This window comes from Microtus pennsylvanicus, chromosome 9, assembly GCF_037038515.1.
Source record: "Microtus pennsylvanicus isolate mMicPen1 chromosome 9, mMicPen1.hap1, whole genome shotgun sequence".
Lineage (NCBI taxonomy): Eukaryota > Metazoa > Chordata > Mammalia > Rodentia > Cricetidae > Microtus > Microtus pennsylvanicus.
The window spans coordinates 34,016,231-34,304,588 of NC_134587.1; the positions used below are offsets into that span (position 1 = coordinate 34,016,231).

At 38.8% G+C, this 288,358-nt stretch overlaps 2 protein-coding genes across 3 annotated transcripts in view; both read right to left on the reverse strand.

Annotated features, from left to right (window-relative positions):
• The window catches only part of Arhgap15 (Rho GTPase activating protein 15), a 606,047-nt gene extending 582,529 nt beyond the window's left edge, over positions 1 to 23,518 (reverse strand). The window contains exon 1 of the mRNA XM_075985303.1: positions 23,426 to 23,518. Coding sequence (XP_075841418.1) covers positions 23,426 to 23,436 — 11 coding nt within the window. The 5' untranslated portion in view covers positions 23,437 to 23,518. The remainder of the gene's footprint in view (positions 1 to 23,425) is intronic.
• A 64,502-nt stretch (positions 23,519 to 88,020) lies between these two features.
• Positions 88,021 to 206,810, reverse strand: Kynu (kynureninase). 2 transcript variants are annotated; one of them, XM_075985304.1, is made up of 14 exons: positions 206,734 to 206,810; positions 196,815 to 196,996; positions 175,980 to 176,100; positions 168,039 to 168,121; positions 157,349 to 157,410; positions 155,837 to 155,908; positions 154,253 to 154,327; positions 151,615 to 151,761; positions 124,355 to 124,453; positions 123,136 to 123,209; positions 97,209 to 97,261; positions 95,417 to 95,502; positions 89,471 to 89,701; positions 88,021 to 88,526 (listed from the first exon to the last, which is right to left on the reverse strand). In XM_075985304.1, exons 2-14 carry the CDS (start codon positions 196,981 to 196,983, stop codon positions 88,395 to 88,397), a joined length of 1,404 nt encoding a protein of 467 aa, XP_075841419.1. In that variant the 5' UTR covers positions 196,984 to 196,996; positions 206,734 to 206,810; the 3' UTR covers positions 88,021 to 88,394. The 2 variants fall into 2 exon arrangements, with proteins under 2 accessions (XP_075841419.1, XP_075841420.1); XM_075985305.1 differs by lacking the exon at positions 206,734 to 206,810 and adding an exon at positions 200,091 to 200,109.
• Between the last annotated feature and the right edge of the window lie 81,548 nt (positions 206,811 to 288,358).

A 288,358-nucleotide genomic window follows, 5' to 3' on the forward strand; every position in this document is an offset into this window, starting at 1 on the left:
ATTGAATAGGAGGCGGCGTGGGAGTGATAGGGATATTTGTCTTATTGATTAAATGCTGAGATGGTTTCATGTTCATGTAACAAAATGAATACATTGTGCACACTAAATAGTTATACTCTATCACATTTCGGATATAATAAGCAAAGTTGTTTAGAGGAAAGCTGTTCTAAGAATTCCTTAGTCATGTTTTTAAGCATGCCTATCTGAATGTGCTGTAAAACTTATGTATTTGAATATCAGATAAGAAAGAGCTCTTTCAATGGGTATGAAGGAAAAATTGAGATAATGTATTACACTTCAATTCACATTAAATAATTGCATTTTACCTTCCTCTAGATAGGTCTTTTATTCTTAAGTGATGTTCTCCGAGTACATTCAAGGTTTGCTATTCCACATTACTCAGTGGGTTCAAAATCTACATGTAGGAAGTTTGTCATATTAGTGAGGTATGCATCCATGCTGGAGCCTCTGTCTTCTGACTGAGACTATCTAGATACTGTATTTGCAGAGTCCCACCATGCACCATTTATAGGACTTGCTGCTTTTCCACATTTGTGCAACTTTTGGTATCCTCCCCCAAATTGCATTCTTATACTTATTTTAAAGCCAAATTGCCTGGTGATGCATTACTGTCAAAAGGCAGGGTTACATGCAAAACTTCTGGCTTTCCTGATGATTTACTTAGGGACAATCTCCTTAGTTCAGAGTTTTCCCTTAGCTGAATGACTCTTCCTGCCGATTGCTCTTGGTTTTTGCTCTTTTTCCCTCCCCTAACCACTGCTTCCTCTTCCATCTGGCCTTACGTTGTTAATATCTCGCTACACCACGCTTCTTGTCTTTCTTCAGCAATCCTTGTGTTGTCGTCTTCCCTGTCTATAGGGACTATATGCCATTTCTCCTGGTACCCACCTGAAATTGGACAATGATGAACATCATTGCTTGCTATACTTTCCTCTATGCGGATATGTTAGAGATATAGGTTATTTTATAAATCACACACATTAAGAGATTGCAATTATAACATTGCCTTGTGTAGGACTGTGATGGACCACTAAGCACCGCATAATCAACTATAAGATGCGGAACACTGGATCTAATTGCTGACAGGGTTGCCAAGCCATAAGTAAGTGGGTATCATTATAACTAAGACACTACTCACAGAGATGGCTCATGTTCTTGAGAGTGTCCGAGCAGACAGCGTTCCCTTTCACCATGATCTCAGATCAGCACCTGGCTTCAAACTTAAGACTGGTTTTAATTTAGGGAAATTTTCATTTAATACTTTCAGAATATGATTGGCGGTAGTTAATTGAAGCCACAGAAAGCTCGGGGGCTGATACTAGATTTTATTTGGCTGTGTTACCCACTTTGTACCATTGCGCAGGTTAGTTTCATCAACTTGACCCAAACTCGAGTCACCTGTGAAGAGCAAACCTCAACTGAGGAGCTGCTCCTTCAAATCTGCCTATGAGAAAAGGCTGTGGAGAATTTCATCATTAATTATTGATGAGGGAGGAGGACTCAGTTCCCTGTGCGCGGTACCACATCTGCGCATGTGGTCCTGATGACTTAGTATCTGGAAGTGGCTGGGCTGACCCTAACACTGTGTGTATTGCAGGGCATCTTCAAAAGGACATGAAGAGCTCTGTGTCTTTCTACACTATTCCAAAATTGTTCACAGATATTTTCCATGGTATTTTACTTTTCTACCCTTGACTCAATTCCATAAGCCCTCAGTTGTCTAGATTTTGTAATGTTAGTGATGCTTGTTTCTTCTTTGGGTGGCTTAGTACCTCCAGCATATTGCTAAGACCAGTTGTAGGAATTCTGTTCATATTGCATCCTCATTCCTGCTCAGATTCCCCTTCATTTATCTTCGACTATGTCATTCACTTAAGTCACATGATAAAACACTGATGCTTTCTACGGGTGGTACTCAATAATGATGAATGACTAACAAAGATATGGAAAAATCAAGACAATTCTGCATGTGCCTGCGAGACCCACTGATTTTTATAAACCTCTCCCCCAAATTCCAGATTCCCAATTTAGAAATTTAAATATAAATCGTTCCATCCTGGATTTACTATTCCTCTAAACTTCTGATTTTTGTACGCACTCAGAAGTCAAGAATATCTTGCGGTATCGCTGAAGTTCCACTTTGAATCCTGTTTTAAAAACAGGAAGTGTGGCAAGAACACCCTTCATAAAGGCCACACAGATGTAGGCTCTGCTCATGAGACTCGACTCTTTGGTGTTCTGGGCTCTGTTTCCCCTCTCCCCCTGCAAAGTCCCAAAGAGGAGCGAGCATGATATGTAATCACAAATTTCATAGCTCTTCTGCCAATTATTTTTTGCACTGTTAATTATGTGGAAGCTCAGCAGCATGCCCTTTTGAGTTTGGAAGTAGAGTTTTGACATCTCTTTCCCAACAGCAGCATGAAAAATAAGAATGTATTAAGATATCTTTGAGCCATGGAAAAGAGAAGGGGCCCTAGGATGCAGTTTCCATACAGGCTTGAATACATTGCCTTTCTTCTCCCATTTGGCACAGGCAGTTTAAAGCCATCCCAGGACCCTGTATCCCTAAACATACCCAGTGCCTTTGCAGACTCCAATGTAAGGGGAGACTAAGAGAACAAAGATTCCATCGTAAATCCATCAGAGATGGGGGAAGTAAAATGACCACAATGCAACCACATTTGATACATAACATACCAGCTCTCCTAATCAATTGATATGTGTTCCCATGGGGTTTTGGAAAAACAAGAGAGAGAGAATAAATGCATGTTGAGGAAAGCAGTTAATGCTAGTGTGTGCAACTTACCAACATACCATGAGGAAAACATCTGGCTAAGCTCCGTTTTTTGTTTTTTTTTAATACGTATAATTTGTCTTTAGCTATGTTTGTGAGGGCCAGTAAGTGCACTGTGAGTATTTCACAGCAAGTCAGAGACACAAAAAAGTGGGGCTTTTTTATACTTCATGTGTCCAGAATTAAAGTATTCCTAGAGATTCATATAGATTTCCAAAAATGTACGAAACACCATATTTTCATTCCATTTCTGAATAACCCTTATGTTTCCTTCTGATTGCAAAAAGTGAACATCACCCTTGAGAACAAGATTACTTCGGGCAGTTTATATATGTGCACACTCGCATACACAAATATGAAGTTTTTCATATGACATTGGCTACCCCTGGGAGCTTTTTGAGGACAACTATTTTGGAGGCGGATATCACACGCACCCTCCGAGAATTCCTATTTTATGAGAGTCAGCCTAGATTTTTTTTTCCCTGTGCAGCAGATGAGCTGCGTGGTCACCCCCCACCCACGAAAGCCAGGTCTCTTCTGCCCCCACATGCAAGAAGTCTCTACATAGTCAGATCCTATCGCTATCTCTGCATGCGTGAGGCAGATTGACTCTCCAGGACTGCTAAGAGCTCATGGCTACTCCGCAGACAAGTATTATTTCTCAGAGAAATCCATTTCAATCCCCTGGAAAGATCTTATGTTGATCTGTGGTAGAACAATGTCTGCTGGGCCCCTGTGGAAATGGCTTGTGGCTGTGGTAGCCCCAGTAATATGTGGCACAACCTTCGTGTCATGCTTTCCTGACAGGTCAGTAATTAACTCGCATTGAAATTGTTTGCTGTTTCTACCACAGCAGCCATTTACCGAAATAACATTTTAATTTCAGCTTCCTTCTAGTACACTTTCCTTTTCTTTTGCTCCCAGTGGCTTCTACATCTCTATTAAGTCTCATTTCCCCAGACCACTTCCATAAGCTGAGAGAATGCAATAAAACCCAGTTTCAGAAATGTCAAATATAATGAGAAAGGAAGACACAGTAAAGGAATTTGATCACAGTCAGCCCATTGGGTAACATTTCCTTTCACGGGGCAGGTGTTACATATGGGAGATGTGATAATAAGACTTTACATTTATTTAACCCATATCAGGGAATCTGGGAGTGGGCTGTGCTTACTGAAAATGGCTCACAGGTCAGCTGCTTAGACAAATTCTAATATTAGTATTATTATCCTTGCATGTGGCCATCCTAAATGGAGAGAATCCATTAAATAAAAATCAGGATAGATCCAAAATCTGTTTGGTAGGCATTTCTGACATTCATTAATGGTAGGTTATTGGCACCCCCATCTCGTTGGAACTCTAGCAACATTCTCATGGAAACAAAGCAGCCAGTTTTTAGTCCAATGTGTAGTGAGTTTTCACCCAGAGAAATGGACTTGTTGTGTGCCACCGATTCTATAGAAAGTATGAAGAATATTTTCGGTAGAGTTAGTATAGCATGCTTGACTGTCACGAAGTTTGATAAGGGTACAAAGAAGAATGGAACTGGGGACATTTTCAAGGTAAAAGTGTCATTAGGACTGGTGTTGATGGTATGTGCAACTTTGCTGGAGAAGGGATAATCAGAGCCCCATGGGCTGAGGTACCACATTCAAAGAAGAAAGCCATGTACCTCTCCATCAACTGGTCGAGTTTGGGTGGCTAGGTGGAGAAGCTAAGTAGAGAAAGCTGGCAGAGTTGAATAGAGGAACTGTGCAACTGCTTTTAGGGAACTTGAGTGTTTCTTCTGGGTCTTGGAGACATTTGGTTATCTGTGTAAGGCGATTTTGTTTTTCAAACAATACGCTACCTGTCAGTGAGACAGTTCAGTTGGTCAGACTCTTTGCTGCACTAACTTGTGACCTAAGCTTGATTCCCCAGAAGCATGGTAGACTACCAACAGAGTCCTGAAGGTTATCTTCTGACCACATGTGCGTCACAGTGTATGCACACCACACACACGCCGAGAAACATCAATCTGAATACATATTTTTTCATGTTATTAGAAATCTTACTATCCTGATAAAAGAGCCACTTGACATGACAGAAGAGAACCCAAGGTTTTAGAAAGTACAGTTTGAACATCCAAATACTTGTTTAATGTTTCTAGGTGTGAAACATGGGCAGAAAAAGGTAAGACGTGACAAGAAAGCCTACGTTCTTAGTGACAGAGGTCACAGGTGCAATTTCATTGAACTAAGAAGACAAAAAATGAGATTAGTAGAACTCCCTCTCGTTTCGGATGCTCAGTCAGGTTGGAAAGTGTTGCGAACACACAGGGCCAAAATGTAAGTGTGCTGCCTTCAGAGCGTTCAGAACTGGAAGAAGTTATCTGGAATGCCAGTCCCTCGGATACAGAAGAAAGCTACACAGGGTTTAACTAAGTCAGTCTTTGGTTTGTTTCTTTGTTAGCTTCGACCTAACTCAGAAAGAAATGTGGAGGACTGTCAATCTCTTGCAGATTTGTCATAGGAATTCATAATAAAGCATCTCTTAGTCACAGCATTAGGAAACACTGGCAACACAAGCAGAATCCAGATAGTGCCAGGGCCAGGCGTGTGCTCTGATCTTTCATGGAAGAGTATCAAGCGCAGACACTGCATTTAATGCTGTATTTGTGTTTATTTTCTGGGATTTCTTGTTCTAAGGTGATTTTTCCCACCTAAAGGAATTTGATTCCATGGCAAAGTTCTCTATCGAATTGGTTAAATCTAGCTATTGGTAACAGTTATACCAGACTTTATCTCAGTCTTTTCCTGGGCAGGGTTCATATATGGGGAAGTTGCATATTGCACAATTAGTGTTCATCAGTAATTAACGGTGATCAGTAATGTCGATATGGCTGGCATTTGTTGCATCCAGGAAATTTGTTATTGTGTCCATTATTCTTTCCATAATGCTGATGTCTCCAAAGTCTGGATTGATTGGATTGAATTTCAGTGCCAACAGGGCGGCCTGATCTGGGGGTGGAGAAGCATTGTGAAATTCCACTGCTGTGAGGGACAATGGTTGCACCATTAAAAGTTTTCCAGAGGTGTTCCTTTGCTGTATTTTAAAAGTAGTTATCTTCTTTTCAAGAGCACTGAGCATGTTAAATAGCTCTAAAGGCATTTTGCGAGTGTGATCCGTCCTTTGTTTGTGTCCATAGCTAAGTGAGTTGTTAGAAGCTGAAGCTCTAAACACTTAGCGCAATCAGAGCTACACACCACACTAGGGCACTGAACATTTACCCACAGCTCTGCTAGTGAAAGCTTCCTCTCACCAAAGGCAACTATGATTCTGCCTTTCTCACTTCCTGATTATTTTACCACTGTGTTGTTTGTCTTTCATGTATTGCTCGGTAGTAATTCTTTAATGACCTTGGTACAAAAGGTTTTCTATTCTATACATTTTCCTCTTGTGGGTAGTCCTTTTGGTCTTTTAATTTTATAATCTTAGTAGGATCCTTTAATTTTAATATTTTCTAATATATTCATTCTTCCCTCTTTCAACATTTTATTTTTGTGGTTGAATGAATACTTGTGCACATTCATGTGTGCCATGCATGTACCTGGTGCCCACAGCCGGGCAGTGGTGGCACACGCCTTTAATCCCAACACTCAGGAGGCAGAGGCAGGTGGATCTCTGTGAGTTCAAGGCCAGCCTGGGGCTACAGAGTGAGTTCTAGGATACACATGAAAGCATCAGAGAAACCCTGTCTAACCAAAACAAGATGTCAAATCCCCTGGAACTGGAGTTACAGATATCAGCTGTCATATGAGTGCTGGCACCAAAAATTGTCCTCTGTAAGAGCAGGGAGAATGCAGAGTTGCTGAGACATTTCTCCAGGCCCTCTTTCCTCTTTTAATTATCACTGTTTTCTAACTACACCCCGGGTAATACTAGGTCACACGCATATTTATTTGGATGAAATACCTTACTTTAAAATATTGATTGCTTAAGTTCTTATTTTTTAAAAACTGGGATTTACCTTGGAATAATGTGGTGCTTGGTGTGAGATGAGGTATCATTCTTGCCCTGTGGATAACTCACACATGTGCATATTTGTAATTTTGAATTGAGTATCAACTCTAATGTTACAAGGTAAAAGGGGATCATGAAACAGCAAACCATCTAAACTGAGTTAAGCACAGGTGGTGACAGAGGTGTAAAACTTGCCATGAGTGAGTTCCAGGAAGGCCAGAGCTACATGGAGAAACCCTGTCTCAAAACCTCCCCTCCCCGCCGAAAAAGAAAAGAAAGAATCCATGGTAGTCCATCCCCACTCAGGAACTCAGATTTTTCCTAACCTTAAGCTATTTTATAAGGGGGTTGACATGTTTTATTTTATTTTTGATCATCTATATGTGTGAATCATTTACATGTGTCTGGTACAGGAATAGTACAGAAGAAAGGGTGGGATCTCCTGAAGGAGGAGTTATGGGTAGTTGAAAGTTACCCTACATCCATGTGTTCTTGACTGACAAGCCATCTCCAACCTCCTTGATAAAGGTTGAAAGAGATGTTTTCATTTTAAAGATATTCTAAAATTATTGCTATATATTATTGCTAGGCTCCCCTTGTTTTAGTTGTAGCTGTAGTTGTTTTCTGGGAATTAAAGTTCACTTTAGTGCATGCAGGTCATGGAGCACCGTATTGGGAGGAGGGAGAGCTGTGTGAGTAGTCAGTAGGTAGGTACCTGGGCACAAATGGATGAAAACAGTGTGCTAACATGAGTTAGATCCTAACAAATATCCGGCACAGCACTGATGAATATCAGTTCTTTCTTATAAGAAATAACCACAGACTCAGCATACCCAAGAACCCAAGTCCACCATGCCATCCATATTCAGTAGAGCACACTTTGTTACCTTCGGTTTGCTTGCTATATCATGAACTTGGGAAGTGTGAAGCAACTAGCAAGCAAAGTTGGACACTTGCAAAAGAACTCTCTTTGTTAAAGAGTAGACTGAGGTTGGACGTGTTCAGCATGCAAAAGTTCTTTGTAGAAGCCAAGGACAGTAAAATGAGGAAAAGCTACTGGCTCGTCTTCAGCACTTAAATTGAAATTTTTAAATTGAGTTTCTAGTCCTCCATCTTTGAAAATTCTCCACTATCACATGTTCGTTGCATATCTTAGGTTGTTGCCAGCTCTTTCCGGGCTGAGTAACTGAAGAATCTTCATGCTTTTAGTATCTTTGTTTTTTCTACTGCTTTGCTGGTTACCTTAATTCACGAACCTTTGGGTTAGTTGGATCCTCCTTCTAAACCAATCTGGTTTTGCTTTTGTTTCCCCAAACCAGAGTTACCCTGCCTCACCTCAGCGAGGAAATAAGAGTAATCTACCTAACAGGAGTCCAGTTCATTCAACAATATTATAATTTTTAATAGTTTAGTCAAATTTCCATCCTAATTTAGAGAATGCATAACTCTTAAAGTTTTAAAACGTACTAACAAGTAACACTATATGGACTGAAAGCCTATATTTAGGAATATATGCATATAATTATATGCATGCAATAACAGCTTTTAAAAAAGGAATCTATTAATTCTAAGGAGAATCAGGAGGAAATTTTGGAGGAAGGTAGCGGAAGGGAAATATGTTATAATTATAACCTCAAAAATAAAATAATGAAATACATTGGAATGAATGTTATTTTAATGAAAATGTTTAGATTGATTTTCTTTATTTTCTGTTTGGCTTTACTTGCTCATCTACTCTGCCATGATCCTCTGAGACACAGAGAGTCTCATGTGTTAATAGACAACCTACATGATGATGAAAAGGTTGTACATTCGCACCCTGACTATGTTGCCCACCTTGTGCACTGGTAACTTTGTGTGTGTGTGTGTGTATAGTTTGTGTACATGTGCATGCGCACATGCATGCATGCAGCAGTTTGGGCACAGACATGTATATATGTGTTTAGATGATGCCACAATAACTACCCTCATGCGAGGTATAAAAGTCTTTGATATGCTGTAGAACTTATGTATCTACACACATGTAGATATCAGGTGATACTCTATAATCCAATCTATAACATATGATTAAAATATCAGTTGAAAAACTTAATATATTCTTTATTACTCGGTTAAGTTAAACTTTTGGAGACATATTTTAATGATTTTAAAATGTTTTGAAGAGAGTTGGCAGCAGAAGAAAATTTATTCTTTCTAGTTAAGAAAATGAACCCAGTCATGAAATCTAGACAGACAAAACAAACTTAAATGAAAAGCTATATATAAATAGATGGCTTCTTATAAGATAATTCAGTGCTTTAACCAATCCATAAGGACTTTTAAGATGTCTTAAATGTACAAAAGTTAGCTGGTGTCTCTTGTTCGCTCCGCGACACCTGCTCCTGTTTTCTTGGGAGCAGCTATAAATTCAACAAGAGGTGGAAAAGGCAGCCAGACAGCCAACCCGATTCAGCCCACAGACATATGGTGTTGGGCCTGAGCAATGTTTTAAAATGTTTTGCATCAATTTCCAATTGAAAATGAGAGCTGATGTTTATTTTTAAAAAAAATATATAGAAATAAAAAAGTTACATATAGTCACTGGAAAAATCATTAGCTTTGACACAGGGATCCAGACTGGCTGATAGCAATCAGTTGTTTGAGGACCCTTTTTCCATCCCGTAGCAAAGACACATGTCCCCATGGTCCTCAGTTTCTCTCTGGATGTCTCCTCTAGCTTGTATGTTCTGACTGTTTGGTGATGTGATTTTTTATAAGCTGGCTATTTTTTTTTATTGATTTTTACTGAGCTCTACATTTTTCTCTGCTCCCCTCCCTGCCTCTCCCCTTCCCCCTTCAATCCTCCTCCAAGGTCTCCATGCTCCAAATTTACTCAGGAAATCTTGTCTTTTTCTACTTCCCATGTAGATTAGATCATGTAAGTCTCTCTTTGTGTCCTCATTGTTTTCTAAATTCTCTGGGATTGTGGTTTGTAGGCTGGCTTTCTTTGCTTTATGTTTAAAAACTACCTATGAGTGAGTACATGTGACAATTCTGTGTTTGGGTTACCTCATTCAAAATAATATTTTCTGGCTCCATCCATTTTCCTGCAAAATTCAAGATGCCGTTATTTTTTTCTGCTGTGTAGTACTCCATTGTGTAAAATAAATGTATCACATTTTCCTTATTCATTCTTCGGTTGAGGGCATTTAGGTTGTTTCCAGGTTCTGGCTATGATGAACAAAGCTGTTATGAACATAGTTGAACACATGTCCTTGTGGCACGATTGAGCATCCTTTGGATATATATATCCAAAAGCGGTATTACTAGGTCTTGAAGAAGGTTGTTTCCTAATTTTCTGAGAAATTGTCACACTGACATTTAAAGGGGCTGTGAATCTGGACCCTTCAAGGGAGTAGACCTAAGCCAGGACCCCTGTGGGTCTGGGTGTGAGTCTAGGACCTCCCAGGAACTAGGCCTGAGGCAGGACCTCTGCAGGTCTGGGTGTGAATCTGGGACCTCCAAGGGAGTAGGCAGGAACCAGAGATCTCTGTGGGTCCAGGCATGAGACTGGGACATCAGAGGGAGTAGGCCTGAACCAGGACCTCTGTGGGTCCAGGAATTGGTCTGGGACATCAAAGGGAATAGGCAGGAACCTGGAACCTTTGCAGGTCCATGTGTGAGTCTGGGACCTCTGAACCAGGTCCTCTGCAGTTCTGGGCCCACCTGAGCCTGGTGATGTTTTTGACAGTGACCCCTGGCGTCAGTATGCACAGAAACATCCCTCCTCCACTGTGTGGATAGAGCAGAGTTTCTGCTGCATATTAAGCTTACATACGTTTCTATATTTTACTCTTCATGAATCCAGGCAAGTAAGTTAGAAATGGCGAGTGGAACCAGGAGATGGTGTTTGTACCACAGTTTCAGAGTTTCTGCGGACATTACGTCACGTGATCTACCATCCTCTCAATATCAATGTGATTCCTGTCATACGTTAAGCTAGTGTGCTGTGATTCCCCTTTCTCTCTACTCTTGGACTGCCCTCTTTTGCTGTTCCTATTCTATTTTGACAGATAGTTATTTCCTGACCTGTTGCCTATTCTTTATGTCAGGTGTGTCTGATCTGCCGGATTAGCTGCAGGCACCCCAAAGGCCGACAGTGTGGGCAATGTTGCTGTCCCTTCACCTTAACAAATCCTTGTTGCCTGTTTGCAATTCTATGCCACAAGTTCTACCAGGACCATGGGCATGTCCCAGTCCAGATTCGCTGCATGCCTGAGATGGCTGTGATTCCCAATCGGTGTGGAGTGCCATTGAATTCAGTGTTCCACCTCTGCCTCCCTCTTAAAAGACCCAAATGGACCCAGGATTGTATAACAACTGGAATAATTACTTCATCTTACTGTCTCGGCATCTAGGCCATCATCTGTATTCTCTGCACCTCTGCCATTCAGACCCATCTCCAGTTTTCTTATTAGGATGGTCCCACCAGTCTCTACCCACCCCGTTGCTAATTCCCTTTCCTAAAGCCAGATGGCTAATCTAGAACCTACTGCCAAACAGCCACAGGACCTTCTAGCTCTCCAAGGACAGAAGCCCAGTTGCTGTCTGTGTTATCTCAGCACATGGGGTCCCGAGTTACAGGAAGTGCTCACATCGATGCCCTGCACAGTGATACTGGTATAAACCTTGTCACAATAGGACTGGGATATCCCCCTAAACTCGATAATGGAATACTGAGGTGGTTTTCCGGGGGAAGAACTGAAACAAAACAAAAGATGTTTTCTTATCTCGTCAATGATTTAGATATAGTACCTCACAATTTCCTTTCCCATTATATTTTCATGAATACATTGCCGTGGCCTCGGCATATATGCCTTGGGTCGTTCATTTTAACACCTGTACAGACACTAGATTTAAAGTAAAAGTGGAGAATTCCACATTTTTCTCTCTCCTGTGTCTTAGTTCTCCTTTCTTCTTTCTAATTTCCGTTGCAAGAGTCGGTGACAGGCTACCACTTTTGACACAAATAGGAGTCCTTGGAGATAAAGTCGTCTTTCTAGAGAAAGCCTGTTTTGAGCTTTCTGTAGTCAAAGTTCTCTGTCAAGCAGAACAAACAGAAGAGGAATCAGCCCATCTTCCGTCTTTCCTGTACAGCCGGAGTCTACTCCCACACATGGCTATATGGTGGAAATGAAACTAATTGCAAGAAATTGCTCATGGTGAGTTTTATGAATTTATACTAATACTTAGAATTCAAGTAGAACAAAGATCATGCTACATTTATCTTTAGATAAGAGTAAAGAGAAGACAAAGAGAGTCACAAATTCAAGTGACAATTCAATTACTACTGCTGCTGTCTCAGACACATCCAACTGTTAGGTTTTTATTACATGTCAAACACTAGGCACATTTTAAACATACATTGTTTTCTTTACAGTGTGTTCTTTTGAAGAAGTTTCTTGTTTTACAGAAAAGGAAAAACAGGCTCAGAATGATTATGTAATTAACTCAGAATTATAACTTTGGAGTTCAGGTTTAAACTGTGTATGTATGTGTATGTTTATTGGTACATGTACAGGTGCTTGTGTGTACACATGAATATGTGTACGTATGTATGTATATGAATGTACGCATGTGTGCATACATGTGTATGCGTGTATATAACTGTATATTTATATGTACATGTGTGTATGTGCATTGTGTGAATGTATGTGCATGTGTGCATTGTGTGTATAAGTGTATGTAAAAATATGTGTCGCTCCCTGTCTTGCCAAATTGTTTCTTAAAACATTGTCATTTGTCTTTAGAAGTAAAATATCCTATAGTAAAAGTTGAGGGGGGAAAGTGTCCGAAAGCTAACACCACGGATCTGATCTAATCCTCATGGAAGCAAGAAAATGAAAAGACACATATAATATGGGTCTGAGTGAGGATCAAATGACACTTTTGAAGGCATGTCTACAATGTCACACTTCCTTCAAGCAGACCAGACCTTCTAAGGTTTCTGCATTAGCCGAGGACAAAGTTGTAACACATGGCTTTAGAAGAAAATATAAGATCTAAAGTGTAACAGAGAATCACACAAGTTTTTAAATTTCTTGTAGTTCATTTGAATAAATGACAACATGTTCTCATGGATAACACATATTATTTCATGTATAAAAAACCTGGACAATAAAATGACTTGAAAAAATCACAGTTGTGGTAACGATTATTAACAATCACAATCAAATAATTTATCTTGGGGAATATTTGGTGCCTCTTTAAGTTTATTGGTAATCAAGGACTACTACGTAATTCTGGGACACCATAATACTCTCCTCCGTGACAGGCAAGACACTGTTTCCTCTCATCTCCTTATCTTAGAGAGACAATCTAGGTGGTTGTCCTTGGAGGCAAATGCCTCGGTCCTTCAGTGTACCCAATGGAAAGATGCATCTGGACTGTAGTGCTCCTTTCCCGGGGCTTCAAATGTGAACATGACATTAAAGTAGAAAGAGGAGAGAGCAGAGACCGAAGTCTCCCTGAACTGGGCGTGCATCCCCTGACCATTCTACTCACAGGGCTTCAGCGATTATGCCTTGTTTTGTTGACTCAAAGCCAGAAATTAACTAGCAAAGTTGTGTAAGGTTTTAGAAGATTAATCTACACTAAATATAAAATACCCCAATTTAAAAGTCCCTTTCATAAAGTAATTTCAAATTTATATGACAACACTTTATACATGTTTGAGTTTTATGTTCTGATCCTCAAAAGCACAGTCGAATGCAGGCCATCTTAAGCCACAGCTGGATGCAGCTGCTGAAGCACCCATAATCCTCACAGAGTAGGTGCAGTGATATTTATCTAGAATATAGTTGTAAGTTTACTTCTACATTTTCCTAAGTTTTGGTTTCAGGGAAAGTCTTAAGTCTTCAGAAATTTTTCCCTCCTTTTAGAACCCATGGTCAATATCTGTAACATTCGTTCTTTTGCTGAGAAAACAGTTACTCATTGCGTATTATATACTCTTATAGGTTCTAAGCAGTTGTTAGTAAAATGGCATGCGAGATGTATGGGAAATAGACACCGGAGAACTGAAAAGTAAGCAACTTTAGCCTGCAAAGGGGAACAAAAGCAGAGAAATGAGCTGCAGGGTGGGGGGCGTTGCAAACTAGGGGACGGGACTGAATTTATTTTGAAGCATAGTAAGAACGCTGAGGAGAGAACCAAAATGTCTATGTCTTCAGAAGATCACTTTAGCTACTTCTTGGAAATGGCAGAGAGGGAAATTTAAGAATTCTGTGGTAATGGAAACAGTAAAAGTGCTGAGTTCAAAAAAAAAATACCCTTGACTGTGCTCTGATTTGTTCTAAATGACTCCTAGACAGTATAAATCTGTCAGCCAAAATCCGAGAAACAAAATATGTTTTATGTATATAAATATATGGATACAATTAGAGTAGCTTCATTTAAGCAGTAAACAATTTGTAAGACAATACCTTTTAAATGTAATGGAAGAGTTTTTGTTTATTATCTATCCTTCCTTCTATATGTTTGTTCTTCACCAGTATCTTCAATATTTATAAGGTATGGTTTTCTCAAAGTGTAGCTAATAATTCACTTTTAGACCAAAAATCCAGTCGTAAAAGCTGTAGAATTTCCTAAACTCTTCAACATGGAGACACTGTGACTTAAAATAAATACACACAAATGAACACCTCTCCATTGTACTTTTGATTAGAGAATGTGGTGGTGCCCCCCATAGGCTCCTGTATTTGAATGCATGGTGCCTGCCACCCCAACTTCTGCCTTTGCAGTGGATAGAATTGATTGGGGAGGGTTAGGAGGTGTGGTCCTGTCAGAGGAGTTGTGTCTCTGAGAGGGTGGGCTTACTTCCCATTCCCAGTTAGTTCTCTCTCTCTCTCTCTCTCTCTCTCTCTCTCTCTCTCTCTCTCTCTCTCTCTCTGCCTCATGGCTGTTTTCTAAACATATAAGCTCTCAGCTACTTTCCAACACCATGCCTGCTGTCATGTACTCTGCCATGATTGGCATGAATTCATTGTCTGAAACTATAAGCAAGCTCCTTCTTTTATAAGTTCCTTCTGCTGTACCATCTCTTCATCAATAGAATCGCAACTTAGAGTAAAGTGGTCACTGTGGTTGTATTTAAAACTCCATGACATCATGTATCTTATTGCATTCATTTCTCAATGCTTTGGAGAGAAAAGCCATCATATCCACAAACACGCTAATAAAAAAAAAGTCTGAGAAAGAAGAGACATTTTATGAGAACCATCACTGAAACATAAGTACTATGGGGAAGCTGTGTCTGTAGTTCTGAGGATCTACTTACTGTTCAGGGATGGAGGGTGTTTAGAGGAAAGGGAAAGAAGCAGAAGGGGAACGGAGCATGACCATAGGTTGCTCCAGAAAGGTGGAAAAGGTGCAATAATGAAAGAAGTTGGAAAGAGACAAGCAGCCTGGGTCGAGTCGTGGTAGGAGTGGTTTGGTCACTACTTTGGCTTTGTTTTTTAAAGTTTTTTATCTCTCTGCCCCTCTGCTGTGTGTGTGTGTGTGTGTGAGAGAGAGAGAGAGAGAGAGAGAGAGAGAGAGAGACAGAGAGAGAGAGACAGAGAGAGAGACAGAGAGAGAGAGACAGAGAGAGACAGAGAGAGAGAGACAGACAGAGAGAGAGAGAGAGAGAGAGAGAGAGAGAGAGAGAGAGAGAGAGATTGGGTGGGAGGCACATGTTCTCCAGCAGGAGTGGAGGATTCAGAGGACAACTTTCAGAAGTTGGTTCTCACCTTCCACCTTGTTTTCTTTTAAGGTGGAGTCTCTGTTTCTGCCTCACTCTATACTTCAGACTACCTGATGTATGGGCTTCTTGGTGATTCTCCTATTTCCATCTCTCTGGGATTACAGACCCAGATATATTACTGTACAGACCCAGATGTACAGATGTGTTACTGTATCCTGTCCTTTATGTGGGTTCTGGGAATTTTAACTCAAATCGTCAGATTTGATTAGCATGCGTTTTACCCATTGAGCTCTACTGCTAGCCAAAAAGACTGTTTTTGACATAGCTATATCAACTTGTCAGGGATGTTCAAGGAGAGATGATGGGTAGTCAGTTACATCTACAGTTTTAATGTTTTGAATGAAGGTTTGGTCTTGAGAATTAGAATCTAATTAGAATATAGGTAGGATTTAAAGTCACAGGGCTAAAGATTATCTAGGAATAAACATCCCGGACGAAACTAAGATTGCATCCCAAGATTGATCTCAGATCATTTCAATTTTTAGAGATCCAAATAGTGGGGTAAAGTACATAGAAAACACCAAGAACAATCATTCACCCAATTAGTCAGAATGAAAGCAGATCAGGATACACTGGGAAGTCAAACGAGAGGACCAGATAAGGAAAGAGCTGTGGACAACAACAGCACTGTGTGAAGCTCGGAGACAGGATAAAATGGAGGTGCAATGGCTAATATGTGGCAGGTGAAGAGCTTTGAGCTCTATCTAAGTATGCGTTTTAGCATTCATGAGAAATTAGGTTTGCACACACATATTTCTATTTGAATTCTTGTGTTGTTTGTTTCTGCTATTTAATGTTTTCTTTGACTGGAACACACCTAAGGTTCTTTTTTTTCTTGTTTGTTTGTTTTTTGTTTTGGTTTTGTTTTTTGTTTTGTTTCACCAGTAACTCTCAACGCTTTACAGGATATGATTTTGGAGCTCAAATTAGTTATAGACTTTAATTCTACTGGGCTACTGTCTATTAAAATAGAAAAAAATCTACTTAAAAATATACAATTGTATCTGGATGTGATAAGTAGCCTCGACAAAAATCTACAATCTTCTTGGGGTTGGACTTCTAGGCATTCTATGCTTTGTTGAATATTATTTCAACTAGGCAAAGATGTGTTACATTTGTGTACGCTGTGGAATATTACTTTAACTATGTAAGCTGTATTATATTTGTTTATGCTTCATGTGTTTAATTATGTAAAGATGGGTTGTTGTTTTACCTTGCCTACCTGAGGCATCTGATTGTTCTAAATAAAAAGTTCAATGACCAATAGCTAAGCAGCAGAGGAATAGACAGAGCTGCTGGGCAGGGAGAAAAGGTAGAAGAAGAAACCTAGATTCCAAAAGAGAAGAGGGAGAAGAGAACAAGCTGGGAAGAGAGGGAGACTCCTGGGGCCAGTCAGTCAAGCAACCAACAGCCAGACAGACATGGAATACATACAGAAACATACAGAAAAAAAGGTAAAAAGTCTCCAGGCAAAATATAGATGAAGAAAAACAGGTTAAGTTATCACAGCTCGTGGCACTAGCATAAGATGAGGCCAAGCATTCGTAACGAATAAGCCTCTGCGTCATGATTTGGGAGCTGACTGGGGGCCCCCCAAAGGAAGCCTGCTACTTTTACATGGGATTATCTTGATTATATTCAAACTGATGTGGGAAAACTCATCTTAAATGTGGGGTTATATTCTTTGGGCAGAGGATATGGGTCTAGACAAAATGGGGAATGTGCCCAGTACTAGAAAGCATACATTCACTCATTGCCTCGGCTTCTGTGCTGTGGACGCAGTGTTACTCACTATCTCAAGCTCCTGATGCTGACTTCCCCTACAGCGCTGGACTATAACCTTGAGCCCTGAGCTGAAATAAATCCCTTTCCTCTAAGTTACTTTTATCCAAGTATTTCCTCACAGCAACAGAAAGGGGATGAAGACACTGGGAATGGCAAGACTTGGGTGGATTCCTCACCCATACGAGGCTGAGATAGGAGGAGTAGCTCAAGTTCAAGCCCAATCTGGCCTATATAACATATTAGACTCTGGTATGGGCTGCACAAAGACTTTGGGCCCTCCCTTTACTAAGAGGAAAAAAAATTAAAAACTAAAAATAAAAATCGACAATTGTACTGTGTTATTGACAAGGGCTGTTTGTAAGTAAAATGTCCCAGCTGTTTTCTGGCACCTGGAAGCACTCAGTGCCATCAGCTGAGCTTCCAACTGTTTCAGGGAAGACAGAGCCTAGGAAGCATGGATTCCCTCAACTTCCTCTTCTCGTTCCATCGTATCTATATCCAATTCATCTACATTCAGACTCATTAAAGCCTGCTTCCTTCTGTTTCAGGTTATTTATCTACTTGAGCTAGTGATTCCATCTGTCTCCGGCTCCTCTGAGACCTGTTGGCTTTCTGGATGTATTGTTTTATTTGCATTCTTTCTCCCCTCTCTTTGAGCATTCACGGAGCACTCTCCTCCTCCCCAGTTAGCTAGAGGCCCCTCGATCTTCAGAAAGGTTAATGCTATGGATGCTCCATTATCCCGAGTGTCTTACTTCCTTCGAGATCTCATGCCAAGGCTTGAGCAGCAGTGATATTATTTTAATTACGCAGCTAAGAATGAGGCCCCTCCTGTGCAGTGGCAACAGATAGAACTTTTTAAAAGAGAACTCAACCTCATTCATAAGAGCAGAATGAGCACACAAAGCTGGACTGAAACTTTTGTAAATTCATGAAGCCTGCAAAGGTGGAGCACACAGTGGCTGTGGTCCTTCTGTCTCTGCAGAAGCTGAGGCAGCCAGAAACTTTCTCTGTTCTGCCATGACTGTCATCTCACTCAGTGTGGACAGAAGCTCAAAGAGTCACAAGAATGCAAAAATTATTTTTCTCACAGATGTATTCCTAAGAATTCATTCTATACATATATTTTTAAAAAATTACACAAAAATTCATTACCCCACAGAAAAGTTAAAATGATGAAAACTATGCCTCTTACAGTAAAATCCTGATTCAATATAATAAAATCATACAGAATATCAAACAGTTGTAACAAACAGTATTAAACAATTTATTATCATGAGAATGTTCCCAATATTCACTGCTAAAATAAAAAATCGGAGTTGGGGGAAGTATGTAAAGTTATGCCTCAGAGAAACACACATATATAAATATATGCTTTTTACGGAAAGAACCAGAAGAGTATAAATCGGTATGGAAGTGGTTGGTTGAGGTCAGAATGAAGAGAGCAGACAGGAGGAAGATGAGTGTGCGGAGAATTTTCTCTAAATATCTCCTGTGATGTGCAATCATCACACCAAGTCACCTCAATGTTTCCACGAAAAGGAAAATATCTGTTCAAGTACAGCCTGGGCAAGAATGTTGGGTGCTTGGGCAAGAAAGTAAGTAAGTGCCTTGTCACCGAGTTCCTGTCTGTAAAATTCCAAGGAGTACAGCACTCAACAGTGAGGAAAACTGAAGAAGTCAACTAATGCTCACGCAGCAAAACCCATATGCTCTGTGGAGTCTCAGGAATGGACAATGCCACTCACAGCTGCTGCCTTCAGCCTCTGGGTCTCTGAGGTGCGTTCTGCTCAGCAGGTGCATGCCCTGATGACCCCACCATCCTTCTGGCCTCACCTCACATTCTATAACTTTTCTTCAGACAGGGATGCTTCATTCCTGCATTGAGATTCTCTGCTCTGGCCCACGTTTTCCTACTTTATTACATCCATGTCCTGCTCTTTGGAATAAATTTGTTTCTGAAACCCATCATAAGCCCTCCTCCCAATTTTCCTGGATTATCTGACAGGACAGATCAGATGTTGTACTATTGACAAAGTTCCTATAGTCTGTGGCCTGGCAAACAGAAGCAGCAAGATTTTGAATGGGTTTCTAAATTTACAGAGAACATTCTTTGCAAGTTTTGTGGTAATTAATAAACTTTTTTTAAAGCACCAGCTGCTCTTTCAGAGGAGCTGGGTTCTATTCCCAGGATCTACACAGAAGACACAACTGTCTGTAACTCCAATTCCTGGGGATCTGGCTGACACCCTCTTTTGGCCTCTGTGACACTGCCCTTGCTTGATGTGAGACAGGTCCACAGGCTGCACAATGTATACAAATAAAATAGAGGTACACAAATCTTTCAAAATAAGGTAACTGCAGTCCTAGATTGAACACTTAGAATTTTCAAAGGACATTTGCATAAATAGCAGTTGAAATATTTTTCACCTCCGTTTCGTGGAAACTCTGACTCTACTTAGCCCTTCCTTGAACATGCGTCTGTGTAAATTACACGTTTGGAGAAGGTGGGAGCAACATTTTCAAACGCAACAACCATCTGTGGCTCTGGAGAGGAATCTTGTGGTTTTGACTGCAGAAGCCCAATGACCCTTCTGAGATAGTGCCTGCCTTCCTTACTCAGCAGACTCCCACGGTCAGAGAAAGCCCATGAGTGACAGCTGTGGAGTCATTGGATGAGCCTGGACCTGGGTCTACATTCCAGGCCTCTTGTGCCTGACCCTAGTGAATGCAGTTAGACAAAGACCTTAGGTCTTCCTGTGGTGATGGGAAAAGCATCCTTTGCCACTGAGTTTGCAGAAAGGATGAGGTAAAGCCTGAAGCTCTGCTGTTAACTCAGTGAGAACTTCTGCATAGCATTTCCAGAAGGCACCTAATCCTGATAGTCTCAAAGGAGATCCTGGATCCAGCTCTTCCTGACCTTGTTGTGTTCTGTGGCGTTGTCACAAATCAAGCCCTATTATGGTTCCAGTGCTAGTTTTTTTAACATTACCAGCAAAAATATTTTGTTTGCTATAAGTTAAGGTTCATAGAAATTATAAATTCATTTATAACTTTTGCTGCCATGTAAGTCATGTTTCACATTATAAAAATATCATAACCCGTTTAATATGGAACATTAAAAACTTTTGAAAGCTGTGTCTCTGGTGTGGGGGGAGAGTTAAGAGGGTAAGGTGTCTACTGCTCAAGGATCAAGGCCGGAGTTCAAATCCCCAGCTCCCACAAAGAGACAGACAGAGAGAGAGTGAGAGCGAGTGCGCGCGCGCGCGCGCGCGCGCGCACGAGAGAGAGAGAGAGAGAGAGAGAGAGAGAGAGAGAGAGAGAGAGAGAGAGAATGTGGTCTGGGCTTGTAATCCAGCAGAAACAGGAAGAAGCCTCGAGTTCTCTCGGCATTCAGTCTTTCAGTCTAGCTTACTAGGTGAGCTACATGGCTTCCAAGATGCTGTCTCAAAATGTGTTGTTGAGAACAATTAAGAGTACTTAACATTGCCTCCTGCCTATACACGAACATGAACATGAGTGAGCATGCACACATACACCACACACATTCCCTCACAAAAATCTACACCTATAAAGTATTGATCATGCTAAGTATTTGCATGTGGAAACACCAAAATAGTCTGAAGATACATTGCAGAGGTTTTTCACTTGCTGTGAAAAAGAAGCACACCTTTTGTAGTAATAGTTAATAGAAATGGGTCCAGATGAGCCTTTTTAGACACTCTCAGAACTTTTGTCTTTAAACACCACAGGTTGGACTGGGGGTGGTAAGGCCCTCTGTACTGGACTATTTGAAGCCATTTATCATACACCATTTCTTCAAGCAAGACTGGAATTGTCAACGTGTAAATGATCATTTGGATCCTGTTATCTGAGAGACTGTATAACAGAGACTGTTAACAGAGCAGAGAAGCCCTGACAGGGACATCAAGACCATGTAGCCTTTCTTTTAAAGCACAAGGTGACTTGCCTTAAAGTCCCTATGCTCTGTATCATGGGATAAAGAAATTGCATGATTTTAAAACAGAGGTATTTGTTACCATGAAGAGAGACAAAAGATTAGCAAGGGGAAGATGTGCAGGGAGGATTTTTCTCCTTTCTGAATTTGGCTGAATGCTGGCCCCAAGTGAACATCATAGTCTGGAGTGACTTTGAAAATGAAATTCTGCCTTGTTTTATTTCACTAAAACTTGCTTAACTATTCAAAATGCATGAAGGCAGAGTGATCAGGAATAACTCAATTGCAAACATGTCCTTTAAATATTGGTCTGAGGAGTTCAGAGTCTGTGCACAGTGTTTTGCAGGACAGGATTGAAATCATCAGTATACCTATCTTTACTCACAACCTTGTCTTAATCCATCCCAAACTGCCTTAGCCTTTTATACACACTCTGTAAAATAACTGAATCTAATAGTAGCTGCAAAAAAGAATATCTTTTTTACAAAGAATTGGGCTTTTAATCATATTAAATACTTTAAACCTTTACGATCTTCTCCTTACTTCAGATGTTGCTCTGACATTCATTCTTGCTAATGTGTGGATTCTACCCCTTCTATTCATGGGATGTTCTTTTATAATATAATGGAATCAGCAATAGCATATCAACCAAAATTATCTGAAGGATGCCGCTTCTCAGGATGCAAGGTCTCTGCAGCATAATATTAAAGACAGATTGAAATACTGCTTCCCATGGTAAGGAAACACAACGAATTGAAATTCTAATCAGAATATCAAAGCAAGTATATGTTACCAAGATCTTCTGACATGCTAACAATAAAAAGTATTGGATACCACATTCTCATCTCCATTTTTACATAATCATTTGAATAGTCAACAAGTAGCTGGCTTCAATGTGGACAATTGAAGAAAGCTTAAAATATAGCATGCCAGGAGTGTGTCAGCACGCTGAATAATTTCCTACAAAATTGACCATGTCAAAGAAAAAAAAAAAACATTTGTAAGTGTCTTTCAATAGACCACAATAAAAGAACAGAAAACCATTGCCACTTACCCACCCTGCAACCATCTTTAATAACCCAAATATCTGCATTCTAGGGTATCACTTCCTTATCCAACAGCACAATAGAATAATATTAGTGGCAAGGGGATCATATCTTGCATTTTTATTAAATTTCCTCAAAACTCTCCAGTTAGATTTATTTAGGCATTTGTCTCTAAGATTGGCAACATTTTGATGATTTCTGCATATAAGTTAGAAAGCACAGAGCATCCGCACAACAACAGAGGCTAAGAAAAGTGCTTGCTGGTTTGCAAAGGAACAAATCCTTTTCATCTCTCAGGTTTCTTACTTCAGAATATTTCCAAATACAGTGCCCTTAAACAATGAAAGACGTTTTCAAGTGAGCCCTCCTCCCAGAAATAGCCGTCAGCGAAATCAGGAGAAACTTTTGCTTCGAGCGTATATGTTTGTTCATGAATTAGAAAACTGACCCGATTTTATCCAATCTGATACATTAAAGTTAGGGGGAACACTCCATTCCTGTGACAGACATTATCGTTTTATATGCTAAAACTTTCATGCGTCTTGGTGGCTATTTTGTCAGGTCGTGTTTGAGAACCTTCTTATGGCTCTTTACACAATGCCTTAGTGTGTTTTTCACCACGGAAACTGAAAAGGCTGTTTCCTATTGCTATTGTTATAGAGGCCTTTTTCACTTATTAACTACGTTCTGAATAGCGCCTATTGGCATGTAGCTATCAGCTAGTGGTCTCAGGCGTGTTACCCCCGTCGCTTTTAGAAGCACTTTCAAGCTACAACTTTCCATGCTCCGCCTTTAACCATTTAGTCTAAAATCATAACCGAAGATACTGGCATAATACTTCCGTAACAGAACTTTGAGTCTGTCAGTCGCAAATATGAAGAAAAAGAACACCAAAACAACACTTTTTTACCCTCAAAGGAAACAAGCTGATGTTTGAGTTACAGGTGAGAGCTGTACATTTTGTAGACATATTTACACATTCCTACCAGCAACGCTTTCAAGTTGTTAATCAGCAGAAGGAAGTTAAAATTACATACCTTTTCTCCATGATGTCTTGCTATTAAAGCTGGTATCAACTCCTGTTAATGACTCTTTCCACAAAACGGAAAAGAGCAAAGTCACATGTCCTATGAAGAGGCCTGTGCTGGTTGCTGCTTAATCTCAGTACTGAAGGGGAAAAAAAAAAAGGCGGGGGCAAAGGGTGAGCATAGACCTTAAAAAACAACCCACTTCCTGGGTACATGCCACTAACCACACATTATTTGATTTAGGGTTTGACTTGCTCAGCCAGCCAACAATATTATTATTTATCAATGATACAATATCAAGTATTGTATATTTATATGGGCTACATCAGGTTTAATGTGCAGGGGAAAATGTTATTAAATTTTTACCCACCGGTTTGGGTGGGGTGAGGGGAGGAACTGGCTGTCAAGAACAGTAGAAACTTCCTCTTTCTGTCTTCTAGTAAGGCCCTAAAAACAGTCTCTCCTGGGTTAACTTACGCACGTTCAGGCTAACAGAAGGCACTGCGTACCCACCGGGAAGCCAAGAGGTCACCCCTGACATAGTGCGGGTGCTTTTCTCACTCGTTGCTAGACATACAAAAACCGATTGGGGGTAAAAAGGGCGCAGGGCTTTGGGCAGATGGCACCAGAACCTCAGAGCACACAGTCCAGAGCCTGCAGGTACTCCAGGAGAATAAGTAGCTGAGGGTACTTGCTGCAGGCCTGCACATGGATGAGGTTTCACCCTCGCACGTTCTCTGTTTCCCAAGCTGTTTTGACATGTGCTGAAGAGCATTTGCTCAAGCCGCGCAATCCTTTGGTCTAACGTAACGGAAAAGACAAAATAAGTGGTCCAAGAGCTGTCCTTTTGGGCGAGGTGCTGTCGCCTCAGCTTTCCAGAGCATACAGTACCGGGTCTCAATAACAGTCATAATAGGTGCATATATATTGGGCTCCAGAGATCAGAAAATCTGACCCTGAGTTACCAGGCTTGGTTAGCTCTTTGAGAATTGCAGGATAGTCACAAAAGGGAACACCTGCCTTCCAAATATGTGAGAAAATCAATTAGAGTCTACTATGGTGGCATGAATTGAATAAGACCTCCGGGGAGTACAGTGGTATTGACTACTTTACCGTCCTCTTCAATTTATGGTCAGACCTCCTTCCTGGGTGGACCCTGCTTAGGCATAGGGGTCCTAAGGGATTGATGGGTGTTTGCTTTTGGCGTCAAGGAGAAAGTAGGAAGAATGACAATAGAAGTGAGGAAAGCTGAATTCAGCGACCAGTTCTGATACTGCTGCTTAGCCTTGGCCACGCCATTTACAGTCCCTAAAATTCAGTTAGCTATCCATATAGCGGAACACACGGCTATGAAAATTCTACTTTTGAGAGCATACCAAGTAGATTTAACTAAATTTTATATCTTGAAAAATTGTAGGTACTGTTTGATTGCTGTGAAAGAAATCATAGGCAAGGCAGCTCCTATAAAAGAAAGAATTTAAATGGAAGCTTGCTTACAGTTTCAGAGGGTCGTTGGTCCATTATCATTGTGGCAGGAAGCAGACGGGCACGGCAAAGAGGCAGTGGCTGAGAGCTACATCCTGATTCATAACCACCAGCAGCAACAGCAAAGACAGAGAGAGAAAAATAGAGACAGAGACAGAAAGACAGAGACACAGAGAGACAAACAGAGAGGCAGAGACAGAGAGACAGTGAGAGACAGAAAAACAGAGAGACAGAGACAGAGAGACAGAGATAGAGAGACAGATACAGATACAGAGAGAGACTGGGCCTCGTGTGGCCTTTGAAACCTCGAATCCCACTCCCAGTGGCACACTTCATTCAACAAGGCTATGCCTCCCAATCCTTCCCAAACAGTTCTACCAACTGAGGACCAAATATTCAAATATATGAACATATGGGGTTCCCAGAAATTCAATTCAATTTATCTGAAGCCTTGGTAAAATCTGGATGGACTTGAAAATTATTAACAAGTATTAATAAAATGGGGTCAAAGGTCCATTTTCTTTTCACAAGGCCTTGTCCTGGAGTGGTGGCTACTCATCCCGATTACGGCTCTCGGGCTTGTGCTGTCGTCACCCACTGGTGCACAGGTTCATCCACTCACAGAGGGGATACTTGGTAAAGGCTTGCGGTAAGCTGCACATTGGGGCAAGCAGTTCACTTTCCTTCTACCCTTGGTTTGAATCCTCCCAACTGCTTCTCGAGCCAGACAAAATTAATTTACAATTTTTACCCCTAAGGAAAATGGCATTTCTTTGTGGGCCACATCAGTAGAGAGGAAGCAGGGGTCAAACTCCAAGACTCTGACCGTGAGCCCCTGTTATAACTGGGCAGGCTGTCTTAGAAACACTCACTCCACAGCAAAGCCCTGAGTGAGAGATACTGAATACTGAAGTCCCCCTTTCAGAACGTCCTGTAGTCTCTCTACTGCTGAGGATGACGGACTTGGAAGTTAGGAGTCATTTCCGGGAGGAGTATTGAAGCCAATTTCCCAGAATGTTCTCTAAAAGTTAAATGCATATCAAGTAAATGAAATGAAGTTCACTATAAGCTCTGTGTTCATAGATGCAAAGCAGTGGCTTGGCATCAAACTGCCCAGGTCAGTCTACAAATAGACTCAACACAGTGCTAATTATAATTGTAGTGCTAACTTTTGAAGAAAGTCACTAGCAACTTCTAGAATTTCTGTGGAAGTATGAGTATCTAAAGTATTTGAGTTTATTTTGTAATAAGAACAAAAAGTCAGATGACTTGATCTGCTAGATACTAACATTAATATATATATGTATATATTGCTATGTGTTTTGTAGCATGTTAATATATACAATTATATATATATATATATATATATATATATATGCAAAATAAAATTGGACACAGTAGTGTACAATCTCAGCACTTAGGAGCTAGAGGTAAGAAAAACTGGCAGCTAAAGTCTGGCCTGAGCTAAATATTGAGTTTGAGGTCAGCCTGAGTTACACAAGACCCTCTTTTAAAGAACAAACAATATTTTAATACCTAAATCAATGTTATTAGTTTTTTATAGCACTGTATACAATAATTATTATAAAAACTACTCTTTGAGAGTAAATCCTAATGCTGATACAGTGAAGTAACAAACCTGCTTTACTTTTTTAAAGGCTATCTTTCCATTGCCATGGAAAAGAGCAAATGTATATAGATTGGGCGAAATAATTAATCATTTCTATTACAGATATAACATAGAGATAGATGCCTGGAAAAGAAAAGCCTGGTAGAAATGGATATATTTCCAGAAGATTTATATAAACCAATAGAAAAACCTCTAGGCAGGCTAATTTGGATGAAAGAACAATGGAATCACATGAGGTACTTGTGAAAGTAAATGCTAGAAAATGGCCTACACTGGTGAGACTATGATGAGGCCATTCTAATAAGAAATCTAAAAAAACAAAAGCAAAATAAAGTGCACTCAAGCAGTTGACTCCAACACCCTGATTCTGGTGCCCACAATGGTCTAGAAAATTGCTCCTATAGAGTGGCGGCATCCATGATCGTGGGATAGAGATGTTGCAGACTGGGAGGAATTTTCTGTTCAGCATACTTGAGAAACTGTATGGAGTTCTGTTAGACTCTGGTGAGCGCTGAAGGATGAACCAAGCGATTACAATCACCCGCAGCAGAGATGATTGGGTCATGGACCAAGTTGGAGCATCAACAGAGGACAATGGTTAAATTCTGGAAGGTGTTTGAAAATCGACTCGCCTGTGTTTTGTTATGAGCAGCAAAATATCCATCAAATGTGGATAAGACAGAGATGGCTTCAGAGGAACCTAGTGGGAGTACCATAACAGCGAGGCTACACATAGAACTATTGACCTCTGAGAAGCTGTCTGTGCTCACAGTGCACTTACCCAATGTGCAGCTGGATATGAAGGTAAAAGACTAGGGGAAAAGGTAAGCTAACAATATATATTTGGAAGTCAGAAATATGTAGCATTTACTTGTGTGAGACTGTATGTGCAAGCATAGAGTGATCACAGAGAAGAGAAAGGTCATGGGAGGACTCTCAGTATGCAATCAAAATATTATGAAAGATTGTGAAAGAAGAAAAAAACAAGAAATTCTAAAACAGAATAAGGAAGAGGAGGAGACTTGGTATCTTGAAAAATCAAATCAAGTGCCAGGCAGTGGTAGCACATATCTTTAATCCCTGAACTCAAGAGGCAGAGGCAGGGGTATCTCTGTGAGTTCCAGGCCAATCTGGTCTACAGAGTAAGTTCCAGGACAGGATCCAAAGCTACACAGAGAAACCCTTTCTCAAAAAAAAAAAAAAAAAGAAGAAGAAGAAGAAGGAGAAGGAGAAAGAAGGAGAAGAGGAAGAAGAAGAAGGAAAGAAAGAAAAGAAAAATCAAATCAAATTGTTTCTTTGAGAGGTTTTCAAGCTAATGGTTCAAGAATTAAATGGAAGTGGTCAAATTGTCTATAGATAAGCAATGGTGGAGGCCATTGTGACCTTGATAAAAGTAGCTCTTGTTGGATATATGGGAAAGATATCGTATTATACAGGACTGGTATGCTGACTCAGGAGGCAGAGGAACTTACTGCCAATTCTGATGACCTGTGCTTGACCCCTGGTATGTACACAGTGAAAAGAGAGAATCAAGTCTTAACAGATATCCTCTGACCAAGACACATGCATCTTAGTGCAAACACACACACATACACACACACACACACACACACACACACACACACACACACGGAATTTGGAAAAGACCTTAGTACATTAAAAACAGGAGGTATAGCTATGGTTAAGGAGCTCTTATGTGACAGGAAAAGTTAGAAGTGGAGGGCGGTAGTGTGGTACCCAAGAGAGAAATGTAGCCATGGGACTTCTTTTATATGTTTTTGTTTTTTCAGAACGGGAAAAGAACACATGGATTTGGAGGATGAGTCTTTAGAGGGAAAAAGCGATGATACGGGAGGAAAAAGCAGAGAGGATTGTGGGAAATATCGTGAGAGGGGAGCCATGGCCTTGTCGAAGAGTCTAAAGAGCATTCTGGGAAGCAGAGATCCCTGCCTGAACTCCTGGGCAAGGTGCAAAAATACAGAGAATCCCGGGTTTGGAGTCATTAGAAGTTCTCTTCTGGTTGTCAGTAACAGAAAAACAGTAAGGAAGGAGAATTGAGATTCAAGAAAATGGGCAAAAATATAGAGATTTAGGAAATAGGAGTCAGTCAAACAGTAGAGCAAGGTGAGATTCTGGACTTCTTAGAGCACTGAATCTAAGTTACATCTGTAAGCTTGGACAGAGAACCTCGAAAAGTGTTGATAACCGCCTGAGGAACTCCTCCGAGGACCACGGCAGGGCTCGGGGAATTCTGTGTGGTTTTAAGGACTGATGGTTGGGAAACGCTGGTACAAAATATGATCAAACTTTTAATTTCTCGTGCAGAAATTAAACATCAGAACCAGGTATTTATGGGGGGGAGGGCGAATGTGACAATTCTCACAAACAAGCGTCACACTGTTCTGGGGAAGGAAATTGGATGTGCTCAGTCTCTCATTCACTCGACAAACAGAAAGCATTGTTTTCTTTCAGATGTGTCCCCAAGAGGTGGAATTTCTCAGATGTCATTAATGCTGCTGATGAGGTACGGCAGAGAGGAAGCTGTTGGAGAGGCTGCGTATTTGTGCCCGACCTCCCAGACCCGAAGTAATCATAGAAACTGTACTAATTGCAACACTGCTTAAACAATGACTCTAGCATATTCCTAGCTACCTTTTACATCTTAAATGTCTATTATTTTATATTTTACTATGAGGCTTGTGATTTACTGGCAAGGTTCCTGGAGGGCTCCCATGAGCATCTTTCTCCTTTGAGGGCTACATGGCCTCTCTCTGACTCCACCTACTCTCTCCTCCTCTATCTGCTGGGAATTCCCACCTGACCCTATTTACACTGCAATAGGCCCAAAGCAGTTTCTTTCTTAACCAATAGTACTCACGGCATACAGAGGGGAATCCCACAACAGTAAACACATAATTAGTCAACGTAGCCAAAGTAGAGCAATCACAAAGAATGGAAAGCAAAGTCAGCAGACAGCAACTATATGCAGCTCTCTGAAGAGAGATAAGAATTGGATATGGACTGTGTAAGGTGGAAGAGAAGATAAAAGGTTTTGTCCTTTTCCAGTCTCTAGTGAAACCGATGCTAGTTTGAATGAAGCAGTAAGGAGAGGAATTTTGTTGACATAAACACAGCACAGACAGCTCGCTGAAGCCTTGACTCCAAGGAGGTAAAGCAGGGTCATTAGCTCCAGTATAGACATTGACAGCTCACAGTGAGGCGAGAAAAGGGGAGCAGATGACGGTGGGGAATTATGACATTTCTGGTAAAATAGCAACACTTGGTGCAAGACTGCTCAGGTATATAGCCAGAGAAGGAAGACCCAAGAAGAGGAAAAGTGGAGACAAAATTGAGTTTGTATAGCAATTTAAATTACAACTGAAATGTTTATTTGTCTAGAAGAAAAAAAACAAGTAGTAATTGCACCGAGTTTGGGATGTCAAGGTGAGAATAGTGTTTGGTGGATATGGTCCATGTTACCAAGTGGGTAGTGGCCATTTAAAGATAAGGGCATGCAACTTCTTCAGCCCCCCCTCACCTCCATCCAAACACACACTTTGATGTATTTATTCATTTTGCATGTTTGCGTTTTATATCAAGAAGGGCTGCACTCCTATAATTTCTTTAAATGCCTACAAAATAAAGTCTCCAGAAGCTGCACTGGGCTTTTGGGCCATAGGTAAAACACATATGCCAGGTCTCAGAAACGTGGGCCTGACCTCTAAGCCTCAGGTGCCATTTTGAGACTCCTAAACATTTCAGTCTCTGATGAGAGAAGCAGAAGCAGCAAGAGGTGCATTTACGGGATGCCTTTGTTTCTGTCAGAGGCAAGGCAAGTTGTGGTGGAACTTCCTGTTGCAGCAACAGTGCCTGCTCAGAGAATGGGCTCTGCCTGCCCAGGCAACACTGTAAAAGTACAAATCAACGCTAAGCACACAGCCAAGTCACCTTCTCTGAAAGAAAGGGGCCATTCAACGGGAGGGCAGGCATGGAAATCTCCAGCTCACTGAGCAAAGTTGAATGCAATCCCCTGGCCAAGAAGCCTCTAATACCGAGAAAAGAAGGAGATAGCACCAAGGCTGTCAGAGTTAGAAGCCACTGCTGCTTGGAATCCAGAGTGGCTACAACTGCTACGCAAGAGGAACTAAAAAAAAAATAAAACAGAAACAGGAAAGCGTATGAACGCAAGGCAGAGCAAAACTTGAAGAGAAACTGAAAATGAGTTCATGCTGAGGCGCTAAAATTATAATCACAACTCCCATATTTGAAATCCAAAGGTAGAATTCCATGGTAAACTGCTGTTTGGGCAGTGAAACCTCTCTGCCCTTTTCACGAAGCAAATTGGAAATTTCCATGCAGCAAGTGCGCTCTTCAACCCAAAGTGTTCAGCAGCCCACCCTGCCCCAGCATTAGGAGGAGGTGTTTGCCTGGTAAAAAAAAAAAATGTACCCTTATCAAGAAGCTGTCAACCTTTGCCAAGGTCAGTAGTACAAATAAAGAACCCGACGAATAGGTTCCTTGGAGACAGACATCATACAAAACCTGAGGTTTGGTCTGCATCTATCTAAAAGGACTGACAAAAGCCTGTGTTGCTTAGAGGGCCTCTGGGGGCTCCCTGACCAACAATTTCTGAGAAGCAATCTCCCTCCCTGGGACCTTTATTCTCACTTCTTCTGGAAGCAGCCGTATTTAGTCATGCAGAGGGTGTCTTAGGCTTACAAAACAGTAAGTTTCCATGTGGTTTCTTCGTAGAGCTTTGCTTTGGTTAGCCCTCCTCCTTAGCCCCTCCCCATTCCCTTCCCCCACCCTGTCATCATCTTTGCACTTACTCCTTCCTGGCCCCAGTCCTGCCCCTAGTCTCCTTTCACCTATGTTCTATACTGACTCTTCTACAAGGGAGTCCTTCCCCCCAAGATCACCTTCCTAGATTCCACAGGAAATCCAGGCTAAATAGTCAACACTGAAGTCCCTCGCCAGGTTGCAGATCTGTGATAAAACGTGCAGTATTTAATCTGTCTGGCCTGAGTGACCTCACTCAGCACAAATTTCCCAGTCTGTTCCATTGGTCTGAAAGTTTCGTGACGTTAGTTTTTTTCAAAGTTAAAAAAAAAAAGCAAACCTTCTTTTGTGTGTTTGTAAAACATTTCCATATATATCCGTCTGTCGGTAGGCATCTAGCCTTTTTCACTTCCTAATGAGCATGAATGTGCAGATAGCACAATAGTATGATGCAATGTCCTTTATGTGTGTGTCCAAGAGTGCTATGCTGGGTCAGATGGTAGCTAGACTTCTAGCTCCTTGAGAAACCTACAGGCAGGTTTTCAAGGGGACTACACTAATTTACGCTCTCATCAAATCTAAAGGTCTTTTCCCCATGCTCACCAGCATTTATAGTCATTTGTGTTCCTGGTGCTGACCATTGGGATGGGAGTTGGATAGACTCTTAAAGTACCTTCCTGCCACATTTCTCTGATGTCTAAGAATGTTGAACTTCTTTTTAAATGTTCATTAGCCATTTGTATTTTTGATAGTTCTATTTAGTTCCATAGCCCGTTTTCCCTATTTATTTTTGTTTTTGCATCAGGATTAACGTTTTCCCTCCCTCCTCTCTTCCCAGTGTCCTCCACCCCATCCACTCCTCCTCCCCTGTATCTCTTCAAAAAAGGGCAGACTTTCCATGGATATCAGCCAGCCATGGTATATCAAGTTGCAGTGAGACTAGGCATCTCCTCTTCCTTTAAGGTTGCATGAGGCAATCTGGTAGAAGGAATGGGTCCCAAGATCAGGCAACAGAGTCAGAGACAGACCCTGCTCCCACTCTTAGGAGCCCCACACGAAGACCAAGCTACACAGCTGTAATATACATTCAGAGGACCTCGGTCAGTCCCATGCATGCTCCCTGGTTGTTGATGTAGTGAGTCTCTGTGAGCTCTATGAGCCCAGGTAAGTTAGTCCTGTGATGTGTCTTGTGGTGCCCTTGACCCTTCTGGCTCCTACAATCCTTTCTCCCTGTCTTCGCAGAATTCCTTGAGGTCTGCCTAATGTTTGACTCTGGGTCTCTGCATGTGTTTTGATCGGTTGCTAGGTGAACCTCTTTGATGGCAGTTGGACTAGGCACCAATCTGTTCTGCTGACTGGTTTGGCCTGTCCTACAGCCCCCCCTTTTTTTTAACATACTATCTTTATTAATTCTCTAAGAACTTTGATCTATATTTGATCATTCGTCCTGACTCCTCCCAGATCCACACCTACCTTTCTACAGACCCTTTTCTTTATATCAATGAACTCTAAATTTTACTGTCTATAGCTTGGTGGGTCTGGACCCATCGCCGCTGTATAATCAACCTACCAGCAGCCACACCTTTGAAGGGATTAATTTTGAGTCTCTCAACATAATTTGCAGCTTACCTCAGGCAGAGTATTGATGGACTCTGTGGGGTTTTTCTTCACCAGATTATATAATCTGAAGAAACGATTTAAATAATTTATCTGAGTGCCCTTCCCTTGCTCCCCCTCCCTTTCTCATTTTATTTCATTTTCTTTCTTCCTTTTTACAACTGCTGTACCTAGGATTTCCAATAAAACATAGAACAGAAGTGGCATAGTGGACATCTTTCCTTAAAGAAACATCTCTAAAGTCTTCTTGGTTGAAGCCAGCAATGAGCTTGTCACACATAGCCTTTCCTGTGTTTAGATACATTTCTTCTATATGTAACTTGTGAGAACTTTTTTTCTTCATCAAAATACCTATCATTTACTACATGTATTTAAGAGCCAATATAAATTAATTCCAGGCACTTTTTTGAGCTTATACTGAGACCATTCTGCCAGAGAACAGCATGTGGAGTGGTCATTATCATGATATTCTACACTTTGATTTTGAAAACGGTACATGAGGAAAGCCTTTTAGCACTATATTTTAGACTCTAAGCTGAAACCCTTTCAGACACAGTGGCTGTTAAACTTTTCTAAGCAAAGTTTACATTGCTATTTCAATACTTGAAGTTATCATTTCTACATAAGCATGTCAGATATGTCAGGTTCAAATGCAATGCCAACATCCCTGCGAGAGAACAAAATGAGACTGAAAAAACTTGATGCTCACGTCTAGGCATACCTGCAGGCACCCACAGGCACCTACTCTCCACCAGGATGAGTACTACCCAGCCATATTTTGTGCAGCCCTCATTACAGTGGGGCTGGGCCCTTCCACATTAATTAAGAAAATTCCATATAGGCTTACCTGCCTTTAGCATAGTTTATAGAGGCAATTTTTTCGACTGGAGTTCCATTCTCTCAAATGACTCCAACTTTCATCAAGTTGACATTTAGCTAGCTATCAGAAATGTGAACTTTTTTTAAAGGTAGGAAAGGAACATGCAGGAAATTTAAAACACCATACGAAACCAAACCTTTGAATTATAGACATAGATGAGGGAGAAGAATCGTAAGTCAATGACACAGACCCGATCTTCAACAAGATCACGGAAGAAAACTTCTTCAAAGCAAGGAAAGACACCAACACAGATAAAGCATAGAGAACACCAACTAAGCAAGACCAGAGTGAAAATTCCTATGGCATATCATAGTTAAAACATTAAATATACAGAAAAAAGAATATGCACTGAATGTTACAAGAAAAAAGTACAGTCAAATATAAAGGAAAACCCATCATAATAACAGCTGATTTCTCAATATAAGGGCTTGGGGTCATGCATTCCAAGTCATAAAAGACCATAAGGGCCAGCATAGACTAATAACACAGAGTAAAGTTACCTACCACAAGTGAAGGAGAAAGAAAAACCTTTAACCAGTATGACCAGCCCAAAACATTTGTAATCAACCAAACAAACTCAAAGAAAATGCAGGAATCAATATCTCAGGCTGAAGAGAGGAATAAGCGTGGTAGACAGATTGTGGAAAGAAATACAAAGACACAATTATTAAAACATATAGTACCACTTAGATCACAAGACCAAAAATAAAAAAGCATGACAACTAAACTTAACAGACATTTTAATAAAAAATTTAAATACAAATAGTCTCAATTATCTTTTTAAAAGACACAGACTAAACAAAATCCATCTTTCTGTTGTCTACAAGAAACATATCATAAAATGAAAAAAAGAAATAAACATACTTGCTTATCTTTAAAGATAGGTACTGCTGTAGGGTCGAAGAACAGGAAAAAGTAAACCAAATAAAATATCAGGAAGCAAACAGGCCTTGCTATCTTAATATCACACAAAATAGTCTTCAAACTAAAACTAATCAGAAGAAATAAAGAGGGATTCTTCATTCTAATCAAGGGAAGAGTGAACCAAGATCATATTACTATTCTAAATAGATATGCACAAAGTTCTGATGTACTCAATTTCATAAAGAAATACACTACTGGATTTAAAGGCTTAATTTAACTTCAGCTCATTAACAATAGTTATTATAATATCCCAATCCTCCAACACAGGCTGTGGTAGTTTGAATGAAAATGGCCCCACAGGCTCATAGAGACTGGCACCTCATTGGGAGGTGTTACCTTTTAGGAGAAGTGTGGCATTGTTGAAGGAAGTGCATCACTGGAGGCAGGCTTTGCTGCCTGGTGATCCAGATGTAGAACCCCCAGCTCCTTCTGCAGCACCATGTCTGCCTGAAAGCTGCCATGCTTCCCACTGTGGTGACAATGGACTGAAACTCTGAAACTGTAAGCCCCAGTTAAACGTTTTCCTTTGTAAGAGTTGCTATGGTCATGGTGTCTCTTTGTGGCAACAGAAACCCTAGCTAAGACGGAAGTTGGTTCCAGGGACTGAGATACAGTTGTGGGAGGCCTGAACATGCTTTTGTTTGGAGGAACGTAGACTTAAGGACTTTGAATTAGAAAAGCTGTTGAATGCTTACTGAGTCATCCTTGTAGGAACATGGAAGTCAGTAGTGCTGAGAGTGGTTTGAGCTGTGGGGGCCTGGCTAAAGGAGTTTCAGAGGAGAATGTTAGTGTGTGGTCTAGACGCTGCCCTTTTGATATTTTGGTGAGGAATGTGACTGCTTTTTGCTCTTGTCCTAAAAGTCTGTCAGAGGTTGAGTTAAAGAGTTTCGGACTAGTTTCATTGGCAGAGGAGTTTTCAAAACAGTCTAGTATTGACTGTCATGTGGTTATTAGTGTTCACTCTTATGAAGCTCTGTGAGGAAAAAGAGCAAGCTGAGCAACGAAAATAAAAAAAACAAACAACCAAAAAGTACAGTTCAAGGAGAAAGGGGGCAGCAGGAAGTTGAATGGTCAAGGAGATAAACAGATAAATTTAAAGGAAAGGAAACCAGCCTGCAAATCATAATCCACAGCAATGAGAACCCTAAGAGAGACATACATGGATCTAATCTACATGGGAAGTAGCAAAAAGACAAGATCTCCTGAGTAAATTGAGAGCATGGGGACCTTGAAAGAGGGTTGAAGAGGAGGGGAGCAGAGAAAAATATAGAGCTCAATTTTAAAAAAAGAAAAAGAAAAGCCTGCTATTAGATGGAAGAAAGGGAGTAGTGACCTGGGGCAAGATCCCACCCAACTAAGCTTTTAATTTGTAAAAAGAAATTAAAGAGAAAAATGTAGAGCTCAATAAAAATCAATTTACAAACAGAAATGATAATAAAAATGAAAAAAAAAAGAAATTAAAGAAAAGTTCAGGACCAAATGTGGTGGTGCAGACCTTTAATCTCAGCACTCCAGGGGCAGAAGTAGGCAGGTTTATGAGTTTGAGGCCAGCCTGGTCTACAGATCAAGTTTCCGGATACATAACCTTATGCATATTGAAGGAAATCACTGAGAACAGACCGTTGGTATAGATATAATTGAATGTTCTATCCCCAGCAAGCAGCTGAACCTGGCAGCTGCGGTCACTTTGTTAAGATTCAGATGTTACACTGGCCTCTGTCACCGGATAGGATGAACCCAGACAGTACTCTAGCCAATCCAGAGTCCTATGGCTGCTAGGTCACTACACAGGTACAAAGGTCCCTTTAAGAAACAAACTCTGTCCATTCCCAATCTCTTTTTGGCTGCTCTTCTGAAGACATAGGTAGGACGTTTCCTTTCTCTTTTTCTCTTTTTTTCTCTCTCCCTGTCTCTCTTTCTCTTCTCCTCCCTTTCTCCACTCCCTTCCCTTGCCCCAGTGAAACTTTCCACTTGAATTCTGTCTGACTGGCCATGTTTGTTCCCACCCTGGACTCACCCACCCAGGTCCCACTGACATATCATAACACACTTGGTTCTGGCGTTATAGTTACGAATAGAAGAAAGGAATTATCAAACTTCCTGTGACTAGGGAAAGCCTCTGAGGCCAAGTATGTGTTAGGGGTGTCCCTGCATGGAGGTCATTGTGTGAAGCTGTCAAGGTGACACATGGATTTTTTTAGAGACCCAACATGTTGGAGATGCTGGAGCTGTGGGATACCTGCGGAGGACAGCTGCTAACCCGGAATGGAACCAGCCTAAGACAAAGAAGTATCTTTCAGTCAACAAAGCTGAAAAGAGTTGGAGATCTGAAGAGAACTTTGACGTCAGACATGAAGATGCAGTTCGTGGTTTTCTCAACAAGTTTTCAGTCTTCCTTTCGTCCAGTATGTCCTGACTATGCCCCCTTTTGAAATGGTGAGGTGTATTCTGTGCTATTGTATGTTGGAAGTATGTGATCTGCTTTTTCACTTTGATTTTTACAGGGGATTACAGTTAAGAGATTGCATGAGTCTCAGAAGAGACTTTGGACTTCAGTCTTTTAAACAGTATTGAGACTGTGATAGACTCTGAGGACTATTGAAGTTGGACTGAATGCATTTTGCATTATGATATGGCTATAAGTCTATGGGAATCAGTGAGTGGAACATGATTATTTGAATGACAATGACCTGGCAAGCTCTGAGAACAAACACAGCTCTGCCCAAGGTCTCTGGACCTGGGGTGGAAAGGATTCACCTAAGAGCCTGCCTGGTACCTCTGGAGACCCTGCAGTCAGGAACCATTGTGATGAGTGAGTACAGGAAGGTGAAATGGAAGAGAGAAAGAGGCAGAATGATTCCTGTTCTGGGGAGAGAGGAAGATCAGAAGAGGTGAGGGCAGTGTGGAACAGGTTGAGGTAGATGTCCTGCTAACCACCCAGAATCATGGCGATGTTTGGGCTTGGGCTGCCACCAGAGGCTATGGTTTGCTCCCTGGCCCTGATGCAACTGTGGAGGTTTATATGATTCTTGTTATCAATGAGGTCTCTGTGAGTACTTGGAGTCCGGGCCATTAATTGTGACCAATTGATATCTAAGGGATGTGCCCCGACAGTGGCCATGCCAATTCAGAATTTCTGCATTGCCACCCAGGACCATGGTGACATCCAGCCCAGACTGCTGCTAGGAGCCACGTTTAGGTCCACGGCCCTGGGGCAGCTGGACTCTGAGTTGATAACCTTGGCTTCTGTTGCTATCAAGGGCTATACAGAGTCCCGTAGTCTGGGCCAATACCTTAAGCCATGCTGGTTTTAGAGGGTTATGCCATCCATACCTGGTGGCCTGTGCTGCTACACAGTGCCATAATGTTGTCTAGACCCAAAATGTGGCCCTGGGACATGTCTGTGTCCATGGTCCTTCCACAGTGAGGGTCTGAGTTGATCTCTATGGCCATAAAAGGCTGAGCAGATACCCAGGGTCTGGGCTGCTACCTGGGGACGTGTTGGCATTTTGGGTTCATGCTGCCACTGGAGCCATGCTACTGGGCAATTGGCAATGTTAACTAGGGCTACAATGACATTCAGGTCCGGGTTGTTGCCAAGTACCATTTCTGAGTCCATGGTTCTACTGTAGCCTGATGTCCATGCCCTGTGTTGCCACCAAAGGACACACTGATACCCACGATCTAGGCCTCCACCTGTGACTTTCTTGGTACCTGAGGGCTGTGCTGCTGCTGGGCCCAAACAGACATGAGCTACATGTGCTGCCACCGGGCGGCATATGGACCTGAGTTGTGGCCAGAGCCATGTCTGGGTCTGTGGCCCTGTTTCAGGCAGGACCTGTGCTGATATCCAAGGCTCCTGTTGCCATTGAAGGTTGTGTGGATGCTGGGATCTGGATCCACACCTAGAGCCATGTGGGGGTTTGAGGTTTGCACTGCCATTGGGTCCATGCTGATCTAAGTGACCTGTACTGCCAACCAGAACCACGGTAACATCTGAGCCCTGGTTGCTGCCAAGGATCATCATGTCTGGGTTTGTGGTTCAACCACAGCTGGGGGCTGTATTGAGGTCCATGGCATGTCACACTACTAAGGGCCACACAGACATGAGGTGCCTGGGCTGCCACCTAGGACCCCATACTTAAGGGACAGGCATGCTGACTTAGGTATCTCCCTTACATTTTATTCACATTTAAAACATGCATGACAAACATATCATGATATTTCCCCCTCCCAACCGTGTCATTTTACTTCATTGTGAATTTTCTAGACAAGACATAGCTGTTTGCTCTACTCAGGAATGACTGAGCTAAGCAGATTTTTATGGGATTATGTAGAAGAATGATGCGGGTCATCTCTTGGACTTGAGGAAAGGACTATGGAGATATGAGATGGCAGAATGTCACATGAATCCCAAGAGAAATGGTTTTAATGTCTACATCCTACTGCAAACAATCCTGTCTGCCTGACTGTAAGACAGAAGCCCCAGTAGCTTTGTTCTGGGACAGCTTCCAAGAACTTTCTATGGACAGTAGCCTCGGAGGACACAGCGTTTTACTCTGCAGTGAACACAAGGTTTCTTCATCTCTGGGGGGGGGGGGGGGTGATGATTATGCCTCCTGCTGCATCAGAGCTTTGCTGGGCAGGTTTACCTTCATACGCTATTGAAGCTTTGCCATTCCAAGTCATCTCAACTGCTCACAGAACTCCCCTGTGAAAACAGTGTGCCTGCGGCTCCATCCCTGATGTCTTGCGGGGATGGGGAACAAGGGAAGCAGCAGTGAACAGAAGGCACTTGCTCTGTGCGTTGTGACCAGGAGGGCCCTGTCTTCTGCTGCCATCTTCGAAGCTTGGAGAGACTTGTTAGCTTGTAAGCGCAGCGAGAGCGGAAACCCTGATCCTTTTGGTTTCCAGTCCTTCCAGTCTCAGCTTTTCACCTTCCCTCATTTCGTTAAGTCAGTCGCAGGCTTTATCCTTCTTTTCTACTTGGTGTCCCCTTTTCTCCGCGACATTTTTGTTTCTGAAGAAGCTTGGGTATACCATGAATCACAGAGGCTTATTAGCAAACATTGTATATTCGGAGGAATGACCAAAGGTTCAAAAAAGTTTCTGCCATCTGTAGTGGGTGAGCTGAGAAAAGTGTGAGCGTTAGCAAGGTGCTGGGTGGGAGCATTCTCTTTCCTCAGCACTGGTCAGGTAGAAAACTGGTCATAGGAGGCTGGACTAGTGTTTTTCAGGGTTTGTTGTAGCATTCCTATCTTTCTAGGGATTTTATTTTCCTCTCTCTCTTTTTCTTCTTTTTGATGTGCTAGGCCAGCTAAGTCCTCGATGCATTTCCAGAAAACTAAAACTCCATATCTAAGCCTGTTGAACCTCTTGTCACACACGCATTTGAAAGAATGATACTTAAGGGAAATAGAAAATGACACTTTCCCCCTCATCTTTTGAAGACGGAATGATCCACCCCCCTCCAATTCTACCAAGAGATTCCCAGCTCATTTTCCCTAGCAAGAGCTTTAAAGTGTAAAAAAAAAAAAAAACCTCATCAAACATCTTTCCCTCTGAGACAATGTCATCGGAGTTCAAAGGATGCAACAGCCCTGCAAACTGCTATCTTGTTCCAGCGATAAGGGCTCGGCTTTCATTGTACGTTTGATTCGAAGAAAATCAAATCTGTTTTTATGTACACTATGACTATAACTAAATCAGGAAATTAGGAGAAATAATCTATTTTTGCAGACAGCTGTGGGTGGGGGAGGCTCCTTTTTTTCATCTTGCATTGGACTCTCCAGTTCACTTGTATCTCCCTCTCTGGCAGGCTTGAATATTCAAAATGAAAGCATCCTTTGGCTTCGATGTAATGAGGAAAACCACCGCAGCTCTGGGAAATAATGCCGTCTCTTTTCTGCAGTGAGCCCTTTTCAAACCCTCCCTGGCTGAAAAACAGAGAGCAGCTCTCACTTGTCTGCACATTTCCCCTCGAATCTAGTCCTAACTCCTGCGCCAGAACAAGCAGAGTATAAAAACACGCACTAAGATTCCAGGGCGGCTGACCTACTGAATGAGGATTCCCGCAGACTCATCCCTTCAAAAAGAGCTCTTAGCATCAGCAGTTTTCATCTAGACTATGCTAATACATTAGGTAGATTTTAGCCCATGCACAGGTAATCTTTGGGTTTTTGGCAATGAATCACATACATGGAAGCTCGCAACCCTTGCGGTCAAGTTCACATGGCTACTAGGTCATTAAAACTGGACGAATTCTTTTACTTCTTCCAGAGTTAAGTAGGAAGTTACTGTCAATAGTTTTTCATGATTTTGTGTTTATGTTTGTGTGTGTGCTTGCTTGTCTTTGCAACAGGACAAGATACCTGAAAATGATGAAGGAAAGACCAATGAGAGATTCAGGTTTCTGAGGTTTTGGTCTGTGGTCCCTTGGCTCTCTTGCAGAATTTTGGTCCAATGATAAGGCCGAGAACCATGGTAGGAGCATGAGGAGGACATACACACTTACCCTGTAGAGCATTAGGTGGGGAACGAGGGACTAAGCAAAAGCTTTGGCTTTGCAATTACCAAGTTCAAGGCCATCACAGTAGCTACAGGAACACACAGTGCACTGGCGCTCCTCCAAGTCCGCGAGATCCCCAAGGTTCCAGCATTTCCCCGAAACTTGAGTCTGAACACTTGAAATAAAAGGCAAACATATATTTGGAAGTAAACTGAAACGAAAGGGCTAATTTAAAACCTACAAGTAAAAAGATTTACTAAGTCGATGTGTTAACAATCGTTTTGTATTGGTTCAAATATTTTCTACATGTTCAACTTCGAATATATTATTTTCGTAGTTCAAAACATTTGCTCTATAAATATCTTAATCAAACATTAGTGGGTAGAGCCAGGAGGGAGAAACTTGACTCTTCCTCTCTCTAGCGTTCCTGCTCTCCTGGGAATGGTATTAAACCTCTTAGTGACAAGCAGGACCACACAAGGAGGACAATTTAGACAACCGGGTGTGTTTTCCATTGCGACTTCTGTTGCCATTCAGTCTCCTATACAGAATCAGGTGTCTGTAACATTGTAACAAACGAGCTAAAAATATAAAAGGGGAAGTTAACTCTAAAAAACACGACAAGTTTCAGAATCTATGGGAATCCTCACCTCGATCCTCCAGCTTCTTGCTGTCATTGCTCTTTATCTTACAACAAGAACACCATCAGTGAACAGTTACAGATGAAGTTAGAAAGCCAAGCTGCTCTTTCACGTGGTGTGTTAAGGTGGTGTGTCCGTCCCCACCACCATCCCAGTGCTCCTAGGTTAGTGATACTGACATGATTGTTTCACGTGTTCCGATTGTTTGCTTTTAGCAAATATCTCTTCAGTATTTAGGGCATCTCTCCAGCACTACTCTTTCTGAGGCTCTCTCTTTGTAGCCACCTCAATGCGTGTGGCTTTTGCCCTCTGGAGGCTGACATGCCTTCGGAGGTCCCCCCTGTTTTCCCACCCCTGTCTCTTCTCTAGGGTTCTTCTTCCAGAGTGCAGAGCCTCCACTGACAATGAGGCTCTCCGACTTGGGCCTTGTGTGAAGCCCAAGTTGTCCCATCTCAGACATTGTCAACCTCTTGTTTCCTAAGCTCTATGTCATGTCACCATTTTTTCTGTTTCTTTATTTCGCCCTTCATCCTGCTTGTATGGTATGTCTGCAGTCCCTTTCAGCCTGTGTGTAGTAAATCAACCGTGAGTGGGTCTGTCCCGGTTTTGAGTTGTTCAAATAGAATAATGATTTAGAGTTCGAGTTAAAAAGAAAAGAGAATATTGAAAAATAAAGGCTCAGTTTGCTTTAATGGGTATCAAGTGTGGATAGAATTAAATACCAGTTCAAGAGAAGTATGTAAGGATGGTCCACAGTTATCCACAGTACTTCTTGTACAAAAAAAAAAAATACCAGTGGCTTTGACATATACATGTGTTTTTTTCATATGTAAAAAAAGTCACAAAACTGGGCAACTGGGCTGTGGCTAACATTGATCATGAACTCAGTGTCTCTGAATAGCAAAGGTCTAGTTAGTTTAGGGTCCTATAGTCTTGGCTCTCATGATCTCAAAATGGCTGCTATACCTCCTGCCTTCATGTATGAGTTCCTCACAGAATACCAAGGATTCCTCACAGAATACCAAGCACATGAGCAAAAAGCACTCTTTCAAATTGACCAGTCCGCGTTCTATCTTCGTGGCCCCAAAATGTGTCACTTCAGGATGGGCGCATTGATAGCCCAAATGAAAACATACATCTTATTACCTAAGAAAGGGGGAATAATGATGGTATCCCCAATTGGGAGTCTCCAGAATAAAAAATGAGGTAAAGATTGACCTTTCTAATACATTAATTAACTTACATTACTCTTAAATAATGTGTTTTACTTTACAGATCCCCAAATCCGGGAAGATTACATAAAATCTCTTTTCAGCGACAGGCAAGTAAAACCGAAGCAGTTAGTGAGAACCTAACTCTACACGTCTAGTGTGTACAAATTTATGCATAAAGACGTGTAGATATATGTTGATACACACATACACACACACACACACACACACACACACACACACACAGGTCGTGAAAGTAAACTCAAGTGCTTCAGCAAAAGCTTGAATAAGCTCTGGCCTCTCAGACACCAGACCCTCATGGCTGACAGGGGTGTGTGACAGTCTATGGTGACAAGCTTTTCTAGCATATACGTTGTGGGTGCCTTCACAGTGCCAACTGGGAAATATACCCCAAGTTATGTTTCAGACAACATAACATGATACTACATGCTGAGAAAGACTACACGTGAAGTCATACTAGGGTCCTTCAGAACAGGGAGCCACAGGCAGGTGTCGCCACGGTATGGGCCTCTTGTTGCTCAAACTCCAGCAGGCTCCTTCTATCTACACTTACCTCTTAAATTTAACTGTGAGGCTTTATGGATTTATCCGGAGCCTCCCGACCCTTCCTCGATTTCACTGATTTCTTGGCTCCTAGAGTAAAATCCTTCAAAGAGAAGAAAGATCGAATGCGAACATGAATGCGTCAGGGAAATCGAGGAATGATGCCCATCGGGAGGCTAAAGAAACGAAGAGGCCATAGTTGGTTGCTGCCCAGCGGCCAGGTCTGCAAATCAGGCCAGCCAAGCTCCTGCCAGTTTTCTTTGTGATTTGGCGCCACCTTGTGGCATCTCGGGAAGTCAACGTCAATACTAATGGGGACCTTTTCTGCATTTTCCTAACTGGAACTTCTTATCCAGAGCCAGCTCACTGAGAAGTGGCAGTTACATGGCTTTGTAGCAGGTTGATACCTAGGTCAGCTAAAGATGGTGATGTTTGAGCGGCAAGAGTACAGGAATTGAAAGAAGTAGACACTTCCCTTAAGAAGCCCTGAAACCCTCGCAACAGTTTAGGCATGGGGACAGTCCCCACAGTCGACAATGCTCCAGATTCACTGACAGGACACAGATAAGACCTTGATCTTTTAAAGTCACTCTTATTGTATCTTACGGTCACCAAGTTAAGGGATTCTAAGTAGCACAATCACAGGCTGAACAAATGCCACTAGGACGAAAAAAAAATAGCTTTCAAGTTTTATGAGGAATTAGAGAACACGAACAGTCATCTGGGTTGTCTGTCCTTTAATGTTTCCGTGTGAAATTTAATTTACTCGTGTGTAAGATCGGTATCATCTCTCAATAGATTTTAAATTGTTCTCAACTGTATTAAGTGCTTGGTCCCCAGGGATGTGCTATTCAGAGGTGTAACTTTGGGGAAGGTTTGGGAACATGAGGGTTTAGTCGCCCTTCTTATGGGCTATTGAAAGGGGGTGGAAACTTACTATGCGGCACCTGACTGAAAATAGTGGGCTGTTGGGAACATTGACTTTTGTGGTTTGGGGCTCTGCAGGCATTTTCAGGGCCTGGGCATTTGACTATCTACTCCTGCAGGATCTCTGTGTCTACCTGCAATCTCCTTTAAACCCCACTCTCCATCCATCTTGCTGTAGCAGGCCATACTTCCAGCCGCTGTGTGCTTTTCCAAGCCTCAAGGCTGCCTGTTCAGGGGGGTTCGGGAAAGCACTGGGTCACAGAGCAGTGACATAGAAAACAGAGTGGAAACCAAGGCTTCACCGACAGAGCCAGGGTGTCCTGCACTCCAAGCTGCACAGGAAACCAAAGTTTGAGAATAGTGATCCAGGTCACACTGAGGAAATTCGCGATGTGGAGAGACAGGAAGAATTGGGTTGGGTTTCATAGTTTAACCACACTGAACTTCACAGAAGAGAAAGTGGGAAGTATGCTTGAGTGCATTGACACAGGAGACCACCTCCTAAATAGAACCCCAGTAACACAGACACTGAGAGAAACTATTAGTACATGGGACCGCCTGAAACTGAGAAGCTTCTGTAAGGCAAAGGACACAGGCAACTAGACAAAATGGCAGTCTTTTAGACATAAAGCAAAGAAAAACCAGCCTACAGTTCACAATCACAGAGAACCTAGACAACAAAGAGGACCCTAAGAGAGACATACATGAATCTAATCCACATGGGAAGTAGAAAAAGACAAGATCTCCTGAGTAAATTGGGAGAATGGGAAAGAGTAGAAGTGGAGGAAAGATGAAGGGAGTGGAACAGAGAAAATATATATATATATATATATATATATATATATATATATATATATCAATAAAACAATAAAAAAGAAAAAATAACACAACGGCAGGAAACCGTTTAATAGTCAAGAAATGAAAATGTTTTGTGCATAGATCAATCAGCACCAGAAACACAAGTTCTATTTATGAAATTTTAAATGTCAGATCTGTTTTTACTTTTAGCATTTGCTTATAGTTTGAGTCATTAGTTGAAACTGAATTCAAAGACAAAGATAACTTGACGTATACACCTTGGAGTATGGGAACAAGTGCTCAGCTCTTGATAATATATATGTCAGAGAAAAAAGAAAACCAATGAATTCTCTATTGATGAAATAATGAATTGTTATCACACAATACTGTTTTATTGTAATTGTTATTACATGATGATGTTTTATTTTTTTCTTAGCAAGGCTGGGGAGTGAACCCGTAGTCTTGGGCCTGCTAGCAAGCACTGTACTGCTGAGCTAACTCCTAGCCCTAATATTTCCCCTTAAAACAAAATAATTATGATGTCATTTGTTTGTTGTGTGGCTTTTGGTTCAAGAGTTATAGTGTTGTCAAAGTCGTTGGGAAAAGTGGGACCCCACGTATCTCTCTAGTTCACTCTTAGGCCACAATGTCATAGGCTAGAAACCGTCCTGGAGATAATATGTTTTTGCCATTGGAGTTTCTTTTCTCCCCTCCAGCAAATGATCACACCATAAGTTTCCATTTTCCCCAGTGTCGTTTCTGCTGTAATAATGGCTTGAGGATTTAAATCCTGTGATGTTATTGTGACTTCAAAGCCTTAAAACCGCAATTGAATGAGGCAGTTCATCTGTCATTATTCAAATATGAAGCAATTATGATGAAATAAAGATAAAATTCCATTGAGAACTACTCCAATCAATTTTCACTTATATTTACTCGGAAACATAAAACAATGCTTAGCAGAGTGAGTTTGGGTAATAAAATGGAGGGCTAAAAGACACAAACTGCAGACCTATAGCTGAGACTTTGTGATGGCTTCAGGGCGTGGAAATAAAATGTGCCACCAATATTGAGTGCAAGTTTGTTTGCTTGATAAATAAAAGGAAAAAGTAACACCCTCAACACAGAACACAATCTCCTTGTACCTGGTCCAAATAGCGCTCAAACGTGTTATCCAACTGAAGAATTATATAGGAAACTGTGCTCTAGCATGTACACCACCCAAGGGAAGCTGCAAGGACCTTGCTTGGATTTTCTTCTACTCAGTGAGGATATTAAATGTCACAAAAGACACACGCTACATCAAAAGTTGAACTTTTTATTCTGCCTGAGAGTTTTACTTTTTTTTCATTGATGCCAACTAACTTTTTATAACTTTTCATCTGGTTATCCTCCACTTCAGTACTTCCCCCTTAATCTCCACTTCAATACTCACTTGCTGGAATTAGTTCAGTTGACCCAAAATGCCAGGCAATCGAGCATCAAAGCTCAGAAAGGCGCTAGAGAAAGGAGGGTCATATATGACATGATGTCATAGAAGAGTTTCATAGACATGATTTTTATGCCCTATTGCTCCATTTCGCATGACTTTGTCACAAAAATTTCCCATTAACCATGTTGAGTTCTCCTGGTGTCCAAACTCATATAAGTATAATGTCACGCTTTTAGTTGTGATGATTTATTATTTGTTTATATTTTCTTTGCATTCATAATTTTGAAAATAGAAGGAGCTAGTTTGAATTTGTGATTCGGCTCTCTGAGGTTTGCTACTTTAGAGGAGTGATAGAGGTAATGAGTGAGCTCGCTATTGCAGGTGCACAAATGTTCTAGAAATGCCACGTGCATTCCAGATCTTTGTCTAACAACTAGATGGGGACTCCTTACACGAATAAAGATGAAAGCAGAGGACAAAATTACAGTGTAAACCAAAATGAGGGGTCCTCAAGTTTGCTTGAGTGTATTTAGATACCTTACATAAGCCTGCTAGAGGAGATGAACTCTACACTCAACAGAAAGGGTCTTTTTAGTAAGTGAAGAGGAAGCAGACTAGGAAAATAAGTGGAAAATAAGCAGGGGACAATATATGAGAGACACCATGTAAGCAGAGCATCGCTAGTGCTGCAAAGCTAGAGAAAGTCGTTCTAAGTCTTGCTGAGGGACAATGGGAGGAAGATGCTGGTGGTAGCTTTGGAGCGTGTCAGAGCAGATAGGCACTCTGTCCCCACATTCCTGGAAATGAGGACAGTTACCAAAAGGAACCAGCTGAACATAGCTGTCTTTTAAGGATGCCACTGCATAGTGTACTGTGAGGAACTCAGGATAAAATACCACCATGAAAGAATTACGAAGATGCACTTTTACCCATCCAAACAACTCTAAGAGCACCATGCTCTACTAGGTGAGCCAGCTGATCAATTCTTCTTTCTGTAATGGACTATAATTTGAACAATAGGGTGGAGAAAAATAAATCAAATTTTAAGTCAATGTGAGGTAAGAAGCTTTGGAAGGCAACGGCTGGCTGTATATAGGTCCTTTAAAGGGAGGGTTCAGTTAATGAGTGGTTATATGGATTAGACCATGGATCCACGGGGAGGTAAGCCGAGAGAACGGAGACGGATGGTGGAGGTCAAAGTTAGTTGAGGGTGGTGGGGAAGGTAGGGATTTCATTTTTAAACACGTGGAGTGTGGGATGGGAGCAAAATTTCTCTATAGATCTGTTCAGGAGGAAAAGTCATCCCGCGTCAGTTTTGAAGACTTCTTGGCTAACAGGTATTTGGAGGGTGAGGCAAACACACCTAACGTGGGATGCAGTAGACTGAACTCAAGGTATATTTTAATTTTCTGAAATCTTTCGTGTGATATGAAGCCACTGCACTTAAATCAACCTGGAAGAGGGCTACAGACACTCTGTTAAAGGGACCTATTAAGAATATGCAGTGTGGGTACACACCTTGCGGTCCTAAGTTCCTTGCTCGTGCTCTCTCTCCTTCTGCTTTTGATTTGGACCTTGAGATTTCTGTCTGTTGCTCCAATGTGGGTCTCTGTCTCTGTCTTCTTTCATCGCCTGATGAAGGTTAATATTCAGGAGGATGCCTGTATGTTTTTCTTTGGGTTCTCCTTCTTATTTAGCTTCTCTAGGATCACTAATTATAGGCTCAATGTCCTTTATTTATGGCTAGAAACCAAATATGAGTGAGTACATCCCATGTTCCTCTTTTTGGGTCTGGCTTACCTCACTCAGGACAGTGTTTTCTATTTTCATGCATTTGCATGCAAAATTCAAGAAGTCCTTGTTTTTTACTGCTGAGTAGTACTCTAATATGTATGTATTCCATACTTCCTTCATCCATTCTTCCATTGGGAACTCACCAAGGCCAGCTGGCCTGGGTCTGAAAAGGCCTGGGATAAAACCGGACTCGCTCAACATAGCAGACCATGAGGACTAGAGAACTCAAGAACAATGGCAATGGGTTTTTGATCCTACTGCACGTACTGGCTTTGTGGGAGCCTAGGCAGTTTGGATGCTCACCTTACTAGACCTGGAAGGAGGTGGATGGTCCTTGGACTTCCCACAGGGCAGGGAACCCTGATTGCTCTTTGGGCTGACGAGGGAGGGGGACTTGATTGGGGGAGGGGGAGGGAAATGGGAGGCGGTGGTGGGGAAAAGACAGAAATCTTTAATAAATAAATAAATAAAATTTAAAAAAAAAGAATATGCAGTGGTATATAGGGAATAATTTCAATAATGACGAACTTTCAGTTCTCCTTCATGATCAAGGGTAAGAGTCTTTATCAGCACAATCAGACACACTAGGCTCCAAAGTCAGTCCCGGTACTTATTGGATCTTTCCCCTTTGATAGGTTCTTTAACTTCTTTAGTGTTGAAACAGCAGTACTGATGGTGGCAATATGGCTTGTCTTGGTGGGTTATTGAAAGCTTGAATAAGCAAAGTGGACTGTTGCTGTCTGATGGGAGATGGGACTAAAACAACACCCATTGTGTAGCAGAGCTCAGATCAATCAACACAAAACTGTCAAAGGTTTTCTTTTTCTCGTTTTATAAAATACCACCGTGTGTAGGTACTAAATAGCACAAACCTGTTTTAAACATTACCTTAAGAGTAATCTTCTTGCTGGCAATCTCATGTATGGAGTGACATTGGATGTCACCCAAAAGCCACAAATTGTGCAAACACAAGTCCTACTTTCAAAATGTCTAGTAATATACATCCTACAAGAGCAAAACAGCAAATAAAAATAAAAGGCAATTTGTGGGTATGAAAAATGTTTTTAAAGGGATGGAGAGGCAAATAGTGGAGCACCTCTACAGGAAGATGTGGATGGGGCAGTTTGACTGATCGCTGCTCTCATGTTTGCCTGGAGCGCTTAGGGTATAAGGTTCCTTCTTTATTAAGCCATTGCTCATACAGAAGAGGTTAAAAGCCAGCCATGTAGTGCTGAGTCTGCCTTCAAATTCCAGCTCCATCAGTAGCTGCAGCACAACCCTGGACATATTACTTACGCTTTGAAACTCTGGCTCTGAAGTGGAAAGTTCTATTGCCTGTCACACGACATTGGCTCACGGTGTAAAAGATGATGCGACACCCCTAACACGGTTTCTGACCTACAACAAAATTCAGCAGAGAGGGGTTGGCGTGCTAGATAAAAATAATCCCTTTACCGTGCACGAATTCTATAAACAGGGAGGTAAGTGTTCACAACATAGCCAGCCACGAGTTGGATAATATTGCAAGATTTAAAAAAAATATTTGATAGTATTATTTCCAGACAATTTTGGGGAAAATATGATTACAAAACGATCCCAACGACAACACTTTTAAGTGATGGAGTTCTGTTGGATCCTCTGAACAGATGTGGATTCCCATCAGTTCTTCAAGAGCCAAAAGGTTGAAAAGCAATTTCCAAAGCTTCATAAGGAAAAAAAACTCACGAACTGCATTTGAAGTCACAATTACTTTCTTTTATAGGTGACTTTCCTTCTTAACTGTTTGAAAGGTTTAGAATTATATGTCCAAATGCCAAGAGACTCCTAATGTAGCAGCAGACCTGTGCCATCTCAGCGTTTTGGAGGCTGATGCAGGGGATATCCAAGTTCATGTTCAGTCTGGGCTATGTAGCCAGACCATGTTTCAAAATGTTTAGGAGAATTTAAGCAATATTAGTATGTTAGCATTGTTGTTTAGTAAGCTGTGCATGCTTATTGTTTTAAATACCTTACATGTCTTGCAAGGTTTGCTGCATTAGAAAATTAGATCAGGCCTGTAATCATACCTTAGAATGTACGATTACATTCTTGACTGAACCTGAGATCAGTACTAAAATATTAGTTTACATAAGTATGATAGCATTTGTTGATGTTGTTATATTTCAGATTTTAATTTAGTAAATTTTATAATAATTATGTGAGCACCCAGGAAATCTTTGTGATAATATATTTAATGAGCTCGATGAATTTTTAAAATTTGTACTTGCCTTTTAAAGTATTTAGAGGAGATTTCTAAATATCTCCAAATATTTCCTACTTCAAAATGTTCTTGTTTTGAGAAAACAAAATTAGGCATAGCGGTTGAATTTTATTTTTCACCTTTTACAAAAGAAAAGTTCATAAACTGGACAATTTGAGTCTCTTACATAATATGAATGTAAATAGGTCTATATATATTTACACACACATATGAATATTTGTATATATCCATCCCTTTAAAATTATAAACGGAAAAGAAATCTTCTGGCTAAAGGTCACTGAGTGTCTGACTGTCACCAAATTGAGTGGAATGACAACTGGTTTCCCAGAAGAGGTCTCAACACCATTAGGAGTTCATTTGCAAACTGCTGTGACAGTTTATCAGGAATGCTAATTTCTTCCCAGAAGGAGGGGGTGATTTAACAGCTCGGTCTCAGGCCAGGTTAAGGGCAATTTCCCTCTTTTCACATCTTTAACTATTAAAATTTCCAGACTTACACATGGAAGTGTATGCATTATTTCTCATTTTAATGGTTACTAAAGAATCAGTTCTTTTTCTTAAAAAAAAAATAGTCACATCATATTATACTCTCAGGTACCTGCAATCTTCTACACGTACCCACAAAGATCTGAAAGTATTCCCTATCTGAATGAGTGCTTTTCCAAGGTTGCTATGGATGTGTTTATATACTGAATGTCTATGTTTTCATGTATCTGTGTATATGATAACTTGACTAGAATATTTCTTATGAAGTGTGATCTTATGATGACATAGTATACAGGACGTGCTCATGGGTGCTAGGCTCATTAGACTAAAGTCAGGGCATCAGAAACCCCTAGGAGGAGGAGCAAGTAGCAAGACAGGCCATCAGGAAGGAGCAGATGGAAGTTCTTGGAAAATTTCTGTCCCAGAGAGTGAGGAATACAGTGATTGCTACCTTTTTATTTTTCTACCTTTGCTATTTCTTATGCTTTAAGATTCTTCCCCATCTCTGATTCAGGCATGATATTAAAATATGATCCAAATATCTCCTGTTGTCATTGGAAGAGAGACCTATATATGGACTCGATGGGCAAAAGTGTCAACCAAAGATATTAAATAATGAACATACAGAAAACATGGCTTCAGAACCACAAAAACAAATGATCCTAGGCCATTAAACATGTGACATGTATGTGTTTATGTGTATGAGCAAGTGCACAGAGCTGTACTTATGGAGGTCAGAGGTCAATATTGAGTGTCTTTTTCATTTTTATTCACCCGATGCTTTGAAACAGTTTCTTTCACTGTACTTGAAGCTTTTTTGTTGACCAAAATGTCCAGGAATCTAACCATCTATTACTTTCCAAGACCTGGGATTATAGGCACATGTTACCACCCTTAGCTTTTTAAATGGTTCTGGTGAAACCACCAAAATCAGCTTTTCATTCTTCTGCCGCAAGCATCTTACTGACTGAGTACTTCCACAGTCCGAGGTGACTGTTTAAAAGCAGTTGTTCTCAATTGGTACAGGAAATGCCGTGCTATTAATTACTTGGTTATTTCATGATTAGCTATGTGTTGTTTAAATTATATCAGTTTTGAGGATAAAGCAATAGTCCAGTGGTTGTTGTTTAGTGGCTCCTGCGGGACTCTTGGTTATGGGAGGAGGATTTTCTGTTTTATATTGGTTAATTGTATTAATTCCATGTTGTGGTCTGGACTAGATATATGTAGAAAAAAATTACCATCACCTCCAGCTTCTCGTGCCATTTTCAAAAGCTACTGATCTAGTAGGAAAAAAGAAACCTTAATTAAAAGGGTTAAAAACACCCCAACATTCTTTATTTCCCCTGAGATGAAGTACTGTTGTCTTGGCTGAGATAGCGCACCAAAGCTGTGTCTCCTTCTCTGAGGCTTGGAGAGATGAGCTTTGGCTAGTGCTACAAATCTCATGCCTGTGCCCTCACTTGTTCTCTTCAAGTTAGCATGCTTACATGGTTTGGGGGGTGGATCACCTTTTATGCTGCGAAGGGGGCTCGCAAGTAACAGGATTTTTATGGTTCATTCCTACCCTCGGAGCTAAACCTCTAGCATCTCAAGTGAGTGTGTAGTGCTCTCCAGGGAACTTCCCTGTTTTCCTTCAGGGAAAGAAGCAGGTTTTATGAAGACACTCAAGCAGCTAAATAAGATAATAACTAAAAGAATTGCTTGCACTTTTGTTATTTCTGCTGAGTAACGGCAGAGCACCTGAGAACTGTGGATCCTCACAGAGGCATAATGCAGCGAGGGATGGGAAATTGTCTGAGTAAGAACATGAAGAGACCTGCGTTAGACTGCGTATCTTTGAATCTCAGCAGCCAAAAGGGACAAGGGCAGAGTTATCCTGGTCTCAGTGAGCCCAAGCACACTGGCCATCTTCAGGGGTGGATCTCTTGAAGGTCAACATTGCCCATTTTATTTATAGAGTTCAGTGTGGCCAGTTCTCAAATATTGTTAGAAAACAGTGTACTTTGGTTGGTTCCAGGAATAGCAACTACCTGGGAGGCTGGAAAATCTGGAAATGTGATCCCATTTAGTGTGGTAAGGCTTGCTCTTGCGAGGCATTGAGACAATGGAGGGGATTTGTGTCCACCTTGTTATGTTCAGCCTATGCCCTCAGCTCCCCAAGAAGGGAGGCTATCTGGATTACACACAATTTACCCTCTTGTTTAATTTGTCTGTGTTGGTCTGGTCACACTATAGGAATGCTCAACGGTGAAACCTGCCATATGGGATGACTCCAGTGTATTTGGGTGGCACTGTTTTCTCACTGACTCATTCATTCCTTTCTTGAAAGACTTCCTGTGAAGCTGAGCCATCTGAAGATTTCCAGAAGAGAGGAGGAGTGGCCTCCTTCATTATACCCTCAGCTGGCATCAAAATTCCCCATTTCCTTGAATAAAACTTGGTATTGTCCTTTTGTTCAGTTCATTTTGATTTAGATCTAAAAATGTTGGTGTATATTTCTTCTCTTTACAAAGGAATCATTTTTCATTGTCTTTATGATATGTTTGTTTATGTCCTGTATGGATGTAGAGAATCAAAAAAATGTTCAAAAATTGCAAACATGGTATTTTTAAGATGGTGATGGACTAATTAAATTAGTATTTTCTGGTTACAGCTTACATTGATTTCCACTTTCTGTCCATATAAGAATTATTCAGGGAAGCTTGCCTGAACTTGGCTTCCTGCGAGTATAGTTATATTCAACTCTCTTTAGAGAGACTGCCTCAGCTATGCATCGGACCCCACACTTGCTTCAGCACCATGGCTCCTCAGCTTCACCAAAAAAATGGAGTCCACTTTCACATTGCTGACTCTGGACCACATCTAAGGCCAAGCACAGATACATGTGTGAAGCCATTTGGATAGTTAGCACCTACCTGCCATCTGAGTTACATGGAACCTTAGAAGGCACCCAAAAAGGATGTTGTAAACACAGGACTAAGTAACTGAGAGTGATCAAATCTTTAGACCTGCAGAATTATGGGCAAATAAAATCAAAGTTTTTATCTGTCCATTGAAGATTTGAGTTGTCCTTTATTTGGGAATAATGGAAATATCTACTTAAGAGAAATGTCTACAGATGCATTTTGTATCCTGGTTAACCTGACAGTCACATATCTGGAAAACTCTGCTCAGTTGTGTCTGGTGTTCTTAAATCAGTATCCCTGTATGTCCTCACAGTGGATGCTGGGAGGCTAAAAGAAAGGAAGATACCATCTCTTGAGCTTTCAGTGATGCCATGGTCTTGAAAATTGGGACTTTTAAAAAATATTCATTTATTCCTTTTACATCCTGACTGCTGTTTTCCCTCCCTCCTCTCCCCTGCTGCCCCCCGCCCATCTGCTCTTTCACCGTTTCTATTTAGAAAACAGCAGGTCTGCCATGGAGAGCAGTGAAGCATGGCTTCTCGAGTGGCAGTGAGACTAAGTGCCTCCCCGTGTATTAATGCTGGACACGGTGACCCAGTATGAGGAGTAGGGTCCCAAAAGCCAGTAAAAGAGTCAGAGAAGACCCCTGTTCCCACTGTTAGGAGTTCCAGAAAAAAACCAAGCTACACAATTGTCACGTATATGCCGAGGGCCTAGATGAGTTTCATGCAGGCTCCCTGGCTGTTGGTTCAGTTTCTGTGAGCTCCTATGAGCCCAGGTTAGCTGATTCTGTGGGTTTTCCTATGGTGTCCTTCACCCCTCTGGCTCCTATAATTCTTCCATCTCTTCAGCAGGACTTCTCAAGTTTGGCCTAATGTTTGGTTGTGGGTCTCTGCATCTGTTTCTACCAGTTGCTGGATGAAGCTTCTCTGATGGTAACCCAACTAGTCACCAATCTATGAGTATAGCAGAATATCATTAGGTATCATTACATTGCCAATTTTGGAAAATCGGGGACTTTTAAAATTATTTGTTTTATTTGCATTGACATTTTTGCCTGCATGTATGTGTGGTGTTCCAGACAGTCAGGAGCTGCCATTTCTGTGCTGGGAAATGAATTCGGGTGCTATAGATAAGAAGCTAGTGCTCTTAACTACAGAGCCAAGCCACCATCGCTATGAAAATCAAGGACTTTTTAAATAAGATTTTTTTCTTTTTCCCTTTCTTTCACATCTTCTTAACCCCATCTCACAAGTAGTGTAAGAAAGAGTTTTGGTTGCCCATACAATTATTCTTGACACTAGCAGATTATAAATTTCATCACACACGAGAATAACTGAGTGCTGTTTAAACCTGGGCCCCATGCTCATCATACCTGAGAAAGCATGTCTGAGACAGTGCCAAAGTATTTGTCTTTCAGCAATTACTAAGTTCCTGCTACTGCGGTTGGCCTGGAGCCAGCATTCGGGGAACCATTGCTCCAAGTCCTCAAAGGGAGGCAATGAATATTCTGAGACTGGAAGCAAAGTGTCCACCTACATGATATTTTAAAAATAAAATAAATCGTGGAAGAGCAAATAAAGTACTGAGGAAAGTGAATGCAGTTTGCTAGTTTGGTTTTCATGTCACAAAAGGGAAGACATTTGCTTGTGCTTAGAAACAAGCCTAGGTGAAGAAAGCATCCCAAACTAGTTTTAGTAATCACAGACAGAAACAGTGGTGTGAAATGTCCCAGGGAGATGGAGAGGCTCAGCCTCATCCGTCCTGGTTTCTCTTTTGAGTAATTGCTGGTAAAAAAAAGATTTGCATTGCAGAAATCCAGGTTGGTTGCATAATTTACCATATGTAAACAGTCTTACAATAAACATTGATATGAAGTGCATTTCTGATATATTGACTAGAAAGAGGTCTTTTGAGTAAATACCCAGATGTAGTTTTCCTCTTCTTCATGATTTCTTGATTTATATAGCTACATGTAGTCATGTATGCATATACAGTTTGAACGTAGAACCAACAGTGCTCAGGGAATGGGGGGAATAACAAGAAGGGTTGGATGGGTACAGAGGTGTATGGAGTAAGAATTTTCACAACACATCGTTGACTTTTATAAAGATGACCTTACGTAGCCTAGTAGCATACATGATAAATATATATTAGTGCAGGGAAGATATTTGAATATTCACATGTCTCCCTGGCAGAAATCAGAAGGTAGGTGAAGGCTGATGTGAGCTAAGAGTACTGCGTGTCTCTCCAAAAGCATACCTCAGGTGTATCTAGCAAGAAAGATGTCTAGGTAAGGAAAGGGGCAACTTCACAAAGTCGCTCACAGAAGAATGCAGAGTTGAGAAATGTTTCTCTCTAGATATCATTATTCCATTTAAGTTCCAACCCCACTTAGTCCTTAAGTATAGATATTCTGGGGGAAAAATACCAAATAGTGATACTAGTTCTTAATCATTTACTGTGATCTAAATTTCTAAATTGGTCTAGATGTAGCTACTTACTCAGTCTTCATCACAGTCCTATATGGTAGATACCATTGCTATCTTATGAAGATAGATGCAGTGGACAAAATGAAAACATAAATTAAAATACATTTTTTGTTATACATTGAAAAGTGACAATTAAATTAAACCTAACAGCCTGGCTCTTGAGATGAAGCTATTCGTGTACAATCTAGATGTTGGGCCCTCTATTTGAAGATTCTGAATCTATTTGTGCTTAAAAATCAGATTTTTTTCTGAGTATACAAAGAAGTACATTAATATATAACACTCTCAATGAAATCAGTCCAGCACCACTTAGAGGCATTAATAGACACACAGTAATTATATGAATATAATACCCATAGTAAGGAAAATAAATGAAAACAGAAAGCAGCCTCATATGAGTCCATAACATGCCCATTTGAGCCAGGATGTGCGTTTTTAAATGTAGTATTTTTATTACTAGAATCTTATAGACACAAACAATGCATTTTAAACAAATATACCTTCTGACTCCATCCAGATCCATGCTCCTCAACTTTGCATCCTCTTTTAAATTTTTGGATATACCGAGTGCAAGTTGTGTAGCCCAGAAGCCCAGGAGTTTGGAGTTATCCATTGGTGCATAATTAACCTATTAGGAATCACTCCCCTAAGGAAGCCTGAGTCTCCCTTCCTCAGAAGTTATCAGCTAGCAATAACTCCTCTGCTAGGAGCTCATGCCTGTTCTACCTTAGTTTCATTGTTCCATTGCTGTGAAGAGACACCATTGCCAAAAGAAGTTAAAAAAGAAAGAACCTGGAAACAACCTAACTTCCCCCTCAACCGAAGAATGGGTAAGAAAAATGTGGTACATTTACACAATGGAGTACTATACAGCAGAAAAAATAATGACATTTTGAATTTTGCAGGCAAATGGATGGGGCTAGAAAACATCATTTTGAGTGAGGTAACACGGACTCAGAAAGACAATTATCACACGTACTCACTCATAAGTAGTTTTTAAACATAAAGCAAAGAAAACCAGTCCACAAATCACAATCCCAAGAAACCTAGACAACAATGAGGACTCTAAGAGAGACATGCATGGATCTAATCTACTTGGAAAGTAGAAAAAGATAAGAACTCTTGAGTAAATTGGGTGCATGGAGACCTTGGGGGAGGGCTGAAGGGGAGAGGAAAGGAAGAGAGGGGAGCAGAGAAAAATGTAGAGCTCAGTAAAAATCAATAAAAAAGGAAAGTAATTTTTGCAGGCTTACTTACAGCTTCAGAGGGTGGCTCAATGATCATCAAGGTGGGACGCATGGTCACAGACAAGCAAGCTTGTGACTGGAACAGTAGGTGAAACCTTATACCTGATCCATAACCAAACAGACGTGTGTGTGTGTGTGTGTGTGTGTGTGTGTGAGAGAGAGAGAGAGGGGGGGGGGCAGAGGACAGACAGACAGAAAATGATCGACACAGCTCTGCTAACAAGGCGAGATTTCCTAATCCTCCCTAAAAATCCTTCCAACTTGGAAAAAAAAACAAACATATGAGCCTATGGGGACCATTCTCATTCAAACCACCATCCCCATGCCATGTTAGAATATTGACTAGTTTGATCTTGTGTAGGTCTTAGGAAGATGCTGAGTTCATGAGTATAGGGGTCCTGTCATGTCCAGAAGACACTGTGTTTCTGTAGGCTTTCATGGTCTGTTTAGCTTGTACAATCTCTTTACCCCTTTATCCTCGACAAATGCTGAACCCTGGGAAGGGGGTTGGGTAATAGAAATAACCCTCTAGTGACTAGGCACTCCACCGAGAGCTACCCTCTAGACTTTGGTCAGTTGCCAATTTCTGAACTAACCACTGCCACTGCAAAAAGAAACTTCTGAAGTGGCGTGACAGCGGCACTAAGGTATGGGTATACTGACACACAGATAGAGATGATTTGATACTACATCAGTTTAGCAAAATAATCTTTGTAGTTTCATTTCTACAACCTTTGACCTCTCCAACCCCAAGTTCTTGGCCAGATCTATGGTACCACGCAAGCATTTTCTCCTGTGGAGTAAGCCTTAAATTCAAGAAGATTCCTCTAAATTTAGGGGCTTGACTTTGTCACAGGCTTCTCAATTGGTCATGGGGATAGCACAGCTTTTATGAAATGAAGTGGGGAGGGGTAGACCTTCCAGGATTCACAAGGTCCAGTCCTAATCTTGTAAAAGCCTATATTCCTTCAAGGTCAAATACTGAGTACTTCTCATATGAAGTTTATTCACAACAATTTCAAGAGAAAAGAAAACTGGGAAGTAGCAGGACAGAGATGCTAACATCTGTGCAGTGTACAATGAGCCAGCCAATTGGCCAAGTGGCTTATAACAACTAAATTTTCTAATATTCACAAAAACCCAGAGGAGTATGAACTAGATGGTTCCGCCTGCTGCCCATGGCACAAATTAGAAAATTAGAGCAGAGACAGTGTAAAGGAAGTGGCCCTGAATCACACAACTATTGCTCCTTGGAAATGAAGTTCTAATCCAGGGTCTTCTCCACTTCCCTATAACATGTTGCTGCAGTTTTCTGCTCTGGACCACCTCCTAAATCTACAATCCACTTAATGGACTGGAAATAAGGCTCAGTCATCAATCTTATTTGTTCTGAAGCTTCATTCATATTATATTGGAGACCACTCTAAGGTTCTTATTAGTAATAAAACTCCCTTAAGTTCTATTCTTGCTTATATATGTGACAAAACTAATGCCAGCAGACATTGTGAAACAATGAAGTCTCATTCTGTAGGAAATATCAATGCCATTTTCATGGTACTGGTACACAAAATATGGTAGGACAAGCAGTGTGATGAGTTGTATTTTTCCCGTGAAACTGTTGTCTTCAATAATGATAAAGTATGTTGTCATTGATGTACATATGACCTAATATAAAATACTGACATCTAATGCTAACTTTTTATAATGTAATTTTAGAGGGCTTTCCACCATCCAAAAACAAAATTAAAGAAGCATTAAAATATATTGTGAAAATATTCACATACTCTTATTAAAATCAAATTGTCTTATATATCAATGGAAAGAATAGTCTTAAATATTAAACATGGAAGTAGCTCACACAAATGGAAAACTTAAAATGAATTGGGTACACAATAGAATTGAATATTATTATATGGCTATATTACTGATAGTTTCTGAATAAATTAACTTTTCAATTTAGAGGCTAGTATCTCTTTTTAATAAAAGAGAAGGGAGTATATTATTTAGGCATTATGGGTAATACTACAGAACTCTAATGCATGGAAGGTACCATAAGCAGTACATGAGTGAATGAGCATAGCTGATTTCCAATGAACAATAAATAACTGAATTATAAAATGTTCTTTTACTTTTATGAGTAATCATTTGAACATGTGCAAAAACATATTGGGCTGGGAGTATGGCTCAATCGTCATCTTAGCACATGAGAGGCCCTGAGTTCAATCCCTGGCCTAAGAGAAATACTATTTGCTTGAAGCTAAACCAGAGCAGACAGTATATCTCAGGGTCCACAGTTTGCTCACCACATTGTAATGAATTTTAGTTAGTCAGTATAAGACTGTGTAGAGGAGATTTTCTCTCCTCTCTGGGTAAGAATATACTAAATTAAACTAATATTCAAAGATCAAACAAATATTATGGTTGATGAGTTCTTCTAACCTTTCTAGTCTTACTCTCTAGACTTTTGTTAGCTGAATCAGCTATAAAAATCAATTTGATGTCTTTTAAAACCATACTTATGAACTGATGACTTTGTATTTGGCAGAGCTTGGTAGCTGACTAAGGAAGATCATTTAAAGGTTAACAATAAAAGCTACACATTTCTTTAACATAAAGCATTAGGGCTATAGAATGCCATATCTGTTATGTCTCATTGATCAAAGTAGGCTAAGGGTTCAGGAAGCTGTCTTCATAGGAAGGAACTATGCAGAAAGACCTAATCACCTGCATGTATGCTTCTTTAGGGATATAGCTGGAGTCCATCTCTCAAAAAAAACGATTATCTGTGCTCTAAAATTGTGGATCAGAAAGAGGTGCTAGTGAAGGCAGAGAGAATGGGAATTCATCTTTATTGACCAAATGAAAGCATGCCCAAGTGGTTGGAACAAACACAGATGAAGAATTCCTTGTGAAGGCCATCCATAGACTTAGGGTTTGAAGGAAGTGAAAGAACTTTGGGACAAAATGTTGGTAGGGAATATTTTTAAACACAGTGGCTTCATTTAACAAGAAGGATATGCAAACATTTATTGGGAGGCTTACGTCAACCTTGCCTTCTCTCTTGAAACTCTGAATGATGGAACTTTAGTCTATTGATGAGACTCAGACAAATACATACACAGACCTAAAATGCGGAGGTTGCCGAAGTCAAAGGCACTACCTACAATTCTGTTCCCAAACCATTCTGCTCTTGGATGCTAGCTGTTGAACTTGCTTCACAATCCAAACAGTGAGATCAGGGTACTCTCGTTGCTCACATCTGTCTAACTGAGAGCTCCTTTGGATCAAAATCATCACAGTAAATGGAGGAGAGTTGGCAAATGTTTGGGAATCAGTATTCTGAGTATACTTTTTAAGTGATTAGTGGTTAATTCTTTCTGTACAATAATGTAATGTGCCAGACAACAATGAAATAATAATAAATGAAATAACATTTTATAAAACAGACAGTAATGTTTAATACCAGAAGAACATGTCCTCAATTTGATTTTGTTTTTCAAAGCATCATCTATAGATAAGGCATTTATATGATTTATCTAAATTTTTAATAGTTCTCTTTCATTTAGAGAGCCATCAGAAAAACAAATCAATTCTAGATCTGTAGTGTTTTTCTTTTCCAATTTCCATGTGTACATGCTTCTACTCTGCCCGATTTCAAGCTACTGAAGTAACATTAATGAATGTAGAATTTAGAAGAAATATTAATAAGTTCTACTCAGATGTAAACCATTCAAATGTATCCACAAGAGTGAAATGAGAAACTTGGGAGAAACAGATATTCTTTTTAATCCTTTAAGGAAACTTCCAAGGGGCTGGTAATAGTGTTCAGTGGTGGAGTACTTACCTAGCTCATGCAAGACTTGGGGTTTAGCTTGGCACTGAAGGCAAAACATTTGACTAGACATAATTATACATTCAGAAATCACCAGTAAACACGGAGAGAGATTAGGTGGTGTCCCCTTAACACTATAGTACAGTAACAAAATTATAATTGACTCTGGTATAGATAGCTCTTCCATGCAGTTTATAATATTCTTCCTTATGCCTATATATAATTTTATGCAAGTTGCATGTGTAATGTCATAAAAATGATCAAAAAGGGTACAGAAAACTTAGTACAGTTACTTCATGTTATCCCCTTCTAGGTAGTTCTCCAAGAATCCCTAATTTTTAGTTGCTGGCAATCACATAACTGCTATACATCCTTAAAATGTTGTAAAGTTGACTCATATGACACAACACCTTTTCATCTATCATCTTCTTCTCTGAAATTCCTCTGAGCTCTGTCTAAGTGGCTGAAAGTATTAAAAGTCTGTTTCATTATATTTAGAAGTAAGATTTTATGATATATATGTAGCAGATTCTAAGTATCCATCTCTTGAAATACATGCTGTTACTCTTAATTTTTGTCTTTTATAAACAGGGCTGCTATGCATACTTGTAGATATTTTTGTATTAACAAGGGCTTTTATTTCTCTGACATAAATCCCCAAGAGGACAGTTAGCAACTGCAAATACAAACATGTTTTGATTACACCAGAAATTCCCAAAGTATTTTGCAGATTTTTCTGGTCATTTTTCATCGTAGCCATCAGTGTGTAAGTGACACGCTTTTCAGCATCACAAATTAATGATACAATTGTTATTTTTAATCATAGGCCTACCCTCTCCCAGCACCTCCTAGACCAACTCTACTTCCTTACAAACTCAACTTTGTTACCTTTTGTTTGTTTATTCATCCACCAAGCGCAATTTGTGCTTTTCAAATATTCTTGGATATGTGGCCTTTCAGTGAACTTACCTGGACCACACTCTTAAAGAAAACTGACACTCCCTGCCCCAACAGCTATCAGTTGCATATAGCTCATTAGCCAGGAGTAAGACTGCATGTTTTCTTCTCTTCTCCATGCTGGGGTCTGGTCTGGCTTGACTTCCATGGGGCTGTGCGTATTGTCATAACTGCTATGAGTTTATAGGAGCCACTGCCAAACTGTGTCCAGAGCCATAACTAAATGTTGAGAAACACACTGCAAGTGTGAGAACATGGCTACAGTGGCTATATCATAGCCACAAGGTAGTATTTCTCATCCTTCTTCTTGCCTTCAATCTCCTACAGTCTTTGCTTTCCCACTTGCCATGATACGCGCTGATAGACTTTCTTGGTAGAAGAGCCTAATTAGGTCACTCACTAAGCTTTCTTCTTGTATTAATTTGAACAAATCAGAACACCAGCACACATTGTAAGTTGAAAATATCAGAAGGAAAGATAAATGTACTAAAGTACACCCAAAGGGTAAAAATGTCTCACTGTAGTTTAGCTATATCTGTTGTTTATCCTGGTCACATGATCACCTTTGAGCTATAGTTCATGGCCACTGAGTTGTATTGTAAGAATATACCAACAATACATATTTAGTCCTGAAAAAAAAAGATATAAATTCAATGCTTCTGGAGGCATTTAGTAGAAAGTACACATCAGAAGTATTGTAAAATATATGTTTAGTCAATACAGTTAAATTAGGGATTATTTGAAATGTTCTTAATGCATAATTCCACTTCCCATGCTTCAATTATTGAGATCAAACATAATTTGAAAGTAGTAGGTAGATAATGCCAGAAACAAAATACTCAAAATGTTTAAGTAATGTTGTAGTGATAAGAGCTGCGGGGCTGCGTCCCTAACACCCCAGCCGCCTGCTAGCTTATGCCCGAAATAACAACATACAAACTATATTCATTTAAACACTGCTTGGCTCATTTCTATCTAGCCTCTTCTAGGCTAACTCTCGCACCTGGACTAGCCCATTTCTAATATTCTATGTAGCACAGCTAGGTGCGCTTACCGGGAAGATCCTAGCCTACATCCATCCTGGGTCGGAGCTTCATTGCGTGTGTCTGCCCACGAGCCGGGAACATGGCTTCTCTGAGGCGTCTGCTCCCGAGAGGAGAGCTGTCTAGTCTGAGCTCACTTCCTCTTCCTCCCAGCATTCTGTTCTGTTTTCTCCACCCACCTGTGTTCTAACCTATGAGGGCCAGCCAAGCAGTTTATTTTTTTAACCAATGACCTTCCTCCATCATAATGTAAATATAATTATTGTATAGTTTAATAATTAGTAAATATATTTCCTAATAACTAATTATGTGATAATAACATATAATACAAGTAATAAATAATGATTAAAAATACATTTGTGAATATTGAACATTTAATTGTATCAAATTATAAATTAAAATTGATCATAAGTATGTATTATGGTGGTTTGAATAAGAATGGACTTCATAGGAACATATTTTTTATTTTAGTTATCGTGAAGTGTCACTATTTGAGAAGGATTAGGAGATATGGCATTCTTGGAGAAAGTATGTCACTATTGGTGACTAGTGGCAGGCCTAGAATCTATTTCTCTCCTCCTGCTGCCTGCAGATCAGGATGTAGTTCTCAGCTATTGCTCCAGCACCTGCCTGCATGTCCCAGCCAGGATGATAATGGACTAACTCTCTGAAACTGTAGATACACCTCAATTAAAGTATTTTCTTTGTTAGATAACCTTGGTCATAGTGTCTCTTTACAATTATGGACTAAGATATAAATCGATACAAGGGACTGAGGTACTGCTGTGATATGTTTGATCATGCTGTTGTTTGGAAGAATATAAAAGGTTTTGGGACTTTGGACTAGAAAGGTGGTTGAATGCACCAAGAGGGTCTTAATGGGTTTTGCTAGTAGGATCTTAGCAGACAGAAGTCCTGAAAGAAAGGGAGCCCAGCTCAATAGCTTTCAGAACTGAAGAATATTAGTAAATGGCCTAGAGACCATTCTTATTACATCTTGACAAAGAAGGTGGCTGCTTTCTGACCTTGTTCTGAAATTCTGCCCAAGGCTAAATTAAAGTTTGGGATTAATGGTGTTGTCGGAGGAGATTTCAAGACAGTCAATATTGGAAGTGTCCTGTGGTTATTAGTTATCACTCTTATTCAGATCAATAATGAAAAGATGCAAAGTGGACAATGAGGAAAAGAAAATGTACAGTGTGAGGAGGAAATGAGCATCAGGAAGTGTAATGGAGCTAAATGCAATTCTCAAGAAGATAAAAATGGTTAAAGAAAAGCCTGGTGCTAAATGGAATAAAGAAAGTACTGACCTGTGGGCAGAAGACTCATCCAGCTAAGCTTTCAGCTTGTGAAAAGGAATTAGAGAAAGGCTTAGGCAGGTAAGGAAAACATCAACAATAGAAGGCTTATGTAAATGTAATTGAAAGAGGGGGTCAGAGTTCCAGCCCTATCAAGCATCAGAACCTGGGAACCTCTCCACATTGTTCTGGCTTTAGAGTCAAAGAATAAAGAATGGAGCTGTGGCATCTACCTCTGTGGTTAAGGACAGTTACTGAGGCCCAGGCATGTGTCAGGGATATCCCAGCATGAGGGCCCAGAGAGGTCACTGTATAAAGCTGTAAAGTAGAAGATTGGAAGCCCCAAAGTGTTGGGGATGCCAGAGTCATGGCACCCATAGCAAGGAAAGCTACAGACCAGGTGTGGAACCAGCCAAGAGAAAGAAGTGTGTGGTCGCCAACAAAACTCAAAGGAATTAAAGATCGTGAGAGCATTTCAGCCTATGAAATGGAAATGAAGAATTTGAAGTTTGCCTAGCTAGTTCTTAGTATTTTTTTGGTCCTATATTTCCTCACTGTGTTCCATTTCATATTTTTGGGGGATGGTAATGTGTATTCAGTGTCATTGAATGTTGAAAGTATGTGATCTTCTTTTAGATTTTGATTTTATGTGAGTTACAGTAAAGAGATTTTCTTGAATTTCCAAGAAGACTTTGAACTTTGGACTTTTAAACTCTGCTAAACTGTGATAGACTGTTGTGATTTTTGAAGTTGAACTAAATGAATTTGGCATTATGATGTAGTTGTAAGGTCTATGGAGGCCACGGTATGTAATGCAGTGGTTTGAATAAGAATGGCCCCCATAGACACATATATTTGAATGCTTAGTTACCAGGGAGTGGCATCATTTCAAAAGGATTATAAGGCATTGCTTGAGGAAGTGTGTCACTAGGGGTGGACTTTGAGGTTTCAAAATCCCATGCCAGGTCCAGTCTTGATATCTTTTATCCTGCTGCCTGCAGATCAAGACATAGATCTCAGCTACTGCCTGCACACCACCATGGTCCCTACCATGATGATAATGGACTAAACATCTGAAACTATAAGTAAGCCCCTAAGTAAATGTTTTACTTTGTAAGAGTTGTGGTCATGGAGTTTCTTCGCAGCAATAGAACAGTGACTAAGACAGTATACATTAGGAAAATACATATGGCTTTGGTGCTACCCATATTTTCAGACATCTTTTGGGGGTTTTGAATAAGACAAGATGGACTACCTGGCTCTAGTTGTCATGGCAATCGAACTTCAATAAATTTTATATTTTTAATCTTGAAGCTCATTTGTGAAGTTCTCTAATTAACTGGGAATTAAAAGATAACTTGCCATGATAGATAAAATTTTCAAAATAATGTAAAATAATGTATTGATTTCATTCTTAGGTATCAACAATAGATAGTTTCGACTTTAGATAAATTATGTAAATTATTTACTAGATGACTTAAGGCTTCTGACATGATATTCTGATTGGTGATTAAATTGTGGACATATTTGTGAGTCAGCGAGGGCAGGTGCATATTCCCCTATGACATTTTTTGTGCACTGTGGTTTTTTTTTCAGTTACCTTGTCCCTCAGTGTTGCATGCAGTTAGCAGGAGGTCCTGAAGCATAGACTTGGCCCACGTGTGGAGGAGCAGGTGTCTATTTATACGGCAGCATTCTTCTCAGCTCACCCAGCCTGGGCTGCAGTATGTTGTCTAGCTTCTCCACAAATCTTCCTTGTGCGTTTACAATAATAAAAATTCAATTTTTTTGCCCACATGTTTAAAATGTTTTGAAGCTGCCATTCACTAACAGCCTTAGTTTAGTTACACACAAACTGTTTGAATGCCATCAGAACTTCTGAAGTTACAGCTTTTTCCCTAATTATGAGCCATACATTATTGTCTATATCATCTGTTGAATAAACAGCTTTTGTGCCTGCCAAAAGAATATCTGGAGGTGTTCTTATTTACATTGTATTTTGAAAATACAAACAAAAACACAAACATGGCTTACTGTATGTTATAATTAATAAAACTACCATGGTCAAAACATTACCTGGTTTCCCCCTTACTTAGCAGCGTTTCTTTACATAGAGTTGATATTTGAAAACAATACTGTATTCAACTTCTATCGATGAGAAACAAAAATATTCAATATCAGTTTTGTCTTAATAAATGAATAGAGATGCCTTAAAATGTATTGAAATTTTAGGCGTTTGTTGATATTAAACTGGAACGAGAGTCCACCTGCTGTTAACTCTCATCAGAAGAAACGCTAGCACGGGTGTGAAAGAGCCTCTGACAATTCTTTATTGGTTTGACACCTGCTGTACTGGCTTCATTTCTTTCACAAATAAGATTTCTATTTTCAAAAAGAAAAGCATTTAAAATTCACACCCTAGGTCCCCTGTACATTTTGTAGTAATGTGTACACATTAACTTTTCCATAATTAAGCATAATTATCAAATTACTTAAATATTAGATAGCAAAGTTCTGTTTAAGTTAAAGCAGTTGTATTCCATTATAGGTTACTTATAAACTTTCAACTTTTAAATATAAGAGCCTCCCTCTGTCCTGACTACTCCGTGTCATACTGTATGCTGTTTCCCTTTCCCTTTTCAATCAAAGCAGTCTATAGAGATGGTTAGCAGCTGCATGTAACTGTTAAGGTTAATCAACTGCCAGGTGTTAGTTAAGTAATTACTTGTATTAACTCAAACTTTAGACTAATCCCTTGAAGCGGTACTATTATTGCTCAATTTTCCAAGCAGGGAAATAAAGACAGTAAGTATTAGAAACATGAATTATAACTAGGAAGGCATGGATATAGCATTTGAGCTTTGTTTTGGTTTCAGGCTCCAAACACCTAATCTTTCTGAAGTATTTCTGTGTATCATTCAACTCTCTATATAAAATTTATATATATATAAATCTATGGTTTGCTCCACACACACATATACCATTATACTCCTGCCAGTAGCGAGATAACTGCTTTTGACTGTTTCTTTTTGTTTCTGTTTTTATTCAGATGTACATCGCTTCTTTGTTTTGAATTTTGAAGCAAGGTAAATCTCACCGGATAGCTGTACTGGTTTTATAGAAGATAAGTGTCATCAGAGAGGATGGAGCCTCAGTTGAGAAAATGTCTCCGTCAGATCATTTTCATAATTAGTGATTTTTGAGGGAGAGCCAGTCCATTGTGGGTGGCACCTGCCTCTCTGGCTGGTGATCCGGGGTTCTATAAAAAAGCAGGCTGAGCAAGCTGTGACAAACAAGCCAGTAAGCAGCACCCCTCCATAGCTTCTGCATCAGCTCCTACCTTCAGCTTCCTGCCCTGCTTGAGTTCTTTCCCTGACTTCCTTTGATAATGAACAATGATATGGAAGTGTAAACTCAATAAGCCCTTTCCTTACCAATGGTTTGCTCATGGTGTTTCATTGCAACAATGCTAACCCTGATTAAGAATGTAGCCCAGACAAGCAAGAACTTGCAATTCTCCTGGCTTTGCTTTTAGAGTGCTGGTGTTATAGGTATATATCACCACATCCAGCTTTCATATTTTAAAAATATTTTATTAATATTAGTAGATGCATGTAATTCAGCCATCCTCATCAACTTAGACCATGAAGCACAATATGGACAAGTTCAACAGAATCACCATATACAGGCTGCATATGCATGCTTCAGCATTGCCAGGGCATAAATTTCAGTTCAATTTCAGATTCATGTAATGTGTTTGGATCAAACCTACCATCATTTCCTCCCTCTCATTATTCTCCTATCTCACCCAATTTTTTTCTCCCAGCTTCACTAGCAGTCTCTCTTGTTTTACTTGATATCTGTTGAGTTTACTTAGTGCTACCTGTATGTACATTGTGAAAAAACCATCAATTAGAAGAATGGTAGTCTCTCAGGCTCATGAAGAAAACTTTCTCCTCTATTTCTCTCTCTCCTAGTATCCCCCAATTACCAGTAGCTCCTTAGCAACAAGTGGGACTTCATGTTGGCACTTTGGCTGCTCTGCCTGTGTGCAAGACTTGTGTGTGAAGTCCTCTCTATCGTTTTGCTGTAGATACCTCCTCCCTCAAGCTCCTCCACCATTTCTGCCCTCTCTTCCATGAACTGAATAATAATGATTTCACTCCAAATGTTTATTCATTTATTTTAGATTTATTTTATTATTTTATGTGTTTGAGTCTTCTGCCTGCATATTTGTGTGTGTATCACAAGTATGCCAGGTACTTGTACAGGTCAGAAGAAATTATCCTATCCTTGGAACTGGAGTTAGACCTAATTGTGAGGTGTTAAGGTGTCTAGATGTTAAGAATGGGAACCAGGTCCAAAGGAAAAGCAGCAAGTGCTGCTAAACACTGATTTAACTCACCGCTTCCACTCCACATTTTAAAATAATATAATTTATTTCTAATTTAACAAAAATGACTTTTGCAGTATTATTGTGTTTCTGGTCACGGAAACAGTTTCTTCATATTGTGGGTTCCCTCCTCGTGCACCACATATGCGCAAGCAGGTAAATACACGCATTATCCCTCGTTATGCATCCCGAATGCAACACAACTATGATTTGATTACTTCAGTATTCATTCTTTTTATGTTTGTGACAAAACTGACACATAGAAATAAAAGAACAGAGATGTACCCTAAAATTTATTGAGAACTTAGCATTCTCAAACAGTAACCGGGCATATTTCACATTGTACAGCTTACGCTTGATGGTTTCTTACCTCATCCCCTGCATTTCCGCGTTGTGCTGATAATTGTCATCTCTTATATTTTCTCAATATTATTATTTGCATTTATTTTTATGTTCAAATTATTTTTGACAGAAGTTAAAATTATTCTCAGAGTAGCCAAATATTGCAGGCATTGAGTACCTCGTGGTTTTGTGTTCAGTGGATGGAAGGTTGGGGAAGGGAACTGGGAAGCAACAGACACAGAAAACGTCTTGGGGATTCTCTAGTCACTTGCTCCCAGCTGGCCTGATGCCTCTTTGGGGCTGATGAGCCACTGTTAGCCCTGGGTTTGTCTACTTGCTGTTTGGAAACTGCATGCCCTTCCACCCAGGTTTAGCTTTGAAGTTGCTCTCTTTGTACTTTGAGTAGTGCAAGGCAGGCCTGGCACATTTTAAGATCTCATCCGTGAGAATCTTAGGCACCTTCTCAGGAAGTGATAGCTATGCTGATCATAGGAATGTTTTCACAATTATTTGTGTGTGTGTGTGTGTGTGTGTGTGCGCGCGCGCACGCGCGTGCATGCATTCATACTTACATGTCCCATGGCAAGCTTGTGGAAGTCAGCAGGTAACTTGCAGGAGTCTGTTCTTTCTTTCCTCTCTGTGGGTTCTGGGATTTGAACTCTGGTCATTAGGCTGGGCAGCAAGGACCTTTTCCCATGGATATCTTTGGCTCTCACTATAGAATTAGAAACTGTAAATAATTTCCTATTATTGACCTCTTATATTGATCCTATAATCAAAATGTGTTTTCCTTTTTTGAGACTTTTTCTCAGTTGTATATTCAAAAATGTCTTAATTATTTTTAACTTTTCATATTACATTTTTAATTTTCTTGTGTTCTTCTTTTCCATGTTTTCTCTGTGTACATATTAATTTTAGTTCCTGTATTTTTTCTGTGCTTTCTCTTTATGTGTTTTCATTGAATTATTTCTTTTCAGTTTGGTCCTTGGACTTGGTCCTGCATCTTAAACATTATAACTGATGATCTGTTGATACTTTAATTCCATGCATTTTTAAAAGGAGAGTTCAGAGAAAACAGACACAAGTTTTTGTATAGGGATAGATTTCAAATAAACTGGGTAGTTTCTCCAGAGCAAAGCGTATTCTCACCTTCTGGGTGGAGAAGGGTGGGTGTAAACCTGAACATATGTCAATCCTCAGGATCAAAGTGGGAAACTGGGAGGAAACTTTCAACATTTAGAACACAAAGCTTTCCTTGAATCCCCATTTATCAGCCCAAACCCCCATCTCTTAGGTGATGCTCTTATCCCTGGGCCCAGAACTACCCATGTTCCTTTTCTCTGGACAACATATTCCTGTCACTTCGAATGTTTTGGCTGCACCAACTGGAGAAAGGGATCTGGGCCTGTCTGCTAATTCCAGCTTTTCAACCATCTGTCTCTCGTGGTGCCTGCAGTCTGGCCTTCAGAAATGACAGGCTACATTCAGAATAACTCAGACCTAAACTTTTCAATGGTTCTTTGACTTGAATCAGGGTTTTACAACTCGATTTCCACCCTAGGTAATTACATTGTTTGAATCTTATTCAATGTTGAGGTCACCTTTCCCAGCTTTGAATATGTTGACCCCCACCCTCCCCCTTGCTGCTCACTGTTCTAAGAGAAGGCCTTGCTGCTTTTGTTTCTTGTCTTTATTCATTCACTATTATTTTCCTATAAATTAGATGACTAATATGTCTTATGTTTATGATCTAGATTATTTTTATCCAGAAATCTTCTCTCCTTATGTGATTATAAATTACCAATTTCACCAGAGAAATTATTTTAGAATATTATTTTTTTCTCTTGCCTTATTTCATTTTTACTTCGAGAGAGGTGAGTTTATATGTTTAATATGTAGTGACACAGATTCCACCTACTAAATTACACAGACATGCCTACATAAATAACACAGAACCTGCCAGATTTGGGTGGACAGGAAGCCAGTCAAAAGTCACAGTCCTTAACCTTTAAGCTGTTCTGCTCTGATCATACTGAATATTGAAATACTGAGACAAAGACATAAAAGAAAGATAACAAATACAGTTTACAAAAATATATACAAGACATTTATATGAAAGAAGCTAATGTGGTCTTCAATATAACCAACTCATGGTTATAAAATTGCAATATTATTTAGCATTCAGTGAAAAACGAGACATTTGGAGTGATTTACCAGTTTCAAGCAGTCTGGATCTGTTGTTGTCACCTAAAAAAAGACTGTCTGTGATTCTCTCTCCCTGTGTGTTCTTTTTATTCCCTCTTAATTGCCATTTTTCCCCAGACCAGCTGTAGCATCTATGTCCTGACTTTGATCCAACTACTTACTTTAACCCACGGAAAATGTGTCCCGTAGTCACATGCCGCACTACAATGCCTCAGTTCTTGACAAGTTGGTTGTTTAAGATGATGACACTGCGGGGAGATCGGCAGGGAGTGATGCTCTTATGCATGGGGGGAGGAAACGGTAAGACCTCATCTTCCACAAATATTGGCACACAAATACATTTCTTTTCACCTAAAATTATATGTAAATCTGATACTGAAATTTTATTTGAGGCCAAGGAAAGAGTGAAATGTCAGGTCATTTGCCTTTTCTCGGAGTCTCTCATTAAAAACTATTTTCTGTTAACATTTTTATTGTAATTATAATTATATGTGCTTTGGTTGGAGTGGGTAAAAGGCTATAAGCACAGGTACTCATTGAGTCCAGAATCGGTAGGTTCCAGGGAGCTGGATATTCAGGCAGTGACAAGCCCTCTAACTTGGGTGCTGGAAACTGAATTCAGTTCCTCTGCAAAAATAATATACTCTCTTAACTGCTGAGTCATCTCTTTAAGCTACCAAATATCCTCATTTTTCACAATGTAATTAAATCATCTAAACTTTCACTGCAGTTGAGTCTCTAAAGGGGCAGTTGTTAAAGGGTAGAGAATTTCAATAAACGGTACACCAGATGTCCATGACTGCAGAAACTTTGCCTTCCAACAAGACAACAATAATACTGAATTTGAACATTTGGAATACTGGAAGTTATCTCAGAGAGGTCTTCTAAGTGTTAATTACATCGGAAATGTTCTGGTAGACTCAGGTCTGAACCAATTCAACACAAAGGTGTTATTAACAGCTATGCTTTTGATAAGATGCCTTCACCCATTGAGACAGGGTTATGTGTGATGCAGATAGACACATCTGTACTGTGCACTTCAGAGTCGAAGAGCATTGGATCTCCTCTTTATGAGTCAAGGATGTTTCCTGTTGCTTTTATGCTATTCAGTCAGGATAATTAGAGAAAGATTAGCCATGGTCATTGTCAAGAATCACATAACTGGTACTGATCCTATCCCCCCCCTGGTTAACTAGTCTACTTACAGCCATGTCTGAGTCATTAATCCTTTTGCTCCTTGCCCTTACTATGGGATCTTGTTTGCTCAACTGCCTACTTATTTATGTAAAACAGAGAAGATATTATGTTAAACTACCAGTGCTAAAGAGATAATATAGCCTCAATACCCCTGCCTTAGATGAGTCTACAACTTGACTCATGCCCATAGAACAAGTAAGAAATTTAACAGAACTCTAGACCTTAGTAGGCCCCAGATCTTAGCATAGCTTGTGTCTTGATAAAAGTAGGAAGACATGACTTGAATCCCAGCATGTAGACAGGATCACCCACCTAAAGGAGAACAAAGACCTAGTCCATCAAAGCCCATAGTTCTGGGGAAATCCCTACATGTACTAACCTTGCTTTTTGGATTCCATAGTAGCTGTAGTCCCTGACTCTTTGGCACTTTTTCTTCAGTATTTCCAAAGGATCCCCACACCACTCTTCAGTTGCTACAATAGACCCTGTAAGTGCCCCTGCTCAGGTTCTTATTGACCCTTCCATCTTGTGCCTCAAAAAATTTGGTTCTGGCTCTTTTTGACTGTTCTGCTGCAGTGAATACCAGGCTTGGTATTCACCTCTCTTTAGATTTTCCCATTCTGAATTCCACAAAGTCCCTCCTCCATACTCTTATGACCTTACAGCCATGACATGAAGCCTTGGAATCTCTATCACTATTTACCTCTTGGCCCTAATTCCAAATCTATCAGGACCCTTCAGTTACTGCCCTAGGCCAGTAGGATTGCATGTAACCTATATATAAGGTCTACTCTAGTTGCTGAAGTAAAATCTATAAAAGACATATATAACCTAAGTGTAGACACCCAAGTCCAATTGAAAAACCACAAGCATTACAAAATCAAGACAGTTACTTTTGCATCAGGAATCACACACCATTGGCAATGGTCCCCAAAGAGACCAACTTAGATAAAACGTAAGGCATGAAATCAGAAGCACATGATAAACACATTCAAAGAGTTCCAAGAATTCATATATGGTATGAAGTGAATAAATGTCTCAATTAAATTATGCGGGGGCAGAAGAATAAACTGATGAAACCCAAGAAAACCCAAATATTGAGGGAAATAATATTGAGGCCAATCCAGGACATGGAAATAGAATTCAATAAATAACATTGAATAATATCCAAGATGAAACAGGGATATGCAAATGAAAAATTATAAAAGTCCATGTGAAATTAGAAATCAACAGAATGGATTACACAATACAATATATACAATAGATTATTAGGGCTTGAAGACAAAACAGAGAAATTGGAACATTCAATTAAAAAGCAATAAACAAACAACAACAACAGAACCATAATGTTATAGGATCTTTGTAACACCATGAAAATAGGAAATCGATTGATTATCAAAGAAAAAAGAAAATCTCAGATGAAAGACTTAAAAAATATTTTCAATACATATCATAAAAGAAAAATTTCCAGGTCTAGGGAAAGAGATGGCCACTCAGTTAAAAGTGACACAGAGAACACCAACGTGACAGAAACAGGGGAAAAAATCTCCATATACCACATTATAGTTAAAATACAAATTATGCAGAACAAAAAAGGTATTAAAAGCTACAAGAAATGATGCAAGTCACATCTAAGGGTGTACCCCTCAGAACAACAGACAGTTTCTCAGTGGGAATAGTAAGAGTCAAGAGAGTTTGGGGCAATATGATTCAAGTCTGGGAATAACACAGATGTCAGCTCAAACTGCTCTATCCAGCAAAACTATTCATTATGATTGAAGGATTATGAGATAAATACTATTCATGATGAAAGCAGCCTAAAAAATTATGATCACAAAACCAGCCAATCAAGGCAATACAGGGAGAAATCATGATGCAAGGAGAACAGCTATTCAAAATAGAACTGAGGAAACAAATGCCAGAAATCAACAAAATGTCAGAAAGTAATACATAGCTTTCAAAAATTACTTTGAGTATTAATTACAAGACTTGCCAATCTAAGGACACAGACTAACCAATTAGATTAGAAAAAAAAATGTATTATTGTTGTTGTAGTCTATAAGAAACTCATCTAGCTTCCAAAGATAGACACAGCTTAGAGTGAAAGGATAGAAAAGGATAGCCCAAGAAAATGGAGACAGAAAGCAAGGGACCATAACTATTCTAATATCAGAGAAAATAAACTTTGTGCCAAAATAATTTGAAGAGATAAGACAATCACTTCATTCTGACCAAGAAAACAACACAGTAAGAAGACATTATAGTTTTAAACACTCACACATCAAATTCAGATACCTCCAATTTCATAAATCAAATTTGACTAGGCATTCAACCCCATATTAACCCAATACAGTAATAGTCAATGATTTCAGCATCCCACTTACACTAAGGGACTTTAATTGTGATATGGGAAAATTGGACTTAGCAGAGAGCTACAAAATATTTTATCCAAACATTTCAGGGAATACATTCTCAGAAAGCTGTGAAATCATTCTAAAGTAGATCACACAAGAAATCAGAAGGAAAACCTCACTAAGTACAGAAAAATTGAAACACTCCAACCTATCAAACTGCAGTTGACTAAAACAAGAACTCAGCAGCAAGAAAAACTACAGAAAATACACACATTCAAGGATATCAAACAATATATTATTGAATGCTGAATGGATTGTTGGGGAGATCAAGAAGGGAGTAAAAACATTCCTAGAAATTAAGGATAATAAAAAACACATGCACTAGAACTTATGGAAAACAAGGAATGTTGTTGAAAGAGGCCAGTCTACAGGTCTAAGCACCGACCTCACAAAACAAGAGAGCTTTCAATAGAGAGGTTGAAACAAGGATCTTGAAATCTGTCAAGCAATGGAGAGAGAGTAGTAGACATTAGGGGAAGCAAAGAATGACCAGGCTTAACTGTTCCTGGCTTCCCTGACAGCTCAGGATTAGTTTCTGCATTAGCAAAATGTGGTTTATGTTTTGTATACTTTCCCATCGTGAATATAATGATTTGGTGATTTGAATGACAATGTCCCTCATAGGCATATTGATTTTTTGGTCCCCAATTTTGAACTGTTTGAGAAGATTAGGTGATGTGGGAGTGTCATATCAATTTGTTGATTTCTTTGGCTAAGCAATAAAGAAACTGCTAGGCCCATTGGATAGGCCCACCCTTAGGTGGGTGGAGTAAACAGAACAGAATGCCGGGAGGAAGAGGAAGTGAGGTCAGACTCGACAGCTCTGCTCTCCGGAGCAGATGCAGGAGAGACGCCATGCTACCCGCTCCCAGGCAGACACACGCCATGCCCCAGCTCCGACCCAGGATGGACTTAGGCTAGAATCTTCCCGGTAAGACCGGTGCTACACAGATGATAAGAAATGGGCTAGTCCATGTGGGAGAGTTAGCCTAGAAGATGCTAGGTAGAAATGAGCCTAAGCAGTGTTTAAAAGAATACAGTGTCTGTGTAATTATTTCGGGGCATAAGCTAGCCGGGCAGGGCAGGTGGCTAGGGTGTTTGGGGACGCAGCCCCGCCGCCGCCTCATATTACTACAAATGACGCCCAGACGTGTGGCTAACTAAACCCACTTAAAAAACCTGAGAAGGCTTAAAAATAATGGAGAGAGAGTTTAACACAGATTTTTGCTGTTTGTTGGTGGCGTGCTGTAGAGAGATTTCCTGATTCGGCAACAGCAGCAGGAAAAACGCTGTGTCATTTCAAAGCGTGGCTTCCTGGGGCTGTGCCGCCAGTGCAAACTCTGGCTTTATGTTTGTGTTCCCGCTTGGGATCGGAAGGAGAGTGCTCTGGGACCCTGGGATGACTCAGAGCTCCCCGCCTGCTCCTGGGCAGAAGGCAGAATCAGGCTTAGGCAGGCGGAAGAGCATGGCGGATTCCTGCCGCCATACAGGGACGTGTTTTCAGACTGCGCAGTGCTCTGCGTGTCAGATTTGGATGTAACTTGGATGAAAAGAATTTCTGTGCTGCACGCTCAGTCTCAGAATTAAAGTGCTGAGTGCCGCTCCTACCTGGTAGCCCCAAGAGGCTTCCTGACTCAGCTTTAGCTGCAAAACCCTGCAGCTCATTAAGAGGTCCTGCCACAAAACACTTCAACAGTGTTGATGAAAAGCTGAACACATGCTTTTCGGTTTTAAGCCGTAGCAGGAAAAAAGCTGTGCCGTTTAAAAATGCCGGCTTTCTGGGCCATCCTGCCAGGGCAAACTCTGACTGTTTGAGGCAGGAGGGCCGGCTACCGAGAGAGGACTTGAGTGTTGTCCATTGTAGCTTGCTGGCTGGCAGGGACCTTGAAATGCCAGTTGTGGCTGTAAACATAGCCAGTACCTCAGCCGTGAGGCTGGAAAGCTAAGGATCCAGCCGGCAAAGCCACGCCTTTAGTCCTACTGATATTGCTCAGTAATTTAAAGGCTCTTGTGGTCAGAAAAAGAGATATACAGTAAAGAGAGATTCAAAGACAGAGAAAATTTCTGAATGGTTTAAAGTGTGTTAAAAATATATGCAAGCTGAAAGTTGAAGTTCTTAAAGCAAAAACAAAAAGAGGAAGAGAGTTGTTGTGTTTCGTAGTACACACCTTTAATCCCAACACTTGGGAGGCAGAGGGAGATAGACCTCTGTGACTTCAAGGTGTGTTAGCACACGCCTTTAATCCCAGTGCTTAGAAGGCAGAGACAAACAGATCTCTGTGAGTTCAAGGTGTAGTAGTGCACGCCTTTAATCCCAGTGCCTGGGAGGCAGAGACGGGCGGATCTCTGAGAGTTCAAAGACAGCCTGGTCTACAGGTCAAATATATACGCTCAAAAAGCAAAAAGTTAACCTAGGAATGTCACGGCTTAGATTCTTAAGCGCCTAGTGATTTAAAGGCGCAAATCAAAAGTGCTCCTGGATAGTAAAAAATTGCAGATTCACAATAGGACAGATTCAGACCACTGAATGAGTCACACTGTTGGATGAATGTACGTAGGCTTGGGAGAGAAAAGAAAAAGAATATAGAGAATAAAGTTAATGGTTAAAAAAAAAAGTAAAAGTAAAGTCTTTAAAGAGACAGAATAAAGTAAAGTGATAGAGTAAAACTAAGCTGCGTAAAAATGAAAAATTCACAAAGAGTCTGGATTATGTACATTGTGTTTTCTTTAAAATTTTTGACTGTGAAGGAGCTAAGTACAGAGAGACATTTCATTATATGGGCTGCCAATTGGAACCAGAATGGATATCATGAGGGTATGATTTCAGAATTTGGGTCTAAGGACATGATGCTTTGGAAAGGAGTTTCTTATTTTGTTTTCACAGAGGATGAGACCCTGTTCATTTCTTCTATTCTGATTTGGTATGATGGACCACGTCCTCCTGAAGGGTTGCTGTGAACATCTTCAGAAAATTGCTTTGCTCAACTGCCAACTGAGATGAAACTAGCACACAGGTTATACCAAGAAAGACCTAATTAACGACGCCCCCATTCAGCAGGAAGCAGTTTGGAGAGAAAAAACTGCGCCCATGTTCCCAAATATGGTTTATAAGTTCTTTTACATTTAAAGGGGGAAATGATATAGGTATGAATAATTTGCATTGGTAGAGATTTAAGGTCAATTTTGCTATATGTATAAATGTTTCTGATGTAACTTTTACTCGATAACTGTTTTGTTATATGTAATTTTGCTATGTTAAGGTTAAAGCCTTCCTTTTTTTGTTTAAACAGAAAAAGGGGAAGTGATGTGGGAGTGTCATATCAATTTGTTGATTTCTTTGGCTAAGCAATAAAGAAACTGCTAGGCCCATTGGATAGGCCCACCCTTAGGTGGGTGGAGTAAACAGAACAGAATGCCGGGAGGAAGAGGAAGTGAGGTCAGACTCGACAGCTCTGCTCTCCGGAGCAGATGCAGGAGAGACGCCATGCTACCCGCTCCCAGGCAGACACACTCCATGCCCCAGCTCCGACCCAGGATGGACTTAGGCTAGAATCTTCCCGGTAAGACCGGTGCTACACAGATGATAAGAAATGGGCTAGTCCATGTGGGAGAGTTAGCCTAGAAGATGCTAGGTAGAAATGAGCCTAAGCAGTGTTTAAAAGAATACAGTGTCTGTGTAATTATTTCGGGGCATAAGCTAGCCGGGCAGGGCAAGTGGCTAGGGTGTTTGGGGACGCAGCCCCGCCGCCGCCTCATATTACTACAATTAGGGAGTGTGGACTTCTTGGAGTAATTGTGTCCTTGGAGGAGTATACTGCTGGGAATGGACTTTGAGATTTCAAAAGTTCACACCAGGCCCAGTTGTCTTTCTCTCTTTGCCTGCAGTCGGGATACAAAGCTCTCAGCTACTGTTCTAGCACCAAGCCTTCCTGTCTGCCACCATGGTCCCCACCATCATAATGTCAGATGAGACTTCAAGACAGACTAGTATTGACTGTGTTATGTGATTATTAGTGATCTCTCTTATGCAAATATACAATGAAAAGGAGCAAGCAGAACAAGGAACACATATAAAATGTATAGTTTGAGAAGAACAGGAGCACCAGAAAATAAAATGTTGAAGATGGAAGCTCGTATTCTCAAGGAGATAAAAAGTTTAAAGGAAAGCAAACCATATGCTAAATGGAATAATGGGAGAGGTACCTGAAGGACAAGTCTCCATCCAGCTAAGTATATTGTATATATGTATTCTGCTTTTTGATTTTGATTTTACAGGGAGATACTGTTGTGAAGGTAGCCATCAGAAAAGACTGCTTGGATATGGATTTAAGCCAATAAAATGCCTTAATTAGCTGGCTGGCTCCACTATGTGTTCAGGATAACAATATAGCAATGCAGCTTCCTCAGAGTAAGCTTCTAAGCTCATAAAACTCATTTTGGGTTGGCATACTCTAGTAAACAAGAACAGTTAAGCAAAAATGGAACTATAGAAGCTAAAAAGCAAGGTTAGAGACATTCCAAAAAATACAAATTTGATGGATTAGGCCTTTGTTTTAGATTTGGTTCGTGATGCTGCCTACATGCTAATTTAATAGACTGAAGGGTAATTCCATTATGGAGTTAGTTGTACTAAGATTTGGGGCCTTGTTGTATTATAGTTAAGAGATTGCCTTGAGTCTCAGAAGAGACTTTCAACTTTTTAAACAGCATTGAGACTGTAAATGACCATAGGAACTTTTGAAGTTAGACTAAATAAATTATACATTATGATATAGTTACAAGCCTATGGGGGTCAGGGGGTGGATTGCAGTGGTTTAAATGAGAATACTCTCCTCTCATAGTCTATGTCTTAATTGAGGTTTCTATTGCTTTGAAGAGACACTATGACCGTGGCAACTCTTATAAGAAAAACATTTAATTGAGGATGCTCACTTACAGTTTCAGAGGTTCAGTCTGTCATTGTCATGGTGGGGAGCATAGCAGAGTGCAGGCAGACAAGACACTGCAACAGGCAACAGTAGCTGAGAGTCCTACATATTACAGGCAACAGGAAAGATCTGTGAAAATAAGCAAAGCTTAAGCAAAAGAAACCTCAAAGCCTGCACCCACAATGACATACCTCCTTTAGCAAGGCCACATGGCCCAATAGTGCCACTACCTATGAGCCTATCAGGATCAATTATATTCAAATGACCACAGGTTCTTATATTTAAATGCCTCGTCACTGTTTGATGAACTGTTTGGAAGGATTATGAGGTATATCCTTGTTGGAGAAGGTGTGCCGCTGTGAGTAGGCTTTAAGGTTTCAAAACCCACTCTGGGCACACACTCTTTCTTTCACCCATTCCTATCTATGGATCAGGATGTAAAGCCCTTAGCTACTGCTCCAGCACCATGCGTTCCTGCCTGCCATCATGTTCCCAGTCATTATGATAGTGGACTGACCTTCTGAAACTGTAGGCAAGGCCCTAATTAAATATCTTCCTTTATAAGAGTTGTCTTGGTCATGATGGCTCTTCCCAACAATAGAATAGTGACTGTATTATTACATAGTTTCATGTCAACTTGACACACAAGTTAGAGTCATTAGAATGGAGTGTCCTCAATTAAGAAATTATTTTCATAAGATTGGGCTTTAGGCAAGATACTAGAGCATTTTCTTAATTAGTAAAAGATGGGAGCAGACCCATCATTGTGGTGGGGACTAACCTGGCCTGATAGTCCCAGGTTTTATAAGAAAGCAGGTTGAGCAAACCATGAAGAACAAGTCAATAAGCAAGAATCCTCCAAGGCCTCTATATTCGGTCCTTCCTCCAGATATTGCCTTGACATATCGAAGTAAAACTGCAGATTGTTCGAGTAAAAAACTGTCAGCAGTGAAAGGATGCTTAGGCAGTGAGTTAAAAGTGTCTATTTCTTAGGAAAAAAATAAGTCTCAGTGTAGGATAGAATAGCAAGGAAAATCATTTCTGCTGTGGACCACAGAATTATGCAGTGAGAACTCTGTGAGTACATCAGGTCTCAACCCTTCAGATATGAGTATCTCAGGGAAATAGAACTTATTTAGCAAGGCGATATGGGATACCGTCACTAGAGATGCACATCTGATTGGCGATGCCATATTTAACAGGGCAATAAGGAATATTGCCTTCTGAATATGCTAGCTGCCCTCAGTACAGACTTTTTGGATGAGGCGCTCTTTCCCTCACATTACAGCTGCGGGATTTTTCCCCACAACACTATAGCGTGTTAATTGTTTACTGGGCACAATTTCTCCGTGTATTGGTATATTGGATGGCTTTCACCAGCACTGTGTGATTCTGACAAGAAAGCAATCACAGCCAATATCCTTACTCTCTCAGCCGGTCTTTGTATAAACTTAGAAGTCTGTTTTTCTGTAATTATCTTCCTTGGCAGACAGTTGGCCAGGGTTAATATCCAGACAAAAAGGCCTCTATTGAGACATTCGCAGATGCCCATGGACAAGAATTATCATGTGTTTGACATTCTTGAGCCATCACTCTCAGAGAGATAGAGAACAAGAGAATACTGGATTTACTCTGCCAGCACACAGGCAAGTACTGTCCCAAGCTAACCTCACCTTAACCTTCAAGCATGCCTATTCTTTGCTGGACAGTCTGTTAGCTAAAGACCTATGTCTCAAAGTTTATCTCACTGTGCCCCACCCTCTGATAACAGTCTCTCTTCTGTAACTTTGGACCCCTATGCTGCCATGGCAATGGTTCTGCCCTCATGGCTTAGCCTAGGAATGTCAGAGGCTCAGGGCTCAGGAAGAGAGTGAAAGGACAAGGGCTGATTCTCAACTTTGTCAAGCCCATGCATTAACATCAGCAGGGAAAGACAGGAATGGCTGTGCATCCAGCTGAGGCAATAAGTGTGCAAGGCCAGGAGGCCAGGATGAACTGCACAGTGAGACCCTCTGACAAATATCTAAGTGCTTGGGTGTTGCTCAGTGGTGAAGAACTTGCCTACTAGGTCCTGGGTTTAAACTCTGCCAACAGAGAGGGGGAAGCTAGAGCCTATTAACTGCTTCCGTACGAGTGGAACATACTGAACATGCATATGTCCACATGCTGTATTAGTCCCTTGTCTACCTGCTCTGACTAAATACCTGATAAGAAGTAACTGAAGGCAGGAAGGGTTTAGGGAGTAGCTATCACCTGCAAGTTCCAACCCATGGTCTACCATCTGTCAGATATACCCCACGTCCAGTAAGTTTATAGCCTTCCAAAATAACATTTCCACCTGGAAACCATGTGTTAAAACCCTTCAGCCTTTGGGTGATTAAAGGATTTAAAAGAAAGGGAAGAAACAAGAAAAAAAATCAATCTCCCAAATTAAAAAGGACGTAGGAACTTCCTTGCAGATAATAACTCCCTGCATGAAAGACTCCATGGCTAAGTGAACATCAGAGAGTTAGATTTTAAATAAACATTCAAAACATACTTATCAATTGAGCATCCATACAGCAGCAGCTACCAGTGACCCAGTTTCAACAGGTATCACGTGAGGGGTTCAGAAGTGCTCTGAACTCTAACTGTGCAGTGTCTTAGCAGAGAAAATCAAACTTTTCAAAAACCATTAAAGAAGACATAAATAAATGAAAATAAATGTTATGGTCTTGAGTAAGCAGGCTCAACGCTGAAATGAGTTAATTCTTCCAAATCTGAACTAAAATTTAATTGCCATTCAATTGAAATCCCAGCAGGAGATTTTATAGAGCACAATTTACTTATTCTAAATTTATTTAGATATATTCTAAATTTATAAGTAAAAATAAAGAGGCCCAGGATACCCAAGGCAATCTTTTAAAAATAAAGGATGAGATACTTCATTTAGCAGATGCCAGGTCCTACTATGTTGCAGTAATTAAGGCAGTTTGTAATTGCAGAAAGAATATAGAGATTGGCGAGCTGGAAATACAGAAGTTAACCTTGACCTCATTTTTTTCTTTTTTTTTTCATATAACACACACACACACACCCCTATACATAAAAAATGGAATTGTAGAAGAGAAAGTAATTATAGATTACATAATGATCTCCATGGGAAAAATACAATAAAATTGCTTGAAAATGCTCAGAAAAATCTTCTCAGATGTATTAAAACTTAAAGGCGACTTACAAGTTGTCTCTAAATGTTTGTAAACTATTACCAGAATAGAATACTACATTGTAATGATAAAACAAATAGGTGAACTTCAAAAATAAAAGCAAAATGATAAAATGATGTTGAGCAAAAGCAGACAGTTGACTAGATCCAGTGTTTTCTACAGCTACTACACAGTAAAATTAATTCATTTCCATGGGTATACATGAACGTAAAACTCTTGGAAACATGGAAGTTATTCATAGAAGTGACAACAGGAAAGAAGGAAAGGAACTGCATTGTAATACGCTGTGTCATTGTGAGTTCTGTACATGAGGTACTTAAATTCCTCCCTTGGTTTCTCTTTACAATTTGATAAAATGTTAGTATGATTAGCATGTAATAGTTTTAATATAATCGCATGAACATCTTCAAACACTTCCGGTTGCTCAACCACTAGGTTAAGTCTTCCCATTCATATTGTCATCTATCCTAGTTAGCGTCAGCTGTCACTGTGACAAGCCCAGACTTGTCTGAGAGAGTTTTATGGATGGTATTACCTCTATCAGATTGGCCTCTGGGCATGTGTGTGGGCATTCTCTTGAGTGCTAAATAACAGGGGAGGGCTGGGGTGCCTCATCCATGGTAGATGGGCCTGGGCTGTATGAGAGAGGGAGCTGACAGAAACCTGTGAGCAAGCCAATAGGAGAGTGTATCTGTGGTTTCCGCTTCCAAATCCTGTCTTGCTGGAGTTCCTGGCCCGACTTCCTTCAACAATGGACTGTATGACCTGAAGGATGACATAAACCACTTCCTCCCTAAGTCGCTTTTGGTGATAGTGTTTGTCTTAGTTAACAGTTCACTGCTGTGCTAGAACACCATGATCAAAAGCAACTCGCAAAGCCAATGGTTTACTTCACATTACAGTCTGTGGCCCATCATCCACGGAAGTCAAGACAGAAATTCAAGGCAGAAGCCTGGAGGCAAAGGCTGAAAAAGAAGTCACAGAGGACTGATGTTTACCGACTTTTTGCCCACAACTTTCTCAGACTGCCTTGTAGCACCCAGGGTCACCCATCAAGGAGTGGCATCATCCCCAGTGAGATGGGCCCTCCCACATCAGTCATCAACTAAAACCATTCCACAAGCTTGCTCACAGGCTAGTCTGGTGAGTCTGGTGGAGGCATTTGCTCAGCTGAGGTTCTCTCTTCCCAAATGACTCTATCCAGTGTTCATTTGACAAAGCCAGCACAATGTTTATCCCAGCAACAGTGGGCCAGCTAGGAGGACATTATCAATGGATGCTACTGGTTGTAATTAAGAATTTATTTTATTTTTTACACGATTATTTGACTGAAGGGAGATTGTATCAGTTTGAATACATATATTCAAACCATGTATGAATGAGGGTCAAGGTCCTGAGAGTCATTTCATCAATGAAGGTAAGATAGTGTAGTAGAGAACTTTGTTACATTAGCTAAGGTATGTGCGGAATACATGGAATTGAATTGCTTAGTAAACAAGAGAGTCGTGTGTGTCGGTACAGTTACCACGGCGGTCTGACATTGTATTACTTACTGCATCAAAAGTAGTTGTCTGACCTAGTTTATTTCATTCAAGTTCATCCAATTAGTACCCCCGGTCATGTAGTAAGCATTACATCTTGCTGTTTATACATGCGACTTTAGAATACTTTGCCAATAGATACATGTTTGTAGTAGCATCAAAAGCAATGGCTGAGCCCTGAGGATGTGAGAGGGGAATGGTTGGTACTGCCTCCCTCATCTGTGGTGTGGTGGTAGGGGTGAGGGAAAGATGCCCCCCACCTTGTCCTTACCCTCTCGAGTTGGCTAGAGAGCTGACCCATTTACCACAGCTGCAACACTCAGGGAAGCAGACCCTCTACCTCACCTGAGTGGCATAAGAGAACCAACGCCGCTGGTGGAGGCGGAGGTGAGTCAGCCCAGAGGTTGTAAGAGTGGGAGAGCTGTCTTCACAACTCATCTCTCATGTGGTGGTGTGGGCAGGGGAGACGTGTCCCGTCCCCCTTACCCCTCACACCTCACCACCTGTTACAGATGAAGGAGCTGACCCTCCCTCTTGCCCCCTGCAGTGCTCAGGAAAGAGAGCCCTGTTCCTTGCCTGGGAAGCACAGTCGAGCTGATCCTGATGGCAGAGGAGGAACTGAAATAGACCTGAGGGAGTAGCTGACTATAAACCACTTCTCTGCCAAGCGGCGGTGAGGGTAAGAGAAAGATGCCCTTTCCCCCTTTCCCCAGCCACCTGTGGTGGATGAGGGAGCCGACCCTCCCCTTAACCAACCTCACCTTACCTGGGCAGCACAATAGAGTCAACGGCATTGGAGGAGGCGTGAGTGAGCCACTCCTGACGCTGGGAGCATGAGAGAGCTGTCCCCATCACTCACCTGCCGTCAGTCATCTGGTGGCACGAGCAGGGAGAGATGCACCCTCATGAAGGTGAGAGAGCTGGCCCTGAGGTCATGAGAGTGAGAGAGCTGACCCTGGCCCCACCAGATGCAACACTCAGGCGAGCAGGCCCTGTACCTCACCTGGGCAACACAATAGAACCAACCCCAATGGCAGGTGTGCCTGATCCAGACGCGAAGTGGTGAGCATGGGAGAGAGCAGTCCCCATTAATCGTCTGTTATGTGGCAAGATGGGTGGGGGAGAGATGCTCCCCCACCCTTGCCCGCACCCATCAATGATCGAGGCAGGTGGGAGAGTTAGCCCTCAGATCATAAGAGCAAGTTGTTCTGGCCCCTTATCAGCCGTGGCACTCGGGAGAGTGGTGCCTAGTAGAGCTGACCCAAAGGTGTAGGTGTGGGAAAATAGGGTCACCTGAGGACGTGAAAGCAGGAGAAGTGGCCCCACTTCTTGCTCATCACTCCAAGTAATGAACTAGCCTGGGCAATGCAGGAGAGCCTACCATGGTGGTAAGGACTTGGGCGAGCTGGTGGGCTGACCAACCCTGAGATTACCCACGTCCAGAACCAGGTTTATGAGTTGGCCCACCACAACATCCAACTCATCTGTGATCTCTTGGAACACGAGAAGGGGGTGGTCTGACAGACTCAAAGCTGCGGGATCTCCACAACACAATAGCAGAGTAACCAAGAGGAGTTCCGGTGAGAACCCAGCATCAAAGTGTAGCAGAAATCAAAGACCCAGAACCAGACCAATCACTCGTTGCACTGAACACTTGCAACTCAAGATATATGGATAAAAGGGTTTACTGCATGACCCACTGTGTCAAACTACAGCTTCTATGATGGATTTTTTTTTCTTCTTTTTGTCTTAAATTTATTTTATCTTGGTCGGGAGGTTTCAAGGACAGAGGGTAGATACAAAGGGACTGAGAAATGAATGGGATGGGGATGCATGATGTGAAAGACACAAAGTATAAATAAAAAATAAGGTTAAAATAGCAAAGTGATGACTGGGGAATGGCTTGGTGGTTGAAGTGCTGGCTGCCCAAACATTAGAACCTATGTTCAGATACCGGAACCCATGTAAAATCTATGTGAGACAGTGTGCACCTGTAATCCAGCACTAATGGGAGGGGACAGAGACAGAGACAGAGAAACTCTGAACACTCACTCACTGGTCAGCCACACGAGCTGAAGAAGTGAGTTCCAGATTTGATGAGAAAGCTTGTATCAAAATATGAGGTGGAAGGGCTAGGGAGATACTTAAGAGGACTAGAGCCTTGGTTGCTCTTCCAGAGGACCTGGTTTGGAGTCCCAGCACCCACATAGCAGCTCACGAATGGCTGTAACTCTTGTTCTAGGTGATCTGATACCCTATTCTAGCTGCTGTGGACAGAGCATGCGCATGCATGATAAACAGACAAACATGCAAGCAAAACACACACACACATATTATATATATTTAAATATGAATAAAATTTTATAAATAGCCAGTGTTGCTCTCTGTCTTCACATGAGCATGTAGGCCTAAGCACCTTCACCCTCATCTGTCATGTATGTGTATTACACACACACACACATGCACACACACATACACATACATGCACATACACACACATGCACACACATACACATGCACACACATGCACACACACATGCACACACACATTCACACACATACATGCACACACACATGCACACACACACACACACACATTGTAATGGCATAGAAAGTGGGTTTTCTTTTCCTGGAATTAGATGGAACATCACAAGATCATACAGATTTCAGATGACTCGGTTGCATGTTTTAAAAGAAAAACTTATTTTTACATCAGAATTAAAGAGACATTTCCTGTGCTGATACAAGACGTCCACGTAGATTATAAAGTTGTCAGTTTAATCACAGATTAAACAGAAAACCTTTCAGTGACCATGGAATACACAGCTGATCAAGACAGTGGCCTACAGGTTGGAGCCATGGAATGACTGATTCCCGAGTCTTAGAGACTCTACATTCCCCAGCAACACAGTCATTAATGCATTTGTCAAGTTTTCTCCAAGTTTATATAATTATTACCAGTTCTATACAACCAATTTCCTGATAATTATTAATGACTACAATTCAAGAGTGGTGAAGTGAGATTTGCTTGAGTTATTCTAGATAACATGGATAGATTTTGCAGAGTTAAGTATGGCAGCGAGCAGTCTGACAAACTTATAAACATCATGGAAAGAATTGTAGAGAGGAACAGGGGCCACACGGATGCCATCTGGTTCTCGTTTGTCACACTGGAAAGAAAAAGAAAGTCGTCATCTTAGCAGTATCCACACACAGAAACTCTACTTACAATATAAAATTCTGTAGATCATGACTTCCCTAAAACTCAATACACGAGCATTTTTTTTAAAACTGTCTCTGTAAGTCTAAACTTTCTTCTTAATATTGACACAGCAGTGGGTTCAATGTGACTGTCTAAATTATATTTCTGAAGTCACTGAGAGTTATCTTTGAAAATGGATTCTCTACCCAGCTTTCCAGAGGGTAAGCCTCAGGGTTGATGAAACCCTGCGACCAGTTTAAATGTCCAATTCCTTAGTGAGATGCTAGGAGTAGAAACCACCCTTTATTAATTCTCCAACCCTTAGTCATAGAGAGGGGGATTGTCTCTCTGTCCCCAGAATTGCTGATGGGTTTGAAAGTAGGACCACATAATTACACGTCGCGTTGTTATCACCATGACCAAGTTTAAGAATATGCATATGTATATCTATCTATCTATCTATCTATCTATCTATCTATCTATCTATCTATCTATCTATCTATCTATCCATCCATCCATCCATCCATCCATCCATCCATCCATCCATCCATCTATCTATCTATCTATCTATCTATCTATCTATCTATCTATCTATCTATCTATCTCCAAGTCAAAACTGGTAAAAACCTTTCCTTCACTTCAATGAAATATATTCCCTCTTAACTGTTAAAAACTGAGTAAATAATAAGAGTATTTCTCAAAAGCAGGATTTGTTGTCTAATCTGATCAGAAACAGCAGAGGGCCCTTGTGACTATCAATCTGCAGAGTGATGAGTGCTAAGTTGGTGTTCAACTTATCCTGACTGGCTGACAGGAATGATATGTAAACTGAGGAACCTAAGACCCATCCTAAACTGAAACCCAAAGAGAACCCGTGGTTCAATGCAAGCCATAAGCTGATCATATACATACAACGACTCCTCTTTTTTCCAGTTCCTTAAAAACGCCTTTCTTGGAAATGGAAAAGGTCAGTGTTAACTGGCAGCCACGTTCCTCTGCTCTGGCTGGGGTGATGATGTTCACAAGTGGCCCCTTGTTTCCTGTGTTCCCTTTGCTGCGGTACTGTTTGAGCATGTATTCCAGATAGCCTGTCAGCAGAATGGATTTTCTCCTCAGGGCTGCCATAGTTGCTTGCTGGAAGAGCTGAGAATGACAATCAGATTAGCAGTGCCCACTGACTTAAAGAGACACAACACTTAAATGGAAATCGCACATAAAAAGGAAATTCCCATTTTCGACCTATTAAAAGCTCATCACCTTTCAGGAAATCTTTTCTCTATTAAAACAAGCCATGTTTTTAAATGCTTTGTCATTAATAGTGAAGAAAATATATGTAAATGCCATTTTAAACAATATTTGCAAGAGAAGGAAAGTTTTGCTTAAGACCATTCAACTGTTGTCTGTATATAGTTTGGTCCACAGAACATCCCACATAAGACAAATACATGTGTAAATGTGGATTTTAGTATTCTCCACAACATTTTGGTGATCACTATATTTTATCAAGTCAGTATTTTGTTGTCGTTGTTTGTTTTCTGAGACATGGTTTCTCTGTGTAGCCCTGACTGCCCTGGAACTTGCTGTGTAGACCAGGCTGTCCTTGAACTCAGAGATCCCCCTGAGTGGATGGGATTAAAGGTGTGAATCGCTGTCACCCAGTTTATATTTGCAAAGCTAAATTATGAAGCTGATTTTCTCAGGGATGCTAACAATGCTGCATAAGTATTTATTATTGCTGAGGAATTTAGCTGCCAGTACCTTCTACCTCTCCTTTCCTTGCAAACTCTAGCACTTGTGCAAAACATTACCACTTGCTGTCTGATGGGCCTGTCAGAATTGGAGACAAGGGTCTACAATAATTGTTGTGCTAATATTATGAGCCAGAACAGACATGCCTTTCTGTCTTGTTTAAAAAATGTATCCTCCACATAAGGACCGGAGGAAATGTTAACGGTGTGATGCATATGGCACTCCATTAATGTCCTTTGCTGTAACATGAGCGAAAAGATCAGGAATAAATGTGAGTGATGTCATTCAGTGATAGTGGGATTCATCAAGACATGAAACAGCATGTGGGAGAAGGAATTCTAATAAGACTTGACCCAGTAAGCCAAGATTTCTCTGGATATACTGTGTATAAGGTATGGACTTGCTAAAAGTTAGGACCGTGATTTAGTGAAATTAGTGAAGGTCCAGCTGCAGGCTCTAGGTCTGGGCCTCAAGCTGTAAAGTTGCTGAAGAGAGAAGCACTGTTTGAGATGAGTGACTGCACCTGTTACTGCAGGCAGATGGAGCTGCAGGAAGATGCAACTGCAGGCAGAGGCTGGTGTAGGAAAATGCAGGTGTCTTTGTAGAGACAGCATCACCAGCTTCAGGACATTAGGGCCAAGCTGCCCGGAGCTTTATTACCTTTTACAAAACAAGATGCTGGCCAGCTGGGGCTTCTGGGAAGCCAGTCAGGGTTTAGGACAGCACACTCTTTGCAGAGTAGGAGCAGACTGGCCAGGCATGTCTCATAAGACTTTGAAACAGACGATGAGATGCATTAGCTCAAGTTTCTCTCTGGATATCATTAGATTCTAGAATTATATTGTTTGATAAACTATTCTATAAAATTTTCAGGTTCAGCTACTGGCCCCCAAATATGCACGTAGTGTAATGTGTAAAATACAACTTGCCCCTTTCCACCTGCTTCCAGGACCCTGCAAGTACCCAAACCCTTGACAGCCATGCCCCATAATATAATAGCACTGAACATTCACTCGACCTTGACACATCCTCTCACACACTATAATACTTAAGGATCCTACTGAATGGTACCTAATATGTCGACTGTTATGTAGCTACTTGTAAACACCACATCCCATGGATATAATAACAAGGAAAAATAGGACTGTACAAAGAGAGTGTTTTCCATTGGGTATGGGCTCCGTGAACGAAGACCCTATGCATATGGAGGAAAAGGTATCACTTTTAACAATTCATTTGTATCTGCAGGGAATGAAGCTCTTGGAGACCATTAACTATCACTTTTTTTCTTTTTTCTTTCATTTTATTTCTGTTTTTCTCTATATACCTTTCCTTTACTTTTGCTTCTTTTCTTTTCTCCTTCCTTCAGGTTTTCTCCCTTTCTTTCCTTCTTTCCTTCCTTCCTTTCTTCCTTTCCTCTCCTTTGAGATAGTGTCTTACTATGGATCCCTGGCAGGCCTAGAACTCACAGATATCCACCTGCCTCTGCCTCTGCCTCCTGAGTGCTGGGATGGAGAGCTGCCATGCCTGTCTGGTGTCTTATGTTTTCAAACGTGGGTCCCTATGCCTTGTGAAGAAACACCTTCCATTTGTCCTGCTGCTCTCTTGAGCTTCATCGCCATGCACTCAGCTTGAATATTCGATTTGTGTTTTTGAACAGTTTTTATAGTTTATACCATTATAAATGTATATATTGAGCAGAAGTTGTGTCCTTATTGCTATATAAAATACAAACATTAAATATAAAATTCAAAAAAAATTGTAACTTAGCAGTCAGAAAACTGTGGAAATTTCTGAAATTTCTCTGCTCCACACGTCTTCATTACAAAACTAGAGTAAACAAATGGCTGCATAAATGACCACCACTCATCAGTGGACGGAAGTGACAGTTTCAAACAGATGATAGGAAATACTTTTAATAATATCAATTGAACAATTGGAGTTGTAAACAAAGGCATTTTTATTCTATATACTTGAAAAACAACTGGAGGATTCTACATTAAGAATCAACAGGACAGGGCCAGAGAGATGTCTCAGCGTGCAAACTACTTGCTGCGCAAGAAAGAGAGCCCATGTACACAAAGGTGGAGGGAGAGTACAGAATCTGAAATGTCCTCTGACATCCATGTGTGCACCATGGCCTGCTTACCTCCACCCGCTGCATAAATACATTTTTTAAAGTTCTTTTCAATGAATATATATGTGTTTTGAAAGGATGAGCCGGGTGGTGGTGGTGCAGACCTTTAATCCCAGTACTCAGGAGGCAGAGGCAGGTGTATCCTTGTGAGGCTACCCTAGTCTACAAGAGCTAGTTCCAGGACAGGCTACAAAGCTACAAAGAAACCCTGCCTCGAAAAATAAAAATCAAAAGAACAAACAAAAACAGAATGTTTTGAAAGGTAAGTGGACAAGACAAAATTTTATATCATTTGTTTCTTTCATTTAAGTCCTGGTCATGTTTCAGTAAGGGGTGTCCTCTGCCTACTCTCTCATCCTTTCTCCTTTGTCCCTTTTCTCCCCCAGCTGGCCTTCCCCCAAGTCTTCACTTCCCCCATTGCACAGATTTTCTCACTTCAAACCCTCTTTTTTACATTCCCCCCAACATTTCTCCTTTCTCATCTCCACAGCATGGTCTGCTCTCTCCCAGAAAGAAACAAACCAAACATAATAAGATAAAGCCAAGGAGCTTAACTTGCCAATGCTTACTGACCTGGCTCAGAAATAGATGGGGATTACAATATCAGAGGATGGAAATGGGGATTGGGTGTTATTTTGTAATTTTTCACCTTTGCAGTTTAAAATGTTGAGGAAAAAACTTTGAAACCCCTTCAGTTGCTACAAAGATTGAGGGTGTATTTAACAAAATGATCAAAGAAGAGGCTCAGTTGGAGAGGGGCAGAGAATGAGTTAGAAGAAGAGGCTAGAGGCAGAAAAGGGAAGGAGGAAAGTGACATAATTATATTTCAATTAAAATGTCTAAAAATTAAAAACTAAAAATGGGGAAAAGACCATTTGGCTAGAACATAGCCTTGGTAGTGAATAGGTACAATAATCCCAAATCCCAAACCCAAAGCCAATGTGACCTGTGTGCCCAGCCACAGGTGGCTGTTAAGGCTTGTTGGGTAGGTTTAAGTTTAGGTATTAAAGAGAAAGATCAGTCGATCCTTAGAGTCTGGAAATAGAAAGTTGATATACATGGCTCTCATTCAGCATGAGACCAGTGGTAGAATAAAGGAGAGTCTGCCTCTCTTCTGTGCAGATCGTTTGCTAAATGAGAGGGACTGGGTGTGGCCCCCCAGGCTGGAATCACTCCACCTCAAAGGTGGAGGCAACTGATTGGAGGTCATCCTGTCTTGAGTAAAAAATAATAATAAAATGGACAATTTCAGAATATATGGATAAGGGAAATCAGAAGCAATGAGGTAAATGCTAGCCCTGCCTAGCTCACTAGGGTGTGTCTTGGTGGCTTCCATTCTTAGCCCTTCTGTTACAACCTTGCAAAGTGGGATAACACCTCCTGTTTCCAAACCACTAAACACACTGTTTCTCTTCATGGTTACTTGTTATTAAATAGTACTAGACAACTACTAAATATACTTAGACAAAGTACTGGACAGACTTTTCCTCCAAAAGATTTTGAAAAGTGTTTAGCAGATTGAAAACTAATCTTGTTGTCACTTGGTCTATTTTCTATCAAAACAATACAGTTCAAAAAGGTGAAAACAGCACATGCTCCATCTAGTGGTTAAACTGAGAAGGTGCTTCCTAAACTAGAATGAAAAGAGAAAGCAAGCGATAAAGGTGCACAATAACAGGAATTTGATACTGCCACTCAGTGGCCATGATAAGAAACTACTATATTTTCGGTATAGAAGAGAGACCTTTTCTTTTTAATCAACACTTTCAAGGTCAAATCCTGCACAACAGGATTTCCTAAAATATCACGAATTAGGTGATTTTAGAAGGTATTAAAAAAAATCCTAAATCTTTAATTGACTAACGGAGGCATAAAACATCTGTTTAAAGAGGTATAATTTGAAATACATTTTAGTTGAATTTATTCAATAATATAATAATATCAATATTAAATATATAACTTTAGAAATGTATTATTATTTTATATGTATGGGTGTTTTCTCTTCATGCATGTGTATATGTGCACCAAATGTGTGCATGGTGCCCACAGAGACCAGAAGAAGGCACTGTATTCCTTGGGACTGGAGTTATAGACAGTTGTGAGCTGCCATGTGGGTGCCCGCAATCAAACCCAAGTTCCTGTGGTTGAGCAGCCAGTATTCTTAACCCCTTAGCCACTTCTCTAGCCCAAGGTAATATAATTTTAATTACCTGATAAATAATAATTATACGTATTATATTTACTGGAATAAATTTAGAATATCACTAAGTGATATCAAACACATAACAGTTTAATTTCTAGATTATGTTCATTTATCTATATCCTTTTTTGTATACATACATATCTACAAACCTGATTTTACAAATATTAATATTGTGTAAAATCAATTTAGACAAAATGTATAAATTAATTTAAAAGAAAATACTGAGTGATTATGCCAAAATTATACATAGATATAATGCCATAGACACCTCAGTATAAAATACCTACCCTGTTTAGTGAAGCCACTTTATTCTATATATGGTTTCTCCATTCATTTAGCTTACAAAAGTTAGGTAACTTTTACAGGGCATGTTGGTTGTTCCTTGGCTTGCACAGCTGGAGGTAACAGGATGCCTAGAAATCACAACAATGCCTGGCAATTCTTTCTTAGTACGTATCAGCCTCTTGAATGAATTAACTTAGAATTAAATATTGCATGCTCATTTGATTTATAGAAAGATGAACATTGATTCAGTCAAGTCCATATACATCTCAGTAGAACAGCCATGGATGCCTCTTCCCACATCAGGTCCAATTAACAAATTCAAGGTCATAGTCATAGTCACTGTCCCAGTGGGAAATGCTGCCTTTTGTCCATTGCTAGCGCTTATTCAGGATCTTTCTGAGTAGTAGAAACCCTTTAGGACCTGTGACAACCAGGTGAGGCAAGCAGAACAGGATGTGGGAAGGCAGAAGCCCAGGTTTCTTACCTCTAAACTAGCATGCAAGGGACAGACCAACAAAATGGGAGGGTTTGAAATTCGGAATCCACTGGCCCCAGGGATTAACTGCAGCTCTGAAAAATTAGTATAATTATAGTAGTATCATTATTTACAACATCCTTTAAAGAGTGACTTACAACTATGAAGAAGTCAATATTTTAAAAGTAAGATTTAAAACTATCCCCCTCCCCCAGAGACATTCCTGAATAAAAGAAACTCGGAGGAGGGACAATTTTGGCATGTTTTCATCCCATGGAAATGCCTATGACTTGGTCACAGCCCTGTCAGCTGACTTGACATTATAACCCCACAAGGAAGAAACAAATGGTCTAAACCCTACCCTCTGTCTTCCTGGCTCCAAGATAGTATTTCCTTCTTACACTATGCTCTAAAAGCTATTTTGAATGTCATATCATGAGAGAGAACATCAAGATTACAAGGCATGTGAACCTGAGTCACCTGAAGGCAGAGAGAGGAATAAGATGACCTAGGGAAGTGATTTTAGCTCTAGGAGTTTTAGTAGGTCACATGGTTTTCTTAGGAAAAGGAGAGGAGATAGAAGATATGCCTATATAAGATGAGCTAGAAAAGAAAGGGGTTGGTAAATCTAATAACACTGGGGTGATCAGAAATTCATTTAAAACTAAAATAAAAGTATTAAATGTCTTTGGAAAGTCATCAATCCTTGGGCTAGCTGAAATAAGACCAGCAAGCAAAGTTCAATCCACTACATGGTTTCAAATCATTTTTTAAAAGCAAAGGCTCTTTGAACAATGGCCTAGGTGATATGTATGTGCCTTTATGGCTACTTTAGGACTTAATAGAGAGCTGAGCAGAGCACTTAACATAGTTCCTATCTCCTATGTCATAGCAGTAGAGCCAGCTCAGTTCGTGACCAAATTCCCTCATGACTGAAAAGAAATCTTACTTCAGTTAATGGAGGTGACAGGCCTGAAGCTAACAGGTTAGCAGTCTGATTTTTAATTTTACTAGTGTTGTCAACCAAAACTCTGTGACTTGGCTATTGCCAATTTAAAGACATATAAACAGCTCCTAAGATCTGGACACTGAAATTTATGCCTAACTGACAAATGCTCATGATACCTCTGATGTTCTAGAAGACTGGGGTACAGCCATGGGAAAAAGGAAGAGGGCAGTTGTGACGCTAGTGCATGGCAGCTTACTACCCATTGATGCATCTTCTTATAGTGATTCTTATACTTTGGTGCATGGCAAATGCCATAGCCGGGGAATAACTGGAAAGAATGAATGTCAATGTTTGTTTATAGCAGTCCAGTACACCATTGGGTTTGTAATTTTGAATTTAACTTACTCTTAAACTGAACACTGAAGTCAACATTATTCACGTTGAATATGTGGAACAGAACAATGACTGGCATTATCACAAAACTATTAAGCAGCAGATTGGGATTGACAGTCATGTTTCTCTGGTGCTGGCCTCGATCACCAAATTGCCCCGTCTTCCCTGCATGTGTTTTGGCCATTTCTATTTGGGAATCTGACCAAGCCACATGAGCCGCAGGCTAGATTTCACTTCCTTTAATCTCTCTTCAAACGGATAAAATACAAAATCACGCTAAATCTATAAACACTTAGCCTTACATACTGAAATGTCATTTCTTATTTTGGAAACCACAATGACATTTTCAAAGTGCATTCCCTATGGGACATGTCTATTACATGGAATCCAAAGTCAGCTGAAAATCAGAATGAAGGCAAAACAAAATTACATATAAAATATAAAATCGAATATACTTACTGTTATCCATCTTAAATCTTGTACTGCGTTCATGGCCAAACCATCCCACTAACCTAAAATATAAGATAACAATAGGCATTTGGTCTACAATGTTGATTTAGGAATTTGTGGCCAGCATATTAAAATAAATTGTGGTTAAAGTTAGCTAATACTTAAGTATATAAATGTTACACAAGAGGATAAGACACTATCAAAAATAAGGGAAAATACATTTTCTCACGTTATTTATTTTAGAACAATAATATATAGTTACAATTAATATTTCAATACAATGATTTAAATTTTTTTTCAAATGCTTTCAGAAGAACATTAGTGGGGGTTTATTTTTAAATGATAAACTAAAGCTTAAACATTAAAATCACCGATTATACCATAATATTTTACAGTAAAGTCCTAGAGAGTTGGCCTAGCAAAACTTGATAGAGTGCTGAGAACATATAAATAATTTTCTAAAGAAATGTATTTTTTCAGTTTGAACTTAGTTTACATTGAGTATATCAGAAGTACCCAGACAGAATATACAAATTATAAAGGAAAAAATCATGCATATCGCTGTTAGTTGGAAAATAGAACAAAATAATTTAGAGTTAAAAAACAAAACAAAACAAACAAAAAACCCACACAATCAAACTGTGAGAAAAGCACAGTGCTCCCAATCTACTTCCAGAACCAGCAATACCACTCTTGGGCATATACCCAAAATATGCTCAAACATACCACAAGGACATTTGCTCAACTATGTTCATAGCAGTTTTGTTTGTTAATAGCCAAACAAAACAAAACAAAAACTCTAAAATTGTAAAATAAAAGCTATCTCACTACAGTTTTGGAGTAGATAAATCTCAAAATTATTGATTCTCATCCATCAAAAATTATTCAATCAGACATAAAGCGTTTGAAAAATTACTATTTTATAAGAGCAATATAATATCGATAGAAACTAAGTTAGAATGACAGATATAAAAGCAAACTAATCCTAAGTGTAAACAAGCACAAGCATAAAGAATTTGACTGTGGCAGGGATACACCAAAGCTTCCAGCATAAACTGCAAGAGTTTATGGATGAAAAAGATTAGGGAAAGAAGCAAATTGTTACTAATTTCAAGTTATATAATTCTGTACTTGGTAAGAACAAATTGGTAATTTAATAAAATAGTTTAACATGTAATTATTACAAAAGTAAATTCTTAAAGACAAATTTGCATTATTATACAGATATAGTACCAAGAAACATGTAAGGCCTACATTTTTGTTTTGTTTTGTTTTGTTTTGTTTTATTGTTTTGGTTTTTCATGATACGGTTTCTCTGTAGCTTTGGAGTCTGTTCTGGAACTAGCTCTTGTGGACCAAGCTGGCCTTGAACTCACAGAGATCCGCCTGCCTCTGCCTCCTGAGTGCTGGGATTAAAGGCGTGTGCCACCATTGCCCGGCAAGGCCCACGTTTCTAAACCACTTCAAAAGGACATGATTAGTAATCACTATCAAAAGGAAACCAATTATCCTTGATTTGATGTACAAATCTAATATGAGCCACACAAAAATGCAAGCAAGCTTGCTTTTATTTATGAAAAGTGAAGCTGACTCAAATGTCAGAGGGAAAACAAATAAAACTAAGAAATATCTTTGTGAAAATCTATGATGACAGGGAATGATCCTGGAAGATTTTACTATCTGTGAAAGTTCCAATTCAAAACAACATAGAGTATGTCAACAAGTGAATAAATACATAATTCACTGTGTAATAAAAGTGAAAAGAATCTTGAGAACATTTCTGTAGAACAAACAACTAGAAAAGATTATTTGAGTAACAATCTAAACAGTCATTTTCAATTTATATCACAAAGGATAAGCTGATCTTGAGATTTACTTATTTTATGTATGTAGGTATTTTATCTGCCTATATGTCTGTTTTACACACATATCTAATGCCTGTAGAGACCAGAAGATGGCATGCAACTCCCTGCAGCTAAAGTTTCAGGTGGTTAATAGTCACTTTGGGGGTTCTGGGAACCAAACTCAGGTCCTGTGGAAGAGTATCAAGTGATCTTAACCACTGAGCCATCTTTCTAACTCCTAGCTAAACTTAATATGTATGTAGGCACAATATTCAACCATAGGGGAAGAAGGAAATCCTGTCATTTATGACAACATGATAGAAATGGGGGCATTATATTAAATGAAACAAAACCTGTACAGAAAGACAAACACAGTGCCACTGATGTGCAGAATTGTAAAGGACCTGATTTTAAGTGCATTTAGAGTGGAATGCTGACTACCAAAGTTTGGAAAGGATGAAGGAGGAGGCGAAGAAAGTTGATCAATTGATAATGCGATAATATTAGACGGGCCTAAGAAATTTTGATGCCACACTGCACCATAGTTTGATGAGACATTACAAATGAGCATAATGTTTTTCACAAGCTAGAAAAGGAGTATAAATAGCTTTGCCACAAAAAAAAAAATCATGTGTTTTAGATAGTCACAGCCAACCTGAGCTTAAATATGTACACGTACATCAACACACTGTGTGGTTTTATTATATATAATTGTGTTCTTATGTATCAGTTACAATCAATTTAACCTTTCTAGAAAGTCGTAATACAAAGTAATTCAGTGAGAATGATCAAAGGGTGATAGCATTCCACACCTGGAGTCCTAGCCCTGGGAAGTAGAGTCCAGTAGACCTAATGTCAGAGGCAGCCTCAGGGACAGAGAGTTTCTGGCCACCTATGAGGGCCTTGTCTTTTAAAAAAGAAAAAGTTGAAGAAAGAAAAGAAGGGAACAGTGAGAAAAATGCCAGAAAAGCCAAAGTGTACAAAATGTCAGTGTTGTCTAAAAATTTGTCTTAAGTGTCAAAACAGCAGCTTTCGATTTAGTGATGACATTACTAACTATAGTTATAAAGAGACATCATAGTTCCCCTATCAGATTAGAAAAAATGAAAAATTTGATTATGCCCTCTATTGATATAAATGTGACAAAAAGGATATTCCTCACATAATATTTTAGGAGTATTATGTGATGTGTACCAGAGGAAAGCAAAGAAAAAATGTTTATAAAATTTATGAATACTTATACTACTGGCAAATTCACATCCAAGAATTATTTTTCTGAAAAAAGAAACAATGTGGTGTAAATTATATATAAGTATAGGTACAACATCTTCTTATCAACTATTCAAGACTTAAAGAAACTTTTCTTTCATTGGGAAGTTTGTTTTGTAAATTGTAGAACATCTACATAATAAATTATAATGTAGCTCTTAAGTTAAAAGTGAGGCAAAGAGCTGGATAAGCTAATAACTACAAGTCACACGAAATCAAGAAAGATGGAGAGTACCTGCAGTATGTATTTTGATCATATTTAATAATTACTTGGACATATGCTTTTGTTTTATCTCCAGCCAGAATACAACTTTGTGCGTTTAGAGACTTGACGAGGTTGTAGGTCGGGGTATGTGTGTGGTGTGATGGGTCATGAATGGTCAATACAGAGAGCACAAGCAGGAAAATGGACCCACCTTGGGATGAGAAAGGGGCTCCCCTGGAGAAGGCAAGCAAAAATATGGGTCTATTTTATCAGAAAAAGAAGGGAAGACTATCAGAGAGACAGAGAAGCATGAACGAGGCACTGTGTTTCAGTAAAGCGACTTTCCCCAGTAGAGCACTCTTGATTAAAGCCCACAGCTTTGTCCACCATCTGAAATGTACCCAGCATGCAATGAAGAGGCTTTCATGGAAATTTACTTAATGGTTTTAAAACTTGTTTTTATTTTAACTTTTAAAATTATTCATTCAAACAGGAGTCTAAACAAAGGCATACTTAGCAAAAAGATTTCTTATTTTTAATCACATTTATTTATTTACTTAATTTTGTGTATGGAAGGGTATAGACTTGTGTGCCCCAGAGCCTTGTAGGGTTCAGAAGAAAACTTGAAGAAGTTTATTTTTTTTCTTTACCATGTAGGTCCCAGGGATTGAACTCAGCTCATTCATGCTTGATAGTAAGTACCTTTATCTACAGAGTCAACTTATCTATGGAGTCAACTGACCACCCTTCAAAATATCTATTTTTTTCCATATGTTTAGAATAAAAATCAGAACTTTCTTAAGTGTAATGTGGGAATTATGGACACATTTCGTGTAACTGTCTGAATGACAGCAAGGTAAAGTGGAAGAAGAAATAGAATGGAATTTATTTATATAAGATGATCAAGTCAATCTTCATGAGTTCATGGTCTATTAAGTTTGAAAATATGGAAGAGCTGACTGAAAGACACAACACAGTTCATTTAAAAGGCATACCATAATTAGAGACATTTCTGGTGATAATGTATAAAGTCCATGCCCACAGAAAAAGAAACACAAAAACACAAAAGAAAGAAAAAAGATATATCTCATTCTAATTGAAAGAATCACTGCCTCTGTAAACATTTATAAGGTAGCCAAGAGTTTGCTATTTAATCTACAGGATGTCAATGTCCATGTTTACCTCAGGCCAGAAGCACTTTATAAAATATTTCAAGAGAAGGATGTTTTGATAAAATTTGTTACAGAATTAATTGTTATTAGATTAGTAGCTTAAATGATAGTCTTTGAAAAAAATTAAGAACAATGTAGAAGAGATAAAATTTATTGCTGAATGAAGGAACTAAGTAAAGGTTTTGGTGAAAATATGAACTTGGAATTATCTTTATTAGTTTACAGGTTCAAAATGTACAAAATAATGATTTATTAAGTAGAATTATTTCTTTTGCAGCCACTTATAACTTTGTAGTATATGAGTCTTCTGCACTCAGTCATATCAGATCTTGGCATTTTCTTGGAAAGTCTGACTGTGAGACACAGAGGTGGAAAAATACAGTAACATGTTTCTTCATTTCATTTTCAGCGAGATCAAAGCAAAAATTGGGAGCAATATTTCAATGTTTTCTTATTTAGCAAGCTTTAATTCATTTTTGTGTATTCACTTAAGAACTGAGTATTTGTCATCTCTGTGTATGGGCTAATATTAAAAATTCAAGAGTATGAGTTATGATGGTTTATGTTTATGTTTAACAGGGATATCAAAGACCTACTGTTCAACATAGCATCACAAGAGGAAAAGATAACTTGAGACTACACAATGACATGTTCATAACAGAAATATGAACAAAAGACTGTACCAATGGGGAAATGTTCTCTTCTTTATAGATAATCTCAGTGCTGATTCTAAACTATAATCAAAAGAAAATTTTTGTATTATACACTAGAACCTTTGGGATACATCGAACCATGGCTTAAGATGAAAGGCTATCATTGTAACTGTGTTCATAAAAAAATCAGAAAGATGGCAAATAAATAACCTAGTGATGCATCTCAAAACTATAGAAAAACAAGACAAAATCAAACCCAAATGCAGCTGGTGTCAAGAAGTAATAATAAAGATCAGGACAGAAACTAATGAAATCAAGACTAAAAGAGCAAAAAATAAAATTAGTAATCAAATAACTGTTTCTTTCAAGAAATGTACAAGATTAACAAACTCTTAGCTAAATTAACATAAATAGAGAACTCTAAGTTATGAAAATCAATGATGAAAAGAGAGATGCTACAATAGAAGAATGGAAACATACTTGGTATTAAAAATGAATATACTAGCAAAAGTAATCTACAAATTCAATGGTATCTCCATTAAAATTAAAATGAAGTTTTTACAGAACTAGAAAACATCCTAAAATTGATATGAAAATGTAAAGACCATGGATAGCAAAAGCAAACCTAAGCAGAAAGAATATAGGCAGATGTATCACATTATCTGACTTCAGATTATACTATACATCAATAGTGACAAGAACAGAAGAGTACTGGCACAAAAACAAACATATAGCCCAATAAAATAAAATAGATAGTCCAGAAATAAACCAACACTTATGGGCTCCTAACACTTGATGGGGATATAAAAAAAATACTAGAAAAATAACAACCTATTCAGTGTAAGGTATCAGCAAAATTGGATATTCACCTGCAGAAGAATTAAATTCCATGGATGAATCTCATGCTACCCAAAAATCAGTTCAAAGTGAATCAAAGACTTTAACTTAAATGACCAAACATTGAAAGTGCTAGAGGAAAGGTAGAGAAAACTTGCCCAGATTCAGTTATAGACAAGAACTTCCTGAATGAATCCAATGGCACAGCAAGTATCCCCACTAATTTACAGTAGGATCACATCAAATTAGAAATATTCTGTGCATTAAAAGAAACTATGAACCAATTTACCAGCCTACAAGATGAGAGAAAAATCTTTGCCATCTCTACTTCAGAGAATGGGTTACTATCTAGAATTCATTTTTTTTAAATCCCAGAATACTGTAATGAACACCCACAGAAATCTGCCAATAAATAAGTGGGCCAGTGTTCTAGACATGAAGATTTTGAAAAAAAAATTCTAACTGACCAACTAATATTCTTAGTTATCTAGGAATTCAAATTGAAACTACTTTGAAATTTCATCATCCTCAGTTTAAAGTAGCTATTACCAAGGGAACAAATTAATAACATATGCTAATGAGGATAGCATTATGTCTAAAGAGGAACCCTGATGAGAGATTTTCCTCTGTATGCTAGGAATATGTTTTATTATCATTAGTTAATAAAGAAGCTGCTTTGGCCTATTGCAGGGCAGACTAGAGCTATACGGGGATAGCTAAAGAAAGAAGGCAGCCATGTAGCTGCTGAAGGAAAAATATGCTAGAACCCTACCAGTAGGCCACAGCCTCATGGTGATATATAGATTAATAGAAATGTGTTAATTTAAGATGTAGGAGCTAGCCAGAAATATACCAGAGCCATTGACCAAACAGTGGTGCAATTAATATAGTTTTTGTGTAATTATCTTGGGTCACCGTGGTCATGAAACTAAAGCACAGACTCCAATTACAAAATGATACCCAGCATGGAGCAACATACATCCTCATAAAATCTAAGAAATATATAATATTAAAATATAAAGGGCTTTTAGACCCACAAAACTGGAAGTCAACTGGAGCATCTTGGTAGCCACATTTTATTTCAGATAGGCTCTGTTTTCTGGCTGCAAGCAGAGGCATGACTTCTTTAAGAGATGGCTTCCTGGTTCGTCTTGGCTGCATGAACAACTTTTTTGGGAGGTACTGGTAAGGTGCATTTAAATGATATTTGTGACAGAGTGCTACAAGTTGCTTAATGGCTTACATAGTAATGCTGTGTCCCTGGAACTGGGGCAGTGAGCATGGCTCAGGGGTCAGTGAATATACCCTTGCCATGTTGGACAAGGCAGAGCCAACAGGTAAAACAGTAGACTTAGTCCAAACCATGCAGCTTAGTATTATTTTTTTTAAAAAAATTCTTCTGTCCAGAAAATGAACACAGATACACAATAAGACAGATTCAGACAAAAGACACATCTGAATGGGTCACAGTGTTGGATAAATGTACCTAGGCTTAAGAGATAAAGAAGAAAAAGTAATGGAGTAATAAAAAAAGCCATGTAAAGATGGAAATTTGATTTGATTCCTAGGGGATGTTAAGCTAAACCAATATATATATAAAACATGTGGATTCCCTCCAGGATAATGTGGTTTGATGAAACAAGACCCCCTGAAAGGTCTCCATAAATCCTAAAAATACTTCACCAAACAAACAACAGAAAGTAGTTTGGAGAAAACTACACCCAAATTCCCCAAATGGTTATTTATAAATGTTTGTTTTCATTTAAAGGGGATATGGTTGAGAAATGAATACTTTACATTGGTATGGCTCTTGGTCTATGGGTACAAATTGAAGGTAAATTTTGTTATATGTATATTTATACACATGTTTAAGGTATTATGTTTATACAGCTCATTTAAAAATGTAATGTATAATTAAGGACTATAGATTAATAGATAGTCATTTATAATAGTCAAATGTACTTATGTTAGTTAGGTTTTCTAGATATACAGAGAGGTACTTCAGTTAGACAGGTAATCTTCAACACTTCAAAGATCTACAAAATATGGCATTTAAAAGGTTTTAAAAAATTAGACTGATCTTGACAGTGAGAAATGTCTGCTTCTGGCAGCACCAGTTACTTCAGAGAGGATGATGGGCATTGAAGAAACTCATATGGAATTTGCCTTTAGTATGATAGGACTAGCCATTTGGGCAAGAAACTGCTCTTGCATGGACTGCTTGACAGCATGCTGTATAAACTGAACATGAAGGACCCATAAACTTGCCTAAAGAATGTGAGACAGTCCTTCAGGTTTTCTGCTTCATGAAAGAGTCTACCAAACATTCTGCAGGATACAGAGGAACGTCATTGAAAAACTAGCAGTATAGGCAAAATAGTCATTCAACTTTCCTGTTTCATGGTTAAGTTTGCTGGATACTAAGGGCCTGTAGGCTGAAGATGAATACCCCAATGTTACAGAAGACCTTTGGGTGGCTATCTAGGCACTGAGATGTTGTCAATTTTAGAGTTTTGGGAGTTTCTTACAATGAACTTCCTGTTAACTTAGGTAATATTATATCCTTCTGGGGTCTTTGATGGAATTGAAGACAGATAGTTATAGCTATAGTTTTCCCTAGTTGTGATAAAAGACAAGTTAGATATGAAACTTTGGACTCAAAAAGAAATATTCTAACTATATTTCTTTTTTTATAACTGTTTTATTATATGTAATTTACTATGTTAAAGTTGAAAACTTTCTTTTCATTTAGACAGAAAAGGGGAAATGATGTGGGATTTTCCTTTGTATGCTTAGAATATGTTTTATTGCCATTGGTTAAATAAGAACTTGCTTTGGCCTATGGCCAGGCAGAATAGAGCTAAAAAGGAAAAGCTAAAATGAATGCAGGGAGGAAGATGGTGGACTCATGAAGATACTATAGAGCTGTTGAAAGAGAAGATGCCAGTATCTTACTTGTAGGCCACAGTCTTGTGATGATACATAGATTACTAGAAATGGGTTAATTTAAGATATAAGAGCTAGCTAGAAATATGCCTGGGCCAACACCCAAACAGTGTTGTAATTAATATAGTTTTGTGTGATTTTTTTTTGGGTCTGGGCTGCCAGGAAATCAATGTGCAGTCTTCTTTTTACAGAACCCTTACCTTATTTACTGTTGGAGGAAATATAATTCAGTGCAGTCATTAGGGAAATAATTCTGGAAGGTTCTCAAACAACTATAAATAGAACTATTGTAATATATAGCAATACCACTCCTGGGCATTTTCCCATAGGACTCTATACCCTACCATGGAGATAATTTGGGGCATATATTTGCTATTCTACTTACAGTATAAAAAAATCAAGTCACTTCATTTGTCCTTTTAAAGATGAAGAGAAAATGAAAATATAATAGATACACACAATGGAATATTATTAAATGTAAAAAATAAAATTATAAAATATTCATGATAATACATAAAAGTGACAATATTATAATAAGTGAGATAACCCAGATTCTGAAAGACAAATGTTGAATTTTCTCTTTCACATGCACTCCATATTTTCTATTTGTTTTGTATGTGTATTTATATGAGAGTAAAATGGGGTAATGAGATTAGAAGGGGACTCATGAGAGAAGAAAAGACGACTTGAAAGGGAAAGGCTTGTGTGCTGGTGAGTTTTCCTTCAACTGGACACAAACTTGGATCATTTGGGAAGATAGAAATTCAACTGAGAAGAATGCTCCCTACGGGTTGGCCTGTGGGCATGTTAGTAAGTTACACTCCTCCATGATTTCTGCCTCCAGGTTACTGCCCTGACTTCCTGCCCTGACTTCCTTTCATGATGGATTATGATTGGGACATTCAAACTGAAAGAAACCTTTTCTTTCTCAAGTTGCTTTTGGTCATGGTATTTCATCACAGGAATAAAAACCCTAAATGAGAAAAAAAATGGTTCCAGGTCATAGAGTAACTCGTTGACAGACCTGACCATGTGTTTTGAGGAAGTGCCTTAGGGTTTCTATTGTTGTGATGAAATACCACGACCAAAAAGCAAATTGACAAAGAAAGGGTTTATTTGGCTTACCCTTCTATATCACTGTTCATCACTGAATTGAAAGAAGTCAGGACAGGAACTCAAGAAGGTCAAGAACCAGAGGCAGAAGCTGATGCAACAACAAAGGAGGGATGCCTCTTACTCTTCCGCTCCCTGTGGCTTGCTTGGCCTGATTTCTTATAGAACCCAGGACCATTATCCAGGGATAGCACCACCATGGATTGGTTCCTTCCCTACTAATCAGTACCTAAGAAAATGCCTTATAGGCCTGCCTACAACCTGGTCTCATAAATACAATTTTTTTTAAAAGTGAGGTTCCCTCCTCTCAGATGTCTTGAACTTGTGTCGAGTTGAATTAAAAATCTCCATCACAGGAGGCTTTTAGAAGGACTTGGAACCTTTTGGCATAGAAAGCCAATTCAGTGGAAACATATGATGAGTTATGAGAACTGCTGCATAAGAAGATACAAAAAAAGTGTATTTCAACAGGTGCAGAGAACTGATTAGGCATATTTGGTCACTAGATGAGATAAAGAAAGGGTTACAAAGAGGAAGGGCCATGATAGCGATAATGAGACAGAAACTTTCTATTCATAAGATGAAACCACTTGTCTGAGATTTATGTTCCCAAGGACAAGAGTTCCTCTTCAAAGGATGTCTTATGTCTAACACCTGTTCCTGATAATATGCTTTTCTTAAAAATCGCTGATGTGACTAAAAGAAGCTTTCATACTATGCCAACTGATGATATATGACCTTCTGATTTGTTCTTTGTTTGAATACTATATAATGAAAACATGAATTCAGTAAAATCGCAGCAGATTTCAACCACTCTCTTGTGTGTTGTGTCTGTCTGTCATTTGCCGAACTTGTGCCTCTTCCTGATTACCAAGACCCTGCTTTTCCCATGGTCTGAGTGACTCCCCTGAGCCGGTCCATGGCACACTCCCACAAGACCCCCAGTTTTTTCCCTAGCCCCAACACAGGACTATGGACCTGAAGATCACTGAAGAGGCTTGAACCAGGCCAATGCTGGCTCCCAAACCTTGATCCCCAAGTCTTTAAGCCCCTTCTGCTCACCAGAGCCACCTATTATGTGTTCCTTTTCCTGAGGAAACAACCTCAGTTTGAATGTACTAGAATTTTGTGTTCTGGCATGTAAAGTTAGTTGAGTAACATTTGGAATCACTGTGGTAGGTACATAAGCCATAAGGTCATGTTCTTTGGTCACAATGTCACAGTGGGGCATTGTTTTCATTTTACAAGCCAACCCCAGTACTCCCTTCCTCTCCTTCCAACCCCTCACCTTCCCCCCTTCCTATTCCTCATTCACTCCTCAGAGGGGATAAGGCTTCCCCTGGGGAGTCAACAAAGCCTGGCTTTCCAAGTTGAGGCAGGACCAAACCCCTCCACCTATATCAAGACTGAGTAAGGAATCCCACCATAGCAAATGGGCTTCAAAATTCCAGTTCAGGCACCTGGGTTAAGTTCCCGTTCCACTACCAGGGCCTTCCCCCTCCAGATCAAGACATAACTGCCACCCACATTCAGAGGGCCTATGCAGGTTCCTCAGCTGTCATTCCAGAGTCTGTGAGCTGTCATTAGCTGGGTCAGGTGTCTCTGAGGTCTTTGATCCACTTAAACTTGAATCGTGTGCAGAATGATGGGTAACATTCTTCTGTGGTTAAGTGATGATAACGTCTATTTATGAACAATTGTGGATCGTTTGATCACCATTTTTTTTATTGCTCTAAGATTTATTCATCTATCACAAGCCATAGTGTTTCTTGCATGCTCCCCTGACAGTGTTTTAGACGTATAACCTAAAACAATTTGAATGGACAAATGCAAAAAATCTCTGTTTGAATGTACTAGAACTCTGGTCTGGTAGGTACATAAGTCCTGAGGACATCTTCTTTGCCCACAATTTCACAGCAGAATGTTGTTTCGCTAAAGCAATGGGTAGAGCAAGAAGAAACACAGAGAAAAGAGATTAGATTTCAAGTAGACAAGGTATCTTAGCAGTAACAGGATTTCAGGCACAGAGAGAGGGCAGTTTGTGTAGAGGGATCAGGGCAGGCAATGGTGGAGAAATCAAACACAAACTAAACAACCAGAGAAAGAACAAGGAATGCCTAAGCCATTCATTGGTCAATCAGCATACAGGCAAAAAGGTGACAGTGTGACAAGAACAGATCCTGGTGTGAGAATCTCCATGACAAAGAAGATACTTCCAGTAAAGAAGCAGCATAGGTTGTTTGAGCCAACAAATTTTGGTTCCTCTTCAGGCACTAGCAACTAGCTCCAAGCAGGCCTAGTATCAGGCTTGATTTAGCCTGGGCATTGAGATCATTGTCAATTTCTATTTTCTGATATTATTTCCCTCCTCACCATTGCTGGGCTTACTTCTGTGTCAGCTGTCTAACATTCCCGTGCGAAGCACTTTGAGGAGTTATTGCTGAGTTCAATTCATCTTCTTCCTTTCATCTGCCCAACCCAGTCTTCCTGGTTCTATCACATGTTCAGTTACCTCTTCAAGTCTCATTTTGCAAGAGACTTATTCAAATGTGACCGTGAGCTAGCAATATGACAAGCACAGTCACACAGACATATCTCCTGAATTGATACATTTTGGTTAATGGAAATTATTATTTACTGAAGTTTCAGAATATTATGTTATTCTTATAAGAGCTAAATCAATATTTTGGAATAAAACATTATTTGAAGAAAGCCTTTGAAATTTTTCTGAATATACTTTCTTGAAATATCTTATTATCTTGAAATATTGCTATGTAATCCTTTGAAATAATAATGATGTCCTGAGTACAAGAACAGGAAAAAGACATCTCAGCCTGAGACTTTTGAAAGTACTCAAATTTTGGGCATCCGTGTTGAACCAAACTCATGAAGGATTTATGTAGATAGCGCTCACAGATACATTTGATCTTTTTAGAAGCATATGGAAATGCATATTTAATTTGTCAGCACTTTGCAACTCACACCCTCTTCAGAATAATTTCAGAGTATAAATGTCTCCATATGTTAAATTCTGGTTTGTCTATTATGGTAGGAATGAAGAAAGAAAAAAAGGGACATACATTATTTTTTTTCCCCTCAGCACTGTGGATTATGAAGGAGAAATTAATAATCCAATGTTCCATACTCAAATAATTCAGATTTAAGAAGTTTCAGTTTACAATCAAGTTTTCAATCACACTGGAGAGGCTATGATAAAATCTTAATAGGACCATAAACCCCTTATTTTAAAAAAATGTGTCACATGGCTGTTTTCTGCCTAAATTGCTATGTTAAATCTTTGGAGACATCAACCAAAATTGATTGGAACAGAAAATAATATGCAAACCAAAGGCACACCATCTCTACATCAAGTCATGAGAAAGGCAGATAAACGAATAGTTCCCATCCAAGCAAATTCTTTCTTCTAACACAACACAAACCAGCAAAGAAAAACTAAATCCTGTAGGTCAGCTGCCATTTGTTTCAAGAACTGTAGTTAGTATGTCTTGAAATACCAGGATGTCCTGGACCTGTGAGTGGTGAGGTCATTTGCCGAGCTGCCCACACACCAGGTGTGTGTATCCTCACAGTAGACTTCCACACCAGCTCTTTTTGCCAATCCTAGAGAGCTGGGGGTGGTGCATGCAATTTCTAGATAAGGCTGTATAAAATTTTACAAAAAAAAAAAAAAAACCTGTAGATTTCAAAGGTCATTTTCTGTACAGAATCTGAAGTAATTAACATAAGAACTGAAGGTCTTTGGCAACTTTTACTTTTCAAGTCTGAAAGGATCACTGACCCTATATACCTTTGGAGACCCTAGACTGAAGTTTTAGAGCATAACATAAAATGCAAGGTTTCAAAGGACTTCGCCACCCCCAAATTAATGATCATGTCATCATTATCAGTAAAGACTGATGTGCTAGCAAGAAGGGCCTCAAGGATCTTATAGTGTGGATAATTACTCTTTTGGCTTCCTTTAACAGCTGCTATTATTTATTTCGTTAGTAGAAAGAAAACAAAATGATTAATCAAATTTATTTTTAATTGTGATCACACCTCGGTACAAATCAGTTATTTTTACAGTAACAGCTTAAGTTTACCATATGGGAAAGTTATTTGGAAATTTCACATAATAAAAACTGCTGAGGCTGAGGAGAAGGTTAAGTGGGTGAAGTACTTGGAGCACAAGAATAATAAGCTGAGTTCAGACTCCTGCCACCATATAAAATCTCATATGCCAGCAAATGGAAAAAAATGGCTGGTACTGAACCGAGCTAAATACGCAGTGCTGGTGAAATCATGGTTATTGAAGGAGAATCTACAACAACTAATTTACTAAACCCACATACTCTCTAACAACAGTCTATAAAACAGCCAGAAAGAAGTGTCGTCTTCACTCTCACCCAGCAAACTTCTCTTGGCAATAGACAGAGACCACCACAGAAAAATCACAACCGATCAAAATACAGTGTTATGGAACCTAATCCCAATGGAAACATCTCTACAGAGTGATCCTGCCCCTAAGCTCAGGGAACACTGTGGAACAGGGGTTGGGGACATTTTATGAGATTGAGGATCAAGAAGTTTGTTGTGAGGTTGTGTCTCCTATGAGAAACTACACCCATAAAATCTCGCCAACATGGCTGCCCAAACATGAGCTGAACAGGGGCAACACTAATGGACATGCCAAACTGGCTGGAGAAAAGCCCACAAGACCTCAGCCCTACAAAAATAACTTTAGGAAACTGACTAAACTGGTCATGGGAGAAGTGGTCTTCCTTACACTTGCACATTCAGCAATAAAAACATACACACAAAACACATTATATGGACCAAACAGGTTATTAAGTTATATTTACACACATACACACAGACAAACACACACACACACACACACACACACACACACACACACACGGTTTGATTGGTTTAGTGTTCATTTTCATTTATTCATTCATTTTGAGGGAGAGAGAGGGGGGTGGGGGAGGAGAAAGAGAGAATAGAATAGTTTGTGAGGTGAGAGGGATCTTGGAGGAGTTGAGGGATCAAAATAACTAAAAAAATTAATAAGGTGAATATTCATAGAGGAGAACACCAAATGTTGACCTTTTGTTTTCTGAATGAGCTCAACCACCACCACAACCATCCCTCTCTCTCTCTCTCTCTCTCTCTCTGTCTCTCTCTCTCTATCATACACACACACATACACACACACATACACACACACACCACCACCACCACCACCACCTTGCCATCTAGGCAAATAATAATTTAATAATGATCGATATTAAATCTTAATAGTTTATAAATGAAAATAGAATTGGTTAAATACCATGATTCCACAGATGAATTTTCTGAAAGAGACATGTCTGATTTTGGACCCCATATACTTACAACTTGACGTTTAAGTCTGAGGACAGATGTAACTGACTTGTTCAGTGTGGTTTCAGAACTGATAATTTAAATAATCCTGATTTTATTATTGCTTATACTTTCTGAAATATTGAAGAATGGGATAAAGGGCAATCTGATTATAGCAAGGCAGTTTTAAAATGTTAAGCCAATAACACTTCCATAAAAGTACCAGTGAAGGGAATAAAAAGAAGAGCCCCTTGATATAAACTTAAGGAATATCTTTTAAACAATTCCCTTTTCCTCTTACTCCTCCTTAAACTGTTGGAATTTGTAGAGTGACTCTCTCTCACTGACAACAGTTTCAGATTTCAAAGTAACTGAATAAAAGCAATCACTTAGCTAATATTGTATTCTGTTTGACAGAGGAATTGCAGCTTTGCCTTCTTCCTGTCCTGGTCCCAGTTTAGACCAAGCAGCCCTGAGTTAGTTATATGTTTTCATTTATATGGCATAATAATCAGTCATTGCTTACAAGTTGGCTTGGGACACATATTCTGTCATTCTGTCCCAGGTGTTGTCTGTCATTTAAATCAATTATATGATTGTTTAAGTGGTATCTTCCCAGATGAACTGTAACATTTGTTTTTAATTTCCATCAGAAAGAATGTTTACTTTCTTGTGGGCTCTTGTTAGCACTGGCAGAAGAATCACAAGTTCAAAACCAGCCTAGACAACATAGCAAAGGCATTTTATATTTAAAAAGAGGTTTTTGAAGCAATCTAGGGATTCAACACAATCCCTAGCAAAATTCCAACACAATTCTTCACAAATCTTGGAAGCACAATTTTAAGGTTTTCCAGGAGGTGTCACCATCCCTAATTTCAAGTTGTACTACAGAGCTATCGTAACAAAATCAGCACTGATTGACACAAAAACACAGACACATCAATCAGCAGAATTGAATTGAAGACTCAGACATGCACACATCTGATTTTTTGATAAAGAAATCGAAGCACACCCTTGAAACACGTGCTGATCAAACTGGATGGCTGCATGCAGAAGAATACATAAAGCCATAACTTATCACTTTGTATGAAACTCAGCTCCAAATGTATTAGCATAAAACCAGATAAATTGAACATGATAGAAGGGGAAGTGGGCAATATCTTTGAACTCACTGGCATAGGAAAAGACTTTCTGAACAGAATAGTGTTAGCATAGTCAAAAACAATTTGAAGTTGAAAATTATAAAAAATAAGTTTATCAACTTGATAACAATTGAAGTTAAAATGATACCATTTAAAATAATTATTTTGTTTTTACTGTCCATATGTATTGGTGCTTTTCGAGCATGTATGTCTTGAGCATGTGTACTGGTGGTCTCAGAGACCAGAATAGTGTGACAGAAATAACCTGGGATTGGAGTTACAGACAGCTGTGAGCCATGCACCTTTGCTGGTATTCAAATCCCATCCCAATCCTCTGAAACAATAGCCAGTGCTCTTAGTTGCTCAATCATTCCTCCATCCCTACACTACAAATTTTGAGAGGAACAAGCAATACATCTATTGTTTACTTTTGGTCTGCATTTTGAGTCAATGTTAGGTGGTAAAATATCATCCCCTTTATATAAGGGGATTTATATAAAAGTTTAACTTTTTCCACATAATCTAGCAGATGTTTATAACATTTTTCCAAAATTGTTAATATTTCAGTTATGTAATTTAAAATTCTTATCAGATTTCTTCAGGTATCTATGCCAACAGCTCTAACTATGGCATATTCTTGCCCATGATTGTAAATAAACAGTTTTTCAACTTTGCTTACACTATGAAACTCTCTGAAAAGACCTTACATTAAAAATGGACGTTCAGTTTGCTTCTGCTATATCTTCTCTTATTTATGATATGAAACTACATGAAATATTTTACAGAATTCGATGACAATTTAGTTAGGGAAAGATGTTCAGATAAGGACTAACTTTATAAGAGAGTGGTTGATGTGTGAATGTTTTTTCTTGTAGGGAAATCTTTGGGTTTTTTGCATTATTCTGTATTGTGTTTGGCACTGGATGTTTGCATAAGGAGAAGCTCTCATAATTTGCAATCTGATGAAAATAATGGCTAGCTATGGAAATGTTTTCTTCCAAAAATCTGTGGTTAAAATCATCACCATAACTGAGCTAGTCCTAGAGCAACACCTTCCTCTGCAACCTCTGTTCTTTGTTATAGGAGTAAGTCAGAAGAGATCATTAAGAAACTAAAACAAGGCTTCTATTCTAGACATGGATTTGGGCATGTCTCTAGATGTTTGTGGATAGGCGACATATCAAATCAATGTTCCCCAGAACAAATGTGCACAAGTTACTCCCCCAAATATCAATTGTTTACTTGGGTGAAGCATGGTATAACCTTACATATTTCTTAGGTCTTTGGTAGGATATTTTGATGCATATTTTTCTTCTTTATTGGACTTATATGAGAATCATTTTACATGCATAATAAGTTCCAAAAAAACAATACTAACCTGTTTCTGACATGTAAAATTTGTTTTAACCATTCACTAAAGTTAGCCAGAATTTTTTTTTTAACTTGCAAACTATCTGTAACAATAAAGAGGAGGAAAGCCCTTAATAAGATGTTTTAAATGTCACCTATATTTAAAAATTTCAATCAAATGACAGTAAGTACTTGTAGAAATGTGTGGGAATGAGTTGAAATTAGAGAATTCTCATCAAAATTATTAGTAGGCATCATTCACGACCACTAAAAATGCTCACAAGTTATCCCAAGAGAAATGAACATTTGGGGAGATTAAACATAATGGGGGTATTTGGAGTTCTGCTGAACCTGTGGGCAAAAGAGGTGCAACAACACGAAGCACCATGATCTCACTGAATAAGTTTAACATTTTGAACAGAAATCATCTTTCTGCATATCCAATCAAAGCAGGATATCCATTTTTATAAAGGCAGGTTGGGTGCTGAATATTGAAGTACAGCCTGTGGGATCTTGCAGGAAAAACAACAAAAAAACTTTTCATGGAATTCAGGTATCATTGAAATTCCAAAATCAAAAGGGCAAACATTATACTGGACCATATGAAATAGAAAGGTTGACATTTGTAAAGCTAACACAAAGTCAAGGTCATTTGAACACTGCTGTTTGTCACACATTTCTGATTATTAAGCCTTTGCAATTGAAGCCTCCTTTTCATATTTTTTATGCTTACTTAGAATGGCACATATACACACATATATTAAATGAAGGTACATCACATGGAATGGTGAGGATCCCTTTTGAGACCCAGCCATAGGTAACCGCCCTTCAAGTGTTTGGTTAGGAGAGTCTGAGATACTTTCCAAACAATTTAGGCCATTGCTGTTGTTCTCAGTTGCCTCCCAGAACTTGAAGATAAGACATATTCATGAAGAAACCAATTCAGAAATAGTATTTGAAGGAATCTCGAAACCCCCAACCTGATGACTGGCTCTCATGGTATCTAAAGATGTTATGTAAGCTACCAAGAGAGGGCAACAACCGATAGTCCTTCCTATCTGTAAAACCTATGAACAACAACAATGAATGGCACGGTACCCTAAAGAGTACAATAGTCACACTTACATTTTAGGGCTAACCAGCATCCATCTACTCATACTGAAGGCCCACTAAACAGGAGGGAAAGCAGAATGGCTACTGGAAACCTTGATAACTGCTCTCAGCTTGTCAACTACTTGTCACTTTCCTAAAGGAATATAATTCCTAACTGCCTTCTAGATACTTAAGTCCTTATACCTTCAGGCAAGAGTAAACCCTTACCTTTCATCAAAGAAGCTTCTCTTTGGACTAGATGGAGATCCTTATAGAAAGTCACAACCTCAAAATGCAGAGAACAACTGCCCATGGGGAGCCAAGGCCCAATTCAGTGTATCAACAATGGAGCAATATGTACATAATATCATCCCCAATTCACATGCCCATGCAGATGGAAAAGGGGGATCTATCTCACAAGGCCACACCCAAGCTGCAGAACTATAGAAAATTAATGACTGTGTAGAGGGAGGGATGGAGGGGGAGAGAGAGAGAGAGAGAGAGAGAGAGAGAGAGAGAGAGAGAGAGAGATCATTCATTTCCAGTGATTCATTTCACAAACAAATGGACCATCCACTTATGCAAGGCAGTTCTTTCCACATCCATAGTAAACATTTAAAATCTCAATAACCATAAACCTTAAATTCCTTCCTACTGATGTGGGATTTCCCTCTGTATGCTGTGATTATCGTTAATGAATAAAAACCTGCTTTGAAACTATAGCAGAATAGGGCAGGGCAGAGCAGAGCTAGGTGCGGAGGACTGGACTGAATGCTGGGAGAAAGAAGGGTGGAGTCAGGGAGAAACCATGTAGCCATGCTGGAGCAGACGGCACTTCACCCTGTAAACCACAGCCACATGGTGATTGACAGATTACTAGAAATGGATTAAATTAAGATGCAAGGATTAGCCAATAAGAAGTTAGAGCTAAACTTGGCCAAACAGTGATTTAATTAATATGATTTCTGTGTGATTATTTCAGGGCTGAGCAGCTGGCAACAAACAAGCAGCCTCCTTATAACACTATACCTTGTTAATTATTTATCTTTTTCAGAGTGTTATTTATCAGACTGCTGCAATGTACATAGTATTGTGATAAGAGATTTAAAAAAAGATTTTGTGTGTGTGTGTGTGTGTGTGTGTAAAAGTATTTGTTAAAGGTGAATGACAATGAGTTATTAATTTGAAATAACACCCTTCACCACTAGATGTCAGCCTTTTCAAGCAACAAAGCTGATGTTGCCAAGTATGTCGTGTCAGCTTTTAGATCTTTGCCTTTGAATTGAGGCTGTTCATATGGTTCCCAGCTACAATAATGAATAATTTAACAACCCAAAGCACCCAAGTCTTTCTGCGGTCCTGGGAAAATGGAGAGGGTACAGGCATCAGAAGTTCATTAAGCAGAGTTAACCAGCTGAAACCTCAGCCCTAACAACTGAAATGTAATTATTAACCTGGCAGTAGAATTAGCATGATACTTTTGAAACTCAAGTTATATGTGGTCTCTGCATGATGATTGCCATTCACAGGAAAACAGCCTTTCATTTCGATGTAACTTTACTGAGCTCCACTGCTGTTTGTGGAATCAGTCTAATTCAGTGTCTTATTTTGACATTTTGAATATTTGCTCTTCCTCTGGCATTTTCCCAGGGATGCTGTTTGATTGGCAGATGCACAATGAAGGAAAAACACAGTGTGGAGCACAAAGTGAAGCTTCAGCCAAGCAGTAAGCCTCCCGTCAGAGTCAAGAGCCGATCACCGGGAATAATGGCTTGTGCTGCTCTTTGCCTACATCTGCAACATCCCACACCGACAGAGCCCTAAGTCCCTAATTCACATTAACACATGATCCCCGGTTTGGAAGACGGAATTAAGGTTAGAAACAGGAAGCCCTGGAGTTAGTCATTCTGACATCACATGGAAGGAAAGAAGCTTTAAGGACACGAAGAAATAAACAACAAACCGAAAAGCAAAGGCCAATCTCCTGTAATGCTGCTTTGCTAGTTAAGCCTGATTTAAGCCCATCTATATGCCAAGCTGACTAGCTAAAATGCAGTACATCACAAAAATAATCTTTTGAAAACCTTAAACCGTGGCTGATACAAAATAAGCATGAAAAAAGCAGCTCTCTTTCTGGTGTGGTAGACACACCTGTAATGAGTGAGGAAGCCAGGAGTTGAGCTAGAATAGTCTGACTTTCAGGCCAGCCTGGGCTACACAGTCTGCCTCAGAAAAGGTCAGCCTAGGCTACACAATCTGCCTCAGAAAACTAAAAATGGAAAGGAGGGAGGAGGAGGAAGGAGAAAAGTGTGAGGAAGAATGGAGGGAGGAGGAAGCTGTAGATGATAAGGCCAGTGGGAGAGAGAGTTCAGGGAGTGGAAGTTCAGTCAGCTCTTCAAAGGCACACTGAAACCTCTAACAGCCAAGAATTATTTAATAACCTAGAAGTTCAGAAACCATAAACTTTGGAGTTAACGTTCTCGCTTGAGAAAAATGCTTTTGATTAGGCAAATGCTACAGGTTCACTGGGAGCCGGCAATATAACAGGAGTTAGTAATAATGAAGCCCTAAAGAGTTAGGATAAAAGAATGTCCTAATGGCATTTTTTTTTGGAAATGTCACCTACTCTTATTCTTTCTGAAGTTTTGAATATATTTACGTAGCCCTATATAAATTGATGACATATAATAAAATTAAGTGGCAACATTTAATGCCCTAGGATGCATCAAAATATTATTTTTCTTACAAAACTTGTGTATGCAATAGAGACAGACATTATTTCTTTACGGGGAGTGCATTGGAAGTGCAGGGACCATCTGAAAGTTTCCCACCAGCAAGAGACCATGATTTGGGGATTCTGCAGAACACAGTGCAGATGAGCATCCTCACCCCCTCCTTCTCATCATTCAGTGCTAGAGAAACCAAGTGCAACAGCCTTCTGCTGGGAGGTCAGAGCTTAAGTCCTAGCATGCCCTAAAGCATGCATACATTACTTCCTCTTCTGTCCCCCTGTAACCAGCTTGCCCTTTAATTTGATATCACACATCAGATCTTCTATTTCAATTTGAATAACAGAGAATGAGAAATAGCTTAGAAGGTATCAGGCAAAAGTAAAAACTACCTTGTATTTCAACTATGTAGAAAACAACTGAACTGGAAGAAAGGGTAACTCTATTTGTTTGTGTGTTTGTTGCATGTATGTGTATGTATGCTTGCTCCTGTGTATGTATTTGCATATATGTCACTGTACATATGTGGGGAGATCAGAGGATAACCTTGGATATCTGCTTTGTCATTCACTGTGACATAGGCCAGGCAGACTAGCTGGAGATGTTCTTGATTATACCACAGGCAAGCTAATATTATCATGTGTATGCAAGCACATCTGGATTTTTATGGATTCTGGAAATACAAATTCTGGCCTTCATGCTTAGGCAGGTACTTTGTCTACTGAACTATCTTCCTTTCCTTATAAAATGAGAAGCCTCAATTTATGAAGTGCCTGCTCTGTAAACATGGGGACCTGTGTTCGGATCTCTAGCACCTACTTAAAAATTTGAGAGTGAGAGTACACACCTGTAAACCTAGACTTGTCGGACAGAGACGAGGGGATCCTGGGAACTTGCTCACCATCTTGCCTTGTCAAATCAGTGAGTTCCAGGTTCACTGACTCATACCATAAGGTGGAGAGATACTGAGAGTGATGCAAAATCAAATCTGGCTTTCACATTTAAATATACATCCATGTGCATGCACCCCCAACATATACCACGCATGTGCATGTCCCAACCCCTTCACACACACTAAGATGGTGACTTAAAATATGTGTCACTATTCTCATAATATGCACTCTATACTCTTCTCTGAAGATTTGGGATATACAGAACAATTTAATGGACCGAGAGCAATATATTTAAGAAAAATACAGGCCTGACTAAATACCTGTCCGGAGAAAAAGCACTCTTTAATTTTAGAAGCTTGAAATCTTGAAGAGACTTCAGACATGATTAAGGAACCCGCAGAAAATGATCTTAAATTTCTAGGATTAATATGCAGAGGATGGCAGAAATGGGAGGTGCTCCAAGGTCTACTAATTCTCCTGTAATTTCTTTTAAGGTTAAATCATTGAGCCAGTGACACAGAGAAGAAAACTAAGCACAGGACTGTATTGTGTACAATCCTGCTGCTCACCCGACACATTCCAGGATGAACACAAATAAGATAGAGGATGTTATTTGTCTTTCTCTACACTAGATGAAAGGCACACGATGAGTTCCCTCGTCAAATAGAAACGCATAAATATGTTGGTATATTGCGTTTCTATTTACACTTACTCTAAAACACCGAGAGAGCTGTATAAAGCCTGCAAGTATTGCTTTGTAATTCTAGCCCATTGTTTAATATTTAGCTCCTTTCGGTTTCATGGATTAGAAAACCTTTCAGGAGAGAGGATACTCCTTACTAGCTATCCTGTGACACCGACAGCTTTAAAGGTAACGGCAATTTGAATAACAACACACTTAGACCTCTATTAGGCACAGTCTGGCTGTCTTTATCTTGATAAGGAATAAGAAATTGTCTAATGCTTAATTTTTCCAACACTATTTTCCTTATTTACAAGTCAGAGTCAAGAGACAAAGGAAAGGCTGTTCTGGGATCAAATAAAGATATCACCAAATCCCCAGGCTCCAGCTGAAGTGGAAGGACAAAGGGAATGGATTAAGAAAAGGCCAACAAGAAAAGAGAACTCCTGCCTTTTCTCCGCTCCATGGAGACTGAAGGTAGGACCATGGTGCGACCCACTCCCAGTCTCACCTAGCTGAAATAAATTAAAGTGAAAAAACCCTCAGAACAGGGTCCTTGGGAGTAAATACGGTATCTGTATCTTCAGGTAGGTTTGTACTAGACCTTTACCCTCTACTCCCAAACCTTTGTCCCACTTCCATCATTCTGAGAGGGCTTCTACATTTAGAGGTCTTTGCCAATAGGCCTGGGGAATTCAATCATATTTTGTTCATGACCCTATTGCAATGAATGTCACTGCACAGTGCCAGATTTCCTATGGCCAAAGGTGAGATGAAGAAGTGTCACAATAAGAAAGTGTTGGCGCAGGGTGGTTGAGAGGTCTGGTCCTTCCTGCTCCAACTGTCTCTTAGCCTGACTGAGTTAAAATCAATGTGTCATAAGAGGAGGAAGATGAGGATGAGGAGCTAAATCTGGAGCTGGAAATGCTGGGACACTGGGACTTGCTGAACAGTAACTTTGTTTCCCACTAACCCTCTTGAGAGGCTGATTGGTGAGTTGACTTGTCCACTGATATCTTGTAACTGCATCTGTAATTCCCAATTCTTTCTCCGAAGCTAGCTCTTCCTTGGCTATTCTTTCTTCTCTCTCTCTCTCTCTCTCTCTCTCTCTCTCTCTCTCTCTCTCTCTCGCTCTCTCTCGCTCTCTCTCGCTCTCGCTCTCGCTCTCTCTCCCCCCTCTCTCTTTCTCTTATTCTCCTTCCCTCCCCCTTTTTCCTTTATTATTTGTTTTCTTAAAAGCTATTTTTTGATATCATACTAAACACACCCCTTTCCTCTTCCTTTTCTTCCCTCCAAATCCTCACATATATCCCCCTTTGCTCTCTTTCAAATCCATGGCTTCATTTTTTCATTAATTGTTATTATAAAATACATGTATATGTGTATATCTGTGTATGTATGTGTCTGTATGCATGTCTGTGTATATATGTTTGCACGGGATTCACCATTTGGTATTTTATAGCCCATTGCTACACTTATACCTTTGGATGGGATTAGTAGTATAAAACTCCAAGTTTCTTTTAAAGGCTGGATAAAGCTGTGCTCAAGCTAAGTGAGTATACCTTGTAAGTTTCAAAACCAATCCCAATTGCTTTTGGATTTGAGTAACATAAAGAGGGCTCCTTAGCCTCAGTGACATGTGTGGTTCAACCCAGATTCTCCCGAGGTAATATTGATATCCAAGCTCAATAGTTTTTTCCTCACTGTAATTCACGGGCCTCCTCTTTGCTTGCTTCTCTGAATCTTGCTCAATGGGTAAGGCAGTTGCGGCTGTCTCTGTGGTGTCCTTGGGTATCTTCTTGTTACTCCTTTCTCAAGGTCCAAAGCCATGGCGGACTAGAAGAGCAGCATTGCCCTTCTCACCACCACTTGGTTTCTTAGATTTCTTGGGGTCAAGGTAGCTGAGGATCCTCACCATCTTCATCATACCCAACCTGGACTAAATATTTTCTGCCTTCTGGTTCTTCCTTCTTTCATTTGTTCTCTCTTCAGCTTGGGCTTAGATATTGGGCCCTAGCATAGGAGAGCCAGTTGTTCATGTACAATTCGAAACTGCTCCTCTAGTTCTGCCAAGGAATGATCCCTTTCCTTCCTACTTCTACTATTCCTTCTTACTTCTTCTATTTTCCCCAAAGGAAGAGGAGCTCTCAGTCTACTGTCTTTACCGTAAAGATGATTTGGCTAGCTCAGAGGGAAAAGCAATTGAGACTTGGTAAAAGCCTTGGTTCCAGTGGCTCATCTAGCACCTTGACATTGGGGAAACCTGTAACTTTCATGCTGTGGCCACAACACTGTGTTTTGGATGGAAAGACAGGTTGTATGTATAGCAATTGAAAAGCCGAAGCAGCACATTTTTAAAAATATAAATTTCAAGAGTACTTTAGCATCAAACCATTGGCTCTACATGATTGCGAGAACTCATTTTGCATTGAAGATTCCCTTTTTGATTAAACTTCTCATTCAGCCAATTGAAGTCTTCAGAAAGCATGTATTTCCGATAAAGCACAGCACTGTTAATGAAGTGGTAAAATAATTATAATCTTATCCAGCTCCTGTTCATGAGAGCAATTTTAGAAACGTTTACCATCTTAGGAATGCACACTGATTTGTTCATAACAGAATAAAAGCTTGGAGACGCTACTCACGCAGGCTTGATCGTATGAGCATGTTTCTCATGGACAAAGGCACCAGCCAGACCTCCAGCTCCTGAATTTAAATACTGGAAAAGAAGTACAATTTTATGAGTTTACCGATAACGTGAGAAAAATATAAACACTGCTTTCATTTTTACTTGTTTTAAATAAGCCCATAACTTTTGACCAGTTCAAAATGTGGGATCATTTGAGCTTTTGCAGTAAAACAGAGTATTGGGTCTTACTGGTAAAAGAAAAAAAATGAGAAATATTAAAGATGAAAAAATACGTGGCAATGTTATTTTCACAAAATTTTATTCAAATTATTAATTCAGGGAAACAGGGCAAAAGAAGGGTCTGGAGAGCCTTGGATATGTTGAAAACTTAGCTGGTTGATCCTCTCCTATAATAGGCCACCCTATCCCAGCAAGAGACAGATGCAGACAGATGTAAGAGGCTGGTGCCTGAACTCATTAAAATGTTAACATATACCTCTTGGGGGAGACATAAGACGTCAAGTACATGCTTTTGGTGCACAAAGTTGTATGTAGAATTACATTTAATAGATAGAACATGCATGGAACACTAAGGGAAAAAAAGATCCCAGAGTTGCAATCCCTGTGAAGTAGGGTTTTTTAAACTACAAAAAGATCTTTTTGTTCTTGCACACTTCCTACCTTAGATAATTACCTTTCTCTAACTCACAGCCCTATTTCTGTGACTCTTCATGTGTCTATGTCCAATTCCTTCCTTCAGGGCATGAGAGTTGGGAAAACTCCAGAGGTGTTCTTGGAATGCCTGCTATCACTAGGAAGTAGCAGGTAAACTAAGGTCTCACAGATTTCAAAGACTTTGTCCAAATGTTCCATATCAAGTACTTACAGTCTAAGAATTTCATTTCTATATGTAGAAATGTTGGAACTTCGTCTTCATATAAACAAAAACTAAAGGCATTAATCAGTAAGTATGAAGCTCTAAGTGTGGAATTATTTTCTCTATATTTATTTTGTTTTCACAGTAGTCTAGAAATTTAATGAATAAATTTTATACAGCTGTAGGAATAATAGACCTAAATTCTATTTCATGTTACTTCATCATATGGCTTCACTATTTTCTGAATCAGGAAACACAGGGCTGACAAAAGTAGTGTATGTGTGTCGTGGGCCAAGGTTTTTCTTTAGATTAAAACCCATGTGACATAAAAGGATTCCAGACATGAACTTGTTCCTACCTTGTAAGAACACCAGCAGGCAAAGTCAACACCCCAGTCATGTAAGTGGAGTTCAACATTTCCAACTGCATGTGCTAGATCGAAGCCAACAAAACAGCCCTCGGGAAGAACATAACAAGGTTTCAATTGGTTTAATGATGAAAAAGCTTTTTGCAACATGTTGAACAGTAACTGTTCCCTCTCTGATGCCTCAGCTCAAAACATTTGATCCGTTCTCCCACAATCCTTTTGTTCACCTAGATTAAAGCCATTTTCATAAAAATTCCAATACTTCCTTCTTCTCTACATTGACATTTGCACTTGTATGGAAGAACGGCGATAGGGATAAAACTTCGGGTCCAGTAGGAGAAACAGAGGTATCACTGCCAAACTGGGATGCCTTCATTGCACTAACTCCACAGTCCATTTGTGGGAGATGGAAGGGGTTTGCTTAAATTCTCCTTGTGAAAATTACAACAGGGTAAAGGCAGGTCCCTGACTCCTGCTCAGCAGATTCAGAGAGTTCCCAGAACACGCAAGCTGCAGAACCAATAGCTCCTGTATAACCCTCTGCCATGCACCTCCACATAGAACCTACTAAGAACAGAAGGATCTGAGATCTTTACCTTTCAACTCAGTGCATCTGTGCTAGCAATAACCACACAAGCATTTTTCTTTTTTCTCCTGGAGCCTTCATCTCTTACCCTCCACCCACATACATATTGTGTCATGATTGCCTTGCTTTTGTTTGTTGTTCAGCTGCTTTTAGGCTTTTGTTTATTTTGCTTCATGCAGATTACTCTAAGTCATTTCACTCTAGTCTAGCGTAATTTAATTGAATTTTCACTCTTGTCTAGATTAATTTAATTTAGTCTATTCTGTCACATCTCACATATTCTCCCATTCCTTGCATGTCTTCTCTTCCTTTGATCAAGATCACTCCTCCTTCTTTTTTGTCCGGTTATAACTTTCCAGCAATGTATCAATCAGTCTCTAAATTCTGTAGATCCTAAGTATATCTCAACTTTCCCTACCTTAATTTCTTTGTTTTTCAAAGGTGATATAATACTTAATCTTTTTCCTTATATACTTTACTTCCCTCTTTCTTCCAATCATATTAACTAAAACCTAAGTATAATTCAGGTTATCCTTGGCCATTTATCTTCCAATGGTTTTTGAAGTCTATGCTAGTATCACAATTACATAGTGTTAATACCAAATAGCTCTGGTCATTCTTTTAGTTAGTGTTCTTCATGGGGATATATACAGAGTTTATGCCAACACCTGGAGCTCTTGATATAAAGAATCATTTTCTCAACTTTACATTTTATACGTCCTTGGCCAAGTAACACCTGAACAATATAAATCTTTCAACAAAAAGAATATAGCTGATTAGAAAACACCAAATCAGATGAAGAAGTAGTACCGATACACAATTTCCAGTGCACTAATGACGGAAACAGGAAAAACCAAGACAGCATAACTCCTTCAAATATTATTACTCTTGCAGCAATGGCATCTAGGAAGAGTGAACTAGGTGAAATCCTAGACCAAGAAATCAAAATGATTATAAACATGTTCAGAGACACAATAGCCAAAGAAAATACAGAAGGCAATAGATGAAATGAAGGAAGAATTTGTCAAAAAGAAAGAAATATTGAAGGAAAAACAACCTGAAATGCTGGATGTAAATACTATATTAAGCAAAATAAATAAGATAAAAATAACACTAAAACTCTAAAATGCCTCAGCAATAGAGTGGACCAAGCAGAGGAAAGAACGCTGAACTTAAAGACAAGGTGTCAGAACTGGAAGGCTCCAACAATGAGAAAGATAAAACAAGGAGTTAATGAATATTGAGAACACCAAGATGGATGAGGCCCTCTGAAAAGACCAAATTTGTAAGTTGTAGGCATAGGAGAAGGAGAGTAAACTTATTCTAAAGACACAGAAAACATTTTCAAAAGAATCATGCTAGAAACTTTATCAGAATTAAGAAAAGAGATGCCAATCCATATATATATATATATATATATATATATATGGCATTTAGGGCAGGAAAGCACTTCCTTTTATAGTATTCTCATTAGAACATTATTAAAACAGGACAAAGAAAGCATATTGAAAGCAGCAAGACAGAAACACCAAGTCACGTATAAACATCTGTCAGAATAACAATATATTATTTAACTGGAAATTTCAAAGCTAGAATGTCTTGATATGATATATTTTAAATTCTGAAAGTTAACTACTGTCAATATAAACTACTGATCATAATTTAAGGGAATATAAGTACTTTTATGATTAAAAAATAGACTAAATTAATTATAAGCCCTAAGCCAGCTCTACAGAAAATATTGAAAGGAATGCTAAGACTTAAGATAAACACAAATCTTTTCATGAGGTTACAAATAGGAATAAGCCGTGAGTGAATGATACTAATCAATGGAGGAAAAGAAAAAAACAACACTACAAAATCAGCAGAGTGCCAGTGATCAATACACAACTTCCAATAACCCTGAATATTAATGGTCTCAATTCCCCAATCGAAAAACACAGTCTAATAAACCTTATCAAGTAGCAGGGGTTATCTATATGTTGCATCCAAAAAACACATCTCATCACCATAGGTTGAGAGAATGAAAAATGCCATTTCAAGCAGATGGATCTACAAATAAGCAGATATCACTGTTATAAAACCTGACAAAATATAATTTAAACCAAAACTAATGAGAAAAGATGAAGACAACGACTTCATTCTGACTAATGGATCAATCAATCAAGAAAACATTATTATTATAAATAGTTATATCCTGGAAACAGATACAGTCAATTTCATAAAATAACTACTAAAGATATATTAGCCTCCAGCACAGTAGTAGAGGTGATTTCAATGTCCTGTTCTCACCAATTAGCAGGCCATCCCCACAAAAAGTAAAGAAGAAGGAAAGAAAGAAAGAAAGAAAGAAAGAAAGAAAGAAAGAAAGAAAGAAGAAAGAAAGGGGAAGGAAGGAAGAAAGAAAGAAAAGAATATCTGAGTTAAATGAAATCATACACCAAATGGACTTAGCAGACATATACAGAGCATTGCATCCAAACACAGTACAACGCACACAATATTAGAACACAAACAGAGTATAATATATACAGGGAATATCAAACATTTCATTGTATTTCATTAGCCTACAATGCATTAAGACAATGGAGAGCAAGAAAAAACTCTAAAACACACAAAAAACTTATGGCTATTAAGCAATACACTATTTAACATTGAGTGAGTCCTTGGAGAGGTCACAAAAAATAAAATCATTCCTAGAAGCAAATAAAAACAAAAACACAATATCTCAAAACCAATGGGATTGAACTTCGTAGATCTACATGCCTACATTAAGAAATCATTTGGTTTGGTGCTGTTTTTTTTTTTTTTAAGAGGGAAAGAACATGAATTTGTGTGAGTACATGAGGGAAATCTGGAAGGATTTTTGGAAGGGAAATATATATATACATAAATATATACATATATAATATAATAAAAAATGTCAAGTAAATAAAAGGAAAGAAAGAAAGGAACAAAGAATGAAAGGAAGGAAATAAAGAAAGAAAGGAAGGAAGGAAGGAAGGAAGGAAGGAAGAAAGAAAGAGGAGAGATTACAACTAAATAAATTAATGATTCACTTAAAGTTTTGAATAAGGGAACAGGGCAAACCTCAAGTAGCAGAAGCGAAGAAGTTGTTTAGATCAGGGCAGACATTCATGACACAGGAAAAAATATAAACAATAAAGAATCAATAAAGAGTCATTTCTTTGACAAGATAAGTAAGATTGACAAGGCTTTAACCAAACAGACCAAACGTAAGAGAGAAAAGACCAATTTAATAAAATAAACAATAAAAGGGGATCCATTACAACAGTTACAAATGAAATGCAAACATTATCAGATCTTATCTTGAAATACATTCCATTGAGTAGGAAAATCTCAGAGTAAATGTTTAGATGCACATGAATTTCCAATATTAAATCAAGATGGGATTAAAAAAAATTTAAAGAGCTCAGCAACAAGCTGTCAGACTGATAAAAGCAAACAGAAACAACGGCAAAAAAATCACAAAAAATGACAAGGAAAACAACAAACAAACAAAATACATCAGAAAAACCAGATGTTCTCCATGGAGGCAATAGCTGGCTAAATTGTCTTCTGTTGTGCCATTTTTTTCCAAATTTGAACTAACAATAAAATCAAACATAAATGAGGAACAATCATACCAAATAGCAGTTTTTCTCCAAATATTTCAGTTTTCTTTCCATGTGTTTTCACTTTTCTTCTGAAAATGACAAAGTTCTCTATGCTGGCTAGGGACCTGTGTTTTGGGTGAAACCTGCATGGTACTTTTGGAAGGAACTCCCTCTTCCCTGTCTGTTCCTTCCACTGTATCTAGAACTTGTCCTGGATATTTACTTGCTATGTAACATATAGGGACTCAATACCAGGTGATCAGTCCTTCTGTTTGTTTTCCAACTGAGCCAATAAAGTCCCTTTCATCTCAAGAATAAGTATATTTTTCTGGACTTCCCCCCTCAATTGCTTATATATCATGGAGTTTGTGATAGACAGAGGCCAGAGTAACAGACAGAATTAGACATAGGAGGAAAAAAGGCAAATCTTAGCAAATTAACAGAGCTTCTAAAAACAGAAACAAACTAAATACTTCTAGCTGAATGTTCTGAAAACAAAATGACTAACCTTAAACTAAATGCTTCAGAAACAAACAACAACAAAAAACAAATAGAATTCAAACAGAATAGTTTCCCAACTACCATCTCAAAACAATTCAGTGAATCACCCACTGATGTAAGGGAAGAGTTCAACCACAAGAAAAATGCCACAAACAACTGCCCAATGAGGCAACACTAGGCAACTAGACATGAGTGGCTCATGGGCTCATGTGCTTATGTAAAGATTTGGTACTTGTGTTGGTTTAATAAAACACGGATTGGCCACTAGCCAGGCAGGAAATATAAGTGAGCTGACCAGACTAGGAAAATTCTGGAAAGAGGAAAGGCTCAGTCTGCAGTCACCAGACAGATGTAGAGGAGACAAAATGAGAATGCCTTACTGAGTAAGGTACCAAGCCATGTGGCTAAATATAGTTAAGTATTATGGGTTAATATAAGTTGTAAGAGCTAGTTAATAATGAGCCTGAGCTAATAGGCCAAACAGGTTATAATTCATATAAGCTTCTGTGTGTTTTGTTGGGACTGAACAGCTAGGGGATCAGGCAAGACAGAAACTTCCACCTACACTCATGCTAGCATCTCACACAGGTGCACGTTACTACTGCAGTGAGGTGGATCATCTTTAGGGTCTCATGTTGTGTGTGCCCAGACCTGTGGATACAGAGACATAGTTCCTGCCCCAAAGGGAATAAGCAGCATTTTGTTCAAGAGCCAAATGTGCACGATCATGCCCAAGAACATAGATTTAGTTTACCACAAATGCGCCATGTCTAGTGTGGCACTTTCACTAAGTGTTTATTGAAACAGAACAAAAGAAAATCATAAATCATATCACTTCTCAAGCACATTCATGGAAATATCAACCTGTTATAGCAACATGGAGAAGTCTCTATTATGGGCTCCAGGTGCTACTTGATGACATTCTAAGTCTATAGGCTGGTGCAAGCAATTAGTTTTGTTAGCACACTCCCAAGTTATTCCACTTGCTAGTCACAAGGATGGCAGGTCCCACACAGAGGTGAACGATGAATCCCTATTAAGGAGACTAAAGATAGCTTAAGATAATTGTGCCCCAAACCAACCATGTCTGAGCGCTCCACAATCACAGATGTTCTAATCAGTCACAAATCTATTCAGCTTTGGAGAATTCTTAACACAGGTGTGGCTTTTATTCTTGGTAATTCAGTTCACATATCTATACTTATTATAACCTGACTGCATCTATTCTTCCACAAAAGGAACCCCATATCTATAATACTTAACTGATCGCTTTCTTCTAAGGTAGAGAGATGAATTTGCCAGCTTTTCTTACTTTCAAATTGAGAAATATATATCATGTAAACAAGAGTTTTTCTATAGGAATATATACATTTTGAGAGTGTCTGAGAAGCAATACAATTAATCCACACCAAGAAGACTTGGAGATAATCAGAATCTGTGCTGACAGATTCATGATCAGACTTGATAGATAGACAAATTTGTTACTGTGTATTGTGATGTACACATACAACTGAAATTCCGTGTGAAAAAATAAAAACACATTCTGAAATGGAAGTCCGTTTTCTACTCACCCACATTCCTAAAAATAGAGGAAAGATTCTTTAATGAAAGAATTTTTTAAACTAATCTTTTTATAAATTTTTATAATAGAATTCATTCTTCCTAGATAACTCAAGGAATACAAGTCTATACTTTATTTCATTTTGAATTATTTATAATGTATGGACTATGAAGAAGGTACCAAGTTCACCTACTGGATCCCATTATTAGTGCCCTGTGGTCACAGATATAGCATCATATCAGAAAAGCACTCCAAGCTCCTATAGTACATTTTATTGAATATAGAATTCTTTTGTATGGATGACAGAAAACATAAATTATTAAAGTAGAGACTGCAGTAAGAGGCAAACTTTAGTGACATGGCTACAATGTGATTTTACAGAAGTGTCGCTAGATGGCAGCATCTTAAAACAAAGCATAGCAGAGTCATCTTCCAGGTAGACTTCCCTCAGCTGTTTCCAATATTTTATGAATAAGAGTAGGTGTTTTAAGATGCGAAGGAAAGAAGAGGAGGAAGAGGAGGAGGATGAGGAGGAGGAGGAGGAGGAACAAGACCCTTAAGCTTCTGTGCCACCTTTATACAATGTTTTAAATAAAAGTAAAAATTGACGTTTCAACACATTTTACCCAGTTTTACCATAGATGGTTATAGCATATACATTCTGACATATTGCATCATATGTAGTTGTGTACAGACAACACAATACCTTACTTCCTAGTCATCCTTGCATAAATCTGGTAATTTATTTCTCAAACAATGCAATTTTTTCCAGTTTTTTTTTTTTAAAGAAAACAATTCTCTGCATTGTAGCTGTCATGATCTCAGTAGCTCACACATGACCATTCACAACATATACCCTGGGGGCCGTATTTTCATGAATCATGGATTTACTATGAAACAGTCTGACAAGAGGCAGACTCCCCACAGGTAATTAACTCATGCCCAAACCCTACACACTGGTATTTTATACTCCTATCATTTCCCCCTACTCTGTTCTTCCTTATTTTTTTTTCCATTTTTAGTCACTTGACAAAAGGACTCCACAATCCACCAGCAGTTTTAACCACACCTACCACACTTGAAAATTTGGGCAGGCACCTCTATCCACCTGGCAGGCACACTGCTTTTCTTTTTGCTGTACCAAATCTCTGCAGACCCCTGTGATATTTCAGAAGCCTTCCTTAAATAAGCCACGAATGAACAGTTTTAATTCTGGTAACATACTCTTCTTATCTAGAAAACTCCAGTTTCATCAGCTCAGACACGCGTTTATGAAAACTGAGTCACGTTACTTAGAAACAACATGCAATACTGATTTAATTTTTCATTCTTATCTAAGTCCATCATTGCTAGCAAAATATAAATGTGTTTCTTACACAACATGAAATAGATCAAATATTAACCAGGGCACTCATTTTCAAAGAGGAGACAATCGGTTGATAATTTGACACTATCAAATAGCTAGTCTTCTAGTTTGGCACCAATGCATATGTGTTTTTGTCCCTTTACTTTCAACATTAGTCTTGGATCCATTGATAGAAATTGAAAAGTGGTAATAATGGCTGTCAAAAAAATCTTAATGGAAAGATTTCCCTAAGGTAAAAATAAAGTATGGACTCAGCGGGTTCTGTAGAATAACTGGCTCTTTTTGATGTCCCCAAGAAACTTACCTGTCCTGTTTGAAATGTTAAGGATTATATGGGGTAATAACACTGGGTCGGTGAAAGATTAAATGACATGAAGATTCAAAAAGAAAAAAAAAAGTCTAAGCCACAAATTTGACAACACCCTGCTCTTCCTTTGAATTGGTAAGACAAGGAAGCATTGTAGAAGTTGCTGCTATGGCTCTCGAGCCTTTATAGACTTCTCTATTTGCCCTGTCTCAGAGGCCCTATTGCTTCCACCCTTTAGTTTATACATTCTCCCTCCTCATTTTGCTGATGCCATGATTGTAGTCCCCCTCCATGTTCAGGGGTTGGAAACTTAACCCTGAAATTCATATGTAAATGGCATTGGGTGGTGAGACCTTTGGGCAGTAGTTAGTATTAGTTGAAGTCACTGTGTCCCACCATATGGCATTAGTGAGTTTAAGGAAAGTAAAAGACCCCAGGCTTTCATCTATGCTCTGCTTCCCAAGTGATGATGAATTGCAGAAAAGAAGCTCCCCAAAATCTCAGGATTTGCTCTTGAACTTATCAACCTTTAGAACCATAAATAAAGCAACATTATTTTATGAATTATCCAGTCTATCTTATTCAGTTATAGTAGAGGAAACAGGTGGTCCTGAATGGCTCAGATTATGCTCACAACGTATCTTCTAAGAAAGGGAACCATTCTTCATACTTTTCCCCTATAATATATTCTTATGAAAATTTCCAATCTTATTGCTTGATACTATAAGGAAAAATATTATGATGATATGCAAGATATTCGTCAGTATTGCTATAGGATAGGGTCATTTCAGGTTGCCTATCCCCAGCTGCCCAAGGAATTAACTGGGGACCTCGGCTTGGGCACCTGGGAGCCATTCTAGGTTCAAATCTCTTGCCAACCCTAAGGTGGCTCCCTTAACTAAGAATTGTGCTTCCGTGCTCCCCTATCCAACCTTCCTTTATCCCAATCCTCCTTTTTCTCCAAGTTCCCCCTTTCCTCCCCTTCTCCCTTTTCTCTCCCCATCTCCCCTTACCCCCATCCCACCCCACCCGCAAGATCTCAATTTTCTCTCCGGCAGCTTTGTCTACTTCCCATAGCCAAGAGGATAGCTATATGTTTTTCCTTTGGTTCACCTTCTTACTTAGCTTCTTTAGGATCACCAATTTAGGCTCCGTGTCCCTTATTTATGGCTAGAAACCAATTATGAGTGAGTACATCCCATTTTCATCTTTTTGGGTCTGGGTTACCTCACTCAGGATAGTGTTTTCTATTTCCATCCATTTGCATGCAAAATTCGAATATCTTGCATATCATCATAGAACCTTCATCTGGTGATGGATGGAGATAGAGACAGAGACCCACACTGGAGCACTGGACTGAGCTCCCAAGGTCCCAATGAGGAGCAGAAGGAGGGAGAACAAGAGCAAAGAAGTTGGGACCACGAGGGGTGCACCCACCCACTGAGACAGCGGAGCTGATGTATTGGGAGCTCACCAAGGCCAGCTGGACTGTGACTGAAAAAGCATGGGATAAAACTGGACTCTCTGATCATGGCGAACAATGAGAGCTGATGAGACGCCAAGGACAATGGCAAGGGGTTTTGATCCTACGTAATGTGCTGGCTTTGTGGGAGCCTAGCCAGTTTGGATGTTCACCTTCCTAGATATGGACGGAGGGGGGAGGACCTAGGACTTACCACAGGGCAGGGAACCCTGACAGCTCTTTGGACTGGAAAGGGAGGGGGAAAGGAGTGGGGGGAGGGGGAGAAGGTTGGGAGGAGGGGGAGGGAAATGGGAGGCTGGGAGGAGGTGGAAACTTGTTTTTTTTCTCATTTTCTCAATAAAGAAAAAGATTAAAATAAAAAAATATTATTGAACAAATAAGCAAAAGAATAAACAAATAAAATCATCAACTGCCAATGGATATTCTCTCATCTGATGTTAGGTTCCCTTTGTTTAATAGTTCTAATTCACACTCATAAACATAACAGTGCAATACAGCTAGATATGAGACCCATGAAGCTGTAATAAGAGTACAAAGAACTTGGGATACTACAAGCAGGTGGGTAGTGGTGAGCTCCTCTGAGTTCCAGAAGGACTGTCCTAGTAATTAAGATGCCTGCAAGTCAAAAATATCAGAACTGTTCAGAATCAGCAGTGGTCATCTTCTCGCTAGCTTTGCTACTTCTGGACCCAAAGAGATTCAAGGCTTCCACAACGCTTATGTCATCTTTTGGTTTCCTAAAGACCCCAGGCTTGTCACCCAATCACTCAGCCTTGACAGTGAGATCAAGACCAAGGAGTTCTTTGTGTTTGGTTCAGCAAGGGCAGGATCGCAGGACCTGTGTGTTTTAGGGTGAAGCTCTCAACTTAAAATTATTTCCTGTAGGTGGACTTGCAGCCAGTGCCATTGTGGAAGAGTCACCACTTTGGCACATGAATCCTGAAGTAATTGTGTGAAGAAAATGAACTGTTACAAACAATTCCTTTTTCTCCAGGGCACAGAGGAGGAAATTTTTCTGCTATCTTTGGAACTCTGTCTTCAAAAATCCTCAAAGAAGACGTGGCCCAAGGGCTCCCTATCCACCTACAAAGATGTCAGTGTCGGTGAACATGGTGTGGCTGACCATGGTTTACAGCAGGTGGCTAGAGGGGACAAGAAGATCTGAAAACCCTGATGTTGAATTATAAAAGAAGATTATTTGAGGCTTGTTCTGAATGTAGTTTTATTACATCTATGTTCTTTTAGGGCACTTTTAAAAAGAGGAGTATTTTAGGCAAAGCAGCAATTCAAAATGCTCTAAATCACTCTCAACTAAATAGGAAACAATACATGAGTTTGCTTTTTAGTTGTCTTTAACACCTCACTAATAATATTTCTGATCAGTGGAGTTGACTGCAGTACAGAGTGAATGCTGAACTCTTCAAGAGAAAGGAAAGCGTGGTCTCTTCAGAATTTATTAAACGAATTATAGACTGAGATAACTGAAGCTGGTTCTAAATAAGTTCTGATAAGTTCAGAAGTTCTGCAATATGTTGACCCTTTGCTATTATTTGGGTTGCTCCTTCTTTACTCAAAAAAAGCACTCTCAATTAGACAGAACATGATACAAGACAGATATTTATATCAATACTTGAAACTGGTATTTACCAGGTATATGTTTGTGTGTTCAAAAGAACTGTCAAATTCATAAATGACTGGGAAATAGCCATTGTGCTATGCCAGCTGAATTCCAACTTACAAATGTGGCCTTCTGATTGGTGCTGTTACAAAGAAGAGTGACTCTATCCATTGATAAATCCAACCACTGAGTGTTCACTGATTATGGCAGCCCTGACTCCATTGAATGAACTAGGCTTATCTCCAGTGTCATGAAATAGATGTGTCCAAGTCTCTTCAGTTCCTTTGAGACTAATTGTGGCACTCTTGGTGTGCTTGTGAGAGTAACTCTTGACTTATTAACAGATAGATTATAGAACAGTGAAGTATATGGAGAATCCTGAACACCCTTCTTCATTTGACTCAAATGTCCAGGTAACAATGTACACTTAATTAGGACAATATTCTTGTAAGAAAAAAAGTGTAATGGAAAAATGTTTTAGAATGTGTAAGAGAACTAATGTGTATATTTATATGTGTATGCGTGCCTGTGAACATACTGCTTTACTTTATAGAGAAATATAGACCCATATTGGATAAATAAGAACAGGTTGGTTAGGCAACTTTGATCTTGCATTTTGCAGTGAGGTTCATAATTAGAGATCTGCAAAATTATTAAAGAATGACAGAATGAAATAGAGGATGGAAGCTGATAAGATTTTTGGCCAAAGTACTGGAACATTTAATTCCCAAATTCACTCACTTGTGAGTCACAATCATACACAGATACCAAGATCAAAACAAAAACCGAAATCATGATCTGACTAGGTGTGGTGCTTCACACCTGTAATTCAGGACACTCTGTAAATTGGAAGCCGGCCTGGTACAGATCAAGTTTCTGGCCATTTAGTGTTACACAGTAAAACCCTGCCTCCAACACACACACACACACACACACACACACACACACACACACACACACACATACACACACACACACACACATACATGCGTGCATACATGCATACATAAACACATAAATAGATAGATAAAATTAAACAATATAAAAGAAGCAAGCAGATCTATAAGAGGGGCTCCTGTTGTCCTACCATCTCTATCACATCATCGCAGCCTGGGAATTTACAAAATCTTTCCTTTTATCCAGGCCAAATTTACCAAGACTGTTAGATGTCTTCACTCTGCCTACTTCATACCAAACGTCACCAAGTTCTGTGGGTCACAATACTTTCCAACAGTACCTAGGGTTATCTACTCTATCCTAGTGTAGGGTGTAAGGCTGTCAGACAGTTACACAACAGCTCTGTGGGAACAGCAGCTCTTCAGTTTTACAACAAAAGTGAAAACAATGAGTCTAAAGCGATGAGGAACATATAGTCTTTCTCATGCAACTACAGAAGCAGATTTTCGGAGCCGAGTTGTATCAAAATAACTCAGCTTGCAGGCTTTCTGGGAGCAGAGCTCTGCTAGTCAAGGTTGTAGTAGTCCTTGGGCTCTTGTAAGTAATACAGAAGATGGAACTGCAAATAATGTGCATTATAGAAAATAAATCCACACAATCTTTTATCTCACAAGAGAGCTGCCCGATGATGAATTCTAAATGCTCATATTGAAGGTCAGTGGCAAACTGGAATAGAACAAGGAAAACTGGGTTGATATCGCCAATAGCTACCCCGAGATTGATGTCTGATGATTTCAAATGAAATAGTTTAGTGCATAAGTACATAGTAACTGGGTAACACTTACTCTGTTCACTAAATTGATTTCACAGTTCCCTCTGCCCCAGATGTATTGATTGATGGTACTTAAGCAATGTATTTGCAGAGGAGACAACAGTCGCTGATAAAGTGAACATTGCTCTGTGACTTGCCTGTCCCAGAGAGCTTAATTTTAAAGATAAGAGCTCGAGTAGGAGAGCTTTGAATAATAAAAAAAAGATGGTCATCAGAAAAGGAATACACAATAATAAAAGGACTTATTGCAGTAGAAACAGTGCTTTTTCAGACATGAGGATACATGTTTATGATGACGGCATTTGGGAGATAGAAGCAGAAGGGTTGGACGTTTGAGGCCAACCCAGCAATAACCCAAATCCAAAATAATTATTTTTCTTTAAAATGTGAGTAAAATTAGAATGGCTATTTCTACCATCTGATCTTTATACTCTGTGTTGAAGGATAAGTATAAAAATGAAAGTGGAAATCCTCACGAACTAGTCGACTTTGCAAATTAAAGCAACACACTATGAGTATTTCATTAGAATTAAGCTGTTTTCACATACAGTGTAATATCCCATGATATAGATTATTTTAAAAAGAGAGATATTTTGTGATGGTAGCCACTATGAATGAAGCAAAATGCCCCAATGAAAGAAAGAGTCAGGCTGTCAAAATATAGTAATGGGGTGAAATGATGGTGAGAAAGAAGTGAGCACAAGCCCACCAAAGGCTTGCTTTTGAATGAAATCCCTAGAACAGCAGATGTAAATAAGAAAACTTTACTGAGCTGTGCAGGGTGGTCAGGTTATCACAGCCTTTGGAGCCTTCCAGATGCTACTATTTCTTTTATAGCAAGATGTCTTTGACATGAACATGGATGTAATATAAATTATCGTTTTAATTTTATGTTTTCAGGAAGTGGATTTAGCATAGTCAGAGACTCCTTTGTGTAAACTGGTAAGTATGAATTATTACCATGCCTGTGTTCCTTAATCGTGAGGAAAGAGACAAAAGAAAGCAAGATCTTCTTGAATGATAGTGGAGACCTTCATCCAAGATATGGGCCAAATTTTAAACAAATTAGAGCACACATAAGTGTAAATTTTGTTATGCGAGTCTGGCTTGATTTCATGGGATGAAGTAGTGTATTGGTTCTTTCCTTTGTCAGTACTCAATAGTCTATGGCTGTGCGTCTTGCCTAACTGGGTTCTTAAAAGAGAGTGGAGTTTCCCCATTTGGTCTTCTCTCTATTTTCCCCTTTAAAGCCAATCCCCACAAAAGGGAGAGGTCAATATTCAGATGAAAGAACCAAGTTCTTCGAGTGTGCCGTGCACCCCAGATCCAGTGAAGTGTTCAGGGACTCCCTCCTGCAAATCTGCCCAGGGTTATATAGATCTCATCTAGTCCTATACAGGCTTGTACATCCTTTTAATTAGAAGGAACTTTTTCAGACACCACATAAAGTGCTAAAGAGAAGCAGGTGCATGGGATATGTAGCCTCCATTGGGAGCCATGGTTAGAAGAGCAGCTGCATGGGATACCCACCAGAAGGAGTGGAGGAACCATGGGTTAAGATATTTCTACATGACCTGGAGTTTGTGTTTCTGAGTGCCTGAGAGATGACTTCTGAATTCTGGCATTGATCAGTCCCTTAGCTGGAATAATTCCTATTTCCTATCCTTGAAAACTGGATCTAATCTAAAATTCAAAAAAGGAAGTGAAAAGAAAAGTTAATTACTCATTTTTACTTTGATTTTCAAAAATGCTCAGACTTCCTTGCTTAAGAGGGCAGGGCAAGGGCCTTTACAGAATCAGTTTTCTCATTCGAGCCATGATGAAAAGCCACTAATGTGTTTTCTGGGAAATCTAAAGCACTGAACTAGATAGCAAGCACCTGAACCATAGTAGGTTTTCAGAAGTGGCTTCGGGTATTCTAGGCCCACGAATAGAATGCATCATTCCCCAGAAATAGTTATATTTTTAGTTCTATTGTTAAAAAGTCAACACTGAGACTGAACTATCTCAGTAATAAAGCACTTAGGTAGCATGAGACCCTGGATTCAATTCCCAGCATACGATGAGCCTGGCAAATCTGGAAATGAAAATGAATGGAAAAAAGAAGAGGGCCATCTTTCTAGCATGATTTAATGAAATTTAATGTGTCTATTTTGAAGAAATAAGGCAAAAATAAATGCTGTTTGGAGAGTAAGAATGAAGGACTGGGGAGACAGGAAAAGCAAATTAATTCAGATGTTCTGAAGCACACTATAATTTTCAGTGGGAAACTTCTATCTCACAATTTCTGTCACTTATACACCACAAATTAATGATCTCCCTAACCTTCTTTAGTGCTGGGCATACAATCTTAAGACACATGCATTCAAGATAAGCACTCTACCAATGGCTATATTTCCATTGAGCTTTTTTCCTTACTTAATCTCATATGTTTGAAACCAGGAAACTATAATGGCCTTAGTGGCACTATAATTTTGCACAATCTTAGGCCTGTCTGACAAAGATCTTACTAAAACAAATGAGTTTGTTTGATTTATTTCAGATATCTTAAGTGGAAACATAGCTTCAGGTTAGTTTTCGTGCTTAATTTAACTCATTGAATTTAAAATGACCTAATGGAACACCCTGCATAGCCTAAGAATAAAAACAAATAGAAAAGATTTTGAAAAGGATCTCATAATTAACCAAAGCATCCAGAGTTTAAGAATAACTATTACTTGGGGGCTTCATCCCAGTTCCCTAGCATCCATCTTTGGAATACTGGGCAAAAAACTTAATTTCAAGCCCTCTCCCCTGGGAGCTGCCTCAGTCCAAACTCCACCTCCCTAGGGAGGGTCAAGAAAGTCCATCAAATGGTGACCCCTCCCCAAGGAGGGTCAAAGATGCCTGCCAAATGGTGACCGCCTCTCTAAGGATGGTCAAGAAAGCCTGCCAAGATCCTTTCCACAGGTTACCTAAACTGCCCCCCAGAAAATAAACACGTTGTCTCCTCCTCTTCCTCTCTGGTGGGCATGTCGGTATTCCTCCACTCCCCTGTTTGTGTTTTCCCAAGACCACCCAAGAGCATAGATGTCCAATTAAATCTGGATATCTTTTAATTTGGTTTGATTTAGTCTGATTGGGATTATTTGTGTTGGCGAAGAGGCTTGTTGGTGAGATAATACATAACGGTAACTAGCCACAATAAATGGTTTTCCAGAAAGTGATCTATTTAAATTCTGTTCTTTTTGCATTGTTGTGATCCATCAACTTGCGTAAACAACACTTTTGTTTATAACACAACTGATAATCTGTTCACAGACATAATGACAAATCACTCTGTTCAAGGCACAAGCTGCAGCTTGTGAGGTTTTTAGTGTCAGTCATTGGTAAGCTTCCTAGACTTGAGAGTTAAAGTAGGTGTGTAATTAATTGTAAGGCAGAGCAAAAGGAAATCTGTGAAATGTTTCTATCATGCTCTGGAAATACTGCAGGATGATAAATTCCTGACACAGAAGTGCAAAAGCTTTCATGATGAAAGCTAAGGATTTCATACTTAGGATCCCTAAAGTAAAGGTTCTCAACCTTCCGCATGCTGTTCCTCATGTTGTAGTGACCTCCACCATAAAATTATTCCGTTGCTCCTTTTAAACTGTAATTTTGCTACTATTATGAATAGTAATGTTTTCTGGTGGTCTCAAGGCCCTTGAAAAGGTTGGAACACACAGGTTGAGGACTTCTGTCTTCAAGTTAGGCAAGTAACATATGAGTTAGGCCTAGGGTAAATATTCCATTTTCCCCCTTGTAAGAATGTCATAGGGTAGGCATGAATATAACAAACATCAGCCGTGACTCTTCTTCAGCACCAAGGACAGCACAGAGCTGTAGGCTTGCCTGTGAGTTGTTACAAGGCAGGAATGATGATCCAAACCAACTTCTAGTTTTTCCTGAAACATTTGTAAATAGTAGCTTTTATATAAAACATCATACACTGTAACTGTTGATGTGTACTTAAAATTCTAAAACACACTCTGTTTACTCATAGCACGAAGGCAGCGTGACTAGAGCAGGCATTTGCCTGCTGAGTAGGTAGCGGTCAACTCTAGAAATGAAAATAGAGGATATTCACCTGTAAAGATTCTGTCATAGCTAGAAAACAACTTTTATTTATTTTTTTTTAAAGAAAATGGTGAGTCTATCTAGGGAGAAGCCCAACTTGATGGGAAATCAAGAATGATTCTCCTCAAAGACTATTTTTGACTGATTTCTGTTGTTAGTTAATAAAATCCCAACCATCTCTTCTTTTTCTATTTTCAATTATGCACTAAATATGATGATGTTACATTAAAATCTACACAGTAAGTCTTGAACAGACCTCTCTTCAAGGTCTGTACTAAGTTTCTCCCATCACAGCAGTTTTTAAAGCTGATGATGTTGCTGCACGCTTGAATTTCCAGGGCTCCTGTGGCAGGAAGGTTACAGACTCATCAGATAGCTGTGAGTCAAGACCCAGTCTTAGAAATATCAAAGTAGATTCTGGAGAGATCATTTAGTGGTTAGTAGCACTGGTTGTTTTTGCAGAGGACATGGGTTTGGTGCCTAGCACCCATATGGGGTGGGGAAGCTAAACATCTGAACTCCAGTTCCAGAAGATTCAAAACCTGCTTCTGACCTGTGTGGACACTAAGTACCCATGTGGTTCACATGCTTACATGTAGGAAAGCTATTAACACAAAAATAAATAAATAAATCTCTAAAAGAAATGCCAAAAAATGAAAGAGATTTCTTATTGACAATTTGATTGTTCTCTGCTTTGATCACCAGCATCCCTTAGGTAGACTATCTGTGAGTAAATAAACATTCTCTAATTCAGCTAACTTTGAAGGTGACAGTACTATACTTGTTTCCTTTAATAACTCACCTGAAGAAAAATGGGAAGAGAAAATAACATGGGTGACTTCTGCATTTTATTTTGCATTTCTTAAAACCAGGAACTCTTAGAATTCCACAGTCTTTTTTTATTGTTATAGTAGTGAACAAATTAGAATGGGTATATACATGAGCACATACATTTCATGTTGGAATTATTTAGTTTTCATCATAATAATGACAAAGCAGTCTCCCTTGATTAAGAGATAAGAAAAATGGAGTGATAGAGGAACAACCCTGAGTCTTCGGCAACTAATTAGATAATTTGCAATATCTGAAAAAATAACCCCTCCGACTACAACATCTCCTTCAGGTGGTCCTGGAATTAGCATGTAAATGAGGCTTGATATCAGAAAATTAGTTCTCCCTTGCGCCTCTGATAGGAATGGCTGCAATATTGCAAATCCTGATTGACAACTAGGAGGTTTGCTTTTCCCAGATCTATAATCCTAAAACAACATCTGGTGTCTGGAATACTCTTCCCCTGGGAATAAATTATTTTTTTTTCTTTTATGGTCCATTTAATCAAGTCTTAAATAAAACACCTGATAGTGATTGCTTAGAAACAGCTCTATCATTTTAGATTCCTGTGCTCTTATTCTCATCAATTTATTTTGACTTAATAATTTCTAGAATTCAAATGGAAGGATTTAAGAGTGTGGATAATTTTCTATGTGGAGTGCAACAATCCTCTGCCATTCCAAAGACCAGTGATAATGGCATATTCAGTTTAAATATTACTTCTCTCCTTACTAAAACAAGGGCTAATATTCTTCTATCAATTATTTTTGGGCAGTATTTTGATTATCTGAAACATGCATACACACATGGACATATATACACAAACATACATTTTCAATTTTCTTTTCCTTGGATTTTCTTGATAGAATCAAGTCTATACAATACTTCAGGAATTCTGTGTAGAAATGACCTATAATGATTATTTAAAACACATTTTTTAATGGTAACTGAAGAAATGAAGATAAAATTTCTCAAAAGATCAAAATCACACTGAACTACACCACAATGATATAGTCTTTACATTTTTGCAAAGATAATGCTATACTTTTTTTATTTGGCCAGTTCTCATTCCATTCCAGTCCACTTTCACCTTTTGCAGGTGGGAAGTTTCTTTTAAAAGTTAAAATAGATCTGCCTCCCTAAATATCTAAAGCTCTGCAGTATCTTGTATGGCTCTTCATAAAGTTCATATGGGTTGGAAGAGTCTGCTTCTGACCCTGTTGTCTTCATACACTCTTATTCTTTCTTCCCTTATGTTCTTAAATTAGGATCTACTGAAACATTTGTTCCTTCATAAACCTATTAATACTTTACATTCCTGAAAATAGTCCTTATCAGATATCCAGTGCTGACAGAGAAGGTCTTACCTGACAAATATCTGAGCATTTTGCTAGAACTTGCTTAATCTCATATTCTTTAAGAAGGTCACTCTGGCACACAGAACTATATTAGGTTTTCTTTGCATTTTATTATAATATACTATAAAAATATTTACTGAGGAGTGAGAGATGAATATATGCCACTTTACTATAGAGAATACAGTGACAAAATTATTTTATATGCTGATGGTAGGATCTTCTCAAGTGAACTCCAACTTACAATTTATATTTATAGTTAAGATGGTTCAATAAAATTATAATATTAAATTTCTATGTAAGAGGTTAATTTTTGTACATAAGAGTTCCATGCATCCTCAGGCAGATAAGCACATGATTGTATCATCAAAGTTCAAGGGGCTGAGGAAGGAGAATCATGAATGTTAGGCCTGACTGGGCTACAAAAAAGTGCACACACATCATGCTAATTAATAATATGCAATATATACACATATATAATAAAATAAAATATATATATGTGTGTGATGCATAGGTGAATTTAAAAATAACCATCTCATTTAATGAACACCATATGGCATTATGAGGAAAATGCATCTTATATTCTAAGAGACAGGAGCTTTTGTTGTACCTCACATCCAGAATTAATAATATACCTTGAGGTCAAGACTTAAGAGTGCTATCTTACATATTTGCCCTGCTGGTTTAACACTCCTCTGAGAGAAAAATGTAACAGCCAACCTTACTTGCCTTGGATTTCCCATGTAACCAACATTTACAGCCTAAACTAATACATAGCTGTAATCTCAAGTTGTGTGTTCTTCCATGCTCCGGACCCAAGAAAAATGCTTATATGTTTAATATGTGTGCTATGATAATCATTTGCTGAAAACAACAAATGAAGAGTGAAAGTTTCCTTATAAAATGATTATCCATTATAAATGTTGTAAGCAAACTACAGATGTTGCTGTATAAACAGTGTTATTTGTAATAGTTTTTTCATCTGGGTCAGAAGGGGTGACTTAATCCTTTCTAAAACTCTGTTAAAGATTTCTTTAATGTATCCTATGCTTTCCCCTATATGATGCCTGCTGTGGTGTTCCTTAAAAGAGAGAGCAAAGTCCTTTCATAGGGATAGACACATTCAGCCAGCAGACATAGACACAGGGACGGAGACATTCGCAGGACAGCTTTCAGAGAGGCCTAGACTCATATTCATCCGACAGACAGGACAGAAGACATAGAGAGAGCAAATAGAGAAGTCAGACAGACACTAGTTTTCCAATAAAGCTATATATTCCAATATATATTTATTTTATTGAAATGTTGAAAACTTACAAACATTTATTGAGTACTTGCCATATGATAAGTATTAAATATTTTAAGAAGTAATTTCTCTTAGTTCTTCTTAGAGTTGTCTTATGAAGTAAACATTACTATTATCTTAATTTGCTAAGTAGACGAAATAAGTTATACTGATAAGTGCATTCCATCAGTAAAACTAAGCAAAAGTATAATTTTCATAATATAAAACTATATAATATACCCAAATAACATGAAATATGTTATAGTAGTCACTTATTAGTATATTAATATAAAATATATAATTCATACACAATTGTATAGTATATAAATCATACAACTAATACAATTGTTTAGCATTTTTCTTTGCTATTGAAAGTCTTAATTGCACAGTGTAAGTGTAGTGCAGATGCCACAGTGCATATGTCGCAGTCAGAGGTTCGCCTGTATGAGAGTTCTGGGAATAAAGCTCAAGTCTTTCGTCCTGCACAACAAGTGCTTCTGCCCTCTTATCAGCCTTAACTACTAAAATTACAAGTTCACATTCTACTTTACATCACAAAAGAGATGTCCGACCTCATCAGTATGGGAGGGCCTTGAGTCCAAGGCAGCAAAGCAAACAACACTTCTCAGATCCAGGTAAACTTCATTTCCCAGAGAATGCACAGACTGAGTGGATTACATGAGGAGGTAATCTTGCCTTTTGAAAGGAAGGCATCTGAGAAATTGTTGTGCTGTTCATACCCATTATCCTTTTCCATTGACTGGACACACCAAAGCTATAGGGTATGAGAGACAAAGTGTCCCATCCTGAATCCTGGGAACCAACCTCTGCCCGGACAGAGGGTTAACATCTGGGTGGCAGGAGCAAGAAATAAACCCTGGTTGTTGTGAAAGGGTCTGTGGTTCTGGCTTTATTAAAGAGGAGCTGGTCTGCCTAATTAACATGCAGAGACTTTTGCCTAGAAAATAATTCCCAGTGAATTTTTAACTATTCAGTTTTTTCCCATTTGATTGTTCTCTTTGTTTGCCTGTCTGGTATTGAAATGGTCAGCTCCTCAGTCACTCTCACTAACTTGAAACTTTCAATTCTCCTGCCTCAGCCTTGACAATGTTGGACTTATAGGCATGTACTATCAGGCTTAGTTATCCATTTCTTTTTAAAACTAAACTCAGAAGTTATCATTTGTGACAGCATGCATTTGTTTCTTATTAGTTTCTTAGGAACTATTTTCAATGCCTGTGAAATGTGACGAAGGAGGGGGGGTAAAGGGGGAGGAAGAAAAGAAAGAAAAAGCGTTATGGCTCTGAAACAAGGGCAACATGGTAGAAAGCATTGTGCCATCTGCAGATGTGATTAGGACCTGCTATGGGATGGCAATCCCAAACTCACTCTGCAGCACTTTCTTCTTACTGCAGGACTAAAGAAGCAAGCTCTTTCTTGATCCATGTCCCTCTCGGCTGTCAGTTCAGAGGCACTGAGTCCTCAGCAGTCTTTGCTGAGAAAGATTTAGTACTTCACATAAAAGGGACACAGGAGACAGCTGAACCTGGTCTCTCTTCCATTCTTCCTTCTCGCGGCCTTGAAACGGAATGGGTCTGGGACAACCATGTTAGGACTGTGATGTGGAAAGTCAGAGGACTCCAGATCTGTCCTTCAGACTTAACTGTGCTTCTCCATGCAGCACAGCAGCCTCAGGCCGCTACTGTTCGATGGTTGGCCAAAGGGAGTTCTGTGTATGGGCTGATTTTCCTTGCTATTCTGCTCATTATAAATGCAAATCTTAAGATTTGACTGAGGACTACTTAAGAAAAGGCTGACAGTGAGAAAGTAGAATTTAAACGTGATTGGTTAAAAGTCTAACAGTCGGAGCAGGGGCAGTCTCTGACTCTTTCCTCCTTGTGAGACCCTTTTCTTCCGACTGGGTTACATTGTCCAGCCTTGATATGATGGTATGTGCCTGGTTTTATTTTAGCATGTTGTTCCATGTTTGGTTGATGTTGCTTGGAGACCTGCTCTTTTCTGACGGTAGATGGTGGGGAGGGTTGGAGCAGGAGGATTAGAGAGACTGGAGGAGGGGAGGTAGGGGAAACTCCAGTTGGATGTAATACACTAGAGAAGAATAAAAAACAAATAACTAATACATAAGAAATGAAATAAAACAACTAATGCAGTTTCAAAACTCTAAAAGTATTCTGCATGTCACCATTAGTTCATGATATCTCAAATATCAAGGTCAACGTGGCAACAGCAAAGACTCAACCAGACTCTCAGAAAATACCGGATGCAGGCAATTCTTTTCTCACTTTAAAATAATTAAATAGAAAATAAATTATTTTGAAGTTCCTCTTGAAAAACTTGGCAAGATCAGAAGGCTCGGCATGGTGGCACATGATTGTAATTTCAGCATTCAGAAGAAAGAGGTGCTTCATCTCAAGCATCAGGAAGAAAGAAGGAAAGAAAGAAAAACGAAAAAATAAAAGAAAGGAAGGAAGGAAGAAGGAAATCAGAAGAAACACAAAACTGACCCAACTAGGAAACCAGAGCTGAACTCTACGTAATAACGGTGAAGCATGTGACCTTCAAACACATGCTGGATGTCAAAGTGTTGTGGGCAGATTAGCATTGACTATTGATTTTTCATTGTGATGTAATCCAGGACATTCAAGTGGCAGCAATAGTTGAGTTGAGGGACAGTGCAAAGATCACTGGAGAAGGTGGAGGTGAAGGGATTACATCTGCATGTTGTTGGTATAGCCATAAAGGTTACTAGAAACAAATTAGCGAGTAAGCAAATCAGAAATATAGAAATCAGAGTTCCGGAAAGATAACATAAAATGACCATGTAGCACCTAGAATAGATGACTTATTGTTCAACTGATGTCTCTGACACTTCATGGCCTTTCCTGTGGCTTCTTAACCACTCTGTTCCATTTTCCTCAACCTTGCCACCCAAACCTCTGACCTTCCCCTTGCTATGAACAGCACTTCCACATCCTACAGTCACCATACAAAACAAAGTTGTGGTCTCAGCTCTTCTCCTATGAATTTGATCTCTTCTTTGATACTTCTTTGATATTCTTCCCTCCTCCAAAAATTAATTTTACATCACCTACCACCTAATCAGAAAACACCAGATAATAGTAGAAAACAGGGGGAAAAAAGGTTTAAAAACGACATTTCACACACACACACACACAAATATCCAAGGACTATAACACACATTTGAAAGATTTTGTGTAATCATGGCATTGAGTAACTGATACCAAAACTGGCGATAGTGCTTGTTGTTGGGTGTGGGGGGCAACAGTTGGTCTCATACAAACTGCTCAGAGTGGCACCAAATTTACAGAAGTCCATAGGACACTGATGGATGTAGTTACTTATGACCGAATTCACACACAACTTATGATCAAGGGAGCCTACTTCTAAGATACAGACTTGCCAGGAATGTGATAGAAGCTTATCCTAAGCGATTTGTAGTAACAGCCAAGGTAGTATGTATAGTAACAGCCTTCAAATGGAAAAAAAAGCCACATATCTGCTCTGGTGCAAATGGAATAACTGCTATATTTCCTTTCTGTTAATGTTATCCTGAAAAGGAGACATAACAAAGAAAGACTGTTGCTAAATATGGCATGGATGAATTAGCATCACAACCTAGGAACAAGCCAGGTACAACATGTCTATATTTGCACAAAATTCATATTTCTATAAAGTGCCAAACTGGAGGAAGTAGCTTATATTTGTAAAATTGACAGAATTTGGGATGGGAAGGTCTATCCTCTAAATATTGGTGTATCCCTCCCCATTCACACAGTGTTAAATACTATCAACTTGTTAAATACTACCTAGTTGTTAAATAATGGTGGCATTAAGAATGGGGGCATCGGATAGTAATTAAGGTACAAGGGTTTCTCCCTTATAAATGGGATTAGTGTGCACATGTGTGTGTGTATGTGTGTGTATTTGAGCATGTACACACACATATACATACCCATAAATATATAAACACAGCATACTCAATTTGTTTATTTTTTTATGGCATATGATTTCAGGGCTGACCACTTGGTAGAATCAGCTGGAGGGTTTATCCCTGAGGAACAATGTTGCTCCTACTCGCAGCAGTTTTTAGTTGCCTATCGTTCTTTGTCTACATTTGGGTCCCTTACAATTTTAGCCTTCCTTGTTAGCAAGCCTATTGAAAAGCAGAAAACAAGTAAGCATAGGGTGCCGGGCACCAACTGCCCCAACACAATTCTTTCACCCAAAACTCAGGGAACACTGCGTATGAAAGTGTAAATGACCATAACGAGCAAGAGGACCAGCAAATCTACTGTGAGAAAGTGTCTTCTAGAAATGACGAGGAAAGTACAGCCTTAATACCTCAACAGTATGGTTGCTTAAAAGGACCTGGAGAGCTATACGATGATTTTTAAATTAATTTCAGATGCAAAATAACTCCAGCTACTTATGATTTGTGATGTTGTTGGGATAGACGCATTTTTAAACTATTTTTCAAAATTTGCATATCTACTTCCCTACTACAAACTTTGTAAATTTTACTTCAAGGATGTTGAAGTTTGTACTTCATAGCCGACTCATTGATTTTCATTGCTCTATTCATTGTCATTTTTGGCTGCTATCATGCTCCATTTCCAGAAACTTCCCTCTCTTTTACCTTGTTTCTTCAGTCTTAACGTTGATAATTTTAAGTCCCCTTCCCCCTTACAATTGTCAATTTATTTCTTGATTGACACCTTTAATTTTCTCCCTGTCTTTTTCTTCAGCTTTATAGTCACAGACCACACAGGAGAGTTACATAAGTCTAATTTTAAATTAGCCTAATTTTTTTCAACTCCAGTTGAGAACGAAAGCAATTATATAGCAAGAGGGTAAACATTTGTTAAAATAAATTTGATAATGGGTAGATCCAAGTCAGTCATATCACTCGTTCAGTCCCATGGCATCATTCCGTTTAGATTGGAACTGCTCATTTTTCCCTTCATTTGTTTGACTGAATGTACCATGAGAATTTGACTCGATAGACATGTTAAATGAATGAAAGCCTGTGGCATACTTAGAGACTGGTTTCAGCCACTAAATCCCTTCACAAGAATTGAATAGAAAATCTAATAAACACACTTATTTTTAAGAGTCTCCTATTTTATCTCTATTTTGAATATGTGAGCATTTTGCCTGTATATGTGCTTCATGTACACCTGGCGACTCGGAGGCTAAACATGTGAGTATTTTCCTGTATGTATGTATTTGAGCTTCAAGTGTGCCTGGTGGCTCGGGGGTTAAACGAAGGCACTGGATGCCTGGGATTGGTGGCCTGGAGTCTAAACAAAAGCCATTGGATGCCTGGGATTGGTGGCTCGGAGACTAAATGAAGAATGCCCCGGATTGCAGGTGCAAATGTTTTAAGTGGCCACGTGGATACTGGGAACCAAAACTTGATCTTGTGCAATAACAGCAAATGTTCTTAATCATGAAACCATCTCTCTAACTCCCTCATTTAAATCTTTAATGGGAAATAAAGCCCACATCTGAGAGACTCCCAGATTTTCATATTCAAGGAAGAGAGTAGAAGTGGGGAGGGACTAATGCTTAATAGCAGAACATGAGGCAACCACAACATCCTTCAGATACTACGTTCTTAACTCTCAGTACACGAGGTAGATGCTGCCCAGAGAAGTCAAGTAAATTTCTGGGAATCAGATAACACGGCCATGACCCAGCCAGTAACTACAAACTGGACTGTCCAATGGCCAAGCTCATGGTCCTTCTCTGTCCCTCGCCTCATTTCTATGAAGGTTAATGAGACATGCTTGCCTATGAAGGGAGCATGGCTGCTGATGACTTGCAGAACACTTTAAAACACAAGTTTTATTGGCCTCCCTTTATTTTGGTGCTTAAGATTTAATATCTAAATTAAGAAGGCATTATCTTTATATCTTTTGTAAAGCACCACTTTCACAGTGATCCATCAAATCAGCTGGAAGTCCTGGTTGGAAATTCCTGGAGACCATTGAAAACGGTACTAAATTTCTTTTCATTAGTTCCGTTCATTAGCCTCAATAACTGCATATATTAGCTGGATCACACATATATAGTAATCCTATAACTTATTAATGTTCAGAATAAAACTCAATTGTCACCTTTCTTAATACAAGGCTTGATTGCATAATCAAACAGAAAAGCTACTTAGGATTTTGAATATGAGTTATGATTATTGAATTTTTCTCCCAGTTGATTTCTTTCTTATAGGCCAAAATTAATGAAATAATTCTTAAATCACTGACTTATATACATAAAGTCATGACATACAAATACAAATAACTTAATTTTGAATTAGTAGTATACAGGGGTAATAAACACCTTTGCTACAGACAGTGGTATAAAGCTAAATGATTGTTAGCCAGATAAAATAGGATCCTTAAAGTCACTTGAGGAAAACTCATCCTACTGATAGCTCCACATGAGATACTAATAGAGCCCGTATTTCCCTATCTAGAAGTAACTAGCTTTAAGTAAGAGCTGGTTTACATTTAGAACAAGTTACAGTAAGACAATGTGCAGACGTGGGCTTTTTAACAGTCCTCGCATGTCCTGAAGACCCCTTTTGCAGTCTGAAGAGTCACATCATGTATGCAAAATGTGCTCATTCTGGACCCTAGAGGCCCCCATGAAGATGATGTTATTTTGAATAAGGGTTTTTCCTTGATGCCATGCACACATAGCTTGAAACACAATAATCATAACAATAGAAGTAATAATATCTAAAATTCAAATCTTCTCAGTAAAGAAAGGATTCCTAGAATAATTTAAAACATACATAAGATAATGCAGGTAGGCCACTCTCGAGCAGAGGGCCCCCTGGGGGGGTTGACAAGGAGAGAAGAGAGATCTACCTTTGCTTGTCCAGCTTTTGTAATGGCAGGCATGTTGAAAAGCTGCCCAGTGTAGAACTGCACACCACTGAACAGGATCACTGCAATAGAGTCTCCTTCCTCCTCGATTACTTGCAGTATGTCCTCCATCCTTAAGGTCTCTTCCCCCTACGCCAGATTCAGTGCAAGTTACACAGTATGACAGTCATGAGCATTTCACTCTACATCCACAAATGTCTTTTCTACATACAGCAATGGAAGGTGATTATGCTACCCCATGCCAATGATCTTCAGAAATCTGGCAAAAGAGCAGCGCTAGGATACATTTGGCTACAGAGAAATAAAAAATGAAACACTAAAGAGGTTTCATTTAAGTGCCACTCTGCACAATCTTGTTAGCTCCTTTGTACCTCAGTTTTCAATTCTTCACTATTTACAAACCCATGAATTGTTTTCCAGCCATCTTTATCCAATAAAGGAAGCATGAAGTCCCAAGAAATGCCCTATAGCAAAGCTGGAGATTCATATTGCACTCAGCAAGTCAGTGGTACTTTTCCCCCCTGAAAACTCCTGTAGGCATCTTTCAGCTAGGTTTGGCCCAATCGACATTTCAATTACTTTAAAAATTTAATCATTTCCAAGCTAATGTAAAGATAAAGACAAACATGAAGAAAACAAATCCAAACAAATTATCAAGGACAAAGTTTCTCTAACCTCACCACAACTAATTATTGAAAATTGTCAGTGATGTGAGATTCAGTCCTGCAAAGGTAACTGAAGCTGTAAGAAATCAGAGAAGCGTGAAGCATCTGTGTAGCGGTGAGCAAAGTTTAAGGTACATCTAACTCTCCACAAATCCTCTCTTGTACCAAACATGACAAAATTTTGGGCTAGTGCATACTTAATGCCTTAATATCATATAGAAAGCCATTTTAATAATCTTTTATTATCCTTCTATGTAAGTTGTTAAATTTCTTGTTATTGGCCAAAGTTCCACGTTAGAAGCCTTGTATGGACAGGTAGGTGTGTATGCATGTGTATGTGTGTATGTGTGTCTCTGTGCAGTTTTTATTAGAAGAGTCCTATATACCAAATAGTAAAAACATTGATATTGAAATCTGTTTTATTAGAAATACACTATATATATATTAATATATATATATTAATCAGTTTGAGAATAACTAAGGAGAATGTTTTAGAAACTTGTGGAGGCCTCAAATTGTGAACCTATTCCACTTTGTCTGAAAGTCAGAGAGTTTTAGCTTGCTCAATGTTGTTGACAAAAACTCTCACTACATATCATGACCTAGTGTGTGGTTACTTGGTCTTTTGGACATTAAGATGGCCCATACAGTTAGATACGGTCCACCCTGACCAAAGGTCAGAGAATTCAAGCATACTTCTGCTCCTTCTGAATTAGGAAGTTTGATATAGGAAGTGGTTTCCTTCAGGATACTTGGTCTAGGGTGGGTTCACTGCCTAAATAACAGAATCCTTTTCTCATCAATTAATGGCTTGTTGTCTCAAAGTAATGAAGCAAGTAACTGTTTTAGTTGTCCTCTGTATCATGTTAAAGCAGTCTTTTGCCTTCCTCCCCCTCCCCACATTGTACTTTTATGGAAAATTAAAAACTGGCAGACTCAGACCTCAGGGCTCCGAACCCTAGAACTCAGCATTCAGTAATTGCTGCTGATACTATCCTATGTCTCTGTGATTATTTCTTATCTCTGTTCCTCCTACCTAACACTTTTAATCCTGATGTCCCTACCTTAGGACATACTAACCCACTACTGTGACTAGGATCATGGCAGAAGTCACCTCAAAAAGGCGGCTTACGACATGGCAGCCCAATGTGGTAGCTTACAACAGAAACTAATGTGGAATTCATCTGTCTAAAGGGTCACCATGAATCAAATAAGAAATCAAGGTTTCAGTGAGACAAACCTCTCTTTAGTGTTGATTTGAAGCTATCTGGTAATGTACATACCTGGTTAGAACGAACCCAGAAAATAAAATGCTGGTCATGTGTAACTCTGAATCTTGGTTCCTGGGTGCTATATTCATTTATGTTGGAAACTACCCATTTATATAACATGTGGAAACAGATATATCTTACAGATGTGAGAATCTCTTATATCATTGATGCTGCATGTTGGTTACTACATACACTGTTTTCCAAGACCCTCCAACTTATTGGCTTTAGAAAATTTATTATATCTTCGGTATAAGGAAAAAAAAGATACTTTGAAAAAGAACATGAGAGACAGTCTCCATACAATTTCACAGTGACCTCTAGTCTTTAATCATAATGATAACTATAATTATAATTATTATAATCCACCAGCAACTATATTTGAAGTTTAAAGTGGCACACCCAGTTATACATCCCTTTCTCACCTGCTTGACCACTATAGACTTCATTGATATTAAAAGAAAAAATTCTTGCCATGTACCTTGAAAATAAAAATAAATATACTTCCCATTTGTTTTTTTTTTAACTTTAAACAAAAGGGTCTACTAGTAACAAATACAGAGGTCTCTTTTGCTTTCTTGGAAGTTACATCAAAGCCTTGCAGATAATAAATGTCTGAGGAAAATGGAGGAAAATCAATGGACACTAAGTAGAAAGATAATGGACATGTATCTCTTTCTCAGATACCTCTCTTGGCTTTATCATCCTCATGCTTTTCTCGACATCAAGTCCATGCAGTTGAATCTGTGACTCAATAGCGTACTGAAAAAGAAAGCAATCGTATTCAATAAATTAAGTTCAAAGCATAGCAGTCCATGAACAAAGCTCCTCTAAAACAAATAATAAAATAACAATGAAACCATATCATTCTGTTAAACCACATGTCAAAGGTAAAGTGAATGGCTACATCAGAGAGGTCCTTCTTAACGTACGGGAGGAGGAATTGGGGCATTTGTTGAAGTATCATATACTAAAGGTGATCACAAGTGCAGACTAACTGTTGGATATAAGGAGATGCTACAGTGAAATTCATGTAGTGCAACTCACAACTGGGAGGGGAGTTTGAAGGGCTGGGCTTGAGTGAGGATACACTAGCAGCTCACCATAGGAAGAGTCAGGTAGCAGAGACAAATCACATGGAAACTTCAGGGAGAAAAGAAGATATGAACGAGGCCAAATGACTAAGAGGAACTGGGATTCTCTTCAAGGTAGCAAGGTCTTAATCTTTTTTTTTTTCCCAAAATAACCATTTGTTGGCTTAATAGATTCCATGCTTTAAAATTACAAAGTGTAGTATAATAGAATAACAAAAAGACTGAAGTGAAGTTTCTTTAAATCTAAATGAAAAGGTTTCATCTGTGTATGGATCTGGAAGAACCATTACCAGACAGCTTCAAATCAACACGAACGAGAGGATTGTCTCACTGAAACCTTGATTTCTTATTTGATTAAGTGAGCTACAAGAAATCCTTTAATCTTTTCTCTGTTTGGGATGTATTGATATGTACATTTTCCTGTGTGTGTTCAGATGCACTTATAAGAACCGTTGGTCAATGCCAATGTAACTTTCCTGATCATTCTCTACCTAGTTTTTTTGAGGCAGGGTCTCTCATTGAAACTGGATGTTTTGGCAAGATAGACAGGGGATCCAGCAAGCCTCAGACATCCTCCTGTCTCTTTCGTCTCCTGCTCTGGGACTGCAGGCCCACACAGCCATAGTCAGCCTTTTTCGTGAGTGGTAGATATCCCAGTTTAGGTCCTTTTGCCTGTGCAGCAATCTCTTTAAGACTTAACCATCTCCCTGCACCAACTCACCCTTTAATATTTTTTCCATGGAAAGAAATCAATAACTGTTGCTAGCATACTATGACAAAAGAGATTCTAATACAAGTTCATATGACAACTCAACATTGCTAAAGGGTTAAGCAGTGGAGTTTGTATTGATTTGATTTTATGAAATAAAACACTAACAGGAATTAATAAAACATTTATAACCACACTTGATTTAGGGAACGATTTGCTCAACATCTTTAAAAAGACTAATAAATCAATGTCCCCATTCAGTCCTTTCCACCCAGAACACATGTTTTGCTTGAACGAAAGAAATAAATCGACTATCTGGAAAAATACTGTAAATCAAAAGCACTTGACAGATCTTTTTTAGTCTGCTTACTTGGAAATGACTAGAGAATAAACATTCAAGTCTGGAAAATGATATGTCCTGCTAGGAAGAGTAGAAAGAACATAAATATAATTTGAAGAAATTCTTACATGATCAGAAGGGAAGGCTTTGGCTTCTAGAAGAATCTTGTGCCGCTTTGGTGTGGGTTTAAAGAATGATAACTGCAATGAGAGAGAGAGTTATTGAGAAGCATTAGTGCACAATTTACTCATTTGTTCTTTTATTCCACATTTTCATTTTGTAAACTCCAACATTCTAAAGACATTAATTAATTAAACATCTAAGGTATCTGACAGGGGTTCCTTTCCAATTAGCCTAGTTTTCAATGAGTTATGGACATGGGGGAGATATTGTCTCATTACACTTATCAATGGAAAGCAAACTCAGAGGAAAATGTGAACCAGATAAAAACATATTCTAAGGCTTTACCTAAATGTTAATTGAAAATTTATCTTCTTAAGCATTTAAAGGTAATTTCTCTAGCGTGAGGCTGAAATAGCTTGTTCTATGCGTGTCTTATTTACATATCTTACACTGCCAATTTGGTTCCCTTTATCACTGTTCCCTCTTGTCTGGAGGTTTGCTTTCTGGCATGTTGGATTAGGTCCAGCCAAGCACGCCTCTGCCCCCACAGGCTACCCCTGTCCATCTTAGAGGCACCAGCCATAAGCACATTACTGGTTCACTGGCCCTTTCATTTCTCCATGAAGTCCCTGAACAATAAGCTTGGCACAGATTCTAATACAGATGACAATATGTTTTAACAGTATGCTCCTTATGGTCCAGGGTGCTAAATTAATTTTCACATGTTACCTCATTGAGTTCTGTACATCTATGAGGAAGACATTGTTGTCTTCATTATTACAAAGGGAAACACTATTTCTGAGAGACACTGAGAACCTTGATTAACATTAAAGAGACACTAAGTAATTAGCTGGAAGTCAAAAGTAAGGATGTATGAACTTTTAGACATGATTCGAAAACATACTTACATGTTTTCATCAGAATGTAACATTTATTTTGCCTCTCTCTCTCTCTCTGTCTCTCTCTCTCTCTCTCTCTCTCTCTCTCTGTCTCTCTCTCTCTCTCTCTCTCTCTCTGTATGAATAAACCCCTAAGGCACTTAATCCGTGATGGTTTGTCATGCAACTCTTTTGTTTTGATAATTATGACCAGTCACACTGTGATAACGGTGAGACATATTTGGCAGAGTTGACTTCATCTACCAAAGATGTGCTTTACTTTGATGTTAGAAACAACTAGCTTGTTTTTTTTTTTTTCATCATAGGGAGTCATCCTTTCTGAGAGGCTCTGAGCTAGCTAGTGAGGGTCCTCACTGAGCAACTTTCTCTTTTAAGTGCTATTACAATTTTCCTCTCTTCTCTAGAGAACTCATTACTCTAAAGCTCTTTGTAAGAAATAACTCTTTCACGATTGAGAAGGAACCATGAGATCATGGTCTAGAATATTTTGGTGAAAATATAGACCATCTCACACATTAATAAATAAACCATTGGAGACTTACTTATGAATTTAAAATAGAAACATTTCATATTTTGTAAATGAGAGAACTCAAAACACAGATGTTAAAGAAATCTTACCAGTAGGAGATGTAAATTAACAGTCAAAGCATTCATTAGAACTATTTCTTTCTCATGGGCTCCTGGAAAATAATCATCAAAGATGCATCATATTTGAGGCTTTTCTTGTTGGTTTGGAATGTAGTTGGAAAATAAGCCTGGCGCTTTACTTGAGCATATCAATGTTATTAGAGACAATAGTATATTGATGTGTCATTATGAAAATGGGGGGTCCCCATCTTCCCCACTTACCAAATTATATAAATGGATACATACATGTATACAGTTAAAAAATCAGCCCCCTCTTTTGATGTTATGAATAAGAAAGGCAAATTAATAATCATTTTCTCTGACAGTGGTTTATCATATTATTAATTTGCAAAGTTTCCTGAAGAGTACTTTTTATGTGTGTAAGTTTTGAAAACAAACTTAAAATGATATTAGGATTAATCATATATTTAACGTTGGTCATTCCTGACATCAAACTAAAGCTCACCTTTAGTAACAGAAGTCAACTCTGCCAAACATATCTCACTGTTACTACAATGAGATTGGTCATGTTTGTCAAGAGAAAAGAGCTGCATGACAAAATGCCATACCTTAAATATTTGCCCATCCATAGGGATGAAAAGAGAATAGAAATGTGTACTGTCTAATGAAAGCATATGCAAAATTCAGATATTTATTACCTACACACCATGGGACCTGACTCCCAAGGATGGAGAACTGGAAGTAGATGGGAGACAGAGCCTACACTTGGGATTTGACAACCCAGGAATACTTCACACCTTCTGTGGTTCAACTTTCCAGAAAACTAGACCTATTTAAGAAGAATGATTTCTTCACCAATACCGAAAAAATGATCATCAAAGAATTAATAAAGTTGTTAGAGAAAATATATAATTCTTTTTATTATTTATTAATTTATTAATTATTTATTAAAGATTTCTGCCTCCTCCCCGCCACTGCCTCCCATTTCCCTCCCCCTCCCCCAGTCAAGTCCCCCTCCCTCGTTAGCCCAAAGAGCCATCAGGGTTTCCACAAATGGACAGAAATTGAAAACACTATCCTGAGTGAGGAAAATATATAATTCTTGTCATACACTGTTTATTCACAGATATAGAACTCTTGTAGAGTTCCCTTTAGAAACACAGAAGTCAATGTGATAATAAGTCCAATAATTTCTAGTGTAAGTTGACTTGAAGTGAGGCCACTGGAAATGAGTGTGTAACTAATGAATTCTTAATCAATATAGCTATTCAAGGAGGAACCTCTATTTTCCTTTGGTCAGAGGCTACTTGTATTTGCTATCTGGATTTCTTTTTTTGTTGTACAATTGGTGAAGAGGTGGTGGGCATTAAAAACATGCCTGGTCATCTTAAGGAGAATTAGGTTTGAAGCCAAGCGGCCATAAAAATAAATCTCCATCTACATGCCTCTACAGGGTAAATGGACATAGTATGCTTATATCACATATAATGGTATGCGTCTTCTCCTACATATAACATACCTTTTGAACAGCTCTATTCTAGCTGTTTCTCTATACTGCAGTATAACTTATTTTTACTGTTGCTTCTGAGATAAAACCCTATCTAACAGCTTGATTCTCTGTTATTTATAAGTATTTATTGTGAAAACCATTTTTTAAAAAGCTTGATGCAGAAAACAGAAGGAGTAAAGAAAGAAAACAATACTGCAAGAAAACAGAATTAATGGGGGAAAGCATTTAAAAACAAATAAAAATGATAAGAAAACACAGTAGTTGTTAGAAGAAAACAAAGAAACGGAAAAGACTGAAGAGCTTTTATGTAGAAACCCAGACATTAATTTTGCTTAAGCACTACATATTGATTAAGACTTCTTTCCATCAGTTACTAGATGAAAAAAGAAAAAAAGAAAAAAAAAGACTACCATGTTCTGGGAAATTGGGTCTGTCACATGCTACATAATCTTTTTATTGGACCTAAAATATTTCTGGCATGGGCCAGTTCTGACACCACAAACATAGCCACCCCAGATGCACTGTTCTGAACCAATCCTGGCTTTCCCATGGCATTTCTCCCTCACTTCCAAGGGCATCCTCATTCTTTAACCAATTCTTTGCCAACAGTCCCTCACTACTTTGAATGATTACTTATTCTCACATAATTATCCCAACACTGAGTACTGCATATGAAATTCACCAGAGCACTTCACTGAATGCCACCCTAACCTACTGCTGAGCCCTGCCCAAAGACAGGATCCATTTATTTAAGTTGCAAATGTGCATACTCAGGTACACCCAGGAGGCATGCTAGAATTAAAGTCTTGAAACACTAACAGAAATGTTTACTGTGAGTATAACTAGAGGCACTTAAGAATAATTTATTCTTAACATCACAGCAATGCCAACTGAACTAATTTTTACTTTATTTTCAAAAGGAAGTTTACCTAATTGACCTCATGGGTTCAAGTTGTACCTCTGCAAAAATGTTCTCCCACAATATCTCAATATTATCTAAGAGATAAATTGTTAATGTTAAATGAAACTCTTTCAAGTTGCCTCTCCTTGTTCCCCTTCCTGTCCTAAGAGCCTTCTTTGAATTAATAAGGAAACATCATGACCTAAAATTATTCAGAACACAGTTTTTTAGAAGCTTCCTGAAAGCTTAAAACTTGGAAGGCTCTTCCCCTTAGGGGACCACCTGTGATTTTTCTTTGATAAATGTCAGAATAGGAGTTGCTTCATCAGATGTGAGTGTTTCCTGCTTGCTTTTGGCAGCTAAATACAAGCACTGTCTTCTCACATTGAATTCTAGCAAGGTAATATTTATGGGGCCATTACTATGTGCTGATGCTTTTTAATTTCAGAATTGTCTCAACGGCCGCTCCTTGGAGTCTAAAGTGAGAGGAACCATCACAGGCTCTGTTCAGGAAGTGCACCAATAGTTTGAAATCTGCAACTTGTGTTATTTCACACAGCCTTCTTAGCAACGAGATGAGGAACTGATTATGGGTTTCCATCTTTATATCAAGATGGAAACTGATATTCAAATAGAACTAGCTCAAAGTCTCACAAATAAGGTTTTGCTGTTGTTCAGAATGATATTCGGAAGCACCGTTTGTAAGACATTCCCCATAAATCAAATATGGAAGAGCCAGGTTCATAACCAGTTTCCTTCTTTGTCTCTCTAATCTCAAAATAATTTCAAAGTATAGCAAGCTGAGAAGAGCAAGTCCCCAAGCTGCTTACAGTCTGGTAAGAGAGTCCACTCATACTGACATATCATCCTTTCTCTTCTTTATTAAGCAGATGCAAATGCTATTGTGCATTTGATGTCAGGATTATAATTAGGCAAAGCCCCAAGGAAATTTGTCTAGTTACAAATTCCTAGGGCCCCTGGAGATGGCCAGGGCATGGAAGAGGGTCTGGGAGAGTTGAAATAGTTCACCCATGGATCATTGCTCCTCTTATGCTCAACCACAAGTTTCAGAAAGGAAATAGATTAATTTTAAATTTTAAAAAGATCAAATGCTTGTATCTGGCCCTTGGTGATCTTTATGTATCCAGGGGAAGTAGACTTAATAACGATACTGATAATCTTCTCCAGCACATCTATTTCTAGCATCTTGATAATATGACATTAATTATAAGGGAAAGCTACTCCATGTTCCATGTGCTGTGGAATTGTTGGCTCTATATAAAATGTTTTATTAATAGGTTTTCTTCATATCTAAAATTAAATTCTTTTATGTCTGAATAAATATGGCTGTTTGATCTCTTTCTCTTCCTGTCCACTCTACATACCAATGTGTATACATAATAACAACCACTGTCCTTTTATTGCTTGCTTTTGAAGAGTCTCATGCTCATTCAAAGACTATGCTTTCAAGTAACTAGAAGATCCAACAATGATCAGAAAAAGACAACTCTGTCTGCTTATGACATAGTTAGCAATGAAAAGTAACATGACTTTTGCTACACTTCATTTTTTTACATTATTTTATGATTTTAAGTCATACCATCTTCTGGAGACAGTTCGAAGCTTTTAATATACAGCATAAAGAATAACAAAATTTGCAATAAATCTGGAAGCATGGAAAAGTAATAGAGTGTTTGTCTACTGTAGGTAAGGTCCTGAGTTCCATCTGAGGATATGTACACACTCACATGCATGCACACATGCATGCACACATGAGAGAGAGAGAGAGAGAGAGAGAGAGAGAGAGAGAGAGAACAATGCAGTAGAATATGTAATATGTATAGAAGAAACAATATTTTGAAGTTATTACATTCAATTTGGATATTTTTTTCCTCTTAGAACCACTTTGTAACCAAGATAAAAGGAAATTCTGTATGGTTTTTCCTTGACAAACACAATAAAAAACTGTAAAATATAAATCCATTGATTAAATCAAAACCCTCACATTGTGTTTCCAATAAAAAAGGTCAGAAACAAAAATAAAATCACTTTCTCATTTCAAGTCAGCCAAGAGAAACCAATTTCTTACCTAACCTTAAAAACCAGGACCAGAGAGTTAGTCAGAGTTCCAAATGGGCCACATTTAATTGGCACACTACCCTTCCCTGTGCCTTAGTTCCTTCACAGGACAGGTAACCCACAGACACCTGATGTAAGCAATGTGTCTCCCTGTCCTTCCTTGAAAGGAAACTAAGTTTACCATTGTCTGTCTCCCCTTTCTGTCTTGGGTTTTCCTTTGGTTCTTTTCTATGGATAAAACCACACTCCTTTCCTAAACTCATAGGGATCCCTACTCTGGTGTTGTGTAGCAATTCCCCTGGTTTGCTTGTTTCTGAGGTTAGTGACTGAACCCAGGGCCTAGATCTTGCTGGACAAGCACTCTGTTACTGAGTTAAGTTCCCAAGTCCCTGCAACAATTTCCTCTGAATTCAAACATTCCATCCCTGAGGGAAGTTCCTTCAAATTTGGGAAATACTCAAAAAAAGTTGAGGACCTAATGAGGCAACATATAGGTGCCATAAAAGTCCCTACCACTTACCAGATACCCAATGCCTTCCCCCTGAAAATTAATAGGCAGGAAGAATTACTGAGGAGAGCATACTTGCTACCTGAGATCTGTGCAAGGCACTCCAAGGTTTCAGCTCTTGTGTGATGGAGGAGGGTCATCTTTCTATCTGTTGTTTCATTGGTTAAATAAAGAAACTGCCTTGGCCCTTTAATAGGACAGAAAATTAGGTAGGTGGAGTAAACAGAACAGAATGCCGTGAGAAAGAAGCTGAGTCAGTGAGTCGCCATGATTCTCCCACTCCAGACAGCCGCAGGTTAAGATCTTCCCTGGTAAGCCACCTCGTGGGCTACACAGATTATTAGAAATGGGTTAGGTCAATATGTAAGAGCTAGCCAATAAAAGGCTGGAACTAATGTGCCAGGCAGTGTTTAAAAGAATACAGTTTCCATGTAATTATTTCGGGGCATAAGCTAGAGCTAGCTGGCTGCCGGGAGCTGGGTCAGCAGGGAAGCGCCCGCAGCTCCTCACAACACTTGTGAGCCACTGCCTCTGCTGTGGTGGGCTGTCACTGATACAACCACCCGTGTGAAAGTAATCCCAACAAGCTCATTAGGTCACCAAATTGGACTTTGTTGATAATGTCCCTTTGGTCTTTATAAAAATTATGTATTTATATTCTGTATACAATAAAGCAATGCTAGGGTTATTTCACTGGACACATTATGAGCTACAGCAGAAAAAACAATTATTTAACTCTATAATAATTTTTATATACGATTTAAGGCTTTGGGAAATTATTTATATATTTTATTGAGTTCCAGGTATACAAAATAGACTTTTGATATGTCAGGAATGATTATCTTTTATATGCCTTTTTACATTGAAAACTGAAATATCTCTAATATAATTAATACAACATCCAAATAAAAATTCTCAAAGAAAAGAAGAAATGTCTGATATGTTTGTCTCTTTACTCCCAGCTGTGGCTTAGATGAAGTCGGGAGAGATCATGTGACCAGATAGTTGACCTTGTCATCTCACCTACTACCTCTTGTTTGGGCAGTGACTGCACACCAGGCCCTAGAGCAGACGGAGCACAGAGAGCATCATATACTTGAACAGGCTTCATGGCAACCTTCTCACGTGGCCTTGAGCTTCCTTACTGCTGTGCTGGGTTGGGTCCTTTCAAATCAGCAGGTTAGAATATGGAAAGTGCACCTCATGCTCTGTAAATTGCTGTCATGTTATCACAACCAAAGAGTTAATTGTGAAAATGCCAACCTACAGATAGTCATCTCCAAGTAGGGACCTATGGCAGATGTCACAAGTCGGGGCACCAGAGAGGGATGAAACTCTGAACCTATGGAATGGGAACTAACTCTGGGACACTGGTGTCAGAATTGAGTCAAATGACTGCGGACATAGTCTCAGTGTCGGGACTGGTTTTCAGGATTGGAAATGCTTTGGAACATGAATTATATGACACTTTATGTAATTTACCAACTAGATAAAGCTTCACAAAGCAGAGGTTAATTAATGTAGCTTTTTCAAATTTAAAAATGGTCGGACAATTTTCTTTTCTAAGCAAGCTGGACATCTACAGTCCCTTTCTTTCCTTACTAATAACAGTAGAAGGTAACTGCTTTGAAATTTTCTTTATTAACATGACATGCATGTACTTATTGAGCAACAAAATGCTTGTGCATTTAATGAGTTGCAATAGCCCTATAAACTTTTAAATTGTCACAGGAAAATTATGTAGAGTTTGCTGGCTTTATAAATAAATCTCATCAAATAATATCATCTTATGACTCTCCTAGCCTGTATATAAACATTCTAACTCCCCATTATTTTGAGGATGATAAATACTAGACACAAAGTAACACGATTAGAATGGAATTATTATCTGAAAAAGAACTATTATTACTACACAAAGAGAGAGAGAGACACACACAATGCATTTTCTACAACTAAAGAAACACAAATCTCATGTTGAATTAATATAAACCTTTATTTGTAGGTTTTCTTTTTTTAACCTGTTAGAAATTTCAACAAATAAAAATGGTTTTCTGAAACGGAACTACTACCTATAGTAGAGATTGTGAGCTTCTTTCCTTGTCATGCACAGGGATTTCTAACAGATCAAGATTGCTCATCCTAGAAAACATCCCGGAGGAGCCAGAGATCCTGTACTTCTAGCCTTCCTGAGCTTGTATGCCCTTTGGCATTCTGGGCTATTAGATTTCGGATCCCAGAATCCAGGTTGCACACATACACTACAGCGTCTTGTGAAAAGCTCTTAATGCAGATTTCAGTCTCTGAGCTGTTTCCTTTGCTGCCCCAAAAGCCGCACTTGCAAAGTTCTGAGCCCTTTCATAGCAGCTCTACTTCTGGTCTATAGAGGCACATTTGTTTATATGGTTCTTGTCATCTTTCTGTGCCATCGGAGATGATATTTTCAGTGTGCACTCAATATTCAGATTCCATTACACCTCCACATTAAGCCAATAGAAATTCACTTATTAGGAACTCAATAAAATTGGAATGAATTAAGGTTACTTTTGCTCACACCTTTTCTTTTTTATCAGAGTTACAAATTTTGCAGCAGATAGCATATGGACATAGTTTACAATGTAGAAGATGATTATTAAACATATGGTGCAGTCTATAGTAAGGTGGTTCCACTGAGTTGTTGGGCAGGAGAACAGCCTCCTCTTTGAGCCTTTTAGGTTAAAAGCACAGAGAAGGCACAGGCTCCTGGTGAGTTCTGGCTGCTAAGAAGAGTATGCTTCCATTTATATGTTTTAAGTTAAATGTGTCTTCCCATGGTCATATGGTGAAGCCCCAATCCCCTGTGTTAATTAAGAATAATTGAGGCCGGATTGGTAAGGTCTTAATCGGGTATGACTAGCTTTCTCACAGGAAAGAAAGGCCACTGGGGGAAAATATGAAATGGTCTTGTGCAAGCTAGGAAGAGAGCCTGCTGGCTTTGAGATCAGGGCTGTCGGTATCAAAGAGAAAAAAAAAGGTGTCTTCTAAAGCTTCTCCATCTTGAGCACTTTATTATGTAAGCCTGGACTGACTGACATGCATGCTATTCCTCTCATTGGGTCTGGTTTTCCCCTACTTTCCAACCCCCAGTCTTCTCCAGCAGTGTGATATAGGAGGCTCCTGAAGGCCACATACAATACAGGGTAAGAGGGTCATTTGTATACAGTGTATACAGTCTCTCAATTGATCTCTTTTATTCCTATCTTCATGCAGACTCCCCCATTTGATTGACTGAGTAATTTCCAAACCTGTGAAAGATAATTACCAACGTAATGAAAGGGTTGTCATTTGTTTGTTTTTCCATTAAAAATTTGATTTATCGCATTTTATTTGTTTTTGTTTATTGGTACAAAAGTAATTAGCAATTGTCATTCTGCTAATAGATTCTCCAAATAGCGTGGACATCATTAGTTTTGGATTTCAATTTTGTTCATTGAGAGTTTGCATCTTTTCCAGTTCCTTAAATAATTTCTGAGTGATAATTCAGGTTAAATGTATTTCCATGCATATGTCTGGTACTTGGTCAACTAAAAACTTAGTTGCTATGGTAGCACAAGTCACAGTGATAAGTACTGGGCTTTCTTGTGTTTTTCGTGGTCATGTGCATATTAATTTTGTTTTGTAGCCAGGAGAAAACCCAGGGACTTTTTTGTCTTCATTTCTTCCTCACTACAGCCTTGGGATTTCTAACAAAGAACCATACATTATTTTTTGAGAAGATATTTTATTACTTTACATTTTAGGGGTTTGCCACAAGCCTTTCTGCATTTGAGTCTTAATTCTCTGCTCTAATTCTACTTGTCATCCATGGTGATTGAATCATCAAATTACTTGCCCCGAAACAAATGACACAAAAATAAAGATGGTTTTATGCTTTCTGATAAGGGTGTGAGATTTTCAAAACCACTTGAAAACTGGATATTTTCAAAAGTACATCAAATGTTTTCATATAGCATCCAAACATTGGAAAAGTGTAACAAGTTGTTATAAATTTCACCCAATGCCAAATATTTAAGCCAAGGAAATAAAAAGTTAATTTACTATCTAAAATATCATGAATTCTACCAATAGAAAACAAAATTTAATTGCAGAAACTTATTATGCCACAAAATAGCACCAATCACCAATCATATTACAGTTAAAGTTTCAGGGATGAATGGATGATTCCATAATTAAAGGCATTACAAAATACCTAGGACGCATTCTCAGTACCCATGTTGGATAGCTCACAACTGCCTGGAACTCCAGCTCTAGGGGACTTGAGGCCTCTTCTAGCCTCTGCAGACACATCTACACACACACACACACTCACACACACACACACACTCACACACACACACACTCACACACACAAGAGAGAGAGAGAGAGAGAGAGAGAGAGAGAGAGAGAGAGAGAGAGAGAGACTTAGTTACTATTCTATTGCTATGATGAAATGTCATGACCAAGGCACATGCAAAGGAAAACGTTGAACTGGGGCTTGCTTACAGTTTCAGAAGATGAGTCCATGACCACCTTGGCAGGGATCATGGTGGCAGACAGGTACTGGAGCAGTTACTGAAAGCTTACATCCTGGCAAAAGCCAGAGAGGGATGGGACCTGGCATATGCTTTCGAAACCTCAAACCACCTCCCAGACACAGCTTCTCTAATAAGATCAAACTTACTCCAATAAGGCCACACCTCCTAAACCTTCTTTAACAGTCCACCAGGTAGGAACCAAACATTGAAATCTGTGAGCTTCTGAGGATCAGTTTTATTCTAACATACATACACGCCCACGCACGCACGCATACACACGCATATACACCAATAAAACATTGTCCATTTGTTTCTTAGTAAAGCTAGTCAAGCTTAGGATGGGATCATAGTATGCAGCCTTATTAGCCATAAACTCAAGACCACCACAACATCTCCTTTGTTTCTTCACCTGGGTGAGTCTAAATCTGAAACAGTCCTTCTAGTACTTTACACTGAATGTATTTATTAATAAAAAAATAATGTTTATCATGTAATAACATTATATTTTAATTATTTGATTATAGATTAATAAAATGTGCTTTTCCTTATAGAATTTGATAAATAGGGGTTTCAAAGCATACAAGAAGCTGGACAAGCCTATAATCCCAGCACACAAGAGATCAAGGCAAGAATTCTGAGATAGCCTGGGTTGCCGAGGAAGACTGTGTTAAAAACAAGCACAGACCTACAAGGTTTGGGTGCAATTTAGTGGACAATACTTGATATTTTGAGTGAGGAACTGGGACCCATCCCCAGTAACACAAAATAAAGAATTAAATAAACAGATAGATACTTGAAAGAGCTAAAAATAACAGATATTTATTTTTGTACATTGTATACTGATACTATATTCTTCATAAAAACCTTTGGATAATAATATTGAAGGTACATTTTCTTTTTATTAACTTAGATAATCAGGATGTTTTTACTTTTAGAACTAAATTATGGATGGGCGGTGCTGGCGCACGCCTTTAATCCCAGCACTTGGGAGGCAGAGGCAGGCGGATCTCTGGGAGCTGGAGGCCAGCCTGGTCTACAAGAGCTAGTTCCGGGATGGGCACCAAAGCTACAGAGAAACCCTGTATAGAAAAAACCAAAAAAAAACCCCAAAAATAACTAAATTATATCTTCACAATTCTTTTGGAAAAATATTCACTGGTTTTGTACTTACCCACAATGTCCTTCATAAGGCCTACAATAGTCTCATCCCCTGTAATCCAAGGACGTTTTCCGAAATCATGACCATAGGCTCCCCTGAAATTGAAAAGGGACATAAACATTTCTTAGTTGTGTAGTGATGGCAGATTTTGTTTTCAAATATTAGCAAGTAAGATACTTCTGTGTGTAAAGTTTTAGTCTAGAGGTAACATGTCTTGCACTGGCTCACGTAATAGAACACGTGTTTTTTAGTTGCTGGTCCTGTTTTGGGAGGTAATAGAACCTTTAGGAGGCAGAGCTTAGCAGGAGGAAGAAGGTAATTCAGGGGTAAAACTGAGGTTCACAGGCCAGTCCTGTTTTGTTTCCTAATGTGCCCAGATGTGACCAACAGCCTGGTGTTCCTGTCACAGGAGATGAAAGCTGCAGTCACTGTCTCGTGTTCCCTGCTATGATGGCCTGCATCCTCAAACCATGACTTATAACCAGTCTTGGCCTCTTAAAGTTCATTCTGACACAGTGACAAGGCAGGTAACCAACACACGTGCCTTTGCCAGGTTTAACCAATCATGTTAAAGTCGAGCTTTTTTTAAAATCAAGAAGTGGTACCTGGATACTATATGATTAAGAATTATCATTGTTTTATTGCTAATAATTTTTTTACTGTTGTGGATGGAAAATTATTCATGTGATATTTGATTTTTTTAAAACATTTTCCAGCCTAAGATACTATTTTTTCTTTATTTTGAAATTTTCAAGACTGTTGGGACACTCTACTTATTCACTTAGAGCGTATAGCAGTATCTACACAAAAATATATATACTATCTTATTTTTGGAGGTCAAAATCTATTAAGATAAAAATACATAAAATAACTTTACTTGTGATAATATTTTATACAAATAGCAAAATTTAATAACAACATAACCAACACTCCATGTCCCTATCTTCTACTACATATTGACCTTCCATATTCCAGCTCAATTTTATTACTGTAACAAATTTCTTAGCAGCTTTTTTTTTTAAAAGGAAATCATGAAATACAAAACAGTGCTTCAGTATCAAGAAATTTCCATCAAATGAGGAAGAATAATACACATGAAAATGCGGAGGAGATGGAATAGAAGAATTTGTACAAGGAGCCTCTAGAGGGCTGTTGACTACTCATGCTCTCCATAACTCTGAAATGGGTTGGTCTTAGCTTGGTGCCTTGTAGACTAGGAAATAAGATTACTGCACGTGCCTTCTATTCTAAGGGAAGTCAAGGTTTATGCCCACCTATTGAAATTTTTAATCCACCTATAGTGAGTGGGGATGCCTTCACATTTGATACCATGCTACAGAAAACAACAACAAAAAAATGCATTCTAAATGTCAGACAGTTGACTTTTTATCATATAGTATGAATCCACTTCAGGTCTCTTCTGGAGGGAAACCTCTTTTGTTAGGCGTTTCCAGGGGCTAATTTTCCACATCTGTGAAAGTAAATAAAAGAATGATGATATGTTCTTTAAAGGGTGGGCAGGAAGAGTAAATGAGATAGCATATAAAAGAGATGGATACACAATATTCCCTTGCTGACTCATCTTCTCTAATGTAAATCGAATGCTAAACTGCCTTCACCAACATGTGGTACATAACAGGAATCTTTAAACTAATATTTCCATTACCATATAAACCAAGATGAAGAAGGAGGTCTTTCTGTGTGAATAAACATAGGCTGCTAGGAACTAGGAGGAAGGAAAGGGCAATTCAATCGCTAGTTATTATTATTCATATTATTATTAGATAGCCTGCAGCTTGCCTCGCTGGACTCCCAATATAAATGTTAAAGACAAAAATCGTTATCATTAAATGGTAGTTAAAGGCAGATACTCGGATCCTTTTTTATTTTAATCACATAGAGCTCCCTGGCCTTTGCTGATAGCACAATATATCTTATTACATCGGGGTAGTAAAATTCTATGTTCTGCCTCAGAGAATTTATATCGCAGAATATTATGCCACCTACTTCTCACTCTGGTAGACACCATGGTAATAATCTTTAGGGATATGTTTCTCCCTCCAAGGCTTTTGGCATCTCCCTCTCTTTAAAATATTACACACTAAGACTACTTCCTCATTTTGTCAAGCCACTAGCCTGGGGCAGTGAAATGTGTTTAGAACATTTTATCCAAATAAACCCAAAGTAAAGTGTCCTGTCATTAGGAAGAATTGATGGAGATTAAAGCGTGGTTATAAACATGTGTGTTAGAGTTAAGAAAGTTACTAGATGGCTTTCATTCAAAGTTGCTTAAAATAAGCCAAAGACAGCTGCAATCCTTTACAAATGTTGAGAAAGAAATACGAAGAGTTAACCCATACCACAATATTAATCATTACCAGGAGTGGGGTGTTTTGTAATGTGGCTATGTGCAATATTTGCTCATGAAATTAGAGGATACAACAACTTCTTAATTAAGAAGTTAATAGAAACTTGGATTCCCTTTAAAATAGGACCATATTTTACCCATCCCCCGAAATGAGAATGGCCTTATTTTAGAAAGCTTTCCCTGTCAGCAAATAAGTAAATTTCCACAGCCTTTCTTAATGAAGGCTTATCCATGGCCCAATCGATGACTAGCTAACAATGCTGAAATCGGTATTTTCATATTCATGTGTTCCTTTTCATTTAAAGGAAGAAATTCATAACTGAATAAAAGCTGTTATAGGTGTCTTCAGATAAAAACTTCCCTAGTCTACTTCATCACTGCACTGTCCACAAATGCATTGCCATGTAAATCATTCTGTCAGCCAGCTGGAATGTTCCTGAACTATAAATGAATGGAACTTTCCCTCTTTATTTTACCTGAACTGTCAATTTTTTGCAAAAGTCCCAATGATATTGTAACAATAGTAGAAATTACTCGTGTGAAAAGCAGAAGGCAATGTCTATCTAGCCGATTTGAGAATACAGATGACTTAAATACTATGGCTTTAGGTTCTGTCTTTGCAATGCAACACATATTTCTCAATGTACAATATACTCAGGATTAATGTTTTTTTTGCCTTCTAACTAAAGTTTATCATTATTATAATTAACATATTGCTCTCTTTAAAATAATGCAATCTGTCTTAGGGTTTCTTCTATTGCTCTGAAGAGACAGTATGACCATGGCAACTCTTATAAGGAAAACATTTAATTGAGAGTGCTCTCTTACAGTTTTAGAGGATCAGTTCATTATCATCGTGGTAGGGAGCATGGTAGCATGTGGGCAGATGCGCTGCTGGAGGAGCTGAGTCTTGCATCTTGCAGGCAAGAGGAAGTTGATTTCCTGTCGTACTGAGTGAAGCTTGAGCAACAGGGACCTCAAAGCCCACCCACACAGTGATTTATTTCCTCTAACAAGGCCACACCTTCTAAGAGCGCCATTCCCTTTGGTGACCATTTTCTTTCAAACCACCACACAGACCATTAGTAAAGTTTTAATATAAAACAGTCCCCCAAATCTTGTAAGCAGATAGCCTATCCTTGCTCACACATGTGGTGTTGAAGAACATTATTGTTTTCTACTATTATAGGATATCTTTCTTCAATTTTTGAGACAATATCTTTCTCTATATCCAAAGGTATCCTCAGATACTCAATTCTCCTGCTTCAGCATGCTGAGTGATGAGACACTAGGTTCATGATGTAGCATTCAGGATTGTAGAAACTTTACGCTGATACTTATTACATAGCAAATGAGATTATTTATGTTACAACTTTCCTATTTCGCAATGATAGAAATGCCTAAATAATTTCATTTGACAGAACACATACATTAAATTAAACTAAATTAAAAATGATCAGATCTACTTTAGAAATTTCATAAATAAAAATCATATTATAAAATAACTATAAAAAGGATTGTTTTCTAAGAGATCAAAGCTCCTATTAAAGTTTGGTGCGGGGATGCAAATCTTTTAAATACATAGAAATTGTAGAACTAGAGACTAGATATAATTCTTCAGAAGTAATAAGTTAAAAAGTTAATCATCAGTGTGTCTGTATTCAGAGGGGCAGCACTTGAACGATTGCTTCCTGAACAACCTTCTTACGGCTGCAACCTTTAAAAACAGTTCCTCATTCATATTAGACTAGTGATATTAGTCATCTAATTCATATTAGACTTCTCTCTCTTCCTAAATGAGTAGCCCTGCTGAAATTGAGAGGAGGCCCGTGGGACTCACTGAGCAGTGCATCCTCTCCTAGCCGCCTCATCATCCTGCCCTCTTTCTGTTTAAGCCCCTTCGAAGCCTCCAGAGTAGCAGCTGAATGATGTACTGGCTCCCGCACTCCTGTTGTATAGGATGTTGACACTTTTTTACCCTAAACTCCTTACCATCGAACACGTATCTATAAGTCGCCCTCTGCGCTCTGTGAATTCCATTTTTAAAATTTGCGAGCCACTGACTCAGCAGACGTTTTCTGTGACCATGAGTTTCTGGCGCTCCAACGTCACCTGAGGCGAGTGAGAAAGCGTCCACAGCATTCAAAGGCTTCCCACTTCTTACCATCTCAGTACCATTTGTGGACTACTCTAATGGACTCCGCAGCATGGATAGAGATACTTGTATACCTGTGTTCATTGTTATGCCATAGAAAAGGACCTATGCTAGATTTCTTTCAATAGATAAAGATAACGAAAAGGTGGTGCGTACATGCAAAAGAACTTTACTCGGCTATAAAGAAAAGGAGATTTTGAAATTTTTATTAAAATGAGGAATCTGGAAATCATTATATTATATGAAATTGCTCAGACTCAGAAAGAGAAATAGTGTACTTTATCATATGAGACCATATACGAACATGAATGTGGCTATAGCGGATAACATGTTTCGAGTGTAGACTAGTGTAAGAGAATACATACACTTTGAAAGGGTAGAGGGAATTGTTGTGCCCGGAATGACACGAGCCAGAGAGCAGGAAGTCAGCGGAGGTAAGTAGAGGAAGGGGAATCAACAAAACTAAACTCTATATGAAGATTCCAGAGTGAAACATCACATTATATTTTAATTTTTTAAAGGAAAATAAGTAATGAAGCTTGTAGTTCTTTTTGACTGAGAATCTTCTGTTGGACAAATGAAAGAGGCACAGACGTGGCTTGAGCCTCACAGCAGAAATGGATCTGGAGGATGCAGAGAGAGCAACATTGCATCCCTTAAAAGCTTACCACACTACTGGCGAGTCCCTGACCTAGAGTGAAATGCCACAACAAGATTAGCATAGAAACCAGAACAGTCCTCAGAAAGAGAACTGAAAAGACTGAGAGGCTACCACAATGTGTGCACACAGAGCAACTTAAAAACAAACAAACAAACAAAAAACAAGTCAAAGAAACAAACAATAAAAACCAGCTGAACTTGAGTAAAAGGCTCCTTAAGGTAAGGCTATTACAGACTCAAACGCAGAAAGACAAAGTCAGTTACCTAATGTTCTTCCTGGAAGCATCCATCCCAGAATACTCACTAACTTCAGCACAGCTGTGCAAGATCCCGCAGTGCCTCCTGTTTCCCATGAACCACTACGGCTATCCCTCACACATAGCTTTTCAACCGGTTACTCTGGTAAGAAAATTTTCCTGTGTACTCGTCCAACCTGCCTTCTTTCAAGAATCCCTCAGGCTGTCAGAAAGTTTGGAACTAAATTGATAAGAAAAAAAAAAAGATTCTTTCCTACAGAGTCTCATACGGAAAAGGCTAGGAGTGAGGCTTCAAATTGAATATTTTGGGAACAAAAAACAAATAAAAACTGTTTTTGGATCAAAGATGTGTGGGCCAGGGAGGAAGGAAAGGAAGAATCACTGCACATCTGAAACCCTGCAGCTATTTAGGAGCTAGCAGGGCCCCAAGGTTGCCAGGGTTTCCAAGGGCTGAGAGAAAGGGCACATAAGGCAATCAAAGCAAAAGTGGGTGGGTCTTTTTTGCCTAGAAAAGGCCTTCGATTCAGTTTTCATTGCCTTCAGCCTTCAAGTGCACTCCTCTGCGAGTCGTTTGTCTAATGAGCAATAGGAGAATTTAACTAGGGCTCTGGCTTTGTCTGCATTCACAAAGTAAAATATGAAAGTGCAATGCCACAATGGACGATGCTCTGAGAGACAGGCAGCTGCCTGACACAGAATTTTAACATCCCCACCCTCCTCAGCCGCTCCCTCCCTGGTTGGAGGTGTGATGGGGAAATGAATGGGGCAGCAGGGTAGCCGCTTTTAAATACCTAGAGCCTACAAATGCAGAGCCTGGCTGCCTGAGTATTCAAGGGGAAAGACACTTTCAAAAGTGCAGAATCATCCCATTTAACGCCGCTCTCAAACATGAAGGACCAACGTGAATATCAGCCATTTTTAATATCAGCCATTTTTATTAACTGTGACCCTCGTTTATTAAATACTAAAACCTGCTAGCCCAAAATGCTTTCAAATGTGGTGATGTGTATTTTGAAACTTCCACATAAAAGCCCGGGCATGTGAAATTATCACATGCTTAATAAATTATATAAGCATTCCATCATCCCTGAATTAATTTGAGAGCCCTCATTCTTACCCATGAAAACTGAGGACTCTGCAGTGCTACCTGCGAGTCACGGTAGCCGTCCTCACTTAGGGGTGAGAACTAAAGGGCTCCCACAATGACAGAGCACAAAGAAGGTAGAAAGGCTATGAAACATGAAATTTTATGAGTGCCAAATGGCCTACTCCAGAATTTGTATTTAATGTGACTTCATCTTTCTGAAATGTTTTCTGATCGTTGAGCGGGACTCATTTCCATAATGATTTCTTTCTGTTTGTTTTCAAATGATCAGAGAAAACATTTAAAAATATTTTGGGGCTGTTTAAAATACTTAAGTGTTTACATTTCAGGAATAAGACAAAAAAATTCAATACTTAACAAATATATCTCATTTCAGTAATTTTATAAGTAATTACTATGGAAAGAAAGAAGATACATAAAAGCAGATTATTTTCCTAAGAACAGGAAAGTAATGAAAATCGATGTCTCTAAGTTGTCTCCCCAAGTGGAAATTGTAGAGGGTTAAAAATGGGTATCTGAACTAAGTTAGACAGAAGTAATAAATTCTGGTGTTTTATAAAACGGATGGAATCATAATTCACAATAAACTGTGATAACTAGATGGGAATCTCAATTACCTTGAGTTGACTGTACATATTATAAACATATATAAAAATATCACAGTGATACACTCATCAATATGCATAACTGTAGGGTGTTAATGAAAAAGTTTTAAATGTTTAAAGAGATGAGTTTGTAATATAGTGACATTTGGCAGAGATAACGTATGGTTGGGAAGGCTAGTTTACAGAAGAGGGCTCAGGAAGGGAGGAAAGAGGAAGGGTTAGTCATTAGAAGACTACAGGAATACACAGAGCTCTAGGGAGAAAACGGTGCTCTTGTAAGAATTCATATATAGCAAGCTTGGGAATAGAAGTCTTTAAACTGTCTACTCAAGAGAAAGTGGTAGGAGCTTTAAAATGCTAAGATCAGACAACACACCTCACTCTGTACATCCATGATCACATGTGACCCTAACCTAATGTCACCTTAACAGGCCTGGACTCCATATTTTTATGTTGTTAACTTAGCCATGAAGAAATCGTAAAACACTCAAAATTGTAAATTAACTTCTTTGCTGGTCATTAAGCATGGGACACAAAATGGCTACACTGATTCAGATGTAGGAAAGAGGATCAAATGCTTAAGTATGTTGTGTTACTCTCCCTCCGTCACAAATTCGCCATTTGGCCTTAGTCTGACCCTAAATTATTTCCTCAAAATATAGTAATATTTGATAATTATGGTCTCTTAGGTTTTCCTTTATCCTAAAATGCCAGGAGCATGACTTGCCCAACTCAGACACCTTTTGTAATTTTCAAAATTCTTCTCTCAGATACAGAATTATACTTTGAAACATGGTACTTACATTTTGGCCCACTTATCTAACTCTTCTTCCAGGTATGTTTTAACCATTTTTGGTTGAAGGCCAAGAGAATTTCCCAATAAATAGATGGCATTTTCATCCTTATTCACTAAAGATGGATCAACTGAAACAGAAGAAAGTCCAAAAAAAAGTGTGCTTATTAAATTAATTAACATTCTTGCACTTGACATTGTAAATCCGCCACAATTAACATAATTAACTGGAGGAAGGATAATAAATAACTTGCAGTTACTCCCACAGTAGCATCGGGTTCTGAACAGTAATTAACCTTTTGTATTTTACGTTAAAACATAACTTAAACCCACAGAGGTGACAGGGAGATCTCTCACAGCTATTGTGCTTCAGGAAGAAATCTAAATTAGCAACCATTTCCAAGCACAAATAGCCAAAGGCTTTAGGAAGATTTAAGAATATTTTTTTTACAGGAAATATGATTGCCTGTCTAATTGTGTTAGCTTTCCACAATTTAGGCAAAGTACACTCTGAATTAATGGGTGCCATTATACTGCTATTGGAATTATGCATCTTATGATGTGTCTAGATATATTCGCATGTATAGTACAAACATCATAAACTAAAGATTGCACAAATACTTCTTTTTCTCCTTCAGCTAGACCAGAACTTTGCTGTACTTTCCATTTCAGGTTTTAGCCTTGATTGCCAGAAATAAACAAACAATTCCTATGTTTAAGTCTTGCTTAAGACCATGGAGAAAAGAATACATTAATAATAATGGCTACTGGCTTCAATCCCTAGGACCAGAGAAATACAAAGACAAACATCAAAAAACTTTGTTGAATTCATACTTAAGTTGACAATGGCCTCACATTTGTCTGCAATCTCTGCATGCGGTCTATAGCAAGGCTGAGTCAGAGGATGTGGCCCAACAGGATGGATGAGCACTCATGTCAGTTTTAGGGGTAGCAATAAGGCATAGTCATCTTCAAGACTTAAGACAGCTTCAACGCCAGGACACATAGGTTCTTAGAAAGGAAAACATTGGAGTTCTTTGCCAAATGCTTTTGAGTCTCCTGTCTTCTGGGCATACGATGACAATATACTTCCTGTGACTGAGTAGGACACACGAGACTCATCCAGGCAAGTCAACTGTGAGCAGGGATGACACGTCATTTCTAAGCTGGATTCTTTTCTCGGCAAACGGAGGTCATCCAGAGCCTACTTTCCCTCTAGCACCACAACTGCTGAGAGATGCTATAGATGTATCCTCAAGAGCCTAACAGAGCATCTCTGCAAGGAACAAGCCTGTTGTCCTGGGCCACGGGGACTGTGGGACCTGCTGGATGGCAGCCATTTAGCTTAGTCATTCCCACGGGACCAAATAAACCTTTGAGGTATTGCCTGTGATTTGAGGGTGGCTATTCAGGAAGATAAGCTGAGATAGTGTCTACTCTAGAGCATCTGAGGAAACACTGTTCACTCAGCGAGTGAATTACTCCATGCTTTTAATTATGATTTATCAAATATATTACATCTTAAAGAATTGCCTCAGGGAGACAGGCACATTATTCTTCTGTGAAAAATGTGAATCATATGTAGAAATATGTAGAAAATGTCCAAATATGCTATGTTCTGAATGCTTGGATCCCCTCAAAACTCATCAGTTGAAGTACTACTTCCCAGACTGATGGTATTAGGAAATGAAGACTTTGGAGGCATTGTGCATCAGAAGGGCTTTGCCTTAAAAAAAAAGTCCAGTCCTTTCCTTCACGGGAACACCCAATGAGGAGTCATCTGTGTAGGACAGGGGCCTTCCACACACCAGATCTGACAACACTTCGATCTGTGAGAAATAATTTTTCTTTGTTTGTTTGTTGGTTTGCTTGCTTGCTTGAGACATGATTTCTCTGTGTTCTGTTAATCTCTCCCTAGACCAGGCTGGTATTGAACTCACAGAGATCTGCCTGCCTCTGCCTCTTGAGTGCTGGAATAGAGGCATGTGCCATCACAACTGGCGAGATATAAAAATAAATACAACAAACAAATACATTAAAAGTGACTGTAAATAATTTTCTCTTCTCAACTACCGAATCTCCTTGCTGCATCTTTTGAACCTGACACAACAAAACAGGTGTCAATGTTACTCATATATCGAAGCTGAAACTTGTCGATGGGTGAGTGAGAGCAGCAGTTTGGAACTCTGGATTAGCATGGATATTGCTGGATGCTTTTATTCAATGTACAATGAGAATTAGGACCACACAGCAGAAAGAATAGAAACGTTAGACAAGCTTAGCATTTTCCCAGAGAAGAGCATACAAAAGAAGGAGCCCCACGGAATGCTAAAGAGGTTGGCATCATTAACAAGAAGGCAATTAAATTGGACTGGAATAACAGAGAAGATACGCTGAAGATACTTGAGGACTAAGCAAAGCACACCGTGGTCAAAGAGTGAGCTTATAAACTCATTTGAAAGACTCCCTTGAGAAAACACTGCTCACACTGGATAGCCTAGGGAAATGTTTTTGCAGGATTAGCTGCCCAAGTATTCTGAACTAACTGAGCCATGGTTTAAATGAGGTGCGTGTGGGTGTCCAAAGGAGGGTGACTGCTTGAGCTGGAGGCTGATTTTGTTACCATCTAGGAGGTGTTGGTTTTGCAAGCACATAAAAAGCAAGAATTACAGGGTAATGTAAGCTTCCATCCAGACTTTAAAAGAAAACCTAGGAGGCCAGGCACTGTAGAAGAGAGCCAAGATTTCAGCGAGAAATATTTGGCAGGGCAATGTTGGAAGCTAAAGACACAATGGAGACCCCAGGAAGTTAGCGATTCCAGAAAAGTTGAATTTTTGCCAAGCAAAGCTGCTTTGGATCTAGCTGAGACAGAAGCCAAGCAGAGCGCAGCTTGCAGGTAGCAATGTCCATAGGAATAAGGCCACTCACACTCTTGGAGTTTTGAATTATGACAGTACTAATCCTGAATACTGGTTGCACAATTACTAACCTCTTTGGGAAGGAGCGACATGGGGAGTCTAACTATGTAGCCTAGATTGGTCTCCAAACTCCAATTATCCTGCTTCAACTTCTGAAGTGCAGGAATTATGGGTATGCAGTCATGTCTTCTGATAGCTATGTTCATTAAGCCTTCCCCTCTTGAGTTTTGGTCTTAACCTTGGTCCATCCCTCCTGTCTATAAACCCCGCGACCTTTTTTCTCTTTCAGAATAGAAATATGCACTGACGGTTGTTGTACCTTGGAGGAATACAGCCCCCCCCCCCGCAACCCCTTTTATCATTTTATTGGAGTTCACTATTGAGAATTTGCCTTTAGTTTCAGGGGAATTTGGATTTGAGCTTTAGAAAGCTGCTGCAGCTGTGGAGGCATTGAAGAGTCCTGGAGACGTACTAAACTCATTTTGCCTTATGAGATGGACATGTGACTTGGGGGTCAGGGGTAGGATTTTAAGGTGTGTTTAGGAAATGTCCCTGGGCTCATGTGTTAGCCTTTGAGCCCTGCTGGTGGTGTTATTTCGGGACATGGTAGAAACTTCAGAAGTGGAAAGCAAGCTTAAGGAAGTAGTAATTGGGTCATGTTTTGGAGGCTATGCCTTGTTCCAGTTTCTCCCTGTCTCTTCGTCTGTTTCCAGGGCACCATTAGGTCAGTATCCTTATTTCTCCAAGCCCGTTTACCATGATGTCCTCCCTCAGCATGGTCCAGGCAAGGTCAGGAGGTTAATTGTGCATTGGAACCTTTTAAAATCTGAGCAGAGAGTGAATCTTCTTGAAGTCACTTTTTCCAGATATTTTGTCACTGTGAGAAAAATTTTAAGTTATATAACTGCAGCCATTAAGAAGGTGTCTCCCTGAGGGGTTGGGAACAGAGAAAGACATGGGGAAGGAACTAGTAGGATATGAGAGAGGGGGGAAACTGCAGCAGGGATGCAAAGTAAATAAATAAATAAATTTATTTTTTTTAAAGAAAGTCCCTCCCCTAAGTATGTTCAGGGACTGGGGAGGAGATAGGTTGGGAGAAAGGTCTCCTGCCACTGAGGCCTATGACCAATGGCATAGGGTCTGGGAGAGGAGTGCACAGGAGAGAAGAGTTATTTACAGATCAGAGTTGAGAGGGTCTTCAAAGCTTACAGATCATAGCAGGGCGCAGGGGAAGGGGATTCCAAAATGAAGGTGACAAAACTTGCTATCAAATCTTATGCTAGAAAATCTGATCCTGCTTTAGAAATGAAATTATATCCATTCTAATAATCTGACCAAGAGTAGAATATTAATGGCTTAGAACTGTATAAATTAAAATAATACTTTTCTTCAAATTGAACTGAACTAACTTTCTTCCTTCCTTGTAGTATCCTGGGAATTGAATCCAAGGCCTTGTACATGTTAGCCAAGCACTTTACTACCAAGCAATATTTATAACGTGATCTTCCATCCCTTAACTCTAATTTATTTTATAGCCAGATGATACAGAAAAATCAAAAGTGAATTTCATTTTATTTTTATCACATTACTGCCCTTTAAGCAAATTTCATCAGTGAATCATTTATTCACCTGGAAGATATTACCTGCAGGTTCAACCCTCATAGTATTACAGTTCTCTCTCTCTCTCTCTCTCTCTCTCTCTCTCTCTCTCTCTCTCTCTCTCTCTCTCTCTCTCCCTTCCTTTTCTTAACATTTCCAGAAAGATTTATTTACTTGGGGTCATAAGGTCAGAAATTTGAGGAGCATGGAGACATGAGTTGAGGAAGAAACTTATCTACGTTCATACATAACTTATTGTACAAAACTTCTCAGAATCTTACCATGAGAAACAGCATCTGTGATAGTTGTGAAGGACATGGCATCAAATAGTATCAATACAATGACTGTGTGGGTGTTCATAAGGTTTTCAGATAGAAGCTGTACTGAATTCAGCATGTCTATTTGCTGTGGGATAATCCTGTATGCTGTGATATGTATTCCTCTCATTGGTTGATAAAAAAGCTGATTTGGCCTAAGCAAGGCAGCATAAGGCTAGGTAAGAAAGTGAAACTGCAAATACAGAAAGAAAGGAGGAGTCGGAGAGGCAGAGACGAGTCAATCTCAGGGGAAGCAAGATGCAGGAGGACAGGTAAATCCACAAGCCATGTTGCAAAATACAGATTAATAGAAATGGGTTAATTTAAGTTATAAGAGCTAGTTAGTAATATGCCTGAGCTATAGGCAAAGCACTATGTAACTAATATGAGCTTTTGTGTGTTTATTTGTGACTGTGCAGCAGGGACAAAGGAAAAGCTCCACCTCCATTTATATGCATTAATATTCATGATCATGTGGACCAAAGATAGCTTCTATTTTTCTTCTTGTTCTAATCCTTGCTATTTGTTACAACACAGCTACTCTTCCCATACTAAATGAGAAGAAAAAAAATAAGTTGAACATAGCATTTCCAAACTGCTTTGGAAACATAGGATATTTATGTGTTCCTTGGGCTTCTAAAGGTTATTCTGTATCTGTGCAAGCCAGATGCTCTTGATTAGAACATTAGTTGCTGGGCCTCAAGTCAGCCATGACTCATTGCTTCTCAATCTCAAGACTGTCCTTTCAATTATTACTGATGTCATGTCAATCAGTACTATCAACTTTCCACTCTTAAATTATAGTTGGAGTCCATATATAAAGCTTTCTAAAATATGTTTGCATCTTTCCTATACCCCGTTATATCTTGAAGCAACTCCTGAGAATGTAGGTCTGGACACACATTTAATTCCAAGTTCTTAGTGCAGACTCCCAGTTTTTCACAACTTGACATCCTGTGAGCATATTAGATAACTTGTTTGATGCTTCTTATTCATGGACTAAGATGGACTAAGGAGAGAGATTACACACACACACACACACACACACACACACACACACACACACACTATGCTATTTTGAGGTATATTTTTTCTTTCTTCCAAAATGAAGTTAGTATTGATGTAGAACAGCTGTTACTGTTCTTTGAGATTTTTTTTTAACTATGACAACTTCTCTGATTTTAATATATGTTTAATTTGATGCTCTGCTCAACCAGTTCTTGTAGAAATGATGGCACTTTTCTTGGAATTAAGAGTGTCCATTTATGTCACTGAGTTTGATCATCTCTATTGCTTTTTTATTTAGTTTTCATTTTTTTGGTTTTGTTTTTCCCCCACACCTAAATGAACTATTATAAACTACTTTTAAAGTGAACTATGACTAATATATAACATCTTAGCAGATACCCCAAAGTTGGCTAACTCTTAAGACCTGAAGTGATTGATTCTTTGGGCATTTTTGTGATTATCTTTTAAATTTTTCTTTCTACTTCATCAGAAGAAATTTTTCTTTGAATTGGCCTCACTCTCACTGGAAGGGGGAAGAAGTAAAGGAGATACCTTCGTCTTTTCCTTTAGTCCATACTATTTAGTTCTGCTTTGAATGACTTATTGATCTGAAGCTTTGATGATCTGTATTCAGGTTTTGACCATTTGCTGCTCTTGTTTTGCGAACCTCAAATAGACAGAACAGTAAAGGGAGGCACTGCTTTTTGTGAACCAGGCCCTGTTGATCACACCATCTTGGCTGCAGTGCTTTTTCTTCTTCAATCAGTGTGGAAGAACCTATAGAGAACACCTAAGACAAGAACTGTGGCCCTGATCTCCTGAAGGTCTGCTTAAAAGAATAAAAGAGGTGTGGCTGAGTTTCTCCCTAGGTCCCTCTGAAATCCTGATATGTTCTTAATTTCTTTATAAGTATCTACAACATGTTGCAACTGGAACACTTTGTACTAGTGTTATAAGTCCTCTGAATTTATTTCCAATTTAACAATTTCAAAATGTAGGAACAGGACAGTACTTTTCTAAGAATGTCTCATGAATGAGGAGGCTTACCACAGAAAAGTTTATTGTCTCTTGGCAACTGAGGCTAGAAGGCCAACATCAGATGTCATCTGCATTAATTCCTGCACAGCCTGGGAGGAAGACCCTCTTCTAAATCTCTACTCCTGTCTGGTATAAGGCTCTCTTAATGTGCAGCCCTCAGTTCATCTCCTGTATATCTGTCTCCAGATTTCTCTTTTTGTAAAAATTCAAAATCATGGCAGATTAGGGACAGCTTAACTTGATTCAGCTTTAAAATAACACTATTCCACATACATTTTCATTTGTATTACATGGATGTGGAGGTCAGAGGACAATGTTGAGGAAGCCATTTCTCCTTCTTCCATGTAATATCTAGGTACTGACCTCAGATCATCCGACTTGATACCAGTGGCTCCAGCTTCTGAGCCATCCCACTGATGCTCAGCATGGATTTTGAAAGGATACACTTCAACCCAGAGCACTCTCCACAGATACATTTAAGAATTTCAGCTTTCTGTATATAATTTTATTAAGTTAGACTTAAGAAAAAAAGTTTGGATTTATTCTGGAAGTCTCCTTATTTGGCCATGATGACAGTTGGGTTATTTGGAGTGTGAGGTTATGGAAATCCACTATTACAAATCTGAGCAACAAGTTAATTAATAAAAATTAATTTACTTTGATCCTTATTTACTCCATGATATAATAATTATAGCAGATATCATTTATTGGAACACAAAATGACAGCAACTTATGAAAGATATTATTTGACTTTATTTGTAAACCTAGTGTCAAGGGCTATTTCACTGTATAACATGGAATTCATGTTCCAATGACCAAGCCCTAGACTTGGCTGTCAGAAAAGGAATTGAGAATTTAACACCAGGCTGAGGCTATGTGATGAGGATCTAGCTAAAACACAAACAAAACAAATGGAAATAAAAACAATTGAAGAAGCAAACAACAACCTAATCAATAAAAAGTTGATTTCATAGGTGCGAAAAGACAGAAGAAAATACAAACAGAAGAATCAGATAACTGATAATTTAAAAATTACTTTCCTTGTAAGTCTGGGGCAAAATGAAGGAAACTAATGACTTTGTTAACACAGGTTCCTCCAGGCTATTTGTAAAGGATTACATATTACAGGGTGCAGAGGATTAAGGTAACTCCTGTTTTTCACAGTGATTGAAGCTGCCCATTTGGCACATTTGACTCTTATAGCCCATTTCTCTTGCTCTTTTAGAAGGCCTGATAAATAGCTTGGTTTTGCCTTGTCGGTGCCAAACTCCATCAAACTTAAGTGTGGATGTCTGTAACTGAATTTCAGTCTTGGTCCAAGGTAAGACCTAGTTTAAAACAATGACCCTTATAATTATTTAACAATTCCAACTTCAGTCAAGTCACAAGAAAAGGCAGACAGAGGAAGAGAAATTACTACATGTTCTTATATCTCGATGTCGAAAAATGTCAACATGGGTGTCTGTTCGTGATTGCTAAAGGCTGAGCAAGATGAGAACACGTGTTTGGAGGCAGGTCAGGGGGCCAAGTACCAAAGTTAAGCTGAAGGAAAAAAGTCTCTTATCTCATTGCACAATGGGGAGAATATAGATCATAGCTGTTCAGCATTTTATGAAGAATCAGGAGGAAGGAACTTGATGACTCCAAGCATAAAGTTCTGACAGGGAACTGTACCTGCTCATCACCATGATTGGATCAGTGCATGCTGTATGCATGTATTAAAAATAAAATTTCCCTGTCATATTTGATGGGAAGCTTTATCTAACGCTTGTCCTAACTTCAGAAAAACAAAGTCTGACTTGTTTTTCTGTGGCTGATGTTGCTTCTAAGCCCTCCATCAGAGGGGAAAATGGCAAGAGAAACAAAACCGAGAATGCTGCTAAGCACAGGAACAAAAGGAAACCTAACTCAGCACTCAGTGCATGTACAGTAGCTTTTTCCCTGGGGAGGCAATTATTGTAAGTATTCCAGAAATGTCTCTCCACAACGGACCACCAGACCCTTAGAGAAGTTCCTATTCCCTTCAGCTGGCATTTCAGGTCTTCAGTTACTGCCTCCCACCTCTGGTGCCAAATCAGATTTTCAGAACTTCTGCTGAGGTGACTGAATCCAACAGGTAGATTTCCCTAGTGGGCCTCCTTGGAGTGACTTAAGCTCCGTTAGCTTTTTCTGGGTTGATTAACTCAAATTAAATAGATGTTTAATATTTGCAGGCATACTAATGAAGCTATTATAAGTTGTAATTATTTTAATGTCTGTAAGTAGAGTTTTATGTCTTCTATACATATGAATTTTCTATTATACTGCTTTCCTCACACACAAATTTTGCTCATTAGGTGTTTAGACCATTCACTTAGTACTAAAACTTGTTCACACAAGCTCTTAATTGAAAGTACATTGCGTATCAGTTACAGGTATGTTATAATTGAAATAGGTAAACTGCTACTTATTTTCAGATCATGTAAGTATATTTATATTCTTGTATATAAAATTATTTCTATATACCTATATGCTTGCTGCTTTTTAACCTGATTATGACCCGTTAATGAAATAATGGCTCTAAAATGCTGTAAATGCTAAGGAAATTTTCACGTGCTTCTTTAGATTTACTTTCTAGTCTATTATTTTAAAAATAGAAATATCAGTGCCTGAGCTAGAATCAAAGATTGATCAAGATGAACTTGTTCCTATAGAGTACCTCTGTATTAAGCATTAAAAAAATATATCACCTAGCAAATTATCCAGGCTTGCTCTAGGAAGTCTTTCACTCAACTCAATCCACACACACACAAAAATCACAAAGTGAAGCAAACAAACAAAATACAGATTCCTCAAGCTTAATGGGAATACCAAGGCTGTAAATGATATTTTACACTCCACTTAATACGCCATGCAATTTCAGGAATATAAGACTTGAGGAACCCCCTTAAAATGTTTTAAGATTCAATAATTGAGCCCTGTAAAGAAAGGCTTTCCACCTTGCACACGATGAGTGCATATCGGTCAGCTTATGCTATTATGTCAAGTGGCTCACATTAGCCTCCAGGAGAAAGGTTCTAGCCAGCTGTCTCACAGATCACATCCTCAGAACAATTCTGTCTCCTCAGAACAAACATAAGAAGTAACAATCTCATATTGAGAATCTAGCAGAAGTTTAATGCATAAAACATGAATTAGCTTTATCATTTTTACTGTTATCATTATTTGAATTCACATTTACTTTTATCATGTGTGTGTCTGCCTGCCAAGCATGTACAGGTGCCCATGGGAGCCAGAAGAGGGCATCAGATCCCCTGACGATGGAGATACAGGAGGTGGTAAGCTCTCCTACATGGGTGCTTTGAGCCACACTCAGGTTCCCTGGCAGAGCAGCAAGTGCTCTCAACCTCTGAGCCATCTGCCCAGCCCTTTATTGTTATTATTGTTGTTGTTGTTATTATTATTATTGTTGTTGTTGTAATCGACATCATTTTTTTTTCAAAATTATGAAGTGAACCCAGAAATGACCTTGTAGTTCTAAAGAAATGCCAACATTTTCTATGTGCATATAATATTTAGAAATAAAATGATTCTGTAATGAATTAATATGTTAGTGAGTGAGTTTCCCAGGTGCCTGGTGTGAGGTAAGAATGTATGCCCCACAGGCCTTGCTGTAATTTATATATCAGTATCCAGTGTGACTATCAACACTTGCATTCATTCAGTTTCAGAAAAGTAAAACCTTAAAATTTCTGTGATTAGAATAAATCAGGATAAAGAATTAACATTCTTTAATTATTGTGAAGGACATGTTCTTTTTTTTTTTTTTTTTACAAAAAAAAGACATTGCTGTCCAGTTTTGACATTCTTTCTCAGTGAACCAGAGAACAGCACTTTGTGCTTTGGAGATGTCAAAGCCCAGAGTGACACAGAAAGGCAAATTTGTCAAAGCTGAGGTCCTGACTCAGGACACATGTCAGCCCCAAAGCTGTTTGGACAACAGCATCTTAGGACAGATTGCTGTGATAACTACAAGAGAGTTTTATGGTGATGTTTTTGGCTTGAGGGCACAGAAGAAGAAAAAGAAATGAAAGAAAATGAAATATGAGATTTAATTCCAAAAGATACATTATTTGCTTTGAAAGAATTCGTATGTAGCATGTCCTTCCCTACATCACACGGTGAGTAGCTATGTGACAGTGGGATTCAGATGTTATTACAGAGCTGTTTGATTTGAAATTACTAGAATCTCTCTCTCTCTCTCTCTCTCTCTCTCTCTCTCTCTCTCTGACCTTTGGCTGTCCTGGAATTTCCTATGTAGACCACAGTGGCCTTGAACTCACAGAGCCTGCCTTTGCCTCCCAAAAGCTGGGATTTTAGAGGTATGTACCACTCTGCCCAGCCCTAGGCTAGAATTTCAATTTTCAATCTACCCTTCTACATACTGTATGTTCAGTCCCACTTTGATCAAAATGGCACGATGGCTGTCCAGCCATTGAAAGTTTGAAGGAGCAGCCATCTCATTGTCCTGGCCGACTCCGTGTTGTGTGACCCCTCTGGTTTCTTTTCCTCGAAGCTATCCAGTCTTTCTCCTCTAAGGTTACCTTCTATGCCAAGAATAACACATTTATTTTGAGATTATGAGAGAAACTGCTTCCTAGGCTACATACTTGTGACCTTCTTGTGCCAACAAAATTTTGCATGGCAGTGTATGACATGAAGTTTTTAGTTTATGATCATAAACTAAAGCCAGATAGACAGGGTGATGGATCCCCATGACAATCCTAAGCCTTGTCTTTGTTTCCCTTCCCTAGAGAACAATCACTGAGAGCACAGTGAGCATATGAGGATGGGTTTTCGATCACTGCCCTCAGTGCTACCCAAGGTTATCAGTTTGCTAATAAAGATCTTCCCCTTTCACACAGCCTTTTGGCCTCCCGGCTCTTGACAAGTGGCTCACTGAGTGCCCATTATCAGTGCTGGGTGGTATCCTCAGAGGCTTCTGGAATGGTAGAAACAGGGCTCTGCAATGAGTCTTATTTTGGCCAAGTTGTACAAATCTTCCGTGAGACCCAATTCCATCCTCCTCCGGCACAGCCTTTGTGGCTTCTATGGCTGCTGTACAGATGAGACCTGGAGAAGGCCACCTGTTCCCTCTTCCTTGCTTACCAGGTGTTTGTGAAGAGCAGAGGGCCAGGGAGGGGACAACAAGACCAACATGCAAACTGGGGGACAACAACACCATCACGCAAAGTGGAACTGGGACCCTGTCCATTCAGAACATCACAGAATGCTTTTATTTTCCTTAGTAATTTGCTCAGGCAGGGGATTCCAATACACAAAGTCTTGACAATAACAGCTCAGATGACTGTGTCCTGCTCCTGTGTCCACCTGCTAAGGCCTGGGATGAATATAATGACAAGAGCTTTTCTATAGAGTTTGTCATTAACTTTTCTGTTACCTCCCTGACAAGTGTGCAATAAAAGTTGCACATAGGACACTTTTCCACTTCTGTTCAGGCTGCTCCCTGATTGTCCTCTCCAGGACTGGGTGGTCTGATTTGAGTCCTGATCCAGAGTTTTGCCTTATCACTGGGACTCTGTAACTAGTAACTCTTTATTTAAGAAAGATGAAATAAATTGCTTTTGTTTTTATTTCCAATTTTACCTAAATTGATAATTTCTTTCCATGTTAAAGGGCAGGGAGAGGGAAAGGGGCAGGGGACAAAACTAGGGAAAGAAAAGGAAATAAATGAAGGGTATTCTGTTTGTCAAAGCTGCACAATGTTTTTGCATGTTGATGGAAATGAAAAGGTTATTGGTTATATTACAATCACTAGGTGAAAACAGAGGGCCCAACTGTCTTTGTTTCCTTCATGTTTTGATTATTTAGAGCCCCCCTTTCCCTGGGAAGAACCAGGCATGTAATCTGAATTCATTGGGTACAAGCTGCCATAATTGTAAAATTGTTCCAATTTTAATAATTGTGATACGAATGTAACTGGCTTGTTTTTCCTGTTGGCAATATTGAACTGCATCTCAGCATTCTGGACTAGCACTTATCTGGGACTTACGCTCATGTCCGTAAATCTGAGATCACAGTCCTCTGAGGAATCAGGTCAAAACTGAAGATGCCTCAGAAGGAAAGCAAGAGGCAAGGGAAGGCTTCCTTTTCTTCCATTATCCAATACATATAATTCTGCCTGTCAAACTTCCTAAGGAACAATTCTGTTCCTGGCCATTAAGATGAAACATGAGGGTGGTAACATATTCTCCCTTTAAAATGTTTTAAAATAAAGCTTTTTATATAAAAAAATATTCAGGTCTGGTACAATGGGTATTTACTTTCCTTCGCACTGTAGAAACCCTTGCTTGCATTTTGTACTTAGGAAGCAGTCAGACACAACTTGACATGGTGGAGTACTTCCAGGACGACACTGGCGTCTATTGTGCTGTGTCTAGTGGCCTTCTAATGATTCTTGAGGACTGACAGCAGAGGCATGAGTTGGTTCAACTTAACAGACTTAAATTCCGCTCATAGTTTTTGACTTTCAAGCCCTTTTTCACTTAAGGATATTTTCAGTTCGTGATAAGTTGGTTGGGATAGAGCTTCATGTTTAAGGGCCATCTGAAGATTAGACTAGGAAGCCAGAAGTGGAAATACAATGCAACTATAAAAGAGCTTCAGGGTGTCTTGCTAATTTTGAGGAGTTCACAGATCCAGAAGCCCTAACCGCAGGCTTTGTGGTCTGTCAGAATTCTAGGAGACTCCTACTACTCCTGTTCCTGTCAGAGCAAAATCCCCTAAAGAATGAACGGGACATTGCAATTGTCCATTTGTTTTCTGCTGATGCCTTCCGTCTGATTTCCCTGTAGCCATGTATTGATTCAGTTTCGGGTTTCTCGGCCACATCTCTGAGGACAAAAGCAATGTGGACACTTCCCAAACTTGTTCCCTGTTTTCCTGCCCCTAGTGTCAGCAGCAAAACACGTGACAAATAAAAGCCTCAGTTTTCTAACAGAGATACTTGAACCTGGGTCCTTTGAGGCTGGGTAGTGTGTCACCCACAGGACGGGAGTTCCTTGCTGTAGCCAAGCATCATCAGAACAAAACTTAAAACAAAAAGAATCCTCTCTCAGTAGCAGGCTGATTCACATATGGAGTCACACATGAGCCTCTGAACTCATGCTGTGCACAGAGATCTGGCACTCATTTGTAAAATGGTACCCATGTACCTGAATACTGAGACTTAGTCACATAGTAAAGATCCATTAATCTGGTTTATATATTTTCTGAGTAAAAATTGTATCTGTGTCTAGTCCACTATTGTTCAGTATGGAATGAGTTCATATCTTTGTGTATTGCTGGGAGTGACTTAATACTAACATCACATACCACAATACCTCATTAAGTCCTGTTTATTGCTATTGGATTTCTTGATATTATCCTGTGAGAGCAATGGTTATCTTTTTCTTTTTTCATGACTTCTTATTATTTAATTGTTATTGTTACACATATCTATATAAATTTATAAATACAACATGCTGAATCCCTTTAGTGTTGTTTACATGTAGATGTGTTTAGAACTGTCCCCTGGGGATTGGATAACCTAAAAGACAGAGGACCAGGACAGCTACTTGATGATAGTGTCTTCTATGTATGACAGGGAGGTACACACATGAAACTTAAAAATATGGTCAACTTAATAACACCTGAAAAATAACACCACTTGAGATACCCCGTGAATGGGATAAATCTCACATGCTTTCACTAATAGGTAAATAGCTACAGGCAATTCATGGTGACAAACAGAAGATGGTTTTTATTTTTATGAGGATGCAAGGCTATTCTCACTCAAATCCCTTGGGACTTTATCATCTAAGAGGAAGATTGAGAAAACTATGTTTCACTGTCAGACTTACCCCTCACCACTAATACAGTCTTATGTGCTTTTTGAGTCTATTGGTCCTGTATGTGGTCTGGAAATTGTGGGGTGGAAGACATCCAAAGAAATGATATATTTTGAGGACTTAAAAAAAAGATTTCCCCATGCTCTTGAAAATAAGTTTCCCTTAGGGGAAAAGATACACAGCTGTGGGCATTTGAGAGAAAACAGCCCTCATAGGAACATATATTAGTCTCAAATTTGTGGAACAGTTTGGAAAGGATTAGGAAGTGTGGCATTGTTGGAAGAGGTGCAGTACTTAGATACAGCTTTGTGGTTTACAAAGGCTCATATAGTTCCCACTGTTTCTCTCTATCTGCAGTCATGCAACCTCTCAGTTTTTCTTTGCTCCTCCGTCATGGACTCTAACCCTCAGAAACTGTAAGTCAAATTAAATGATTTATTTTATAAGATGCCTTGGTCTATTTTCATTTTTCTACATGTTGATATCCAGTTTATGCCAGCACCATTTGTTAAATATGCTTTCTTCTTTCCACTTAATATTTTTTTTTGCTTCTTTGTCAAAAATCAGGTGTTTGAAGGAGTGTGGATTAATATCCAGTTCTTCTATTCAGTTCCATTAGTCCTCCTGTCTGTTCTTATGCCAATACCAGGCTGTTTTCAGTACTGTAGCTCTGTAGTAGAGTTTGAAGTCAGGGATTGTGATGCATCCAGAAGCTCCAGAAGTTCTTTTATTGTACAGGATTGTTTTGGCTATCCTGGGTTTTTTGCTTTTCCATATGTAGTTGAGTACTGGTCTTTTGAGGTCTTTGAAGAATTTTTTGGGGGATTTTGATGGGCATTGCATTGAATGTGTACATTGCTTTTGGTAAGATTGCCATTTTTACTATGTTCATTCTGCCTACCCAAGAGCATGGGAGAGCTTTCCACTTTCTAGTGTCTTCTTCAGTTTCTTTCTTCAAAGATTTAAAGTTCTTATTATGCAAGTATTTCACTTGTTTGGTTAGGGTTACTCCGAGATATTTTATGTTATTTGTGGCTATTGTGAAGGGTGTTGTCTCTCTTATTTCTTTCCCAGCCCTTTATCATTTGTGTACAGGAGGGCTACTGATTTTTTTTTTTTAGCTAATCTTGTATCCTGCTACATTACTAAAAGTGTTTATGAGTCATGGAAATTCCTTGGTAGAATTTTTGGGATTGCTTATGTAAACCATCACATCATCAGCAAACAGTGAAAGTTTGATCTCTTCTTTTCCAATTTTGTATTCCCTTGATCTCTTTTGGTGTCTTATTGCTCTAGCTAGGACCTCAAGAACTATATTGACTAGATATGGAGAGAGTGGACAACCTTGTCTTGGAATCACTGAGAGTTTCTCTCCATTTAGTTTGATGTTGGTGGTTGATTTGTTGTATATTGCCTTTATTATGTTTAGGTATGTTCCTTGTATCCCTACTCTCTCCAAGACCTCAACATAAAGCCAGCCACACTGAAACTCATGGAAGATAAAGTAAGAAATACACTTGAACGTATTGGCACAGGAGACCACTTTCTAAATATAACCCCAGCAGCACGGACACAGAGAGAAACAATTAATAAATGGGATCTCCTAAAACTTAAAAGCTTCCTTAAAGTAAAGGACAATGTCAACAAGACAAAATGATAGCCTACAGAATGGGAAAAGATCTACATTAACCCCACATGAGACAGAGGTGGGATCTCCAAAGTACACAAAAAAACTCAAGAAACTGGTCATCAATAGAACACATAATCCAATAAAATAAAATGGAGTGCATACTTAAATAGAGAATTCTCAACAGAGGAATCAAAAATGGCTGAAAGACACTTAAGGAAATTTCCAACATCCTTAGTCATCAGAGAAATACAAATCAAAATAACTCTGAGATTCCATCTTACACCTGTAAGAATGGCCAAGATCAAAAACACTGATGACAACTTATGCTGGAGAGGTGGTGGGGAAAAGGGAACACTTCTGCATTGCTGGTGGAAATGCAAGCTGGTACAGCCCCTCTGGATGTCAGTGTGGCGATTTCTCAGAAAATTAAGAAACAACCTTCCTCAAGACCCAATAACACCACTTTTGGGTATATATCCAAAGGATGCTTAATCGTGCCTCAAGGACATGTGCGAAACTATGTTCACAGCAGCATTGTTTATCATAGCCAGAACTTGGAAACAACCTAAATGCCTCTTGACCAAAGAATGGATAACAAAAATGTGATACATTTACACACTACTACACAGCAGAAAGAAAAAAAAAAACAACATCTTGAATTTTTCAGGAAAATGAATGGAGCTAGAAAAACATTATTTTGAGTGAGGTAATCCAGACACAGAAAGACAATTATCACATGTACTCACTCATAGGTGGTTTTTAAACATAAAGCAAAGAAAACTAGCCTATAAACCACAATCCCAGAGAACTTAGACAACAATGAGGATACTAAGAGAAACTTATATAGATCTAATCTACATGGGAAGTAGGAAAAGACAAGATCTCCTGAGAAAATTGTGAACATGTGGACCTTGGGGGGGAGGTTTGAAGGGGGGAGGGGAGAGGCAGGGAGGGAGCAGATAAAAATGTAGAGCTCAATAAATATCAATTTAAAAAAGATGCCCTGGTCATGGTGCTTTATTGTAGTAATAGAAATGTAACTAAAAGAACAACTGAAGGAGGAAGTAGACCTTGCCTCCACTCTTGGGTGAAAGCTTGGATTCTTGATAAACACATTTTTAATTCTAATCCTTTCCCACACTGAAGATTAAGGAATGGACTGTCTTTCCAGGTGGATGTAATGATCAGACAGGGCCATAAAAATTTTTCAAGAAATATCTATCTGAAATGGTCGATCCTGCCCACTATCCCCATCTCTTGAGAACCAACAAAGACTGTCTTTTACAGTTTATATTATCTAAGGTTTGTGGGTCCCATGAGCTGAAAATGCGGGGGCAGATAACAAAGCTAATAGAAACTCTTCTTAGCTGAGAAACATAACTTCTCATGCACACTTTTCTCGGCTTCTTCTTCTTAAAGTGCAGCCATGATCAAAGACAGCCGAGGTTTCCTTTCTCTCCCTGTGATCACTGGTTTTCTTCTTTTCAGGGGAAAGATTCTTGGAGAATGGCTGTAAATTCCAGTTTCCGTTCTTTCAATTACATCTGCAAGAATACCTCCCCACTATCACTCCATTGACTTGATTAAAGTTAAGCCTACTAAATAACATTGTCTTAACTGCTGGATTCAGGCTCTGACTGTGGAAATCAGTAAGCACTCTCATTCCTTTGAATGTCTCTCTACACACATTCTGTGTACCCTGACTTGCTTTTCCCTACTCTGCTAAGAGTTTGCTTTTTCCAGTCTCTTGCTTACAGTTTTGCTTCCAGAAACTTTATTCCGGTGGATGTGTACTTCTTAATGTTCAAGCCTATATTTTCAAATGTTACCTAAATGTTGATGAGTCTCAAATTTGTAATTTCACTGTTAACCCAGCTGTTAGCTGTTCCCTGATTCCACTCTCATTTTCCTTTATAGTATTAGAATTGTTAGCTTGGCGTGTGGCTATTAAGGATGAATGTGTCGCTGGGGAGATGGCTTGGCAGCGGAGAGTGTTTATTGCTTTGGCAGAGAAGCCAGGTTCTCAGCACCTATATTAGGCAGTTCACAACAGACTGGAACTCCAGTTCCATGGGATCTGATGCCCTCCAGTCCACAAGGGCACTTACATGTATGTAGACTGGTTAAACTAATGCAGCCTCACACATCCATTTAAATACAACCTTTTTAAAATAAAGAAAAAGACATTTTATCAGCACTCTTTTGTTCCAGTTCAGTGGAGACATATTAGGTAAACACTGAAAATCTCCTAAAGAAGCGGACATGCCTGACCCTGCCTTCCGATTGTACCCACGTGTTTCCTACTACTGTGAAACTTAACTGTTACCTTCCTGAACTCTAAGTCAGGACCACACAAGGTAAAACAGCAAAAGACTTCAGTATTTTTTCTTTAGATGAGTAGTTGCCTAATTACATGAATCATATCACTGCTATTTAACCTATACCGTAAAGCTGGGCTGGGGCAATGTCTGCTAATTTTAAATATACTCTTCAATAAATATTTCAAGTGTGTCTTGAAGCTCAGCCCCTTCCCTCACCTCCATTACTTTTACTTCTTTGGTCTTATGGCCCCTTTCCTCACAACCACCATGTACTACTCACTTACATTTTCTCTCTTCTTTTTCTCCCTCTCTCCTTTCCTCCCTCTCTCCCTCTCTCCTTTCCTCCCTCCCTACCACTCTTTCTTTCTCCCTCCCTCCCTCCCTCCCTCCCTCCCTCCCTCCCTCCCTCCCTTCTTCCCTCCCTCCCTCCCTCCCTCCCTCCCTTCCTTCCTTCCTTCCACGTTTGGCTATAACCTGCAGAACAGTGTAAAGCATTAAAAATACCAGCATCTCTCTATGAATATTCAGATCCTGTCTATAATAGTATGCAAGAAAATGTTTATAAAGCGTATTCACTTTGAACAATTCTGCTGGAAACCTAGACTGAGCTTACACATCCCTATTTGCCCTCAGGCTGCTTGTGAGGAAACCATGCTTTGTCTTGATAAATTAGGTTTTTTTTAACTATCTGAAATTCAGGTTATTAAAACAAATTTAAATTATTAATGAATCAATGTACCATCACTCTTTATTTTCTTTAAGAATCAGCCATTACTTGCCCAAGCAGATCTGTTTGCAAAAACTCAAAGTAGATATTATACTTAGAGTTGGGAAAATGACACAAACTCTTAACTGATTATACAGGCAGTGCAAGAAACTTCTATTTAAAAATTAAATTATTTTAAAATTTATATGTGTCTCTGCTTCTGTGTGGGTCTGTGCACCAGGTGCCCAAAGTGGCCAGAGGTATTGAATCCCCTTGGAGCTGGAATTACAGGCAGTTGAAATCCATTGATATGGGTACTGAGAATTGAACTCTGTTCTTCCAGAAGGGCAGTATGTGCACCTAATCACTGAGTCATATTTCATTTCCAGAGTCTCCTATTTGTAACACATAGGAAAACAATATGCTACAATTCCCACAACTAAATTTTACATCTCATCTATTTTTAAGTGTCCAACTCTGAGGCAAAAATACTCCTCCTGTGACACCTGGTTTGCACTCCACTTTCATCTTTCCAAAATTATGGCTGATGCTAGACATGGCAGTCACACATGAATCGATCCTATAGGTGTTACATTTCACATGGGTGTTCATACAGTGGAAGCCAAATTAGACTATGTGACCCAATCCTATTCTGAGTAATGTTAGTGGAGGTTCTTGGATTCTGAGTATTTGAAATTGCAACCACTTTATTAAGTTTGAAGGAAAATTAAAGGAAGTTGAACTGTATAAATCACATGAGGATGATTTTGTGATTCATTCCAGTCAACCTGGAATTGAGATCAATATGAGATTCTTCATATTCTTTGTGCCTGGGCTCCATATGTTTACAAATAGGACTTTTTCCCCGAAACAGAACCATTCAGGCCATTTTGTGATATGAGAAATGCAGTGTGGGTTTCTTGTAGCTCTGACACGTGTTGCCTTTTTTACAGCATGCAAAGATAGCTGTTCACATAATATGCCTCCTAATACTCCCAGCCACAAATGCATTAGCTCTCAGACAAGCACCACGCTATCATCAATGAGATGCCACAAAATAAGACATGTTCTAATATCGCTTTGAAAAGCATTGCTTTGTGCCTTAAGTGCCGAGAACAAGCAAACGCCTCTGCCTATGCTTTCAATCAGCTGCTGTATTATTCAGAGAAGTAGTTGACAGTGAAAGCGCCTTGTGAGCAGTGTATTCAGGAAGGATAAGAAACATAAAGAATATGAGTCTCAGGTAGGTGGATGGGTTGATAGGGTAGCACCAGGGGCCTGCTATTTTCTCAGACACAGTTGTAAGAGCTCTATTATGCCATAGAACAATGGTTTTCAAAGATTTATGACAATCCTATGTTTTAGCAGAGATAAATTAATTACTAAATTGATTTACAAAACCCTTCCCTGTAGTCTTACTTGAAGGCAGATCCCGCATTTTGGGGATATAAAAACAGTCCCTAAAATGCTTCAGCTTATCTTCCTCATCCAAGCGGAGAGCTACTCTCTCATCTGTCGGGTGGCATCGAAGTTCAGCCGCGATGCGCTGTACTGCGTCAGCCGGGAGCTCAAGAGGCGAGGGCTCCATCACAAGCTGATATCTGAGAAGGAAATAAAATGATGAAACAATATAACCACCGTCACTTTTCGAGATTTTAAACTCAGATTCCCATTTTTGCAGTTTCAGAAACAATGGAATCATAGCCAGGAGTGGTGGTACACACCTATCATCTTGGAATTTGAAGGCTGAGGTAGGAGAATAACTGAGAGAGAAACACAATCTTAGGCTACATCATGAGGATGGGCTACGTCCTGAAACCTACCCCGACCCCAATCAAACAAACAGAAATGGCCAGAGATAGGGGACCGAGAGTAAAGGCCCTTGCTGCCAATCCTGAAAACCTAAGTTCCATCCCTGTAACTTAGATGGTGGAAGGACAGTGGAATTACTCGCTTTAAACCTCACCCTAAGATTTTGTTACAGATAAAATAACAACAGTAGTAACTTAGACATGTTTGAACTTAGAAATATTACGCTAGATGTGGTGGCACAACAGGGAGGCAGGGGCAAATCTCTGTGGGTTTTTGGTCAACCTGGATTGCAGAGATTTCCAGCCCAGCCAGGGATACACGGTGATACCTTCTCTAAATAAACAAAACCAAAAATGGTTAAGATTGAAGAAGTTTTTTTGTTGCTACTGTTGCTCATGTTGCTGGGGTTTTTTTTTTTGATGTCTGTCATGTATGTGTGTACGTAAGCATGCATATGCTTCTGTGTGTATGTGCATGTGATTTGTGGGTTGCAAATCTGTGTGTGTGCATTCGGAAACTGAACGTCAGTGTTGGTACTGTCTTCACACACTTAGTCTTACATTCCTAGCACAGGTGCTCTCACTGAACCTGGAGCTCACCCATAGCTTAGGCTGTCATCCCAGTGAGGTCCAGGGATCTGTTAGTCTCTATCCTCCCCTTCATCCTGGGGTTACAAATGCCTGTTGCTGAGCCTAAATTTTCCTGCAGGTGCTGGAGAGCTGAAATAAACTTGTAGAGCAGATAGTTTCCTGACTGAGGCATCTCCCTTACAGTCCTCCTTCCATCATTTTTCAATTTTAGGATTTATTTATTTTTATTTTGTGAACATGATTGTTCACCTACATATATGTATATGCACCCTATGTGTGCAGTGTCCACAGAGGCCTGAGGAAGGAATCCGATTCTTGGCACTGGAGTTAGAGGCAGTTGTTAGCTGTGTGGGTGCTGGGAAGCAAAGCCAGGTTCTGTTATAAAAAAAAAAAACAAGTAGTTTTGGTGACTGAGCCATTTCCCTATCCCTTATTCCATTCTTATCCAAAAAAAAAGGCCACACATTTATTGTTTCATCTCATTCTAGCTAGCTACTTCACTAAGCTGTGACAATGAAGATATTTTTTTTTAAAGTAGAGACACCTAATTCTCCATATAACAACATTTTAAATTTATGGATAACTTAAACTTTAACAAGAGTTTTTAGCATGCAAATTATATTACTGGAGAGGAAAGTTCTCTCTGAATGTCACCTTTGTCTTCATATGATACCAGAGCAACTTAACCACTTACTGCTTCTTGATCACCTCAGAGCAAACAGGATTCCGTGGTGGTTTTTGAAACCGCATTCTATTTGTAACCATCTAGAACTCTTTTGTGTTTGGGGATGTGCGATGAACCTTTCTGAGGGACCAATGGAGGTTTATTATTAATTTATTTTTCTGAAATTTACTTCACTAATTAATATACTATATATAAAATGTATATGGGTGGTGTGGAAGGTCCTTCTGTCTATGTGTTGTTTCTATTGGTTAATGAATAAAGAAAACTGCCTTGGTGTGGCATTATGGCCTACTACACATTGGACGTGGTTCTGTAACATGAGGGCTGGGCTCGTTGGGGTTTCTGTCCCGCCCAGTCCCCCAGCCCTTTAGTCCCAGAGAAAACCACCCAGAGTCTGCATTAATTATAAACTGATTGGCCCATTAGCTCAGGCTTCTTATTCACTCTCATAATTTATATTAACCCATTATTCTTATCTATGTTAGCCACATAACTTGGTACCTTTCTCAGCAGGGCAGGTCACATTCTGCTTCTTCAGTGTCAAGGCAGGAATCAGGAGCAATGGGCTTCCTCCTTCCCAGAATTCTCCTTTTCTCATCGCCCTGCCTATACTTACTGCCTGGCCAATCAGCGTTTATTTAAAACAGGATTGATAAAATACAGACAATTATCCTGTACCACTGTGGCCTGATAGGATAGAACTTAGATAGGCAGGAAAGACTAAACTGAATGCTGGGATAAAGAAGAGTCAGAAAGACACTATGGAGCCACCGCCAGAGTCAGACATGGCAGAACTTTGATGGTAAGCCATGACCTCATGGTGATATACAAATTAATAGAAATGGGTTAAATTAAGATGTAAGAGTTAGCCAATAAGAAGCTAGAGCTAATTGGCCAATCAGTGATTTAATGAATACAGTTTCTGTGTGGTTATTTCGGGGCTAAGTTAGCTGGGCAGGTGGGAAAAACAAGCAGGCCCTCCTCCTACATATGGGGATAACTATGTGCCACTGAGCATGTGCAGATATCAGAGGAAAATTGCTAGGATTTGGTTCTCTCTTTGCGCTGTGGGTCAGGGTATTGAACTCGAGACATCCAGCTGTGTAGCAAGCACTTTTACTAATTGAGCTATCAATATCACTGGCCTGAAAATGGAGGTTTAATTGCATGTTTTAACTCCACTCATTTGTTGGTTTATTGATTTACATTTCCCCTAAATTTTAGTTCTTTGAAGTTGAATAAGAAAGGAGTTAAAGATAACCAGGCCTCCTTAGACTCCCTTGATTTCCACATAATCATTCTGTAAGCATCATCCACTTAGGCCTTTAAGACATAAACTTGCCAAGCTCCCTTCATGTGGCTCCTGACACTGGTGGGAAGGTAGGGTAGATGGCTGTAAGTGCCAATTCCTGCACTGTTGACATTTTGTGGCAGAAAAGGAGAGTAAATGCCATAGTAAATGTTGTAGATAGTTTTAAAAACTAAGGAGACAGAATAATGAGATGGTTTAGGTGATCAACATCAGGGTGACCCTATGCATTTGTCTTGATGAATATCTCAACTTGAAGAAAGTATTTCAGAAATTAAAGGTCCAGGATGGGAGCTTACCTCAGACTGGTCAACGAATACCCTGTAGGATTGAAGGGGAAATAGAGTGACATAGGCAGGGTCAGATGTTAGTCATGGAAAACTGTGACTGAAAAAGGCTTTGGGATACTTATTGAATAGCAAACGTACTTATTCTGCACAACACTGGCTATACAAATTTGCACTAAATGAAAATCACTATGTTCTGTGAGGAATTGTAAGAATTTAACAGGGAGCTGGTGAGATGGCAAAGCGGGTGGAAGTACTTCCTGCATAAGTCTTTCAACCTGAGTTTGATTCTGAGAGCCCAGATGGGATGACGCACATCTGTAATCCAGTGCTCCTGCTCTAACATGGGAGGTGGAAACAGGAGAGCTACCCAGAATTCCCTGGGACTACTAGCCTAGAGTATAAGCCTGGTAGAAACAACGAGAAAGCCCCTGAGTCAACAGCATGAAAGGACAAAACTGACTCCCAAAGTTTTCCTCTGACGGTTAGGTGTCCACCATGGCACCCCCCTCCACACACACAGGAACATGCACATGACCTTACTTATACTAGTAATAACATAATTTTTAAAGATGTTATAGGATTGAGAAAAGAAAAGATTGTGAGTTCATGACATATATGCTAAGAAAAACATAGACTGGATGGCAACAGTTTCTCTTGCATAGAAGACAGTCTTAAATAGAAAACATTCATTTCAAGAAGTCCTTGTTTTTAATGCTGAGTAGTACTCTAATATGTATATATTCCATACTTTCCTCATCCATTCTTCCATTGAAGGACATCTAGGTTGTTTCCAGGTTCTGGCTATTACAAACAATGCTGCTATGAACATAGTAGAGCATATACTTTTGTTGTATGATAAGGCCTCTCTTGGGTATATTCCCAAGAGTGGTATTGCTGGGTCCAGGGGTAAGTTGATCCCGAATTTCCTGAGAAACCACCACACTGCTTTCCAAAGTGGTTGCACAAGTTTGCATTCCCACCAGCAATGGATGAGTGTACCTCTTTCTCCACAACCTCACCAGCAAAGGCTATCATTGGTGTTTTTGATTTTAGCCATTCTGACAGGTGTAAGATGGTGTCTTAAAGTTGTCTTGATTTGCATTTCCCTGATCGCTAAGGAAGTTGATCATGACCTTAAGTGTCTTTTGGCCATTTGAAGTTCTTCTGTTGAGAATTCTCTGTTCAGCTCAGTGCCCCATTTTATAATTGGGTTGATTAGCCTTTTACGGTCTAGTTTCTTGAGATCTTTATATATTTTGGAGATCAGACCTTTGTCAGTTGCGGGATTGGTGAAGATCTTCTCCCAGTCAGTGGGTTGCCTTTGTGTCTTAGCGACAGTGTCCTTTGCTTTACAGAAGCTTCTCAGTCTCAGGAGGTTGAAAATAGAAAACACTATCCTGAGTGAGGTAAGCCAGACCCAAAAAGAGGAGCATGGGATGTACTCACTCATATTTGGTTTCTGGCCTAAACAAAGGACATTGAGCCTATAATTAGTGATCCTAGAGAGCTAAATAAGGAGAACCCAAAGAAAACCATATAGGCATCCTCCTGAATATTAACCTTCATCAGGCGATGAAAGGAGACAGAGACAGAGACCCACATTGGAGCACCAGACTGAAATCTCAAGGTCCAAATCAGGAGCAGAAGGAGAGAGAGCACGAGCAAGGAACTCAGGACTGCAAGGGGTGCACCCAAACACTGAGACAATGGGGATGTTCTATTGGGAATTCACCAAGGCCAGCTGGCCTGGGTCTGAAAAAGCCTGGGATAAAACCGGACTCGCTGAACATAGCGGAAAATGACGACTACTGAGAACTCAAGAACAATGGCAATGGGTTTTTGATCCTACTGCACGTACTGGTTTTGTGGGAGCCTAGGCAGTTTGGATGCTCACCTTACTAGACCTGGATGGAGGTGGGCGGTCCTTGGACTTCCCACAGGTCAGGGAACCCTGATTGCTCTTTGGGCTGAAGAGGAAGGGAGACTTGATTGGTGGAGGGGGAGGGAAATGGGAGACGGTGGCGGGGAAGAGACAGAAATCTTTAATAAATAAATAAATTTATAAAAAAAAGAAAACATTCAATTCCACATCCTTGGGCATCCAGAGAGTGATGCAACTATGGCCACTGCAAACTGAATCTGCAATGAAGAGCAAAGCAAGTGTGACATTTGTTTTTCATCTTATACTAAAAAGAATGTAGAATGGGTTTTTTTTTTCCCAAAACTGGCATGAAAGAAGCTTTGCAGTGGCATTTCATCTTCCATCCTTCCTTTTCTACTTAATCCTAACTAGAACACAGGTTATTCAGGCACATGTGTGGATGATAAAGATAGAATATTCTTGTTGCACCTGCAACTTGATTTGAAATTGCTTCCTCCTGGGGTACCTTCTGATAAAGAAAGCTAGAATAAGTGCTGTGGAACAATCCTTTTGTATACTATGAATATGTGTTACTCTCACCGGCTAAAAAAAAAAGCTGATTGGCCAATAGCCAGGCAAAAAAGTATAGGCAGGGTGACCAAACTGATGGTACAGGGAGAAACGAGATGCTAAGAAGCAAGATGAACATGCCATTGTACATGGAGATGACACTACATTTTCATTTCCCAGCTACAAAGTCCTGAATAATCACACAGAAACTCTGTTAATTACAACACTGTTGGATAAATAGCTCTGGAATATTTCTAGTTAGCTCTTACATCTCAAATTATCCCATTTCTATTAGTCTATGTATTACCATGTTGCCATGGTGTTACATCATTTTCTACATGTCCTATTTTCTCAGCAGCTGGCTGGCATCTACCTAACTCCGCCTACTCTTTCTATATATCTCTGTTTGAATTTCATGCCTGGCTTTACTCTGCTAAGTCATTGGCCAAAACAGCTTTATTCATTAACCAATAAAAGCAACACACATACAGAAAGACATCCCAAATTATACCTAACAAAGGTACTGCTACCTTGCAGACCATAAATAAGAAATATGGGTTCAATTAAAATGTAGGATGTAGCTAGTAATAAGCCTGAGCTACTGGCTGAGCATTTACAATTAATATAAACCTCTGTGTGGTCATTTGGAAGCAGCTCACTGGACTGGAAAACTCCACCTACAAATAGATATGACTGTGCCTCATTTGGTCTGACCTTGACACATTTGGTTTGACCTTGCCTAAATACTTAACCATGCATGGGTGTCTGTGAATGATTTGCTGTAACTCTACTGAAGCAGTGGCCATAGTATTTAACTGAGCATAACATCAAACTCTTCCAGGAGCTTGAACTGGGAGAGACACTGATTAGTCCAGGTAGAAACAGGATCATGAATTTCAAAGAATCAGAGGGAAACTGTGAAATACTGGGACTCCAGAGCATAGGGTCAGAAGAGACTCATTTTTATGTTCACTGTGAAACAGAAGTATTGATTATTAAAACATGGAAAGTGTGCCGTGACGCTAGCAGCAAAAAAAGTCACTGAGCCGAGCAGTTGTGGCTAAACAGTGAAGGCTGGGAACAAATACAGGCTGGTCCTGTGTGGAATGTCATAGAACGCTTCCATGCACTGAGCTCTGTAAAGCTGTTGATGGCTGTTCTTTGTCCTTTCTGTTTAGTGTGTCCTTAACACAGACCTGCTGCAGGGAGTTGTTACAGGCTCTGTTAAAGTCTATTCTACCAGCACGGTACCGTGTTTATTTTCTCATGATGGTTACCCCATTGCTAAGCAATGTTGCTTATGTATGCAGGCTTTCCCCTAAGGGTAAAATGACAGCTGAATAGGAGAAGCCAAACAAACAGCTCAGTGAATTATGTGACATGAGGAATGACCTGTTCCCGGGAGAAGCGACCCTCTCCCACTCTGACATAGGAAGACCAATTAGAGAAACACCTTTAGTGAAATTCGGAGACAAGAGTTTGCCTTATGTTGGCATTTTAACTGGAGTGCTGGCACGTTATATTTCTTTGGGGAGATATGAGTTCTGAGGGAGAGGTTCTTTCAATTCTGAGATGAATTTGCTGTCAGATCCAAACAGCACCCTGCTATCCTCACAGGAGCATCTGTTAACACTGCTGACATCTTCTGTGGCCACAATTTAACCTTGCTCTCACTCCTCCAGCCTGCGAAAGGCTGGCGCAATACTCCTAAATGAAACCGGGAATGTTTGCTCAGGCCTGCAGTCTCAGCACCATGGAGGCTGAGGCCTACCTTGAAATCAACATCACCCTGGGCCAGATAGTGAGTCCCAGGCCAGCTCGCACTATATCAGAAGACCATGCCTTAGACAACAGCAATCTAAAAACCGTCTTCCTGGTTATTTATACATATTTCAATGTACAGAAACTCATTATGCGAAAACAATGGGCAAGAATTTGTTTGAGTAAATGTAGAGACTTTCTAAGTGTGCAAAAAATGACAGTTATTCAAGCATCAATTCAAGGAATGTTTACCAGTAGAGCATCTACTACGACTTGGGCATACATCTCTGAAAAAACTAAACTAATGCTGCTGACCTCGTGATTAAGCATGCGAACAATAAAAGTGAATCCTGTTGGGCATGGTGGCACATATCTGTTATCACAGTAACCTTACCAGGGAAAAGACTGAGGATCACAAGTTCTAGGCCAGCCCTGACTATATAGCCAGATCCTATCCAAAAACAAGCAAGAAAAGTATCCATATGCTTGCACCAACATCTAGTTAGTCCTAGTAAGGTGGAGTTACTTACCTTGACCTTGAAGCCAAAGACTGACAATAGATAAAAAACTGAACTCTGAGGCCAATACAATGCTTATCATCAAGTGTGGCCAAGAATGTAGGGCAAACTGGGCTTCTTTTGAGGAGTCATGGAGTAAGACCCACAGAGAAAAACCCATGGAGAGATAAAACCCTCTGCACAGGGAAGCCTACTATTTCCTTGTATCCCGTTTCTTGAGACTTACAATCAATGATTTAGTTTATTATCGTTTTCTCTTGTCAAGTCCACATAAAGTCTACACACCAGCATAGCCTATATGTGAAATTATTTCCTCTTAAAAATATTTGGAAACAGAACATCAGGAGGCAGCAGAAGCTTAGCTGGAGCTGTGACTCTCTTTCCGGCATACTGAGGTTACAGATTCATGACTTAATTTCTTTATTTTAATATCTATTTTCTTCTGGCCAAAGTGTGGCTGTTTCCGCTTCTGGGCTTTTGTACCTAAGGCAGGAGCAGATTCCGAACAGGAGTTTCTTCACTGAAATTAGGTCTTCTTCTGGGTTACCCTTCTGTGCACAGCTCCAACAGGCTGAGATGCTCATTCAAGGCCTTCTTCTCGAGAGAGCACTTGATTACTTCACACTAATTGCTGCTTAATTCTGCATTCATACCACCAGCCAAGACAATTAGTATTTCAAAACATCATTTTATGCCTTGTTTAGGGTTATCATTGCCAAGTAAATTGACATGATTTGTTTGAAAATGAAGACATTAGATCCCAGTTTTTCATAACTGCCAAATTTCATATTTCATGTATTCAGCATGGTTTAATTTTGCAGAGGTAGACAAACATGTCAGGTGCTGGCTTGCAAGTCATCTGAACACACTTTTGCCATTGTCATATAAAATAAAGTTCAATTTAACTTTTCCCAAAAGACTGTGGTTAGCATCAAGTCACATTCATAAGGTATTTCCATAACAGCTTTAAATATCAATGTGGTTTGATGGAAATTGATTCTGTCCTCAGTGACGTACTTGAAGTTTTGAAAATCGTATCCCCATGGTTTTATTTATGTAGCTAAATTTTCACAGTTGAAGGGCTTGACTTACTAAAAGCTGCACGTTTGTTAAGAATCATAGATTTATGCCTTTCTGATTCTACTGTCCTAAGGTTAACCAGTAAATAAATTACCCAGCACTCAGTAGTTAATGGTTACACAACAAAGAGTCAGTCTAACCCTGGAGTGAGGAAATTTGACCTGGATACTAAGATCAAAGTTTAGAAGCTGGTATAGATACATTCATAGAAAGCCGTCCTCCACTGGGAAAGCAAACGGTTTATATACAGGTGCACAAAGCCCACTTCTGTAGGACTCTCATTGAAAAAGAGATGACTTCACAGTACAACAAGCAGAGCCGGACAGTAGAAGACTTGAGTTTGTTTTACTTTTGCTTGAGTTTGCATTTGTTTCCAAGTTCCTAAAGTAGTAAACATTGGAACAGGAACTGTATACCAATCACAGAAAAGAAAAAAAAATGAGTCGACTTTCTATTTTTAGGCAAACGCTGTAGAAAATGAAAGGGGAAGAAACTCCACTCCAAAAGAGACACTTTCACTTCTGTAAATGTGAATGTGACCAATGGCAGCACAGGATGAAAATACAAAAGCAGAAACCAGAAAGCTCATTTAAACATGCCTTTCCTCATCTGGACTTGCTCTACTGACCCATATCAACTAAAGTTTAGTAGATGAACTGCAATGTGTTATCTCGCTGTGCTGTTTAGATCTCTTCTCTATGCTGGGTATGGAGATGCAGGAGGTCATGGCACAAAAAGCAGAAACAATGGGGAAAATCTCTAATGGGTCGCACTATATTAGGAGAGAAGAATCACTTGGAAAAGGACAAGAGAAGCGAATGGAAATTTCTGTGTAGAGACACGCCATGGCCTCTCTGCTTACCTGCTCAGTCCTGCACAGGGCCCTCAGCTTCCACTGTCTTCTCAGGGGATGCCTGATAGTTCCTCTCTAGCCAGCCAGACTTTAAGAACTGATCAGACTCCACCCTGCTGGCGAATCTGCCTGTCAACTCTGCTCCTCCCACCCTGTTTGACCAGGTTGCAAATTTCTAGCCACTGGGGAGAACTAAGCAAAATGCTGCCGCTCCCCCTGTAGGTGGCCAAACACCTGGCTCTGTGAGGGCTTCTTGTGGGGCACCCTTGTCAACTCTAGCCAAGAAGAGATCAGAGGCTTCCTTGACCTCTGCTTATCCCTGCTATGATTACTATGTCAGAGAACTGACCTCCAAAAATCTGCATTTATTTTTCACTTTGTGCTCTGGAATATTCTAAGCGCTGCAGAAATGGCCTCTTTCAACTCTGGACACATTTCTCTTGGATTTTAAGATACTGACCCCAGTGTTCAATTTGACTGCAGGATTTTGGACTTATAATGAATAATGAGACTCCTCACCTGATTCAAAAGGAAATATAAAAATTTGAATCTAATTGAGAAATTTAAAATATTGTAGTATATTTATTTTCTATCATTTAGTGTCTTGTGATGTCAGAATTTTGGAAGATTTGATCTACGCAGAGAGCCATACTCCCTTATTATTCAGTATGGAGAGATGTATAATGACAGTTTTATATTTTTTTAAAAAAAATGCTGCAAGATCCCTGGTGGCAGTAGGCAGCAGAAATGCTGTAGGTCCCAAAAGTGTGGTAGTAGCAGGCCCTGCGAGCAGCCAGTCCCAGGCAGAGATGGCTGCTGGTCCCAGAGCAGTGGTGGTGGGCCATGTGGTGGCAGGCAGTGGCTCTGGGAGCGGCCAGTCCCAGGCCGAGACAGCTGCCAGTCCCGAGCACATGATAGGTGAGCAGGAGACAGAGACATGGATAGACATGACATGCAGAGTGAGGTTGAATATTTATTCAGGGGGTTGTGGAGGGGAAAAGGTGAAGGGGGGACAGAGAAAGACAGAGAGAGACAGAGAGAGAGAGAGAGAGAGAGAGAGAGAGAGAGAGAGAGAGAGAGAGAAGAGGAGAAAGAGACAGAGAAAGGGGGAAGCGGAGAAGTGGGGAGAGAGGCAGAAGTGAAGCTGCCTCTCTGAGAGGAAGACAGAAAAGAGAGCGAGCTCAGGCCAAAAGCTGAAGATCAGCCTGCCTCAGCGGATGGGGGAGGAAGTGGGCATGACTTGACTCTTAAAGAGACAGAAAACCATAACAGACAGGCCAAAGGCTTTCTCTCAGCTATTTGGTAGAATTTTTGAGTGGTAACTGTAGCGCTCATAGACAGAGCTGCTGAGGCCCGCCTTCCCTCACCACTCAAACTGCTCTTTTGCTGGCACACCTTAGTTTCTTGTATTCCATCCATTCACTTTACCCTACTGGTTTTATTTAATAATTTAAATTATTTGCCAGTTCCCTTAAATGTTCAGTATTAGGAAACTATCATTGTATTTAATTGATAAAAGCAGTCTTGATAGGCACAAGCTGTTTTGGTATGGAGAGTTGGAACAGGAAAACCCTGTTGTCTTGATTGGAGGTCTTAGTTGTTACTAAGTAACCTGATACTAAGAGCACCCAGAGTTAGAAGTTATAGCCCACTCATTGCCAAGGCAAAGTAATGGAGCTACAGCTGTTCTAAGTGGTGGTAATCTTGTGACATCGAGCAAGCCATACCTCATAAATATTGTCATTTATGAGATCTAAGTTAAGAAATGTTTTCTTCTAATTTGTACCTTTATGCCAACCAATCTTTGTTTCTGACACTTGACTCCTCATTCCATAAAAGGCCATTTCCTTGTTCCCATGTCTACTGTCTTGACATGTGTACCCTCTTGGATTCATGAATGCGGAGAATTTTGTTTGGCTCTGAGCTCATGAACTACCACATCTGAGATATGACCTTGTTACACACACATTGATGTCTTGATGTATAGGCAATAATATGAAGTATTGACATATCCATCCATCTATCCATCCGCCAATCCATCTTTCCATATATCTATCATGTATCTCCTATCATATCTATCTATATATCCACCTATCATCAGTCCATCATACATCTATCTTTATGTCATCTACCTATCATTAGTCTGTCTATCTGTCTGTCTATTGTCTATCTTCTAACCCCAAATATCATTATACAGAAGGCTTTGTTTTGTAGTTCTAGTCTATTCAGTGACATACAATTTGCCTTCACTGATTATTTTATAACATTTCTTTCTTTTCTATCTACCCCCATGCTTTTCTTGCCTGACCCATCCATCTTGAACTGGAAGTTCTACTGTATTTTTGCACACACTAGGCACCTTCCATTTCTGCCTCGTGAATCCATTTTAGCAACAAAAGTGTCAGTTTCCTCTGGCAAGTCTCATGCTTCCTCCTTCCCTATTACATTCCCCTCATGAAAAATGACACCTTTACAAGGCTTTCACTCATTTTCTTTCCCTTCTGTTTCTGCCTATTCATAGGTAAGAAATTTGAAAATCTTTTACCTCCTTCTTCTCGAAGTACAGATGTACATGTATTCTGGACTTGGCTAAAGCCGTTTAGTGTTTTTCAGACTTTCCAGCAAGCCCCCGTCTGCTTCAGGAGACTGGAACAAAGATTATAAGAGACCTGACCTATGGTAACAAGAGACCCGATCTAGAGTAACAACTATAATTTCCAAATCTCTCATTATCAACTGCCTTCTCGTTACGTACAGATGGGCATACATGGTAACATTGCTTCATCTAATTTTCTCCTAGAGTCTTCACTCTCTTCTTCTTTCTCTGTTTAAAATGTCTTTTCTGATTCACTGTTCATTTCAGAGTTGTTTTTTAAACCTTTTGCAGGATTGTAAGGCATATTAGGATTAGAGTACATGCTTAACATGCTCAAGGACATGAATTCAATCCACAAATCTCAAATTATTTTGCACAGATCATGCTCATAAGTGACATTTTAACTGAATTTGTATGTATTCTAAAACATATTTTTGTTGTTGAAATGACTAAATATTATCTTATATCATGCTAAAATAGCTTTTAGCCATAATTTGTAGATGAAGATCCACTTTCTTCTAGGTGCAGGTTAAAATGAGAAATTTAAACTGGCTTTCTTCCTTTTGCCTACAGTTTTATGTTTGAAGTGCACGGTACAGTTCACGAAGGTTTAAGGATAGGCTTATATTCAATCATTTTCATTATCTGTCCTACTTGGAAAATAAGTAAGTACTTCCAATAAAATGGTTTGGAATTCCTTTCAGAATGATTGAGTCCTAAATAGCATAGCATTTCCCACCCATGCCTGAACTCGACATTACTCTGCTGATTCAACAGTTGGCACAAGTGACAACATCTGATGATTAGCTGTAACAAAGCTTAGCATCAAATGGGGGAGTCTCACTAAGGGATTATCTACAATGGGTTGACCTTCGGGCATGTTTGTGGAGTACTGCCTTATATCAATTGCTGTAGGAAGACTCAGACCACTGTGAGTGGAATCATTCCTTAGGTAGGGATGTTGAATTGTATGTAAGAGTAGATAAATTGAACTGAGTGTAAGCAAGCAAGCCAGGATTCATGAATTTATTTTGCTCTACTCTTTGACTGAGGGTATGAGTTGAATAGCTTTTTCTAGTTCCCGACTTCACTCCACCATAAGAAACTGTAATGTGGAATTTTAAGTCTAATAAAGACCCTTTCTTCTAAGTTGCTTATAGTCAAGGTATTTTATTAGAAATGAAACTAAGACAAGATCTTCTCATAATGTTTTATACTCTGATGATGTTTCATTTTAGTGTCCTCTTAACTGTGTAAGACCAAGATGACACTTGTTTATAAAGCATAGCAGGACCTTCAAAGATCTTGCCATACTCTGTAAAAATGTCTTATATCCTTGGGTGACTTAAGGATCTTGAAGAAGAATGAAAAAGAGGCTAAGGGAGTCTTAAAGAAAGTAACCCCTGTGAACAGAAAAAGACAGTGTCAGAAAACAGAAGGCATTTGAATAAATAGCTCAGTATCAGAGGAAAGCTAGATCTTTCCACCTTCTATTAAGCAAGGAGTCTTCCGACATCCCTGAACCATAAAGGCTATTGTTAATGCGGTTGACTGCATGCTGGAGCCAGATGATAACAACGCATTGCTGAAGACACCCCTTACTTTGGCTGTGTGACATGGAGAAATATGATTGAGTTGGGAGCTCTTTTCATGCTGCCTGGCTCTTACAATGCTAGAATGCCACCAAGTGCTATTCACTTGGATTAAGATCTTTTTCATGAGAATGAACCCAAATCCTGCACTGTAATCCAGAACAAAAGCCCATGGCTACAGCAGTCATAGACTCCAGTATGAACACAACTGTAGAGTACTTTTTCCATACTCATAGATCCCTGCTCTTGCCAGCTTCTGTCATGGAGGGAAACTTCATGGTGGAAGTATTGATGACAAGGGCTTATGTACCCTGGCTGCTTATTACAAACATACACATCCAATCAAATTTTGATGTGTAGCAATAATGTGATTATTGGGACCTATCATCCAGACCCTAAAGGAACATTTTGAAAATACATACTGTCTACTACCAGTGTCTATATCAGGAATGCTGCTGCAATTGTCAACGTTAGCTGCTTGTTGGAAACTGATGTAGAGACTGGCCTGCATCAAATATTTTCCATTCATTTAAAAAATACTGATTCCCTTCAAAAAGTAATAGTGGAATGAGAGGACAAGGCTTCCATGTAAATCTGAAGTCATAGCATCTTCTTTCCCTTGAGGATTTCTCCATCTTTCCCTCATGTATCTGCATGAACATTTGAATGAACAAATTTCCAAGAAGATTATGTCTTAGTTTTTCAAATATCTACATGTTTGAAAGAAAATAGGTCCTAAATGATTCAGTCTGACTTTAGCACATCCCCTTAGATTAAAGCAGAAAATCGGCAATCAAGAGATTTTTATAAGTTCGCATCTTTCCAAGTTCGAGAATATTGAAGGTAAATTGATCAGATTAACAACACAAGTTTAGCTCCCAGCAATCCCTTCTGTAAACTGGCATGGCTCAATTGAGATTGGACAGGTAGAAGTGAAGTTCTGTATCATATAAAAATGAAAGCAATGTTCAGTTTTATGCACACAAAAACTGATGGGAAAGGTGGTAACAGAAAGAGATCTAAATAAGCCTGGACTCTCAGCTGTTTTCTGTTGCTGTGGTAAAAGAGCATCCTAAAAGCAACTTAAGGAAGAAAGGGTTTATTGTGACTTACGGTCTAGGAGGGCTTGAATCTGTAATGGCAGAGAAGTCATGGCAGCAGGTGTAAGGATCCTACAAGTGACATTTTTGCGTGCACATAGTGAGCAGAGAGATACAGACAGGCAGACACACAGACAGACAGAGTGAAAGAGAACAGGGGGTAGGGCGATACAGCAAATCCTTTCCCTAGTGTGCGTTTCTAAAGGTCCCACAATCTTTCTAAACAATTTGACTAACTGGAGAACAACTGTTCAAATACATGAGCCTATATGGGACATTTTCTCATTTAAATAGTTGGTGATTTTTAATGTTAGTACTTTGTAATGTAGAATGTTTTCTACGTAGAGTTGAAGTCAACAGACTGGGCCCATACAATTCTTGTCAGGGATAACGAAACAATATTGACATTCAACACAGTTTTATCAAATGGAAGGAAAGAAAGTCTCAGATAAAGACAGTTTCCATAATGAAATAACACTGTGAATGTTTTAACTCATGGAAGAGGGAGAGGTTGCACATTTTTAAATCTTCATTTATATACTTTGGTTACCATGAACCAGAGAAGGGTCCTTGAATATGGGAAGTTCACAGACCTGCCTGGGTTATCACCAGGAAAATTTCATTTTGCCTATAGTAGGAAGAACACTTACAATGTATTGTTTTTGGTTCCATAGGTTTGGCTCTTAGAGAATTCAATTTTCTTATGGTATAAACTGGACCACATAAAAGCAACAAAGACATGGATTTCACTGCATTATGAACTCCAATTCAGAATGGCTCCTTTATCTGTCTCTGTTTCTGCCTTGGTCTATCTCTCTCTTCCCATTTTTGGATTTTTGAGACAGTTTTGTTATGTTGCCCAAGTTGGGCTCAAATTTGTAATCACCTGTCTCACACTTTTGGATAATGGCGTCATAACCATAAGCCACCACAGCCAGTAAAAAGCATGAGTTTTCAGTTGGGAAGCCACAGGATAAATAGCTCGCAAATATTTCTGTTCCAAAAATGATACAAATTTTGTGTGGCATCTTTGCTCTGGATACTAGAGTAGCAGTTAGCTTTTCACTCACTTTTCAACCTAGTTATTTCTTTCCTATTTTTGTTTAAACATAATTTCTTTTTTTAAAAGGTATTTTGCTCATTTTATATACCAGCCACAATTTTCCCTCCCATCTCTCCTCCTACTCCCCTCTATCCCCGGCCCATCCCCATCCACTCCTCCAAAAAGGTAATACTTCCCATGGGGAGTCTACAAACCTGGTACATTCAGTTGAGGCAGGATCAAACCCCTCCCACCTGCATCAAGGCTGAGCAAAGCACCCCATTAAAGGGAAGACTCTTCAAAAAGCCAGTTCATGTACCAGAAATAGATCCTGATCCCACAGCCAGGGGCTTCTCAACCAGACCAAACTACAAAACTCTCTCCCACGTGCAGAGGGCAGAGTTCGGTTCCATGCAGGCTCCACTGCTGTCTTTCTAGAATTCATGAGTTCCCACAAACATGGTTCAGCTCTTTGTAGATTTCCTCGTCTTTATCTTGACCCTCCCCACTTGCTAATATTATCTCTTTTCATTCTATCTGCATGGCCTCCAAAAGCTCAGCCTAGTGCTTGGCTGTATATCATTGCATCTGCTTCCATCAGTTTATAGATGAAGGCTCCATGATGACAGTTAGGGTAGTCACCAAACTGATTACAGGCATTCTCTCCACTATTGCTAGGAGTCTTAGTTGAAGTCATTCTTTTGGGTTCCTGGGAGTTTCCCTAACACCAGGTTTCTCCCTAACCCCATAATGGTTCTCTATATCAAGATATCTCTTTCATTGCTTTCCTCTTCCATTCATTCCCCAGCTTTAACATCCCCTTCCCTCATGTTCTCCTCCCTCATCTCCTCCCCTCTATGTCCTCACCCCTAACTCCAGTTTACCTAGATCTCATCTATTTTCCCTTCACCCGGTGACCCATCCATTCCTCTTAGGGTTCTCCTTGTTTCCTAGTTTCTCTAACGCTATGTCTAGTTTCCACTTATGAGTGAGTACATACCCATGTTTGTCCTTCTGAGTTTGGGTTACTTTACTCAGGATGGCATTTTCTAGTTCTATCTATTTACTTTCAAATTTCATGAGATCATTGTTTCCTTTACCACTGACTAATTGATACTCCACCATGTCTCTGTCCATTCTTTGGTTGAGGGACAACTAGATTGTTTCCTGGTTGTGGCTATTACAAATAATGGTGCTATGAACATAGCTGAGCAAGTGTCCATGTGGTATGATGCAGTATCTTTTGGGTATATGCCCAATGATGGAGCCCACTCTGGTAGGAATCATCAGGGGAATTTGGAAAGGAGCAGGAGGTTAAAGAAAATGGCAGATTAAGAGAAACAGAGATAGAAATCACAGAATAGACTAGGAGCACTGAAGGCGAATACCAACTAGTCCCGAGTTTATTTCTCAGCCAACATATATACTAGTTACAGGCAAAAGGCAAACCAAAGAGCAGTACAATAAACTAACCACTGTTTTTGGGAGGAAGCTCAAGCAGATGCATTATGTCATGCAAGAATTCAGCTAGGAAGCAGCTTCTAATCTCTAACAAGGAGTGCCTCTGGCTGACAATCACAAGCCCAAATTTTAATAGAATAATGTGCTGGGCAAATTCAGGCTAAAATGCTCTTTCCTATGGGCTTATACAGAAGTTATTCACAGCCTTCAAGGCTACAGGACAAAGCAGAGCAGGCAAGCTTGAACTCAAATGACTTAAAAGTCAGTATTGACTCCAGATGGAAACTGAATCACATGTACTTTACCACAGCCCAAGAGTGATATTGCTGGATCTTGGGGTAGACTGATCTCCAATTTTCATAGAAATCACCTGTATAGACATAATTATAATGCAGACAATTTCCATTTGTTATTTCTGGTGTTAAGGATCAAACCCATGGCCTTAGTTGTCTTAGGAAAGCACCTTAAGAGTGAGCGATAGTCTAGGCTCCATCTCTCATTTTCTCGGGACTTTGAGTGCTTCTTTAAAACCTACTTACTGTGCTTTCATTGATTCATTATCATACACTTGAGAGCATACACTTAACATATCCACCCCTTACCCCCATGTTGATTAGAGGAAGAACTCAAAATGCAGGCAAGTCCCCAGGCATCCCTAGCCTTGCTGGCATAGGAAGGGACTTTTGGGTCTAAATAATTGCTATGGCATACAAACAGAGCAGTCAGCAACTAGCTCATTTCCTGTCTTGTTTTCATAGGTTCTCTTCTAACACAGCAATTTACATAGCTTATGCTTTGCTTCTTTCAAATTATGTTTATCTGTCATGTTCATCTAATAAATTATTTGCAATTACTTCATTACATGAAGACCTCTAATTTCTACTCTGCTTGAAAGAATGGACATTTGGATTCATTCCTCTTAGATGTGATCATTGGTTAATGTTTTCCCCTCATACTAATAAATAGCTAGGCATGGTGTTATAAATATTGAATGAATAAAATAACGTTAATATAGAACAAAAATGTCATCAGGAAATATTTTCAGGAGGATTTGTTTCTAGCTTCTTTCTGAAATTCTTGACAAAGATCATAGAATCAACATCTTACCATCCTTTATGGTAAATGTGGATCTCTTAATGTTCTGTGAACTTCCCACTGCCTCCAGGGAAGTTATGGATATTATAGATATATATGAAAGGAAAGAGATATTTGTTTCATGCATTCAGAAACTTAGTCACATCACTTTAGGTCTGTGACAAGGTAGAGCACTGTGTTGGAACATATGGCAAAAGAATGAATCATGGGATACCTGGCAATGTGGGAGAGGAAAAAGGATGGGGCTAGGGTCCTGAGAGACACTGAAGTACACAATCTCAATGACCTAGTCACTCAGTTTATGCTCCATGTGCACAAGTTCATACCTTTTCCTGGCAACATCAAGTGACACATTCTTGGGTCATAGTTAAGATCCAAACCACCCACTTGCTTGGACGAAGTGATGGGCATTTTATTTATCTGATTCCATTTCTACTCAAGTATATATTTATTTCTTTTAGATAATACCCTAGCATAATTCCCTGTTTCAGTAATTTCTCTAACAATATAAAGTTGCTGTAGTCCATATATTAACTTTTCTTAAACACAAATGGAATTATATACAAGGGGGAAAAGATCTTTGTTCAGTGGTCTTTGAAAAAGATACAGTTCTTGACATGACATGCAGGGCTCTTAAGATTTGCCCTGTGCTGAGCTCTGGGTCCCGTTTTGTGCCTTTTCTACTGTGGGTGAGAAGAGCTCCTTTAAATTCTCTGTGAGAATTTGACACTCAAACTCTCTGTCACCTCTCTGCCTTCCCTTACATGTGGTTACTTACTCCTGTCCATGCTATTCTTTTCTCTCTTGCTACTCTTCTAAAAAAAAAAAAAAGAAAGCCAACTTCAGTCTCAATTTTAACTCCAAGGTCTCCTCTTCTACTACAATCAGAGGTGTATTCTTCCCCCTCTTTTATATCGCTTCTCACAATGTTTTATTTAACTGTCTGGTTTTGTTCTGAGAGAGGTTAGATATCCAGGAGTCATGAAAGGATTTATCTTCCCAGTATGCCCCAATCCTTTATGTTATTGTTAAAGCAGAAAATCAATATGGTTCAAGATTAGCGCCAGGTGACCCAGTTTTTCTGTTGGGAGATGACTTAGCTAGCTTGGATCACTGTGGATAAAGCAAATTGCTGCTGCATTTCCTCCATGGCCACAGTGACTGCAATTTCTTAGGATAATACTTGATCTGTGTACTTTCTTCTCCAGTCTTATGTCTTCTTCCGGTGTTTAGACAGGAGTTGGAGTCTATTTTTTTCTTTTACCCCCATGTGTATGGTATGTGCTCATTCATGTAAGTATGTGAACAGACATTTGCATACGAGAGGCACATGTAGACATGTGAGGATGTGGAGGCCAAATTAATATTTGAAATCTTCCTAGATAATGCTTTCATGTCATTATTTGAGGTCTGGCCTCTTAAACAAACCCAGAGCTCTCTAAAAAGGATTTGTGGGATCTTTAGCTGGTTAGCACAAATGGTCCTCTGTCCACCATCCGAGTCTGGAATTATGAGCAGGTCACCACACTCACACAGCATTTAAACACGCTCTGGGATCTGAGCCTGGGTACTCTTGGTTGCACAAAAAGTGTTTAAATGCTTAGCCATCTGCCCAGTCTCAGAACGGAGTTTAGAGATCGCTCCCTAGCTTATTTAGCTTCCTAGAAACTCCTGGTGAGATAGGCTTCAATAGGTTGTCAAGGACCACCTCACCTGCCTTGGGACACTCAGAGCAATTAGCAATGCCCTCTCCAACCCTAGGTTCCCTGCATCTGTGTCTTAACGCTGGTTAGCAACTCTCCTTATACTTTGTGATTGAAATTAGAGTTATGGCCCATTTTATTTATTTAGGACTAAGCTTTGGATGTGCTAGGAAGGTATTTTACCACTGTAAATTTCCAGAAGTGTTGCTAGGATTTATAGACAGTATGTCGCTTATATCATCCAGGCTAGACTTGAATTTGCCATCTTCCTGCCTTGGCCTCCTGAGTAGCTTCACTTCTAGCTGTTGTAATAAAGGGAAATGCCTTTTGTGTTTTTAAAGAAGTTTTCATAGTTGCTGTTGCTTTTAAAGAGAAGGCAAAGGTTAAACCTTTAGTGTGCCCCTTTAACCACAAGTTCCTCTGAATCACTCATGTACCCCTTCCCAGCCATGCTGCAATGATGTTCTAGGCAAATTCAAACTGCCTGCTCTGCTGACAGGCTCTGTACCTGCTCGTACTACTTCCTTCACTGTGCAAAGCCCAGGACAATCTATATTCCAGCACTACTCTGTTGATTCTCTTAAATTCTATCTCTATGTTCCTCTTTTGGAACCAGGGTGAAACAGGTCCTTTGGTTTTGTCTTTGGAGCACTTTTTTTATTGTTCTTCGTAGCAGAGTCTCCTTTGAATGTTACTGGTATTTATGGTCATTTCTACTGTTTGAATGTACCTAAATTTCTTATGTTAAAACTTAAGCTTCCAGATGATGGCACTGAGTTAGGTCTCTGGAAAGGTGAGTGGGCCACAGGGACTTTGGGTCTTGACTCAGATGAATGCCTATACATAGGGAGTTCAGAGAGTACCTTTTTTGTCCACTCGGGCCTGTGAGGGCACATCAGTCTCCTCTTCCTTTCCAGAGATGGTAGAGAGGCAAAGCAAGCTCTTACTATACATACTCGGATGCTGTTGGCATTGCCATTCTCAACCCCAGAGCTGTGAGAAATATGAAAAGACTCGTGGTGGAGTAGGTATTCTCCATGGCAGACTGAACTGGACTGTATGATCTATGTGGACTGCATAAGTTCTATACATTTGAAGGAAAAAAAGAGACCATGAATTTGAGAGAAAGCAAAAGGGCAAAATATATGGGACTAGTTGGAGGGAGGAAAAGGGGGCGGGAAGATGATATAAATATATTTTAATTTCAAAAACTAAAAGAAATAGTTTTTTTTCAAATGCCCTCCCCAAATATGTAATCAGCTTTGAGGTAGGCAATGGTAGAAGCTGGATTGTACAGAACTATTCTGTTAAGGACTCAGAAGACAAAAAAAAAAAAAAAAAGCAAAAAAACCCAAAATGTGGTGAGAGTCTTATTATCCTTGAATAATAGTGCATAAGTAATTGTACTCATAATAGTGAAATAATACACACAGTGAAGACAGTGCTAGGATCTCAGATACAAATAAAAACACAGTGTTAGAAACTTGACAAGAGGCCATTTTCATTTTAACAGGGAAAAACTGTGGCCAAATAGTCCCTATGTCCTACAGGTGCTAAAAGAGGAAATGTACGAGCAATGAAATTTGAAGTTTTTGCAGTAGGGATCTCTAAGCAGTTTTGAGGGTTCCCTTGTTTGTATGGCTTCCCTTGGCTGCTTGCTGGAAAGCGTGAGAGGCAAGAAATGAATTAAAGATGCAATTTCTAGTCAAAGGGGATGTAGAACCAAAAGATTAAGAAAATGTTCAGGCTCATCAGTTGATAAATAATGAAGAGAAGTGTTCATGTGGGAGAAACAAGAGCATCAACTGAATATTTAATAAAGATTTAGTATAGTTATAATGCAGGCAGAAGCTGTTTATCAAGATAATCGAAGGATGACCTCCAAAGCATATTGCTATGTTGCAAACCACTACCACCTAGAGGCCAAGAAATCTAGGACTTGGGGACAGAATGGTTTTAATAAGGAATTTAAGGAAATCGTGAGATTCTGGGGTTTGTTATACAGCTTAAACCTTTATATCCTGAATTTGAATGCAATGTTTATAAATTGTCATAGTTATAACTTAGATGGTCCAGAAGAAGCCTTTTGGAATATTGAAGCCATAAATATGGCTCATGTCCATGAGAAGCTTACTCAGTCTGTACTTATGAAAAAGGCACAAACTCTGTAGAAGATGCTACCTCCACCTGATTTCAAAGGATGCTCCAAGGGGTTTGAGGAACTATACAGAGAGCTGCCACATGAGTAGGCCATTGCTTAGCCTCCCCACCACGGCAATGTCTAGAGACGCCAAGGGAACAGGCTCCATAACTGCTTAACCACTAAGTGCAGTGCCATCCTGAGAGAGCTGCAGAGCTTCAGCTCCAAAGAAGATACTGTGGAGGCTCAGCCTGCAGAAAATGCAGTGTCAGTGCCCACTTAGTTCATTAGCAATATAATACCTGCACTGGTGAATTATAGAACATAGAAGCTCAGATTTTTCTTAAATTCTATCTCTTTTGTAATTAATGGACTGATTTTAATTAGCATACGGCATACTAGTTCTCATTATGATACTGTCAAATGAAATTTCTTGCAGTTCTTCTTTCGTCTCATCTACCTCATCCTCCTTTGCACTTCTCTCTTCCAGTTCTCTTCCAGTTTTCAGTTGTGTGGTAATTTAGATGAGGATTTTCCCCCGAATAGGTTTGCATGTGTGAACCACTGGTCTCAGGTTGATGGTGGGGATTGCGGAGGTTGTAGAACCTGTAGGAGTAGGAGCCTTGCTGGAGGATTTGGGAGTTTAGAACCTTGTTCTACTTCTAGTTTGCTCTCTCTGCCTCATGTTTGAGCTTGAATATGGAATTCTTAAACTACACTCCTGTTGTCACATCCCCTGCTCCCAATTATGGGATCTCCCTCTAAAATGTCGAGCACAAATAAACCCTTTCTTTCATGAGTTGATTCTGTCCATGGTGATTTATCACAGCAACAAGTGACTAATGCAAGTCATATATGTGTGTGCATACATAAGATATATATGAGAGATATTAAATGTTAGGATTTCATATGAGAGATATTCTATGGTTTTTATCTTTCTAAGCCTAGGTCACCACTTTTAATGTAAGTAAGATGCTGATCTTCCTTTTACTGTGAATTTCATAACTTTATTTTTCTCCACAGCAAAATTCTATTGTATATATGAACCACATTTTTACCATCTATTTAACTCTCAACAGACATCTAAGCTATCCATCCTTACATTGAAACTTTTAAAAGTACTTACTGATGATTCAACTTTCTTGTTTATCTTTATTCTTTGGAAGGTTCACACAACTATAAACATTTTTATCATATGCATCCATGACCTTCCTCAAATTCTTTCTGGTTCCCTGCTATCCTGTTTCCTTCCCAATATCACAACTTCTTTTCTACTGTTATTAATAACTCCCAGAACACTGTTAGTGCTACCCATGAGTTCATGGTTCCACACCCATCTACAAGAGTATGATAAATCTATCAATAACACTTTCCCCAAGATGAGTGACATGCACTCAGCAGCCACCAACCACAAATAGCACTGTTGTCATGGGTGAAGTTACAGGTGGTCTCCCTATCTGTGGCAGAATTTTGCCTGGGGTGATCTTGTGCAGATAAACACAGCCACTGGGATTCTGAGTGCAGTAGCCATCATGTTCAGAAATCAGCATTTTATCGATGCCTCTTCCCACTCTGTTCCTTACATTCCTTCTTTCCCCTCTTTCATGTCACTCCTCAAGCCTTCTCTGATGGGATATTGATACAGATGACCCATTTGCAATAGAACCCTCATTGTTATCTATACTTGGCACTTTGACAAGTGTGAATCTCTGCATTGGTCCCCTGCCAAAAGAATCTTTTCAGACCCGTGTTGAGAGCAGCACAAATCTATGGGTAGATACATAAAAACACAGACTGTAGTTGGAGAGCATGGTCATTTAACAAAACAGCAGTAGGTTTCCCCTTGGGCCTATTATCTTCACAGTCATGAGTTTTATACTCGAATTATATAGCAGGCATGAAATCACTCCTATGGAGCAGTCCTCGTATTCAACCAGAAAGTGGTTGATTATCTCCATAAATGTCATGCCATGATTCTACCAGTAGGCACATTTTGCCATCAAGCTAGTATTATATCATTCAGAGTCCACTTCTGAGTATCAATATTGATTAATGCTTTGTTCCTCCAGCAGAGTATGTAGCAGGTTTTGGCACCAGGTAAAATAGCAAGCAGGGAGAGAATTGCCTGGCAAGTTTAAGGTTGATTTCTCTGTCTTGCAATCAAAATGAGTTGTGTCTTCAGCTGTAGGATATCACCAATTAGTGATGAGGGTCAACCAAGGGCTGCAGTGGTATGTTATTTGTATTTTGATAAATGAATCTTGCCTGAGGGCCAGAGGCAAAGCCAAAGATGTCAGGTAATAGTGATACACAACATTAAAATCCCATGATTTGAGAGACAGAGTCAGACGGATCTCTGTGAATTCAAGGCCACCATGCTAGCATGGACTACACAAGATCAATGAAGAAAAATATCCAGGTGGTGGTGGCTCACACTTTTAATCCCAGTCCTAGGGAGTGACATGTTTTTAATCCCAGCACTAAAGGAAATATAAAATTGGAGGAGAGAGAGGCTAAGGCTGGAAAGTATGTTGTCATCCTGTTTTGGTAGAGCTAAGGCTTCTCTGTTGGTTTGGCTGCTTTGCTTTTCTAGCTTTTAGGTTGAACTTCAATTTCTGCCACTGGGATTTTTAATATTTGCGACACAAATAGCAGCAACCTGTTTTGTTTTGGGCATTTCTATGAACTGCATGGCCAATAACACATATTTGGGGTATTTTATGCCTGTCCCTGATATCTTCTTTAAAAGGGTCATTATCTTCTTGAGTCCACACTTGAAGACTATTTCTGATCAAGTTCTATATATATGTTAGAATTACACACACATGCATGCATGCATGTATGTGTATGTATGTACGTATGGTGTATGTGTCTTTACCCTAAAAACTGTTTTATTTCAAAACAGCTTCTTCTTGTGGACTAAACTTTGGCCAATCTAACTTCTTCTTCTCTTCCCAATCCCCATATTTCACTTAAAGCTCGAATTACAGAAATATTTGCTAGATACACATCTAACATAAGATAAGATTAATGTCTAGCATTTAAAAAGAACTAAAAGAAAATAACTTCAGGAAAACAAAGAATCAGATTAAAATGTTAAACTAACAAAATAACAACAAAAAGATTTCAAAGCATGAAACACAAAGGTTGGCAAAAACTTTTAAACTTCTATCTATCTATCTATCTATCTATCTATCTATCTATCTATCTATCTACTATCTATCTATACACATACACACGCGCGCACGCGCACACGCACACAACATCTTTAACCATGAAGGAAATGCAGAATAAACCTACTTTGAGATTTGTTCTTACCCCATGCAGAATGACCAAAATCAGAACTACAAAGGACAGCAAATGGTGGTGTGGAGGTAGGAAAAACAGACCCCCTGCCATGCCTCTTAGCTGGGTGATAAACTAGATAAATTAAGGTAACCACTGTAGAAACCAGTCTGGTGGTTTCTAATATATACACACATACACATATACATATGACATAGAATTGCCATATCACCTAGCTATATCACTCTGGGCATATTCCCAAAATATTTTGTATCCTACTGTAAGGATACATGCATGTCCATGCTTGTAGAAGTTCAATTCAAAATACCTAAGAACTGGAATCAACCAAGCTGTCCATCAACAGATAAATAGATAAAGAGAACATGATACATGTACAAAATGGAATATTACTATCTGTAAAAATAAAAACAAATTTACATGTAAATGGATGAAACTGAAAAAAAATATACTGAGTGAGGTCACCCTGACACAATAATACAAATGGTGCCTTCTCTCTTTCATATATAGATCATAGCTTAAAATCTTTTGCTTTGTATGTTTAACCTGGAGTAAATGTGGAAACAAGAGCACTAGAAATGGGTCACTTTGGGATGAGATAACATAAGGGAGAAGATAAAAAAAATAAAGGAAAAACACTAGTAGTTTGAATGTTAGAGCACATAGAGGGTAGGAGATAGAAAATGGATTGTTGGCAGAAAGCTTAGCCAAAACCTATAGACTTCCAACTCAAGAAAAAAGTTCAACTATAGAGAATAATAGAGCATATCCATTGATAACAATCTGTTGGTTTTATTAGCCAAATTGTTGATTGGTAGCTCTTTTATTAAGTTTTCAAAAATATTATATATTTTGCTTATGTGTATGACTGTGTACCGTGTCTTCTCTAGCTAAGACTTTGAGCATTGTATTGAATAATGGTGGTGGAAATGGATATCCTTACTTCATTCTATATTTTAGATCAACTGTTCTCCTTTCTCTTGCACTAAGATTCATTATTTGCCTTTGTGGGCTTTGCTCTTACTTGGGAGTCTTTTCATACCCTTTCTTTAAAACTATGTTTCATAGAGTGTGAATGCTTATCCTACTCTTGGAAGTACTTAATCTGTTCGAGTTTACAGAATTACAGCTAGAGTAAGTAAATTTGCCTCATGATGTCTCCTACCTTCAGTTTCACTCACATCTGATTTAGATGACTCCAAAGACACAGGTTTTAAGTTGATCTTGGTTGAAATTATTGGGATAGAGTGAATCTAGTTTATATGTGAGAATGACGTGGGCATTGTGGGGTCAAGGGAAGAATTAATGGTTTGAATCCTGGTGCCTTCCTGCATTCATGCTTTGAAATTTTATCTGGATGACGATGGTATCGGGAGGTGGGGTATTTAGATGAGTCAGTCATGGATTGATCGACAGCCTGGTACATGAGGCTTGGAGACCTCCACCATCTCTTAGTGAGTACATCTACAGGATGTCAGTATACATAAGATGAATCTTTTGCCTTCGCTTCCCTCTGCCATGTGACAATACAATATTCCCCTTCCTCTTCTGAGGATGAAGAAACGGGATATTATCTTTGCAGAATTTTCCAGCATTTGTCTTAACTGTTATCTTACATAACTGAGACAGAAGAACTGTGGGAAGCCATTTTTAAAATTATTTATAAATAATCAACTCCATTTTATTGGATTTCTGTATATTGACTAGGACAATTACCATCTTTTCATAATGTTTCACGTTCAGAGGAGATTTTTCTTTTACTCTACCACCTTTTAAACTTTTTAAATAGAAGATAAATCAAATATAATGTGATTTGGGTTAAAATTTTAAATTATACTTATTGTTCCTGAATTGTCTTTATTAATAAGGATTATTCTATTATGTCAATTATTTAAATATGTTAGGATATCACAAACTGCAAATAAACATGTGGTAATGAAATCAAGTTGGGCAAGATGCCATGCACCTAAAGTCCCAGATGCTGTGTTACCTGAAGCAGAAAGATCTCTTAAGACCACGAATTCAAAGTTAGCCTGACAACAGCCAAGCAAGCAAGCAAGCAAGCAAGCAAGCAAGCAAGCAAGCAAGCAAGTAAGCAAGCAAACCAATAAACAGAAAACACTACTGAACCAGGAGACTGTGTATCTGTGTATCATCTCAACCTGGTATGAATAATGAACATGGGGTCTCCAAGAACAAAGGAGTGGGAACAAATCAATTAGATAACAAAGAAGAAAATTATTTCCTGAAAATTAAATATATCTTTAAAACATTGATTTTAAATCTTTTAATAGCCAAGGATTTGAATGAATAACTCTTCAAGTAGAAGATTATGTGAAAATATTATCATTGGTCTCAAAAGTTTGTTTTTTTTAAAGTTTCAGTATAAAAATAATTCATAGAAAGTATGACTGAGATAATCTTATTTTAATTAAAGCAAGCAAACAAAAAGATCCACCATGAACACAAGTCTTGAAAGAACCGTCACATCCACTGAAATGCCTACCAAGATTAAACGGAGATTGTAGAATCACTATGAAAATATTTTACTTTTACTTGCTTTTTTCATCATTATACAAAGTTCACGCCTTCACAAGCAAAGTTGTCTCTATTATGAGTAATCACGGCACTAGGGAAGTACACACACTTACCCATACAGACTGAGAACCAGTCCTTTCCATCCCATGCTCACATAAGATTGGGCTTGTATTTTCAATTAACGAGGTGCTGTTAAAGCTTATTCTTTTCCACTTTGCCCCTCAGTTTAACAAAGTCTATGTCTAGTAAATGAGTCTCACTCTTGATTTTTGGGACAGGCCTAGTGTATCTTTTTCTGCTATCTCATGAGCTCTTTAACTTGCTCACAGTATAATTACAGCCCAAAGCAATGGAAGGAACACTTTTTGTTCTGGTTGTGAGATCTGAGTCTATTGACATATGATTTATAGAACAGTGAGCTATCGAATATGACTTTCTTAATAACCCCCAAACCGTAAGAGCATACTTGTAATGCTCATTTGATTAGATCAAAGGATTAGCTCAGCTTGGAAAGCCTTAATTATGCACAACTCCTAAGTACATAATACCTGGTAAGCTCCTTGATTAAGGAATTGAAATTATTGGTTAACATTGTGAATGTCCAGAGTGAATCTTAAAGCTTTCAAGAAGAGAACTTTATGTTTGTCTTTGATCTATTAGAACTCTAGATTATGTGATTAGAATTGAGTCATTCATAGTAATTTGAATTACATTTCCATGGATCTTCCAAGAGTTAATGATTATTCTTTGAGGAGGTGAGAATGTTCCAGAAAAGAATGGATGATGTCCCCTATTGCTATTCTCTTCTTACTTCGGTATGACAGCCACTACTGCTTGAACTCACACCATGTTTTGTTCTGTGCCAGGATGTCATCTATCACTCCCTGAGTAGTGTACACAGACACTAATTTTAAGGGATGAAATGTTTTGACCAGCTTAAGAGTCACTGTACCCAGTTGGATAAAATGTGTATTATATTAACCTGATTAGGCAAACAAGCATAAACTGCTTCCCAGTACTCCGTGCCAGTGAAGAAGTTGATTCCCTATCGTGGGAAAAGACACTGGAGTGGACATTGACTAAACACTAAGCAAGTTGGTTTAATGATCAAGTTTTCATAACTTCTACAATACTCCCACTGTCAAGAAATTTATTTAGTAATATAAGGTAAAAGTTTCTACTAAAAGAAAATGCCATGTACTTTAAAAAAACCTTTGAATGGCCGCATTTTTCACATTTGGCTCTATTGTCTAGTATCTATAGTAAAATTTTGAGGAAAACATTTGCCTCATGAATCTATGAATGATTCTATTCACTTTTATAAATTCTGTAGGACTTTCTCTTCTCTTATAGATTGGCTATCCTTCAGAGAGAAAATCTGAAACAAAGTAGACTTTGCCTTTTGTAGTACCTGCTTCAAAATATTTTGATGTGTTGGGTGATAAATCATAGAGGAGTAGGTATAAGAATGGTCAAGATGAAAGCGCCTTGTTTTGAAAATATAGATTCAGCAGGTACCATTTCAGATGCCTCCATCAGCAGCAGGTCAGAGGAGTAGTGCAGAATTGCAGGTCAGCTGAGAAAGAGGGTGTCTGTCCCACACTGATAGGAGGAGCAGGTTTATGTGAACACAAGGCTTTTCATTTCCCAGGAATATCCCCTCATCTATCATGACAGCATCCACTCTGAATGGCAAGTGTCTAGTCTGAGATATGATCTGAGACGAAGTGGATATAACAATATATTTATATTGAGATTAAAATTAAAATTTCTAAATGGACATATTTATGTACAAGAAATATACCACTGCAATTAAAAACAGATCAGTAAATGACAAGTACGAATAAAATTCTCACTTCATGTAAAATATTGTACTAGTTAGCATCTTATATTTATTATCTGTTTAAATAATTAGTAAAAACAATTATTTTTATTTGAAAAAGTAGGAAATAGATTATAGTCATTAGATTGAATTAACACGAGTGAGAGGTTAGAAGCAACATCTAAAACTTTTTTAAAGTTTTTTTCTTAATTTATTACTTTAAAAATTACCAATCCAAATTCCCACTCCCTCCCTTCCTCTCACCCTCCCTGTCACCTTCCCACCCTTCCTTCCTCCAATCCTAAGAGAGGGCAAGGCACCCTGCCCTGTGGAAAGTCCAAGGTGTTCCCTACTACATCTAGGTTGAGCAAGGTATATATCCAAAGAGAATAGGATCCCAAAACGCCAGTACATGCAATAGAAACAAATCCCAGTGCCAGTCAGTGGCCCCTCAGTCTGCCCCAACTATCAACCACATTCATGCTCTTTCACTCCCAGTCCAGTGGGGGTTGGTGAGCTCCCATTAGCTCAGGCAAACTGCTTCAGTATGTGAAGCCCTCACGGTCTTGACCTCCTTGCTCATATTCTCTCTCCTTCCATTCTTCAACTGGACTTTGGGAGCTCAGTCTAGTCCTCCCATGTGGGTCTCTGCTTCTGTTTCCATCTGTTGTTGGACAAAGGTACTGTGGAGATATTTAAGATAATCTACAGGACAAAATCAGTTCAGGCACCCTCTCCTCTAATGCTTAGGGTCTTAGCTGGGGTCATTCTTGTAGATATGCCTTTTAAAGAGGTGGAAAAAGACTTTAGTAGTCACATAAGTGTGCATAAAAGGCATTTTAAAATTTCTATAAATCAATAATGCTCATAAAAATTAAAAATTCTAATAACTTCTAGAGCCAGAACGAAAATGGGAAGCTATTCACTTTGGTTCAGGAAACCCATCATTTTGAAATTTAGAAGTTTTAAAACATATTGAAATAAAGTAGGGACATATGGTATGACTTAGCAATTTTTAGCAGGTATCTAGCAATATCTTATTCTTTCTTGTCTCTTCCTGCTTCCTACCTTCAGTAAGGTACTGTTACACTTCTCTACTATGAAGTTCTACTATAAATGGAACATTCCATACCACAGTCAAAACAAATTCTTCTATTACCCTGTTCTCCCAGGACTTTAGTTGTTCCCAATAAAGGTTGTATTGCCTAGCGAATAGACCTACCATATTCCACACATCCACTCTGGAGCCCAAGAAAATCTGCTTCTTCAAATGGTGAGAATAAAATTTACTTCCACTTCCCACAGAGGACTACTGCTGCTTAGGGCCCACTGAGAGATGAGGAACCTGATCTAGTTGCTTGCTTTATTGCTTGTCTTATAAAAGATTATCAGCCTTCAGTTACTAAATGCGATTTCTGAGATAAATACATTTATAAGGGAAAGGTTTATTTTCCATAATATTTTTAAAAGGTTTTGGTGCCTGGCCTATCAGCACCATGGCTTTTAAGCCTATGGGGAATCAGTATCCCACACACAGATAGCACAGGAGAGCACAATGCTCACCAAATGATGGTCACTGAAGAAGAGGAAAGAGAAGAAGCTGGAGGTCCTTTGAAGGCAAGCCTCCCATGCCTTAACCCATTTTTAGTAGGTCACACCCTTTCAATGTTCTCTAATATCCAGATAGCATTGTAGGGTGGGGAGCAAGCCTTGGCACATAGGTTTTTGGGATGTGAAGATGCTTAGAATTCAAGATACAGGACTAGAGAAATGTCTTCATGTGTAAGACTGCTCACTGCTACTGCAGAGGACACAGATTCAGTTCTTAGCCTCCATGTGTCAGCTCACTACTGCCTGCCATACCAGTTCCAGGAAATCTGAGACCCTCTTTTGGACACCACGGGCTCTCAAATGTGATCATCATATAGACAAGCAAGTACACTCACATGCACATAAACAATCAGAAAATCCAGACTCTTTCTCCCTCCCTCCCTCCCTTCCCTTCCCTTCCTCCCCTTCTCATCTCATTATCCATGTTGCTCCATCCCTCTGTCTCTCTGTGTGTACAACATTAAGTTATATACATATATGTATATATGTATATCTGAAGTTACATGTGTATAATATACCATACATAGCCACAATTCTATATTAGCCACAACAGATGTGTTTAAAATACAACAAATTGATATTACCCAACACACCAGGCTTAGATTTCTTTGGTTGAAAAACTGCTAATACAAATGCTTGTGTACAGACATTTAAACTGTGGCCACGTTGCTTATTTTAAGGGCAGTCTCTTGAACATCTATAAGCATGATCTCCACACCCAGGGATTATGATGATTATAGAGAAAGCTATAGATAAGTCCTCCCTAGTTCACAACCTAAAATGATTCACGCATTTGCTTTATAGCCTGAAGACTTACGAGATAACTTTATTTAACATTTAGAGCGTATTATTTAAGATTTTTTTTGTCTTAGTAATTCACCTTGTTCACTTTCAAATTTTTATTTTTCCCCTATATTCAAAGCACATTTAAAGGCATCTGTAGATAAAATCACAATAAGCCTGCACCAATGTCACAAAAGGCAAAACTGCATAGATATAAAAAAAAACCTGCTTCAGTTTATGTAAATCTGCTTCTTTAAAAGCCAGATTTGTTACAAACACTGTAATATTTTATAGAACTCTCATTATTGGTAGAAAATGAGTCTTACAGAACAAGAAAATGAAACTCAAATGTATAACCTCTTTGCATCCATATTCAATATAACATTTTTTTCTTAAAAGAAAACAATTTACATTTAAAATGTATAAGCATTGACTACGCATGCAGAGATGAAGCATCTCCTTTTTTGCACCCTGAAGAGCGGCATTGCAGTGCTTTCTAATCTGCATTACTATCTATTATCCTGAGCTTGCATGAACGCTATTTTTGCAATGTCATTTTAAAAATTAAATGATTATAATATAGCTCCAGCACATGCTGGATCTCAAACTCAATATCATAAGTACGCCTCTCTATCTCCGAAAGAATTTTAGAATTTTAAAACCCAGACTAAAAGCACATTGAGAAGGTGGGAGAAGCCTTAATTTTTAGTTTCCTCAGACAGCAACTCTGTAGCATTGCGAAATCTATTGCCATCAGACGCCAGCCGATTATCACCAAGAAACACGATTTTAAAGGCATTTAAATGATAAACATCCCTCTTTGCCTTCTGAACTCATCCCCTTTTTATACCACAGGAATCTCAGAGAATCCTACTGTAGGTCAGATTGTTTCCTATGTCAGGTAGTCTTGACGGAAGCTGCTCTTAAGTGAAGTGCCACTGCACCACATCTGCCCTTCTTCACTTGTTTTGATAGACTTTCTCCTACTTTTTACAATATCTTCCATATTTTGTCTGAACTGCTTCATTTTAAATCATACTCGAAAGCCGTATGATAAAGAGATACTAGATACCTCCCTAGCCTTTTAGTTCAAAATACTTTACATGATATTTAGACTTCACTCTTCTAATGCCAGTATTTCCATTTAAAATTTATTTACCTAATAAAAGTGATATTTAATAAAAATCAGAGATTATACTATGAATGCTGGTACTGTGGGAACACATATGCTATCATCATATGAGATCTCATGCCAGGTCTGCTCAGCTCCTGCACTGAAGCCTAGGGTAGACCCTAGGGGTTGCCCATGCATCACTACTGAGTGGTGGCTTCATTGGTTTTCCATTCTGCCACACTGGTCATCATCCTCATTGAACTCTCTGTGCTGAGGTCTGATGTGTTGAGGTCTGTGTGTTGCTTGTACTGGTTAATGAATAAAAAAACTGCCATGGTGTGATAGGGCAGAACTTAGGTAGGCAGAGAAGACAGATCTGAATGCTGGGAGAAGGAAAGAGTCAGAGGGATGCCATGGATCCATCGCTGGAGGTAGACATGCTAAAACTTTTCTGGTAAGCCATGATCTTGTAGTGATATACAGATTGATAGAAATGGGTTAAATAAAGATGTAGGAGTTAGCCAATAAAAAGCTAGAGCTAATGGACCAAGCAGTAATTTAATTAATACAGTTTCTGTGTGGTTATTTCGGGGCTAAGCTAGCCCAGCAGCTGGGATGAACAAGCGGCTTGGCTCTCCTTGCAACAGAGGTCCCTATGTTTGTTGTGGCTATCTCTCCATCTTTATAACACCCCACATGGTGACCTGACTGTATCCAGACATATATAAAATTCTTTAGGCACAAATAGTTATAAAGAGTTCTACAGAACTCATAAATTAAGGGCTTAAGCATTTCCATCTACTTTCAAAGAAATGTTTACACAGGTTCCTAAGATAATCAAAATAGGTATTTTTTGTAATTTTTAAATATCGGTTGTATTACTCCTTTTCTTTTAGATTGATTCTATTCATTAATGCTTACTAAAAGAAATTAGAAATCTATAATCTCAGGAACTACTGGTTATAGGATCAGATCACATACAGAACAGGGAGTTCTAAAAGCAGAACTGAAAGTTCATGTTGATTAAAAGAAATAATGGGGAACTATTAAGGCATATCTGTTGATTTATAAGACCAACAAAGCAGGGGGGGGATCCCATCCGATCACACTGAACTCTGGTAAGTAGTAATAGTAATAGGGAGTAGGAACAGGAAGTAGTAACTGCAAAAATGCTATAGTTCATCGTGTATCACAAGCCACAGAAATCTGTTATTGAACTTTGTTTTAAATAATTGGTTCAACCATTTTCTATATTTTTTTATTTTCTATAGTACCCAAAATTGTTTCAAGATTTTGTTCTACACAAGGTTTGTTCTCATTGGCTACTGTCTTTTCAGTGTTTCATTATTTGGTGTGAAGAGCATGAAAAGAGAAAAGGTATGAAAAACAAAAGGTAATGAATTCTGTATTGATGTGATGTCAGTGTTGCAGTGTGGACCTGTGAATGTGACATAGGTGTCAAGACACGTTTTGGTTCTTAACCGTTACGGTGAAACAAACAGTTATAAAAACCATCTCCTAGCAATTAATATAAATGCACTGGCCCCAGTAAGTAGTACTTTAATAGTGAGCTATTCTTTCCTCCTTTCCCTTCTTTCACATGTGTACATGCATGCACACATACACTTATCCACAGATGCCACACGTTCACGCTCCTTCTGCCCTTTCTGTCCCTGTTCCCCTTGGAAATGGCTTTTCCCTCTCAACCCATGTATCCTGACCACCCCCTCAGAAGTCACGGTTCAGATGACACTCACTCGTCAGTCCAAAGACTCTCTTAATAGCCTTTTATTGTTATCTGTCATTCATCTCCAGTACAGTCAAGCAGATGCACCCAGGACACACTTAGTCAACTTTATGATGATTTATTATTGTTCTACAGATGGAATCATAAAAGCAGAGACCATGTAGATAGGTCACAAGTCTGACATCTGCCTTACAGAGTTGGTTGGGCACTGTTCCTATCAGAACCCTGTCATGAGTGGGACACCAAAGGATTGGGATTGGGAGAAATCACCATACTGGGAGTGACCTCAGTGGCTAAAAAAAGAAGAAATTTTAAAATGCTGCTGTTTTTCTTAAAAACCTCTTTGTCATTGTTTTCTTGAAAATGTCTTCACCATCATACACTCATGTGTGTTATTTATGATGCTAGTTTTGTTTCTGATGGCACCAAATGGTTTATGGGCAAGGTCAACTGTAGTGGAAATCATGGAACTGGAAGTGTGATAGTATTTGTTGTCATTGTATTCAACTTCTCCATTTGTATATTATTGATTACTACAGATTGCCTTTCTAGTTATTTGAGAACGTGGAATAGGTGATATTAATTTTAGATATTTACTTGTTCCATACATCTTTACATTTTGAAGTATAAGAAGAAGATGCCTGATGTGGTTTTACATATTAAAAGTGATAGAGCCTGAGTCTTCTGGGATCAAATCACTGGAAATATATTGAGACATCTCAAATATTTCAAAATTTAAAATAGACACACACACACAGACAGACTTTTCAGAGAGAGAGAGAGAGAGAGAGAGAGAGAGAGAGAGAGAGAGAGAGAGAGAGAGAGAGAGAGAGAGGAGGCTAATGGTAGAAAAGATGACATGAATGTGAAAGAGAACAGTAAGGGATATTATAAGAGGGCTTGGGGAGATGAAAGAGAGGGAAGAAATGTAATTAAACCATAATCTCATATGTAATATATATATATATATATATATACATATATATATATATATATATAGAGAGAGAGAGAGAGAGAAGAAGGAGAAGAAGAAAGTAGGAATATATTAAATAAGATAATATTTATTTTAGAAATGTTTGTTTACATAAATTCATATCGAAGTCAATTCTCTTTCAGTGATGGGTTTCTTGTCAAGGAGGGAAGGAGTTGATACATTTTTAAAGGTAGGTTTATGATCTGCATTTAGCTTTCTAAGAGAAGAATAGAAAATACTTCCTATACTTATTGAATCTCAATTGCCTTCTGCTCAAAAGAATCCTCACTACAATGTGATATATTTTGAGGTTGGCATGTCGTGACTGCTTTTAACTGTATACTTTAATAGACACAAGGCTGCATTTTAATTTCCATTTTAAAGTAGTTTTTTTATCATTTTTAATTAATAAAAATGGAAATGTGTTGTTTTAAAGGGGATGATCCAGTGTGAGCAGGTTCAAAGCTTCTGAAGAAACAGAAGAGCAGAACTGATCAAGAGTTGATGTGTGGTGCTCTGTAGTGAACAGAAGAGCAAATGCTGATTTGAAATATCCATTTTCAAGCCGTAGCTTTAGTACTTACAGAAAGAAACTACCTTAGTTTAGTATCTCCTTAAGCCAACTTGCTTAATCTATTAAGTACAGCTAACAAGTCAAAATTGTAAGCACTAAAGTTCTGTATAATGCAAGATTTTAGTATGATTTCCTTTGCTAAAGTAATTTTTCCTGTCTGTGATTCTTTACTGAAGAATACTATAGACATTTAAACTTCCCAGGCCTGTGACCAGTTCATGAAATTCTACTCATATTGCCAAGTTGTGCTGAGTAACTGTTTTTAGAGTTAAAATAATAATTATGAATACCCAAACATGAGCAGAGAAATTACAGTGGTAACTGCTTCATCTTAGTTTTGCAAACATTGACAAAAGAGAGTCTACCCTGTACTCAGTAGGTACCATTCCAAAATATTTTGACAGCTCTACTTCTCACCCAAAGCGACTGGCTAGACCAGAAGAGATCATGTATGGGCAGACATTTCTATGAGAAAGGGCACTACATGAGTTCAAGGCACAGTCATGCTTATACATGCCAACACATACATGTGGTGCTCTCTCCCATATTTCATGTATCACTCAATAAAATATTATGTAGTAGATGTAATTCTCAGTGTGGTTAGAAAAATATGTACTTGGAAATACTACGTTAGCATTTTAAATGTTATTTTATAATTAACAGGACACTTGTCAATGCTCTAGGAACTTACTGTGATATTTTAACATACATTGCTAATATAGGTTTAAATTAGACAAACTCACAAAATTGTCAAGTGACATTTACATTTTGAGTGTGTATGCTGAAAACATTTAAGATCAATTATTTGTGAAAGTTTGAAATCTACCATATATTCTTACTTATTTTCATCACTTTCTCTGAGTCCGATCACCACTGTTCACTCTCCCATTGAATATTTACATCTCGTGATCAACATGTGTCTTTTCCCATTGACTTTCTACCCTAGCCTCTCATAATTATCATGCTCTCTGTTTCTATGAGATCAGTTTTTTAGATTTCTGTAGAAGAGAAACCATGTGAAATCTTTATTAATGTGGCTGATCATTTCTCATAACACATTATTTCCCATGTTCATCCACATCATTGCAAATAATAGGGTTTTTTATTTTACGACTTAATGTTAGTCAACTGTGGACATATTGAATATAAATTATTTTTGCCGTTGGCTTCATTGAGTTGTAAAGAAGTCCATTGCTGCATTTTAGTGATTTAAAAATGGCCTTGAGACAAAATAGTGCTGTTTCAATGGCATGTGACTTTAGATGCCTGATCAAATGTTGGTGGACAATTCAAGCCTTTTCTTTTTCCTTTAGAAAAAAAGGGAGAATGCACTAAAGTAAGGCTCCCTGTTTGAATGTTTCTACTTCAGCAGGGTGAAGATCAAATGGAGTTTCCTTCAACTTCCACCAGGTTTCTGGTACCTGTCTACTCCTTGCACAGCATGTAGATTCTCCTACATCTTCATTATACTTTTAGAGTGAAGAGATAAAATTTTAATATTCATAAGTTACTCCAATGGCAAATCTCTACAGCTAGGGTCTCTACACTGAGTACGGAAAGAGAAAGCATATGCTTTTGCTGATACATGTGAACTATCTTATCACAGTATTGTTCTATATTAAATATCAATAATCAAAAAATGAGCAAAACAAGCAAAAATGATACAGATAGTTTTATATTCCAGTGTTGACTGAATTACAATCAGCTTGATTTTGAGTAAAAAACAATTTTCTAAAATTCTCTGATTACTGAAAGTGGAAATATGTATAAATATACACAAACAATCACAAATGTATGAATATTAATTTGTAAATATGACATTAAACATTGAAATAACTGACAACAAATGCTGCTGAGGTTGTGAAGAAATAGGAACCCTCATTTACTGTTGGCAAGAATGCAAAGTCAAGCAACCATTCTGTGAATCGATATGGAAATTTTCAAAAAAAGTAAATCTACCATATGACTGTTGGCATATGCCCAAAGGACTCAACCTACTGCCCCACGGATACTTGCTCAACAATGTCCATTATTACTCTATTCACAATAGCTAGGAAATTGAAACCACCTAAATGTCCTTCAACAGATGAATGGATAATGAAAATCATGTTCGTATTCTCAATGGAATACTATTCATCTGTAACAAAATATGAAACTATGAAATTTGTGATTAAATGGGTGGACCAATAAAAGATTATATTGAGTGAGGTAACTCAGATCTAGAAAGATCTTTTATTGTCACTATTCTGTGACTCCAAGCTCCATATCCTCAGATGTAAGTATACACTATGGAGTAACCATAGAAATCAGGAAAATATAAAGCATGCGTAAGTTGAGGGATGGCTTAGGAGGGACATAGCTGGATACAGATCTTATTAAATAAAAATGGAATAATGGGGAGGGAGTTCTAATTGGGGATAAGAGAGAAATCAGTACAAAGTAGGAAAGGTGAGAGGCAAATGACAATAATGCTCTTCATCGAGCCTCAAGTGTGTGTGTGTGTGTGTGTGTGTATGCATGGGGTTAAGTCACTTGAGTTGAAAATGGTCCAAGAAAAAACCAGAGTATCAAAACCTCAATAGCAGTCATAATACACCTCCTTTCAAATAGTGTAGTCCTAGTGACTCTAAAATCAAAGTAGGTTATTGATGATGCTCTTGCTTCCCACTCAGGAATTGAGGGATCGAGGGCAGGCCCCTATTTCTGAAGACACTTTACACTTAGAACATAAGATTCAGATGATCTAGGCTGTATTTGACTTGGAAGTCTCTTTCCTGTGGTCTAGATCCTATGGTTCCTGAAAATAAATACTGTACAAGTTGCCAGTGTAGGGAAATAATAAATATTCTGTCCAGCAAAAACACCTGCAACTATGATAATAACCAGCAAGGCAGGGTTCACATAATGGTGGTAAAACACCCACAGATTTGCAGCAATCAACAGTTATCTAATTGGATTTAAGGCCCATTCAGTGGGAATAAAGTCATGTTTGATACTGGAAACTGAGTCACCTTCCCAAGGCTAGTGAGATTATGGAGTTTAGAGAGAGAATCTAGTATTGCCACTTTGCTTGACCAGCACTGGCGTGGGAGGTCCTTCTGTCTATGTGTTGCTTTTATTGGTTAATGAATAAAAAACTGCTTTAAGCCTATGGCAGTGAAGAACAGAACTAGGCAGGGAAAGCTAGGCTGAATTCTGGGAAAAAGAAGGCAGAGTCAGAGAGAAGTCATGGGGATGCCAGAAATAGACACTGGGGACTTTACCTGGTAAGCCACGGCCACATGGATATACACAGATTAATAGAAATGGGTTAAATTAATATAAGAGTTAGCCAATATAAAGCTAGAGCTAATGGTCCAAGCAGTGATTTAATTACTATAATTTCTGTGTGATTTGGGGGGGGGGGGTCTAAACTAGCTAGGTGGCTGGGAACCAACACGCAGCCTTCCTCCTACACAGCATAATTGCTTACCATATGTCCACATTATTTGTATACCCACAGATAAGTATAGCTATGACCCTTCACTAAAAATCCATCTTTTATAGCAAATGGAGAACATCACAGAAAACAACTACTAAATGCAATGTAGAGATCACCAGACTGTATGGAGCCCACTCCTATTTAATACATTTAAATCAAAGCTCCTGTATCTATAGCCCAGGGCCCATCTAGGAAGAGGATGTAGAAAGATTGTAAGAGCCAGCATACCAGGAAGTCTGATGTGAAATAATTTCTCCTATAAGTGGCTGTATAAACAAGACCTAGAGAATGACAATATCAATGGACACAGAAAGAGAAAATTTTCATGGAGTCCCGTCCCAACACAATGATCAGAGGTTTGTAATGAATGCTGGGATTCGAAGAATTAACCTTTTCCAGGAATTAACTCCTTGTTGTTTTTTTTCCAATGCCATGTAGTCAGCCTTGAAACCATATACACATCACCAACAAAAAAAGATTCAATGTGTTGTCTGTATGTGTATGCACATACACTTGTGTGTGCTCAGGTAAGTGTGTGTTTATAGAAATATTACCCTCCAATGACCTGGTCATCTGTTGTAAGGGGCCACTTGTTTGTTCCTGGCTACCCAGACTCGAAATAACCATGCAGAAACTATATTAACTAAATCACTGCTTGGCCTATTATCTCTACACTCTTATTGAATAGCTTTTACATTTTAATTTTACATGTTTCTACTAATCTGTGTATCACCATATGGCTGTGGCTTACCAGCAAGGTTCCAGCTCATCTGTTCACAGTGGCATCTACATGGCATCTCCCTGACTCCACCTTCTTTCTCCAAGCATTCAGTTTAGTTTTCTGTGTCTAGCTCTATTCTACCCTATCACAGGCCTAGGAAGATTCTTTATTCATTAACTAATATAAGCAAGACATATACAGGAGGACCTCTGACACCACTCATTCATCTCTGTCTGTGTTGAATAATTTTATATTGACTTGACACAAGTTAAAGTCATCTGAGAGGAGGAAATTTCAATGAAAACATCTCCATAAGATTGGACTGTAAGTAATCCTTTAGGATATTTTCTTAATTAATGATTATAGGAGAGAGTTAAGCCATGGTGGGTGGTGTCATTTCTCGATGGTAGTCTTAGGTTCTTCAAGAAATTAGGCTAAGCAAGCCACGAGAAGCAAGCCAGTAAGCAGCACTCACCACCTCCCACATGGCCTCAGCATCAGTTCTTGCATCTAGGTTCCAGCCCTGCTTGAGTTCCTGTTCTGACTTCCTTTAGTGATGGAGTAAGTCATAAAAGAATGAGCTAATTAACTTCTTTTCTACTGAACTTAGTCATGGTGTTTCACCATAGCAAAAGTAACACTAACTAGTATACTCTCCTAGCTTGATGTTCTCTTTTATTTATTATACATTATTATTATTAATTATAATTGTTATTATAAGTCTCTTGAATCCAATTAGTGTTGAGCATGTGTGAATGAGTTTGGGGCACTAAACAAGGTATGGAAAACCTACTGTTTGCCATACCGCCCCCCACACAAAAATGACCCTGCTTCAGTAGCAATAAGCAAATAACAGCTCTTTAGCTTGGCTTGAGGCTATGAGGATTCTTCCCCAACTAATTTTAATTTAGACTAACTTGATATTGTTCAAGTAATCATAGCTGCTATGAGATTATGTGCACATCAGAGATATTATATCTGAAAGACAGCATTTTATAAACCTCCTCCCCATCTTCTAACTCTTGCATTCTTTGTTACCACTCTTCTGAGATGTTCCCTGAGCCTTGATGAGAGGAAGTTGATGGCGATGCTTCCTACAGTTGAAAACTCACAGACACTCATTCTCAGCAATTTGAACACTTATTTGTCTGTATATTAACCATTATCCACTGGGAAAAAAAAGAAACTCCAAATTCCCTTTCTAAGGTTGAAAGAAGCACAGATCTATGGATATAAGCATAAATATTAAGAAAAGGGCTTGGAGACATGTCTCGGTCATTAAAGCACTTACCGCACTTTCAGAGGTCCTGGTTTAAGTTTCTACCATCTACATATTGGCTTATAATTGTCTGTAACTGTAGTTCCTGGGCAACCAACACCCTTTTCTGACCTCTGCAGACACATTTATAGTACTCATACATTAGTGTAGGGAAAACACTTATATACATAAACAAAACAAAAGAAATCTCCTTTTTTACATAAAGGAAGGTGACAACATGGTCATTTAGTAAACACTGAAAGTAAGTTTCCCTTGCAGCCTATGAGTAACTCAAACAAATAAGTAGCCCACTTACACATAAATGATAAAAGGGCTGAGAAAGAAATCAAGGAAACAACACCCTTCACAATAACCAAGAACAATAAAAAATATCTTCGGGGTAACTCTAACCAAACAAGTGAAAGACCTGTATGACAAGAACTTCAAGTCTTTGAAAAGAAATCAGAGAGTATATCAGAAGATGGAAAGAATTTCTATGCTCATGGATCATTACTATTAACACAGTTAAAACGGCCATCTTACCAAAAGAAATGTACAGATTCAATGCAATTCCCATCAAAATTTCAACACATTTCTTTACAGACCTTGACAGAAAAATATTGAACTTCATATGAAGGAACAAAGCCAAAAAATAAAAATAGGACAGCTAAAACAACCTTGAACAATAAAATAACTGGCAGAGGTAGCACAATCTTTTATCTCAAGCTCTACTTCAGAGATAAATTAATAAAAACAGCATGGTATTGGCATAAAAAACAGACACATTGATCAATGGAATCAAATAGAAGACCTAGACATAAGTCTACACACTTGTGGACTCTTGATTTTTGACAAAGAAGCCTAAACTATTTAATGGAGAAAATAAAGCATCTTCAGCAAATGGTGCCAGCATAACTGGATGTCATAATGTAGAAACATGCAAATAGATCCATAGTTATCACCTGCACAAAACTCAAGTCCAAGACAATCAAAGATCTCAACATAAATCACATATATGTGACAGATGCATAGCTTGGTATATTTGTGGGACTGCTAAAAATGTCAGCAGAAGCTGTCCCCAATGCTTTCATAGGTTTGGGTGACCTATTCCTCATAATGGATTATCTTGCCCAATCTAAATACAAGGGGAGGTGCCTAGTCATATGTCAATGTGGTCAAATGGATATCCTATGGTTTGCTGATGGGATCCCTGCCTCTTTCAGAACAGAAACAGAGGAGTGAATTGGGCAGGGGTAGGGGGGAGGTAAGAGGAGAGAATGAGGGGAGAGAAGGGAAGGAAAACTGTAGTTAGGAATGTAAAATAGATAAATAGAAAGATAGAAGATAGATAGATAGATAGATAGATAGATAGATAGATAGATAGATAGATAGATAGATAGATAAAAGTGATAAACCAATACATAAAATTCTGATAAACTTCAGTGGTTGTAAGGAAGTAATTTTAGAAAATAAAATATATCAGTAGGCAAAAGTTGAAGTTCAGTGTTAAACAGAAAAAAACACGTTAAAGAGTATATTTGAATAAGCAGAAAGACTTGCACAGCAAAATGAAGAAATCAAAAAGAATTACCAGAGGCTAATAAGAAATTACTCGTGATCAATATAGAAAAGCCTAAGCAGAAAATCCATTTAAAAATATAAATTATGTAACAGAAAATATTAGAGCAATTGCTAACATACAAATAAGAAAATCAATAGTGATTAATAGCCATTATGACAGTTACATTTTGTCCTATCTCAGAAACCAATGGCTAAATCTTTTTCAAATACTTTTATTTATTCAGTTAAAGATATTTGTGAAATTCTATGTTCTATTTTTTGAAACAGTGGTTCTAAAGGATCACTGTATTTTAAGTGACTTTACTGGAATTCCATTTAAACAACAGGTTTTGGCGCTTGTAAATTTGAATCACTCATGCAGTCAAAACGTGGAGAAAAAGCTAGATTAAGAGTTGCTTCAGTCTGTCATTTGTAGTGTAGGTGCTGACTAAGTTTATCCCTAAAACCACTGATAGTTATCATCAGGTAACTTGTCAAGAATTTCAAATTTTTAAGCGTAGGCCACACAGCCCTGTTCTTGGTCAGTCTCACCACCCCCCCCCCCCGAGATAGAGATAGAGAGATACACACACACAGACAGAGAGGCGATTGGGGAGGAGCTAAACAGACATTATCAATATATTACACTTAACTGTGCTTGAATCACAAACTACATTACTGTCTTTGTGAGTCTGCTACTTGAAGCTCACGGACCCCAGATCCAGCCCTCGGGATAATTAATGATGACATTTTCCCTATACCTGGTTGCTTATACCGTCATTGCCTGTGATGTTTCACTAAGATAAATTACTTAGCCAATTGCAGATAAAAGTGTTTTCCATCAGTAGCAGCCTGTGACACCGCACTAGAGAACAAGCTCAACATGACTTTATGAATGGTAGAAATTCCCTTCTCAGAACATAATGGTGAACGCCATTGTTCGTTTTTGATTCCCATCCATACGAGAGAAACAATGTCCACGATATCGATTCTCTCAGTTACATCTGTTGTGAATAAAACAGTATCTACTTTCTGCCAAAACTGAACATGATAGAGCATCATGGTTTAGATTATAAGTTTACTTTGGCAAGTTAGACATCGTTTTTAGGAAGAGGAAATAGGAAATGTTGATGATTTGTGCCCAGGGCAATCAGAGAGGGTTAACATACTATTTCACTTAGGACTGAAATAAATTGAAATTTAGGGTTACAACTATATAAAGCAACAGACTTGGATTGAAATGACTGCCATTATTTCTTCCTATATCCTAGAAGATAAGTTAGTTCTAAAGAATTAAACAGCTTAAAATGTATCTGAAAAGAAAAATAAGTAATAAATCTAAATGTTTGTGTTTACAATGCACATGAGTAAGATTGTAGCAGTGGCAGTTAAAGTACAGAAGAGAGACTTGTCACAGTGATAATAAATCTATGTGATCTTGTTTTCATTCTTTTTTTCATTTTTTTTAAAAAAAACTTTCTTTCTGAGGAACTTGACAGGAAAAAGAAAACATACATGTGATAATTTTATTTTTCCCCAGGAATGCAGAACATTTTCAAAAGACAGTAACATCTTTTTAAAAGTATGCATCAGTTTGTGTTACCTCTAAACAGGAAATCCTCCAGCAAAATGCAAGTGAGCTTGAAAGACCTGACCCTGTCTTTGTAGGCAAAGCCATTCCTGTCTGCTTTCACTTCTGATACATTCCTGACTTTATTTGCGCCCTGTAGCTTATTTCTGAGTGATCTTTAGGCATCCTATCCTCCATTTCCTTTCTCATAGGGGTCTATGTCTCTCACCTGATGTGTGTTAGACTCACTGAGTCTTCCCTCTGCCTGGGATATTCATCTCTAGAATAATTTCATAACACGTATAGTCTCTTTGTTCTGTATTAGTTCTAAAGTCTTGCCAATGAAAACTCTTCCTGGATTCCTGGAGTAAATCTATGCTTCTGTCCCATCTAGTAGTCTCTGAAATGACTCAGTTTTCATTGTTAGTTGCTCTGTGATTTAGTCATGGTCTTATTATGTATCTAAAGCTAGTCTTGAGCTGGCTAAATGACCCAGACTGGCCTTGAATTTGAAGCGTCTTTCCTTCATTTTCTGATTGCTGGAAATATAGGCATGTGCCACCAAGCCCAACATTAAAGTTTATAGATGTGTGTTTTAGGAAGCCAGAAACATTGTCTTCCTTTCTCAGATATATATGTTTGAAAAGTATATGTCTAAATATGTCTTTTTGCTGAATTGATTGCTGAAGTCAATCATTTCATTATAACATTGTAATCTTTCTACATTTCCTCATACAAATTATTCCCCTATTGTTTTTCACATTGATTTGTTATATTTTAAAATAACAAATTATCAAAAAGGTCATCAGAAAGTACTCACCAGGATCCTGTAGGTTAAAGGAATTGTAGCAAAGATTAAATGAAGACATTTATCATCATAAAGTTTCTTTAAAATCAAGAATGCCTGACAACTTCAGAAAAGGAATCCCACATTTGACAATGAGCTTTTCTTTCTTTTGAGGTTCTAGAAGGAGACTATGTAGGATTGGATTATGGATATTTACCATTGTTTAGAGGATTAGTAACAAGTTATTATTGGTCAAGGTCAGGAAAAAAGCTAAACGAAGGAAATTAGATTCAAGGATCTTGTTTTGAAATGAAAAAAAAAGGATATAGAATATGATAGGATAAAAGGTTAGATTATTGAATCTACTCTGAAAGGAAAATAAAAGGGTATATAGAAATGATAAGATAAAAGGGTAGATTATTGAATCTTCTCTGAAAAGAAAAAGGAGGATATAGATATGATAAGATAAAAAAGGTAGAAAACCTTTTTAATAAAAGTAACTATTAGTTTTTAGTGTTTTACATTGGATTGGACTTTTTATAATGCATACAAGTTTTGTGTATTGAAGCAAATTTGAGATTAATTTTATTAAAGCATACATATATTTCTAATCTTGTTCAAAGTATTATATATACAATATAATGTAGATTTCCAGTTTTTGAAAATTATTTTACCAACTGTTTAGGATAATAAGGAAATGTAGGTTAGTAGTTAATCACCTAGTACAGTCAATCTTGTAGTCACATTGGGTATGTTTTCAAGGTCAAACAAAGATACATTTTAGATAGATAGGTCATCTTCAAACACTTCAGATATCTACAGAAGATGATGCCTAAGATGTTTTAATAACCTAGGTTCTTCTTTTTATGACAATGAGACAAGTCTGCTCCTGGCAGCACCATTCTATTTCAGAGAAGATAATGGGCAATGAAGCAACACCACATGGAGTTTTCTTTCTTTGTGGCAAAAGTAAGCCCCTGGGCAAGAAAATTCCCCTGCTTCAGCTGCAGACATTGCGCTGTCCTAATTAGAAAATCAGCACACAAAATATTATTTTATTTTTACTTATTTATTTCTGTATCCCCACATTAGCCTCTGCAGAAAGACTCTTATTTCAGTTCAAAATGCTTAAATAGAAAAGAGGGAAGGGTGGTAGTGGCACATGCCTTTAATTCCAGCACTTGGGAGGCAAAGGCAAGAGGAATTGTGAATTAGAAGTCAGCCTACTTTACTGAGTAAGTTTCAGGACAGCTAAGGCTTCACAAAGATAACCTGTCTCAAAAAAAGCAAAACAATAACAACAACAACAACAAAAGTGACTAGAAATTTAATACATATAGTTCCCAGGGTTCAACAATTAGAATCAAGAAAAAAAACACATATTTATTTTTATTTTAAAGCATCAAATAAATAATAGGCCATTAAACAATTGTTCATAATGGCCCACAGGGCAGGGCATGATCCTGGAGGCAGGAGCTGTTGCAGTGGTCATAGAGGAACATCACTTACTGGCTTGCAGAGTCTGCCTTCTTTTAGAACCCAGGACCACCAGACCAGAGATGGCACCACCCACAGTGGGCTGGACCCTCCCCTATCAGCCACTAATTAAGAAAGTGCCTTACAGTTCTTTCTACTGCCTAATCTTATGGAGGCATTTTCTTAGTTGAAGCTCCCTCCTCTAAGGTGACCAAGACTGTATCAAGTTGACATAAAACTATCCAGCTGAGTGCAGTGGTTCGGTCTCCCCCTCTGCTGACACAGTGGGGTGGTCTTTCTCTGAATGAGAAGGTAGCAGGCAAGGGTAGACTGGCCTTTTTCTTAAGTAGAGTTAGCACGGGCTGTTACAGAAATATGTGAAATGACAGAAATGACAGAGCAAAAGACTGATGATTAGACAAGAACTGAGATTTGTGCAGACAAACCTTAGGGCTGCAGCGGCAGGAGGTTTCTTATGGCCAGAGAGCTGACACTTGCCACATATGTCATCTGGTCCAGTGTTGCACTGTAAAGGAAGCAATGCATATACGCCTGGTTTTGTTAGCTTATAAAGAAAACATACATACCTTCTTTAGGAAAAATAAAACATTTTGAGTGAGGTAACATGGACTCAAAATGACAAATATGCCATGTGCTTGCTTATATGTAGTTATTAGCTTTTAAGTCTTTGATAAACATGATGCAATCAATGCAATCATAAGGGCTAGGTATACAGTTAGAGATTAAGGAGAAAGAAGGAGCTCCTATGGAAAGGGAAATAGAATATATAGTTATGGATAGACAGTAGGAGTGGAATACTAGAATCAGAGGATTAAATGAAAAGGGAGAGAGATAGGAAGGGTAATGGTGGCAACTCAGAGAAGGACAGATAACACTTAGGACCATTTCAGTGAGTCATGGAAATCTACTATATAGCAGAAGCTTCTTAAGATTTTTACATATATCAAAGAAATCTAAATAGAATCTCTAAATAATAAGGTAGACAAAACGCAAAAAAAAGACATCTCTTACCACTATGTGAAAACTTCACTGTCAGGAATTGATTACTTTTATTGGAGTTGTTGGCCAAAAAGGCCTCATGGATATGCCCCTGCCCCATTCCAAACAACCTAGGCTAAGGCTAAAGCTACTGATTGGTGTTCACAAACTGATGGTAAGGCACTGATTTCTGGGTAAAGTAAAATGTTATTAGGATTCATTTTAATTCTATGTTACTCAGATCTAGCAGAACAATAGTATTTGCTTTTCCCTAGGTTCTTAGCCCACTGAGCCTCTGATGTTTGTTTGTTCTGATACAGTCTTACTCTGTAGGCCTGACTGGCCACAACCTCACACAATCATTGTGCATGAGCTCCCACAGCTGGGATTCTAAGTGTGATCAGCCTGCCTGCCTCCTATTTCACTTTGTGTGAAGTATTAAGATGAAGGCTGCTTTCTTCTGCTCATCTCCCACTTCCACCAACCTTTATGTTCTTGACCACATCTGTAGAGGGGATTAGTGGGAGGCTATAGAGAGGGTCAGCTCCATGGAGCTAATAGGCACCGAAAGAAGTAGAAGATTAACAATACCAGTGTTTACGGACTCTTCGTGCTCTGCTGTGGAATGCGCACTCACTTCAGTCTGTCAACTCTTAAGGTAACATTTTCAATCATGCGCTGCATTGATCATGGTAATGCTCACCTGTAATATAACTCAGAAAGCTGGGGCAGGAGAATCCAAGGTTTGAAGCCAACATGGACTCCATCGCAAGACTCCGTCTCAAAAACGTAATCAATTCAATACAAAAGCAAGCCAACAAAATCGACAAACACACAGATCAGCAAATGGGTGGGTTAGGGACATCAAATGAGGAGCCAAACTCTGAAAATGGCTTTGCATCAGAACTTTTATATTCACAGGAACGTGTTTAAATTAGTCCTCAACTGCTCTTGATAATCATCACATTAGCATTGTAAAGTATGATGGTTGGTAGATCTCCTACACAGGAAGAGTTAGCCATCAAAATAATCCATATAATTATCTACTCAGATTAGACGTTAGTTTTACACAGTGTTAAGAGTACAAAGGACTTTGTAGTTATCATTCCCTCAAACGGTGTCTTTGAAACCCTCTTGGAAAAAATAACCACTAACACACATAACTAGAATAAATTATTACTTTCCTTACAGAACTTTCCAGAGGCATTTTCAAATTACCCCAAGTACAAAAAGTACAGGGCTAGATGCCTTGTTTCTTCAATTTTCTATCTTTAATATTTGTTTAAACCAAGAATTTTCAGAAGATGCCTATGTATCAGACCCACTTGCCCGCGTTGACCAGCGGGAGAGAAAGAATGAAATTGCTTCACTTTCATATTGTAACTCTCGTGCCAGTAGTAGGGTATGTAATTTAATTCTTAATGAAATATTTGTAAATAAAAGGTACAAAGAAGGTTACAGGCACAACAGAGAAGCATCAGAATCCATGCCTATCTAGGCTGGCCACCTGAGCTACTATAATATAGAACTGAGGGATGATTTTGGCATCTTTACAATTGACATCAATTGCTGTGATCAAAAGGGTTTAGCAGTGATCTGTACCGATTTTTAGGGTAGCTTTGCAAGAAAAATCTTCTAAGCTTCAGTGACTTTCGGTGCATATCCATAAATCCACCTATTTATTTTCATTTTTGTGGTATTTTTGTCCTGAAGAAATATGCTCTTATTTCCATCACAAAGAAAACTAGCTTAACCCATTCATAAGCAAATTCCTAACAAAAGGGCTTGCTGCCAAAAGATAAAATTATCAGTCACCAGACAATAACATGGATAACTTCAAGGGATTTCCAAGGTTTGGAAGTTGAGTGGTAATGAATAAAATCATTTATAAGCATCTTTGGATAAAATATGAAACTTGATGTTCAAGCTCAGAAGTCTATAATGAAGGTTTTCTTTGTACTTTATTCTCTAAACCAACATCAAACAAATCAGGGAATCATAAGGCCACGTTCCATGTGTTTACTGGAATCAATAGAACCGAGCATCACTTAATTATTTAAATTTGAGCCACAAAATATGTTTTCATTAGTGAGTTCATTGCTTTGTTTCATTCTTCCATGTACCTTGGCCTGGTGTGCCACAAGTTAAACTTTTTGAAATATATTTCGGTGAAGACATCCAAGTGTTAACTCTGTGTGGAAACACATAATAATCATAAGGATATTGTTGTAGTTTGAAAGAAAATAACCCTCCAAGGAAGTGGCACTACTCGAAGGTGTGTTGTTGTTGGAGCAAGTTTGTCTCTGTGTGGGTGGGCATGAAAAAGGTATTTCCTAAACAGGTAAAATCTAAACATTAGGGCCATATTAAAAACTGCCAAATATTGCAATGAATACATACATTGATACTTCTGTCAACAACCCAAATCTTTTGTATCAAAATATAATCTATGTAAGAATACATATATTTTATACATGCGTAAATTTGTGTGTGTGTGCGCGCGTGTGCGCGCCTGTGTAATCTAGGTAACTATTCTAACATGGCACTATATCCTAAGCCTTTAATATAATTTTTTAAAAGAAAATGATCACTCCAGGTGAAAGAGTTTAAAATATCATGTTTTTTTTTCAAGTTGAATTTTTTTTCTAAAAGAATTCTGCATTCTACCTAAAACAATCACCATGGTATCCATTTGCCCATTACAAGTCCATGGGAGCAGTGTATCTAAGCTGTCTTGGAATTGCTGGGCTTTATGGAAGGGCTTCTCTGCTGCACTGACATTTCCTAAGGCTTTGGTCTTGAGCACTGAGGGTAAAAGGGCATTAAGCTGTAATGAAAAGGGTAAGCAGGAAGAATGTGGAACTTACAAACTTCTCTGCTTGGAATTCTTAGGGCTCTGGTTATGGTTGAGCGTACGTTTCTCCTTTGACGGCAGATTCTTTCAGATCAAAAAGCATTGTATTTTACAGTTTGAGTGTTACAGTCCACAAGGATGTCTAAACGGAAGCATGAACAAGAATTAATTGTTGATTTAAACTGATTCCACACTCGTGTGCCATAAGAATTATAAAAGGCATTCTTTAGCTGTGTGATTTTATTTGCACACCTTATTAAAACACCTTGAAACGTGTTTTCTAACCCATCAATGAATATTTAGTGACGGATTTCTGTGTTCTGTGTGTAGTGCAGGATGAATTCTAACAGGGTGGCACAAAGCTTTGAAATCCGTTCTCATCCCTGTTCCACAGGAAGCCTTTCTCTTCATATTTATTCCAGTCTTCAGATGAGTGAGATGTTTGCATCTAACGTGATCTCTTTCTAAACAGCCTCAGAGAATCATTTAACATTGTGCCATTTTAAATAATAGAAAGTAAAACATTCGGTATTGTTGAAAATCATGCATATTTTTAAATATATTAAGATCTATATGTAAACTGTGATGTTATATAACATATTTTAAGCATTTAATATTTTTGCTAAGTAAATCTCAAGTAAAAGTTAGTGATGCATATAAATTTATATTTTGTTTTTAAAGAGATGGGGTCTTACTACACTGCCACGTAGGCCTGATACACTTAGGTTCAAATAATCCTCTTACATTAGCCATGTGAATAGCTGGCACCTCAGGAATCTGGTATACTTGGAGATGCACAATATGTAATTTGATTCTATTTATTCAATAAGTGGTCATTTAGGTGTGCTATTATGGGAGAATGGCAATATTGTTCAGTGGTTACAATCACTTAGACCTTTCTCAGTTTTCTTTGTTAGCCTATGTTTTTTACTTACAAGGCTATTATAGACTTAAAACAGTATTTATGAAATAGATAAACTCTAATGCCATTAGAGCACCCACAGAGACATTTACATTTCCTGTAACTCTGATTCCAGGAGATGCAATTTTCACTTCTGGACTAAGAAGATATATGTATTCATATCCTCATGTCCATAAACACATATATTTATATGTGTATGTGTGTGTAATTATATATATATATATATATATATATATATATATATATATATATATATATAATCTAAAATGAAGAAACTAAATCTCATAAAAACTATCAATAAATATAGTATATTCATATTATTATATTTATAAATATATCATAAATATATCAATAGAAAAGGACAAAATGCTCCTAAAAAGATCAAAGTATGAATATGTTTTGGATTCAGAAATAAATTTACGTTAGGGTAGAGATGTCATTTCTAAGTATAACACAAGAAGAACTATAAAGAAAATTAGATTTAACCAAGTTATATTTAAACATTTATCATAGGAAATGAATAAAAATAAAAATAAAAAACTCTTAAGACTATAATACCCACCATAAATGCCTGTAAACCAGATACAATGACCCAAGTCCATAAACTCAGAATTCAGGATGCTCAGAGAGGCAAATGTTGCACTGGGTGGCAGCCTGGGACATGTAGTAAAAAGCTTTGGCTACAGAGTGAACTATGTCTCAAAAAGAAATTAAAGAAAACTCTGTAACCTCATACAAAATGGATATGTTGGCAAGCAGTTTGAAACAGAGAACAAAAGACCGCTAATTGTGTAAAAGAGATGTCAACAAATCACTCCATATAATACTGGTTTTTGTTCATGTGCAGAAAAGTAATAGTAAGGCACAAAGCAAAATTGTTCTAGTATTAGTAAGATATAGGTACTTCAGGTTTTCTAATTGTTCATTTGTAAGTACTAATAGAGAATTATTTAAAGTATGAATATATTCATAGAAGAAATTCTGGTAAAATAATATGTCTATTATTTGGAAGTGGTTGAGATACACAAAGCAGAAAAGGATATTCAATTTCTTTAACAATTAAACTATCAAGACATCTACCAAACTATCGAAGATCATCACCCTCACCTGAATTGGAGAGGGTGTGACAAAACATGGCATTCTTCTATGGCACTGGTTATTTGGAAACTTCAAAGCTTAGGCTTAGAATACTTTCAAAATCAGAATATGAAGTCTTATTAATGTACATATTCTATCAATCCTAAATTTTGATATATGTTTATCTATTGAGTAAGAAAAGGGGCTTCAAAGGCCCAGAATTTCTCTTAAGGAGTCAAGAACACCGAAGACACAACAGTTAAAACATGGAATTACTATGAAAAGTTTTGCCACGTAAATGTAACTATGAAACAATATTATCAGTGCCTGTTTAATGCACTGGATAGAAACTTGGTTGAAAAATATTGATCAGTGTAAAATCAAGATCAACACTTTGTAGACCATTTCATGATTATTTGCATAGTAAAAATGAATTCACTCAGTTACCAAAAACTTCATAAAACAAGATCCACGTCTAACCTAGTCCTTCACTCTCTCCTTTTCCCAACTATTAATATTCTGTTTTCTGCAGTTTCATTGAATTTGCTTAAACATCTTTGCCTCTGCTCCTTCTCTGCTTAACTACATTTTATTTATTTGTACCCAATCTTTGTGTGTGACCTTGTAATTATTATACTGTGATATATATTGGAAGCAAAGCAAAATGAATAATAAATAACAAAATAGTTTCAAATTACATAATATGGTCAAGAAGGAATGGGTGGCTTAGCCAACAAAAGTTAAATAACAGAGAGAGACAGCACAGCAAACACTGTGCCAGAAAGCAGGAGAGGGTGTATCAGCATAAATAAATGCAATGCAGATATAAAAGAATATTTACAACTTTAATGATAAACTTACAGAACCTAGGTTTCCGCGTAGCCCAGGCGGTAGGAAAGAAAGGGCGGAGTTGCCTCCCTTGCGACCATTTATCAGTACGCATTCGCCCGAGGCAAACCCGCCTCCTAAAGGGGCTGGCTTAACCCTACAAAAGGGTTTGTATTTGAAGTCCTGGTAACTAGACTACAGAGGAAACAATAGGGCAGTGGATGTTGATGAGCTATGGAAAGATAGGGGATAGGCATTTTAACAGTCTCTCAGGTCAAGGCTGGTGTCTGAAATTTGATCTGCCTGTAGTTGTGTAGGGATAAGTCCCGCCCCTTAGGGGGCGTGTTCGCCTCGGGCTAATGTCTGCCTATAAATTTGGCGAGCGTGCTCAGAGCTTCCTCTTCTACTCTCCTGGTCTCCGCGGGAACGGTGGTTCTGTAAGTCTATTTCTACATTAAAACTATATATATTTTTACAAACTGCCTGCATTCGTTTACGCCGCTACATTTTGGCGTCCAACGTCGGGCTATTTTGCCCTCGACTCAAGCGGGTAGCCCGCTAGCTAACACAGCACCCTCCTGGGTGCTGTTTTTCAGTTCGTGACTCCGGCCCCAGTGCCGAGTCCGAGACATACTCGGCCACACAGGCCCATTCTGCCTGCCTTGGCTAAGTTTTACAGCGGAACACCACTGCCTGAATTAGCTGAAGCTTAAGTACCTGCGGTTTTGCAACAAAAGCTGCCACAGCGGCAGATTTGGTCTGACACAAAGTGACTTGGCAGGGCAGTGGTGGCGCACGCTTTTGATACCAGCACTTGGGAGGCAAGGGCAGGCGGATCTCTGTGAGTTTGAGGCCGGCCAGGCAGGTAGCACACGCCTTTGATCCCAGCGCTTGGGAGGCAGAGGCAGACAGATCTCTGTGAGTTTGAGGCCTGCCAGGCAGTGCTAGCACACGCCTTTAATCCCAGCACTTGGGAAGCAGAGGCAGACGGATCTCTGTGAGTTTGAGGCCTGCCAGGCCGTGGTAGTGCACGCCTTTAATCCCAGCACTTGGGAGGCAGAGACAGGCGGATCTCTGTGAGTTCCAAAAACACAGAGACCAACAACTGGCAGGAACCGATCATTGCAGGTAAAAAATTTTGTTTTCTTTTATAAATAAAATGTCTGAACACATTACTGTTCAAGAATTTAACAGTTTTTTTAATTGTACCATGTGGGAGATTTTACAAGAGGTGTCTATCACGCCACCTCTATGGATCTTTCTGGGATTCGTAGTTTTCATTGGCACCAAATGGTTTGATAATAGAAATATGATAAAGTCTTTACGAGATGAATCCAGGATTCTTAAGGCAGAAATAGAACGCTTAAAAACAATTGAGAATGATAACAATCTTCTCAAGAATCAGTTTGAAGTTCTCCAGACTGATAACAATCTTCTCAAGAATCAGTTTGAAGTTCTCCAGACTGATAACAATCTTCTCAAAAATCAGTTTGAAGTTCTCCAGACTGATAACAATCTTCTCAAGAATCAGTTTGGAGTTCTCCAGACTGATAACAATCTTCTCGAGAATCGGTTTGAAGTTCTCCAGGCTGATAACAATCTTCTCAAGAATCAGTTTGAGGCTCTCCAGGCTGATGTTAAGGAGAAATTCATTACTATGGAAGAGGGAACAGCTGATCTGGATCGTAAGGTTCAGTCCCTCTCTGTAGGAACTGAAACATTAGTGGCTGATATTAAGGAGAAATTCATTACTATGGAAGAGGGAACAGCTGATTTGGACAATAAGATTCAGTCCCTTTCTGTAGGAAATGAAACATTAACTGAGAGAATCAAAACTGCTGAATGTGACAATCGGATTTTGTCTAAAGCTTATGACAAATTGATGGAAAGAGTGTCAATACAAGAAGGCACAGTTTATGCCATAAAAATTATGTCCAAAGATAAGATGTTATCTCTAACGGACAAACTTCATACTTTAGAATCCTCAATGAAGGCTTTGGAACATAATTCTGGACAGGAGATTCAGACATTGCAGAAGGCAATAGTGAATAGAATTGAAAAGATTGAGGAATTTCTGAATTCTGATGAAGAAGAGCAAAGGGTAGAAGGGCAAATTTTAACTACATCTGTGGGTAAATCTCTCCGGGACAATTTCCACAAAGCTCTACCGACAGCTCTACCTGCCTTTCCAGTAATAACAACAGAGAAGGTGGTTGGTTCCAGAAACCCTAGGGTCATCAAGGAGGATACATGGGAGCCTGTCCGTATGAATGACCTCAAGGAAATTAAACAGGCTGTCATGACTTTTGGGATGCAAGCCTCTTTTGTTAAAGAGATGCTAAGATCTTGGGCCACGACAAACAGAGCAACCCCCTTGGACTGGCTCCAGCTGAGCTCTGCAGTACTTGAGAGTGGACCGCAATTGAAATGGCAATGCTTATTCAGGCAAGAGGCTAGACTCTTAGAACAGCAGGAAAAAGCAAAGGGAATTGACATTTCCCTAGATAAATTTCTAGGTGAAGGGCTCTTTTCCGACCCTCAGGAACAAGCTAATTTGGATGAAAACACACTCTCCATGTGTACTACAGCAGCCTTAAGGGCTTGGGACAGGGTACAAGACCCAGGACAGAGAATAGAATCATTTGTCAGAGTTAAACAGGGTCAGAGAGAACCCTTTAGTGACTTTTTACAAAGATTAACTAAGGCTGTACAAATAGGGATATCTGACCCAGAAGCAAGACGTATAATGATTGAGTCTTTGGCTTATGAAAATGCAAATGTGGAATGCAAAAGGATTTTGGGGCCTTTAAAGCTCAGATCAGCGCCTTTGGAAGAATGGGTCTTGCATACACTCAATGTTGATACATTTGATTATGGCACTGAAGCATGGGTAGAAGAGGCAATTTCCAATGGTAAAAGGAGACACCAGAATACCAAATGTTTTAATTGTGGCAAAATGGGTCATATGAAAAGGAATTGTAGACAACGGATTTTCAGAAATAATAATAATAATAATGCATCTTTCAGAAATAATAATAATAATGCATCTTCTAGAAATAACAGAAATAGGAGGACTCAGCCTTCAGGTTTATGTAGAAGATGTGGAAAAGGCAGACATTGGACGAATGAATGCAGGTCTACAAGAGATAGACAAGGCAACCTGATACAGTCGGGAAACGTGAGAGGGGGGGGCCTCACAGGCCCCCATGGCAAACATGGTTCAGTCATATCCAGTTTCTGCAGAGAACGTGCCTCATCAGGACAATTAGGAAGCCCCATGCCTACTGTTACAAGCAATAATGATCAGAAAGATAAGTTACGTGTGTTTTGGCAAACTTCTATAAATGATCAAAGACCTAAACTGAGAGTGTGTGTAAATGGCATTTTTATTACTGGCCTGCTGGACACAGGTGCTGATGTAAGTATCATTACCCCAGAATCTTGGCATCCGTATTGGCCTCTTCAGAATGTAAATGTTCAGCTCCTGGGAATTGGAACCCTATCTCGAGTAAGGCAGAGCACGAGATGGGTTGAATGTATAGGGCCAGAGGGACAAATAGGAAAATTAAAGCCATATGTAGCCAATATCGCAATGAATTTATGGGGTCGTGACCTATTACAACAATGGAATACCGAAATTAACATTCCTGCTACTTCTAGAGCCTATAGTTCTGAGAATAATATTAAAAGATATTACAAATGGAGAAAACCGGCCATTCGGGCTGTACAAGAACAAGCAATTGATGTCCCTTCAGAGATACCAACAGCCTTGCCTCTAAAATGGTTGACTGAGAAACCAATATGGACAAAGCAATGGCCTTTAGCTGAGGAAAAGTTACAGGCTTTAGAACAGCTGGTACAAGAACAATTAGATGCTGGACATATAGAAGAATCTACCAGCCCTTGGAATTCTCCTGTATTTGTGGTTAAGAAAAAATCAGGTAAATGGAGAATGGTGACAGATCTCAGGGCCATCAACAAGGTTATTCAACCTATGGGCCCTCTGCAATCTGGAATTCCTTTGCCCTCTTTATTACCAAAAGGATGGCCTCTCATAGTTATTGATTTAAAGGATTGTTTTTTCACTATACCTTTGCAAAAAGAAGATAGAGAAAAATTTGCCTTCACAGTGCCTACTTATAACAATTCTCAACCTTCGAGGAGGTACCACTGGACCGTTCTCCCCCAGGGTATGTTAAATAGCCCCTCCCTGTGCCAATATTTTGTGAACCAACCATTGCAAATAATACGCAAGAAATTTCCCAAATCTATAGTATACCATTACATGGACGACATCTTGTTATCCGATTCAAACATGGATACCTTGAACAGACTGTTTGAAGAAATAAAGATACTTTTACCTAAATGGGGATTGCAAATCGCTCCTGAAAAGATTCAGAAGGGAGATTCTGTTAATTATTTAGGTTATAAAATAGGTTTGCAAAAAATTAAGACACAAAAAGCACAAATTAGGAGAGATCGCCTACGGACTCTTAATGACTTTCAAAGACTGTTAGGAGACATTTCCAGTCTACGACCAGCTATTGGAATAACACCTGATCTAATAATTCATTTGAACAAAACCTTGGATGGTGATAAAGATTTAAACAGTCCCAGAGAATTAACAGCTGAAGCAGAAAAGGAACTGACAATGATTGAGGAAAAATTACAACAGGCACATGTGGACAGGGTGAATCCAGAGCTCGATTGTATTCTTGTCATACTACCATCAAAAATTTCTCCTACAGGAATTTTAATGCAGAGAGATGATATTATTTTGGAATGGATCTTTTTACCACATAAACCAAGTAAGAAACTGAAAACTTATGTGGAAAAAGTCTCTGAGTTAATTATAAAAGGCAAGCTGAGACTTCGTCAACTAGCAGGCATAGACCCAGCAGAAATTATAGTGCCCTTCACTGCTGATGAACTAAAGAAATTATGGGAAGACAATGAACCATGGCAAAGAGCTTGTGCTAATTTTTTGGGAGACATTAATAACAACTATCCAAAAAGCAAGCGGCTTAACTTCATAAAGAGAACTTCTTGGATTCTTCCTCGAATCGTCCGTGATGCTCCAATAACTGGAGCCCGTACATTCTATACTGACGCCAATAAATCAGGGAAGGCAGGTTACAAATCAGAAGACTTGGATAAGGTGGAACAAAGTCCGTATAATTCTGTCCAGAAGGCAGAATTATATGCCATTCTTATGGTGCTAAGGGATTTTAAAGAACCTATTAATATAGTTACAGATTCACAATACGCAGAAAGAGTTATTTTACATATTGAAACTGCTGAATTTATACCTGATGATACTGAACTAACCTCATTGTTTCTCCAGGTTCAAGATTTGATCAGGAACAGGCTTTGCCCTATGTACATAACACACATCCGATCCCATACGGGTCTGCCAGGTCCTCTAGCACAAGGTAATGCAGAAATTGATCAATTACTGATTGGTAGTGTGCTACAAGCCTCTGAATTTCATAAAAAACATCATGTTAATAGCAAAGGTTTGAAGAAAGAGTTTTCAATTACATGGCAACAAGCTAAGGAGATTGTAAAGAAATGCCCTACTTGCTCTTTCTATAACCAAACGCCACTGCCTGCAGGGGCTAATCCAAAGGGCACCCAAAGGAATGAAATCTGGCAGATGGATGTGTTCCACTTTGCAGAATTTGGCAAATTAAAATATGTTCATCACACCATTGACACTTATTCAGGCTTTCAGTGGGCAACTGCTTTAAGTTCAGAAAAAGCTGATTCAGTAATCACTCATTTATTAGAAGTCATGGCTATCATGGGTATACCTACACAAATAAAAACGGACAATGGTCCTGCTTATGTTTCTAGGAAAATGAAACGGTTTTTTGATTATTACAATATCAAGCATGTTACAGGTATACCATACAATCCTACAGGTCAAGCAGTCATAGAAAGATCAAATCGAACTATAAAAGATATGTTGAACAAACAGAAAGGGGTGGAAAACACCCCCAGAAATAGGCTACATAATGCTTTGTTAACCTTGAATTTTCTCAACGCTAATGAGAAGGGAACAACGGCTGCAGAAAGACATTGGATAATGGAAAAGTCTACTGAACTAAATCAACCAGTTTATTTCAAGGATGTGCTGACCTCACAATGGAAGCCAGGATATGTGCTACGTTGGGGAAGGGGTTTTGCTCTTATCTCCACAGGTGAGGAAAAATTGTGGATACCATCAAAATTAATAAAGGTTCGGTTTGAAGAAGAGAAGCCACTTGGAAAAGATAAATAACAATTCTTTCATAAGGATGGCGAACATACTGATGGTAAGAAATACAGATAGGTTTGGAGGCGGGGTTCTTTTCTTATCTCCACAGGAAAACACTCATCTTCAAAGAAATTAAGGAACCCTGAATATTTAATTACTGATGGATGGACACATTTTGTAAGTATTAATTTTTATTTATATATCTTATTAAACATTTCTTTATAAATATATAGAGCTGGTTTTGAAGTTGGACTCTGGCTCAGTCCTTCTCCAATTCCAAGCCTGTTAGTAAGAGAAAAACCCAGAGTTTCTGGAGTTTCTGTCTCATGTCAAGAGCCATGATATGGGACAGAAAGAAATATGAGTTTAGAAAACATCCTTGCTTTTCTTCATATCTATCATACTTTTCATTGAATATATATATCATGCCTTTTATTGAATATATATATGTATGTATATATATGTCTATATGATTAATGTTTAAGTTTTTCACAATGAATAATGAGTTTTTCCCGAAGTGACATTTGAAGTTTCCAGGAAGAAGATGGGGCCCCACAACAACAACTCTACCTGGTTGAGATGACGTCATGATACTGATAGCGCTACTACAAGACCTGTTTTGGATACCAGCTGCACAAGACGATCCCAACTTGGTTAGCTGAAATGGTGCACATCTTGTACAACATTCTGGCCAGACCTCCACAAAATACTCAGAGACTATTTGCAATTTTAAAAGACATTGATCTTGAAATTTAACCATCATTTTACTTTCACAGGATCCCCCAGAAAGAACGTCGCCCCCATGACAGCTGGAAGTAATTCTAGAGGACGACGTCCCCTCTCCCAGTAAAGTTTACCCCTGGGTTTAGGGACATCATTTAGGGATTGGGAGGTTGGGGGAGGAATTTTATAAGCTCAGGGATCATTTTGAAAAAAAAAAGAGAGGGAATGATGGGATTATAGATTTATAATTGTGAGTTACTGCTTTTAGACAAATATATTGGTATCAATTCTTGTATATTGAAACAAAGTTAAATTATATTGACTATTGTATGCATGCATGTTTCTATGTCTGTTTAAAACATTTTTATGTATTGACATATATTGTATTGATATATATATTGTATACATTTACCATATTGCAATGTACATTTCTACCTCTGATTAAGATACTTATATAATGTTTGTGCATTGATATATATTTACCATATTGCAATGTATATTTTTACAGTGTTTATATTTGGAGGTCATTATCCTCATTTGTTACACAGTTGTTTATTGTCTTAGTCTTTAAGTTAGATAGATATTGAGAATTATATAGATAAATAGTCATCTAAGTTTGTCATTTATAATCAGACTAATCAGGTTCTTTAGATATATAGAGATTATACTCAGTATAGATAGATAATCTTCAACCTCTTCAAAGAGCTGTAGAAAATGGCCTTTAATCTAACTCAGAGTTTCGTGATAGTGAGACACAATTGCTCCTGGCAACACCACTCCATTCCCGAGAGAATGTTGAGCACCAAAGACACTCCACCTGGAGCCTTTCTATTTGGCAGAACTGGCCTTTGGGCAAAGAAATGCCTATACCTCAACCACTGACACAGATACAGAGCGTGCATCAATGGATAAAACAGGACTGTCATATCCTGCCAAGACAGGGTAAGATAGTTTTGAAAAGTTCCTTGCCTTTAATAATGGTATGTCAGTTATGTTAGGCCTTAGCCAAAATTGGTTGACTCAACATTGCAAACGAGACTTTGGGTGATTGCCCAGGTAGTCAGTTGTCTCTGTCAATTGTTGCACATTTTGGATATATCTCGTTTGTTGAGTAGTGTTTATTCCCTTCTCAGATCTTTGACAGAGTTGAAGATTATATAATTGTAGTTACTCTTTACATTATTTGGACTCCTTGAGATAGAATGTTTAGCAAAGCTTTTGTTCTCAATATTGTTTGTTATATTTATTATTTGTTGTTATTGTATGTAGTTGTATTTGGTTTAGTTCTGTCTTATTTAGACAAAAAGGGGAGATGTAGGGATAAGTCCCGCCCCTTAGGGGGCATGTTCGCCTCGGGCTAATGTCTGCCTATAAATTTGGCGAGCGTGCTCAGAGCTTCCTCTTCTACTCTCCTGGTCTCCGCGGGAACGGTGGTTCTGTAAGTCTATTTCTACATTAAAACTATATATATTTTTACAAACTGCCTGCATTCGTTTACGCCGCTACATAGTTGAAAGCTGTTAAAGGTGCTATAGTTGGGTGATCTGGTAGGATTTGTTTTTAATGGTTGCTCTGCATAATTCTGGTGAAAGAGATTGTTAAATACAGATTACCAAATAAGTGGTAGAAGAGAAGCAGCAGCAGCAGCAGCAGCAGCAGCAGCAGCAGCAGCAGCAGCAGCAGCAGCAGCAGCAGCAGCAGCAGCAAAGAGGCAGAAAGGAGGCTCCTATTCCGTTTCTGGAGAAAAGAAACCATGGCGTTACTCATGAATTGTACTTATTTCCTTTGATGGTATTTTTTAGTTTTCAGTTTCCATAAATACAGTCCAATCAGAAAGTAGGCAAGTTTGATTTTGATGTTTGGAAAATGGATGAGACTTAAGGAAATGACATCAAGGAAGGGGAATGGAGCATCCAGCTGTAAATTGCTGTCACCAAGCAAGGTGATCCAAACACAGTGCCAGAACGGCCTGGCTGTCTATTTGTCTCATTTGATCTTTGAGGTAAAGCTTTGCACTCTGGTAAAGAATACTGTAGATATTACAGGAAAAGGCCAGACACAAAAGCAGAGGTTTTAAGAAGCAGACGCTGGGAAGGTAGATTTGGGAATCAGACCCTGCCCATTTGGAGAGGCCTTGTGGAATTTCTAGAGCTTTCCATTGAGACTTCAAATGGATTAGGGTCTAAATAAGGCTCTGTGACAGGAGTACAGTCATAAAATTGATGCTCTAAAGTAGATGTGTGTAGTGGAGAATAGTAACTTTGAAACTCATGAAGAAGAAAGCGAGATTACAAGGGGCCAGTTGGAATCAGCTGTATGAAGTGCTCAACTTGATTTTCCTATAAGTAAAAATATTCAAATTTCATCAAGACAAATCAACAACATTTTTGGCAACTCTTGAAGATTTCACTATGAAAATTAGTTGGAATGGAATCGATTAACTTGGAAGAATTTCTGTAAAGTATTTGCCAAATTATTCTTGGAAACTCACCATCATATGTTATTATCATTATTATTCTGATGATGATGATGATGATAATGATGATGTTTGTGAATTATATATTAGTCTGATTCTATAGAAAAGCACAGTAGATAGGATGGTTGCATATTATTTCTGCTTTTTCATTTTCTGACTATGAATTTATATGTAGATACACAGACAGATGAACACATATATATATATGTATATATACATACATATACACACATACATACGTACACACACACATACACCATAAGGTATTTGCTCTAAAATTGTAAACACTGTCAAGCCCTAAATCTACAGCACATCCAGATTTGCAGATCAAAGGTTGATAAACTAGAGAATAAGATGCAGATGAATTCTGAAGCAAGTTAGTTAATGAAACTATAACATTGTTTTTTTTTCCCTATTCAGGTTTTTAAATGATTAGATGAGGTCCATCCTCATTCTGAAAGGCTATCTACTTTACTCAAAATTCATCAGTTTGAATATTAATCCCATTCAGAAACACTTCTGTGTCAATATAAATTAACCATCTTAAGGCATAGCTTCCATAAAATATTCTAAGAGTTCTGGAAGTGCAGTGTGCTGCTTACTGATGCACACCTAGGATGCCACATTGTAACAAAGAAGATTTCTGTTATTCATAATGCTTCCTCATACTCTTGTGTACTAATGTCTCTCTGCAAGCCAGGAACATGGCAATCTGGTTTCTATTACTTGCTTTCTGTGCTCTGTAGCTTGTTGTTAATGAAATTTGAATAGCTGACTTCTTTTGCACAACCTACTTTCTCTGAGATTCATCCACAAAGTTGTGTATGGTGATGTCACTTGTATTTGTCTTATTTGCTAATTTTCCATTATAAAATATCTGTTGTTTGTTTATAGATTAATATTTAATCTACTTCAAGTTTTTAGTATGATAGAAACATAACAGTGTTATACAATTTGGAAAAGAGATACAAGCTTTGTTTTGCTTCTTTGTGGACTGGATTCCTGTCAGTGAATTTGCTTTATCCCCAAGTTGATAATTTTAATTTCATAGCAAATTACCAGTTTTCCTAAGGGATTTCACTAGCAATGCATTTTTTTTGGAACCTCCAACCTCTTTCTTTCTTGTTTGATTTCTTATTTAGGTTTCCTTATTAATTAAATTTTATGCAGCTGCATATATCAACAGTACATACCAAATTCTCTCTCTCCCCTACATCCATTGCCACCCTATCTACCACAACTGCTGTCCACATCTATCTTTGATTCATCACCTATCCTTACAAATCATATTCCTTTTACTTGATGATCCCTGGGTGTTTAGACTGTGAACAAAAGCTTTTGTTTTTTCTCTTCCCATCTAGAAACCTGTTATTCCTTTATTCCTATCTAACGAGATAGGGTATTATGCTCTCACTAATTGTCTTATATAATTTACTGGTGGGGGACATAGAGTTAAAAACATCCACTTTAGTATACTATAACACCAAAGAAAGAAAATACAAATAAATTACTAATTTCTTTCATGCACAGATGGCCAAGTAAGGAGTTTTTACCTTTGGTAATAGTCTTTTCCCTAGTATGTCCTCAGAGATTCATCTAGGAATGAATGAGTTGTGTGAGTGAACAATTTGTTATTTCTACTTATATTATATTCCACAAACTCTTTAACAACTCCCACAGTGAGAAACAGGTTGCTTCTAGATCTGTACCCCATTTTTTTTACTGGATTATTTGTTTTCTTTATTGTCTGTATTTCAGTTTTCAAGACTTTAATCATTTCTTTCACCTGTTTGATTGCTTTTCTTGATTTTCTCTAAGGGATTTGTTGATTTCTTCCATTTTATTCTTTTCCTCCACTTCTTTGATTTTTTTAATTTCCTCTTTAAAGGCCTCAACATTTTCCATAAAGTTATTTTTAAGTCGTTTTCTTCTGCTTCAATTGTGTTGGGATGTTCAAGTCTTGCTGTTGTAGGGCCATTAAGTTTTGGTGGTGCTGTATTTTTTGTGTTGTTGAGTGTGCTTTTACCTTGTTGCCTATTCATTTTTTTCTCCAATTAGTGTAGCTGGGGTTGTGTCTCTGGTGATTACTCCTCCAGATGCCTGTGGATCCAAGGCTCAGATGGTAGCTCCTTGTGGTGGAGTCAGGACCATGGTTTTGGTCACACCAGAGGTAGCTCAGTGCTTCTGGGGGTTGCTGGGCACTCCTGTCCGTTCCTGCAGAGGTCAGGTGGTGCCTGCCTGCTCCCACAGAGGTCAAGTCAGGCCTGCCTCTTAAGTTAATTTTTAAAAAAAAATGTTTTTGACCATGTTTAAAATGTACGACTTTCTTTTACTATTTTTTTTATTAAAAATTTCTGCCTCCTCCCCGCCTCCCTTTTCCCTCCCCCTCCCCCCACTCCCCATACTCCACTTCCCTCCCCTTCCCCATACTCTGTAGTAATATGAACGGCGGCAGGGCTGCGTCCCCAAACACCCCATCCGCCTGCCCTGCCCGGCTAGCTTATGCCCCGAAATAATTACACAGACACTGTATTCTTTTAAACACTGCTTGGCCCATTCTCTTCTAGGCTAATTCTCACACCTGGACTAGCCCATTTCTAATCATCTGTGTAGCGCCCCTAGGTGCGCTTACCGGGAAGATTCTAGCCTAAGTCCATCCTGGGTCGGAGCTGGGGCATGGTGTGCGTCTTCCCTGGAGCAGGTAGCATGGCGTCTCTCCTGCGTCTGCTCCCGAGAGAAGAGCTGTGGAGTCTGACCTCACTTCCTCTTCCTCCCAGCGTTCTGTTCTGTTTACTCCACCCACCTAAGGGTGGGCCTATCCAATGGGCCTAGCAGTTTCTTTATTGCTTAGCCAATGAAATCAACAGATTGATATGACACTCCCACATCACTTCCCCTCTTTCTGTTTAAACAAAAAAAGGAAGGCTTTAACCTTAACATAGCAAAATTACATATAACAAAACAGTTATCAAGTAAAAGTTACATCAGAAACATTTATACATATAACAAAATTGACCTTAAAATCCATACCAATGCAAATTATTCATACCTATATCATTTCCCCCTTTAAATGTAAAAGAACATTTATAAACTATATTTGGGAACATGGGTGCAGTTTTTTCTCTCCAAACTGCTTCCTGCTGAATGGGGGCATCGTTAATTAGGTCTTTCATGGTATAACCTGTGTGCTAGTTTCATCTCAGTTGGCAGTTGAGCGAAGCAATTTTCTGAGGGCGTTCACAGGAACCTTTCGGGAGGTCGTGGTCTATCATACCAAATCGGGATAGAAGAAATCCAAAGGGTCTGGTCCTCTGTGAAAACAAAAGAAGAATCTCTTTTCCAAAGTATCATATCCTTAGATCCAAATTCTGAAATCATACCCTCATGATATCCGTTCTGGTTCCACTGGGCAGCCCATATAATGAAATGTCTCTCTGTACTTAGCTCCTTCACAGTCAAAAATTTTAAATAAAACACAATGTACATAATCCAGACTCTCTGTGAATTTTCCATCTTTACGTGGCTTATATTTCTTTTAATCTCTTAACTATCTGTACTCTGTCTCTTTAAAGACTTTACCTTTTTTTTTAACCATTAACTTTATTCTCTATATTATTTTTCTTTTCTCTCCCAAGCCAACGTACATTCATCCAACAGTGTGACTCGTTTAGTGGTCTGAATCTGTCCTATTGTGAATCTGCAAACTTTTACTATCCAGGAGCACTTTTGATTTGCGCCTTTAAATCACTAGGCGCTTAGGAATCTAAGCTGTGACATTCCTAGGTTAACTTTTTGCTTTTTGAGCGTTAATCTTTGACCTGTAGACCAGGCTGTCTTTGAACTCTCAGAGATCCGCCTGTCTCTGCCTCCCAGGCATTGGGATTAAAGGTGTTTGCTACTACACCTTGAACTCACAGAGATCTGTTTGTCTCTGCCTTCTAGGCACTGGGATTAAAGGCGTGTGCTACCACACCTTGAAGTCACAGAGGTTTACTTTAAGAATTTTAACTTTTAGTCTGCATATATTTTTAACACACTTTAAACCATTCAGAAATTTTCTCTGTCTTTGAATCTCTCTTTACTGTATATCTCTCTTTTTCTGACCACATGAGCCTTTAAATTACTGAGCAATATCAGTAGGACTAAAGGCGTGGCTTTGCCGGCTGGATCCAGCCCATTCCTTAGCTTTCCAGCCTCATGGCTGATGTACAGGCTGCAGCCATGTTTATAGCCACACCTGGCATTTCAAGGTCCCTGCCAGCCAGCGAGCTACAACAGACAATACTCAAGTCCTCTCTCGGTAGCCGGCCCTCCTGCCTCAAACAGTCAGAGTTTGCCCTGGCAGGATGGCCCAGAAAGCTGGCATTTTTAAACGGCGCAGCTTTTTTCCTGCTACGGCTGAAAACCGAAAAGCATGCATTCAGCTTTTCATCAACACTGTTTAAGTGTTTCGTGGCAGGACCTCTTAATGAGCTCTAGGGATTTGCAGCTGAAGCTGAGTCAGGAAAATTTCAAAATGGAGGACGTACCATTTTGTGCTAGCTCTGGGGCTGCCAGGTAGGAGCGGCACTCAGCACTTTAATTCTGAGACTGAGCGTGCAGCACAGAAATTCTTTTCATCCAAGTTACGTCCAAATCTGACACACAGAGCACTGCGCAGTCTGAAAACACGTCTCTGTATGGCGACAGGAATCCGCCATGCTCTTCCGCCTGCCTAAGCCTGATTCGGCCATCTGCCCAGGTGCAGGCGGGGAGCTCTGAGTCATCGTCAAGGTCTCAGAGCACTCTCCTTCCGATCCAAAGCGGGAACACAACATAAAGCCAGAGTTTGCACTGGCGGCATAGCCCCAGGAAGCCACGCTTTGAAATGACACAGCGTTTTTTCTGCTGCTGTTGATGAATCAGGAAATCTCTCTACAGCACACCACCAACAAACAGCAAAAATCTGTGTTAAACTCTCTCTTCCTTATTTTTAAGCCTTCTCAGGTTTTTTAAGTGGGTTTAGTTAGCCACACGTCTGGGCGTCATTTGTAGTAATAAGGGGCGGCGGCTGGGCTGCGTCCCCAAACACCCCAGCCGCCTGCCTGGCTCGGCTAGCTTATGCCCCGAAATAATTACACGGACACTGTATTCTTTTAAACACTGCTTGGCCCATTCTCTTCTAGGCTAATTCTCACACCTGGACTAGCCCATTTCTAATCATCTGTGTAGCGCCCCTAGGTGCGCTTACCGGGAAGATTCTAGCCTAAGTCCATCCTGGGTCGGAGCTGGGGCATGGTGTGCGTCTTCCCTGGAGCAGGTAGCATGGCGTCTCTCCTGCGTCTGCTCCCGAGAGAAGAGCTGTGGAGTCTGACCTCACTTCCTCTTCCTCCCAGCGTTCTGTTCTGTTTACTCCACCCACCTAAGGGTGGGCCTATCCAATGGGCCTAGCAGTTTCTTTATTGCTTAGCCAATGAAATCAACAGATTGATATGACACTCCCACCTCAATACTCCACTCCCCTCCCCCTCCCTCTCCAGACAGAAAAGCAGTCAGGGTTCCCTGTCCTGTGGGAAGTCCAAGGTCCTCCCCCGTCCATCCAGGTCTAGGAAGGTGAGCATCCAAACAGGCTAGGCTCCCACAAAGCCAGTATATGCAGTAGGATCAAAACCCAGTGCCATCGTCCTTGGCTTCTCAGCAGCCCTCATTGTCCACCATATTCAGAGTCCGATTTTATCCCATGTTTTTTCAGTCCCAGTCCAGCTGGCCTTGGTGAGCTCCCATTAGATCGGTCCCATCATCTCAGTGGGTGGGTGCCCCCTTCGAGGTCTTGACTTCCTTGCTCATGTTCTCCCTCCTTCTGTTCCTCATTTGGACCTTGGGAGCTCAGTCCATTGTTCCAATGTGGGTGTCTGTCTCTATCTCCATCCATCGCCAGATGAAGGCTCTATGGTGATATGCAAGATATTCATTAGTTTATAAGGCTTTTCTATCACATTCTTTTATTATTTATGAAAGTTCATTACTTCAGCAATATTTGACAGATCCTTCTTTTCCCCACTAAGATATTTTTTTTATATTTTCAGATAACTTTTAGATATATTTGTGGGCCTATTTTTGTGCTATATGTGTATTCTATGATCTTAAAATTCTTATCTATTTAATATTTATTTTAGATTTATTTTGTTTTGTTTTTTGTTTTTTGAGACAGAGTTTCTCTGTATAGCTTTGGTGCCTAACTTAGAACTAGTTCTAGTAGACCAATCTGGCTTTGAACTCACAGAGATCCACCTGCCTCTGCCTCCTGAGTGCTGGGATTAAAGGCATGCACCATTAATGCCCGGCTCACGATTTCATTTTTATTATTCACAAGTATATAAAAATTTAGTAAACAATATTCTTTTGTTATGTTTAAAAACAATGTAAACATTTTTCTTTGTGTTGCCATATTTTTTAAAAAAATAATCTAGCTATTATCTATCATCTATATCTATCTATCATCTATCTATCTCTATATATACACACAAATGCTGTTTCCTAATTTTTTATTGAAATTTTAGATAAATTATATACCCACTTCTGAAAAATTGACATCTTTGTTGATGTTGGGTTGCTTTATGTACAAACTAGAAGTTTTGTTGTGACCAAATATCTGGCAAGAAAAGAAAACTTGCAGGAGATTGGGTCTATTTTGGCTCAGGGTTGGGAGAATCTAAGTCTGTGCCTTCTTTGTCCCAAGCAGTTGGACCATCTGGCCAGGAGTAGAATATTGCAAAGGCTCTTTGTATCACTGTGTTCTGGCAGCAGAGAAAGGGCTACAAGACACATGAGGAAACAGCCTAAGCTTGAAAGGTTCTCCTAGAGAACGATCTCAAAGTAGGATCTGCCTCCCAGTTTCCTCAGGCCTCAAATACTGCCAAGTGTTAGTATTAAAAATATGAGCCCGTGGAGTCTGTTTCACATTTGAACTATAAAAATATGTGTCTTCATTTCCATAGTCTTCAAGGCATTTTACAGGTATATCATACAGTATACCTACGTATTTTATTATATCTTCATTCTAATCATTTCACACATTACCCATTTTAACACACTCCTTGAGTCTTTAGTGCTACACTAAATTATTTCTGAGCTGGATGAGCAGCTGTGTAAGTGTACCATATCATGAAGATAACTATGTAGCTGCCAGGCAACTCAGCATCTTTACTCATGGTTGATGCTAGCAAGTTAAAAATTAATACCCACTTAGAAACATTATCTGAGTTTTTAGAAACTAAACATGCAAAACTAGGAAGTACCTATGTTTCTTAAAACTTCTTTCAATCTCTCACCACCATAGAAAGTTTTATTATTTTTAATCATTTATATTCAACTACATTTGAGTTGATTCACAGAATTTTTTTCTAATTATCTTTATCTCCCTCTCCTATCATTATATTTTTATACAGCTATTTTTGTATCTTTGAAAATCAGTTAATTTTTTCTTCTACAATGTTTCAAACTGCTGTCTAACCAAGGCTTCATCACATGCAGTGCTTTTTTCAATCTTTAAGTTTGATTTAGACTGCTTAAAAATTTATTATATATATAATGTAATAAATTCATATATAATTTTAAGCATATGCAATAACATTAACTTGGTTTCAAATACTCCATTAGTAACTTTAATATAAGTTTAAATTTGAGCTGGATTTTATTATTATTGCATCATGTATGCCTTGGGTATTCGTTTTGAAATTTAACATATGTGTCTATTTTTGCATTTACATAAACATTAAGTGTGAGGATTCATAAGTTATTTGAGAAAAGTTTGATATTGGTTTTTAGATGTTATTTTTTTAAATCTTATTGTTTTTTTTTCTCAAGTCATGTCCAATTTATGGATAAGTATTTCCACTACTCCCTGAACAATTTGCACACTATGGTGTTAATCCTACTACAGGTATCATGAGTTTATTCTGTCTGTGTAGAGAAACCATATTCAATTTCCAATCACTATTGTGATTCACTCTCATTATGGTTATTTGATTATTTCCCAACTTCAGAAACATTGCTCACTGGCAGAAACCCTAAGTTCTATGTCTGTGATGCCGCTATGCATAGGAAGAAGTTTGTTCTCCTGAATACTGTGCTGTGAAATCTTGCTCTTTTGATCTCTTCAGAATCTTTGACTCAGTGTCAGCTCCGGGAATTCTTCAGGCCACAGAGTTGCCACTTTCCCATTTTGTGGCATTAAAATGTTTGTTTTTCTAGGCAGTGATCTTGGAATTTTGATAAAGCCATTTGTTTCATGCTTGGTAGGGATGACTCCTTCAAAATTTAATGTCAAGCGTATTGAAAACTATCGTAATTTTTCCCATTTCCAAGGTAGTTTATTGCTGTTTTGTTTTGGTTTGATTATTTTATGTCTAAAAGTAAATCCTGACTCAACTTAGTAGCAATAATTTATGAATTTCTTGTTACTGCTCTAACAAATTATACCAGTAACCAAGAGCATAGGCTTATTTTTATAATTCTAAAGCCTAAAACTACATACTTGGTTAGGTTGTGTCTGTGACAGGCTGTATGGGAGAGTCCATTTCCTTCCTTTGGCAGTATTCAGAGCATTCCTTAAATATTAGTCCCTTCTGGTGCCTTCAAAGTGAATCATTCCTTCATCTGTCTCTATCATCTTGTTTCCTTTGTACGTCTCCTTCTGTCTTATAATGGCCCATTATTACATTGGACGTAGTTAAATAATTTAATACAATCTATTCTTCTCAAGATATTTCCCCACACCTCCAAACTTATTTCTTAAAGCAAGTCACACTAAAATCTGAGATGATTTTCTTAAGCAAAATTTTCTTTACTTTTTAAAGTGTATTTATTTTATGTATATGAGCATTTAGCATGCATGCCTATTTGTGCACCATGTGTGTGCCTGGTGACCGCAGAGCTAAGAAAAGCAGTAAAAAATAGCCCCTGAAACTGGGCTTACAAATGGTTGTGAGCACCACATGGATGTCAGGAATTGAACCGAGGTACTTTTCAAGAGCATCAGGTTCTACTAACACCTGAGTCATCTGTCTAGCCCATAGCAAAAGATTTAGCTTGAAGATTTCTAAAGGTTTCAAAGCAGGAAACATAATGAACTGATCTAGTGTATATGAAAATAAATAGAAAGCACAATTCTGTATTTGCTAACAGAGTTTTTTTTGTGTGTGTATCTGTGCTTCAGTGTCAGAAGACGGCCAAAGGAATGATGTTTGATGAACAATGCCTTGGGGAACTATGAGAGAGGCTCCAAGAAAAAGGCAAAGGACATTTTTTATATAAAACATATTTATTTTATATCCCAACTGCAGACTCCCCTCCCTACTCTCCACTCATTTTCTCTCCCCAGCCCTCCAACCCTAACCTCAATCAACCTTTCTTCCATATTCATTCAGAAAGAGGCAGGACTCTCATGAGCATCGGCAAAGCATGGCATATCAAGCTGCTATAAGACTAATATTCAGTCTGGGCAAGGTAATAGAGCACAAGGATTTGACTGGTTCCCAAGAACCAACCGGAGCACCAGGGACAGTCCCTGTTTCCACTGCCAGGAGTCCTATAAATAGACCAAGTTACACAACTATCACATATATGCAGAGGGCCTAGGTCAGTCCCATCCAGGCCCCCAGGTGGGTTGGAACTGACTCCGAGAGTTCCCATGAGACAAACTAGCCATTTCTGTGTTGTTGTTGTTTTTTTTTTTTCTGCCATGTTGCTGACCTCCCTGGCTCCTACAATTCCTCCTCCCTCTCCTCAACAGAACTCTCCAAACTTGGCCCAATGTTTGGTGAAGGGTCTCTGTATCTGCCGCCATCAGTCACTGGGTGAAGGCTCTCCAATGACAACTGATGTAGTCATCACAGTGGATGGCCAGTTCTAGCTATGCATCTATTGCTGCCAGGAGTTGGAGCTGGAGCCACCATGTAGACTCCTAGAAGTTTTCCTTGCATCAGACTTCTAACTGACCCATAAAGCCCCACTTTCCAGGTATCTCTGTCAGTATTCTTCCCCTCCACGCACTCCCCAACCCAATCCCTCGAGTTCCCATTGGTATTAAGAGATATTAATGACTGCTGATTATTAATTCCTGTTTTTTTTTCTTTTTGGTGTTGTTCCTGGTGGTGGAGTAGGTATTGGTGTATGTTTGTGTGTCTTTCCCTCTGTTGCGAGATTGTCCATCGCCTGTATTTTCGTGGGCATAGCTAACTTCTATGAGTTGGAGTTTTCTTTACGGTACATTCTGTAGAGCTGGGTTTGTGGATATATATTTAATTTGACTTTGTCATGAAATATCTTGTTTTCTCCATCAACGTTTGATTGAAAATTTTGCTGGGTATAGAAGTAGGCTTCCATGGTCTCTTAGAATCTGCAAGAAATCTGTCCTGGCTCTTCTGGATTTTAAAGTCTTCTTTGAGAAGTCAGGTGCAATTTTGATATGTCTGGCAAAGAGCCTTTTAACTCAGGTACATTTTGTTCCCTGGATTGTTCCTGAATTTTATTTCCTGCCTCCTGTGACAAATATTTACAATCAATTCATAGACATATTTACTCTTTTTGGATGCCAGAACATAGTTCTGTAATTCAATCTGATGAAAGGATATGCTAAATGCTGTTCTTTGGATCTGGATCTGGCTTTTTGCCTTGTTTTCATGCTTCCCAGATATAATCTATAGTATGTGCCAGGCATTTGTGTTTTAGTTGGTCTGTCCTTAGAAAGTTCCGAAAAAGGGCTGCTCTGTGAATATTTAGTATGTGCTTATTGGCATTTATTTACATGTTTTTCTGATCATGTTTTCCAAACTCAAACCATGTACCTTAGATCATTGTTTCTTTGTGACATTCATGTATAAAAGTACACTGAAACCGATGGAAAGTTGTCTGCAGCATTAGACTATAGTCAGCCCAGTTCTTTAAGGTTTTCAAATGCCAGGTCTCAGACAAATCTTCGTAAGTTGACAAATGTCTAAACTTCAGCCCACGGGGAGGATGTGTGCAAATCAGTCACCAGGGCCACCATTTGGGCTCAGACACCTGGTTCCTCTTGGGCTGCTTCCTTCTTCCTGCTTAATGAATCTTACTAAATAAATGCCCTTGGTAGTTTTCACTGTATGTGTTACAAGTGAGCAATAAATTACGAGTCATTTCAACATGGCCCCGAAAACAGTCCTCTCTGGGCATCAAGAAATGAAAGAACTAATTGTATTGTACTCACAGGTCCTATAGACAGAATGAAAGTACTTCAGACCTAGGAACATGTAGGGAGGGCTGCCAAGAGCCCAACTACAGCAAGCAGGTGGTGATGGGAGGAGGGTGAGAAACAGGGATGAGGGAGTGGAGCTCTGCCCCTCTGGAGAGCACTGCTAAAGCTGGGGAGAGTTTAGCAGATACAGGAAGATGTGTGGCTATCTCCCTGAATCAGTTGTCTAGAGTTCACAGTCAGTGAAATAAAAAAAAAAAAGTCTGGGAAGAACTTCACCTTAACAAGGTGACAAGCCTTATCACAGTGTTCTGTATGGGTACCCATTTTTTTGGGGGGGGTGCTGAGATTTCAGGAGAACATGAATTAACAACATTTATAATATGTCATTGCTTTTCTCTTTTCTTTACTGCATTAAAGAGTATCTCAGATACATCATCTCAGGTGAGGTTTTTTATTTTTTTTTTTATTTTTGTCCAAAGTCTTGGCATTTCAAAAGTGATAGGAAGCTCAAACAACCATGTCCTTAGGATATATTACACTACAAAGTAGCTGTTGGTTTTCCAAGACACTCCTTCTTATCTATGACCATGCCTCTGCCTTCCCAAACAGACTGTCTTGGACAGACAGAGGCCCTACCATTCTCAGGAATAGTAATCATCTCCAGTCACACATACTAGCTGATTGCTCCTCTGCTCAGCTGCATTGTTTTCACTTTCATTCTGAGAGAAAGCAGAAGACAAGATTTTTGAACAGAAATCAAGGACTATTTTTATTATTATTATTTTTACTGTGAGTATTGGATGTAGGTGAGAAAATCAATTTTTTCTACCCTAAGAGGGTTAGCATTTTTGTCTCTATATAATGACTTTGTTTACTCCCATTTTGTTTAATCTACTTAACAGCTACCTGGGAACTTTATTAGTGACTTCTGTCCTGCACTGGGTAACATCAATAAGTTTCTTTAAGCAAAGCAAGTGGACTAAGATTGTAATTTCTTGAAGGATAAAAGACACAACTAGTAGTAAGGTTTTGCTCAGTGTCTTGGAAGACATCATGGATGAAAAGATTTTCCTTGATTCCTCTTATTTAAAGTAAATAGTAGCAAATAAACTATCAGAAATAACTCCTTTATTGCAGTATACCAGACTATCAGTGCCTATTCTACTGGATATCACTCAGAACAAACAATGAATTTAAACCAGATCGCCGCCTTCATGTATTTAATATTAACATAGTGTGTAAGGGTGTCAGAGACAAGACTATGAACATCGAATAGCTTTATCCAATATTTATTAAGCATATTGTGTTGAGATTTCCATGGGCTTATTTAGCTATCAAACTGCTCTAAAACAATATTTATACTATTTTAAAATCCCAAGCCCAATAAAAGAGAAATCCAAGCACAACACTTTTCACAAAAGCCTTACATATAAAATATGTTATGCCCTAGCATCTGATCCATCTGAAATGAAGACTGAGAGCTTCTACTTCCTGTGCTTTTCTATTTATGTCTTAGCTCAAATATGAAAAACAAGCTTCTTATATTTAACACAGCAATTCCTATTAGTAAGCTGTCAATCTTAGGTGGAAAAAAGTCTCAGTAAGATCAATTTCTCTAGTCAAAAAAATAATTGCAAGATTGCAGAAATGACCTTGCTGTGACTTGCGTTTGATGTATCCCCCAAAGGCTGCTATCTTAAAGGCTTGGTTGCAGTCGAAAGGACCTGGGAAATGTTGATTTCTGATATCCCTGAGTTAATCGAGAAATTAATCTCTTGATGGACTCACAATCGAGAAGTAATGGGACTGTGAAAAAATGGGGCCTTGGAGAAAGTGAATGTTTGTCTTTAATTGTATATCTTGATCCCAAGTTCTTCCTCTGTTAGTCTCTTTCTTACTGTTCATCATAAGGTGTGTCGTTCTGCTTGACCATCCTCTTCAAGGACCTAGAAGCAAGAGAACTAGAATTACTACAGCTGTGAGTCAAAATCAATTTTTACTCATTTATGTTAATTTGGAAAATTTGTCACATTGATGAAAATGATCACATCACTAATGGAACTGATCTTCCTCTTTACATTTTTTTGTTACATTAAAAGAATTTTCAATACCCATCTTCTTAATTATCTCATTATATATATATATATATATATATATATATATATATATATATATATATATATATACTAAGAAGTCTACTCACATACATTTTAGTCAGGACCTGGAATGACACTTGTCAATCAAACATTAAATTCATTGGAAGGGTTGTTACTACAGAGATATCTCATCACTACTCTAGAAGTTCTGATCTAGTAATTGTTACATGGCCTGGCAACTTTCATTCTTGACATGTTCCCCAGTGGTAATATTTTTGCTGGTGCAGGACTATCCTTAGAAATCATAGACCAAGGGAATCCCTGTGTTTAAAAAAATTGTCAGTAATGTTTTCTCTGCTTAAAATTTAGAGTTGAGAAGTGTTACCAAGCATTCGGTACATTATCTATGGATTTGATGTTTGGTGGCCTTGGTGGCTACATGTAAATATAGATACTTTAAAAATAAAAGGAAATAAAATGGACACAATCATAGTACAGTGCAGCAAGAATATAAATTTAGGTACTGGAGTAATGGAACCATTAGCAGAGCACTTGCCATGCAAGCAAAAGGAGCTCCATTTAGACTCCCAGAACCCACTGAATAGCAGAGTTCAGTAGCCAAGACCTGTAATTTAGCATTGAGGATTCAAAGACAAGGAGGATCCTGTGGGTTTCCTAGTAAGCCTGGGTAGATGAATTGGCAAGTTTCAGGTTCAGTGAGAGATCTTCTCTCAAAATGTAAAGTGGAGAGTGACATCTAACATAAAGCTCTGTAGTCCACACAAACGTGGACACACATGCATATATACCAACACACATACACACTGCAGATTCTGGAAAATGACTGAAGAAATCAACTCTTTTGTAATTTTGTAATTTAGTTCAAATCAATTGACATGCCTATTCAGAATTCTTATGTTAGTATATGTGATCATTAGTATTAATTGTCATCTTTCCACAATCTGGAATCACCAAGAAAGTGAGTCTTAATGAAGTCATTTAGGTTAAGTTGACCTGTGAGTGTCTCTGTTGACTTGACTATTTTAATTACTTTGAAAAGACACAGTCTATAACTGGGTAGCACCATTCCCTGTGTTGGGCCCTAGAGTCTAAAAGAGTAGAGAATGATAGCCGAGTGCTAAGCATGAATGGGTTCTTTCTATGTATGTTCTTAACTGTAGATGATATATGAAAAGGTGTCCAAACATCCTGCTGTGGTCACTTCTTCACAGTAACAGACACAATAATACTCTGCATTTGTAATCAAACCCTTTGTGCCTAGTTCTACGTCAACTTGAAACAAGCTGTAGTCATTTGAGAGGAGGGGACCTCTTCTTAGAAAATGCCTCTGTAAGATCTGGAGGGAACTGGAAGTAGGCACAAGACATCCCACAACCACATTCTCAACACAAAGGAGATTTATGTGCCCCAGAAAGTCAAAGGATGGGGAGTAAAAAATAAAGACAGGAGATAAAGGATGAGGGAGAAGGGAAAAAGAACAAGGGAAAGGGGGTGGGATAAATGTCCTAACTGGGCAAAGGACTGCCTCTGAATACAGAGGAAAAGGGAGAGACCAATAGACAAAGGGCAGGTTAATTTGGGAAGCCGAAAGTCGGCTTTCATTGTCAGACATCAATACTTTGATAGTTGGAGCTCAGTAGTCAGTCTTGGAGGAGAAAGTGGCCAAATAAGGGAATATACATTGGGTGACTAGCTTTAAAAAGATAATGTAACAGGTTGTGTTGTTGTTGTTTTGTTTTGTTTTTTAGCAAGAAAGTGGGAGTAGCAGAAGGGCACGGCCTTGTTTGTCATGCATGGGTCTACCAGAATCCCTTCAAGATCAGGCTGTGGGTAGACCTATAGGCCATTTTATAAATTAGCCATAGATGGGAGAGGGTATAGTGCATTGTAAGTGGTGCCACCCTTAGGTTGGTGGTACTAGGTGCTATTAGAAGGCAGGGTGAGCAAGCCAGTAAGCATCACTCCTCAATGGCCTCTGCATCAGCTCCTACCTTCAGGTTTCTAGCCTGCTTGAGTTCCTTCTATGATGATCAGATATTGAAGTGAAAGCCAAATGAACTCTTTCCTCCCAAAGCTACTGTGGTCATAATGTTTCACTGCAGCTATAGTGACTCTAACTAGGACACCCTTTCTTGCCGAAGTGGATTTTTGTCAGGGTGTTTACAGAAGTAAAGCTAGGAGAGTCTCTAAAAGAGTCTCTGTGACTTTCTAGTAAAAGCTGAGATGTCTGTTGTTGTTTGTTGTTTTGATTTTTGACTCTGAGTATTTTAAAGGCACAGATGCTCACTTAAGCATGGAAGAAATGAATAACTTCCTGGGCTAGTCTTATGTCAAAAAGAATTGATTTGCAAACATATTTTAACTCACTCTCTATTATTGTTAACTACAACTTTGGTAGAAGGCTAAAAATTTTCAGCCATCATTCTGTTCAAGCAGCAAATAACATATTATCTATTGCTTATTTTTAGTCTATCTCTAGAATGGCACTGAAGAATTTTTTATTGCTACCGACTTCAATCTATTTGATATATTATAAACTTGGTTTGATGCTAAATGAAGGAACAAGGAAGAAATTAAATGTATAAAAATATTTTTATTTTGAGGACAATGAACAGTTTTTTAGAATTAATTTTTGAAGAGGTGACTAAACATATCTGTTGTTATCTATCATAGTCTGGTCTTAAAAAATTATTCAGATTTTCATTTTTGTAGCTCTCTAAATGAAATCACCAGATATTATGGGGCAGGTCAACGCAGGTAAGAAGGGACAGAACAGAGTTATATCGCTATTGGTATTGGGGATTATCTGTGTCAGAAATTACATAGAAGTTACCAAAGTAAAAATAGTTAAAATGTAACAAAAAAACCATAATATTAAGTTGCTTTGCCTGTTTATGTCAACCAACTGCAAAATCTCAATGACAAATGGACTTTTAGTCTCTTTGTTGGTGTTCTTGACATAGCTAAGGCAACTGAGCTTTGTGCTGTAGACTACTATTTGTGTGCAGCAACTAATCTCCATGAATATTCTGAAGACTGAGGAACAGAAGTTTGCAAAACAATGCCAAGAAATACATGCCATACCATAGCCCTAGGCTTTCTACCTACTAATGGTACATTGGAGGACCATGAGTTTTCCCTTGCTATTGTGAATATCTATGAAACAGAGAAATAGACTCTGTATGGAGGTTTTGGTAACTAATTTTTGCTGAGTGATATTTTACTTCAAGCAAAAACAAGCAAGCTGCCAAAGTCATTGATGAGCCCAAAGTAAATCACCATATATCATTCTGCAGAAAAAAGCACAACTGAAGTTGGATTCTGTTGAAGACTGCTATTTGGTGCTTTTTAAACCTTCCTTGGTTTTCTTCTCTCTCCTGTAAAGACCTTTTAGGCAGGTTCAGCAAGGGCAAAGATCAACTTTGTAAACGTAACACGAAAAATTGTTTTAACAAGTATAGGCAGGACATGTGGCACAAACAGAAAGATGATGTTGATGCAAAAAGTTCAAAGATAGTCCTTGAGCCAGAGTCAACATGCTTATGATGCATTTATTTTGCAAACACTAGAGAATTTTATGTTTGGGCCATCAAGAAGGAACCCAAATGACCAGGGCAGAACTCGTGGGACACTGGAAAGTTAGCTCTTGGTCAGGTGGTTGAAGTACAGAAGTACATACTCTCTCTACATCATTTACAACTTGCTTTAACTCTAAACCAAAGGAGAAATAATCTAAGCAATCCCTCCCTTCTCACTTTCTGATTTCCTATTTAGTCTCCTGTCTCTATATGCACAGATTAATGTAACCGAAGGATGTTACCAGAGAAGTTTCTTTGTGAAGTAGACAGCATTTAATGTAGATGTTCACAACTGGTTAAAGCACAAAGAACAAGTGTTTGTGGAGTCCTCAGCCACAAATGAGACATCTATATCCTGCCCCAAGGACTATCTTGGAAGAAGAAGTAGAAAGATTGTAAGAGCCAGAGGCCAAAGAGGATCAGATAAAACAGTGCCTTCTAGGCTTCTCAGGATGGCTGAACTCATGAAGCCACAGCAGCTGTGGGGTCTAGCACAAGATCCACAAATTATCAAGCCAGTGAAGCTTAAATCACATAGGAGGAAGGTACTCAGAAACACACACACCTGAAGAGTTATTGACAGATGTTGGATTCTTTGAGGGAAGGAGAGTCAGCATTTTTAATCATGTCAGGAAGGTCATCCATACTCCAGTGGATAGGGAGATGAGTGTAGATCTGGCAAAATTGAGTGCACATGTAATTCTAAAAGAATTAACTTTATGTAGGAATATAGATATAGATCTGAACTCAGTCTACTAGCTGTTTAAGGAAATATTAAAGACATAATGTACTGACATGAACACTAAAGGAAAGAAAAATTTTGGAGATTAAGGATCAAGTGCAAGCAGACTGATGATTCACACAAAGTATTCGTGTCTCTCTGTTTGAGGAAATGTGTGGTTGCAGTTGTAAAAGAGACTTATGAATGCAAACAGCAATGAGAAAATTGTAGAAATAAAGGGACTGCTTCTGCTACTCTGATAGCTATTTAAATTAAGTGTGATCTGTGATTTAAGTAAGTGAGCTTAAGAAAGACAACTAAACAATTTATTTTATGAACTTCTTTATGAGATCCCCGGAATGAGCGTTAATCCTTTGAAATTAATAAAATGCAATGTATAGCGTAAAACATTTGTAGACTTCAAGGACTGGTAATCAGCCATGGGATAAAGTTAGCTCAGTGCTGGAGTGAAAAACAAAAAGAAAAACAAACTATACTCAAATAGTCATCATATGTATGAGAGTCAACAACTTTCATACTTTGTGTTTCAGCAGATTGCAGAAAAAAGTTTTCAGAGGATATTAATTTCTTACTTAAACTGAAGAACTTTGATGTTTAATGTCAGGATGTTTTCTTATAGTCTAATGAAATCTGAGCAAGTTATAAGATACTTGTGGAACATATTAGTCCATCTAAACTAAACTTAAAGATTCCCCTTAATGGATAATCTTACATTTGGAAATTTTAGGCCCATATTCCTAGTAATTGGGGAAAGGAAGGAGTCTCAAGACCAGAGTAGATAGAAATCCCATCCTTAAGAATAATCAGGAGGATAACATAGGCTGTAAATTTCTTGAGTATTTTTGACCTGCAAGTGTTAGATCCAATTCTTATAAGTCATTCAGTTCTCTGAAACTTACATGAAATTTTTAGTTTATCAAAAGGGGTAAAATTTTATATATTTTAGCATTACCATTGTTTGTAATCTGTATTAAAATCCATATAAAAGAAAAAAAAGCTAAGAGGTGTCTGTAAAAATTATTTCAGTATAATAATAGCATAGAAGGGGAGAAGTCAGAATTTCCCATTTTTTATATACCTTAAATCATTTTCTTGAACCCTCAGAGCTTGCATAGACTTTAAACCATTTTTCTTTCCACCCGATTATTTCCCAGAGACATGAGTTGTTATAATTGAAAACAATCATTACAAATCATGTTCCTTTAGTGAAAAGTTACATCTGAAACCTGTTTATCCTTTAATATGAAGCTTGCTAGCAAGACAAATCTATCTGCATTTTTTTAAACAAAAGACCTAGAAGATCTAGAAAAAAAAAAGAGACCTAACATTTATATATGAAATGAATTAACAAGGTGGTTATAGCTTTTAGGGAAGGAGCTGGTAACCTACTGATGGCAAGCTGACAAAGCTACAGTTAGCCTAGCCACCAACGTCATCAGAGATCCAAAAGGATAAATTATTCCCAGATAACCCCTGTATCAGTTGAAATGACAGATACTTTCTTGTTATTGAGACAGCCATCCAAGGCCTGTGTGGTCTCCATGATTCCGTTTGGTCCCACAACAGCATCAGTCTTTGGCTCCTAGGCTCAGGAGACCTGAGAGATTTTTTTCCTGTGCAGGATGAGCTTGTAAGACCAATTTTATTTTGTCTAGGTAAAGTGGGGCAATCAACTCTCCAGTGTCCTGTTTATGTACACTTTGAGCATTGTCTGGGCAATGAGTGAGGCATTGGGGCAGTTGTTCCCAGTGGTTATCATTATCACAGTCCAAAGAGAGTTGCCATCATTCCACATCGTCTTCTTTGGAGACTCATAAGTCAATTAGGAGCTGAAGTGTCTGCCATAGTAAGTTTCTTTTATTAAACCTTTTAAATGATACATTCAGCAAACTCTGAGAAGTTTTGAGAACCATTATTCATCTGAGCCACACAAACTTATCTTGTGTTTAGTTACTTATGTTAGGCGTAAGCTCAAAAACACATTTAGTAGACCTTACGTAAGGATAGAATCTGTGCTAGGGTGCTTAGGTCATTATCTTGCTGTATCCTAAGATAGGAACATCCCCATTTCTGGTTTGTAGTGTTTGTTGCTCATAGCTGTGGACCTAAGTTTTTAGTCCCTTACTTATTTACATATTTTCCATATTAATAAAGATGTCAAAATAAAATAACTTATAAATTTAAATTGCCCCATGGTCTTACAGATTTAAATATTTTTGACATCTGTTACTTAAAAGCAGTCAGGCTTTTTTTTATTTAAATTTTCTGTAAAACTATAAAGTTTTCATTTAAAGAAGTTTAAAATCTCTCAATTTTATGCTCCTGTAGTATCAAAAATAAAGTATCTTGTTTATTTCAAGAGGGAAGAGACATGGCAAAACCATAATCTACACATGGTAAAGCCCAAGCTTCAACAGTGAAAACAATTGAATGCTCAATATCTGAGATTCATCATAGCCTTTTGGGCTTGGATCACCAACCACACTAAACTTGAGCATTACACATACCCTGTGTTTAGATCTGAGCAAGCTACATAACTTCTTCATGTCTTTAAAACTTATAGAACCTGGATGACTTATAAAGTTTGGCTGCCAGGGCAAGGTATGTTCTTGTATATGAATGTATGGAGGTACAACTTTAATATCTAATTAAACAAGTATTGTTTTCAGGACAGGACAGGAATTATTGTATAAAAATCTATTCTATTCAAATTATTTTGGAGACCCATTGTTGTCTCCTTAGTTGGGCCACAACACATGGTTAATTTTAATCAACTCACGTACCACCATTTTTCAACCGTAGCATGTGGTTGCCTAAATATAAAGGCAAACCACATGTTGCTTATATCCAAAAAACAGAATCATACCACATTGCTCCTTTAAGATTGACAATGCTTAGATATTAACTATCAACCTATTTTATGAGTTCTAAGTTAATTTTTTACAGATATTACATACTTTTAGCTATATCCAATAAACTTAAAAATCTTGAGATAAAGAAAGTTTATATAATAGTCTTAGGCAAATAAATGAAACCAATAATCTTTTCGGTTGTTTTATTTTGCTCTTTTCTCCCTGTTATAGCCCCTGATATGGACATAGAGATTTTAAAAGCATGCCTAGGTCTGGAAAAGGGAGAGCCATAACCCAATTTCAGAGTCAGCTTTTCAATAAGGTACAGCAGTATAAGGTAACTTTAAATTATCAATATCCCAAAGACATTTGAATTCTTGTTCAACTAACTCAGTAACCAGAAAGCATAGAGATATATTCTGAGCCCAGACCACCAAAACAGATATGGTACCTGTAGCTGGTGAGTGGCCACAGGAGAAACAGCAAAATATAACCAAGGAAAGCAGAATACAGTAAACTCATACGTGGAATTGAGCCTGATAATTCTACATCGGCTCCACATTTTCATCAAAACTTGCAGAAGCATCAGAAAACTCAGACCCATCCACACAGACAAAACTTTTCCTACCTGCTTCAGAGTGTAATTCCAGGGTGTGTGTGAGGGGGTGGCAGGAGGCTTGGCTTGGTAGCTGCAGCTACTGAATCCAATACCCACTGGTAGAGGAAAGGGAAAGCAACGGAACCATTTTGGGTGGTGGGAAACTGTAAAAGCAGTGGCTGGGCACCAACTGGCTACACTGCATGGCTTGGAGATGCAGCTCCAGCCACACAGTGGTGCTGCAGTAGGTCTGGCCACAGAGGGGCAGCAGCCCCCAGGGCTTCTGCACAGGGCCTGAGGTTTGCCTTGAAATCTATGCATTGAGCCCCAAGCCTGGCCGTGGGCATCACGTTCTGTGTCCTCCGTGCTCAGACCTGTCACATACGGTCATCAAACCCCATTCCCCAAGTGACCTTTGGAGCAGTGCTTCAGCTTAACAGTCTTGTCATCATTCAGTTGCCCCAAGTCAGAACACATACAGAAGAAAGACAGGTACAGACATAAGACAAGACGTGGAGCCAAAATGACAACAGATAACACAGGAAAAGGACATCCACCATTGGAGTCATTAATAAATAGGAGGCTCCAGCTTGCATTCCCACCAGCAATGCAGAAGGGTTCCTTTTCCCCCACAAAGTGTTCCTTTACCTCTCCAGCATAAGTTATCATCAGTGTTTTTGATCTTGGCCATTCCTACAGGTATAAGATGGAATCTCAGAGTTGTTTTGATTTGCATTTCTCTGATGACTAAGGATGTTGAGCATTTTCTTAAGTGTCTTTCAGCCATTTTAGATTCCTTTGTTGAGAGTTATGTTTAGATCTGTACTCCATTTTTTTCTTTTGTTCTTTTCTTTTTCTTTCTGGATTATGTGTTCTTTTGGTGACCAGTTTGTTGAGTTCTTCATATATTTTGGAGATCAGACCTCTGTCTGATGCGGGGTTATTGAAGATCTTTTCCCATTCTGTAGGCTGTCGTTTTGTCTTTGTGTCCTTTGCTTTACAGAAGCTTTTCAGTTTCAGGAGGTCCCATTTATTAATTGTTTCTCTCAGTGTCTGTGCTGCTGGGATTATATTTAGGAAGTGGTCTCCTGTGCCAATACATTCAAGTGTACTTCCCACTTTCTTTTCTATAAGATTCAGTGTGGCTGATTTTATGTTGGGGTCTTTGATCCAGTAGGACTTGAGTTTTGTGCATAGTGATAGATATGGGCCTGTTTTCATTCTTCTACTCGTTAATAACCAGTTATGCCAGCATCACTTGTTAAATATGCTTTCTTTTTTCCATTTGATATATTTTGCTTCTTTGTCAAAAAATCAGGTGTTAAAAGATGTGTAGATTGATATCTGGGTCTTCTATTCGGTTCCATTTGTCCTCTTTTCTGTTCTTATGCCAATACCAGGCTGTTTTCAGTACTGTAGCTCTGTAGTAGGATTTGAGAAAATTAAGAAACAACCTTCCCCAACATCTAGTAATACCACTTTTGGGTACATATCCAAAGGATGCTCAATAATGCCACAAGGATATGTGCTCAACTATGTTCATAGCAGCTTTCTTTGTCATAGCCAGAACTTGGAAACAACCTAAATGCCCCTCGACCGAAGAATGGATAAAGAAAATGTGGTACATTTATAGCATGGAGTATTACACAGCAGAATAAATAATAACGACATCTTGAATTTTGTAGGCAAATGGATTGAGCTAGAAAGCATCATTTTGAGTGAGGTAACCCAGACACAGAAAGACAATTATCACATATCTCACTCATAGGTCGTTTTTAAACATACAGCAAAGGAAACCAACCTACAAACCACAATCCCAGAGAACTTAGACAACAGTGAGGACACTAAGAGAGACTTACATAGATCTAACCTACATGAGAAGTAGAAAAAGACAAGATCTCCTGAGTAAATTGGGAGCATGGGGACCTTGGGGGAGGATTGAAGGCGGGAGGGGAGAGGCAGGGAGGGGAACAGAAAAATGTAGAGCTCAATTAGTATCAATAAAAAATATAAAAAAAAATAAATAAGAGGCTTATATTCTTCCTCAATAGCCTTCCCACACAACCGACTGAGAATGAACCTACCAGAGACAGAGTCTCTAGGAAATGTCTTTTTCCTTGGTTCTGGGGATGTCTGTCATCCAAGCCCATTGCTTTCCAAACTCTCAACTTTTCCCCCAGTGATGTGAGATGCCCTGATGGTTTACCAGCTTTGTTCTGTAGCCCAGGCATGGAAACCCTGCTGACAGGCATCCAGGACTCTGGGTGTTTTCAGTCCAGGTGTCACCAGGCAGAGCTCCAAGGCAGGTCAGAAGAAAAAAACTGGTGTTTTCGATTAACTGTCAAATAACCAGTGGTCTGTGGGATGTCACTTTACCCTAGACAAGGGATTGGTGGAACTTTTCAAGCCTGCTAGGTCCCCAGGTCAAGATTTTTCAAACGGAGAATCCCGAAACCTCTGCTGAAAAAACAAAAAAGAAAAAGCAAAAACAATGCTTACTGCTTTCAAGAGCAGTCGTTCACATTAGGAGTTTTCAGAACTGAGGGCATGATCCCAGAACCAAGAGCCCAGAATCTGCAGAATTTGGCAGGGATGATTTTTCATCTCATTGGGAGCCTCCAAATGTTCATCCTGAAAATTGTGGGAGAAGGACCAGTTCCACAGCTTTTGAGTCAATTCAAAACAAGCTTTAATTAACGACTAGCCAGGTGGATGGTCTCTGGCTAGGTCTCTCTCTAGGTTCCCAGGAAATGGCCACAAGCCACATTTTCAAAGGCTTGAAAAGGCAAAACCACCAGGCCACTGTACTTTGCATGAGGTCCAATCAGGGGCAAACATAAATCCTGATGAATTTCCTTCCTAGGTGCATACCTCCAGTCCACATCCAGTCGGGCACACCTGGTGTAAACAAACTTGTTGAAGGGAACACAAACATGTGGCTTGTTCTTTTCCAGAACCACAGCCCTCAACATTCCATAATGCTTTCGGTCCTTGGGAAAGTGTGACTTACAACTGTGGCTTTTTAGTAAATATCTTAGGTACTCTTCTATTGTAGTGAAGGGATGTCCTTGAAGAAAGAATTTATTTGGGGCTGAGAGAGTCAGAAGTTTAGAGTTCTTAGCCATCATGGCAGGAAGGCAGGTGCTGAGGCAGTTGCCGAGAGCCTCCATTTTGATCTACAAACATAAGGCAGGGGTGTGTGTGTGTGTGTGTGTGTGTGTGTGTGTGTTGTGTGTGTGTGTAGGGGGATGAAGAGGAGGTGTATACCTGAAACCTCAAAGCCCAACCCCAGTGGCATACCTTTTCCAGAAAGGCCGTATCTTTTAATTCTTCCTAAAGAATTCTAACACTGGGAACCAAGTATTCACATATATGAGCCTATGGGAATAATTTCTATGGAAATGGGCAATCCTTCAGACTGTGTGGTCTGCTCACATTAATATCCTTTCAGTGGAGTGCTGGCATAGCTGAGCAACTGCAGTGTAGACTGAGATTCCTGTTGTGCTGAAGTCTGTGCATTCCACAAGAAAATAGGAAGGTGGGCTGTGTTCGCATGATATGGGAAGAAAACAACAGCCACAGTGACAGTCAGTTCTGCATTTCAATCAAGTAGAACTTTTATGGATTTGGTATAAACGAGGGAAAAGCTGTAATTTTAATAGAAATACTGATGCCATTTTAAATATAGCACCATTGGGCCCTGCTTCTATTACAGAAAAACTCAGTGGCCTTTCTAGCAAGTCAGTATTACAAAAATTGGTGATAAGATTCATTCAATAGTTAATGGTTTGACAATTCTTGGAGAAAACATACTTGCCATCACTTACATTTGCCAAACACTCTAATATTTTAAAGGTAGTTACACTGAACTTGTGCTTGAATGCTTAAAACCACTACTTACACAATTCTAAGCTTTAAAATGTTACCCATGATGCCTAGTAGGTCACACGCTGTGAGCCTAATTTAGTAAAAGAATATTTCAGTCTGCATAAGAAAGAAACACAATGGTGCAAAAGTAAATTTGACATGACAGATCAATTAACAAGTTAGGTCGCAGAATCATATTAGCAAAGTGGGAACAATAATGATAGTTTGAACGATGACTGTAAAAGTTCAGACACAAGTATGAAGTTATTTTTAAGCCTACAAATTCAATTAAACAGTGAAAGTGCTGTTATGATAGAAATATACAATGTCCCCATGGGCTAATGTATTTGCTGATTGCTCTTCACTTGGCCCTGCTGTGAGTGTGGGAGATCTGGCAGGTGTGGACCAGCCAGAGGATGTGGGAGGTGGGACCACAGCTTTGAAAACTGTACTTCATTCATTGTCTCTTCTTATCTGATTCATATTTAAGATGAGGTTAGCAGCCTCTTCTACACACTTTGTTTAAAATAGTTTAAGTTCTTGAGATTATAATTGCATCGTCTTCCCCTCCCTCTCTCCAGATCCTCTCATGTACAACCTCCTTGCTCTTTTAAATTTGTAGTTTTTTAATTTATTGTTACATATATATATGTAATGTGTGTGTGTGTGTGTAATAAAAACACAGGAAGTTTTCCTTCTTGGGACTTGATTCAGCCTATAAATATTAAATTAATTAGTGAATCTTCTTTTTACTGCTCAAGGCACATGTACCTTACAATTTCAAGTACTCATGTATGTCTGTGTTGTTCTAACAATATCAAGAGTCATTGATCTTTGTTTATAAAATTGGTCTCCTACCCAATTCTGTTTTTGCATATTTCTCTCAAAATCCTTGTTTCTAGAATAAAATGTGTAGGTTAAAATTAGGGAAAGTTTTGTTGATGATTAAAGTTGAATTATTTCCAAATTTCCTACACCAGCTCTCACACCACTTTATTGCCATGGTTTCTCTTAGAAGCCAACAGAGACTGTTCATTTGCCGGTAACGATGACTGTTTTGCTAAGGATGCTCCTTTCTGTGGTGAGCCTTGGTGAGCGTGAGTCTCCTTTTCAAAGGTGGATGTTGAGCATACACAGCATACCGTGAGCACAGCCAGCCAGTTCCAGCCAGGCCCATTACTGTTGTTGAATGGAAATAAATGTCTGCCCATAAGGTTGATACAAAACAAATGTGATTAGTTTTCAGGGTTGTTGTGACTGTGGTTCAAAAGTTATCTTTGAATGTCCTTTCTAAGCACCTGCTCCTCTACCATCCCTCAAACTTCAACCCAAATTTGAATCTCACTTTAGTGCTAGGCTTCATGCTCAAAGACGAGAGGCGCTCATTGGCTTTGTACAGTGTCATCTGAAAAAGAATCACAATTCTGTTTTTCAACTTTTGGTGACTTTTCTAAGTTATTTGACTCCGCAGTACCTCACATAAGCTACATTCCCAACACTTTGCTCCTTTTTTTCTTCAGTCTGTCTTGTTTGTGTGGCGTGCATATGCCATAGCGTGCACGTGGGGGTCAGAGGACAACTGGCACAAGCAGGTTTTTACCTGTTGAGCCATCTTGCACATAACCCAGTATATTATGCTTTTTTCTTTTTCCTTCCTTCCTTCCTTTTCTCCCTTTATTTCTGTACTACTCATTTAAATTTATTTGTCAAAATTCTCAACAAACAACAAAAAAGCCCACTGGCATAAAGTGCTCCTTTAATGAACTTCAAAGACAGATGTTCATTTGGAATTCACAAGTTTCAAATCAGTCTGCATTTATTTAATGTTTATAAATATATGTTAGATGTTTTCAAAATCATGTGTAACTGAATGTGATTTTGATATAAACCACAAAAACATTCTCTGAGATTTTCTAAGCTTCAGGAGAAAAATTTACTGGAATCAGTATTTAACTTCTTTGAACCATGACCCTTCAGTATCTATGATGACTTTTGGTGTCCACGACAATGAATTTAGTAGCTTCAAGTGATAGATATGCACAGCAAAATGAATTTCCTAGTAAAACTTATTAATCTAGAAAGCATTTGAAATGATTCATTTTCCAGTAATGTCGTGGAAAATTCTACCTTTACAACATTTATTACTTCTTTTTAATGGGAATTAAAAATTAAGTTAGAATATATTTAATTTTCTTGAAAGTCTAGGGAAGATATACCATTCCAAACTTGTGCTAGAAAAGATGTATAAAATTAAGCTCTTTTACTGAAAGCACCCGATTTTGTAGCAACCAATGGGGGCAGGATAGCCTCATCCAGTTGTGCTGATGTGCTGAGATTTACTGTGGTCCAGATGGAAGCTTGGCAGCCCGCTAACAAGAGGGATTGAGATTCACAGGGCTTCTACGAGAAATGATAGAGTGGGACCCGTGAGATGGGTTCATGGTAAAGGCACTTGTACAAAGTCTGCTGAACTGTGTTAGATC

Coding starts and splice junctions, on each gene's coding strand:
- Kynu (XM_075985304.1), bottom strand. CDS start 196,983: ATGGAGCCCTCGCCTCTTGAGCTCCCGGCTGACGCAGTACAGCGCATC. Junction 176,101..196,814: donor AATGCGGGATCTGCCTTCAA/GTAAGACTACAG, acceptor CTTCTGTTTCAG/TTGATCCATCTTTAGTGAAT. Junction 124,454..151,614: donor CAAAAGCTGGACAAGCAAAG/GTAGATCTCTCT, acceptor GTTCTTCCCGAG/GGCTGTTTTGTTGGCTTCGA.